This window comes from Conger conger, chromosome 2 (assembly GCF_963514075.1).
Source record: "Conger conger chromosome 2, fConCon1.1, whole genome shotgun sequence".
Classification (NCBI taxonomy): Eukaryota; Metazoa; Chordata; class Actinopteri; order Anguilliformes; family Congridae; genus Conger; species Conger conger.
This window is the reverse complement of record NC_083761.1, coordinates 62,586,971-62,789,947: the sequence shown is the minus strand read 5'-3', so window position 1 is coordinate 62,789,947 and position 202,977 is coordinate 62,586,971. Positions and strand designations below refer to the sequence as shown.

At 40.5% G+C, this 202,977-nt stretch overlaps 11 protein-coding genes across 16 annotated transcripts in view; 5 read left to right on the top strand and 6 right to left on the bottom strand.

Annotated features, from left to right (window-relative positions):
- Positions 1-2,991: 2,991 nt before the first annotated feature.
- pvalb9 (parvalbumin 9) lies at positions 2,992-13,585 on the bottom strand. Of its 4 annotated transcripts, XM_061222960.1 has the most exons (6): positions 11,998-13,585; positions 11,055-11,081; positions 5,295-5,362; positions 4,536-4,668; positions 3,667-3,776; positions 2,992-3,244 (listed from the first exon to the last, which is right to left on the bottom strand). In XM_061222960.1, the coding sequence occupies exons 1-6, from the start codon at positions 12,201-12,203 to the stop codon at positions 3,219-3,221; spliced, it is 570 nt and encodes a 189-aa protein (XP_061078944.1). In that variant the 5' UTR covers positions 12,204-13,585; the 3' UTR covers positions 2,992-3,218. The 4 variants fall into 4 exon arrangements, with proteins under 4 accessions (XP_061078944.1, XP_061078946.1, XP_061078945.1 ...); XM_061222962.1 differs by lacking the exons at positions 11,055-11,081; positions 11,998-13,585 and adding an exon at positions 8,302-8,545; XM_061222961.1 differs by lacking the exons at positions 11,055-11,081; positions 11,998-13,585 and adding an exon at positions 5,857-6,095.
- Positions 13,586-13,727: 142 nt separating this feature from the next.
- On the bottom strand, positions 13,728-15,818 carry LOC133113531 (parvalbumin alpha-like). The gene is made up of 5 exons (XM_061222964.1): positions 15,726-15,818; positions 15,009-15,075; positions 14,521-14,653; positions 14,179-14,288; positions 13,728-14,015 (listed from the first exon to the last, which is right to left on the bottom strand). The coding sequence occupies exons 2-5, from the start codon at positions 15,067-15,069 to the stop codon at positions 13,993-13,995; spliced, it is 327 nt and encodes a 108-aa protein (XP_061078948.1). The 5' UTR covers positions 15,070-15,075; positions 15,726-15,818; the 3' UTR covers positions 13,728-13,992.
- A 3,596-nt stretch (positions 15,819-19,414) lies between these two features.
- On the bottom strand, positions 19,415-34,721 carry LOC133111255 (parvalbumin, thymic-like). The gene is made up of 6 exons (XM_061221445.1): positions 34,686-34,721; positions 25,194-25,262; positions 22,343-22,434; positions 21,041-21,173; positions 19,746-19,855; positions 19,415-19,574 (listed from the first exon to the last, which is right to left on the bottom strand). Exons 3-6 carry the CDS (start codon positions 22,401-22,403, stop codon positions 19,546-19,548), a joined length of 333 nt encoding a protein of 110 aa, XP_061077429.1. The 5' UTR covers positions 22,404-22,434; positions 25,194-25,262; positions 34,686-34,721; the 3' UTR covers positions 19,415-19,545.
- LOC133111244 (serine/threonine-protein kinase LMTK2-like) lies at positions 23,620-70,501 on the top strand. The gene is made up of 14 exons (XM_061221434.1): positions 23,620-24,319; positions 34,663-34,781; positions 35,131-35,281; positions 39,243-39,319; positions 40,491-40,609; positions 41,614-41,701; positions 48,860-48,984; positions 53,604-53,688; positions 54,372-54,493; positions 55,648-55,797; positions 56,874-59,988; positions 60,428-60,560; positions 60,714-60,962; positions 66,922-70,501. Exons 1-14 carry the CDS (start codon positions 24,229-24,231, stop codon positions 66,948-66,950), a joined length of 4,653 nt encoding a protein of 1,550 aa, XP_061077418.1. The 5' UTR covers positions 23,620-24,228; the 3' UTR covers positions 66,951-70,501.
- A 2,380-nt stretch (positions 70,502-72,881) lies between these two features.
- Positions 72,882-75,007, top strand: bhlha15 (basic helix-loop-helix family, member a15). The gene is made up of 2 exons (XM_061233053.1): positions 72,882-73,036; positions 73,935-75,007. The coding sequence occupies exon 2, from the start codon at positions 73,964-73,966 to the stop codon at positions 74,507-74,509; it is 546 nt and encodes a 181-aa protein (XP_061089037.1). The 5' UTR covers positions 72,882-73,036; positions 73,935-73,963; the 3' UTR covers positions 74,510-75,007.
- A 1,257-nt stretch (positions 75,008-76,264) lies between these two features.
- On the bottom strand, positions 76,265-96,594 carry tecpr1a (tectonin beta-propeller repeat containing 1a). The gene is made up of 25 exons (XM_061232187.1): positions 96,465-96,594; positions 94,434-94,666; positions 93,769-93,951; positions 93,159-93,281; positions 92,654-92,776; positions 91,876-92,050; positions 90,347-90,447; positions 89,811-89,912; positions 87,483-87,631; positions 86,459-86,988; positions 85,878-86,023; positions 85,459-85,614; positions 84,934-85,083; positions 84,327-84,484; positions 83,739-83,866; positions 83,428-83,530; positions 83,241-83,337; positions 82,663-82,742; positions 82,406-82,462; positions 82,111-82,285; positions 81,493-81,628; positions 80,142-80,234; positions 79,623-79,729; positions 79,048-79,167; positions 76,265-78,609 (listed from the first exon to the last, which is right to left on the bottom strand). Exons 2-25 carry the CDS (start codon positions 94,656-94,658, stop codon positions 78,454-78,456), a joined length of 3,573 nt encoding a protein of 1,190 aa, XP_061088171.1. The 5' UTR covers positions 94,659-94,666; positions 96,465-96,594; the 3' UTR covers positions 76,265-78,453.
- A 1,323-nt stretch (positions 96,595-97,917) lies between these two features.
- On the top strand, positions 97,918-104,386 carry LOC133121621 (membrane protein BRI3-like). The gene is made up of 3 exons (XM_061230921.1): positions 97,918-98,624; positions 100,031-100,145; positions 103,090-104,386. The coding sequence occupies exons 1-3, from the start codon at positions 98,459-98,461 to the stop codon at positions 103,220-103,222; spliced, it is 414 nt and encodes a 137-aa protein (XP_061086905.1). The 5' UTR covers positions 97,918-98,458; the 3' UTR covers positions 103,223-104,386.
- Positions 104,387-104,539: 153 nt separating this feature from the next.
- Positions 104,540-140,740, bottom strand: baiap2l1a (BAR/IMD domain containing adaptor protein 2 like 1a). The gene is made up of 14 exons (XM_061230920.1): positions 140,443-140,740; positions 134,314-134,389; positions 131,845-131,931; positions 122,282-122,343; positions 120,116-120,187; positions 119,556-119,690; positions 116,176-116,328; positions 115,397-115,552; positions 115,046-115,166; positions 114,662-114,869; positions 109,960-110,019; positions 109,231-109,375; positions 106,198-106,238; positions 104,540-106,093 (listed from the first exon to the last, which is right to left on the bottom strand). The coding sequence occupies exons 1-14, from the start codon at positions 140,491-140,493 to the stop codon at positions 106,021-106,023; spliced, it is 1,440 nt and encodes a 479-aa protein (XP_061086904.1). The 5' UTR covers positions 140,494-140,740; the 3' UTR covers positions 104,540-106,020.
- Positions 140,741-145,545: 4,805 nt separating this feature from the next.
- tmem130 (transmembrane protein 130) lies at positions 145,546-147,208 on the top strand. Its single transcript, XM_061230484.1, has 4 exons — positions 145,546-145,715; positions 145,847-145,989; positions 146,591-146,675; positions 146,965-147,208. Exons 1-4 carry the CDS (start codon positions 145,546-145,548, stop codon positions 147,206-147,208), a joined length of 642 nt encoding a protein of 213 aa, XP_061086468.1.
- Positions 147,209-174,805: 27,597 nt separating this feature from the next.
- On the bottom strand, positions 174,806-181,846 carry nptx2b (neuronal pentraxin IIb). The gene is made up of 5 exons (XM_061230483.1): positions 181,403-181,846; positions 179,112-179,331; positions 178,570-178,814; positions 175,427-175,606; positions 174,806-175,033 (listed from the first exon to the last, which is right to left on the bottom strand). The coding sequence occupies exons 1-5, from the start codon at positions 181,844-181,846 to the stop codon at positions 174,806-174,808; spliced, it is 1,317 nt and encodes a 438-aa protein (XP_061086467.1).
- Positions 181,847-201,637: 19,791 nt separating this feature from the next.
- The window catches only part of trrap (transformation/transcription domain-associated protein), a 102,892-nt gene continuing 101,552 nt past the window's right edge, over positions 201,638-202,977 (top strand). For 2 of the 3 annotated variants that reach the window (XM_061226082.1, XM_061226062.1), the window contains exons 1-2: positions 201,672-201,711; positions 202,898-202,977. The exon at positions 202,898-202,977 is cut by the window's right edge and continues 102 nt beyond it. In XM_061226082.1, coding sequence (XP_061082066.1) covers positions 202,959-202,977 — 19 coding nt within the window. In that variant the 5' untranslated portion in view covers positions 201,672-201,711; positions 202,898-202,958. The other variant, XM_061226072.1, reaches the window with a different exon arrangement.

The following is a 202,977-nucleotide window of genomic DNA, read 5'->3' as shown; positions in this document are numbered from 1 at the left end:
AATGTTCCATGTTCAAACAGCACTACACAGTTTATTTGAGTCCACTATGGCCAGGGTGGACTCATATAAACTCTGTTTGAGTTGAATTTGACTGTGTGTGCAACATGAATAAAGAGGAGAGACAGGTGCAGAGATGGGAAGTGGGAAACATGCATAAAGCCTGTGGTTTCAGGCCCATCTCTCTAATGGACTCAATGGAAACCTGAGCAGGAATACTTTGCCTCCAGGCATTGAGTGACCCATTGCATTGTAACTTTAACCTGCACTCTCTGTCACTTGCTTTGTGCCACCCAAATTTGCTTTAAATCTTTAACGCTGTTTATTCTCAAACCTATTGCTGAATTTGCAGCAATGTTTAGTCCATTATTGAATTATTGATTTTTCTGTCAGTCATTTTAGGATGATAATTTATTGTCTGTTTATTCATGTATTAATGCTGTATAATGTTAGGTTTGTGTGCCAGTGATAACCTCACATGTGCATTGTGTTAACTGAAAAAAAAAAGCCATGCCATAGCATATTTTTTTCAATGATTGATGGCTTCCCATTCAAGAACTTAAACAACTCTGACACAAATTCAGTCCCTTATGACATTAATTATACGTCACAAAATACCTGGAACTGGGGTGACATACAGACTGTGACAGTAACCAGGATGTGATTTAAAAATAAAAGTTTGTCACTCCCATGATATGGTAAATATTTATGAATAAAACATTTTGCAAGACTTAGTTTAAAACATAGACTATAAAACATATAGAGAAAGCATTTGTGATGTCACTAAGACATTTGAAGCTGTGGAAGTGCAGTTTTTGTGCCCTGCCATGTTGTTCAGATTGGAGCCAGAGACTGAAAAGGGGGACCCTGATATGGTCCTGGGGCTGGTTGTGCCGCACAACATAGTTAGAATGTAATCTTACTTATAAACTAAATATTTATGTGAACCATTGACCAGGAATAACAGCTTAATTAACAATTTTTCAACAGACCGATTTGTAAATATTGTAGAATTGCTTGAAACCTCATCTTTATAACCTGGTTGAAAATAATCTGGTTGAAAATATTCTTGTAAACCCCTTAGTTAGGCTCATGGTTCTCCATTTATAGCCTATTGGGAAATTGCGACTTTCGCTGGACAGGATGTCTTGTTGGTTGCTGCGGTTTCGGGGTATTGTCAATTCCATATCAGCTTACTGATTGGATCAATCAACATGGCTATGTTACTTATGTTGTACTAAGTGTTGTGTTAATATACGGTGTATATTGTAGAGAATGTAAATGTAAATGTAAATGTAAGTGTTGTGTTAAGAACCCATGGTGTGACCAAATTAAGTAGCTGCCTAGTTGTAAACTAAGGCTAAAACTAAGGGAAGAACTTACTAAAAGCTGATGAAACCCTACCCAGAACAGCTCCTGAAACATTAGGCTGATTCAGAGCAACGTATTATTGCAAGATAAATATTTGTTTCTTTTTTCTTCTCTGTATGCATACACTGGGCATAAATTTGGTATTCGATTTATTTAAGTTATTTAGGTGCAAGTCAATACATAGACTGCAAAGGGAAAGTTTGCGGTGAAGAGAAAGAGTGTTTGGAGACTTCAGACAATCTGAGTAAAATCAGTGCTGTGAATGATGACTCAGTTGTCCTGTGTAAAGTGCTCTAATGCCACTAGTAGTTTATGCAATGCACTAGTCAGCTGTCACAAGGTAGTATCCGGAGCTTTCCCTGCTCCTTACTCTAATTACAGAAAAATCCCTGCATTTGCAGGAAATGTTAAGTGAGGAGAAACTCTTTGACAATGAGGAAAATGTTCTCTCTCCAAACAAGCTATAGAATTCAAGGAGATATTAATAGGCAGATGACCCATTTATAAATGTATTACATTACATTATAGTCATTTGGCAGACGCTCTTATACAATAAAGTGCATATCATAACCAGGGACAAGTGCGCTGAAAATCCTAGAGGGAAGTATGGCTCCAAGTGTAAAAATACGTCTAAATTTAACTTTAAAAAAGATAGGATGCATTATATTTGGTTTTACAAATCCTGAGAACTGGCATAAAAAATGTTTCAGTATTTGTTTTACATAATAGTATCTAGGATGATATTTTTATGAATTAGGAATATATTGTTATTATTGAATAAACCTTGATGTGTAGGTTTCAGCATAGTCCAATCATTATTGTGAATAAGACCAGAGACTCATATAATCTACAGGGGATAAAAATGAATTATTACTACATTATTAATAGGATATACTACATGCCACAAACATGTAACATTTAAAGCCTGTCTCATTAATCATAAAGGCTTCCCCTTTATCATTAATAAGCATGTTGTTAATTTTTAAAATGGATTCAACTTTTGACCTCTGTCAAGAATTTTTATGGGGAATTAATATTATGGGGAATTAATTCTTATACAATTGACAATATACATTATTGGGTGTCTACTGTTTGATGAGGCTGAAATCATGAGATTATCACGATTGTCTCATGGTGAATATACACTGACATCAAATTGATTGAATAAATCATGTTCTTATACCTGTTGTAAGTCTTGTGCTACAATAAGCAATACATTTTCACATCATATCTGCAGTGTGTTTCACCACAGGTTAAACCTTTAAGGGATAAACACATGTCCGCTACTTATTAGCAGCATGTATACATAATACTGCATATTGTACAGCTACACTGATTTCAAAAAGTCACTTCTACCTTTTGCCAATATTTGCCAAATATATTCAAATTACACATACGTTTAATGCTTTGCTGAAAAGAATCCTGGACTGAGGACATTTTACACAAGTTTCAGAATTAATTCATGCTATATTTATATAAGGTGTATTTGATCATTTTCTTGGAAAGTACCATATTAAAATGCAAAAGATGAAAATATCTGGATTAAGATCCCAAGATATGACAACAGACAAAATGTACTAATGGGATAATTTTTTACATTCAAATAAACACCAGAAAGCAGAGTTAAAATGCACTTATTTATTTGTTTAGCAGTGTGGTTATTGGAACATTTGGATTACACTACTGCACAAACGGATCTGTACTGAAAAGGCAAATAAAAATGAGAGCATGTCTGGGAGACGGGCTTTGAGAAGCTCACAAGGTATAAAGTGAAGAAAAGAGAAAGCCAAATAAAATTCCTGGAACTGGTGCGGGATGAGGGAGAGACCTGCTTTTTTTCCAGGGACTTTTCAAGATAGAACCATGGTCTGGAACTCTAAAGGAGAGAAACACAACAGCATTACCTCAGTTGGCATAACACTGAGGCACAGACACAACTGCTTTGTATTGTGACCTGCATCTATTCTGTATTTACTGTATAGTATTTATCATGAGTAACATATCACTATAGCACTTCCTACCCAGACACCATTCTGCTCAGATTCATTTGAACACTTAACTAAAATTCAAACTCATGTAATTTATCAAAATGCAAAACCTTAAGGTTGTACATTATTTAACATTATATAATAAAGTGTAATGTTACATGAATCAATGAAATTATATTGAATTATTTTAGCCATTATTAGCCATTATTTTGGCTGTTTTAATTCATTGTTTCATCATGGGTGCCCTGAAATTTGAATAAATAATATAAAAGCACACTTCTGCTTTGGTAAACAATTCTGCTAATATCACCTTCTGCTCCAATTTTGCCATCATCGTCATCATCAGCAGCTGAGATGAATGTCTTTGCCTCTTTATCAGACAACAACCGAGCCCCTGAGGAGAACCGCTGGAGGAAGAATCTAACACACACACACACACACACACACACACACACACACTTTTAACTCACTGTATGACAAATATACAGTATATTATATGGTATAAGAAGCAGCACTCTATACTTGTACCGTATGGTATTTCTGGACCAAAGGCTATTTTAATAACATGAGCTGATAATTAGAAGGTTATATCAGTGTTCTGAGTAGTTTTGAGCTATTGAGCTTCAAAAATTCCAAAGTGAATGGGCTCCAAGCCTATATAACCATTTAATACTTTGAATACTTTTTTCATACTTTTAAACAGTATTTTTGTATAATACTTCACACAAAACACAAAATGTCAGTTAGAACCTTCTAATTCTCAGCTCACAGAATCAGAATTGTTATGAATGCCATTACATTGTCAAGCATGGATTTTAAGAGACATTTTAAAACTACAGGATTTGCATTTGAAGTCTTTGCCAGTGTGCAGTTTTTTCCTTGTTGGAAAAACAACTTTCCAATTGCCACCATTGAGGAAATTAACTCTCATGCTGAAAGAGTGCATAAGTATGAGCACATTTTTCAGATGTAGCAGCAAACTCAGTCAAATTTCCAAAAATTATGAGCACATTTTACCTGAATAACAAACAACCAAAGGATTGATAATGGTAATAACAGATACACAGGACAATTTTGTGAAATCAACTCTTTCAGAATACATTGGCCCTGATTGGGCTCATATGTACTCTGTTATTTTACAGTGTACAGTGATACAGGTGGGCATAATGAAGGACTAACTTTAGCTCTTCTTCTTCAATGAATCCACTACCATCACTATCCAGGATACGGAAGACATCCTTCACTTCTTGAGGACTTTTTTTGGAAAGGCCACACAACTCGAAAAACTTTTTGTAACTGAAGGATTCTGGAGCTTATGGACAAGGAGACAATGCACAGATTAGTTTTTCCATCTGTGGAACGATTAAATGCTGCGGACTAAAACACAGCATGACCATATCCCCCCCAGGAAATTTCAAGCTCAGCATGTTAAGATTAATCTCATTATATATGGTCACCAAGCATTGAGCTTCTTGCTAGAATTAAGTCATACATGATTTATGAACATACTTTGCTTCATGTTATTATGCAGGTTGTGAAAGCATAGCCAATTCCATACATTCCTAACAAAGTAAAATATTTTCTGCGGGTTGAAAAACAACCCAAAACACAAGCTTAATTTGGACTTTGAACAACACAGTAAAGTGCTCATAGTAAATCAACTCTTACTGAATACATACGGCCCCTATTGAACTTGGATATGTGTTAGAGTTTTACTCTGAGGGAAATAAAGTAGCCAAGAGCTACGTTATAAATCAATGTCACAAATGGAATTGCAATAAGTATAAAATAGCCTTGTTGTATTAGTGCACTAGCTCAAAGTAAAATGCATATATATTTTTTGGTGGTTAAGGTAGGTTACTTAGTAGGCCAGCCATGTCTTGCTTTCTTCAGCGAAAGTCTGTTTTGACAAAACACTTCAGCTACATGGAAGACTACCTTGGCAATCCTTGATAGCATTCTCGATGGCATCAGCGGAAAGGATTGAAGTGAGCGACATATTAACCCTGCCAAAATAATAAAGACACAACAAAAATAAAATTATAAATAAAAATTTTGCAGCACGTAAAATATCGGATCAATGAAATTAAATGACGCTTAGACAATTGCTCTGCCTGCCGGCGAATGATTTGATTTCACGGATTACTTTATGTTCTGCGGATTACAATCAATAGCAACACACAACATCCATCGTTTACAGAAAAATATCAGTAAGGGCTATCATATATGATATCAGTAGCCCTAGCAGATCATTCTTCAGCATAGACTTTCTGTCAAATTACTTTCCCATGGTCTAAAGCGACGTTACAATTACTTACAATATATACATTTACAAGTCATTGCTGCTTTCATGCAACTTTTACACGCATCCAGTTGTAATGGGCTAGTTACCAGTTCTTCCCGATCTGTGCATCACTCAAACCATCCCTGTATTCCAGGTAAGCTATACATTAAACAATGGCAACGCCGTTAATGCAGTCTCGCACAGCTGTGTACTTACCGCTTATGAACTTTCACCCAAGTGGAGCTCCAATACAGAGAAGTAGTAAGGCTATGTGGTACCTCCTGCCTGGGAAGGCGGATTTATATATGATGCGATTGCCCTGACAATGTGCAACGCTTGAGTTACCTGTCTGTATATCAAATTCTTACTGCTACTCCCTTCTCAAATTTCTTGCCTAACTAATTAACCTTTACTATTTATATCCGCCCGCAGCTGAATGCAGATAGCCTATGGGCATCTGCACCGCCCTTGAAGATGGTAAATTCACAAATGCATTTTTCTTTATTCTCTCTCTCTCTCTCTCTCTCTCTCTCTCTCTCTCTCTCTCTCTCTCTCTCTCTCTCTCTCTCTCTCTCTCTCTCTCTCTCTCTCTCTCTCTCTCTCTCATACACACACAGAAAAAAGAGAGAATTAATTAAATAATGACATAATAAAAGTTACAGAGGGAATTGCATTTTTGGTAACATTTAACATTGGCTGGGTTATTTCTATTTCAGGAAATCTGAGTTTTACAAAGTGGAAAAAAGTGGAAAAGGAAAGTAATACTTATTTGTCTACTCTTGGAATCAGCTCACAACAGATGGACTGTGATTATCCACATCTTATCTAATGTAACAAATTCATCACCAAACATTACCATAGCTTGACCCAGAATGCACTAGAGTACATATTTGCCGCTGTTTTCTGAAAACCATGAAAACACAAAAACCAACATTGTGTGCTCCATCCAAAGAGTTAAGAATAAACAATGTCCAATTACTTTATTGAAGACTTAGAAGCACACTTGGTTGAACCTGCTCTGGCCAAACCAGTGGTGAGGCAAGGATCTCAAAAAGAGAAAACCTGGAGCCAATATTAATGAGTATCCTAAAATAAAACAAATTACCTGTAATAATTAAAATGTTTAAAATTGGCCTCCCGAGTGACTCTTTTGGCGAATACTCTAACTCTGAGCTCAGGGTGAGAACCATAGCATAGAGTTGCTAATCTGAATGATATATATAATGTTAGTTAGCTATGAGCAAAAATGGAAGCTTTTATGCCTTTTAAAATATGAGCTTTTCCTGTCTCATTTCCAACGGGTGGCAAAAATCAATAAGAAATAAATACGAGCTATCTTATTATCATGGACACTTAAATTGGTCTATGTCTACATGTATTGAGAACATCAATGTGAAAAATTGATACGCTCTGTAAAATAGTAACATCTGATGAAACTAGCAGGAACCTAGCAACTTAATCTTAACACCGCTGAATATAAGTTATAGACATGCAAAATAAAAAAATAAGACAAGGGTGATTTGTGGCGGGTGTGGAGTTGGGTTGGGCCTACTATTTCACCAAAGTCTCTCAATATTTATACATTGTGCTCAAACAGTAAACAGGCTGAAGTATAGCGGTATAGACAGCAAATATTTAATATGCTTTTAATATAAAAGTGTATTGTTCAGAGAATTCAGAGAGGTAAAAAATGTAACATCTAGATTAAATATAATTTATCAAAAAGAATCTACAGTAAGGGGTGTAGGTTTTTCAAATCATAAAAGGGATTAACAGTATAAACTACACAAGAGTCAGGAAAACAACAGGGCTTAGGTGGAGATGAGTTCCACAATGATATTAGGAAGTAATTTTACACCGGGAGTTTTAGTGCATTGAACAGCTGGCAGAAAATAGTAGTGGCCTAGGGGTGCGTGATGCAGGGCTGGATGATCTGGAGGAAATAATCCTGCCCAGGTGAATTGGCTTGTGTCCTGTAGGACACTCATCATTCTCCACACTATGCCATAGTGCCCCACACTATGCTTTGAGTTTGTAAAGAAAACATTTGTTTGCCAAATTCAATTGCTCTATCCACTGTTTCTTAAAATTTTGAAGTTCAATAACTAAGAATAATCTCAAAATTAAGGCAAATGACTTAAACTGGAACAACACATTTCCTGTATTGGAGTGTATAACTGCATATTCCAGCTTTACATTTAGAAAGAAAATTGTAAAATAAACAAAATACATATTTCATTTCAATTTCATATTATGACTTTTTTCTTGCCCTGTGATAGACTGGCGACCTGTCCAGGGTGTATTCCTGCCTTTCGCCCAATGTATGCTGGGATAGGCTCCAGCCCCCTGCGACCCTGATCAGGATAAGCGGGTTCAGATAATGGATGGATGGATGGATGGGACTTTTTTCTTGTCACAATTTCAAATGGATACGAGTGATTAGGAACAAGTTCATTGAAATAATCTAATTAACAATATATACCAACATTAGGTTTACACTCCATGTATGTAATTCTATGAGACATTGTGCTCTTAACTCCTCCTCCACCATTGGGCCACAGCTGGATAGGATGTGGTTGAAGAGACAGAGGCAGTAAAAGGCAGGCCCAGGCATTAACGAAAGAGAGATGGGCGGACACCGGATCCTGAGGGGCAGCTTACCCAGTGAAGCTGATGTCACTGACCACACTGATACTTCATGTCCGATACTGTTACTGTGAAATAATTCATCCATTTGCATTTGCTAATTTCTTTACAAGTGTCCTCTTTTCTTCCTCATTGTTTTGCAGCTGAAACAGAGACCTCGTGTGGTGTGGTCAGTGGTCAACATGGGCGTAGGAGGATTTGACATTGTGACCGCGCATAGTGCCCTGTTCATCAAATTATCGTCCTCAAGGGCTGAGAACTTCTGCTCGTTCACCCTCCCTTTACCTGGGAGTCAAATGTGAAGACAGTTTAGGCAATCAGTTTGTCCAACTCTAATTGTTAAGTTAATAACCTGTGTTAATAACCTGACATTGTGACCGCGCATAGTGCCCTGTTCATCAAATTATCGTCCCCAAGGGCTGAGAACTTCTGCTCGTTCACCCTCCCTTTACCTGGGAGTCAAATGTGAAGACAGTTTAGGCAATCAGTTTGTCCAACTCTAATTGTTAAGTTAATAACCTGTGTTAATAACCTGACATTGTGATCGCGCATAGTGCCCTGTTCATCAAATTATCGTCCTCAAGGGCTGAGAACTTCTGCTCGTTCACCCTCCCTTTACCTGGGAGTCAAATGTGAAGACAGTTTAGGCAATCAGTTTGTCCAACTCTAATTGTTAAGTTAATAACCTGAGAAGAAAGAAAACCAGGACTTGAATTGGATTCAAGGGCAAGATTTGATGATCCCTGATGTGGAATACTGGAGACTTTAGAGAGAAAAGAGCAGTAACTATGAACTTGCAGGGCCATGCAATAGGCTGGTGTACTAGATCAAGTGACACACTGAAAATGTAACTCAGAGGCTACTGATTATATAGCTGCCTTGTGGGTATGATTACATAACACAAGTCCCAGAGTGGCATGTACAGTACTGTATGTACTAAGCTTAGTTGTTTTATCCAGTACTTAAAATTTACCATAATTTTAAGTAGTTTGACCCACAAACACTTGGGCTGAAACCCCATCAGCATATTTCTGGTCATCATGCAGCCAATAACAGCCAATAAAATAAAACCTCAAAATCCCAAAACTTGGACGATGTCTATCAACACCCTGTGTTGGTATGTTTTGTATCCTGTATTTCAGGCTTTTGCTCAGGGGTGGGTTCACAAGCCTGCTTGTCAAAATTGCCCATGCCTTAGACCTTGTATTCAAACCATTTACCTTGTAGGATCATCGCTCTGTATTACTTGCATACCCTTGCATATTAACTTGTCTCTTCTAGTATTAATCTAACCACCTACCCATGTTACATTACATTAATGTGACTCAAACACACATTTTTTCACATAAATAACTGTATTCACATTATCCGCATTTCGATGACTATTTTAGAAGTCACAGTTTCTGTGAATGCACTGGCTTTTCAGGTACTATAGATCTGCCAAACCATCAGCCTTCTTTTTTTGTGATCTGCAGTGGAAAGCCTTGTGTACAGGTGTCTTTAAAAATGTCTCAAGTCTAAATGACTTTTCAAATGTACAAAGAAGGTTTTCTATACTCATTCAGGATTGTTTAGCCGGGTAATTTGGCTTTTTGCCTTTTTGTACATTATTAATATATTACAATGATACTATATATTATATTAACTATGTTAAGAACTTTTAAAAAACATTAGCGGCCCTCAGGGGTGCCTGCAGTTATTGGTCTCTCTCTTAATTTGACAAAATGAAAGACTGGCACAGGCTTACAGATTGCATTGTGTGATTCAAACCCCATCTAGTGGTGTCTTAATGCTAACACCAGCCTGCTTCGTTTGAAGGCAACTGTCAGATAGGCGAGAGTGGGACATATTGTCACACTTTTCACTCTTTCTTACATTTATTTAGTGCTATACATCACAATGGAATACCTGTCACACCAAATGAAAGAATAAAGTCTTAGACACATATTTTGTGTTCATTCATGTCTGATTTCAGTACAAAGTTATAGACAGTTAAGTAGAGGGTATGCTCTTGTGACAACTTTCCCCATCGGTACCGACAAACAACAGCAGAATACAACTGTACTGCACTGTGTATCTGACTAATTTAAGAGTCAGATTCACAGTTCTGGTACATATAGTACATTACCTGGCCTTTGGTACAGCATTTGATAGTCCGATTCAGCTATGGATATGCCTGCTGCTCTAAAATTTGCCCCAAAGTCATTGAGACAACTTGACATGTGTGCTGATTAGGGCTAAATCTCAAGGTCAGCAAAAGTATCAAAATACATTTTATTCTCTCTGCTACTCAGTACAAAAATAGAATTCTGAACATTCATTCCTAAAAAAGGTAAAAACTACAAAGCTATCCTCACCTCAGATTACTGTCATTTTGACTACATAAAAAGTAAGTTGACCACAAAGTCATTGATCATTGGATTGATCTCAGATTTACTTTGTCCTTGTTAATATGAACACAGTAAACAGGCATTAATTTTATTGCGTTCCAATTGTACATTTCAACACTGTTGTTTTGTTGGAGTTGCTGTATCTGATGCACCTATGTATAATGACAACAAAAAAAATCATTAAATCTAAATAATTTGAACATTCATATTCAATATCATATGCATTAAATACTGTGTTTGTAAACAAGAGTGTGCAACAGTCTGTCAGTCTATTCACATACAACTGGTTAACAATAACAGTTCATCCCTGAAGTCATTAAGCCATCCCTTAATGCTTTGCCGGCTCAGGGTGGTAAAACAAATGAGGGGGGACCTCACCTTCTCTGCATTTTGGAGATCGATATCCTATAAGAAATAAAGTAATGTCAGTGTCCTTTTCACAACAAGTGTATAGCAGACCAAATGTATAATAATTTCTCATTCTAAATGTGCTAAGGTCACGGGTGGGGGACAGAGGAATCAATAGCAGATGCAGGGGTAACGTGCAAAAGGCAGGCTTTATTTAACAAGGGGCAGACAAGAACGTAATCCAAAAAACAGGCGATGGTCAAAATCCAGGCAGGCAGGTACATGAGGGGCAGGCAGAGCTTAATAATAAAAAAGGCAGAGTTCAATAACTAAGGAGAAACACCAAACCAGCAAAAGTACACACCAAAATCCAAAAAACACAGTCAAAAGCCAGGCAGACAGACAGACCAGACAGAATATTACAAGGGCAAAGGACAGGGGATGAGGATGCTAGGAATACACAGGGGAATGAGACAACCTAGGTGGGGCCAAAACTAATGAATGTTAGTTTGTTAGTTTGACAAACATATTAGCGTATTAATATAATTAGAACTATACAAATTCCATGTTTGTCTGGATTACTATATTAGTGCTATCTACAAACAGAAATGGAGAGAAAGCAGGACGTAAGAAAAGCGACACATTTTGTGAATTTTCTTTTTGAAAATTCTGAAAACACCTGAATAGTGAATCACCCAGACAGGGAAGTGTCTCGGGCTCAGAACTACATAAAGACACAGACAATGTGTCGAGTGCAATGACTAATGAATGTAAACCAGACATCCATCCATCCATTATCTGAACCCGCTTATCCTGAACAGGGTCGCAGGGGGGCTGGAGCCTATCCCAGCATACATTGGGCGAAAGGCAGGAATACACCCTGGACAGGTCGCCAGTCCATCGCAGGGCACACACACCATTCACTCACACACTCATACCTATGGGCAATTTTAGACTCTCCAATCAGCCTAACCTGCATGTCTTTGGACTGTGGGAGGAAACCGGAGTACCCGGAGGAAACCCACGCAGACACGGGGAGAACATGCAAACTCCACACAGAGAGGCCCCGGCCGACAGGGATTCGAACCCAGGACCTCCTTGCTGTGAGGCAGCAGTGCTCCCCACTGCACTATCCGTGCCGCTCCCGTAAACCAGACATGAATATGAAAAATAATACATTTACAAAAATAGTAAATAAACTAAAAAACAAAACTCATGACAGCTAACTCGTTGATAGAAAGTTCATTGTTTACTTAGAATTTCTCTGGAGGAATTATCGCCATTGTTTTGCCATTGTATACATCTACAAAAGTACTTGTGCATAGAACTGCTATTATCTACGTTTTATATAAGCTCTCTCGAACAGGATGAGCCCAAGTACAACCATCTCTGACCAGTATTTGTATTTGTCATTTATTTGCAGAGAAAATGTGTTACCCCATCCAGGTGTAACAAAATTCAATATAACTTCAGCTCATCAAAAAACTGACGATGGGCATTTTATTGAAGTGATGACTCAAAAGCATTTTAGCTAATGACATTACATTTCCAATAGTCTATAATTTGTTTGGCTTGCATAAAACAACACAGCATTTTTTCACCAGTGTAACGAATCTGTAGCATTTTCAAAACTCATGCGGAATCTGTTGCGCTTCAGCAAAAACAGATTTTATGCAAAAATGTATTTTGCAATGCATAAACAGAGGACTTCCTTTGGAGGAGTTCCAAGGAATCTCTCAACTGAATTAATATTTCTGAGAAAGACAGTGAAATCACCGTTGACAACACAATAGCATTTTCAGTGATGTGACCCAATTTTATATCGGTGTGCACCTAAATACTTCTTATTGTTCAGTATGCTTATAAATAAGGAGCCAGCCTGCCTTTGTATAATAAATAGCATGTGAAATTCTGGAATGTATTTGACTTGTTGATAGGGGTTGGGTATTTGACAAAAACTTCAATCAATCTACCTCAATGAACATATTAGTATACAAGATGGTATTATTGTGATTACTGTGATTATTGACAGAGAGGTATAGGGGAGAGTGACAGAGAGGGGGAAGTGCAAACACTTTTTTTCAGGATAAAAAGTGTTGTATTTCACATTTATGTAAAGCGTCTTTGAGTACCTTGAAAAGCGCTATATAAATAAATGTATTATGATTATTATTATTGTATAGTTTAGTAAGCAAAATGCTACATTCTACCCCCAATAACATCCATACTATAATTTAGGCTTAATGTGTCCTTCTGGAGTTTCCAAATTCCAAATGCTAATTTTTGGTGATATTGTCCTCAAATTTCAAAGGGGATTTTTAAAGTGTTATGACTTGGCTCCATTATGTTGGTAAGTGCACAAGCCACAGCTGCAATAATCTGTATCCAATAAAAACAGAAAATCTTTTCAGTGAGAAAAAAACATCCAATTTCACTGTGTTTGGGCTACTGTAACTTCGTTTCAGTAACATTTGAAGTAATTATTTCGCTCTAAATCTTTCAGAAGAAACTGAGATTATGCCTGTAGTCAAACTGGTTCAAGAATAGTAACTATTTTATTTTGGGTATGCAATTTTTAAACTTGTGTCAAGAAAAGTGGTGATACTTAAGTAGTTAAACAACTTAGCCTTAGTTAATTAAACATCTGTATGCCAAAGGCTACCATTCCAGAATGAAAAATAAATGAAGATAATAAAAAAGATGTTCTATTGCAAAAGAATATTTATTCTTTTCTTTTTTGTTCCTGAAAAGTGCATCAGATTTTACAGTAAGCAAAATTCATATTCAAGACATGAAAGACAACTGCACTACATTTACAATCATCACTTTGGACAAAGTGCTGCAAGAGAGGAAACAGTCTGCAGGCATGTCACAGGCAAATGTATAAAAATTATTTATATTCAGATGAAAAGGGGAGGTCTTGGGCAATGTTGTTCCATCAAGGCAGGAGATGTTGGTCAGCTGATATTTACTTAAGCAGAGAGGAGAACTCTGCAGGAGCAAAGAAAATATGAAACAGATTTTAGCCAAGCAGACAAAACATTTTTTATGTTGAGTTATGCAACACTCCTATATCCTAGGAAACATTTGTAACAATAACCGTAATGATCAGTCTCTGTTATGAATGTGATGTATTTTATGAAATGTCTCTCACCTTCAATTCCAATCTTGCCGTCGCCATCAGTGTCCCCAGCTTTAAGGAATTTGGCTGTCTCAGCATCAGTCAATGCTCTGGCACCAGCAGAGAAGTTCTGCAGGAACAGTCTGGAAGCAGGATAAACCAACACTTATTTGGGGGAAATGTAATTTTCTTTCCAAATAAAGTACATATTTTTATAAAAATTAAGAAAGAAATACACTGCAGTAGCTACCTGAGACAAGATTCTAACATATCTGAATGCCAAATGATGGGAAGGATATTGTCTTGTAGCTGCTGTAACTATGTGTTGTGGGTTGGGCTGTGCTGCTGAATTTTATATATAGTGACAATCCTTACTTCAGCTCATCCTCCTCAATGAAGCCACTCCCATCCTGGTCAAGGACGGCGAAGACCTTCTTGATGTCATCGCTAGATTTGCCTGTAAGTCCGATCTTGGCAAAGAAATCCTTGTGGTTGAAAGAGTCAGCAGCTATAAAACAAAAGGTTATTATTATTATTATTATTATTATTATTATTATTATTATTATTATTATTATTATTATTGTCGTTATATCCGATAATTTGGGAAGTCTGAAAAATGCATTATTAGCATATAAATAAATAAATAAATAAATAAATACTTTTTTATGATCATGGAAGTTGCGCAAATTATTAATGTGCATCAATAACACTAGAACACCATTACTTATTTTAAACTATTTTAACTATTTGTATTCACTGTGTCGTTGATTATATAGACAAAAGAAGGCGTAGCCTTGTGCAAACATGTTCACATTGCTAAGGTGTATGAAGTGCATGCACGGATCATAAACGGGTCAAGTTACCTTGGCATGCCTGCAGGGCTGCAGTGATGTCAGCTTCACTCAGAACAGCGCTGAATGACATTTTTAGCTAAAGGAGAAAAAAAAAGAAAATTTGGGAATTGTACCGAATAAAAATACCTTACATATATTACTTTTAGACCGTTAAATTTTGCCTTGGATTAAGATTTTAGCATTGCCAAGAGTAGGCAAATTCGTGTAATGCTCAGCCTAATCGCTGCTTTATCTTTCCAAAGATGCATGTCCTTACTCAAACGGTGCAGATTAACATTCTAGACTAATAACAATTTTACTGATCTATGACATACTTTTTTATACATACATTGTCACAACCACACCAGCTAGAATATACAGCTATTTTACCAATCAAATCTTAATTTTGTAAACATAGGCTATTTATTTTTCACATCAATAGTTTAATAATTTGTCCGCGTCTCTTTGAAAGACAGTTGTGATACATTCCAGACTTGGTGCAAAAATTGTTCATTTGGTTCCTTTGAAAGCGTTGTCAAGTTTGTATATGTCCATCCATTCTCTCCGAGTTCCAAAACCAAATTTCAATATAAACAATAAAAAGTCGATTCGTGTCGATACTTTCGTCACCCGGAGTCTTGTCGTTCCGCCATAGCGTTGAAAAGGAAAAGGTGCAGGTAAAATCACAGCAGAAACAGAAGAGCGCACACTTGTCTCTGGGCTTATCCTCTCTAAAGTGAGACTCACCTCAGCTGGGGTTGGGCGAGAGTGGGTTCGGTGCAAGATTCGAGCTACTGCAGTGAACTCCCAGCTGGAGCTCTCAACCTTATATACTTTCACTCACCCGAAATATGAGGCATAATGTAACAGACACCAGATGCGAAGCGGCGGGTTGAAAAAAAGTGTCCAGTAGTCAGACCGTTCTATTTTTATCTACATAAATGAAGATACTTAAAATGTGCGTGTTTGCAAAAGTCCTTAATATTCTGCAATGCAATGCTAATAATATATGCTGCTGATATAGATGAAACACCAGTTGCTGGCAATACAGATTTTGTCCCGACATAACGCAGACTCTCACATAGCCTGTTGGCTGTAAGGTCATTTGCATTGACAGGGCATTCAGGAAGGGAACACGGAGCCATCAAATAGCCTCGACCTAATGGTTGCGTTCAAATTTTAGCTGAATCTTTTTAACATTATGCATTGTACGAATATTGATTCATTACACGAATTTTCATCTGTTGAACGATTTTGAAAAAACTTTTAGCTTGGATTGCCCTCACGCACGTCCATAATCCAGCAGTCGGGGGGAGCCAATTTAACTTAAAAGTGGTTTCCATTGATAAGTCGAAGAAAAGTTTTTTCTTTTTGTTTTGCTGCATAATTATATTTTCATTTTAACATAATTATTTACACTTCTCTAAATTAACTTCAGGCAAATGAATTTTGCTGTTGAAGTTTTCTTAGCAAAAGGTTTTTCTATAATCTATTTTTAGCCTATATAATACTCATTTTGTCTATTGTATCTGTAATAATGTGAATTTCACAACGTGATAGTATTCATTTCAATATTTCAACTATATTAATACAGTATTGTGTCTTTGACCTGGGACCAACACACACACACACACACACATACACACACATACACACACACGCTAATGTAAAAGATATGACGCAAAAGCATACTATAAAAAGTCCATTCATATAGAAAACTAAACTGTTAAACAGCACACCCCTCTTGACAGGATGGTGCATTAACAAATGTTTGAAACACAGGCCACACAGAGGGAAGGGGGAGGGAGGGCCAAATGCATTCATTGGTTTATCCACAGGAAGGTCAGTGATTTGATTCAAGCTAACATGTCAGTCATAACATATTTAGTGATATTTCTTTGGTAGTATTTGAAAGAATAAATCTGAAGCAAGGCTAAATGACAGACATATTGGATACTGCATACACAGTAAAACATTTTGAAACAGATGCATTCAAGTTATTATGTTCACATACAATACACATAATTATAGTTGTGAATGTGCAGTCATAGCAAATTAGTCTATTCCTGGCCTCGCTACATTACATGTGATTTCAGAAACTATAGACAAATAGGTAATGGCATAAAACATGCTTTCCTGTGAAAGGAATACAGTCCCCAGATTCAGAAAAATATATCAAGGCAATTCATGCCACACATCAGATCCTGCATCATGTATGTTCTCAATAATAAATATTCAAGTTTTTTTTTTTTTTTAGCTCAATGTTGTTTCCAGGATGTTTTCAATCATTTATATTTGCAGACAATTATATTCATAACGGTTGCCAAAGGTGATATTATAGTTGACCACCAGATAGCAGCACTGCCATTCACCTGTTCCTTGGCTGCATATAATGTAATACTGCCCTTCATCAAAACTGTATGGCTTCACAGACACACTGTAAAATAATAGGAGTAATAATAACAGGTGCAATAAAAATAGGAATATTGTTTAATCGTGGACAACTTCATTTTTTTTTTTTTTTTGAATATACACTCAGTGATCACTTTAGTAGGTAGACCTGAACACCAGCATGTTAAAGCAAATATTTAATCTGCCAATCATGTGGCAGTAACTAAATACATAAAAGCATGTAGATGTAGCCAAGAGGTTCAGACATTTTTCAGACCAAATGTCAGAACGGGGAAGAAATGTGATCTAAGTGACTTTGACTGTGAAATGATTGTTGGTGCCTGACAGGGTGGATTGACTATATCAGAAACTGCGGACCTGGGATTTTCAATAGTCTAGAGTTTGCAGAGAATGCTGCAAAAAACAAAAAACTTACAGTGAGCAGCAGTTCTGAGGGCAGAAACGCATTGTTAATGAGAGAGGTCAGAGGAGAAGAGCCAGACTCGTTGAAGCTGGCAGGAAGGTGACTGTCTAAAAATAAGTCAAAGAAATACCCAATAAAGTGCTCACTGAGGGTATAGTCTCTCTCTCTCTATCTCTTTCTACAGTATATACATACATATGAGCTAATTTTGTGAGCTCCTAAACATTTTTTGATGTTTAAGGTTTGAATGAAGATGCGCCATGAACCACGTTAAGGAAGACAACACAATACTTTGAGTGTTCTGAATATTTAAATAAAATAAATGTACTATTGTATTGCAGAGGTCAACAAAACAATATTTGTTAATATTTATCAGTTACTGTTTGCTGTAATATACTTGTATGAAACAGAACCACAAAAAGTTAGGATAGGATGTTTTTCATGAAAATGTAGGTACCAGTCAAGGAACTATTCTTTGTGGGTTTCAGCTGTGTGAAGAATTTGGTTATCAGTAGCAGATCAAAGCCATGAATGTAAACAGTTGGGGATCCAATTCCACTGCCGCAACTGTCCAAAATACTTTGCATTAATTTTTTCTTACATCCTATAAATAACAATTACTCAGGACATTCAAACTAAAACATTTGGTTATTTTTCTGAAATGTGAGTGAAAAATATAAGCAAGTAGTGCATTTGGCCTTGCATATAAAGACTTGGATTCCCTAAAAATGGCACTTGTTAAAGGTGCAACCAGCCTAAGCACTTACTTTGGTGTTTGTTTGGTAGCTGTCATCCTGACTTCTCTGGAATTACTGTGAAACTGGCATTACAGTCTGCCTGTGTCAGCTCAGCTAGTGGACTGTGTGTATGTGTGCTAGCTTGCACATCCCCAAATAGGTACATACTGTAGGCAATGCAGCTATAGGGTGAACCTCCACAGCGTTAAGCTTTCCCATTTTAAAGAAGAAAGCCCAGGAGTAAAATATCTTTACAAATATCACCTTAAGAGCTATCTTAGCAGTCAGAAACATATTTTCTTGAAAGGTATTAAATATGCAGGATAAGACCCTTTAATCAGGCTGAAATGTTGTCCTCAAAAATACTGACAGAAGCAAACAGAACTAAAGCCTGGAATGCTTGCCATTCTAATGAATAAAAAGTGTTTGTTAACTTGCTATTTGATTGACAGTCACGCTACAATAAATTACAGGGGTTGTGATTTGCTTGATGATATGCTTTACAAGCACACGAAGGCTGCTTTCCATTGTGTCAATTGCAGATAGTATACATTCATTGGTTACCTACATAGGTTCAAAAATAAAATGTGATTTTATATACAAGGTAAGACTTCTTTTAGAGCAAAAATTTCTAGTTAGACCAAAAATGTATTTAAAAAATGGTTTTGTTTTTCATTAACCCATCATAAAACATTCAAATTAAACTAAATTAGTCAATCAAGGAAACTTTGTAATTAATTTATACATTTTGTTCTTTTGCCTTTTACAGTATATCTGATGGACAGATGTACTACATATCTCATGAAGAAACACAAACAAACAATTTTTCCAAACACATTTTATTGCTCTAATCTATTATTCAATATCAATATAAGGCATGACATGTCAAAGTCTAAAACATAGAGTATATGTGGAATGCAATGCAGCACATCCATAACTAAATAAAGATGTAGTAAAACAGTTAACAAATACAATCCAGTGCACGTTGTAATGCAGAATGAGATTGATCTTGGCTCTATGAAGCTTTGACAAGGGCTGAGAACTCTGAAAATGACAAGACAGAAAAAAAAAAGATTTCAGTACATTTGAAACTATGGAATAAATGTATTTAAATAATGTGTGAAGGTATGTGGTATAATTTCAGTCAGCTGTAGAGCCACATTCATTACATTTTTTATTTTAATCCATCTGGATCATTGCAGTCTGGTTACCAACCTTCCAGTCCGATCTTGCCATCCCCATCCATGTCCCCTGCCTGGAGGAAAGCCTTGGTCTCTGCTGCTGTCAGAGTCCGTGCTCCCTTCGAGAAGTTCTGAAGGAACATCCTACAGATAAAGCAGCATCAATGCTGTGGGTGAGACACAAGCACACTGTGTCGTATGAAACATGAACTAGCAAATCTACAGTGCCATGACCACAGGCCTGTGAGGGGATCAAACCCATGAGCAAAGTCAAGTAGAGATCCCTTTTCTACAGCCATTATATTTACCAAGTAAAACAAACAATATCAAACATAACTCCACTCACTGTAGTGATTTGAGGCCTATTTAACAGAAACTTAAAACTGCAAGACTGATAGACAGGTAATTATGTTAAGGTTTGACGTAAATTCACATCTAACTGTCTAATGGTGTCAAGCTCTATGATTTTCTGTATCTGTTTTTGTTGAAGTCTTTAGCGTTTCTGTGTATTTGTACCCTCTGTGCTTACCATAGTCTGTTTTCAGTTTCATTCCCTCCCATTCATTTGTTGCACCTGTGTCTCATTTCGTGTCTCCACCTCCTCATTCCTTAGATGTACTTCCTTGCTATCTCTTGTCATTCAGTTCACCTGTTTCTCATTGTGTGCCTGTTAGTAGTGTCCTTTTCTCGTGGCTAGTTAGTCTTTCTGTTATTCTGTTCCCTACCCCAGTTATAGATTCCACTTCCCCATGCCTATGCCCAGTTATTCTCTGTCTGGTTCTGCTCTGGATTTGGATTTTCTGGTTTTTGGATTCTCTGCCTGGTTTTGGACTCTGTTTGGATTTTGTTTTTGTACTGTCGTTGGTTTGGTCTGCCTCCTCAGTTTTTGAACTCTGCCTGTCTCACGATTTTGCTCTGCCTGCCCTGCATGTACCTGTCTGCCTGGATCTCGACCATTGCCTGTTTTTGGATTGCGTTTTGGATCTGTGCCCTGTTAATAAAACCTGCCTTTTTCACGTTACCCCTGAGTCTGCTCTTGGTTCCTCTGTCCCGAGTCCTGACAAATGGTTGAAAAAATGGTTGAGATAAAAAATAAAATAAATGTGTGGCATATAAAATTATTTTGAATCAAACCTTCTTCATTGTATTAACTCTTGATCCATGAGAGTTAATATAATGAAGAAGTGTGTATTATGACAAAAAACTAATTTTTCTGGATTGTATATCACATGAATACAATACATGTATAGATGTACTCATCAGAAATCAAACCAACACCATGGATGGATGGTTTGATTCATGTTGCCTGCTCATCTGCAGTCACTCAACTGAAGCTCATCCTGCTCAATAAAGCCACTCTTGTCCTGGTCCAGGATTCTAAAGACTTTCTCCATTTCCAATGGTGACTTCTTAGACAAACCCACATCTCTGAAAAAGACCTTGTGGTTGAAAGAATCAGCGCCTGAAAGCAAAATTGAGGTACCAAGGTAATATCAGCCATGCGCATATGCGCATATTTTCGTGATAATTTATTCAACATGCCAGATATACAATGGGGTCCAAAAGTCTGAGACCACATTTAAAATCTGGGAATTATTTTTAATGTAATCATGGAAATGAACAGAACGTTTTGAGCATTTTAAAACAAATTAAAGCTACTTCAAAGCTATGCAAGAAGTACTTGAAGACCAAAGAAGAGCAAGGTGTCCTGCAAGGAGTTTCACAGATTCAACTTTTCACTAAAATTGGTATGCTGATAATATAATCTTAATGAAAACATTTGTATTAAATTAGAGAAGAATGCAAAATAGAGGAATTTTCACTTGTGGTCTCAAACTTTACGACTTTATGTGCAGTTATAACATTCGTACATCTTTTTATTTGATTGTTTCACTTCTTAATTATATGCTAAAATCACACAGTAGAACATATTTCACACATTTTATCTTTTCATTCCATACAGACACATTCAAGAGGAAGAATAAGAAAATACATACATCTTATGACATGATTGTAGAAAGCATTAATGAACCAAAAAAAAAGTCACCAGGTCAGTCTGATGTGCCTAGGACTGTTAAATGTCTCTCAAGGCCTGATAAGTTCAGTGATCTTAAAGTATACAGACTTCTATACTTCCATGCAACTATGTTGGTGGAAGAAACAATACTTCTTATTACAATTATCTTGTCTTCTGTGGTAATAACAATCATGGACATAAGGATAGCCACATTTTTCTACTTGATTCTATCTGTTGTGATAGTTAAATTGTTGTGCCTATCTTTAATCACATTTAGAAAAATAAATCTTTGAAAAGTGATTGCATTAAATGATTTAAAAAACATTTAATTAATATTGTTATTATTAATATATTATTAAATAATAATAATAATAATAATAATAATAATAATAATAATAATAATATATTTTACACCGATTACTTAGTATTTTTTTAGTATTTTCCTTGAGAAAATGTGCCCACTTATCCTCAATACTTTGCGGATTCATGTCACTAATGAATTCACATGTTATTATGTAACTCTGTACAATAAAAAAGATTTTTGATACATGTAGACAAATAACATGAAAATTATATTTAGCTGCTTGAAGAGTTCACTCAGATCTATAAATTACCTTGGCAAGCAGTGATAGCAGAGGTTATGTCAGACACAGCAAGCAGGTCAGTCATGGCCATTTTAAGGAGCAGAATGAGAGTTGTGTTCTGTCTGGAAGCAAAGAGAAATCTGCTGTTGAATGTCACCTCCTTCCCCAGTTTCAAAATCTACAAGTGTATTCCTGTCAAGCACAGCTGTTTATTCGGCCCTCTTGACTTGCAATTAAGCAGTACCTTATTTGATCCCAAATATACTTTTAAAAGAGAAATATAAAGCCAGTCTGACTTTATATTACTTTTCTGAATGTGGAATTGACTAAAAGTAGTTTTTTTTCTTGAATTTAATGAACAAAAAGTGGAATTATATTATTCTAGACGACTATTATAGTTGAAAAGAAAAAACAAGTTAGATTACAAAGTTACAAAATTTTTACAAGTTACAAAATTGCTTGGTCATTGCTGGGGTTCATGACTCTTCTGACTGTGACAAGACTGTGACACATACTAGGATTTCACCATAGGAGTGACATTCTTTTCAAAATGAACCCCCTTCTTCTGACAGAAGACCCAGCACTAGTATATAGTTAAAAAGCTAAATTTTGCCATAATCCCAAGATTCAAACTAGAGGATCGACTGATATTAAAATGTCCCCTTCAATAATTTTCATAATTAAGCACAACAATTATTTCTTTAAAAATACAATTGAGGGAAATAAATCTGATATATATCGAGGATTATTATAAACCCTAAAATCCAAAACTTGTGCAGTCTCTAGAATGTTAATCGGCACAAAACCTTTAAATTGTCTTCAAGTATATATATGATGTATTTTCAGTGCAGCTTTTAGTTGCGGTACCAGGGGACATTCGGTTCAATTTCTTTGAACTGAGAGTCTTGAAAAACCAGAAAGATTGCATCCATGAATTTCTCAGATATGACTTGAGATTATTCAGAAGGGCCCAATGATCTCTCTTGATAGGCTCAAATGCGTTATATATGAGCGCGTTAACACATGCATTCGCGTCAAAAATGTATGTAGCTTTTCTCTCCGCATACGAAACACGCTATCATATAACTAGTGTAGATATTCCATTAGATTGGTCTGGAAAGGTCTGGAAGGGTGTGCGTTGTCTGGGGAAAAAGGACCATTCCGCTTGGTGATTGGACCTAATGGTGTCACTTGGCAAGACAGTGGAAACTCATAAGCTCTTGCTCGTGTCGCCCTGATGTGGCCACACCTCACCACACCACTTCGGCCCTCCTTTTCAAATGACGTAGTCACAACATGGCGCTGTCAGGGAATGGTGGTATTTGATTGTCTTAAACTTGTTAGCTAGCTAGCTAAATTAAATCCCTCGTTAACTGTCAGGTTTTACGCACCAGACAATGCCTGTAAAGCATATCAATATAGACATGGTAGTCCATGCAGGGCAGCTAGTCGATTAGCCTTTCTTTTTTGTACTGGCGATGAATCACGGCAGTGAGTGAGACCGATAGCTAACTCGGCTAGCAAGGTATCTTGGTTAGCTAGGAGGAGGAACAAGCCTGGCTAACTATTTGGTTTGGTGGCTAGTTAGCAATAGGGTTGATTAGGGTAGCATAGCGCTTAGCGCTTTGTAGTTAGCTTGTTAGCTTTATTGAATGAAAAACTACCACCAGCACACGGTAAAGAGAAATGCAAAGAATGCGGTCACCTTTATCCATTTCATAGGTAGGGAGTGCTCGCTAGCACTAGCTACATTACAAGCCTGGAGCTTGCTATCTAGCAGCATATAGCTAGCTAGCGACCCATTCGTAGTTGATCGGGTAGAATAGCTTATGTTTGGATCTATGTTTTCAGGGAAAAAATTGGCGTAGCTGATGCCAACTAGCTGGAAAGCTAGCTAGCTAACTTGGCTAAAAACAATGGAGAGCGGTTTTGGATTTTTTTTCTTGCTGGCAGCTGGGATGCCACTGTTACTGGTTGACGGCGCACCACTTCCGTATCGAGATGCAGGTATGTTGACTGTTTACGCGAGATACCCTTGACTAACTCGCTAATGTTCATTTCAAGATGATAATTTTTTACATTCGCAGGTAACGTTAGCTATATTATAACTGGTTGGCTATTTTGCCAGTAGCGCCGAGGAAACCGGCGCTAACTGACTTGGCTAGCTAGGCGGTCAATTGTAAATCAGCTAGCTACTGAATCTTTCAGTTATACCAGCTATCAATACAACTTGGTAGTTGTAGCATCTACTACCTGAGCAGCATTTTAAATGTGATAATTCTAAGTAACACTAAGAATACCATTGTAACCTTCCTGTTAGCTAGCATCGCTAAGTTACCAAGCCGGGTAGTAGTTGTCAGGGAAACGCAACCAACTCTCGTGTAGATGTCGATACCCTGCCTAACTAAATAATGAGACCAAATGTTTTTTCGTCACCGCAGTGAACTTCCCAAGTTTTTCGATTGTCAAGCATCTTCTGTTTGCCACTGTTTTCGTGGCCCAGGAATTGATCATTTGCAGAGTGGCTTCAAAATAAATATTCAGTGCTTAATGCAGAAGTTTTTTATCAATATTAAATTATCAATATTAAGAAGCTAACAAGTGGCCAGCTCAGTCCAATGACTATGATTTTGATTTGTCTTGGGAAGAAATGTTCCAATTATCTAGATCACAACCGGGTAATAATACAATCAGGATATAATTAATGTCATGTTATACAGACTTAGTATTGCAGTTTTTATGCCTTGACCCTAAACTTATCGATAGGTTGAGTGACTAAATTGGAGTGTTATAATGTATAGTATGTATGTAGTATGCTGATCTTTCAAAGAAGAGAATATCAACCTATATCAAGTTAAATATTAGAAACATACATACATACCTGTTGCGTTTGTGTTATCACTCTCCGCTCAGATGCTTTTTCACATCTTCTAGGCAGCACTTTTTAATACTGCAATGACAGGTAAACATAAAATATACTGTGGCAATTGAATTATCAACAACAATTAAACAAATTCAGTTGGCACGTATACCTATTTTTGTTGATTTCTTGGTTATGGATTCTTTTGGTACCAAGTAATTTTTTGGATAGATGCACTGTCTTTTAAGGTTGCAACACTTTGGGGTCAATCAGTGCCCTGTAATTAGTCTCAGTTTTATTAGTTTGTTAAACATGTTTCTCTTTCCTAACCTCGTGACTGAATAGTTGCTGCAATGATGTTCATTTTTATAGTCAACATTTTGTCTTGACACAGCCATTGGAAATGAAAAGAAGGTATGCATTTCAAAAGAAATGGGCGGCTTGATCTTGATCTGTCTGTCAGTATCTGTAGAACAGATCTGGTGACAAGTTTACTACTCAAGTGCTGAAGTTGTTTTCATATTAAACACCACAGTGAGAGGTCATGTAATTGAGTAATGTGGGTGAGGACTGTATTGCAAATAAACGAGTGAGACTGCGTCTAATTTTCAGTTCAAGTGATTTTATTTACCGTGAATGCACAGAAACACCCCCAGTGTCTCTGCTGTCCTGCTGATGTGCTTCATAAGGAGTACTCTGTGTAAGTGCAATCGCTGTCACACTGAGGGTAGCCCATTGCAGACAGGGGAGCAGTTGACGAATGCAGTTTTATTTAGTGTTCGACACAAGGTTTCACAGCTGTTTGAGAGGCAGCTATGTGCTGCTTGTGAAATGAAATGCAGAGGAATTTCATCATGTGCTTTTCCTTAACATAGAAGGTTTTCTGTCCTTGTCACCACTGGTTTAGTGTTGATGTTTGCTTTGTTTGCATTAGCAAAGTCTCATTTTTGTGCTTCATTAAATGTAGGCCATGCAATACCACGTTAGCCCTGTAAGGTACTATAATTGTAAAATAGTACAGAAGGCTAGTGACAATAGTTGACATACTCAGATATAGGCCCAGATGAAAATTGAATAAATTTTTACTTACATTTAATTTATTGACATGGTATAATATATATTTGGTAGATATAAGCCTATTTCTCTTGGGTTGGGATTTTATCTGAAATATCTTGTTGACTCACAGTATAAATCTCTCGGATTTGTCTGTAAAATAGGATCTATTTGGGCTGTATTTGTTCCTGTATTGATAACTGTAAGATTCAGTAATACAAGAACTATGCAGTGCAGATAGTCAGTGAGCACTCTTACATTTGAGAGGTCTGAAAATTTCACCAGTGATCATCTGATCGAAGCCATAACAAATGTGTGACCATTCATTGTTGATTGTAGTTTCACTATATCTGTTCACATAAAAGTCTGAATTTTAAACAAAACTCATGAAATTCACATTATAATCGGCGGATGTGTTTTTGTTGTACGTGTCCTTGGTTAACATCCTGTGCACTGTGGGCTTTTAACAATGGTGAGATGTGGGCACTGCAGAGATTCCAGTTTTGCATTTCTCAGCCTGTTCTTTGACAAAAACTGCCTCTGTCTGACTGTCTTGCAAACCTAGGGAGTTAGGGGCAGAACTGTACAGCAGTGTATTGCTGGAGCGCTAGCCAATGCTTATTTTTTGTTTTGTCTGCCCCTGGCTTTTTGATATCACCTCTCAGGCCACCTTATGGGAATCGTACGCATTGTGTTAATCTTTATTGTTTGTTTTAATGATGTTCCTCTCATAAGGATTTTCGAAACCTCTTCTCTGTTGCGCATGGCTGATTCACCTTCATTCATTTTCTTGCCTGGAGAAATGTCTTTTGACAGAAGTGCCAGATCACGGAGCTGCTCTGTGAGCTGGGGAATGCATGATGGAGCAGTGATGGGCGTCTTTAACATTTCAGGCATTATCTAGGGTGACTTACACAGCTCTAATCATTCATACTGCTGGATATTTACTGAAGCTATTTGGTTTGCAGGTCAAAGGTAGAATGAGAGTGAGCACCTGGGAATGAGCCCTACAACCCTGGCTACACTGTCGGCCATTTTGCTTCACTGCCATAACCATAAAGCAATTAGCCTATTAGCATTTTTTAAATGCCTATTTGATTGTGTATAGACTCGGTGGGAGGACACATTGGGTGGGTGTGTGCATCCTGAATTATGCAACATGCGATGCAGTTCTTCCTGATGTTGAGTTTAAACAAATAAAGTTGAAATAACAGAGCCATAAATTAATTGAAATGGATTAAAAGGATTTAATGCGAACTGTACTTCACACTAGTTTGAGTGCTGTTGGCCTGCAGTTTGCCTTACAATTGAAATTAGTCTGATGTTAATATACCATAGTGGTACAGAAAGGTGTGCTAGGTCGAGTGGTGAGGGTCCCCCACTTTATATTACTATCGCTGTGAGTCTCATGTCAATATTCCATTGTGATGCTTGTGCTTAATATGTTAAATATTTTTTATTATTTGGACGAGGTCTCTGCAGTGTTCAATATGCATGTAGACAAATGCTATGATGATAGCTTGACAGCGAAAGGATTTTTCAGAAGCTGACTTGTTGACTTTAATCATTCAACTTTTGAAATGGATAGCAGGGTTTCTTGAGTCTAGTGCCAGTTGGGCTTAGTTGGGTCTCTGGTGGAGCTGTGCGCTTACCAACAGTCAAAAATCATCAGTGTCTTCCCTGTGACTAACTGCCAACCGACAGGAGATAACCCCAGTATCTCATGTCTCAGGGAGACATATCATGACATAGCATAAGGTAATGGCAAGAACAAGCCATTCAGCCCAGCAATGCTCGCCTTTTCCTACCCCTTAGTGTACCTACTGCCTAATTTGCCTAAAAGCTAAATAGAATCTAACACTGTATCAAGCCTGGTCTTGAAAACACTCAGTGTTTCTGCCTCCACTATATGTATTGGCAAGCTATTCCGCACATTGACCACTTCCCAATATCTGTCATAAGCACAACACGGCATATTCACTTTACAATATATTTGAAATGAAAATTAATTGTCAATATAATTTGTTTGTGGAAATTTATTTTTTCAAAGAATGTGGATGTATTTCGCTGCCAACTAACTTAATCTCACGGTTGAGCTGCAATAATGAGAGATACTGTCAGCACCACAGTTATCAGATTTTTTAACCTGTAATATAATCGTCAATGTCCTGATTAGATAACTTATATCCTGACTATGGTGTCTTTCACACATCAATGTTAACACCCTTGATTAATTAGACTAAGGGACTAATTGCCGCACTGCATAACTTTTAAAAATTGATGGTGTCATTCAAAACCTTTTCCATTAAACAATGCCTTGAAGATATGGAGCCTGCAGTCACCCTTAGTTGTTGTATCAATTTATTCTCTCTTATACTGCTGCCAAACAGGAACTTAGAAGGGACTGCAGATATCTCAGCCTGTTTACACAATATGGCTTTATGGCAGTGAGCATGCTAATAAAAGCACTTTCTAGGGTTACTGTGTCCTTCTGTAGGATAGTTGATGATGTTCATTTGAAATACCATGCAATCTTTCCTTCTGGTTTAGTACAGTTTCAAGGTTCTGCACCCCGTCCCCTTCCCAATGGCTTGGGCGTTTATGAGTGAAAATATTTAGAGTTTAGTGTACCACTCATTTTTCGAGATGCCTCAAGTGTTAAACCTTCTGGTAGTCTATGCTCAGGGAAGGGTAACAGGTCAGACAGTGTTGTGGTTGCTACAGCTGCTGGCACCAGAAGAGGAAACAATTACTCATGTGTTACCTGTGTATTATAGGGGGGAGGGGAAAGCGGTTATCCTCTGCGTTCAAGATGAATACACACACGCATGCCCTGACGTCTCCACCCAGCCACAGATGTCAGTGTTTTTACCACTTGATGAAAGGTTATCCCACCTTGTTTTTGTAAAGCTCTGTATAGGAGTTTCAGGCAGTGGCAGCGCTGCATTATTTCCTCGCTGGCACGTGTGAATGTGTCATCGGCTCCGGTGCTGAAACCAGGCGCGCCCTGCCTCTGCTCTGGGACATCACTGAAGCATGCGGCACAGAGAGCACGAGACAGCAGGCCCTTGTCTAATGACTTGGGAACCAATTTAATAATCTGCCTGGCTTGCCAAGTCATAATATGAACCCATGACTGAGATGAGGCCAGCAAATGCGTTACTGACCCAGTACGAGATTCTTCACGTGCGTTTGCACAGTCACCAAATCTATATGCAGTAATGGCTGGGGTCTGCAGCACGTATAGCCTAAATGGTTGGCGATAGTTTATTACTGCTGAGTGCTGGGTTAAGTTTAGAAAGAACCAAGCTAATGATAGTCAGACTCACTGAATGTTTTGTTATGGCCAATAGGGGATATTACGCAGTAATGGTGGTGACTTGGGCTGCCACCAGTGACAGTACTACTAATGCAGCTTTTTGGTCTCAGTCAGCCATTGTGAATACTTGGTACAAGGTGCTGGTTGCTGGCACAGAGGGGAACAGTCCAGCCTAGACAGAAAAGGCTTGCTGAGTGAACATTGATCACTTTTATGCCTGGAAGCTCACAAGGTATAGCCTAACACTTGCTGTCCACACATGATTGTGGTTTAATAGCTGCTGCTGTGACAGTGTGGAGTGATCTCACTTCTTTGGGCAAAGCTCACATATCTTTAGATTCCTTCTTTAAGTTTTTAACTCATTTTATATAACATTACCAACATTGATTAATTCATAATAATTTTGCTTAAATTGTTATTTTTTAAGAACAGTCACCTGGGAAATGAAATGGTTTTGAAAAAATGTGATTTAATTTAGGATGTTTAATTTCATGTGTTGCCGTCTGTATGGAACGTTGATGACACTCAAGTGCTGAAATCTGTCGGTTTCATTGGTGATGTGTCTTTGCAGGTGCAGTTGGTAAGCTGTCTCCTGGCAACACTGTTTTCCTTTCTCTGAGAGTGATCACTGAGTGACAAGGTTGACGATGCACACTTGTTTATATGAGAAGTTTGTGAGAGGGAACTGTTTTCCACAAAAAAAACGTAATGATTGATTAGAGCATATCATCTTTGGTGTTTGAAATGGAGATTTACTGGTAACAGTATATGAGTTGGCAAATTTGCTTGTGCTCGGTTTGAGTTTGTGAGGAATTATGTTATGTCTTGAGAGGTCTGGGCAGTGTGTGAGTGCTGCCCTGTGATTTCTCTCTGCACCTCACTCTCATCGAATGATATAAACAAAAAAGTAAAAACCTGATCCATATCTGGTCTGCATGTTTTACCTGTGTTTTTTGCCTGGGTACTTTTTTCATGTACACCAATCACATTTTTCAGAACAGATGTTTCTTCATGATGGCTTAAAGGGGTAGCCATATTAAAGGAGTAACATGGTGGTTGGTCACAATTTCTAGGTATTTATATGCAATTTGCACAAGAGGGCATTGAAGAAACACAATGAAAGTATTAAATACCACTGGCCTCCAGGCAAGACAATGCAGATATTTGGCTAACGTTAGGTTCAAAACTAGCTATAGTTTGCTTTCATAAGGTGATGTTATCGATAAGGTTTGGTAGCTAGTTTGCTTTCATAAGGATGTTATAGTTGTGCTTTTATCTTAACTTGGTTAGATAGCAAGCAAAAATGATCATTCAATGAGTCTGCATCCTAACCTTAGCTATCGATAGTTGATATACTAAGTTAGCTAGCTTCAGAAAATTCAGAAGTGTGTATCCTGGAGGTAGCTGTGGTAAGGAATAACAATGTGTGGAAAGTTGGAGCACAGTCTGTCAATCATAACTAATTGACCACACCCAGACAGTTTGGGTGAACTTTATTGCAAAATTTAGGCTTAGAATAATACGTTTTGAAATACATTTAAATTATTGAATAATTAAAAAAATGTATCCGCATTTGTTTTGTTGTTGCCTAAAGACAGTGTCACATTCAACCACCAAGTTACTCCTTTAAATGCAAGGAGGAATTAGCATACAGTTGTGTCAAGTGCTTTCTAAAAAAATGTTTTTTTTCACCTCATAATTGTTTTCATATCTCATATTAAGCTTTTTGTCATTACAAATGAGATCCACTCTATAATTCTCCCTTTGGGCTTCTATGAGGCGAGTAGTTCAGGTTAGTCCTGGCAGTATGACAGGAGAGTTGGCACACCAGGCTAAACACTAAAGTAAACCTGGTAAAATGTGTGACACAGCGCCTTATGTTGAACAGCACTACATACTGTTTGCTATACTGGGTGTGAATAATCTCAGGTAAATTATTTTTTCAGAATTTGCTTCAGCTGGGCCCATGACCATTCAAACATAATCATGTCGTTTGAAAGAGTAATTGGCTGTTGGAATGGCAATCATTCTTGTTGTAAAAATGTGGTAATGTTTGTATCAATTGTGTAATGAACATTGGTTATTATGGTAACATTGGCCTTCTTGTGGTCACATCTTTCACAGTGAAAATATTTACCCTTGTGACTTGCATAACCTTGCGCTACATTTTGATCTTTCTCATCTCTCATGGCTCTCAGGCCAGGCTGTGGTGGGCAGGCAGCAGTGAGATGAGCTGGTGGGAGCTCTGTTGAGTTGTGTGATGGGCCTGAATGCTACAGTGCAGCTGGCTGAAGGAGGGGTATCAGTCTTCTGTGGGTTTGGGTAGGCAGGGTGCTGTAGATGAGTCAAGATGATTTGATGTTCTGCTGTTGTCTCTGTTCTTTGTTAATCGCCGTCTGTAGTGTAAACTCACCCTGAGGTCCAGTAAGAAGCCATCTCTCGTTTGATTACTAAAATGGCAAATTACCCAAAACCAAAATAAAAAGATGGAATTTTACACATTTCCATTTTGAGATTGTTTTCCATTGAGTACATGGACCAAACTGTTTGACAAATTGCAGATATTTCCTTATTTTTCTTACACACCTCTCCTAGACCAATATTTTCAGATATGTAAATATGAATTTGTTACTCGGTTGCGATTTATTGTGAAAAATCTCTGTCCTTTTCTCCCAGTTGAAGCCCCTTTTTTGGAAAGCTTGTCAGGAAATGTTCTAATTTGAGCAGAAGTATGCAGAAATACGCACGCAAGCTGTGCTGGTTTTAAGGCTCTATCGCACATCATCCAGCCCTGTGATTCATTGTATCTCTGCATAACACGCGTAATGGCAAATTTAGCTTTTGCTGCACCTCAGCAGGGCTTAGCACAAATATAAATTGACCTACATAGAGTTTATCAGAAGAGAAAATGCTTATTCTGTTGACTGCTGCTTAGCGAGACACAGTCAAAGTTCAGACGTCTGTGGGAGTTGCTCGGGAATTAAAACGTGTCATGTCCACTGCTCACAGGGTGTCTGAAGGGTTCAGCTGCTTTTTATATTTTCTTTATTAATGTTACGGGTTCAAGTGTCTGTAGGCCAGTGTTGTACAAAGCCTTGCTGATCTGAACTGCATGTTGTGCATAGTATTATAGAACAGTTGCATTCATACTGTATATAAGTTTGGCCTGTGATGCTACAGGTTAAGTAACTTTAATAGCAACTTATGGTGCCTTATTCTCATTGACATTGCACCTCCTGCTCTTCTTACATTTCCGAATTGGTACCAGTCACATTCAGCAATGTGCGCTTGTGGCCATTAACATACATGGTTGAAGATCCCAACTTATTTAAGTTAACTTTGTTAACGAAAACATGAACTAATAAGATAAGTGCCGACACTCGATTCAGTGCCATGATAAACGCAGACAGTAGTTGAAATGAACTTGTGAGCTTTGAAAAGAAAGTGCACAAAGCTGTTGTATGTTCTACTAAGCCTTCTCCCCATTGTCAGTCCATTTGTAGAAAATATGTGTCATTGTATGTTGGAAGTTTTTGTTACACTCAGCTTGTAAGTTCAGTATCACAAACTGAAGCAAGTGCTACTGCTAAACCAGTAGCACCAGAATGGCCTGTACTGTATATGGAAAGCCTTACAGAAACCTGGGTGGGGAAATGGCCTGAAATTACTTGTTTCAGTATGGGTGAGGTCACAGTACTTTAGTACCAGGAAGAGTGGATTCAGCTTGAGCCATTTTAAATGGTAAATGGTTGGGGTTATGTGTCTTGCTCAGGGACACTTCGACGTACTCAGGGCGGGATCGAACCGGCAACTTTCCGACTGCCAGATGACTGCTCTTACCTGAGCTAATGTCGCCCTCCTGATTTTATAGTCATTCCTGAGAGGGTAACCCTCTGTTCCTCATTCTGCCTACACCTGATTTGTCCGAAAAACTGACTTCTCTATGAAGGAGGGAAGAATGGGAGTGATTGTGTCTAGTAATCATTGTGATGATATAATAGAAACTAGATTTTTTCATGCGCATCAATTCGGATATCTTTTTGCAGGAAATACGCCTAGGTGAATGACCAGCAACATTGTTTTGGATCAAATGAGTGATTTATTGCGGCTTTTGTGTACAGAACAGCACTTCTCAGAAACGTATCTTTGTTCAGTTTACCATTGCAGGTCCAAAGCAGCAGAAGTGATTTGTTCTGTGGAGCCCTGAATGCTCCAGGAGTGAACGGCATTATTAAGCCTAGCACATTACCATTAGTGTCCTCTGGTCTCCACTGGCTGCCTGTTTAATGCAGGAGAACCCCCTCTGTCTGGGAGGCAGAATTAATTAGTGTCCCGCCCAGCGGGAAGGGCTGCACGTATGATATACTCTGTGCATAATATACGCGGTGTATGATATACGCTGTGCATGATATACGTAGTGTATGATATACTCTGTGCATGATATATGCGGTGTATGATATACGCTGTGCATGATATACGCGGTGTATGATATACTCTGCATGATATATGCGGTGTGTGATATACGCTGTGCATGATATATGCTGTGCTTTTATCTGGGGTGACAGGCCTCTGTGGCTGGCCAAGGCTCCGAATGGAGCCCGTCAGCGTGTGTGTATCACACAGACCTGTGACTCTTCATACAGAGGGGAGAGCACAGGAGGGTGAGGCCATATCCACATTGTGTGTGAGAATCAGGTCTCTCAGTTTGCAGGGTTTTACTCAAAACGGCTGTTTTTTCCTCCACTGAGCCTTCATTCTTAGCTGAATCTTCTCAGCTGAGGAGTGGTCTCCTTAAACTGGCTGACAGTGATATGAAATAATAAAATCACAGAAGACGAAATTGGCTGTCGAATTTGCGACCCACTGTTCTGGAGATGTTTGGTCTGCCCACAAACACTGTGATAGTCCGGATAAAGATAAGGTCACAGATTTAACCTGGAAGAGGCTGCCCTGGGTTTAGTTGGCATTTGATTAGACCCAGCTGCTCGGCTTGTGCTAGCTATTCAGCAGCCTTATCTCAGGCTTCACGCATTACAATAAGATTATAGTGTGTTGTGTGACAACGCTGTTATGGGCCAGTGGCGATGGCTGTTAACGGGGTGTTGTGTGTCCTGGCAGGGGAGGCCATGGGGGTGGTGTACCTCTCTCTGGCTGTGTCTGTGTCTGCACTGGTCGCCTTGGTGGTTCTCCTGGTCAACTGCATTACCTGCTGCAAAGAACGTGAGATCAACTTCAAGGTGAGAATCAACAATGTAACCTGAATGTAATGTCAAATTTGAGAAAAAATAAAAATGAAAGCTGTAGAGTAATGTGCCTGAGCCTTTTGTTTTTTCTCAATATTTTTTTGTTAAAGATAACAAATATAACAATATTGTTACATTTGAATCTATGTTTCAGATTTGTTGGCATGCCAAATATTTCTAGTTGATTAGTATTTGCGTAAAGTGATAATTTCATGTAAGAACTAAGGTATCTATTGTCATTGGTTTCAGATCTGGGTTTAGCCTCAGTGCCAAAGTGTTACAGAATCTCTGAATTTGGTGGTTGTTTGATGAGAGCTTGAGTTGCCTGTCATTTATCTCTCAGGAATTTGAAGACAACTTTGATGATGAGCTGGACTTCACCCCACCCGCTGAAGACACCCCGTCCATGCAGTCCCCTGCAGAGGTCTACACCCTGGCTGTGCCCCCCCTGGCTCTCCCTGCTCCCCCAATACTGCAGCCGCCCAGGATCTCAGGTGAGCCACATACAGCTATACTGTCTGGGGCCATGCTCCTGTGATTATTTTAGTGTGTGACTGAATGCTACTCTATATATAGATGCATAACCGCTCAGTATATAATGTGGAGCCTCGTGATGATTATTTATAGGCTAGTCGTGTGCGTAGGTAGAATCATAAGCCAAAGTCTACCGCTGGAAATACAGGAGAGTAATATATAGAAGAAAACAGGGTTAGGTTTCTGGCAAATCAAGCAAGCTTGCAGAGCTAAGCTTTGCAGTCAACCTCTGCATAGGAGCCAATTAGCTCTTTTTTGTGATGTCATTGCTCATTGCTCAGTTTAGTTTCTCAGAAATGTAGTGAATTGCTATTTTCTGCTTTTCTGTCCCTACGCACTGTGCAAATGTACTGACGAGTGAAGTGGTTGTTTGCACACGGATGGGTCATCCATGAAAAAAACAAACAAATGAGCTGTAATCACTGATGGAGAGTAGGGAAACTGCATGGTAAAAATGGTAAAGACAACACCCCACAAGCACCCGTCACTGTGTTTGTATTAGTTTGTTGTGGGTGTAAGTGTGCTGGCCGGTGGCCATATGAAGGATAAACTGTGTACGTTGAGTTTGGCCAGATGTTTGATTCTTCCGTTTGCGGCATTATTTCATGTCCGTGTGTTTCCTCGCGGGGATGTGGAACTCTTCAGCAAGCACATTTGGCACACTTTCCCTGTAAACATCCTGTTTTGCCTGGCTGTCACTTTTGGGGTTTCCTGTCTGTCGCACTGTAGCTCACCGTTGCTGGCCAGTGGTTACCATGGAAGACCCAGTCAGTGTCCTCAATTACTGGTCTCCTTTGAGTCTTTTTCCTTTTCCCCAAATCGATATCTCACAAATGGGGGAAAAATCTAGCAAGTTCCTATGATCAGCAGCATAATCAGCCCTGCAAAATTGAATGCAACTTTTTTTATATTTCATGTACAATGGAAGGGAATGCTCTGAAATTTTCACATATTTTAAACAAGTAGACTCTTTTAGACCATGAAGGAAAAGATTCGATTTCTAATAGAAAAAAGATGCAAGTAACGTTTTACAATAACACTCTTTTCCAAGGAAGTTAATTCATTCTGTGAGATGTAATGCTCTGCAATGTTTGCTTTATTCTTCTGTTATGGTACTGGGTTTAAGTATAAAACTCTGCTTGTTATAATTTATCGTACTGAAAATGTATGACAAAATATTGAATATACCTGAAATCACGGCAACAAAATGATGTATGCATTCACCAATTCATAGCTATATCGGGTAATTCCATACCAACTCAACAGACTGTATCATCACAGATTTTAATGATATTTGATTTGGCCTCATAAGAAACCCTTTGAACCTAAATTTTACTTGTCTCGGATAATTCGTCTGGGAGATATGGGCCAACAAAGTTTGCACTAATTCACGTGATTCGATGCCCTATCTTCATTAATGTAGGTCTTAGAGAAATAGTTCTTATATCTATATTTTTAGGTTTTCGCCAGCTCTATCTTGTACATAAATATTATGTTCCCTCCAAAATGAAAGGTAGCAGATTTATGAGCGATTATAATCTTGAAATCTGATTTACGAAAAAAGTTTTTTAAAATGGATTACATTTTCACTAAATTTAGGTTATAATGTCAACACCATCTTCAGAAAAATTGGCCTTGGATATTTGAGTCATTGCCGATATATCATTACTTATGTGAAGTAGCATCATACAGTTTTGTACCACTAATTGCTGGTTTTTGCACCCTCTCTTTACCATGTCATGTGTGAGTGATCTGGCTAATCACTAACACTAATTACCTGAGAGAAAAGAAAACCAGGGCTGGATTTTTAATCAAATTTGTTAGCCTATATCTCCCAGATTAATAATCCACAACGAGTGTAATTTCTGTTCCAGGAGTTTCTTTTAAAGCCAAAGTAGCATGCCGAATCTAATTAGAATCTGTGACGATGCGTCCAAAAGTGTGTTCAGTTGACATGGAATTGCCCTATCCTAAAGTTGATTCCATTTGACTGAGATTACATTGTTCTATTGGAATTGTGATAGGCCATTTCCATGTGCTCTTATAGCTGGTTTTAGGCTGTAAAATGGACAACTTTCTGAAACTTTCTGCCCTTTTAACTGTGATCACAAAATTAACAAAATTTTTAAACATAGCATTTAAAGTTTCTCACATTACAATATTAAGTGGAATTTTATTCATGAAGGTGATCTTAACAACAAAATGCAATACAAACTGGAAAAAAATAGTCCCTGTTTTCAGAACCTATGCTACATTAAATGAGTGTTGATTGTGATGCTGGTCTGTCTCAGTGTATTAAGTGTATGCCTCCTCTAAGGTACAATATAAATGTTAATATAAACAGCAGCTGGGGAAACCTATAAAATACATGAACAAATGGCAGTCCTAATTTTAGCAGGGACAGGATGATGATGCTATAACAGATTTGTTTGTGTGATATACCCTGTCCGCAAGTTGTTAAGGCTAGGCTCTCATTACCATTCATCAGATAGCCAGCCACACATTAGCCAGTGAGTCACCCAAGTGGCAATCTGAGACGCAGTGCAGGTCATCGGGCTCAGAGGGCTTTGGCAAAGGGGATTTGAGATGTCGATGTGCCTGTCTCCTGTGGTTGAGCTGCACGTGGAAAACTGAGAGCTAGCCTGTTTAGTTGAATATTGAAAAGGATTTGCTGTACCGAGGCAAAATCCTTGCATTCCTAGTGATGGATATTAATGGCCAGTTACATGTTAAGTACAAAGTTCAGTTGCCCTGCATAGTATTGGCCGGCTGTCTCTCTTTTCCATGTACGTGGCAGTGATATTCAAGGAGAGGTAACAGAATGCCAGTGATCAGCCACCATTCTGTGGAAGTAGCTTTCATTCATTTTTCAAGAAGAGCGATTGTGCATTAACCTTGAAATGCCTTATATCGGTAATTATTTGAAGTTTATAAAATATAAATAATGTGCAGTTATGTATGTCAACTTGTAAGTACACAGGAAATCCACCACTGGTGTGATGTAAATGCTTCCTTCCTACAGCAGAATTTCACTGTGCTTACATCACTGTAACAGCAGAATATGTGTGCTTGCATTACTGATTTTAACCATTGATGGACCTTTATGGATTGTGCTGTTTTATGTAGTGTATTTGCTGTTTCTGTGGTTGTTATTTGCTTGACTGCCCTGGGACAACAGATGTAAATTAGCTGCTAGCTAACGCCGCTGCAATTACCTTTTAATTGTGTGTTGCCCCTGCAAACAATAAAATAAAATAAATAGCTGTTGCTAAATGTGCTTGTGACTGTCAGTTGCTCTGCTGTGTGCACTGTGAGTCTGTGTCCTGGCGTCTGTACACATAACTGAGTGTCTGTGCTTGTGTCTGTCAGTTGCTCTGCTGTGAGTCTGTGTCCTGGCCTCTGCACACATAACTGAGCGTCTGTGCTTGTGTCTGTCAGTTGCTCTGCTGTGAGTCTGTGTCCTGGCCTCTGCACACATAACTGAGTGTCTGTGCTTGGGTCTGTCAGTTGCTCTGCTGTGTGTCTGTGTCCTGGCCTCTGCACACATAACTGAGCGTCTGTGCTTGTGTCTGTCAGTTGCTCTGCTGTGTGTCTGTGTCCTGGCCTCTGCCCACATAACTGAGTGTCTGTGCTTGTGTCTGTCAGTTGCTCTGCTGTGTGTCTGTGTCCTGGCCTCTGCACACATAACTGAGTGTCTGTGCTTGGGTCTGTCAGTTGCTCTGCTGTGTGTCTGTGTCCTGGCCTCTGCACACATAACTGAGTGTCTGTGCTTGTGTCTGTCAGTTGCTCTTCTGTGTCCCTGTGTCCTGGCCTCTGCCCACATAACTGAGTGTCTGTGCTTGTGTCTGTCAGTTGCTCTGCTGTGTGTCTGTGTCCTGGCCTATGCACACATAACTGAGTGTCTGTGCTTGGCTCTTGCAGAGGGATCCACAGCTTCCCAGGTGGCCCGCCACAGTCTCAGCTACATCCAGGAAATGGGAAATGGCTGGTTTGGCAAGGTACGCATTTCCTGACCGGCTCTGAGCTCTGCTTGGGTTTGGCACCACCTTATCACACTCATATCCTCTTAAAAAAACAAAACATAACAGAAGGTGCCTTGTTGGTTTGTTGTATGATTTTGATTAATACTAATCAGAGGTTTGTATGTTCATAATAATAATATTCATCATCATCATCATAATAGGCTAATGCTAATAATACGTTTGAATGTTGTAGTTAAAAAGCATAAAAGGTGATCCTGAAATGGAATGTCTTTCACAAATCTGATATATCGTGTTAATAATTTGAAATGATAACTGGATAAATCGTATTGTCAGCTTATTGTGTCCAATGAAATGCAGCTGTCTCTCCCCCACGTTTTTCACTGTAAACAAAAAAAAAAAAAAAAAAAAAGTGCATTCAGATAAAACATTCTGTACAGTAACCGCAGTAGCTATTTTTAAACCCTGCCATGTGCAGTGGGTATGCTGCAGGAGCTAATCCAGTCTCCCTCGTTCATTCGCTTCTCTTTGTTTTGTGTTTTGTATCTTAAATTAAATTGCAGTAAGAATGTCATTGACTAAAAATTAATTGCAATTACATATTGTTATAATTCTCCATCGTAAGATTGACTCGATTAACAGCTGAAATTGTCAAAGTGCTTGGCAAAAAACAGCCTCAGTGAGGTCCCTGTTAAAAGTGACATTTTCATCTTTTTCTCACATTACATTACACTACACTACTTTACATTACATGGATCTGGCAGACGCTCTTATTCAGAGTGACGTGCAGCAAAGTGCATACCCATAACCAGGGAAGTGTGCGCTGAAAGTCCCTAGAGAAAGAGCTGGATGTAGTGTCAGTGTGGGCTGAGAGGCACAGTGGGCCACAGCCCGTCACTGTGCACGTGCCCTGCTGATGGGGACCTGCTTCCTGTGGCCCCTTCCTCAGGATGGAGGCCCTCGCATGCCTGCCTCCTCTCTGCGCTGTGGCCCCGGGGCCCCGGGAATGGCAAAAACATCCTCCCCGCTACCTGCCCCTGTGGCCTTGTGCCTTTCCATGCTCGGGCCTTGTTTGCAGGAAGCCCAGGCTTCCTGTGTGATGGAGAGCTGGGGGGGAGGCTGGCCTTATTTAAAGGAGACACATGCGCTTTGGCTTCTGGTTTTTATGTCCTTTCCACCCCCATGACAGGTCCTGCTGGGAGAGGTCTACACTGACCCCACTGCAGCCAGGGTGGTGGTGAAGGAGCTCAAGACCAACGCCAGCGCCAAGGAGCAGAATGACTTCCTTCAGCAGGGGGACCCATATCGGTGAGTGGGGGAAGGGCCAGGGTCACACTTTACATGGGTACATTAACTGGCTTTAACTGTTAACATGAAAGAAATGCAAATTCATGAATGAAGCGTGAAATTTACTTTGCATTAGTTCATGTATTTATAATGTTAATGCACATGGATGTTTACACATTAGCAGGCCATAGGATAAACTAATAATTTGTTGAGCATTAACAAATATATTGGCAGTTTTTTTCCGATTTCAGTACAAATTGGCATTGACTAATATAGTTATTAACATGAGTGAATAATGTGCAAATACATAAACTAAGCTGTACAGATTAACTTCTTAGTCGTTTTCTATTATTTGCGGGTAAACAGTCATTCCGCTGCTCAGTGCAGAGAAGAACTTGTTTTGACAAGACATTTACTGGCTATGAAGTGACACAGGGTATGGTGTTGTACTATGAAATGAAAAACCGTTCAAAAGGAGATCAGGAAGGGATTCTGTTTTGATGCAAAGTACTGGAAGAAGAAAAATGCCTAAAGAAACCTTGCACATTAGCTTACTTTTAATGAGTAATTATTGAAAACAACGCATCAGAGCCAATAAGCCAACTCTGCTTGTGTATCATTGATGTCTTTTATTAATGTACCCATTAACTGGGACAGCCTTTAAAAGTCTCTAATATACTTGAAGTATGAATAGTGTAAAAATTGGTGATTTTATTTACCTAAGACCAGGCAAGCCAATGTAGGAGAAAGCACTTGCAGTGGTTGTGACTGAACATAGCGTGATTGTTAACAAGTGGACGCTGTTTCCCTGGGCCCTCAGTGCTGTTTTCCCACAAGACCCAGAACAGTGCCCTTTTATACATGTCACGCTGTGCTGCAGTGAGTCAGCCCACGTTGTGCTGTATCATCCCACTGTTAATGTTGCTAATGTTGCTAATGTTGCTAACACTGGTAAAACTGCTAACGTTGCTAACGTTGCTAATGCTGCTAACGCTGCTAACGCTGCTAATGTTGCTGTGTTACAGGGTCCTGCAGCACCCCAACATCCTGCTGTGTCTCGGCCAGTGCGTGGAGGTCATTCCATTCCTGCTGGTCTTTGAGCACTGCGAACTGGTGAGTGTCCCAAGGAACCAGACCCCTTCATGTCTCCCCAATAAGACACTAATCTCCCCATTTGAGTATTCTTTAGAAGGTTATAAAGTCACAGTAGAGAGGTTAGAGTGGGTGTCTGTAGTGAAATGGCGCTGGTGTTTGCGCTGCACTGCGTTAGAATGGGTGCTGTGCTGTTCGTGTGGATATAGGCCTCAGTGCATGTTATAGCAGGGAGAGGGCATGTGGGAGCCAGGGAACGCTGGTTTCATCAGAGGCAGAGAGTGCTCTTTGTTTTAATGAACGCACACTGTGATGAGTTGTTGGTGCTATTTTCGGTGCGGTGGCCTGTCCTTGCGCATAGCGGGCCCAGCAGGGGCCCCTTGGCTCTCAGCCGGCCGGCCTCTCTCTCCCCCGGTGTCAGCTATGTCACTGCGCGGGTGCTTTCTGTCTCCGGGCTGGTAACGTGAGGAAACGTGAGGCTATTTTTTGTCGCCTGCCCGTTGCACAAAAGGAAACATTCTCCCTGTGCGTAGGCTCGGGTTGTTTTTGACTTATCTTAAATATCCTCGGAAAATTATTTCTCTCCATTTCCCCCTGGGATCAGTTACACTGGAGTCTATTTCCGCTGGCAGACTGTGACACAGATGGAGGTGGTATGCTCTGATTCAAGAGCTGAGTTGAGATGGGCTTCGTTTGCTGTGTTAGTGTGTGTGTCTCTGTCTGTCTGTCTGTCTGTCTGTGTGTGTGTGTGTGTGTGTGTGTGTGTGTGTGTGTATGTGTGTCTGTCTGTCTGTCTGTCTGTCTGTCTGTCTGTGTGTGTGTGTATGTGTGTGTGTGTGTGTCTGCGTGTGCATGTGTCTGTGAGTGAGTGAGTGTGTGTGTGTGTGTGTGTGCGCACGTGCGTGCATATCAATTTGCCTGTCTGTCTGGGGAAGCCAAACCGACTGTTGTTGTTGGAAGCCTTAAATCAATCACAGAAATTCAGAGTGGACTGTTTACAGTAAGAACATGCTCAATGAGCTAGTGAATGCTGATGCCCTTATTTCATTATTTACAGGAGCAAATAAAATGAAATGAAACAAGCAAATTTATCAACCCATCAATCAATCAATCAAACAATCAATCACAATGTTCAACAAGGCACCAAATTACTCATTCCATCAGATGATATCGGCCAGGGTTAGAGAGGCCAATGGCAGTGTCCCGCAGGCTCCATGGCGATGACCTCACTGAGCTGCAGGCGTTGCGTAATGCTATCGCTAACACACTTTCCCCCGAGCTGGACATCTCACCACGTGGGTCTGATTTCTCTCCCCCCGTCAGCAGGTGCTGTAAGGGTTTGGAGCGGGTGTAGAGCTGACGGTTTGATTTGATTTGTGTGTCTGTGCCGTGGTAGGATCCTGAAAGAGTGGTGAAGTGGGCAGAGCGACGGGCTGAGCTGCCGGGGCTGCAGTCAGCAGCACTCCCGGCCCTGGAGACTGACTGCGCTAAGAATTCCTCGGCTTTTTCTCATTATTAGCTGCATCTGTCCGCAGACCTCAGCAATTAGTTACATAATTAGAGCGGAAAGCAATGTCATTTCACCGAGCCAGAATCCTGTGTGTTCTGTGTGTTAGATCTGAGCTGCAAAAACAGGGACACATCCCCTGTAATACATTACCAATACAGGCTTTAGTGCCTTAAATTACGTACATGCTTATCTTGCATTAAACCTGGCAAGTGGATGTTGGTTAACTTGTTAAATAATTAATGTTGAGTAATGAGCATTCACACATTTACAGTATTTGTACATTTATATTTGAATCATCTGTCGAAGGAAGGCTAGGTGAAGGAACAGCATCAGAACATTTACCTCAGTGAAGTGAATCTCAATGAACAGTGATGAGGGAATGTGAGTGAAGTCGGTGGCTGTGGGTCAGCCCAAGTTTGGCTTCAGCACCGCGGATTAACTTTGCATGAGCTCACCAGACACCCCGATTCCCTTCTGTTTCCCCTGTGTTTAAGCGGTCACCCCTGACAACCCTGTATCACTGCGGTCGGAAATTAAAACCTGCCGCACCGTGCAACCGGAGCGGAGCTCGGAATGGCTTCGGCCGCAGCCGTGATTGACAGGCGGTCTTTGAGCCTGTCCCAGGCCCGTAGATGGGAGAGGGGCCTGAGGCCACGCCCCGCTGGCCGTTTCACACATTTTTACAAGACTTGGGTCAGGAGAAGTGCGTCCTGCTCCTGCGCCCGCGTGTATCTGATCGCTGTGCTGCGGCTGCAAAACTATTTTTATTTGCCTGCGAGCGAGCCTGGGTGCGAAACGGTGGACTGTTGAAATGATCTTTCATTTGGCTGGGCCAGATTCCCATTCCCACCTACTTTGCCCCCCCCCCCCCCTTCCCCTCCCTTGAGTGTTGGTGAGGCCAGGGCACCAGGAGGGGACCAGACTGCGCAGCTGGCCTGAGTGGGGTCAGGTGACTGGTCACAGTCCTGGCCCTACTTCAGATTGGACTTAAGTGCTTTGCCGCTTGGCATGTGCAGGGCGTTTATTTGGGTTGTGCATTTCATGGTGCTCAGCTTGAGATTTTGCCTTAATTTGACCGTGTGCCGTGATATCGACACCTTGATTTGATTTGATTTACTGCTATGCTCTTCATTCAAAAATCAGATTAGCATTTTATTTATAGAGCAATCGCAGGTCATTATCGCGTCATGGTGTAATTTGACTATTCTCCTTGATTCTGTGTGGCTGCTTAGCCGTGGTGTGGTGTGGGCTTATGTTCCTGTCAGCCGTCATCAAAATGAATCCCCCTGGACAGAAAGCTGCAACATCTGAGGGGCTCAGAATGGAATGTGAATTAGAAATGGAGATTATATAACCCATCATGAAATGACCTGCCTGAAGTCAAACAGCTTAGGAAAACACACAGAACCGTTTGTAAACATAACAATTCAATCACACCACACAAGCTGACGCTCTTTTGTAAAGCTGCTTACACACATTATGTACCAGTTACACAGCTGGGACCGTTCTAGAAGCATCCAGTGAAAGCGCTTTAGCTATGAGTATCCGCGGGAAGGTCCTCCCCTTAGGCCTCCGCTAATCCAGTGAATTATCTTTTTAGCCACTGGCCAAGGGCACTACGATATACTCAGCCAGTGTGTAATTTAGATTCTGCACTGTGAAATGTGAAGAAAGCAGCAGTCCGGTAATTGCAGTTTGCAGTTTGTGGATATAGTCACAGGCCTGTGAGAAGACATTGGCTACAGAAGCAAAAGCGTTTAATTGCCTCAGTCATGTGCATCTGTCATACAGTGGCGACAGGGAAAGGGTCTCATTTTTTTTTGGATGTAAAATTTTTATATTATAAACATACTGGCTAAATTCAGCATTTAACATAGTACTAAACATACAGGTTAAATTTAGCTTTTAGCATTTAGTGTGGAAATGAACATACAGGATAAAGTTAGCATTTAGCACTTAGCATAGTAATAAGGAGACAGGCTAAATTTAGCACTTAGCATAGTAATAAACATACAGGCTAAATTATCTTTTAGAATTTAGCATAATACTAATCATAGAGGTTAAATGTAGCATTTAGCGTAGTAATAAACAAAACTGAAGCATGGAGTGTGGAGATTGCAGTGCTCATTTTTGTCTTTCACTCCCCGTTTGGAATTGCCAGTCTCCAGTGCCTAGTTTGCCTACAACCCACAATGCTATTGCCGAGCTGGGGCGAGGAGCAGTGTATTTTGGGGATGTGTTTCTCCTCAGTGACTGCCAGTGGGCCGTGGGCTCCAGGTGTGGCGTGTGGAAGAGCAGATGCCGCAGTAACCTGAGCCCGCTGTGGCTCTTGTTGGGTAGTGATGCAGCCCAGGCTGGTGCTCGGCTCGGCTGTTCAGGTCCCTGGCAAATGCTTTTACTGACAACCACTTAGATTTGAATGAGACCCACACGACTGGCAAATGTAAAAACACTGTGACGTGTGAGGTTCTGCACGGTAGTAAACAACTAAATCATTTTACAGAGGTGGGAAGTAGTATGCAGTGTGGGAAAATTGTGGGGTTGTTGTAGATTCAACTTCCTTCCAGAAACCATAAAAAGGCACATCACATCCTTGGGAGAAATGTATTTAGGCGGAGGATATATCATAAAATTATACAATGCCTTTATAGTTTGAAGCACATTATTTAAAGGAGGAAGAAGCACAAAGACAAGAAATGAGGCTCATTTTAGGTCCGGAATTGATGACTAATGTCAAGACTTGGGACACTTTCTTTTTTTCTTTTCTGTAAACAAAGGTTTGGGGCTGGAAAGTGTTACATCTATATTTAAATCTCTGTAATACAGGCTACCTTAAAACCTTCAGAAGTTTTGGGAATGTTGCCAAATTGCTGTTCTCCCATTGACCAGATGGACAGATTGGAACTCCAGGGATATGACTTGTTCACCTAACACCCACTGTAGAGCTGGAGGCAGATTGGCCTGTAATGGTCTGTATGGACTGCAACCAGAGCTGGCAGGGAGAATCTCATTACCTAGTGCCCACAGCTCTCTTGTAAGAAGGCCAGCGCTAATAATGCTGGTGGACTGAGCTGGCATGGGCTGGTGCTCTACCTCAAAATGATAATGGACAGCCGCTCATAAGCATCACTAAACGGGTCTGACTCCAGCTTTGCAAAAGGCGTATTGATGCCCAGGGCAGCTGTGGATGAAGGGACTGTTCACACATTCTGGGATTTGTGATATTGTTTCAGGTTTAATGTGTTTTTGATGGGCCCAGATAAAAAAGCAACACTTGTGCCTGATATTTTGAATATTTACAGACCTGCTAGCATTATTACGGGGGTTTGGGGGTTTGTGGTCTGAAGCAGGGTGTTGGCACAGCACGGTCCGAAGACAATTTAAGCAACTTGAAAGCAGAGGTGTAAAGTTCAGGGGTAAGAAAGTGAAAGTCCTGCCCTGCATTCCTTCCACCCATTAACTCGGGCATCTCATTTCACCCATTAGTTCTACCTTCTGGCTGCAGAATTGTACGAATTAGCAAAACTAAGTGGTTGAAACAAAATACCGGGAAGGACCTTTACTTTCTGAACTAGGATTTTACACCTCTGATTGAAAGCAGCTTGTGCAGTGATTTGATGTTTCCAGAGGCTGTACAAAATTGACAATATTCATTTTATAGCTTTTATTCTCAATTATAAACACAAATATAAGTTTGTGCCAATACTTCTTTCCATGAATTTGCTGGTCTCAGGTTACCTCTGCCATGGGAATAGTTTCAGCCAAAAATAATAGACAGAGTACTATTTTGAAGAGTAATACATACACTGTATGTACAACCTCTGGGAGCATAATGTTACTGCTGTGGAGGTGCCTGGAGTTATTTTCAGTTGAATTTAAATTCATTTCAGTTTTTGTATAGTGTATAGTGCTTTTCACAGAAAACTGTCACAAAAGAAGCTTTGCAGAGTTAACAGAAGGGAAAAATTGATATATTAGAGTATTTATTGTACGTTGTATAATAGTTTATTTGTGTATTTGAGGTGTATTTTTTTTGCTTTAGACGGCAAACACCCAATCACCCTACACCAGCCATCAGCACATTTTCAAAAGTTGGCAGGTCTACAGAAAGGCAATCAACATACAACAGGCATAAACAAAAACAGAAATGGTATCAACAGAAACCATAGACAGTGAACTCTCCTTTTAAAGGCTGGAGCTGGGTGAAGCTGGTACGCTGGGCTGGCTGCGACTGCTTTGAATAAGCAAATACACGGCAGGGAAGGGACAGGAGAGAGCAGCTCCTTCCCTGACTGTAGGGGCTGAGCAGGAAGCGTCTCTGAGGTCACGCATCACGATGGACACAGTGACTGAATTATTATCATGCAGTTTTGTTACTGATTAAACAACCCCCCCCCCCATTTAAATAATAAAATTTAAATGAACACACCAGTTCTTTGTATGTTATGTCTAATTTAGGTATTCCATGAACAATAATACTCCAGAATCCTTGATTCACTTTATGAAGACAGATTTTGCTTGGTCATATTTATGAAGCTGGGGTTTCTTTAACTTCTGTAACTTGTTTAACTTTTTCTTCTGTTTTATGGGTGTTTCCTACTGCAGAATTGTGAACTTGGGCATTTATTGTATTTGACTGAGTAAATAGCGCAACTATTTTATTGGTAAATGTGGCCCTCAGAATCCATGGCCATACAAGGCCTAATTCCAGTGTGCTGGCACTACCAGCTCTCTCAGGTGTCTGTGAGAGAGCCTCTGCTTCCCCCATGTGGCTGTTTACAGGCACAACCCCTGTCAATACAGCCTGACTGAAAAAGATGCATGCAGGCTACTGTTTCAGTAACTAATCAGCTCTGCATATTGTGGGGCCAGATAGCAAGTGCATTCAGAACCAGCAGCTATCTTTGAAAGCTTTCGTGTCGAGGATATCGCTCTGGATAAGAGCGTCTGCCAAAATGGCAATAATGATAACTTAATCAAGGCTTGTAGTGTAACCATTGTGGTTAAAGTTAATTAGCAAGTTGGTTAGTGTTCACACCGCTTCTGATAGGCCCATAAATGTTTTTTGTAATAATAATAATAGTAATATTATTATTTGTAATTGAACTGATGGCTTTGGTAGTTTCCTTTGTAAGAGCAAATGAACTCTGGTTTCTTCTCTGCATTGTGGACATTCTGCAGTCCTGTGTGTTGTGTGACTCCACCAGAGCACTCGCTGTACTGTGACCCCCCCCCCCCCCCCCCCCCCCATCTGCACTCCACTCTGCCTTCCCCCTGTCTGACTAAAGTGTAGAATTGCATTGGCATCCTGACTCAGCATGTTTGTGAATGCTCTGTATATTTCTGCTGTATTGTCCGGGTCAATAGTTTGTCATTGCATTTTCTGTACTTTGACCCCCCTCTGAAGATGGTCTGTCACTGCATATTTCTCTTGTAGAGCTCAGAAAGCATGCAGCTGCTAACAGCCTGTCTGCTAAAGCCCTGCGTGCTGTGCTTACACCCCATGTGTTGTGCTAACGCCCTGCGTGCTGTGCTAACGCCCTGCGTGTTGTGTTGTGCTAATGCCCCGCATGCTGTGCTAACGCCCTGCGTGTCGTGCTAACACCCCGCGTGCTGTGTTAACGCCCTGCGTGTCCTGCTAACGCCCTGCGTGTCGTGCTGTGTTGCAGGGGGACCTGAGGAGCTACCTGGCCCATCAGGAGTGGATGCTGAGGAACACAGAGCTGCTGCAGAAGATGGCCTGTGAGATCGCTGCAGGCGTCACTCACCTCCACAAACACAACTTCCTGCACAGGTAACACTCACACAGAGATAGTCTATGCTCTGGTAGAAAAATGAACATTCACATGATGGCTTTTATTTTTAAGTTCTTTTGGCCAAGTAGACCTTGTTCATGACCCAGTGTACATAGATGTGTAAGGCAACATACTTACGGTCAGATTTACTAAAGGGTCAATACTGCATTTTATTACAAAATTTCAACAGCCAGGGTGTATAATAAGTATTTGCAAGGCGTAATTGCTCTCAAGATGTGATTTTTGGGGATTATGTCTCTGCACATTGCCTTGGTACATGGATGAATGTTTTAAATTATTCCCTCAGTCAATTACTCCCTCTAATTTACTCAAGCACTTAATACTTAATTGCGACTGTCCTTTCTGCATGTGGATTTTAAGAACTCCTGAAAGCAGGGGATAATTTAGCTGAGCACTCATGTGCTGTAGCACAGCTTACCTTCTGTTAAAGCAATACTCATTGTGCCGCCTGCACTTTGGGTCCCATGAAAAGATCTCCCATTGGGCCACACTACCCCTTCTCAACCCTGTACAATTACAGCGCAATGTGTTGAGAGTCCCCTTCAGTCTGGGCCCTGAGTCATCTCTCCCAAACATGGCAGCAGTCATTAGAGCCAGGTAAAGACAGAGAGGCAAAACCAAATAAGTGTTGCGCAGCCACACAATAACTGTGCGTACCTCATGCATTCAGCTGGCTGTAATAGAATGAATAATGAATACAGTTTTCATTCAGACACAGGCCCTCTCCCGTCGCCAGTCCAGCTGTGTCTGTTCCTTCCAGCCCACAGTCTGCTGAAGGAATATTAACACCTGCTGTTCTATCACTGTTAATATCCTCGGTTAGACCACTGTCTCTGCCTTTTGCCTGCATTATATCGTAGGAAAGTTGATCTTTTATCCGCTTAACGCCATGCGCACATCTCCGAGTCCTCCTCTGAGTGAATTTTGTAATGTCATTCCACGTTTTTTTCCCCCCCCTCTCTCTGTTGGAGTTGTATCCCTGTGGTGCAATATGGGGCGCTTTACCTCATTGGCCATTTCCTGAAATAATGACTTGAATAATGACTTTTTACCAATAGTGGGTTCCTAATCTGCAAAGCTGGTGTTTTTCTGGTGTTTGCCTGGCTGCTTGTGGCTGGTTGTTCTTATAGTCTGGATGTGTAGGCACGCCATATTGTTTTGGACCCTGCGGATGAGAAGGCTGAATTTCTTGGACTGCTTAATTAGGACCACTCCTACGATCAGTGAATCATTTGTTAATGTATCCGTATATGCGACTGCACCAGAACCATATAGCATTATAACAAATGTTCTGTTTTTCTTAATAAATCTGCCTTTTAGTGTCTTACTGTTAATTTAAGATTTGGCATTTTCTTTCTTGGGTCACTAGTCAGTTAATAACAGAATAAGAGACCGTTTTGGACTGATCTTTTAGGACCTTGCCAAACAAATTAATCACACCAATGTGGCCATACTCGTGTGGCTCAAGGTTGTGGTACAGAACCACTGAAATTGTGTTATGTTGTAATTGTAACTGAATCAGAGTGAATGTGAATTCCTGTGTATTTTCTTTTTCAGTGCTGTCATCATGACTTGTTACTGCCCTCATTCCTAAAACGCATAAGGAAGATGCTGATGTGTTTGCACTTAAGAAGCCTCCCTGTTCACACCCAAGGTCTTTTATTAGCGTGTTTTAACTCCCAACTTTCTTGTAAGAGATGAAGAGTTCCAGTTTAGCCAAAAAAGGAGAGCGTGGCAGAAGGCACCGTTTCGCTGTAATTTTTACCCCGGGAGTGATGAGTGTGTCTGAGCGGGGTCGGGGGTGTCGAGTGACCCCTGGCTCTCCGCTGCTCATCTCTGTTTTGCATGCTGAGAATAAGCTCAAAGGTGTTAAATTACACAGCTCCCACGGATTGCTGGGTGTCACTTGCCGTCTGTCGGAGGGATGTGATGATTCCGCTCTTCTCGTGTAAAAGGATAGTTTCGCATTGGCGTTCTTTTCCGCCGTTACGGCCCAAAAGGTAGTGCCGTCCCCGCAGCCCAATGGAAACGGTGCCGCTCTCTGTTTTTGGTAGCGGGCTGATTTACCGTCCGGCCCACTGTGGTCCTGCCCTCCACGCCCGCACACGGGCCCCGAAAGCCTCCCGCCGCATTGCCTTCTGGGATGTGCGGGTGTGGCCTGGGCTGCGGCCAGCATAGCTGTCAAACCCCAGCCTGCATTTCTGCACTGCCGAGGCCCTAAGGGAGAGAAGGACTAAGAGAGGTGTGGTCAGGGTGAACAGTGTTTGCTTCCGCTGTGCACGGTGAAAATAGCATGTAGGGCAGTGGAGAAGAGTGTTTTGGCCCAGTTTTTATTTTATTTTTAATTCCAACTGCAGTTTTCTTCCCCCCCCCCCCCACTAAGACCAAACCGGTCCACTGCCCCATTTTGATAACACAATGAGGTGTTGGTTGAGACTGGTTTCACCGCTCTGTTTAATGGTTACTTGGTGTGCAGTATGCAAGGATTTATATACACCTGAGAGGGTTCTCATATGATACTGCTTTTACATGACATTACATTACAGCATCTGGCAGGCACTCTTATCCTGAGCAACGTACAGTGATATACAGCAAAGAGCCATACTGTACTTTAACCAATTCTTTTCTTCAATTGCTCATAATTCCTGACTGGTTTCATAGCTGCTGTTTTTATTATGAATTGTAATTGTTATTTATAATATCTTGTTTCAACTGAATGGCCTTTTCCTCCATGGCCACTAGCATTTCACTTCACGAGATCCTCCGGTTTTAATGTGACTGGCTAAATGATGGGAAATTTCAAAGGAGGGATGCGCTTGACCATTAGCCTACATTTAACATGTACAGAGCCACAAGCCTCCAGGTTGCATGCATTCACTAAAAAAAGCTGTGTAGTATGCATCCCGTCAGGCTCTGTTTTACCTTGTAGGGGAAAGAGTTTGGCTCTGGCCGTGTTGGTGTTGCTGCCAAGCGCAGTGGAAGAAGGGTTTAAAATATCTGTCCATTTATCTTGGGCACTTTTAGGGGCCTGACGGTAGCTCCTGGGTGTGTGAGCGAGATGACTAGTGTCAGCTCCGGGCCTGGCGGGAAGGAGAGAGCCAGCCCTGAATCTGCAGCACAGAATGTTGCAGGGCCAAGGAGAAACCCAAGATCCCCTCTTCAACCTTACCCCTGTGTCTGAATGAAGCACCATCTGTCCTCCGTCCCTCTCTCCCTCTCCCTCTCTCCCTCCCTCTCCCTCCTCCCTGTTCCAGCCGCGGTGCAGCTGCCCCCTCTGGTGACCAGCGTGTCCCTCCCTGGGAACAACATCCTGATGCTGTTTGAGTGAGATGGCTAAAAGCTCCAGCATCAGTGATTTTGTTGCGAGGGGGTGGAAAGAAAGCTACTGGAGAAGTACTCTGAGCGCCTCTGTCTCTTTACCCTTCCAGGCCAAAGGTAGCAACAGAGCTCCCCTGTCACGGCGGGGGGGCGATGACACGGGTCAAAGGGATGTCGAACCTGACACGGCAAGATTAATGAGCAGCCGGTGTAGGCCCAGCTAGCAGCAGTGTGGGTGGTGTGAGCTAGCATGGGTGCTAGCCCCTGTGGCTGTGCTTACCCCAGCACAATTGGCTTTAATCAGCTTTTTGCGAACAGCTTGAAGCGTCTGTTGGAAGGCGCCCAATCGTCTCTTGGTAGTATTGATGTCTGAGCCTGATGAGTCTTCAAATGACCTGACCACAATGGTCACTGTTTAAAAGCCCAATTGATATATGCTGTAGATTCTACCCAATTTAAAATGCTCTTAGAAGCCTTTTGAAGGACAGCTAGGCTGCTTTAGGTATATTTGAGGATTTCTATTCAAGTGAGATATCAGTGAAGCATTTACAAAAACTAAAAACTAGAACAGCATCCTCAAAGTTTGTTGCTTGGAATCTGGCTATATTTTATATATATCCCTTACAGAACACACTTATTAGAGTGAAAATTGGGGCTTTTGAAGACCAGGCTAGATACAGTGCTCAATAACATTTTGTTTTCTGTGGACTAAGCAGTACACACACTTTAGTGGTAGGAGAAGGCAAGCACTGTTATGTTTTGCTATGTTATGTTATGATAATGGACATCTTCCATGCCTCATTACATGACTGCTATGTTCAGATTTCACCACATGGGGGCATAGTAGCCAGCTTTTGTGAAGCACCATACCTGGCCATCACTCATACCTGGCCATCAAGAGACCTTTCAGTAAACCGCTGAACATGCTGTCAGTCGCAAGCCAACACCACAATGTGATGCGGAAGAACCGCAAACTGCCGTGAAGCAGCGCAGGTTTGCAGGTGAATCAGTGGTTGAGTTTGAGGACACAGGGGTTTTGGGGGAACCTGTAGCACAGCCACTGTTCCCTCCCGTGAGTGCAGGCCCAGGGGCTGGACCATGCCGTCCCACCGCGGTTACACACAGATCCCGGCGGTAGCCCCTCGGGACACGCCCGGGTATATTAGAGGAGGTATTGATCGCTGTGTGCTGTGTGTGTGCGCTCCACCCTTCCGCTACGTTCAGCTCAGGCCTCCTCTCTTTCTCTCCTTCTCTCCGTCTCCTTGCTCCACTCCTACAGCGACCTGGCTCTGCGGAACTGCTTCCTCACCACCGACATGACCGTGAAAGTCGGAGACTATGGAATAGGCCCTTCGAGATGGAAGGTATGTACCTCCAGGTTTGCCGTATGACATGTAGGAGCTGATGTATGGATTTCACTCTCTGGCAGCCTTGGTCTCAGCGGTGTGTATTTGTGCAGTTTATCTTAGTTGGTCATCAAGTTTAGCATCTCTTCAGCTGGAAAAGCAAAACAAAACAGGACGCCAGGATCAATCTGCTCTTGGAACATGTCTATCGCTCAGAAAAATCAGCCGTTATGTTTCCTTGATCATTTTCTATAAATGAGATCCTTCTGTGCAGTGTGTGACATTCAGCTACCGCTGATTAAAACCCTGAACGGACGTGTAATCCGATGCAGAGCTTATGCTGTTATCAGAACAGGGATTTTCTGTGGTGGTCATGGTGACTGTGCTTTTCTAGACAGTGTGATTCTCACAGCTGCAGATGTCTCATTACTGTACATTTTAGTGAACACTTTATCCATTTAATCTGTGAATCTGGTACATGCAATCCATCAATAAGTGTCACTAAGTATCACCATTTCTACTGATAGTGCCTATGTGCCTATATCGGCCATTCTGGCGACTCATTTTGCACTGTTAGCCTTAGTGTGTAGAAGGGGTCATTAGACAGCATTTTTGTGACGGTGTGGTGGTGTTGGAGGGGAGATGCCTGTGGCTTGCCATGTTCGATTCTCCCCTGACTGAGAGGGCACAATGTCTCTTAGGAGGATTACGTCACCACGGGGGAGGAGTCAGCGGTGCCCCTGCGCTGGATGGCCCCGGAGCTGATTGGTGAGCTGCACGGCAGCATCATCACAGGGGAACAGACCAAGCCAGGCAACGTGTGGTAGGTTCCTGCAACTCAACCTGTTAGAGGGAGTTTACTGGGAGTGCTAGACCCTTCTGGTCGTCCCTGGAAATGTTGGGTCCTGGGAAAGTGAAGTTCTGGTGGATGCTCAGTCTAGTGTCCTCCACAGCTCCCGAGATACTTTGATGAGAAATGCGTCAGGTGCTAGCCAGTTGCCGGGCAAAAGAAAGGGCGCTACTGAACTATTTTATTCCCATTTTTTCTTCTTTATTCATGAAAAAACTGTCTCAATGTATGGTGAATCATGCGGTTATGGGCCATATGTTCCACTTTTGGCGCTGAAACATTTTACGGCATCTCATTTTAACTGTGCCACACAGTCCAACATATATGCTACGGAATGGCGTTACGCCGCCATCCATGGTGTCTGCTCCTGTTGATGCATTTCTAATCAAGGTATCTCTGACAGCTCTTCAGGCTGGAGGCCCCTCCTTGACTCCCGTTTACCCAGTTCAGACTGAGAGGCTCAGACTTCATATCCTGAGGCAAACAGTGTTAGTGCCTCCTGCTTTCAGACATATCTGTATCTGTGCACTTGCCATTAGCCAGATGTCAACCTGGATACCTACCAGACTTTGGTTATTTTACCTGTCACAAGTATGGTGGCAATTTATTTTTAAAGATTTAAAAATAAATCTACCATACAGAAATAGTTTGATTTGCATAATTGTAAATGTTTTCAGAGTACCTAGTTTTTTCCACATTATATGTATGCGTGTATCATAATGGCTTAATTCATGGCTGGTGTGGTTATTCTAATTCGTTTTTTGTATTTTTTCTGAATGGTTATTTTACAAACCGTACAAAAATAATGCACTATACAATGCCAGTGTACACCTTTGTTTGAAGTAATGATGAAAAACCATCATCAGGATTGAGTAACAACAGATTTAATCAAACCGACCACATTATTATCTTCCTGTATTACTGGGCCACTCAAAATCATATCCGTTTTGTACCCTATGAAGTGCTCATGGTGTCAGTGATGCTGCAATGACGCAGACAAGTGGGCACCTGCAGAGCTATGTGAGGCTTGCAGCGGTGCTCTTTGGCAATGAGGTCCCACTCTGTGCTGTCTGAGACCAGTCTGCATTGTGTTTAAAGGAAAGGGCTTGTGGTCATTGTGTTTGCAGGGCATTAGGAGTCACACTATGGGAGCTTTTTGAGAATGCCAGCCAGCCCTACCCACACCTGTCAGACAGAGAGGTGCTAATCCACGTCATAAAGGAGCAGCAGATTAAACTCTCCAAGCCACGACTGGAGCTGCCTTATTCAGACAGATGGTAAGCCTGCCTCCACTGAATTTACTGTTTTACTATTTAAGTGTGCTCTGGTGCTCACAGGAAACTTGTAGCATTCTACACACTTTATTTCCAACCTTGTGAGGACATTGTGTTGTGCATCATCTTGTGTTGAGGTCCCTTGAATGTACGTTCAATACCCCAATACATGCTCCATCTGTGTTTTTGTGTGTGTTCGTGTGCATGCTTGTATGCGTTTGTGTGCATGCTTGCATGCGTGTGTGGGTGTCAGTCCGTGTGTACATGCCTGTTCATGTGTGCGTGTGCGTGTGTGTGTGGTGTGGCTCTGTTTTTGTGCCTGCTTTCGGTGAGTCAGCTCCTGTCCTTTCCTCTGAGTCACCCTTCTGAAGGTTGCCTGGTGATAGAAGAGGAGAAAATGTTTCCTAATGCGTACATGTCGGTGTTCGGTACCAATATTTATTCAGGCTGGCAGTGAGAGGGCAGGAGAAAATAATAGGCAAAGTCTAGAATGATTGCGTGAATTCTCAGCAGTTCTTGGAAGAGAGGCTTAGTAATAATTTTAAGACATCCTGTTTTTGCAGGATGCTTCGGTAGGCTCTCCGCAGTGTGTGCTTTTAATTGGCACTTTCTGATTTAGGGATATTTTTCCAGTTGACATTAGTTCAATGGTGAAATTGCACAAATGTGATAAAGGTAAATTCAAGATGTTCACATTTTCACATATCTTAAAAGATGTGTAACTTGGTTGTATCAAAAGCAGATATGTATAGCTATACCAGTGTGACATTTTTCTATTGTTTAGGCCTCATACATGCCTTCCTTTTTTAAATGCATATTTCATTTGATAGAAATAGCAATTTATCATTTCATGATATCTGTGTCCAGCTGAAACTAGAAATCAGATCCTGTCAGTGAATGTTAGAGAACATAATCTATTCAATAAAGATGTGATTTACACCTGGATGAACCAACCATGTACAAAGTATGGCCCTTCAAACTATGACGCCCCTATGATGTTTGGCGAGTCCGGCAATGAAAATAAGCAGCTCCTCTATGTCAAAAAGTTCAGATTGACAGTGTCTGGTGTCCCCCTGCAGGTACGAGGTCCTCCAGTTCTGCTGGCTTCCCTCCGACAAGAGGGCCACAGCGGAGGAGGTGCACCGCCTGCTCACCTACCTCCGCATGCAAGGCCAGAAGGAGTCCGAGGACGACTTCGAGCAGCGCTGGAACGCGCTGAAGCCCTCCACCAGGCAGACGGTCAGCCACACGTCCTTCCCCATCCTGGAGCAGTTCGCAGACGAGGGGCTCGGCCGCGAGGTGGACGAGGTGCTGACCGTGACCGAGACCAGCCGCGGCCTCAGCTTCGAGTACGTGTGGGAGGCGGCGAAACAAGACCACTACGACAGCCACAGCCGGGCGGCTGCCGACACCACGCTCAACTACCACAGCATGTTCTTCCCTGTGCCGCACCTCGACAAGCCCCTGTACCCGGAGCCTGGAGAGTACAAGAGCAGCCATGGCTTCAGCGCCGGGGTCCCTGGGGTCTTGCCCGTGTTTGAGGCTCATAAGCCAGCCATGGGAAATGAGTACTACATCCAGCTGGAGGAGCAGGGGGAGAGCGCTCTGGGGGGGGATGAGAACTGTGGTCCAGGGGACACTCGAAGTGATGCCGATAGTGAGCTGGACCGCGACAAGCAGCACTACGTGGTCCTACGAGACATGCGCCTGGACGAGTCTAGCACAGACGTTGACTTCTTTCACCGCAGCATAGACTCCAAAGAGTCGAACGTGATCGACAGCCATGCGTGGTCCTCGAGCGACGTGGAGAGCCCCTGCCACACGAACATCTTCCTCGACAGCGACTCCAAGCTGAATGACTCCAGTTCCTGGGGCAGGAACTTCCTGGAACTGCCGGAGCTCCACAGCTTCCAAAAGGACGCATCTCTAGAGGAGAGCACCCTCCAGGGCACACAGAATGATTTGGTTGGTTCTTTTTTAGGTGAGGATCAGGGGGCTATTCATCTGGAGAACGCAGAGGAGGACCCCGATGTGATGCAGCTTCTGAACTCAAAGAAGCTGACGGACAACTTCTTGTTCCTGAGGGATAACAGTCTGTTGAAGGAGGATCTGTTTTCTTCAGGAAGTAATGAGGATCTGGATCAGAAAGTTTTAGAAGCTGATTTGAGCTGGATTCCAGAATCAAATGTTAAAATAACCTCTATGGAGGTTGGCGAGATCCTGCCAGACGATGGTCATATGGTTGAAAACCAGGTAAAATTTACAGAAGAACCAGTTTCTCCAGAAGAATTTCGGAACTCGCTAATCCCACAGTTAAAGGATACCTTGCAGCCTTCAGAGAAAGGTGATACACTGGTGCCTTCAAGTACACTGGTTGCTGGAGAAAGCTGTAGTGGCCAGCTACAGTTAATAAATAGCTCTTCCAATGAAGAATGTGTTAAGCTGCATTCCTCTGAATCTGGGATTGATTTTACCTTTGACTCTACCTCTGAAAGTGCAGACATTGATTTAAATCCTGTAAATAGCCACCAATCCCCTTTGCCCAGTGAAAGTGCCAATAAAGACATTCTGTGCACTGTTGCCAAAAACCCCAGCCTTGTAGAAAGCTTTGGAGCTTCTCAGGGAGAGGTGCTCTCTTTAGAAATCACAGACTCTTTGGAGCATAGCCTTGTTCTTCCCCCGGCACAGGTCTGCAAGGATACTTTGGGTTGTGACCTTGTAGTCGGGCACACAAGTGACATCTCAGTGGAAAATATTCTTGAAGGCAACAGCTCACCCATGATGCCCCCTGAGATGACCGAAGCTAAGTGTAGCCTAGATGAGACCTTGATGGGTCGTGAGAAGGACAATGTATCTCAGGACATGTCTTCTGATGTGATATCTGCTCCTTGCCTGGACCAGATAAGTCAGGACAGTCTGTTGGATGATAGTGTGTCAACCTCTCTGTTAACCACGGAACATTTGGCAGAGACCCCTGATTCCTTAGATTCTTTGGACATGCACGGTCTGGTGAGTCCAGTGGAGGTCCTCAGCACAGGTTCCTTCCAGAAGCTTCAGCCCCCTTACAAAACTGCAGACAGCGGCTACGAAACAGAGAACTTGGAGTCTCCGGAGTGGAACTCCCAGTCTGTTGTCAAAGATGCCTCCCCTGAGGACTGCGAGTCGGGCGTCACAGAGGACCAGGTCATGATGGTTTCTGCTCCTCCAGAGATTGTTGTTTCTGAGGTGGAGAGTGTGCTTGAATCTGTGAGGGAAGAGGCCACGGCCAGCCACCAGAGAGCTCCCACACCGCCTGCTGTTGAGCTCTCCTCTGGCGCCAGCCAGAACTACAGGGATTCAGCCTACTTTTCGGATAATGAGTCTGAGCCTGATAAGAAGCTGGAGGACCTTAACGGAGGAACCTCTGGTGAGGCTGTCCCTCAGCCAAGCATTTCCTCTGATACTGATTTCAGCAGTGACATCAGAGCGGCATCCATTCCTAATGGGGCTGTGGAGGACGAGGTGCACAAGGAGCCCAATGAAGCTCAGGCTGATTCTCCATCTCCCACTGAAAACCTGCAGGACATCAGCCCCCCACTCTTCAGGGGCAGCAGTTTGCCAGAGCTGGTCCTCACCACAGAGGAAGACTGGGACAAGGAAGTGCCCGTGTCCATTGACGAGATTAAAGATTCTGATTTCTCAGAAGATATCCCCGGCTCTCAGGACGGCTTGGCTGAGTCTACCGCAGTCTCTGATCCTCCTGCTGGGGCCACCTCAACTCCTGACCAGGAGACGCCGGAGAAGGCCGCCGTAGAAATCACGGTTCACGAAAAGCTGGCAAGGTCCCCAGCAGGGGAGGGGCCCAAGTTGAAGGAGCCGGACGTCGAGGGGAAGTACCTGGGCAAGCTGGACAGCAGGGCGGGCGGACTGGAGGACGGCACGGAGGCTGACGAGGAGGACGAGAACAGCGACGACTCCGATGACGACACTCGCGCTTACCGTGTGCACAGCTCCAGCTCCGACAGCGAGGATGACATCGTGCACCCGGTGCCTGTCATCATCACCGACAACGACGACGCCTCCAACCTCAAAAGCCTGTTGAAAGATGGCAACCTCCGCACTTCTGACTGCTCTCCACAGGGTGGCGACAACACTGAACTCCAGAGGAAGGCTGTGTCCTTCTTTGATGACGTCACTGTTTACCTCTTTGATCAGGTACATTTTCCTTTTCAAATGACGATAAACCAATGTGGGAAAGTCATAGAACAAGCACAGTTTTTTTGCCGAAGAACGTATGTCAAATAAAATACCTTATAAAATATTTCTTTCAGAGAAATAATTGTGCAGAGGGCACACTGGAGAGATTTTTCATATACATGTGTGATATCAGCAAGGCCTGGTCCTTCTTGTTTGAACAGTGGCTGTATTTTTAGATACAAGATATATTTCAAAAAGGAACCTTCTCCATGGGAGGTGCCATTGTAGAGTTTGGTTGTAGTTGAAGTCCATCTTTTTAATGAGCATTTATTAGAAAATATGAGACAGGCAAGGCAATCATTCTTTGCTGATTAGTTATTCAATGAATTCTGTAGCATGAATTACACTGTAAAGGTTTCTAATTGAAGGATATGTGATTACTGGTGTCCCTCCTCAGGAGACGCCCACTAAGGATCTGGGAGACCACTCGTCCAATGCCAACAGCAACGTATCGGAGTTCAGCAGCCCAGCACCCTCCTCCAGCTACCTTAACAGATTCACAAACTCCGAGAGCTCCACCGACGAAGAGGGTAAAGCCATTGTTCTTTTCCAACCGTTATCCTATCTGTTCGTCAGCATGTGAGATTTCTGACTAGGTTTAGGGAGGATTAGCGCCGTTAACGGCCTGTTGTGTCCACGGAGCGGAAATGGGCGGGCGTAAAAATGTTTGTTTTTCTCTGCAGGTGGTGGCTTCGAGTGGGATGACGACTTCACCTCTCCGGACCCCTCCTTCATCACCAAGTCAGCCGGTCACCTAATCGCGTCTAAGACTCCTTCAGTGGCCTCCCATTACTTCTCCCCGCCCCCTCCTAGCCGCACGCTGGAGCCAAGCTGGAACAGCACCTCCAACTACTCCCGCTTCTCCATCTCTCCTGCCAGCATCGCCAGCTTCTCCCTCACGCACCTCACCGACTCGGACATGGAGCAAGGAGGCAAGTGACACTCACTCACGTGCAACGCACACACGCACCCAAAACACTCGCCTGTGTCAGTGGGGATCCTGGTTATCAACGTGCAAATGCAAACACACGCACGTACGCAATACACTCGCCTGTGTCAGTGGGCATGCTGGTTGTCAACAGATCTTTATCTCTGCTTTCCGTTTGCAGTTTCCTATATCGTCATATCGGTTATAAATAATTAATTGGTACATAATTAATGCAGCAGCCGTCTGCCATTAGCTGAATATGAACAGAGGGTTGCTGCAGCAGGAAAGCAGGTCTCTACAGGTCACCCGGGTTCACAGAATATTTCCCCAAGTCATTATTAAGTCTTCGGCAGTACACTGTGTGGCCTGTAATGTGGAAATGAGTCTGGCTAGTGGGCCAATGTGCTAGAGGAGCGCGCACTCACTCTTCAGCTGCTGTGCTGGTGGCACTGAAAATGATAGAAATAAGGGGAATTAGAGACTAACAACCTTCCAAAACCTCGTTATGTCTCCAAAAACATCCTTTAAATAGCCTAGCCTGGGGTGTTACAACACTGCAGTGCATTCTGGGAGATGTTGATCACATAGCATTGCAGCAGGCCTAAGTTATGAATAGAAACAGCAGTAAACAGTCGGCTACTTTGTTGTACTGTGAGGCCTTGAAAATGACAAGAGCACTGTTAATATGCGCCCGATTATTCACCAACTGAGGGCAGTTTAATGTTTCTTTCTGCCAAGGAAGAGGTTGATTTACTAGATTGGAAGCCAATTGGATGCTTGAAGGAAATAATCCCGCTCCAGTCATGAACTCACTATGAATCTAACTGATGCTGATCAGAATTGTGTATCAGACTGAAATAAGCTTTAATGATTTCATGTTCACTACCAGTAGATTGATATGAAGTTAACATCAGGTGCACTCTGTTTTAGGTGTAAACTGCATTGGGGAGAATGCCATATACAGAGTTTTAATAAGCACTCACACACACACACACACACACACACACACACAGGTAGTCCTCTGATGAGGAAAGCAGGCGAGGCTTAACTGCTATAGCGGTAGTTTACATTTGTTCTTTTTATAATCTCCTTTGGGGAGGGGTGAGGATGTGGCGGTGGAGCCTTGAGCAGGCGGCCCTGCCCGCTGTCGGGGGGCCAGCTCTGTTGTCAGGATGACACCAGAGGCTGCGCTTGTTTTCCTCCTAATCTGCGAGCCTTGAGCTCATGGAAAGAGTGAGTTATTCCTTCCCTTTTTATGATTTCATGAGTCAGTCTTTAATGGCCTGCTCTGTGAATCGGGCTGGGGTTTTTTCCCCCCATCTGCCAGGCCTCTCCAGGCAGTGTGTGAGTGTGCGATGACGTCAAAGTGCGTAGAGCAGGTGCACTCTGGGTGCCGTTAGCCCGTTCACGGATCACTGGCCTCGGTGTTTGAGTGGGCTGGAGATCAGACAATGAAGATTCATGCGGTGAGGAGGTCGACCCCAGCCTCAGACGGCGTCTTGTGGACATCGGCAGATTTCAGTTTCATAACGCAATGGAAGCGTTCATGTGAGGATAGTGTAATGTGTGCTTGAACGCATAGATAACTGCAGATAGAACAACTGGCAACGGACAAATCAAGGCACTTTCTTGGAAATGGTTGATATTTGGTTAAATGAATTAAGTAGGATTTTTTTCAAATCTGCCCCATGTTTGGACATTTGTTGCTGTGCAGAAAGGGACAGCCTGTGACAGGTGCTATGTGCGCGTTAAAGGTATTTATTTAGTGATTTTAAGGTGTGACCTTCATGCCAGCTGCAGGAGGGGCTATTAGAGCCAACATGGTGGAGGCCTGTAATGCTGAACTCCAGCAGGTGCAGAAAGGCAGCAGATACATTGCAGCCTTGAGTCTGTAATCGAGGAGCAACTAGGCAAGCAAGAGCCAGACCCAAAGCAGGCTGACAGGGCCCAGGGTGATCGCCTTTCCATGGCATTACTTGCAGATAGATATGTGCCACTGCAGTCATGACAAATGTTGTCATCCATCCAGATTAACACATCCGTATCTGCTGAGATGTTTGCGATCGCATTTGTCAGTAAAGGAGGTATGCTCTTTCCTCCAGTCCATGTACCTTGGTTTTTAGCACCAGAGAAAACAATGTCCACATAGCTCACACGTTTGCTTACTCAGTCCACAACTCTCTTGTAAGGAAGACAGTGCTAGTAATGCTAGATTATGTTGTTTATATAAGAGTCAAGAGGAAGATAAGGTGACATATTTTTTTGAGCGACCGCCATAACTCAAAACATACAGTATGAGCTCAGTTATTATTCAGACCTGTCTCCAGTTCTCACACAGGTTTGGAGAGCTTAAACAGGTTTCTCACGTGACTGTGAAATATGCATATTTGCCAAAGGTGATAGGCTTCAGCCATGCAGCTGTGACATGGATCTGAATGGCAGTTGCAAATACCTCCAGTCCAGTACATTAAAGGCTGCAGAGGCAAACAGACCTGTTTTTGACACCGATGCATCCCACGTGGATAATATGGCCATTCTGTCAGGTGTATGCATTGAGTGAGTGGAAGCAATATGTTAATATATAAGAGGTTAAGTAAAGGAAAGGAATAAAACATTTTTAAAGATTTTAAATATTAATTTAATGAGCAAAGAAATTATTTGTTGTTCAGTGACCCAGTGCAGATATTCTCAAATTTGGTCATGGGGAAACCCCATGTCATAATCGAACAAATATGAAATATTTTGATTTCGTATGTTTAAGTGGTAATGATGTGTAAGTATGTGTGTGTTTTTTTTTGTTTTTTTTTGTTTAAACAGATTTTTACTCATATTTGCTTTGTCCTTGAACTCCTTGTACTTTTCTATTAGCTGTCACTTCTGTAAATCATAAGTTTTTTTTGGGTAAATGCCAGAATGTACTTGTACTTTGCTTCAAAGAACACATGTGCATACCTTCAGCATAAAGGCTAACTTTTAAAATATAACCATCAAAATAATATTTTCCCACACTACATTACAGAAAAAGACAGCTTTACCTGTCTTATTTCTGACTGATGAAGTCCTTAAAAGAGTAACATTGTGGTTGAATGTGACACTTGCCAGTTACATTTAGGCAACAACAAAATAAATATGTTTAAAAAAACATATTTTTATTATTCAGTAATTTAAATGCATTTTGAAACTTTTTTTTCTAAGCCTACATTTCCCATTATAAACATTCACCCAAACTGTGTGGGCTTGGTAATGAGAACTGTCAATTAGCTTTGACTGACAGACGTTGCTCCCACTTTCCACACATTGTTGTTTGTTACCATAGCTGCATGCATGATATGTGCTCATCTTGGGAGATACTTGGGAGACATTTCACAATTTCACTAATTTAGTATATCAACTATCGATAGCTAAGATAAGGACACTGAGTTATTCACTCATCATTTTTGCTAGGTAGTTAAGATAAAAGCACAACTATAACGTCCTTTTGAAAGCAACCTAGCTAGCTAACCTTATGGATAACGTCACCTTATTAAAGCAAACTACCTAGCTAGCTAAATTAATATAACCATAAATAGTCTAATAGTCCTTAAAAGGCACTCTAATTTAAGTGAACCTAACATTAGTCAAATATTTGCATTGTCTTCCTGTAGGCCAGCGGCACAAACGATGGGTCATGAGTTATAGGGGAGGGATAAGGGGATGGTTATCTTTGTGTGACGCACTACAAGGAGAACATTCTCAACCGGTTGAAAGTAGGATGATGAATTTAAAACGCTTAATTCTCAAAAACTAAAGGACAGACTAAAGAGTGTTTCTTCAATGCCCTCTTGTGCAAATTGAATATAAAAACCTAGAAAGTGTGACCAACCACCATGATACTCCTTTAAATTACATATACATATTCATTGTTTGTCACCTGACTATCTGTTTTTGACATAATGTAGCATCAGGATGGTATAAACAAAACCCTCATTAAACATTGAAGGTGTCGTATTAAAAACAATGATGAACTCAATATGCATCAGGAATGGAAAAAAAAAACAGTTCTGGTTTTGGGAGCATCTGGCCTTGTGGATAGTTAGACCAGTTGATGGAGGAGAATCTCTGTACCAGTTCAGAATGACGGTAGCCACTTTACACTAACTGCATGGCCAAAAATTTGGAAAGGAAAAAAAAAGGTAAGAGTGCCTGTCATGGCATCCATCACTACTCTTGCTGATGCATGGGAAGCAGTCATTAACTTCTATTGTTAATCTGGCTAGCACAAAACAGGATTATAGACTCAGTGAGCACTTTATTAGGTAGACCAGTACACCAGGTTGTTAATACAAGTATTTAATCAGCCAATCATGTGGCAGCAACTAAATGCATAAAAGCACATTGACATGGTCAAGCGGTTCAGCTGTTTTTCAGACCAAATGTCAGAATGGGGAAGAAATAAGTCACCGTGGAATGATTGTTGGTGGCAGACAGGTTGGTTTGAGTTTCTCAGAGACTGCTTATGTCCTGGGATTTTTCACACACAGTCTCTCGCATTTGCAGAGAATGGTGCAAGAAACAAAAAACCTCCTGTGAGCAGCAGTTCTGCGGACAGAAACGCCTGGTAGAGAGGTCAGAGGAGAAGGGCCAGACTGGTTGAAGCTTATAGGAAGGTGACACGAACGCAAATAACCACACATTACGAAAGTGGTATGCAGAAGAGCATGTCTGAACACACAATGCATCAATCCGAGTGGACAGGGTACAGCAGACTTAAGTCTAAAGTCTAATAAATACCTAATAAAGTGCTCACTGAGTGTATATGCAGCCCAAAATAGACAAAAGGAACACACAAAGCACACACAAGTTATTAAAAGTTAAGTTATCTTAATAGGAAAACATTAAATATTGAATTGTTATTACAGTCAATATACTACTCAAGGACTCTCTACTGTCTGATCCTAGGTCATGTGAGCGGATGTATGTGTGTATAAGTATGTGTGCATTTATATATGTGTGTATGTGTGTGTTATGTATGTGTGTGCACCTGTGTCTGTCTGTGTGTATGTGTGTGTTATGTATGTGTGTGCGCCTGTGTCTGTCTCTGTGTGTATGTGTGTGCACCTGTGTCTGTCTCTGTGTGTATGTGTGTGCGCCTGTCTCTGTGTATATGTGTGTATGTGTGTGTTATGTATGCGTGTGCGCCTGTGTCTGTCTCTGTGTGTATGTGTGTGCGCCTGTGTCTGTCTCAGTGTGTATGTGTGCGTTATGTTATGCTCCACACTCACTTATCAGGCTGTGTGAGTAAATACAGCCCTGCCATGGCAGAGCGTAGAGAGACTGCAGTGAGAAAAGGAAAGTTTTCACAGGCCTGTGGCTTTGCTGCTGGCTGATTAGATAGGCAGCAGGAGGCTGGACCGCTCCGTTTACAGCACACCAAGGACATCAGCGTGGGGTGGGGGTCACCGTGTCACCACTGCCCTCCTGGGAGCTGAGCAGGTGTACGGGGCACACACCTGACAAACACCCACATCCTCCAGGCTCAGCGTTCGGGCTTGTGTTCCCCCCTAAAATAGGTGCAGCGTGTTGGACATTCTCTTTGCTGCTTTGCAGGTCTTAATCGTTCCAGCTACAATCGTTACAGTGCATTGAGTTTCATCGTTACAACAACAAACTTCCCATTGATATGTATTATGCACAGACTCAGTACCCACCAACACAAGAACTGCCTGGTCTCTTAAAGATACAGTACACAGTCCCAGGTATACTGCCAACAGTATTTCTGCTGTCTAGTGCAATTATCCAGTTTCATTAGTCCTGTTTAATCTGGGCACCTTCTGAGTGAGTGTTGTAAATTAAATGGTAATGATGATATCAGATACAAACGTGCTTTCTTTTTTTGCGCCTCTACTGTATGTTGTCCCTGCATGAAGCACATCCCTGTGGACGCTCACATCTGATCGTTTTCTTATTTTACTTTTTATTTCCAGGAAGCAGTGAAGATGGGGAGAAAGATTAACTGCTGACGATTGAGGACTCTCACTCAAGAAGTAAAAGAGACTGTTTAAAAAAAAAAAAGAAAAAAAAAGGAAAATCCATTGAAAGGAAAGGTAAATGGACTCGACGTTGGAGAGTGGCACTCATGGACGCCTGGTTCAGGAGCCGGTCATCTCCTCTGGGAGATGAGTGATGAATTATGGGAAGAGGGACAAGCTGGCTGAGGCCATGCGTAGACTGGGCCAAGCCCAGCTACAGAACTGTCATGTTTTCTACAACTTGTTCTTTTCTGTTAGAATTAGTGCAAACAATGGTCTTGCTTCATGTTGGCTTTGAAATATTCTCAGTTGCATTCTAAGTGTCTTTCTTGCGTTTCATTTGTAATCCACACCTTTCCTGAAGGAATTGTCATGTCAGCCAATGCAAAATTCCCTGCAGGTAAAAAAATGTAAAGACATTTAAAGAACTAAAAGTAAGTAAAGAAAGGCAGCTTTTGTGGTATCTCATAGACTTTGTTAATAACTGGATTATTCATTATTTTCCTCCCATGCGTTGGGGATTTGAGTTTGTTTGGTGGAGAAGAATAACTTTTCCACTGCCCTGAAGCCTCAGACCAGTAGGCAGGGTGTCTCCATATGAACAGGTATTCAGGAGATTGAGGCTTTCTGTCTGAATGACTGAAAGACCAAACAGGGAATTATGGTATTGCACTGGGGGCTAAACGACATCAATGTTTAATTGAGTAGCTGCAGAAGCATTTGTTTAAAACAAATGGAGCCTGCTGTGAATTGGCTGATCCATGTGTAACGCCAGATAAAAGCAGAGGGCATTTGCCTGTGTCCCAGCTCATGGAAATGAGCGAGCGTTTGAGTGTTTCTCTCATGTATTTTATATGTAACTGACTTTGACTGCAGTCTTGGACCCCAGCACTGAGGCTTCGGCTCATAATTGCTTCTTGTTATTTATGGGTTGTATCATGGTGCCTGTAGGATCACAGAGATTAGTGCTATTATGATTTTACTGCTGTCAAATGTTGCCCCAAAAGAAGGAAGCAAACCATGCAGACTATAGGTCATTTAAAGGAGGGGTGAGGTCAAAATCTATCATTCATACATTTGCGTGGGAGTCCCAGGGCAGTCAGTTTGTTCCAGAGAAATCTCCCAATGGAGACAAGCATGGCATATGTAATGCAAAATGCATTTAGTAAATCGATAATAAAAATATTATTGCTTTGAAGTTATTTCCACAACATATTAAAGTTTTCGATTGGACGTTCCTATTAAAATATTTAATGGGATTGATATTTATACAAGTGTTCTGTTGAAGGTTGCATCGAGAGAAAATCAGGACTGACGGAACTTTTCTATTTGAGAGGTTTCCTCTTTCTGCTTGTTTCTTTTCTATTAGCTGTCACTTGTGTAAATCATAAGAGGCAGTTTTCTTTTTTTTTGGTAAATGCCAGAATGTAAAAATGATTGGCATGCTGTTCAGGAAGCAGAAGTGCAATGAAAGTGTATTTTTATTTTTGACACTATTTAACAGTTTGTGTTTTGAAAATCCTGTGTGAATGCAGTCGACTCCACGTTACAGTAAACTGTAGCTAGCTAACTCTGTAAGGGCTTGTAGAGAGGTTGGTGAATTCTTGTTTGTTGGCCCATATTTTGTTATTGCATTGGTGGATATCTAACGTGGGCATGAATCCACAGTTAATGTGCTTTCTCTCTCCTCTTTCTATGTAGTTTATTATTCGAAGGTCAAACACAGAAATAATGTGTTTAAAATGCCAGCACTTCAGGTTTGGACACACGTTTTGGTACTCATACGCAGACGCTATGCTTGTTGTTCACATAGATAAACACATTCAAGCTCCCACAGAACTGAGACCAGAAGCTTTTAGGTAACCATCATACCAGCTTTTAGGTAACCATCAGTTCACCATCATACCAGCTTTTAGGTAACCATCATGGAAGTTCATATTCACTGGTTGAGTTTTGGGCAGTTTCTCGCAGATTTCTTTAGTTCATGATGTCCATAGCATAGAGGTATAGTAAGGTGGTCAGAAGCGTAGACTTCACCATCTGTTGCCTGCTGTAGCAGAGTAACAGAATATGCACAAATACAGTGTTTACCATTGAACTAATATATAGAAGAATCAGCAAGATGAGCTCTTTCTCTTCAGATGTCTTTATTTGTTTCTGCACATTCTGAATGACAGTTTATTGATGTGTTCTATTTGTATGATCACCATTCTTAAGTTAGTGTGTGTGGGTTTGTACGTACATACAAACATGCATGCAAACATACAAACAATCATACGTGTGTGTGTACATATACTCAGTGAGCACTTTATTAGGTATTTATTAGACTTATTTTTTTAGACTTATCGGTCTTTTGCTGCTGCAGCCTATCCACTTTGGTTTGACACGTTGTGTGTTCAGAGATGCTATTCTGCATACCACTGTTGTAATGTGTGGTTATTTGCGTTCCTGTCAGTTTTGACCAGTCTGGCCCTTTTCCTCTGACCTCTCTCATTAACAATGCGTTTCTGTCTGCAGAACTGCTGCTCACTGGATGTTTTTTTGTTTTTCACACCATTCTCTGCAAACTCTAGAGACTGTTGTGTGTGAAAATCCCAAGAGATCAGCAGTTTCTGAGATACTCAAACCACCCTGTCTGGCACCAACAATCATTCCACAGTCAAAGTAACTTTGATCACATTTCTTCCTCATTCTGACATTTGGTCTGAACAGCTGAACCTCTTGACCACATCTGCATGCTTTTATGCATTTAGTTGCTGCCACATGATTGGCTGGTTAAATATTTGCATTAGCAAGCTGGTGTACAGGTCTACCTAATGAAGTGCTCAGTGAGTGTACATGCACACACATATGAATATACCTATGGAGACAGTGCTGGCAGTTCTTCCAATCCTTGAGGTGGTTAGATACAGAGCCCGTAGTTTAGGATGGCTTAAGCTTTCATTTGGCTAATTTATAGAGGAATCCCAAAGATTGTTTTGTAAGTTTTGTAAGTGAACGACACATATTATCAATTGTCTCATATGTTGTGGATACTTGCCCTTTTTATTTGAGTGTAGCATTTAGTGTATTTTGACAGGTACCGATGAATATTTGTAATACCAGCAGCCAGCGCTACAGTTGAACTTGAAATTTTATTTAAGAAAATTCTGTTTTATTCTGTATACATTTTGCTTCATCTTGCACATTTAAGAAGTGTAACAATGTTGAATGGTACTGATGTATATACGTGTTTAATATAAATGTTTAACTTGTCTGTAAATGGGGAATGGTGTAATCAAGTCCTAGATCTGAGTTTCAGTTTATTATTTAATTGCCTCATAAAGGCAACATGTAATGGTTAAACATACATACAACAATAGAATTAAGTAAAATAGAACAAGAACAAAAAATGTCATCTTGTCCTTAAAATATGTAAATTTTTAAAGTTGTAATATTTTTACTTCATATTGATGATCATGCATAGTGTAATTCAATGAACTGTTTATAATTACACTGTTTATTTAATACTGAGAATAAATGAAAATTGCTTCTATATTTTCTTTCCCTTGAATCCTTGTAGTCATGTTTCATTTGTGCTGTCACTGTTTCCTGCATGTACTCAGAGAGGCTGAAATTCAGGGGACTAAACAGGACTGGCACAATCATTTTTGTTTACACTTATGCCTGGGAGCTGGGATAATGAGCTGGTACCACAATCAATTTTTTTTTGTTTAGAAGACACTCTAGAATGGAGCTGATATTTTTTACATATAGCTGAAATCATATAGCAGAAATCAACCAAGACCAAATCCAATCTTGTGAATTTGGCCAATAACTGTAAATGTCCTATAAACAAGGTTGCAGTTCAAGATTTCTTGCACACAATTGTTTGCCAATTAAACCGCAAACACAGCCCACTTGCAGCCATGGTGAAGTAGCAGCTGCTAGCAGGCTATCAGTTTACCTATACCTCTAGTTTATGCATATCCACGTCAAAGTGTGATTTTATAAATACTTGGTCATGGATACAAAATGAACTGCCCAAGATCCAAAAGCACAATTCACGATCCCACAATTCACGCTGGCAGAGAACGGGACTCAGCTGGCAGTGAAGTAAAGAAGAAAGATGTCAACTTTCTCACCACTGTTCACAGCTCTGTCATGGCTGAAAGTGGACAGCTGGAGCACTTCACCAGGGAGCCACAGGTGAAACCTGCATGTGTCCTCCATAACAACAAGAAGATGGGAGCAGGGGACCGGGTGGACATGGTCAGCAGCTTTGTCGAACATGCCGGAAAAAGCACCAAGGAATACAAACAATTATTCTTCCATCTGAAATTCAGTTTGCCACAGGTGGACTCCAATCAAGTTCTAGACACATGTCAAGGATAATGCACCTGACCAGAATATGGAGTACCATATTCTGAATACTTTCGTTAAAGTTCTGTTTTTGATTTGTGATAAATTGGGCAAAAGAAATGGGTAAAAATGGCTAAAATGGTAAATATTTTATCAATTTACAATTCAATATACACAAGTGTGCAAAAAGTGAAGGGGTCTGAATACTTTCTGAAGCCACTGCATATGGGTCACAGACTTAAAGTCATTGCAAGATTGATATGCAACAAAGTATTCATCATGGCTACTTTAATTTACATAGCATTACTATATCAAACATTATGGCACCCTGAAATAGGGGGCTATGTATAAAAAGTGCCATCATTTCTAAAAGTGGAGAATGTGCACAATGTGATTACAAATAAAAGATTGTGGAGTCCAGAGCCAAATCAAGAAAATAGTTTTTGTCCCAAACATTATGGAGCTCACTGTATCTAAAATTAAAGTAGGAATTTTATTTTGTGATGTTTTAGCACGTCCTAAACTGAACAAGCAGCATTGCACATTCTGAAAGAATATACAGAGGGCCCCAGAATTATTGGCACTCTTAATAATATATGTATTTGTTGTATCAAATTATTTAGGTACTACTACTTTAATCCAGTTTCTACATCCTCTGTGTGCAACAACATTTACTAGGGACAGGACAGAAAACATTTTGGACAGTGTAAGAAACTTAACCAAATATTAGCATTTCTACCCTGTAAGCAGCTTCAGAAAAGGCTTCCACAGAAGGGGAACACCCTGTAGGAATGCAAATTCCTAATGCAAATATTTGGATAAGTTTAACTGGATGAGCGGCTATGAGTTTAACCATGCAAATTGTTAGGTTTGCTGCAACTGGTGGATAATTGCTGCAATACATTCCATAATGTATGCTAGAATAAAAATAGTAAGTACAATTCAGGTACAGTATTAAGAAACACATTTTAATACAGCAAGTAATATAGGCCCTTTGGTTTTCCTATAAGCTCAAAATGCTTGCTATACCTATAAGAGATCATGGTCCACAGTGTTGGCTAATTGATTACATTAAACATACCTATTCCTTTTAGGATTCCTCTTACATGTATATAAATTAGCTCATTAGTCACTTGTTAAAGTCAGCTTGTTCAATTGCCCTTTTCCAACAAATATATCCCAGCTCACTAATACTGAAACGTGTTTTCAGCCTTTTTCAGTTTTACATTTTCATGAACATTTCATTCATTCATTCATTCATTCATTCATTCGTTTTAGGATATTTCATCACTAAAATCCTCTGGCCTCAGCCCATTGATCATAAGGGTAGCATATCTCAGTCCGAGAATCAGAATGCGGGCGGGGAAAAGAGGTGTACTAAATACTAATAAATATTTGTCTGTACAGTTGTTTAAACATAATATGCATGTGCATCATTAACCACAGCATGCTTGAAAGAACAGAATGAGTTTTCTTCTTCGTTTTGCAAATGTAAATGCGCAGTGTTAAAGGGAAATCATCCTATTGGCCGAACAAAAGCTACGTGTACCTTCAGTGCAACAGGTAACTGGACTTCTGTCAGTTTTTACCAATCTCTCTCTGGAGCGCGACTTAATTTCACCCACCTCCGGATACAGCGATCTACTTTGGGGACTAATAATCACATTTTCGGCAAACATTTGTCTCCTCAAACCCTCAACTATTTGCACCAATCTTCTTCATAATCCAGGTAAGAAAACTGTACATATACGTTGGTATGGAAGCCTATGGAAATCAAACCGAAAAAGCAATTATCACTAGGATGTAGCCTACCTTACTTTTAAAAGGATTTGCTTAGTAACACGGTTGTATGTTTTCATTTTATAGCGTTTTATAAATATCTTCCCTACATGTCTAGAGCGTTTAAGACATTTTCATTAATTTGAAAGGGGTCAGGTGTATCGGCAGTTATTGCCATAGCCTGATAATGTATGAAATGTACGACCACCTAGTGCAATGACAATACAGTAAAATTACAATATCTTGCGCTCCGCTGCTCGACTGTAGTGACAGTTTTGTAAGGAATAAACAATTTACCTGTTCTACTCCACAGTGAATAAACGACCACGTGAGGGGGATTTAATTATTTTACTTGGCCTATGCTAATTTCTTTTCAACAGGATGCGGAGGGCACACACAACTGTCGCCATTCGTGTTTAAATAGGAAAAGCGCTGCTTGAATTGTGTCGTCTGGCAGAATTAAACATTTATGAAGACATTCGTGCAAATTGTGCGATTGTATTGGTAGCCTACATAGTGTACCAAATGTCATTAAAAAAAAAATACAGAAATCGCCCTAAGGTTTACACCGTGCAGTATCCAATTACTGTTCTAGACTGTAACCTTGAACATATCGCAAACATCCAGATAAGAGCGGTTCAGATTAAAAACCATATAGTTAAGCCCCTTCGCACTTTGTATGATTAGATATTTTTCTGCAGTAAATGGAATTATTAAATATGGTGCTATGTAATTCATTTTTAAATCATTATTCATTCTTGCAACAACTTAGGCTGAAGGATGTATCTAGGGTGTAGCACCATTCTATACTTATAGTGTATCTCACGCTTCTGTTGTTGTGACTACAGGGCCAAAGAGGCCTGACGGAGTCTGGAGGATGAAGTCAAAGGGGAAGGGGGTGAAGCACACTCGTCAGACCTGGGTTGAACCGGAGCCTGACTTCCAGCTGGAGACAGAGCCGGGGTCCAGCGAGCAGGAGGGCTCTGAGGCTTCTGTGCAGCTCGGCGGGAGGTGGAGGGGATCGAGGGCGAACCGCGGAGCTACGCCGGCGTCCAGGCGCAGGCGGTTGCACAGCAGCACCAAGGAGCGCAACGTGCGTCGGCTGGAGAGCAACGAACGGGAGCGACAGAGGATGCACAAACTGAACAACGCCTTCCAGGCCCTGCGCGAGGCCATCCCTCACGTCAAGACCGACAAGAAGCTCTCCAAGATCGAAACCCTCACTCTAGCCAAGAACTACATAAAATCCCTGACAACCATCATCCTGGGCATGTCAGGCAGCTGCCTGCCCCATTCGGAGAGCCAAGCTCAGGCTAGCGCCTCCAAGCTGCTACAGTGCTACCAGCAGCACCTAGAGGAGGAAGGGGAGGAGAGCTTGTCCAAGTACCTGACTCAAATTCACAACTTCAGCCAGGGCAGTTAGCCAAAGGGGACCTTCACACTGCCAAACATGAATGAACATCAGTGTGGAAAATCAGGGCAGCAGCTTCATTTCAGAACAGACTGAACACCACACACCATGATTTGTCTGCAACTGGACTGTAGATTAAACCCTCAGCTGGATCTTCGGTGAATTTCCTGGGGCGTTTGGGTATTTCAGCAGCAGTGTTGAAGGAACTTCTGGGACTTGACTGAACTCAACAGCAAAAATCAACTTCAGGAGTTTTTGTTTTGCTGGGTTCCTGCCATAAAATTATTTGCAGGATAATTTCACCAAGGCAAGGCTGGTTGAAGAGATAGCGTGCTTGAACAAACCCATCTCTTGTTCATACTGAATTTTATTTCAAATTTTGTGATAGGAGGTAAATTCCTTTAAAACCACTTGTATATAAGAAATAATTATTACCAATACATTCATATTGTTTTGAACACAATATGGTATTCAATCAATATTTGTCCTCAACTTTGACTAATGAGAATTTTTTTAGTTCAGTGATCACTGTAACTACCCAAACTGAGAAAAAAGAAAGGGTGCAACGCCTGTGTTTACTTGTAATTCAACGTAAAGGACAAATGTTGACAGAATAGAAACCTCCTAGTTTTAATCCCCTGGGTTGTGAAAGGCTCCAGAGGAGTTGTTGACTTCAGGGTGACTTTTCCATGGGTGCTGTACGTATTTGCTTCAGTATTGTTCACTTACAACAAATGTGTGCATTTGAGGCCTAAAACCAAATGATCTGCTCTCTACAGTATGCCATATTCTTATAACTGAAAATAGTATGACACTTCTTCTAAAGGCCTTTTTAAATCCCATTTGTACCCCATGAACAGACCTCAAAAATGTTATTCAAATTGAAGTTCTCGAAAGGTTTTTTCTTATAACAAAAGAAAAAATTAATCCAAGAAATAGGTTTTTGGTACAGCCATTGCTTTTTGTGACAGGAGAGTAATTAGAAATGTAACAATCAAATGGCACATGCCTAATGTGAATATTCACATCCCTACAGTAATTACAACATTCAGTCTCTTAACATCCCGTTGTTGTTTGGTTGTTGGACATGATAATCTCAATATTATGAGGACAGAAAAACGTCATGCACTGTTAGTGCATATGAGCTCTTGTTCAACACAACAAATCATCATCTGACAAAAATGGTTCCATTTGTTTTTAAATCCTGACACTGTATAAAGCTCCAAATAAATGTTGAAACTTTCTCTCATAAAAATATCTCTCCATGAGATTTTGACTACACTCAAATAAGGAATTATAAAGGATAGTTATTTCAGCAGTTATGAAAGATGTGTGATGCTTAGAGCACAATGTAGGTACACAGCATTACTTCTACCCTAAACTGGTGGATTTGTGAATTTCCACCATGAGTAATAAGCAATACATGGATTACTTGTTAATATCCATCTAGACATATCTAACTGTATACAGTGTTGTTCTTTGAAATATGTATATTGAAAAACAATTTTTGCAATGTATGCTAAAGTAAAAAGACTTGCCATTTTCTAATCTTAAAAAGCACTCTAAAGCAAACTAAACTGCACACACTGTGTGGGATACCAACAGCTTCACTGAAAAACTGATGAAAAAATTAGCCTGGTTAGACAGACCGAGAAACGTTTTTGTTTTTTTGTCAAATATTTTTAGTGAAATTAGCCCTACACTGGTAGGGTACTGAAAGCATAGACATACAGACATACATATAACATATAAATAATAATAAAAGAATAACAATAAAACACATTTATTGAGAAGACACTGACCATGCAAACATTGGGAAGAAATATTCACGACACATTCTAATAGCTTGGTGTACAGCACCTGTATGCCAGGTTTGCTAGTTTTACCATCTAATACATGATATGGTCAATAAAATAAGTTTAATAATCTTTAAAAGATTTTAATATTTAAAAGACCATCTTACAAACACACATTTCAGACTGGAATGCCTATACAGTAGGTATATAATGATGCGAGAACAACAAATCTCATTCAAATGTGGATATTTCAGCCGATAGGGAGCTTTTTGCATTGAATACAAACTTGCTTGTATTGGTGGTATCAGTGGCGTATACAGTGTATACAAAAACCTTCTGAAACTTCCTGGAACATAAGCATACTTAAGCTGACCCAGAAGTCCATAACAGAAAGAGGATGGGTAATAACCTTTTATCATGATATCATGTCTGAAGTACACACTTCCGCTTCTCTCCTCGTGTCGCATACTATCATTCTCCATCAGTGAAAACCGCAAAGTGCTTTAAAAAAAATCTATATTTCTCTTTAATTTCCGGAGTGGGTAAACAATATTATATACATATTTTAATGGCTAAACATTCAGATTTCCCTTTCATAACAACACATTTAGAGCCTTTTTCGGTTATGTTAATGTAATGGATACAAGTTCAGTGACATGCAGACGGAGATTTGGGGTGTTATGTATTCCTGAGAAAGAAACCGATTTGCATTTAAGCTTCACGAGAACAACCGTTTTAAAAACCAAACATTTCCGCAACCTGTTCTTCTCCAACCTCACACTGTGCACGTCAACCGTCAAAAGTGAGAACGCCACTGACAGTGACATTAGAGTTTGATACATCTCTGAAAACGACCACTGACAGAGAAGGTACGTGTGCTCACGGTGGCTAACCCTAAGTACAGTACAAACCAGCAAAGGAAAATTCAGCAAAATATATTCCACTCCAATAACAGATTCTCTATTGCTGTGCACAACTGGTTTTAAATTCATTGCAGTTTTCAGTATCCACTATTGTAGTTTCCCCTCTATCTTTAGAAGCCCTAGTACAAAAAAACTAACAAAAAAAATAAAATAATAAGATACCCGTCGCCAGCAACTGGCATTCACAGCGCGCTCACTGTAAACCTTCAGGCAGGAATGAAGGCTGTGCTTCACATTCTGTACACCAGGGGCAGGCAGGCCGGGTCCTGGAGAACCAGAGATCTTTATGATGTCGTTTCATCTGAACTTGATTGCACAGTCTGGTTGATAATTCAGAGCCTGAGCCTGGACATTTGATTCTGGTGAACACTGAGCAGCTCCCACACAGTCTCTGACCTTCATCAAACCCAATGATTCATAGAGTTATGTAGTTAAGAGTATGTAGCAAAAATCTGAAAGAAAGAAACAATGACTCTGGTTCTCCAAGGCCAGGCCTGCCTCACCCTGCCTCACACAGTAACTCAGTAGTGTAGGCAGCCCAGCTGGGTCTGCATTCACGGCACTGAGTGGCTCTCCTGCTGTGCTTTCTCACTCCGCCTCAACACTGAACCACAGAAGCTCCGCATTACACACAAGAACAGTCCCAGAACAGTCGAACGCGTACGTGGACGTGTCATTGGAAAATGATTATTATTATTATTATATTATAAATTATTTTGAGGTCACAGAGACACCGAGCGAGGGCAGTGGTGTGTGGTGCTCGGGGAGATGCCCTCGGTGTCTGGGTAGACTGCACGACATTACGTTCTCATAGTGGTTTCGACGCGTCGCATTTCTTTGATTTGCATTAAAGTACCTCACTAACAAATGACAGCAGCAACCACACACAAAGGTCAATAAATAAACAGTAAATATGAGACCAAACATAAAAAATAACATCACGACATCAAAATATGGAATAACACAACATTCTAAAAGTAATTTCAGTATTCCATCAGGGAATACAAAATCAAAATAAAAACTACAACCGTAAGAAGAGAGTTTTGTTGTATTTGTTGTAAATGAGGAGTGCTGATGAAGGGATAACTGACTGGGTGAAGTGACAGTGGAGAGTAAAAAGGAGATGGGAAACGAAGGGCGACAGACAGTGACTCAGCAGGACTTGAGGGACGTGGCGGTGAATGGGGGGGGGTTACCTTGAAAGGGCGGGGGATGAGCTAAGTGAGACAGGGGGGGTCTAACACCCCACAGCGTTCCCGTTCATCTCCTGGCTGCGCAGGGCCAGCGGGCTGCGGGGGGCCGAGCGGCCGGCCGTGCTGTCGGTCAGAGCCGACATGCTGAAGCGCACGGCTTCCAGAGAGTTCCCCCGCACAGTGATGTGGTCCCAGCCGCCCTGTAACACACACAGGCACAGACACCCACGCACACAGCAACATGCACACACACCCGCACACACGCACACGCACACACACACACACATACAGAAACACAGACGCGCACATGCACACGCACACAGACACACACACACGCACACACACACACAGAAACATGCACACACACCCGCACACACACACACACACACGCACAAAGAAACATGCACACACACACGCACACACACACACACACATACAGAAGCACATGCACGTGCACACACACAAACGCGCACACAGTCATCCAGGTTTAACTAGCTCTTCATAACAGACACAGGTTAAATAAGAGAATACAGGTTAAATGGAATAGCGTAAATGCATGCATTTTTTATGACAGGATAATGGATCTAATGACGGGTGATGTTCAGATAGCCCCTCTGAGCACACGGGAGGGAACTCACCCCGATGCCGTAGTCCCAGGACTGGCCCTTGGGCTCCATGGGCTGCACTCCGAGGCGGTGACACACAGTCCCACAGCTCAGACTGTGGCTGCCCTGAACCTTGTCTGCAATGATCCACACCTGGGAACAGCAGCAGGGTCACACACCGGCACTGATAACAGACACCTTAAACCTCCAACACAATGCGAATGAAAATATGTACCAATCAAACTGAAAGAAGCGCCGCTTGGATATGGATGCGACAGGTGCTCATTGTTACGGCAGGTAGGCAAACATGAAGCAATGTTCCTTGACAAATGTATACTGTATGCATTTAAATACATCTTATGCATTTTTTAGTGATGGGAGGCTTCAAGACCTTCAACCAAACCATACATCTATAGCACCCTGACTTGAACCAATCATTTTGTTCTTCTGGGGATAATCATTGGATCGGTTCTGAAGAGATCGCTGACTGCTCACATTCACACAAGACCTTCTGGGGTTCATAAACTATCACTCTCCTATCACCATTTCATGACTCATGTGACCATCCACGGTCCTCAGATGTTGTAAAGAGTGAAGGTGCTCCAGACCTGGTCCAGGGGCCCAGCAGACACTTTGCGAACGTTGTTGGAGATGTGATCCCAGGTGGAGCCCTGTGGGTAGCTGGGGGTGAGGCCCTGTCTGTACCACAGGTTACCTGAACACAGAGGAGCGCAGTGCATGAGAACACAGCGTGACAAACAGAGGAAGAGGCCATGCTGGTAAACTTTGTGTCGTTCACTTAGTGTTGCTTCGTGTCATATTTGGAATGTTACCTCAGCAAAACCTAAGATACAAATGTCACAGTTCCAGACTAAACAGTCAACCAAAAACCAGAAGTAGCACACAAAGTATTCCTGACTGTTCAGGAAACCATCTAGATTTTACAGTCATTTCTTTCCAATTGGAATAAAAACATAGACTAGAACACAACAGGGTACCTTGATATCTTTGATATAATGGCCCCTAAAGACAGACGGAAACTTGCTGTGACTAAAGCAAACAGGAATCCTCACAGTGAGGGACCTGGTAATGGTTAAGTGATTAATTCAGCTGCTATCCGGGGGTACCGTTTTCATCCACTGTGTACACAGACGTCCGTCCCACAGAGACCTGTTTGAGCTTCTGCCGGGGTGGAGAGGGGATGTGATACCAGCAGTCTCCTGCAACACAGGAAGAGACATTCATTAGGGGGAAACTGGCTGCAGCTGAGAGCTGCTGTTAGAGAGAGCCTTCAGAACCAGGACGAGCTCCTCTCAACTGCTGCCTTCTCTCACAGGACACGATTCAACAGGCTACTCTTCAGGGTCCAAGTTCTTATCCGTGTGGTCACTTCTGGCACTTGGAACTGTACTTCCCTCTTGGGTTTTCAGCACAGTTGTACCCGCTTATGCACTTTGTGTTGTACGTTGCTTTGGATAAGAGCGTCTGCTAAATGCCTGTAATGTAATGTCATCTAATCTAATGTAAACATGAACTGTGACATGCCACAAATTCATCCCTTCTAACCGGGCTGAGGAGAAACATCAGTTCCCCCCAATATGAAATTGTCGTTTTGGCCATCCTTGGCCTTTTCAGGAACGCAAAAGTTTCAGTAGTGCTTGTCCTCAGAAGCACTGGAGTCTTCCAAGCCATAACTATCAAACCCTCCCTCTCCAGGTAACAGGATGAACAGTTGTTCATGGCTTTGAGTCCTAGTCAGCACTGGAAAGATCAGGATTTGATCCAGCCCATGCGGTGCAGTGACAGGCGAGTGTCTAAGCTGTACACACCACATGGATCTCAGGTCATTCATCACCATGCTATGAGCTGGCCAGGGAAACACTGCTCGGTGAGAACTCATGAATTGTCTATGCTCGTCTGTTGTAAAATGCATTCTCTACCTGACCTCGTCAAGGTGGCAGAGTACATCTGCATAGTAATGATCGAGTTAATCAGACACCATTATTACCACAATGACTGGAGCTTTGTCAGCCCCACACTGACACATACACTGCTTATCTGGTGCTACATACGCTCAGATTAGAGACCCTCACTTTGGACTCATTTCCAACTCGCTGTGGCCCGCTGCGTGGAATACATTTTCATTTCTGGTCACACTGCTGAGTCTCCTGGTCGTGTCTTTGTAAATAAGCTAACAGAACTGAAGAAACGTCTGAAGGACATGCCTGCATTGATAACTCAAAAGTAAGGAGTAATACAGTATATGCAATATACTGAACAGTAAGTATGAGATAGAGATTACATTGGAATTAATTGAATTGAATTGGATTGAATTGAACTGTGATTGAATTGGGTCTTTTATCAAGGGCGGTCATTCCCAGTTGGATGACAGATGATTACAGTATGTTCCCGTGTGCGGGGACCACAAGGGAAGGCCTGTGAGGTCTGCTCCTCTCTCCCCGGGAGAACCCGGCTCACCTGCAGGGTTCTGCGCGGACACTGATCCCCGGTAGAAAGCAGAGCCGTCCCGGGCGATTGCCCACACCTGGTGAGCTCCCCCGATGGAGATGGATTTGAAAGGCTGGTCTGTGCCCACGTGCAGCCAGGAGGTCCCCTGTAAACACAAACACGGCCAGAACACCCCAGTGTTATAGACAGGAGCCCCAGCTCAGCCAACAACATTTGCGATTACATTTGTGAGGACCAAAGCTGGAGATAAACTTGATTTAAGTTACGCAAAAGTGCACGCGAGATTCCGGTCATGCGTATCCTACAGTCGTTCAGAGTGTTCTGTGTGCGCTTCCTCAAAAATTAACGCAACACGTCTGTGAGGTGCAATACCCATGTCGACCACAGGGGCAGTATACATCCTCCACTGTCGCCGTTTTTTGTTGTTGTTGCGCGTAAAGGGAAGTAGCTGTCAACGTATTCCGGTCTGCCCCCTAGTGGTTATACCAGTTAAACCTCAGGTCAGACAAGAAGTAAGGGGACCAGAGTATGCGAACGCGCCACGTAGCGTAATAAAATTCCAGTATGACTCCAGCTTAAGCGCGGTGGAAACAGAGGTGCAAGCGGAGCGGGGGAGGTCGTTCTCACGGCTGGGCTCTCCGTGGTGACGCCGAGGCGACACAGGACGTCCCCCTTGTTGCTGATGGCCCAGAGCGGCACGTGCTCCATCTTGGCCAGGGCCATGCAGGGCAGGAGAGTGACGTCAGACAGCGCGATGGGCGGGACTTCCTGCCATGGGCCCGTTGTTGTGAGTTTACATTTCCTGCAGGATGGAAAGAAGCCAGAGGTAGAATTGGCCAATGGGCTTCAGCAGCAGAGTGTGTATGAGATGACCCTAGAGTTGCGGACAGCAGAGGGAACCAATAAGCATTCGTCTCAGTACCTGGCCCAGCGTCTGCGCCGCACAAAGTCCTTCAAGGTCTTATTACCGTGATAACTCCTGCAGAACAAGCATAAAGGACATAAAACCCAAAGGCATAAAACTCAAATTATTACTGCAGCCAAGTAAAAGTAAATAAAAACACAACGACCCACACTCTATCTGAAGGAGCAGTAATTTAGCAGACATAAAGTTACTGAACTCTGAAATATTTTAGCTACTCAAAGAGATATTAGATATTTAGTCAAGGTTAGACATACGCGGGGAAGTCTGCGGCATACTGCCAGCCTTCTCGGTCTGTCCCTCCAGAGACACCGTAGTCAATCGTCCAGTCAGACACCTGCCAGGGCGAGAACAGGGAGGGGTGGAGATTAAACAGCTACCCTGTGTCTGTGAGAACTCGTATTGAGTAGAATCACTCAAAGAAAGCTGGTAACACTATTCTCCAGCATAAGATCTATAACTTTGCCTTCATAAACACCACATAGCACATTCATAAGCACAACACAAGCACTTATGTCAATAACTAACATAAGGATCTTGTGTCAGTAAACTTGCTATGTCATGGTCACTTGGTGAATCAATGTTGACATAACACACCATACGCCTATTTCCGGTTATTGACATAAGTTCTTATGAAGGAGTTATATTGCTGTTGTGTAGAAACCTTCAAATAAACTGTTAGCAAAAAGCCTTTACTTAATAACAAAAGGCCAACTGGTAAAAATGCACTATTTTCTCTATCAGAACCATGCATCCTCCACTGGTCTGAGGCATGTTAAAGGTAGAGCTGGAATGATTCTGCTTTCTCTGGAGGCTACAGTGTGTAAGTACTGACCCAGGTCCAGTGTGGGGAGGGGGGTTTGGTGTTGGTTTTGGTGCATTCCTGCAGACCCGATGCATCGCTCCACATGTAGCGGTCAGTGGGCAGCCCTCTGCAGGGCACACAGACAGCAGTCTTTACAACAAACACTCAGGGGGTGTAAGTCATTCTGATAAACTTTCTGTGTCTGCAAGGCCAGTACCTGTTGGTGTATCCTGTAACTGGATTCCAGCGCTGGTTCTCATAGATATAGACACTCTTCACATCGGTCTGTGTGTAGATGTTATCTGTGCTGCTGGCCAACCCTGCACACAAGAGGATTTATATTTGTATGGTTAAAATGGAAGCCCTTGCATATAACAAGCACACAGCATTAAGGAGTTCCCTGGTAATGTGTATACAATTTGTTGTCGCTCTGCCTGCAATGCAACGCAATGTAACGTCATGTAATGTAATGTAATGTAATGCAACGTAACATAACATAACGTATGGTAATGTAATTTAAGCACTGACCCTGAGAGAAGCCTCCTCCGTAGCCCCCGGTGTAGGCCCAGGCTGTGTGGTCGTACCCGATGCCCCACACTACGCCCAGACTGTTACACTCCACAGTGCGCAGGTGGCCCCCGATCTGCCGCCAGAACCTGAGCCACAGGAAACAGACATCTCAGGCATGGCCCAGAGAGATGGGGGGGAATGTGAGCCCCACGCATAGACACCCACTCACCAGCGCCATACAAATGAGGCCAAACGGAAACACGCCAGCCCTCCATGTCGAAAGCACCAGGGGTTAGCGTGTCAGGTCTCAAGCAGGGGCTAGCACACAGGGGCTAGCATGTCAGGGCTCACACAGGGGCTAGCACACAGGGGGTAGTGCAACAGAGCTCACACAGGGGCTAGCACACAGGGGGTAGTGCGACAGAGCTTACACAGGGGCTAGCACACAGGGGGTAGTGTGTCAGGGCTCACACAGGGGCTAGCACACAGGGGGTAGTGTGTCAGGGCTCACACAGGGGCTAGCACACAGGGGGTAGTGCGACAGAGCTCACACAGGGGCTAGCACACAGGGGCTAGCGCGTCTGGACGCAGAACCAGCCGGCTTACATCTGGTCGCAGGGCATGGGGTAGGGCGAGGCCTCCAGGCTGGGCCAGGGGTCGCTGACGAAGATGTCCCCCTTGCAGGTGACCGACCAGATGGCCTGTTTGGAGGGGGGGCCCTGGATGCCTCTGGAGTCGCAGCAGGACACGCTGAGCAGGGCCAGCTGCAGGGAGCAGAGTGTGCCAAGGACACACAGCAGAACCACCATTACAGCCACAGCACGCACGGTACCAAGCAACCTCCATCATATCCACTGAAACCATGACCTTTCAGCGTCTCTGCAGCCTTCATCTGATTCAGACTGTCATGGCTTTAGCATTACATCAAAATGACAGAAGAAGATGGGCTGAGTCTGGAAAAGGTAAACAGCTCCTACTACAGGTGCGTCAGGTAGTTGCACACTAATGTGTGGATAGCACCTTTCTTTATAGTTGAGTATTGTATTTTTACAGGACGTCTCACTTTCACATGCGATCTTTAAAAAGTCAAATTTTTCCACTTTTTGAGCACAAACCCACTTTGTTTAACAGCTACAACCAACTCGCATCCACATTACTGGAGCCTGGGTGTAGGTAGATAGGGTAGCTCTGAGGAACGGGACTGTAGACTCACCCAGTCGTACATCTCTAGCTCTGTGGAAGCAGCCAGGCGGATTGGCCATCTCTGCTTAGTCCTGTCAGCAGTGTAGATGGCGAAGGTGTGCTTGGCGTCATTGAGCACTGGAACCAAGATGGTCACCTCATTGACAAACGCATGGAGGTACTGTGAAAGGCAGTGAGAAAGCACAGATAAGGGTGAAACAGAGCCTTCTTTTAAGAATCAGACATACCCATTAAAGACAATTTACTGGTCACACAAACAGCCAAAGATCTTTAACAGGCCATTTGTGGCTAACTGGAGTGTTGTACTCCAATCCTCTTTCCAACAAAATACATCAGGTCTATTTAGACAGTAGCTAAATGCCTAAGAGTTTCCACCTAATCACTGTAAAAAGCAAGAAAAGTGCTATTATAATATATAAGGAATTATAATAATAAAACCACAAATCCAGACAGGAGAACAGCTTTCAAACTGTTGCTCAGGTATATGCCAGAGATAAGGACCTCACACTTGTTGTGCAGACAGTCACATTATCACCTTCTTCTCCTCATTGAAAGTGTAGTAGATGAAGAGGATGCCGTCTTTGTTGCCGTCGGTGCCAGAGAACTGTTCCAGAGCGAAGCGAACGTCCACCCACTTGTGAGGTTTCCAGTCTCTCCACCACTGCATGGTGCCCTTCTTCACCCACACCGACTGGAGAACACACAAAGACAGGAACCGTCAATTTGGGAGAACACACAAAGACAGGAATCGTCAATATGGGAGAACACACAAAGGAACCGTCAATGTGGGAGAACACACAAAGAAACCGTCAATGTGAGAGAACACACAAAGACAGGAACCGTCAAGGCTCACCACCCACACGACGATCACATATCAACAACAGCTTCAACAATGCAACCGCAATGATGACCGATTCTGTTCAAGTTCTCCCATCTGCCACTGCTGCCAGCTACCTGCTCGATGGCTTGCTCGTAGTGCTTGAAGTTCTCTATCTCCCTCTTAGACCTCTCGCTGAGCTGCTCAAATATCTGCTTGCGCCAGGCGGCCGTCTGCGCTGGAGTGATGGACAGAGACATGGCCTGCACAGACGAGGAAATACCTGCAGAAGAGACACAGAAATAGCACCTATTTGAGGAGGCAAGCATTATTTTCACACTGCATACTTAATGAGCTGGCATCCATTTTTTGGCCAGGCCGTTTTTTTTTACGCTTATCAAAACAACTTTACTGTAAATACGGTTTCATTTTACTAGCATCGAAGTGAATGGAAAATGCAGTTATACTTTTGTCTCGTCACCCCATCAATCCTCCCAGGATCCAGAGTCTTGAAAGTGTTGGTATATAGCTCTGATATATGGTGGTTGAGTGATGTAATAAACCAAAAACAGTGATTGCACAACCTGCTAAATATTACTGATTTATTATGTTGTTTCCATTGTTCAGCTGGTGTTCTGCAGTGAGTGATTGTCAGTGGCTAAAAATAAGGGCAGAGTCGTATCTCTGTGTAGTGGGTCTACGGAGACGTGAAGCTCACCTGAGGAGTTGAACCAGTTGAGCTGTGTGTGGGAGTCCACAGTGCAGCCGCCCCCGCTGACCCAGGCCCAGAGCGGGTGTTCGTCCGACCCGTACGGGTCCTCCAGCCCCAGGTTGTAGGTGGCCACAGAGGACAGGCTGCAGGTCTCGGCGGTGTCGGACGGAGGGCCCACGGCCAGGTGAGTCTGCGCCTCCTCCAGGTCCACGTTGCTCCACTGGGGGTCCTGGTTTCCAGACTGGCTGGGCGACAGCACCAGGGCAGGGGGAGCCGTGCCTTCCTGCTCCCCTCCCTGCTCCTCCTCCTGGATGGAGGCCACGGCGGCGCCTCCCTCGCACCTCCCCACCTGGCTCTCGCGGTCGGACACCAGCTCGGAAATGAAGCTGTCGCTGGTCACCTTGGGGATGCGTGGTTTGGGGGCGTCCTCCGGCTTGGGGGAGGTGGGACCTGCCTTCTCTGTGTCGGAGTCTACCTCGCTCAGCACTGAGCCCTGAGACTGCACTCTCACCTCCCCACTGAAGAAACAGCCAGCACTGTCAGAGAGAGAGAGAAACACATGAAACACCAGTAATGTGAGTGAGAAACACATGAAACACCAGCACTGTGAGAGAGAAACACATGAAACACCAGCACTGTAAGTGAGAGAGAAATGCCTGAAACACGAGCACTGTGTGAGAGAGAAACATGAAACACCAGCACTGTGAGAGAGAAACACATGAAATACCAGCACTGTGAGTGAGAAACGCATGAAACACCAGCACCGTGTGAGAGAGAGACAAATGAAACACCAGCACTGTGAGAGAGAAACACATGAAACACCAGCACTGTCAGAGAGAAACACATGAAACACCAGCACTGTGTGAGAGAGAGACACAGGAAATTGCAGCACTTTGATGATGGCAGAAACCATTGAAGCATGTATATAAACATTTAAAAAATATATGTTTTCAGCACTGCAGGAGTGCAGATACAGAGCTTAGCTGTGTGCTGATGATTAGGCACACAGCCATGTTAGCTGGAGGCTAACCTGGGCAGGCTGCTAGTGCTGGCGCTGGAATGGGAGCGGTCTCCATCCCGGGGCACTGACACCGCCTTCCAGGCCTTCCCACTCAGCTCGCTGGCCGTCACGCCCTGCCGGAAATACACGGCTCGATCCTCACGGCTGATCCCCCACACCTGAGGGACAGGAGAAACACTTCCAGCCTAGGTCTACAGTACTGCTAATCCAGTTTACTTACTTCTGTATTTTTGTAAGCCACAAACTGTAGTTATATTATATTATAGCAGAGATATCTTTTACGAGCTAGTTGGCACTGTGCCAAAGCTGGTCATTTAATACAGAGATAAATGTTTCTCTCTAACCATTAAGATTTATTTTAAATAAGTATGAGATAATGGCAGAAACCATTGAAGCATGTAAACATAAAAAATAGTTTGCAGAGCCACCTACTGGCCATGGGGCGGCCCATTGCCAGCAGATAAGTACAGGTAGTTGACAAGTACAGTACTTGACTTCTGAATGAGCTTCATCGGGTGTCAATTATAGTATGTTAAATGTAATATGTTCATAAGACATTAAACACACAGTATAGACAGGTATGTAACTCAAAAAGAGGAGGCATATAATCTAAGTCTGGAAAACAGTTTTTTTTTCCCATTATTATAGGTTATGGCAGAACATTTTCAGAACAATGAAATATCACATACACCACAGTTGTTCAGAATTACTTGAACTGTTAGTTTGCGCTTCATTACTGTGCATGAAGTGTACCAGATTTATAACAATTCACGAACTGACAACCGATGTAAACATGCAAGATTTCTACAGTGTTTGAAAATATTTATTATTTCACTACTCTTTTCAATGTCATTGTCTCTCTTTTCTCACCACACAGTGACACAACACCAGGAAAAATGGAGCCTGCTTTAGCTAACAGCGTTCATCTTCAGTGTGCTTTTACAACTTACTTGCAGTGCCCTGCTGCAGCACTCATCAATTACAGCTGACATTTACAGTTGATAACCAGCCCTACAGAGACTTAATCGATTTACCTGCACAGTGCTACACCAACTCCTATGACTGCGCTCACTTATACCCATAGAAATTCATCTGAAATGAACACCTCTCTTTCCCACCGTTCAAACACCTTATCGCTTAACAGACTTCTTACTCTGCTTTGTGTATCAAAACATATGATCATACAGCAGGCAGCCTTCTATAAACTTTATAAAATCTCATATTTCCATGTTCTGTGGTTGCAGCACAGTGCACAGCATTGCAGTCAGGCCATTGTTGAAGGGGCCAGGTCTCGGACCCCAGCGAAGCAGAGCTCTGCGCTGTGTGACTCATGGGGGGCAGAATTAGGCGGCAGGGTCCTATATGGTATTGGGGAGGCCAGGGCCGGGGTATATTAGGCCGGGGGAGCGAGCAGCGCTGCTGACTGGCGGTCAGGGGCTCGTGTTTCATCAGGGCCAGGCCGGACCGAGGGCGGGGGACGCTTTGCAGCGCTAGCAACTCCAGGCTGAGACTCAGCACCAGACCCCCCCCTCACCCCGGCGTAACGTGAGTCTGCCAGGTGTGTGTGTGCCAGGAGCAGCGGATTAGAGCAGCAGGCTGGCCAGGGCAGAGCACAGGGGGGTGTAATGATGCTGGTCTTCAAAGCCAGCAGTGCGAACGGTGCAGGAATCGCAATGCTGGCTCCCGCCCTCATCGATACTGAACGGCTGGGAAAAGCGCAGAGATGCACTTTAAAGACGCTTTACGGCTGCAGCTTTCATGCCTTAGGTTTACTACAGCGCAAGGAGCCCATTAGGATTACTCATCCAATCAGAGGCTTCTCAAGGCCTCTTTTATACGTGAGAGTGCTGAACCCAAGCAAGAACATGAATCACCACAATGGGACGAGCTACGTGAAGCTATGAAAACTGTCAGCATATTCTCTGCTGCACATTTGAACACTCACCATGTCTTTTCTACATGCATAACACTACAGAAGAAGTACTTTCCAAAAATACTGAGCCCACATTTAAATAATCTTAATTATATGATAAAATATGCAACGTCATGCTCTGAGAAAAGTGAGTGTATCATCAGTAGTCTTGTGGGGGCTGGGCTGATCAGCAGTGTCTGTGGCTCTTTACTGCCCATTATGCTAATTTATGTAGCCTGAAAACAATTGCTACACTTCTGTACATATGGTGCTGCCCTAAGTGTTGTTCATTAGCAAAACAACACAATCAAACACATGGTATCCTGGCAACACACTCCAGGAAACAGGACGGCAGTGCCGCTTAGTGTTGTGTCACTATGCTGGTAGCGTGAGATGAAAACACAGGACTCCCTCTGCTGTCTCACCTGGTCATTGAGCCCCACGTTCATCATGACCATCTCCCCCACCATGCCGATCCAGCCTGAGCCACAGGGATTATGGGAGTTTATGCCCCGCCTGAACCACACCTGCATTGCACAGAGGAAGACACCATTACCACATTAACACCTTTACTGAAAAATGTAATCTTGCTCCAGGACAAAAAGGATCATAGAGGAGACTGTGCAACAGGGATCATCCAATCACAGTCCTTGAGGGCTGAGAACTGCTGGTTTTCCACCCTCCCTTTACCTGGGAGTCAGGTGTGAAGGCAGTCCGGCCAATCAAAACTAATTGCTCAGTTAATTACCCAGGAGAAAATAAACCAGGGCTAGGCATGAATTCAAGGGCCAGATTTGATGATCTCTGCTGTACAGGAAGAATATATAACATGACTGATGCATTAAGTACAATAACTCTGAACTTCATTTAAAACTGTGTGAATAACTTCAAACAAGAATTTATGAGCAGGGATGAAGGTCCTTTGTGAAATAAATTAAAATGGTGGTGAGCAGTTTCTCACCTTGTGGTCCTTAGTGACGGCCCACACCACGTTGACACCCACAGTCACGTGGATGGCACCAACCTCTGAGCTCGGAGACTCCACCACCACCCAGGAGAACCCTACAACCACAGGGGTGTTACTGTTACAGTTACAGGGGTGTTACTGTTACAGTTACAGGGGTGTTACTGTTACAGTTACAGGGGTGCTACTGTTACAGTCACATGGTTATCACACACCGTTATGACAACCCTGTAGCCATAACTGGTTATTATCAGTAACCATTATAACATTATAACCCTCAGTACTCTGCTATTACCACTAAAATGAGCACAAAATGGAAAATACCACTCAACCTCGCACTGAATAAAACATGTTTATTTTATGGAAATAATGTGTGGTGAAAGCTAGTAGCATAAACTCCCTGAGAGAAGTTCGTATTGAAATGTCCTGCTCTAGCCAAACCAGGGAGCAAAGTAGTGAGGGTTTTCTTTCTCCCACACAAATTGACTGAACTGTCTGGTTTTGCCCCTACGTCAGGCTTGAAAAGCTAGCTGGCCTTTTAACTTTTTGTGCCAACATTTTCAAGGGAGCATATATATATTTGCCTTCATTTTGACTAATATATATTTCAGTGTGACAAATATGCAATATTTGTGTAAATCAGGAAGGAGGCAAATACCTTTTCACGGCACTGTATGATGTCACTCCTGTTGGGGTTATTTATTTATTTTTTTAAGTAGAGAGGGACATTTATATAGACCTCAGACAGGAAATGCACAGCTATGGTTTCCTGTACAACAGCCTGCACTGAGCTGAAAGGAAGTCGGTACTGACCAGCGTGCCCAGGGTGAAATGACCCGGGGTAAATGCCTCGTGAATGACCCGGGGTCATTTTATGGAAATAATGTGTGGTGAAAGCTAGTAGCATAAACTCCCTGAGAGAAGTTCGTATTGAAATGTCCTGCTCTAGCCAAACCAGGGAGCAAAGTAGTGAGGGTTTTCTTTCTCCCACACAAATTGACTGAACTGTCTGGTTTTGCCCCTACGTCAGGCTTGAAAAGCTAGCTGGCCTTTTAACTTTTTGTGCCAACATTTTCAAGGGAGCATATATATATTTGCCTTCATTTTGACTAATATATATTTCAGTGTGACAAATATGCAATATTTGTGTAAATCAGGAAGGAGGCAAATACCTTTTCACGGCACTGTATGATGTCACTCCTGTTGGGGTTATTTATTTATTTTTTTAAGTAGAGAGGGACATTTATATAGACCTCAGACAGGAAATGCACAGCTATGGTTTCCTGTACAACAGCCTGCACTGAGCTGAAAGGAAGTCGGTACTGACCAGCGTGCCCAGGGTAAAATGACCCGGGGTAAATGCCTCGTGAATGACCCGGGGTAAATGACCTGGGGTAAATGCCCCGGGGTAAATGACCCGGGGTAAATGACCCGGGGTAAATGCCCCAGGGTAAATGCCCCGGGGTAAATGACCCGGGGTAAATGACCCGGGGTAAATGCCCCGGGGTAAAGGGGTGTACTCTCACCTTGGGGGCAGTCCCTGCCGATGCCCTCTCTGACCAGCAGTTGGCCCTCCCAGAGCACGGCCCACAGTAGGTCCCCCGGCCCACAGCTGATCTGCACCACCTCCCCCGGGACCTGCACCTCCTCCCAGCCCCAGCCCTCCGGGTTCTGGTGGTGAATACCGTCTCTGAACCACACCTGGGACGAAACACACCACAGCCCGCTCAGCAACTGCACATCCACTTCAGCAAAGACAGCATTCACAAGTCACTGCTGCTTAGTGACAACTGTGTGTTTGGTCTGCATGATTATTACATTTTTCTAAAATAACCACCACACTGGTTAAAACTTAAGTAGGCTTTTTTTAAGATGTGATGAGCATGGAACCAATAAATCTTCTAATTCTATAGGTAGGTTTCACTACTCATTTACACTTGGGGCAACAGGAAAGTCAATCCTCATGTGACACACTTAACTTTTCAATGGCTAAAACTCACTGTGCCGGTTGGCCCAGCAGCTTAGACAAAGCCACTGAGCAACGCGCAAAGTCTAAATGCAGATCATGACTCACTAAGAATGTAAATTGATGAGAGCAAATCACAAAGAAATTATCTTTCAGCACTGAACCACTGTGAAGTTACACTGAACTCTAGTGGTCAAATGCTGAAATTGCATGAATAATTAAGTACGATTTCTAAAGCGCTTCCTCAGTAAAATGGCATTGTAATGAAGCATATATAATGCATTTCCTGTCCACGTGAGAGGAAATGTAGAGCAGCCCTGGGGTGGAGTGCAGCCTACCTTCCCCTGCAGAGACACGGCCCACAAGGACAGCCTGCCCTGACGCTCATCGCTGATCTCCCAGCCTCCACAGCTGATGTCATTGAAGGGGTCTGGCAGTGGTCTGACTTCTTCTGAGGGGATCTGATATCACACACACACACACACACACACACACCACATATCACGCGCACGCGCACACGCACACGCACACACACACACACACACACCACATACCACATACCACACATACACACGCACCGCAAACACATGCACAAACACACACCACATATCACACGCACACGCACACACACCCACACACACACACACACACACCCACACACAAATGGATCAAGTCTGAGCCACTTGTTGCAGAGTGACAATAAATTATAAGTTCAAATACGCCAACGATAAATACAAGCTATTATACTCTTATACAGACTGTATACTATTATACAGTCCTTGTACTTAATTAGACTTTAAGAGATGAAGAGCAGATCTCGCTGTCTCGTAAGTGCACACTGACCTTGGCCCAGGTGTCCCGTGCCTTGTACCTCCTATAGCGGATCCATCGCCGGCGACGGACACAGGAGTTCCACTTCTTATCTTTGGTGTAAGAGGCAGGGAAGTCGATTGCATATGTCCAGCCCTGAACACGAGGTGCAGTTACATGATAGTGGTCACTTCAATCAAGTCACAACAGCTTAAAGTTGCTACATTTAAAATAATGCTGTACACATGTTCTTAACTTGTGCCAAAACTGCCTATTCATTACTTATTTCAGAAGCAATAGAAAGTAAATAAAAATAAAAAAAAAACAGTGCTACCTTCATAAAGCTATTAAATGGTAAATGGTTGGCATTTATATTGCACCTTCATCCAAAGTGCTGTACAATTGCGATTGGCTGCCACGCAAGGTACCAACCAGCTTATCAGGTTAGGTGTCTTGCTCAGAGACACATCGACACACCCAGGGCGGGATCGAACCGGCAACCCTCTGACAGCTCTTACCCCCCTGAGCCAATGTAGCCTCCAATAATAAATATGAAGCCTTTAAACTGTGTGCCTGATGTAAAAGCTCTGAGAGACATGTGGGTATGAAGGAGATCATGGGCGTGCCCCCGGCTCACACTCACCCCCTTCTCGGTGGGCTCTCCTCCGAAGTTCTCATCCACATACCAGTCTGCCTCCCACTCCCAGTTCTCTGAGGGCAGATGGAAGCTGTCAAAGGTCTGCTGCTTCAGGCCTGTCATGTCACTCCACTGCCAGCGGTCACTCGGCAACAGTCGCTCAGAGAATCCATCCACAGGGTTCCAACGCTGTAGGACACATGATTGTAAAGAGCGGCCAACAAAGAGGGGAGTAGAAAATTCACACATGCACACACACAAATTTAATACAGAGACAAAGACATACAAACCAAAAAAACTTTAGAGTTTATTGGGTTGGTAAGTCAAAATCCTAATTTACATAATGTGCATAGTTTAAAATAATTGGTCAAACTATGCACATGCTCTGCATAATTTTGTTTTGCAAAATTTGGAATAACCGGAAACACGTGTCAAATTAATGCATGATACAAGTACACAACATTGATCAGCAAACTGAAAAACAGAACGGTTTTAACAGGAGGTACTCAAACAATACCTGGACTCGACCACTATGCAAGTACTTAGGTTTAAAAACTCACTGCTTCTTTCATTACATACTACAGTGCAATGACCAGACCATGGTTTTCGATGCCATAACTGGCGTGAATGACACACAATGCAGACGTGTGGACCCTGGCGGCCCTCAGTACCTGGTTCTCGTAGGTCTCCTCCTGGTAGCGAATGGGCACATCGCTGGCGTGGACGTTCAGGTAGATCTGGTGGTCGCAGGCTATGCCCCAGCAGCACTGCTGCACGGCTGTGACCCGCTTGAACTCCAGCTGGGCATCCCTACACTGCTCCCACTGCTGGCCCGCGGTCGACAGGCTGTACACCCTCCCGTACACGTCCACTGCCCACAGGAGGGAGCTAGGCATGGTGCACCCTGGGGCCGAGAGGGCGGGGGGGGGGGGGGGGGGTCAGGGCTGGGGTCCCCACATCAGCAGCCCACCTCCCTCACGCGCCGCTCTGCCGGCTCTGCCCGGATCGTGCTCCTCACGCTCATTAAATAATCATTCTCTGGACGACTATGCCAACCTGAGTCTGAAGTTAATAGTCTTCCGGGGGCAGCGCTCTTATTGAAAAGACATTAGCAACAGAAAAGAAGCCAGACCTGTTTGTAAATGCAGACCCTAAAGCGACTACAAGACCCGTTGCCAGATTTCCTTTCACCTCTACTCAGCTAGCATAACTGCTGATTCAATGCGGTGGTCTTCCTAAATAGCCTCCCCTTCAGAACCAATGACAGTAAATCAAACCAACCTTCTTCCACACGAGTTTTACTTTCTGAAACATTTTAACACCATTTGCAACTTGCTCACAAATGTTATTTCTCTGGCACAGCAAGCAGAGCAGTGTCCTTAAGCCCATACACACTGCTTATGTTGCAAACACACTATGATGGTAGCAACGCACATGCCCTGCAAAAACCAATATTGCCTCAAAACAAATAAAAATGGAATTCTCACAACAATATTTTTTCTCACAACATTTTATCATTAAAAAAATAAATAGTAGAAAATCTCTCATATACCCCTTTGGTACCAATTGGTATTTTAAGTGTTACTTTTCAGACATCAGATATAACTGTATGACAGACACTAATTTCAAATGCCCCAAGAAATGGGGATGTGGTTTAAAACGATACATCACACCCATGCTTTCTCTAATGACAGAGCATCATATGGCACAATCATTTTCATAATCCTTATTAACATGATTAACCCATTGGCACATTATAAAAAAAAACAATGTAAATGTTATGTTATGGAATGATTCAATAAGAATCTGTACTTTATGCAATAATGAGTTGACTGCAGCCTATCGGTTTATCGGTTTTGATCGATAAATAGAATGGTAAATTACGTATTAAGTAATATAAGTAAATTATATTGATATCTCCAATAATCTCCAACGGTTTTAACAGGTGCACACATATCAGTGATTCATGCATTTGGCCATATAATGTTACCATGCGAGGTGTACTATTTTGCTAGCTAGCGTACCACTTTGAAATAGAATAGGCTAATACATAGTGGGCAGATTCTTCACAACTGACCGAAAAAGCACAATCGAGTTAGACTTCTCTTGAAATTAATAATACGATTTGAAATGGATTCGCTTGAAATGACAATTCAATTAACTAACTAGCTAACGTTGGATGTTCGTTTTGCTATATTTTGCAACGGTGAAACGTTAGCTCGGTCAAATGAAACGCTGCATTGTAGGTCATGTTGCACCCAGGAGGTAAAAACATTATTGTCACGTCTTCACTCACATTAGATGTCAAGTTAAGACTGAAATTGACCGCTATATTACACGCAACTATAAACTATTCAATTAGCTTGTTGACTGACGAGGCTATGTATTTTTTCCTAACTAGCTGGAGATGCTAAAACGAAACGACGCACGCAAGTGGTAAATACATAATCCACATAACGCGTAAAGAAAACGTCAGCGTGCTTCCTTAGGCAAATAAAATAAAAAACGTAGGCTACATTTAAAATGTATGACAAAACAGCTCGCCAGGTAGAGCTAGTTGGGTGCTACATGGCTAGCTAACCAGCTTTTAAAACCTAGCATCAGCTGGCTTCTTCTCATCTTCGCACAAAAGGAACATTAACGCATGATCAGATGAGAATACCGAATCATATTACCAGTACTGTGGCAAGCAGATTACTTACCTTTTATCCCCTTTCATATACGTTTAAGGGTGATTAAAGTAATAATGCAGCAGGTTATTGACTTCCCACACTTTACGTCAAACACATTGACTATTTACATTCGGACTTATTATTATTCCTACACCACGACAGGAAGTCAGGATACTTTCACTCGGATTGGCTACCATGAACCAAAATGATCGATGCTCCCTCTCCGATTGGACAAAGTAGGTGTCATCATTTATTTTTAAGCCGGCTTCAGTATTCGTTTTTTTCCAGGGAAACATTACCGCAATAATTAAAGACCACTTTCTTTTACAAAAACAGTCTAAACAGTGGGCGATTATCTTTATATTATTATCAGTGGACCCATGGGCGAGCTGTTAGCATCAATAATAGGCTTCAGATACATAGTTAAGTAGGCTACTTTAGAAATTCAAGAAATATAGCATTTCAAAGCATGTCACAAGCATAAGAGATCATTTGAAAATTTTGACAATGATCTTGAATAGCCCAGACAATTTGAAATATAAAGTAACACATGTAAGATATTGAAGAAAGTAAATTAACAAATGACAGTTGCAATGAAAATGGGTCAGGAGGCAAGAGAGACTGTTGAATTAACTAACAAGTTAGAAATTAAGCAAATACCAGGTTGTCAGTGAATGGGAAGAAAGAAAGGACGTTTTCTGAGTCTAGGGAAAGTACTGGGTCACAAGGGGGAGGCTAACGGAGCAAGAGGAAACAAGATCTTACGGAAATTTTATATTTGTGGGAATCCACCCAAGAAGACATGAACAATAGACACTGATAGCCATAGGAACTGACAGTATCACACTATTAAAGTTTTAAGTGTATATAAGGCCTTTTAAAAAAAATGGTTACCCAATAAACTTTAGTCCATTTTCATCTTTCAGATGGAGACTAACAAAAAGCAAAGGTGTTTTTTTGCATCATACGATTACCAGTATGAATTTTCCCTTTGAAGAAAATTGTTGTACAGTCTGGTATTTTGGCACCGTACCTACCGTACATTACTCAGTGTAATACCTTTTTTTCTTTTTTTTTTGTAGGTGGCCTAGGAGATGGCACTACAGAAAATTCTAATCAAAACAAAATGGAAGCAATATATTTTAATGAAACTTGTCGATTCAATCATGTAAAAAATAATTAGACAATAGCATACAACATGGAAATAATTAATGTTGGTTCAATACCCAATGTACAAAAACTTAATTGTACAGCCTATTGCAACTTAATTGTGTCGCAACAAAATACCCTTCTGTAACTGAGCTGTTTCTTAACACTGAGGCAAAAAAATAAAATTAAAATTAAAACAAATGTCAGTCAAGCGTTGATCAACGCAATCCAGTAGAGGAAATGTGTGCCCAGGATTATGACACAACGTTCTTTCCACCACTATTTTTTATCTGCGCCTTTCAGTCACGTGGTACATCTCTGTTGAAGCCCCCACTGTGTATCACATGATTCTTGTCTTGTGACTTAACAGACTGGCCGCAGGAAAGCATTTTCTAAGTTTACAAGATAGTTTCAAGGGTCTCGGTCACCCGATATTTGATTTATTTATTATTTTAGGAAAAGGAATAACAGAAACGGAACAAATCAGATAAAGTACTGTCTAATTGTTGTTGGATTCCTGCTGGGCTGCCACCTTGTCCTCTCTAAGATTTGCAGAGTGAACAGAGCGAGATTGAGTGGTTAGCAGACTTGCTAAGCTAGCTAGCTAGCTAGCTAGGCAGCTACCGTCCGCATCTATCTAGGAACTAGGAGTGAAAGTGAAAGCTAGCGAAGGAGTGTTTTCCTTTTCCTTAGTTGCGTTTTTAATGGGTAACATAGGGCGCCGCTTCTCGCTTTCTACCACTCTAGGTGGCCTTGAAGAAACCCGAGCAAACTAATAAAAGTTATCTTGTGAGCTCTGTTAAAGCTCTAAATACACAGAACAAAAATAACACTAATTGCCAAACTAGCTGAGTCGAGGAAGGAACGCGTCGGACATGGATGGAAAGCCTTTGTTGCAAGACAGACCCCCTGCCTACAATGTTGTGGCTGGGGCATACGAATACGGGCAACAACACAATTATGGAGCTATACCGCCGCCGGCTCCTCCGCCGCCACACTTCCAACAACCGCCCCCACCATATCAGTATCCCGATGGACAAGGCAAGTGATGTAGCTAACTGAGGCTGAATTAATTAACTCTACTACTTGTAACTTGTTGTAAAAAACTGTTTTCTGTGTTAGTGTATATCAAGGTACAAAACGCATATTCAAACGCCATATACATACATTTTTAACAGCCTATGGCTACTTGTCCTGGCCTAGAACATGAGAGCGACTCATCACTGGAATCTCTCTCACTTGAGTTTCGTATTCAACAATTTATTTACAGTTTTGTGTAACTGATTACATTCCAAAAACTAATAGAATGTATCGCAGGATACAATCCGTGATTACACTTACTTTTTTGAGGATTACATGATGACGTTTAAGATTACTTCCAACACGCAAACATTTTAACCAATTTTGTACATCTGCTTCTCCTAATTAACGAACTAGCTAACTCAATGAGATCTCTAGCTGTTGAATGAGGTGTGCCTTGTTAGGATTGCAGTGAAAACCTACAGGATTGTAGATATCCAGGAATAGGGTTGGTTACCACTGTTCTAGATTATACTTGGCTAGAGACACTGGAAGCGATCCGTAGGTAATCAGATTAGAGTGCACCTTTTCAGTAATCCGTCAGATTATTAATTACAGTGCTAATTACATTTTAGTCATGCAGTTTGCATAGGTATTTTCAAGGAGTTGCCCCACATTGTTTATTCCACAAACCTATTAACAATGCAGTATTTTAATTTAAATACTTGTGAATATTTATTAATATTTTTAAAGATATGAATTTTTGTATAGTAGTCTTGGCTGTTTTCTATTGTATTGCCATTTCATATGGTCAGTTCATTAATAGCCACCTCAATAAAAGTGATAGCTAGGTTAACATTCCAAAATGCTCACAGGTTGTAGTCTGCATTTCAGTCTGTCAGGACTGGATTGTGTTTTTTGCAGAGGAAAGCAGGAACCTTGAAAGGTCATTAATGCTGCTGAACACATTTAAAACAATCCCTGGATAATAACAAAGCAGAGTGTGACGGACAAAGCAGCACACCTAAGCCGATTCAGCTGAGCAGTTAGCTTTACAGCATTCACTCATTGGCACAGGGAGTCAGGGGGAAGATGTTACCTGATCCAAGTGGTAGTAAGCGTGTCTTTACGCAGGGGCAGGTATTGTGTTGTGTGAATAAAAAAAAAATACATAATAGTTTAGTATGGTCTGTCACACTTGATTCCTGGTTTACAAAAAGGTCTCAACCACTTTGACCCATAACGGTTTACTGTTAAAAATCTGCCGTGCACTAACATACAATAGATGTAATTGATTGTTTTATAAATTATTATAAATTATGAATTGTTTTTTTCATAACTACAAATAGCGTTATTTATATGTGCATACCCAGGTAAAGGTATTGCAAGGCCGTTATGTGAGATTTTGTTCTCGTTCCCTCACCCAGGGTACCCACAGCCCCCTGCCCAGCTGTCCCCTGTGTCTCAGCAGCCAAACTATGGAGGCACATACACCATAATCCAGCCCTCTGTGGTTGTGGTAGGAGGCTGCCCGGCTTGTAGGTAAGAGGGCACTTGCACATAAGGACTTACTCTATCTGTATCTGTAATGCTGCTTTGACGGTGAACTTCTCACAAGGGAATTTTTAACCATTTAAAAAAAAAAATCAAAAATTAAATGTTGTCCTTCCTGCTTTTGTAGTGCATGCATAACTTTTTTTTTTTTGCATATGAAGTAGTATCTTAATATGCAACTTCCTGTTCAGATTACTGACACTACCATTTCCTTACTGTATTTCTTTCTTCCTGCCCACAACAATACAGCCATTACAGTCAGTTACTTATGTTTAGGACAGCCACATACACGCACCATGAAATCCTGCATCGATGAAGAGAAGGTCAAATTTCATGGTGTCTCTAATGATATTTTCTCACACATACAGGAATAATATGGGATACAAAGTAAATTGAAAGCTGGTGCTTCCACAAAGGTGTAGTTTCTGAGTTAGTACAGCAACTGACATTTCAATGTGCTCATGGTATGCACTTATTGTATGTTGCTTTGGATGAAAGCGTCTGCCTAATAAATGTAATGTGCAGAAATGCTGGCCATGCCTTGTTTCCTGTAATTATGGCCAACATGGCTAGGAGTTTTAGCGACTGAAAGGTGGGTGATTGTTGGGACTGGTTTGGCAGGGGCTTCAACGACTGATGACAACGACTGGTGATTGTTGGGAGCTTCAGTGGTAAAAACAGCCCATCCTGCTGGTGTTTCTTGAAGAAATGTGAGGTGATATTGACAGGGAGACATCCTCTGAGGGCATGTGTTTTTGGAAGTGCATACTCCTGGGCTGTGATGCCCATGATTTTATTTGCGGTGTGAGGCTAAACAGGTGACCAACTCTAAATGAACAGTAACAGGAAGAGCAGGCACTTTCATCTAGAGCATTCTGTCAAGAAATCTACAGAGCAGGAGACCATAGTTGAGTTGCAGTGCATGGAGCCCTCATTACACTTACCAATACACTTTTGGAGTACATTGGTGCAAAGATCACAGACAGTGGACGGTCAAGCAGTGGATAAATATGATATGGCCAGATGAATCATATTCTTAATAATATGTTCTTGACAAATGCATGCATGTACTGTACGCTATGTGTAGTGAAACCCACTGCACTGGCCTGTGCTTGGTTCCAGCAGAGAAAGGGCTCTCTCAGTTCTGTAATGGTGAGGGGTGCATTTTTCTGGCATGACTTGGATGCTTTTTTTCCTCTTAGAAGGCTAGATCAATACTAATCATGACTTAATGATTCTGAGCTATCACCATCTCGTTTCTTTCCTGCCAAGAGAAGTGTCTTCCAGAATTACTGTGCTCCTATCCAGAGCCTGTCTGCTCACCCAATGGTTTCATGAGCATGACGGTGAAGGTATGCCATGGCCTTACCAGTCACAAAATATGACCCTGTTTGAGCATTTATAAGCGATTCTGGAAGGATTCCAGGTGCTGGTAGATACTATACCACCGTGCATATCGGCAGTATGTAGTGGCCCAATGCCCTATTAAGTGAATTCATATGTGTGTTTTGGACACTGCCTCTGGGTTAATGGAAAAAAACATGACATTGATTTCTGGGTAAACTGACGCTTGAAAATAGTTTCTTCTGAGTACAACTGAATGCATATTACTGTTGTCTGTGCTGGTTGGCAGTCAGTGGCAAAGCTCATCATTGGGTGGCAAAATTAATTTGCATAATAAAACTTTCTGCAACAAAGTTTTTTTTGTTGGGGAGGGGGGACATTTCAGCTATTCATTAGACTTCCTCCTTCTCATATCCTCTCACAAACATGATCATCCGTGCATGCTTTAAAAGCTGCTGTTTGAAGGAAAAATAAAATGGCTGCAATAATTATCCCAATATCGAAAGTGCTCCACAAAAATGTTGCTCTATTTTTTACAGTCATGTACTAATCTCTTGATACTTTTGGAAAAGCAGCTATAAAACAGTCTTTCTCAGCCCCAATTTATTTATTATGGGCACTTCAACCAAATATACATGATACTGGCAGCTTGTGCAAATCTCAGAAATTATTAGATAATACCACACAGATAAAAAAATCTGGTTGCATCCTCAGCAGGCGTATTGCAATTTAAGATAAAAGGGATTTATAAGGGCTAATATTTTCTCCGCACAGTGAGTAGCAAACCAAATGACCCCTCATCCTTTTAATGAATCATGGATTGGGCAGCCTGTAACATAGTGGTTAAGGAAGCATCACATGTTACATAACATATTTTAAAACGCAATCACACAATGATACCCAATTAATTTTCTCTTTGTCATGATTGTTGTAGCACGCTTCCATAACTACAAAATACCAACAATTCTGTTTTCATGCTTATGGGTTTTAAGATGAATTTCAATTAACTCAGAACCATGTTTCTCAATAATATTTTCAAATCTCAAGTTTCCTGTACCTTAATCTTCATCTTGTGCTTAACGATTTAATGCATGTTCCAGTCACATTTTTGGATGTGCTACAAATTAATTACTATACATTTTATTGAATTGAAATATAGCAATGAATAGAATGAAAACAATCATCAGGGTAATAATCTATCCATAAAGACTGAAGTTAAAAGGAGCCTGACTCATACCAACCAATTACTTGATCTTTTCAGTCAGCTTAATTACTCAAAAGCAGTATTTCAGCGTGGTGTGCATTAATTTTCCTTTCTATTTTAATTTGGTGAATTACCTGTCCCTACAGTTTAGCAGCACAGTAAGTGATCAACACATATACTTTAAGTAAACATGCTTGGAAGTGTCACTTCCTTGGAATGACTAGTGTTCCAAAATGGGATAATTGTTTAAGAAGAGGCTTGCTATAACAAGAGATTATAGCAACGTCTGTTGCTGTGAGGACAGAGGAGGCAACTCCAGACCACTGAAGCAGTCCTGGCGTTTCTCTGTTCCCTGCACACGATGCATCTGCTCTCCCTCCCTAGAGTTGGAGTGCTGGAGGATGACTTCACCTGCCTGGGGATTCTATGTGCCATTGTCTTCTTCCCCATCGGAATCCTCTTCTGCCTTGCACTACGCCAGAGGAGATGTCCCAACTGTGGGGCCACCTTTGGCTAGAGGGACCAGGCCGGAGCTGTGGATCCTGCTGCTGGCCTTTCAGATGTTCCCTTTTTGCATTAGTACACCGATGATGCCATGCACGTGATGCCTGCTGACCTTGAAGGTGTGACGGAAAGCGGAACAGAAAGACACGTGCAGGGGTATCTGTCATTTTCATTCACACGCATGCACTACCTTTGCTTTCATCGATTAGTGATTGATGCCTTTGGGTAATAAACAGAAAAAGAACAAATGTAATAATTAAGGAATATAATACATTATATGAATGTATTATACAAACGTGTCGCTCATGGAATTGCTGCTTTGATTCACCCAGTAGAAGTATGTCGTCTGGAGTAATGTGGATCAGTATCTTTATGTTCATGTGTGTTCGACAGAATTGCGTTACTCCAGCATCCGTAGCCCCAGAGCTGGGTCTTGATGGTTAAAACATGTATCTGGTTGGTTCTTCCTGTGCTTCAGATTGAACGATTCCCCAATGTTTTCTTCCAGTCTTCTTGAGCACTTTAGTTCATCACACAGAAATATGTACGGTTTCCCCACTGTTAGTTCTGTTCTCTCTTGTGAACACAGAATAGACATCGTAAGGACATGCACTGCTACAGTAAATGGATACATTATACTTTTAGCTCTTAAAGGCAAAATGTTTTTTTATGAGATGCTTTATATTCCAAACATGTTGTGCATTTATTTTTTTGTAAAGGAAACCAGCATTCTTTGGCTGTTCTCTGGGTTTGGGGGCCATGCATACTGATCTTTGCTGGTGGTGGTAATATTCATTGCAGACCCTGAGCATCAAACAAAAGGTAACAGTGACTCAAAATGGTTCTGCTAGTGTAACAATTTCAAGAAATGCACATATTATTTTGATCAAGGGACGTCTTGTCAGATTATACTTTTTGAACAACTTTAACCACTGGAACATGACTCCTTTTACCAGACCGAATTGCTTCCCTTTTAATGAAAGACAATCAAGTGTGTTTCTGTGTATGCTGCATCTTTGCATTGAATGGCAAATTAGACATATTGAAGATGTAATTATTTGCAATTGTTTCACTGGTATAATGCTTTTAAACCACATCACACTTGCTGTTAAAATTTAATGTCACTATTTTATATACTGTAAGAGAATTGTAAATAAAAATGATATGAAGAGATTAATTTTATTTGGTATTATTTCATCACACTTGACATAAAACTATGAGCTTGTGGTTATGATGATGTAAAATTGTGGGCTTGCGGTTCAAGATTCTCTTTTTACTCCGGCTTAATTTATGCCATGGATGTTACAGATCTGACACCTGCCATAACAGATCAAATGGTACAATCAGTTTTATTCCATTATATTGCTGTTCACACAATCTCAGTCTTATCAGGAATCTTGAAGTTCCCATTGAAACTCCAGACATTTTCTTGTATGACACCTCAAAGGAATTCCAGAAGAAACAATCCTATGCATTTGAAAATTGGCAAGTTGTTCATAGAAAATAAAATCACACAAAGGGTGCCTATTTTACAGATTCTATCCCACCTACACAAAGAAACATTTTCTTTCAAGCAACTGCTCAAAGCTAAATGCAAAGTGAGGGGTGGCAGATGTGGTTCAAAACAACCTTGTGTAAAAAAAACCCCAAAACAAACCAAATAATCGCATTAAATATATATATATATGTATATATAAAAAAAACAGAACTAGTGTAGATTGCATGTATTAGTAACGGAATAGTGTGAAAACCAAGATCACCTCTATCATGTAAATTTGAATAATTTGGTAGAAAAATGCACTTTGATAGGAGAAAGAAATAAACTAGTTAAGGCAACTCTTTCCCCCCTCATTTGAAACATCTCAATAACCAGCTGATGCAGTCAAAGAGGAAAAATGTAACTGTCAATGTTCTTCTTCAGAACATGCGTTTTGAACATACATATGCTTTTAAGAACAGAAAATGCACATCAGTATCTGAAAAGGGCTTGGGACATAATGCATTTAAATGATCATAATTAAATCATGCATATTTATATGATGCCATGCATTATGATGGAATGCAATCTGTTACTTAAGGCATACATTTATACATACATGATGTTAAGGTAAAGCCTGTAAATTCTTACATCATCACAAATATGTGCATGGCTATTTTATGCTTACCAGTAAGGAATCACTACAGACCTAAAGACTATATCAATGAAAGGCCAAAGATACACCTGTACCCTCACCATACTAACAATATAATTTTACATTTGTGGAAAGCTAAATGACCCATACATATCCCATACAGAATACTTCATTTTGCATCAAATGGCAAATAAAAACCTTTAAAATGAAATGTTTTAACAAGCAGTCAAAATCTTCTAATACATATGATAATACATACAATTTTCTTCTAAAACGGGGGAAAAGGTTTGAGTCAATACTTTGTACACATTTGTTCATATAGAATGAGGCATTGCTTGTGTTTAATTATTCACAATAAAATTTTCTTAAAATATATCTGAATTTGTCTTAAACATATATAAATAAATTGTTTCTCTACCTCAATGTGAGTGTGGGCAGCAGTAGCTTTTGACATCATCAATGAAAAACATGGCATCTGTAGCAGATATTATCCAGCACAACCATTTCAATCTTCAATCCAACCCGCACCTCACAGCTATACATTCCTATATGGGGATTTCCGCTACAAATATGAGAATGGTGACATCTGGTGCAGGTTGGTGGGGGTGGTGTCAAAGGAGATGCGATTGGACTAAGACCATGGTTGGACTGCAGGACCTGACCCCTGACCCCAGACCAATCAAATGACTGGAGCAGATCTGTCATTGGTGACTGTAGGTCGCAGTTTGACTGTAGCAAAGGGATTCCCTCCCCTGTGGAGAAGAGACAGCCTGTTACCAATAGCCAGGGTGACATCATCAGCTCCTGCGACACTGCTAAGATGGCTGGATGTTTTTCAGTGTAAAATGTTACTCACCCTAGGAAAGGAGGCTTGGATATGCCATTTGGTTGAGTCGCCTGTTCAGGAGAGAAAGAAAGATCAGCCCCAGCACAGCCTGCATCCTACCCATATGCTCCACTTACCCTTTTAAATGACCAACGCTCTCAACAAAACCAGGATGCCAAGTCACTCTTCAGCATGTTACAAAAACGATCTTGTCCTGAAATTCCAACCCAATCCGTCTTTCCACACCTGTGTATGCTGGTTTTTGTTCCGATGACAACAACCCAAGGATTTTAACAAGCTGTTAATTTTTCTTAATTAGGGACTTTTCATGTTTAGAGGAATTATTTACCCTCCTATATTAGTTACCCTCTTAATACATACTGTCAGATATACCTCTGCATGCCATGATGAATAAACGTTCACACTGTGTTTATTGTACTATATTGCAAACAAATGCATAAAACAGGTAACTGTTGATCAAATTAAAGACTAATTTATCAATAGGCTCCTAATTAGGTAATTGAACACGTGTTTACATTATTTGTATTTTTTTCCTTAAATGTATTAATACAGCACAGTTTCATTATCATTTTGCTTTGTTTTAAATTCTTAATTAGCTACCAGATGGTAAATTTTAGCAGCCATGTCTCCACACGTTCACCAGTTTGGAGCCTGTCAATCTGTCTTTATGCAGTTGTTTCCTATATTTTTAGTTTTCATGTCATGCATATACCTTTCTGACATAATGTGGCTTAAGTGGGAAAATAATCCCCTCTAAACACTAAAAGCATGAATTAAGATTAAATTAAGAAAAACTGACAGCTTGTTAAAATTCTGAGATTGCAGTTGTAGTTGGAACAGAAACCATCACACAAAGAGGTTGAGAACTGGTGCTATAAAACATAAGCTTTATCACTAGGGGGCAGCGTGTGACAGCACAGGAGTAGGTAATGCAGGACTGGGGACTCTGAACTTCAGGAGGGTGTCAGCGAGTCTCTACCTGGCAGCCACACCGGCCTGAAAAGCAAAGTCACCTCTCCTCAAGTCACATGACCACACGTTTCCGCTCCGACACCTCTCTCCACAGCACCATATTTCTTCTAAAACCCTTAGACAGCAATTACAGCGAAAGGGACATTTAATCAGTGTAAAAGTTCTGCCGCAGAGGCTGGTTCCCTCATTCTCAAACTAGCTGACGGTGGACACAACTAATTGGTGTCATACATAAACAGAAGCAGTCTGAACACCTTGCCATGAACCCTCCCTCCCAGTGCAGAAGCCAAACCAAGCACGGGACATTTTTTTTAACCTTTTTACTTCAAGATCTTCAATCACTCATCAAAACCATTTTTTCTGTAGAAAATGAGGTAACTGGAATGAATACATGTGTCTAGAACAATGATATTGTATTCTTACAATACCAAAAGTTCATGTCAAAAATCTGACGTATGCGTCAGCACTTCTTGGAAATGTGCCAGGACATATGCCCCCAATGATGAGAAAGGGTTCTTCTTTGTTATGAAATATATATTTTTTAATACTCATACAAGGTAGGAGTATCAGAATGAGTATTTGAGTGAGAAAGTTCATGAACATTTCTTTAGTACACATTGAGCACTGCAGAAGACACACTTCTCACTTCCTGGAAGAACTCGACACTCAACCCCCGGCCACCAACAGCACCTACATAAACAGCAATACTGTCATGTGACCTACCACTGCATTTGCAATACACCCTCACCCGCACGCTCTGACTTTCTACTTCAAAATGTCGCCCTCTGCCATCGCCCTCACCTGTGCTGACACAAGAGCCCGTTTATAAAATTTGTTGCTGAGCTTGTTATGCCACCCAGGATTGGGCACACTTGTACCGCACGCGGGTGAAAAATGAACACAAAGGAAGCCGTTCCTAGAATGACCCCTATTTACCCTGAGTCCGGCCACACAGCCGGGGTGAGGGTGTGGGTTTCAGGTGCGCCCCCGTGTGAAACTCTATCAGAAGAAGGAGCCTGACCCCGGATGTCCTGTGACGAGCAGGCCTCTTGTGTTGCAGCCGAGCGACCGGCAGGCCTCCGGCCAGGACAGGAGGACCCTGGGCTCATGAATATTTCACGCGTTTTAGAGTCACTCGGCCAAGTGGAGAAGTATCTCCTTGCAAGGCTTTCCATTCACTGACTTCTGACCAATTGGCTAAAAAAATCAAAGCTGCAATTGGCTACTATTGACCTACAAACGTAGTACTATTCATTGCGAAGTACACAACAACAACCAGGAAGCAGGCAGTAGGTTTTTTTTGTTTCTTTTTTGCCGACATGTGAAATGAACTGTATAAAACACTAGAGACAATACATCAGATACAGCTAATTAAGCTAAAAGGAACTCTAGGATCATATATCAAATCGAAGAGGACTTGGCTCCACCTAGTTGATGGGAGTAGGTGCGGTTTGCTGCTGTTTCCCAAGCAGATGACTGCTGAGCTGCACACAGAATTTGAAGATTGTGCTGCCCTGAGAATGACAGGGTTTCTTTCCTGGGGAATGTCCCCATTTGTATTTCTTTTTTCTCTGGACCTGTACCTACAACCTATGTGGATAATGCCTTTCCCCACTTATTTGTTTGACATTTAAATAACGAAAGCAGAACCATCGGCTTCAGCGGAATACAAACTCAATGTTATGTTAATAGGATGCAGCAACTGACAAACGCATGTAAACACACACACAAAACACACATAAACACGTAAACACACACACAAAAGACACAAACACGCACAGAACATATATAAACACAAAAAACATACATGAACACATACACACAAAACATACACAAGCACACACAAAACACATAAACACAGATGTAGAAACACACACAAAACACATACACACACATACACACACACACACACAAAACACAAACACAAACACAGACACGCAAACATACACCGGCACGGCTCAGATTCCATCTGAAAATCAACATCGCTGCAGTGCTGGAGCAGACAGGCCTGTACTTGTGCCCGTGACGCTACGCCTGCTTCTCAGGAGAGACTGCAGCAGCAGCACTGACCGTGTTTTCTGGCGAGGGGGTGGATGACTTGCTGGAGGAGCTTCTGCTGGACATGTCGCTGTAGTCTGGGGGGGGCAGCACCACGCCCGCCTGTTCCTGCTCTGCCAGGTTGACGATGCTTAAACTGCGAATGGGTGTGGAGACACTGTAGACGGACATGGACAGTCAGCCACAGCTCGATGGCTATCCAACAACAGAAACATACTTTTCAATAATGATGAAGGGGAAAGAATATAGGTACTGTATTTACCATATAAATACATATTCATGACAGCTTGAATTTTTGCATCTAGGTGGCAGTGTTTTTTGTAAAAGTTAGAAAACAACAATTCCACACTGCCATTATATCAGCAAGTGCTCGAATGAAAACTCTTTTAGTTCTGCAAAAATAAAGCTGCACCCATTTATTAAATGTTAATTATTAAATTACACAAAACATGTAGTTTTGCCAAATTCACCAAGGAAAAGAACGCACTACTCTCAAGTAAAAGAATAGGCCTAATATTACCTTATGCTACCGGAGTCGACAATTAGACATGTTGCCTAGCTTAAATCAATCAATTTTGAATTAAAGCTGCCTAGCTGTGTCTGAAGATGGAATCATTGAACCATGCAACATACCATAAAATGTTATTTATTAGCCTTAATTTCATTATACTAAAACTAGAACTAACAATATTTGAACGGAGTACGCATTCAAACAGGGTAGAGTGACTGAGGTCATCTTACCTGCTTTTGAGCACAGGATCTGTATAAGGACGACAATAGGAAGAAGGAAACCAACCTCTCCTGAAAAAAGATAACTTTGTTAAAATATTTTCTGATTAAAGAATATGCTGGAAAATAAAGGTTAAAGCCATTTCCATTAGATTCAGTGGGCATGAAGATGGGATTTGACTGAGGCGCTTTTGATTTATATTGATGCATATTTTATGGGGGATACAGGAGGTGATTAAAAATAATGAGGCTGTGAATGAAAGTTTTTTCTTCATTCATTGCTTCCCTTTTAAAGAATTAAGAGTAATCAAGGCACTCAAAGAGGACTGTGAACTTGCGCAAGTTTAATTAAAACTGCCAACCCCCAGCCAAGCAGTAGAGCCAAATAATTAAATTCACAGTACACAGAGAACACATTTCCATGCATTAAGCAAAACAAATTAGCTTTCTTTTTCTGTGCAAATGTCACCTAATCTGATTACTCTCATTGTTTATTGAGCACCATTATCAAATGCCACTCATATGTCAGCTGTTGTTGGAAAATGGTATGCAAATAGCTTTTAAGACGAATTCAGCAATACTTCAGAAGTGAGTATTCTTTACTCATAAATTATGGACTCAAATAAACAATACCTCCCCCAATCAATGGTGCTGGGATTCAGTTAGAAAAGACTACCAATTACATTTACAGTGAGCGCCATAATTAATTGGAAAGTGACACATTTATTGTTGTTATTTTGGTATAAACTTTTTTTGTAATACTTTTTTTTGCAATACTGCACAATACAAGACTTAAGTGCTCTAAAGATCCAGCTTTTTAAAACTAATCTAAATTTCAGCGTGACACTAGTAAAATTATTTAAAATTACATTACAAATGTGAAATAGGCAAGCTTTTTAAAGAAATGGCAACCAAGTAAAGACTGTTGTAATAGGAAATAAATGGGTTTTATGCATTTTATTACATACCGTTAAATGCAAAAGCACTGGGATAGTGACACAATTTCTGTCATTATGGCTGTACTCCAGCACATTTTAAATAAAACAATGAATATGAGGTCATAGTGCAGACTGTCAGTTAATTTGGCAGTGTTTACATCCATATCAGGTGATTCATGTAGGAATTACAGCCCTTTTTATAGGAAGTTCCTCCAGTACATAATCTGAAATAACGTCATATTCAGCATTGGTTCCAAATCCTTTGCATTGTGATCCATAGACATCATCAGACACTTGGCATATTTCCTGCTGATGCTCTGCCAGGCATGTACAGTACTGCAGCCATCTTCAGTTCCTTCTTGCTTCAGGGCCGTTTAGCATTTAGTCTAGTCTTTAGGAAGTGAAACGCTTGTCTAATTGGATGCAGGATGGGTGATTGGCTAGTTAAGAACATTTATACCTACATCCTGGAAGGTTTCTTCCTGTTTCCAGGGAGTTTTTCCTTGCCACTGTTGCCCTAGGCGTACTCTTGGGGCCTGGTTTCTGTGTAAAGCTGCTTTGCGACAAAGGCCCTTTGTAAAAAGCGCTATACAAATAAAACTGAATTGAATTGAATTGAATTCTTCATCTGTTCGGCAGTCAAAAAATGAGTTTTTCTTCGCAATTAAAAGCATCATTATAAACGATTATTATTATCCACTACACTGGTCTTCCTTGACCTACCAGGTTATTGCTTATTGCTGAACTTACCAGTGTGTTCTTGCTTCCTGACAACGTAACAATTGATTTTGACACACCCAGTGTTTTAGCTATGTCTCTGGTCAATTTATTCAGATCTTTCAGCCAATGATGGCCTGCTTTACAGGCATTGACACTTGCTGAGAGACAAAAGCAACATCTGAGAGACTCCAAATGCAAATACCACATCTAGACTATCAACTGTAGACCAGATCTAGAACTAAAGATGGAAAGACACACAGCTGGCCAAGAAACAGCTTGACGGTCAATTGTGCCATTACTTTTGCTCCCCATAAAATGGGCAGACTACGAATAAAAATGGCCGAAATTTCAACACATATGACCAGATATGGATGTATACCTACCAATTAAAGCTTGCAGTCTGCACTTAAAGCTCAATTAATTCCAATGTGCTGAAGTATGTTGTATATTACCTGTATATTACCCAATTCCAATAAAAAGAAGCACAAAAGCACACTTAGTGTTAAGCAAAAACAAATCAGCTTTGAGGTTATATCTGTATATTTTGTTTAAGGTGACTGTAGCTTGGTACAAGATGGTGCAATCTTAGTGGAATGTAAGTTAGTCAGGACATGCTCAGGGGGATTTAATCAATTAAAATGGCACAATATTACAAAACTCTACAGTATCACGAACTGCAAGGCAGGTATCTCAGTTCTAACATGTCAGCACTAATATTGTTCTTGGCATACATTAACAAAAAAGAGAAGTTCAGGCAAAAAAAGAGAAGCCAGAATGACCTGGCTTGCTCTGTCTACTCAGTTACTATGCCTTCAGGCAAGCTTGCCTAACAAATGCTTCAGTAACTCCATATCAAATCTGGAGTCTATGATTCCACAATTACTGTGGAATCATGGAGATGGAGTTCTGGTTACCTTTTCCTCATCCATCAAAATGTTTCTGACTTTGCATCTCCAATATGTCATCTGGCATTAGTATTGCTGTTTTGCTTGCTCCCTCTCCCAATAGCCCACTGTTATGTCTATAGTTCCTTTTATGAAAAATAGTTCATAGGTTTTCATTGTGGAGGACTTGCTTTTTAGCTGAATTCAAAGCAGTGAAACAAAAGTCCATCTTTCAGTATATTTGCTTCAAAAAATCATGCCCACAGAATTGCCTTAATAGGTAATAGTTTTAAATAATCATTCATTAAAGGTTCATCTTTTCCCCCCTCTTTTATCGCTATTTTCTTTGAGGACCATTAAAAGTAATGAAAAGGGAAGATATTATATAAAGTCAGCTTGAACAACTGTCTGAAGCCGACTTCAGCAGGAAAGTAGATACAATGTATAAAGAATATTAATATATATAGTCTCTTAATATATCTGTGGAGGACATGCATGTAAACCTGAACACTGATGTCTGCTATTCACAGACTAAATCAGATAACCATATGCCACTTTGATCAAAATATACACAAGATCAGGGAACAAACAACAAGGACAGATAAGTATGTTAAAGGGGCAGTTCACCCACAAATTAAATTAAAGTATGTTTCCACTTAAACTACTATCTATCAATCCAGGTAGTTTTGCTAGATTTCATGACCTTTTTAGAAACAGTTCACCATGATACAATGGACCTCTATGGACTGCTCATTTTTTGGTAATCATTGCACTGATGATTTACATTTAAAAAAACATAATACTCTGCTGAGGCACACCAATATTCATTACCAGAAAACAAGTGGTCAAAAGAGGTCCATTATATATTGCTAAACTGCATCTAAAAAGTCGTCAAATCTAGAAAATTCACTTCAACTAGCTGGATGGATAGCTGGTACTCTGGGTAAGTGTAAACATATTTTAATTTCATTTGTGGGTGAACTGCCTCTTTAGGATTAATGCTCTGTCTCTGAAGCTTACTTACTGGCAAAATGCAACAGTTGCTATTATTACCAGCACTTGTTTACACATAGTACAGTTTGTGTATACTCTATACAGTCATAATAAGCAAACTGTACAGCGATACCCTTGGCAGGTAGGTGCCAAGTTACAGGTTGGCAGGGCATATCCCATATAGTACCGATGCAGTACTGAACCTCTGCCATTGTACATTCCATCTTTTGCTAAATTCTTAATCCTATTCTTTATTGACGCTCTTGCCAAATGGTGTTTGTGAAAACCCGGATGGACTTTGGCTTGTCTTTGACACTGTCACCAAAGAATCCCAGGACATTTCCATATTCAAAATACAATCCAAGAACAAGGCACACTACACAGAACTACCTTTGTCCTTACGCTAAAATGAACTTCACATTATACATTACTGTCATAACAATGCAAAGTGTTACAGCACTCACAACCAAATGATCTGAGACGATAAATATCCAACAGAGAAAAGATCATGTCCGGCAATTTAAAAAACATTCGCTGATAAGATACACGAAACCCAAGAACAATGAAAGAGTTTTCCACCTGTGCCATGGCAGGTGTTACTTTGCATTTGGCAGGTCCTGGCCGCGGGTGTTGCCTGTGACTGTGTTTGTAATTAAGACTCCTCCTTGAGCAGCTGCTAGAGGGCTAAGAAGGCATGCCATATTTGGCAGTTCAAATATGCTTGGCAAATCTCAGCAGATATATTGAAAACAATATCAGCTAAACACACTGAAACAAAAGCAAGCAAAATATTTCTTCCTTAGTGGCTTAATGTCTGTATTGACTATGTACAAATGGGCAACAGAATGGATAACAGAAGATTCCTCATCTCTGAAAAGGCCAAGGGAGAAGACAGAGCTGGCCAATGACAGACTGCACTCACCAGCAGGGTGAGAATGCACCCTACAGTTTTTAGGAGCTCAACTTTTGTTAGACAGCCAAAGCCTGGTTGCTTCTTTGCTAAAAGTGTCAATATGGGAAGGTCCTGCCTTGGTTGCTTACCAATTCCCAGTGAAATCTTTTATAGTGTCAATGTTACATCACCAACCAACAAAACAAGGAAACCTTAAACTGCAGATGTTAATTCTGCAAGGTTGAAGAAGACTGGACACAAGAGCAGGTGCTTTGTGTGTGACTTACTGCCTGGACTTCTCCAGCTGCCCGTACAGCCAGCCGTCCTTCTCCTCAGGGATGAGCAGTGTGATTATGTCACCTTCGTCGAAGCTGAGCAGGGTCTCGTTGTTCCCCGCTGTGTGTGGGAAGATGGTTTGGACCTTGGGTCTTTTGATCATGTTGAGGCCCGTGGACACAGACACAGACCTGGGTAAGTTGTTCTCCTCATTGTGATCTGCCAAGATGGGAAGCAATCATTTCAACCACTGGCCGCACAAGGTAACTTAACACTGAGATATTAACCGTTAGTAGTCCTGGTACAGAACCATAGAAGCACGATAATTCCAGTTAGGTTATGGAGGCTTAAGAGTCCGTTGTGAACGGACTTAAAAAGTGGCCGTTGTGAAATACCTGAGATCCGGTCAGCCATGATGGGAGCCTTGGGTGTGTCCTGGGTGAACATGTTCACCAGAGGGCTGGTTTGCGCCTTCAGTGGTGGAGCTGGAGGTGGAACCGTCGTGTACAAGTTCTTCTGAACACAACACAAAAAGGGAAAATAGTTTTAAAGCAGCTGCATCTTGGATACTTACATAGAAAGAAATAATGTTATTATGAAGCTATCAGAATGTCACATGTCTTGGGGAAGGATTCACAGTTTCAATCAGGAACTTTAACTGCCTGAATTATAGTAACTAAACTGTTCCTGAGTTCTGTAAGGTTTTCCATTGGAAGTTGTTGCCGCAGGGCAATGGCTGGACTCACCCCATTGTACCGGTCCAGGAGGGGTGATGGCTGGGGGGTAGTGGACACAGGGGTTCGCAGGCCTTCGATCATAGACATCACACTGTCCGGCACCTTAGTGGCGTCGCAGCACTTATCCTGCCAGGTGGGCAGCTTCACAGCCAGCATCTCTTTCGCCTGCAGCCATGGCAGACAAACACCAGGCAAACGTGGTTATTGAGCATTCCGAGCTGAATGTAATGCCAAATAACAAACCCACCTGTCATAAACGTCACTTTTAAAAAGACATATTACTGTTGCTATTCAATTCATATACATCCTTTAGATTTACCTACTGAAATACATTTGGTTGCTCGGCAACTAAAAGTGAAAAGTGATGCATATTTTTGGTGATCAGTAACAAAAACTAATAATAGATATATACAGTGGTTTCAGAAAGTATTCACACCTCTTCACTTTTTGCACTTTATTGTTATAGAATTACATTTAAATGTAATTACATTTTTGCCCATCAATCTACTTTCAATAACCCATAATGACAAAATCAAGTTATTGCAAAATGCCTAAAAACATGTTTTCACTTTGTCATTATTGGTTATTGAGTGTAGACTGATGCGCGAAAACTTTTTTATCCATCCAACCCAACAAGATTTTATCCATTTAAAATTAAATCTACAACACAATAAAGTGTGAAAAAAGTGAAGGGGTCTGAATAGTGTCTGAAGCCACTGTATAGACATAAAAATGTAAGTATCATAAAGATCTGCTGTTAGTCTGTGAATCCCATGACTGTGCACCACCTTGTCGTGGAAATCAGATATCTGGCAGGAGAATGTGCAGTGCTTGTCCACCAGGAAGCAGAACCTCCTCTTCTCTTCCAGCAGGGCCTCCCTGCAGCCATCTGCGATGAACTTCTGAATGTCCATCTGACGGGAGGTTACGGTCTCCAGGCACTGCAGGGGGCCAACCATACAGGCTCAGATTAGACCCTCCATCCCAAAGGACATCTTTGTACTGGCTGAGGATGTGAGTGCCTGTTCTCTACAAGCTAGGATAGGTTGTGTCTTTATCCACACAAAACAGCCAATTTTTGTAAACAAACTTTGTAATGCTACACTTTCCCTATGTAAGTGTAGAAAAAAGCACCTTGTGATTACACTGACAATACTGACAAATGAGTGGATAAAAAGCACCTTGTGATTACACTGACAATACTGACAAATGAGTGGATAAAAAGCACCTTGTGATTACACTGACAATACTGACAAATGAGTGGATAAAAAGCAGGTTAATGCTGACACATGGTGATGAGAAGAGCTGAGCAGTAAAGATGGGGTGGTCCTTTCACCCCCAAACATGGGTGGCATGAAAAACAATAATTTAGACAGACAATAAATTAATGAGCAAAACGCTATTTAAATATAGGTTCAGGCAAGGGACAGAGAAATCAAATAATCAAATGGTTTATCCAGGGAATACATGTCCTTAAAAATATGCCCACAGACTAGCTTCCTCTTCACACAGGTCTTCTGGCTTCTTTGATGCAGAATGGTTGGCTTTGTTGCAGAAAATATCACAAAGCACATATTGGAATGACTGAACCCAGGGTGGTAAACAAGAAAGAACCAGAGCAATGTCATCTTTCGTAAGATATTTTTCAGAACTGATTCCAGAGGGAGTAAACAAATCAGTGCTCCTAACGGTTTGTGTGTTTTCCATTTCAAATAAAATGTCTATTAAACTACGGCTGCGATATTCCCCTGCTGCGGCCTATTTAAAATGAGAAGAGCGCCTTGTGGCGATAAGGCAGAGGTACGAGTGTCTGTTTGAGGAAAAGGATACGCTGTCGAGTGCGCTGTAATTAAAGCTTTTACCGGTAAAAGTGCTCTCCAAAGGACGAGTTGTGGCCCAGACAGAGCAGGACAGGGTCCTCTGAGGGCCCATTCACCCTGACACGGATACAGCCCAGAGGCTGCCCAGATGAAAAGTCCAGGCGAGGTGGAGCGGGACAGCTGACATAAGACACAAAGCTCGCGGCGCCTGCTTTCTGGTAAATCACTCCCCTCCCCTTATCTTTTTCCTGCGGCGTTGTCATGGTAACTGTGAAAGCCGTTTGTCTCCAAGGTTTCGGTTTCTGAGTGCTCTCACGGCCCTTTCTCCGCCGTCTGGCTCTTCTCCGGCCAGACAGGTGCGCTCACACCGCACCGACACACTCAGGTCTACAACACACTCACTCTGGTTTTACACCTGTCCAGCACAGTGAATATTCGCAAGGTGGTTGCAATAGATCCCCCAGCACGCTACAAAGTTGAATCAATTGACAAATCCTATCAGATGCATGGGGCGTTGGCTGCTGTAATGGAACGTGAGCATTATGTCCTCAGGGGACACCCTGACTTCTACAGATCATTTGAATACACCATGCAGTGCACCAAAGCAGTGCAGTTTCAAGTTCAAAGGGATCTTTCGCCCGAAGCCAGGCCCTGCATTTTGTGCGCGTTTGTTGACTGTGCAAACAGTCGGTACAGCCAGCGGAGGGAGAAACCCAACCTGTGCCCTCTCTTGTGTTCTCTGTGTTCGACTGGGTTTATCAGTTCCCCCATTTACAGTAAGCTGATTCCAGCTGATCAGCATTCAAGAGCCGAGATACCGTCCTCACTTAAACACCGCCGCCCGACCGAAGACCTTGAAGTGATTTGCGAGCCGCCCTTTTTACGGTGTAAACTCCAGGCGCCCGGCTGCAGCAGATTGTGGGAGCCACAGAACCTGCTGCAAAAACACGCTTCCTCTCGGCCCATGGCACACGGTACACCAAGAAGCAGCCCTGTTGTATGGCATGCTTTGGCAACCCTGATTTTACTCCCAGTAGTACTTCGCTCTATGAGCAGATGCTAGCTAATTTCCTGAAAAGTCATTACACTGGCAGCTGGTTGGGGAAAGTGGAATCTCTCCTCCCCCTCCTCCAATTGTAAACCCAGCCGCACTGTGGTCATAGCCCTGTACCATTCCTGCTTTCACCACAGTCCCACTGTGTCCAGAGCCCTGTACCCTCCCTGCTCTCACCACAGGGGGTTGTAGGAGCTCTTTCACCATGCGCATGCGCTGCAGCTCTTTAAAAAGGACAGAAACTACAGAGCGTTGACAGCTGTTGTCAAGCTAGCAGAAGCAAACGCAGGCTGAACAATATGCGCATATTCATCCCGGCATATTCATTCTCATTACAAAGACGGTGCCAATGGCCACAGGCGTGGCTCCAGTTTAGCTCTCCTTTCACCTCTGCCACTTAATTAAAGCTCCTCTGTTATACAGAGAGCAGCTGGATCAGTGGTCACAGATTTTCATTTTCAGGGATTGCTTCCACAGCAGTGTTTGCAACACTGAACAGCAATAGTCTACTTTCCAGGTAAATCATTTGAGCAAGTCTATCATTAGATACAAGTATAAATGGTAAACATACACAGCTAGAATATATGGGCTACTCGATTTAACTGGAGAACAAATATGAGGCATAGGCATGCTTAAAAACATATGAAGAATAAACAGATTGCATTTGACAATTTTGCTCCAAGCTGAAATAAAACAGGTTGCGTAAGTTATGTTGACATGAATCAACTATGAATCAATGAGCGTCACAATGCTGGGAAAATATGAGCAATCTGGAAATAGTACAAGTTGTCTGTGTGCAGAGGGTGCTGGGTAATGTATAATCTACAGATTTAACATTAGGTTTACTGGTCATGATAAATTAAGGTATAAAATGTCTGAGCAGGTTGACTTCGTGTTTGTGAAAAGGAGCCTTGAAGTTCAGGCACCCCATAGTGAACCCATAGTGAACTACCCTAATTTAAAAAGGGAAATATTCCTCTGACATCATCTCATAAGGATAAATACCCATTGTCTCACTTGATCTCATCCAGAAGGCCTTAAAGGATGCAATTGTGAAAACTATTTAAGAAACTCCTTCTAAGATATTTGTCCCAGGATGGCTATCATCCAGTGGCCTTGTACAGAACATTTATTTTCCAGTAATACTGGAGAAAATATTCAAAAGTCCAGTGTCTATCAGAGTGTAGACTGTAAGCTGACGTTTGTGGGACAACATATTTTGTAAACCTGAGCGGGATATACTTGTTTTGTTGTGAAACAGTGTTCAGGATGGTGCAGTAGCATCGCCGCTCACCTCGTTCTCCTTGCCCTCGTACTTGGTGGAGTTCTTCCCCTGGCTTTTCCTGCGCAGTTTCTTCAGGTCCGACTGGGACCGCTCCAGCGAGTCCTGCTTCAGCTTGTGCTCCGTCTGGTATCTCTTGAATGTTGCCTTTGGGAAAGAGGCCATTGTGTCTGGTCAGACAGATGCCATTTAAACACTGGAGATGCATGGAGATATGGGTCGACTGGGGGGGGTGGCTTCCCGTCTTGGACTGATAAGGCATAGCAATAATTGTACTTTCCTTGCAGAGAAAGGAATAGTATCAGTTATATCATGGGAGGACCATTTACTTGAACGGGAAGGCTATACACATAGCTCACAATCATGCACTTCACATTACAAAGGGTGTCATGAAGCAGTATTCAGCCTTGTATTTCACACAGAGGGTGACAAAGCCTTAGTGACAGTCATGTATTTACCATTACAAAATGTGTGAAGTGCAGGAGGATTCAAACCAAAGCAGAATCAATACTGCACTTTGAACAGGGTGAAATTAAGCAATATTGAGTCAGACATAATGAAACAGTACTCACAGTCATGTATTTCACATCCATGTCAGTTTTCCGTTCTAATTCACCAATAATTTCTTTGTGAAATCTTTTAAACTGAAAAGAAGATGAAAGAGGTATTAAAAATACAAAAAATAACAATAAAGGATAACCTCATGAGACAATTGGTGTTCTTATTGTGGAAAATGGTATATTATTTAGAGAATATGACAAGCTATACTGTCTAAGATTTTATTGTTTTTATTTCCCCCATAGAAGAGCCATTCACTGCAACAGTTTGAGAATGGTGGAAAAACAGGATCTCAGATTATTTTTGCTCCCTTCAAAGAAGCATCTTGCAGTAGGTTGAGCCAGTGAGAGAGTTTGAGCTCCTGTAGAGTGACTCAGTGGGGTAGGCAATGAAGCCCACAGATACACCCTCATTACTGCTGAATCCTTCTCCTCGCTCATATACAGAGCCGTTACATCATCATGCCCAGGGTTTATCGGTTGTTATTGGTGCCTGCCACCGTATAGTCCATAATGCTGCATCACCTCAGGACTGCAGAGGGATATTCTCTACACCCTCACAAAGCCACTTCTACACCCAAACATCACAGCCTATATTGTCAGCACCACAGTTAGTAAATACTTGTATATACCTACAGTATATAGGACAGAGATTTCTTCATACACCACAGATGGATAAAAACATGACTGAGACCTATTAGAGGCAGAGATTTCTCTATACCTCACAATAATATAACAATATATATTATCCTTGTACTGTAGTCCTGAGGAGAGCATCCCATGGAAGAACAAGGATTCTCACACACTGAAAAGGTTCCTTTCCTCATTCTGCATCTTTTTATATCTCTGTTCTGTTATTTAGAAATCAAACTTCACTTGCAAACAGTAGTTTTTCCAATTTCCACTTGGAAATTCACAACATGAAGCAGAATTCAGATGTGCACGCAGAATTACATCTGGTAATCTAGTATTTTATGGCAAAAAACACATACAGTCTTGGCAGCTGCGTGGTGAGGAATTACTGTATGCTTTCGTATGTGGCTCTGGATTCTGCAGTGCTTCAATCTTACGGACTAATACAGTGACAGCTGGGCAGAAGGATTCGTTTATATTGCTTAGACGCATCATTAAACAGCGCTTATATTAAGCGCTCTTGCCCTATCAAAAGGTGCCGCTGAATCTCTAAGATTATATGAGGTTCATATTTTATTGTAGTCTTAGCACTGATTTATCACAGCTACGCCATCACAGAAACCAGAAGAACAGTGTCATCACACCAACACATATTATACCACTGACTGAGGATAGAAAAATGAAGCACCTGCAAATGAAATAGAAAAAAATACACGTAATAATAAATAAATGCAACGTATGAGCTATTGCAGCTCTTTTAATTAATTAAGCTAATAATATCCAGGCATACTAGGTGATGGGTAAAAAAGCTTAACACACCCATTATATGGCTAGCATGGCAGGCAAATAATCAGTTAAGCACAAATTTCCACCCATGCTGAGACTAGCCAGATTAATTAAAAAAGTGGTGGCCCAACGTTATTAGCTAGGTGACATTACATGAGTATTAAATTTTTTTCTTTCCAACCGGTTTGGATCTATATCCGTTTATCTTCCCCTAACACGTATACAACAACCCTTTCCATAGAAAGTATAACATCTCATTTTACACAGGTACGATATCTACCTGCATACAAAGCAACAATGTAAACAATGCCCAAACGGCATTGTGATTCCAGGTGGTACTGTATGTTCTGCATGAAGTTTCAATTGGGAGGTCATACATTTTCCAGCACACACACACACAACACACACACACGCTTCACTTTTATTTACTCTCATAACTTGAGTACATGTGTATGTTCACAGTTGCAGCATGTGCTGTCGTCACCATCACCTTGGTGCCACTGTGCAGGGCATGTTCAGACACTGCACCGCACAGATACAAAATAACCCAGCACCTGCTCCACCTTACTGTTATTGTTTCCATGAATGCTTTCAATGCTCCTCCCAAGGGAACAAAGACATGGTTAAATCAACAACCAAAACTCAACATGGCGGCATGGCGGAAACAGAAAGAGATAGATAGAGAGATAGATAGAGAGAGATAGAGGTAGAGAGAACCCAAACGCCAAAGGCACAAAGACACCATGACAGTAGGGCACTTACACTCTCTTCCAGCTCCAGGTGAATTTTCTTGTGCACTTCTGAAATCTCCATCAGCACAACCCCTGTGTAGACAAGACATCACTCGGTTATGTTATGGGACCAGAGGAACCTACACTGTATTGCAAAAGGTGACATGATTTCATTTTACACAAAGTATCCTTTAGATTATTGAAAATGGAAAACATATTTTCAAGGAGAGGGGTAACGTAACACGTTATGATGGGGTATGTGTTAGGAATGCATGTGTTACCCCTCTTGGGAAATGTGTTAAGAAAATATTGTAACATTTAAATAGCAGGTTACACATGCAATATTCTATATCACTGGCAATTTGGTGCATTTTAATTACAGCAGGGAACCAAGGAACCAAACCAATACAGCAAGAAATACAGAGCCCCCGTGCTAAAGAAAGTATTAGTATTATATTAAGTGAAAAATGTAGCACTCATCATTACAAAAGAAGAAAACCGAAATGAACCTCCCTGGACTTAAAGCCAACTATGTGGACACAGACGTTAACATATGTTTGCCGAGGCCTTCCTCCAAGCATTTAATGAAATGGTTTAAGTGACTGCTGTGCTTTTCAAACAAGCTCTGCCTTTGAAGCGATTCTATTTTCAGAAACAGAGTTGTAAATATAACAATTACAGTTACTTTTCGATTTATTGTCAAGATAAGAATTTTCAAATAGCCATCATTATACAGGACCAAATGCATACTTCCAATTTATGTATCATAACATTTCCAGTAGAGCAGACTTCTGAATATTTTACCTCTTAATTTACAGAGGTACGGGGCAGATTAACATAGCACCATAGCGCTCAGTGCCTATACCCACACATGCTGTGCCAGGACACCTGTACATGCAGATGGAAAACCTGTGTTCGACACAGCGGGTGTTGATTAACACAAACTCAGCTGAATCTGGCCTTCTGCCCTTGGCTGTCGCACTTCACACGTCCAAACAGTTACACTTTCCACTCAATCCGTTATCGCGTAACCATTCTTGATATGGACGAGGCTGGGGAGACATTTTGACCTTTCTCAATGACTTTTCGGCCGGGAATGAAGAGCGCTGGGCTGGTGACAGATGGGATGGAAAGAGCCGGCTGATACTGTCAGCCATGTTTTCAGATCTGTGCCTTTGGTTTGAATACACTGTGAACGGTCTGCATCCTGCTAATGAAAAATGGCACGAATAAGAACGTGATGGGATAAAGCCAAGTGCTGACCTTTGAATTTCGAACACGCCCACTTAGTGCAGATGCATTCCTAAGAGACGCCATGGGGCATATCTTAATGAGCAGTGCTGGGCTTAAAAACATTTCCCTCACCTGACTCTCTTGAGATTAACACGTTACATTCTTAATGTGTTTTTTCTGGTTTTCTTAATCCGCTGTAATGCATTTTGATTTCATAATCCCCTTTTCTGTATAATAAGACTACAATGAGAATGAAATAATACCAAAAACAACACTACATTCACCGATGGATGTATGAGCAATAGAGGGCAGGAATACAGCATAATAGATGCTCATACAGTACAGTTGGGTTACGAGAACATATAGCCAGGGTTTCTGTGCCATCACTGAAAACAATGGCATCAACAAAAACAACCACAGAAGGGAAAATTCCAGTGATAGAATAGGGTGGGTTTTCTACTATAACTGGTGCGCAGTACATGTGACTAATCACTCAGGCTAAACTGAATCTCTATATTTACAGATAGGATAACACAGATCACATTTCCCCCCCTGAGTGGAAAACTGGTCTTACAGCATAAAACAAATACATATAAACATGTGAAAAACTACTTGTGGTTATGGAAGCACGTAGATGAGCTGCCCATAAAAATATAGGAAGCAGCAAGCATAGGAATATGAATTTAATATTCCATCTAAAGTTGTTATTTCAGGTGGTTAAACTCCAACTGTGGTCCACCAATATTAATCAAGAAAAAGTACACAAAAATAAAAAAATATGTATCGTGCATATCATGCCCTATTTATGAACTGCAGTTACAACATTGGCATCGAAAGGTCAACAGAACATCCTGGTAAATGCTGCCTTTGTATAGATGGGAGCAGGGCTCACTGTGAGGCAGAGTGTTTTCACAGCACCAAAAACAATTTGGAGGGTGCAGATATGCACAAAGGTTACAGTGTGCAACAAGCCTGTTGAAGCCTGAAAGGGCCTGTTTCTGTCTGTTAGAAATGACCATCCATGAAGTTCAAACACACACATTTTTTTAAATCAGACACCCCACATATGTATGCAACTGCAGGATTAATAAAAAATGACACAATTGCAGTGGCCACATATTTGATATCTCTGTGTTCCCTATAGCAGTCTAATTAAAAAGGGAGCTAAAGTAAGGACTCATTCTGTCTACCCAGTTCAGACTAATACTGTAAATTGCCAAATCTCATAATATGAATATATGTTATGAACCACAGATTTTGGCAAGTTGGAACAACTGCAAAACAATGTTAACAAACGTCTCATTTTAAGTAACAATTTGTAAGACTGGTCTAATTCCAATAGCTATGCGCTTACATTCTCGCATCTCCCCACAGCTGATCTGATAGACCTGAATATTTGCAGGAATACAGATTAGTATTATGCCTGTAGTGTACGTAACTGACAATTTATAAAACCACAAATAACAATGCCGCTGAAATAACTGAGATAAAATTAAATTTTGATAACAAATTTGATGCTGGTAGATTTATTATCAGTTTTTTAAAGACGCATATGTACCATGCAGCGCTGTGTGAAGTAATGCAAGGTAGGCCTAATGGTTTCAACATGTTGCCACTGGAGATAAACTGAGGGAAAGGCACAGACTTGGGCACACACTGATGATGTGGACTGATGTGACTCACTGGAAAAAACCAATAGTACAAGCCCCATTTCCTGTCCTGTCAGGTGAATCACCCGTCTCAGACAGTAACAGTAACGTGTGCCGCAGTGTCCCATACTCCTCCACCAGCTCCTCTGACCTGGGGGGCGTGAGCCTGCTTTAAGTCCCTCATTTTGCTGACTCCATTCAATGGCTAAATCCTCCAGCCTAAGTAGCATTTTCCCCTTCAACATGCACCAGGGCATGCTGGAGTCACCTGTCCCTTTGCTTTAGCCTGCATGAGGAGAACAAGAACTACTGTGGAAGCAGCCTTTCACATTCAGAATCCCTACTAAGAACTGTCTGGTGTCGGTCAAACTGAACCATTTACACTTTTTGTAAAAGAGGATTGATGCTTTAGAGAGACACATTTCATAACCAGTGACAAAACCAGTGGTTCTTGTTTTTTTGTTTCTATACATCATTCATCATATGTATTATTTGCTTTATGTGTTTTGCCAGTATTTATTTTTGAATATAAAGAGATAAAGATGAAAGATACTTGAAAATGTCAGTTCAAACAATACATATATAATCTACAGCATGTTTCATTTTAATTTTTCATATATAAACATGATTTATGCCCCCATGTCATCATTAGAGTTCAATATAAATCACATTTTTGCAAAAATGAATTACACTTTCATTGCTAATGTGATCTAGCAGAGGTTACTGGCAACCATTAATCATACAGCATCTTGTTTGGAATTCAGACAAAGATAATTTAGCGATTTAGAGTATTTTACATACATTTTATTTCTGGATTGCTTAAAAATCCCCAAAAGTCTATTTGACCGAGGCCAATCGCTTCACAGGTGCTAATAAGTAAACAGAGCACAGGGGTTTAAATGAACAATAATTTAATAAAAGCAAACATATGACCAGAACAACCCACTGGGTACAGCTGCTCCTGCACTGACAGCCTTACTGAACCCTCAATCATTTAATATGAGCAATGCTTTTCACCACATGGTATTATCTACTTCAGTGAGAACACTGGTCTCCACTGCCGTTTTGATTATTTAGTGTGAACATACTGCTTTTGCTACTTGTTTCGACTGTTATACTGGCTGTTTGAACACTACTTTTCACTTCTCATTTTGATGACAATCCCTCCCCATAGATATTTTTGACTGATTCCTCTTTAAAAAGATATGAAAAATGTTCAACACATATGTGTTTTTATGTTTTAGTGTCTCTTTTAACTGACAGTTTAAATAGTTAAGTTATAAAATGGTGTGAGCTGCATCCATGGCTAATCTAATCTCATAGTTGATATGCATTTGGTGGGGCCTATTCCTTGTTTGAAAAGGCTGCTCATGGGTTTGGGCATTTACACAGCAGGAGTTTCTAAAGAAACACACCCCACACCTGAAAGGTCCCACCCATGCAATCACATCAGCCTGTGTCCCAATGTTGAAACCACACATTCCAGGAAGAGGGTAGGGAATGTTTCTGTTGCTGCGTTGCTATGGATTAATAACTTTTTTTCACTGAATCATATTACATTACTGTGAGTCACAAAACCAATGTCCTGAAACACTGTCTGAAGCCAAACCCCACAGAGCAAACAGAAATTCCAGCCTGAATCCAGATCTAGTAGCTGAGCACTCGATCAGCTGACTCTAGTAGCTACTCATTGTAGCTGATTGTAAAATAATTTTAGCTTTAGCAACTATCCAACAACAGGTGTGGCGCAGTAGACATTGCCATAAAACATACCTCTTTGGTCACTCAGAAAAACAGATAATCAGGGCTGTTAAAGTTGAAAATGGCAGTGACACAATCATAACGGTAGTGTAAAAAACGTGATAAACGCCAGGAAAAGGATCTGCCTCAGTCCACACCCAGGAAGTGATGAAAGCAGAGGCGGGTGAGACCACAGACACAGACTGTATGAGACCTAAGGGTAAAGTCTGGGAAATCCTTGAGAGAAAACAACACAATACTGTGGCTAGCCTGTCAGAAACTTTCAGCAGGATCTCATCATTTGATTTGAAGCCTTACTTTAGTGTGTAATTATGAGCTACCTGTTGTGTCTGCAATACAAACATGCTTTCTCTAATGCATAGCTGCCAATGAACTGCAAACAAACATTACATGGAGAGGAAGACCTGCGCAACAAATTGATTTCTTTTCAAGCTTCCCACTGGTTTGGGGGATTTCATTCACAAAGAAAAAAGCTGAATCTACGAACTACAACTAAACTCTATACTAATAAGGCTTATCAGGAAATGTAGAGACATTACATGATGAACAGGGTTGCAAACTGAATGTGCTTCCAAAGAAAGGAGACAGTCGCATTCACAAGTTCTCATGTGAAAGTGCTATAGAGGAGAGTTGCTGGTTAAACATTCACAGGCGTGAGGGTGACCTGGGGTCAGAGTAGGACGTCGTTGTTTAGAGAGCACAGGCATGTGATGTGTAAGTGTGCTGCAGGAAGTCTGACTGCGTTTGGCTGCATTTCTCTCCGTGGTCATGCGCTCTTTAAGAGCAGGTGTGAGTGGGGCAGAGAGAACCCTGTTTTTGTGCGTTCACTCAGGGACTGTCCTTCTGATCCCTGGCAGGGGGCACAGTGAGACTGATGAATTATCTCCTACACACTGACCACGATAGGATATTCCCATTCTGTGAATCAAACACTAACTCCTAGACAGGCCCTCTGAGTTCCAGACACCTACCACATATCACCACTCAGCCAGTGCTGTTGTCCCTTCTACATCCATCTCTTTTCAAAAACAAAACCCTCTGACCTCATTGTTCATAATTATTCTTCAGATTTAGCATTACATGTTTAGTCCATTGAATGGGTGATTACAAATAGCTTTAAGAAAAGCAGGAAGGGTGTGTGGGGGGTTCAGACACAGTTCTATTGTAAACATAAAAAATATTTTCTGTTAGTTTAAAGATGTTTTGCCATGTTACAAAGAGCATTTTGCTACCTCTTAAAAATATACCAAATCCCAAGTCACCAAGTGAAGTCACCCTTTGTTTTTCAAGTAACTTTGAGCGGTAGGCCTTCAGTAAGGAATCTGAGCTGTTTGCTAGGAACACATGGAGTCAGAAACTCTGAAACATATCGTTTATATGACTCATATAGTTTAATGCCACGTGCTAGTCATTCTGCAGGCTGTTTAAATCACAACTTCATGAAGTACACTGACTCTGCATGACTGAGGAGGAACAGAGATTGTCCATCACTGAATGGCAGGATGCAAGTGGGTTATAGTGGCTGAAATACGATTTCACAGACTGTGAATGTTGACCTGTGGCAGGGGCGTGATGTTAATATCCCTCCACTGCAGTGCGTGCCATGAGAGATGTACGCACTGTAAGATCACAATGGGCCCTCTATGTCACTCAATGACAGGAAGGAGACGGGCAGTCTGGACTGCCACCAACCACTTCTCTCTCTGATCCGTTTGGAAAACCAAGCCATTCTGCTGCTCCCGGGCAAGAATTAAACATATAACTTTGATTGCTGCCTGGAATTAATCTGTTTTTAGTGACAAACAGGTGTTTGTCTGGCACCGTCTGCCAAGTGTAGTATAAAGAATGAGTCTCACCCACAACAATCGTATTTAAAGAAAGAAACAGACGTGTCCTCAAGCCTTAATTAGAGGTTATCTACACAGAACTGGACACTTTACTCTAAGGAGCCTTATCGTTGACCGACAAGGATGCCATTGTGCTTGCAACAATATTTGCATTTCTGAACACTGCTGCTTACAGGAGCAGGTCAAATGACTGTGCCACAATACTAACGGTTCCAAAGCGCTACGAGGTATAGCCTATAATTAGACCCGTAATTTGGCATTGTAGAAAAACACAATGGACAGGGTGGCCTGTCTCATTTCACCTTTATCTACATGGACGCATACAGGGTGGAATGACTCGGGAGTCCCCAAGGGATCTGCATAGGATGAAACAATGCGTTGCCACACCAGGTTTGAAAAAAGGCAACATCCTGGAATATATAGGGACTGTACATATGCAGCTGCAAATACAGGCAGAATTTGTTCAGAAAGCTTGATTAACAACGATTAGAAAAGCTGACAGCCAGCTGATCCATTGGACACGGTAGCTGTGGTATTTCCCAGCAGAGAGCAGTAAAAAGCAGAATTTGGCCTCCATAACCCAGTCATTGATGCGTACAAGGATGCCCCTGATCTTTTTTTGGTCTGGAGCTCAGCCAGGTGCTTATTTGTGTTCTAGGGTGTGTCACAGAGTCATAAAAGAAGAAATTTCAAGTGTCCATCTCATTTAGTTCTGCTAAATCAAAATTTTATGTACTATGTTCTGGACAGCAGGGGTCAGGGGACCTAGGTGTAATGTTTTTGCTCTTAACTTGTGATAGATTATGTTTGATACTGTATCTTCTGATTGACCAGGTAACATTGTGCTGTATGCCTGTTTAAAAAAAAAACCTATATCCACCTCTTCAGCATTTTGTATCTTATTTTTTAAACAGAGATGAATATAAATATTCAGCTAAAGCAATTCAATTTTTTGGTCTACATAGATGCCAAGAAAGGTATCTTTTTAATCTAAATGCATATTAAACAGCATATAAATCTATTTTATTATTGCCATAAAGGCTTTCAAAACAGGGTAATTCATACCGTATCTACTCCGATGGTTCACCACATAAGGAGGCAACTGACCCACAATAAAATGAGAGCATGACATCATCAATGCATTTTAGGGACAGGTTAACTTTCTACTGGTTTACGTGAAGCCAGTTTAAAACAGAACAGGCAATGCATATTTGATATTAACTGAAGAGTAGATTGAAGTTTTCAATCTACTGCCAGTTGAAAACATTGCAAGTTCTATCCCAAATAAAACTACCAAAAATATAAATTCTTACCCACAATAACAATCATTGATAATGATAGTTAAACTGCTGATAAGGTCCAACATAATTGATCCTGCTATCTGTGTTTTACAAGGAATACTGGAGCAGGCCTGAAGAAGATATCTGAATAATGTCAACACTTTCTTGTGCAGTATCATTAATAGCTTTCTAAGACCCAGAAACTTGTTTTCTGGGGATGACACGTCTCTCAAAAACCATATATTCAATATATTCAATATAATAAAACAAGAATATTTTTGAAAATATGTTCACTGCAACATGGAAGCATCCAAGAGCTATCTGTCCACTAAAAAGGGGAGACCTGAGCAACTGGAGGACAATATCGGCAGTGATCCAAGGCCACACCGTGGTCACAGATGGCTGGAGGAATACTGTCCCTCTATCTGACTGTTTGCACAATGTGTTTGCCACGGTCCGCTGTGTGGGGTGTGAGAGAATTCACACAGTCTAGTAGTCATCTATCCAATCCTACTGGGTACTGAGAGTAGCAGGACAGGACAGGCCAGGCACAGAGTAGAGGGCTAGACAGCACAATCTGCCCTGGGGTCCAGCAGCAAGGCCCAGCCAACACTGAGACAGGAGGACATCCTGACTGCCACCTCTGAAGACACGACTGGCTAAATCATCCGTTTAATTTATCACACACTTCAGTGTGTTCCAAAAGTATCAAAGTGCACCGACAATTTCAATCCCTCTTAACCTTCAAAGGAAATCAGAATACTGTTCCTATAACAGTACAACACATTTATCAATTCAAAGATACTAAAGTAATCAGGCAAGCATGCAGAGTTTGTGAGAAACCCTTCTTGGTGGCATTGGTGGCTCAAGAAGTTGTGCTCATGTGGTCTACCAGCCTGCCAGCGTGGCCTGTATGGCAATGGCAGTGGCATTCTCGAATTAACTTTTAGTGAGAAAAGTCAGATTGTATTCACACTGGTCTTACAACATAAAGATGTAACAAGAGGATGTTCTCCTGCTCAACAAAAACACACAATATTTCTACTCTTACAGTCATGGACAGGCACTTCATTTGTAGTTATATCTGTATATCACTGTCTCTATTGCAGTTTTGAATAGTGCAATATAAGGAAAGCCACATTCTTTGCACATAATTTAAATCAAATAGCAATGTTGTCCATGCCCTAATACCTCTTCACATGCAATTGCCTACAACCTTGACCTCTAACCATTAAGTGTGAGACAAAGTAGAATTAATAAATCTATTGTACCATGAACCACAAAAGGCCTGTCAACCCCTAAGACGGCTATGAGCAAACCTTGTTAGAGTGGTTCCCTATACCAGCCCAATACTACTGTTTATTTCATTCAAGTTCTGCATGTAAGGACACAATTATGCTGCAATGTGTGCTGAGTCACTGTCAGCAAGCAAGTAAATCAGAGTGGACCCGCATAAAGACAGCCACAAATATAAAAAGCGAGTGCTTCTATTTTATGTAGTGACAGATAGGGAGAGAGATTGATAGGGAGCCATTTAGGAAGATGCAAATGTAAATCTTATATCTTGTTGATCAACTGGATTTCGGACAGCTAGAAATGAATCACACTCTTTGGGCATGCCCAGACGTATGTCATAAACCCTGATCTTCAGTTTTCAGGAAGATTACAATTTACCACCACAGGAAGTAAAAATGGGGAAGGAGGGCATAATTCTACCAGTGGCTTTCAGTGTAACACAGGCACACAAAGGCCCAACATTTTTAGACCTTGTGGGTCACAGATTAAATATGACCTCCTGGATCACAGATCAGTGATAAACCTTACCCAATTCCCTTGATACTGGTGACACTGCTGCATTTTCCCCGATTTTTGAAACAGCATCAAAGTACAGCTTCCCAGCCAGGGTCATTGCTGCAGGAACACAAAAACACGGTCTTCAACATCTTAAAAGTGAGATTAATGGGTAACTTTCATTTCAACTGAATATGTTGACCCTGGGTGTAGACATTGCATTTATTTGAAGTATTTAAGTGATTTATTTCTCTTAAAAACTAAAGCAAACAAATCTGAAACCCTGACTTGGTTATCTATTTTAGACTTTCAAACACTTGTACAAAATCTCAGTATACATCGATCCACCTTGTTCTTTCAGGGAACCGTAACAGATTGCATCTGCACAAGAAGTTGTTGCTCATTTGTTAAAATCCCTTCCATCCTTGATCACTCAAATGCGTAAGCACTGACTCCAAATCCTTTGTAAGCTGTAGATATAATCTACTCTCTGTATGCTAAAATGCATCTTGTTGTGTGGTATTGTGATTTATATTCATCTTGTTGTGTGGTATTGTGATTTATAGTAATCTTGTTGAGTGGTATTGTGATTTATATTCATCTTGTTGTGTGGTATTGTGATTTATATTCATCTTGTTGTGTGGTATTGTGATTTATATTCATCTTGTTGAGTGGTATTGTGATTTATATTCATCTTGTTGTGTGGTATTGTGATTTATATTCATCTTGTTGAGTGGTATTGTGATTTATATTCATCTTGTTGTGTGGTATTGTGATTTATAGTAATCTTGTTGAGTGGTATTGTGATTTATATTCATCTTGTTGTGTGGTATTGTGATTTATATTCATCTTGTTGTGTGGTATTGTGATTTATATTCATCTTGTTGTGTGGTATTGTGGTTTATATTCATCTTGTTGTGTGGTATTGTGATTTATATTAATCTTGTTGTGTGGTATTGTGATTTATATTCATCTTGTTGTGTGGTATTGTGATTTATATTCATCTTGTTGTGTGGTATTGTGATTTATATTCATCTTGTTGTGTGGTATTGTGATTTATATTCATCTTGTTGTGTGGTATTGTGATTTATACACATCTTGTTGTGTGGTATTGTGATTTATATTCATCTTGTTGTGCGGTATTGTGATTTATATTCATCTTGTTGTGTGGTATTGTGATTTATATTCATCTTGTTGTGTGGTATTGTGGTTTATATTCATCTTGTTGTGTGGTATTGTGATTTATATTCATCTTGTTGTGCGGTATTGTGATTTATATTCATCTTGTTGTGTGGTATTGTGATTTATAGTAATCTTGTTGAGTGGTATTGTGATTTATATTCATCTTGTTGTGTGGTATTGTGATTTATATTCATCTTGTTGTGTGGTATTGTGATTTATATTCATCTTGTTGTGTGGTATTGTGATTTATAGTAATCTTGTTGAGTGGTATTGTGATTTATATTCATCTTCTTGTGTGGTATTGTGATTTATATTCATCTTGTTGTGCGGTATTGTGATTTATATTCATCTTGTTGTGTGGTATTGTGATTTATAGTAATCTTGTTGAGTGGTATTGTGATTTATATTCATCTTGTTGTGTGGTATTGTGATTTATATTCATCTTGTTGTGTGGTATTGTGATTTATATTCATCTTGTTGAGTGGTATTGTGATTTATATTCATCTTGTTGTGTGGTATTGTGATTTATAGTAATCTTGTTGTGTGGTATTGTGATTTATATTCATCTTGTTGTGTGGTATTGTGATTTATATTCATCTTGTTGTGTGGTATTGTGATTTATATTCATCTTGTTGTGTGGTATTGTGGTTTATATTCATCTTGTTGTGTGGTATTGTGATTTATATTCATCTTGTTGTGTGGTATTGTGATTTATATTAATCTTGTTGTGTGGTATTGTGATTTATATTCATCTTGTTGTGCGGTATTGTGATTTATATTCATGTTGTTGTGTGGTATTGGAGTTTATATCCATGTGCTCTCCTTTTGCAAACAGGGTGAAGAAGTTTCCACTGAAGCAGACGAGAACAGAATGAGACGCGGTACATTAAGATTTGATGAAAAGAACTATCAAGATTTCAATAAAAATTAAATAGCTTCAAGGCTCATATAAATATTAAGTCATTTCATTCATTTTGAATCAAGTACCAGATCATCACCCATGAACTATTAAGGTGTGATGTCAGTCCTAGATGGAAGGGAGTACAAAAATTGTCAAATGGCTTCTCCACTGTCAGACTGAGCTAAACTTATTTTTTACTAGCTAAACTGCAAGGAAAGAAATAGCTTCATTCATGAAGTTACTTCACTGTATTGTACCATTTCTTAAAAACATTTATACCAAACTTTGCAAAGACAGTTTTGTCATTTTCTTCAATTCAATCATATGAACCAGACTGCAAATATATTAATTGAGAAATAATATCATAAACAAGTCAATCTGATGGTCTACTTCAACGTAAGTACAAATGATATGCTTACCAACTACCGACTTCTCATAGCTCTTCCCAAGGTTGACCAGGTTCCGGAGCCCGGGGTTAAACTGTTCCATTACATTCTGGAGTGGAGAAGTGGAGAGGAATAGGTGAACAGAGAGCCAGGAAACAGACCTACCACCTCCGCACTTCCATGAATACATGCAACACCAATAATCAAGGCACCAAGAGCACAGAGTTTACTGTAAAATGTGAAAATATGTTGACACCCCTTACGTGGCATTAATGTTAAGAGGAATGGAAGCTTGACATGAATTATGCTGTAGATTCCCCATTTGGAAAGACATTATAACCTCAAGTACAAAGTGCTTAACCTGTCATCAATCTACATTACATCAAAGGGCAGGATGCTGACTAATGCGCCACTGATACCGTAAATTAAGTGAACATTTTATGCCCAAAAGTAGCCAAATCATAGTCCTCACTCTGCTCACAGCTTAAGAAAGCAAGCAAGTTGAAGTATTTTCTTATGGAGATATGTTTGATATTTGCTTCATATGCTGAAGTCTGTGCTCATACCTATTCTTAGAGTACATCAGCACTTATTTCTTCAGTTCAGCTGCAAAGGCAATATTTTTTTTCACTTCCATCTAAACCAATAAATGTATACAGTACTACACCAAATTAAAAAAATGAATCATATGTATACTGAGAGGCAAGAATGACCCCAATATGTCCACCCATAGACAACTATTGATTTTGTTTGGATGCAAAAGATTGCCAGTAATGGACTATGAATTGCTGGATATTATGACATCTGTTTTATTAAAACATTTTCAGTGACATGTATTTTAAGCTTGACTATACCCATTTTAATAACTTTATTTTGGTACTCAGACAGGGACAGAGAATGAACCATGAAAATCTGTTCAGGCCCCAGAGGCAGAGAAGCAACACAGACTGTACTGCTCACCTCAGCAAACTAGCAGTGGAAAAAGTAATCAAGTAGATTTACTGGGATCCATAGCACAGGTCATTCTTTTAAAATATGTGTTTTTCATCTGCAAGCACTTTCCACAGTGAACAACTGCCTCTATGCTAGCAATTGCCTCTATGTGCTTCTATGCAGAATTTCACACCATAAAATTGTCTGGAAAGTGAATAATCTAATTCAGAGTTTAGCGCAAAGTGAGAATTGGAAAATACATTTTCATAATAGGCATCAAGTACTTTTTTTTTGGGGGGGGGGGGGGGATCACATCTATCTCACAGAAAATGCTATATGTAGTATAACTAGTTATTGAAGCACGCATACCTCAATGTCTGTTACTGTGACATCTTTACACTTAGATTATTTCAAAGACTCATCACCTTTCTCATCCATAACCATGCAGGTTAGAAAATTAGCAGGATGGGCAGCCTGAAGCCAACACTGGCTACATCCAAAACCGCCATTCCATTCCAAAGTGTGCAAAAAATTTCCATGAACTAGCCTGCTAAATTGCTTGCCATCACGTATCACGCAATCACGTTACTTACACTCTGATGTCTATCTGCCTTCAAAGAGTGTCTCATTCGCATGCTGCCAAGTCCCCTCTGAAGACGCCTTTGAAAGACATTGACTAATCAGGCAGCGAGGCAACGAAGCATCAAGGTAACTGTCTTCGGTTTTGGACGCAGCCACTGTGTGCTTAGAAGTATTGGAAGTGTCTACTGGAACCTGCCCACATACCACCTTTCAGTCCAAATTGTGGCTTTTCAGTATCTTTTTAATGACATTACACTTTGGTGTCATTCTCAATCTTTATCTTCGCTTCTATTTTCTGTATCAACTAATTTTCTAAATATTGTTCAAACATTTCAGCTTTACTTCCGCTCTTATGCTGGTGATATTTTTGCTTTCGGTGGACACTCACGAGCCCAGTCAGGCCTGCTGATTAATAAACCACCACAGAAAAATAACTGCTAACATTTCCACAATGAAGTTGCAACCTCTGACCTGCTTTGCAGTCAGAGGGGTTGAAAAACAGGAAGATGGCCAGAGGGCAATTCCCACAGGCATTCCGAAAGGCAAGTGGCATTCCCGTGCCTGAAAAAGTGTGACGACTGATCAAATACAAAGTGCTGCTATGACCTTCTACTTGTCAGGTTAAACAGCTTCAAATTTTCATTCAAATAATGTTTTTTTTGGTTAAATGAAGTTCTTGTACGTAACCGTTAGATTTCAGGTTTTCAAGTTCATTGGTTGACAATTAATTGGTTCTAACTGCCACAGCCAATGGCATTTCAATGTCAGTGCTTTCACAGAGAAGGGGTGGGATAAACAGTGTTGTGATTTCAGATCATCAAACAAATTTAAATATTAGTCAAAGACAACACAAGTAAACACAAAATCCAAACCTACATGGCCCTGTGTGAAAAAGTGATTGCCCTCCCTGTTAAAACATAACATAACTGTGGTTTATCAAACCTGAGTTCAATTTCTCTAGCCACACCCAGGCCTGATTACTGCCACACCTGTTCTCAATCAAGAAATTACTTAAATAGGACCTGCCTGACAAAGTGAAGTAGACCAAATGATCCTCAAAAGCTCGACATCATGCTGAGATCTAAAGAAATTCAGGAACAAATGAGAAAGAAAGTAATTGAGATCTACCTACCTATCTATCTATCTATCTATCTATCTGGAAAAGGTTATATAGCCATTTCTAAAGCTTTGGGACTCCAGCGAACCACAGTGAGAGCCATTATCCACAAATGGCGAAAACATGGAACAGTGGTGAACCTTCCCAGGAGTGGCCGGCCGACCAAAATTACCCCAAGAGCGCAGCGACGACTCATCCAAGAGGTCACAAAAGACCCCACAACAACATCTAAAGAACTGCAGGCCTCACTTGCCTCAGTTAAGGTCAGTGTTCATGACTCCACCATAAGAAAGAGACTGGGCAAAAATGGAGTTCCAAGACGAAAACCACTGCTGAGCAAAAAGAACATTAAGGCTCGTCTCAATTTTGCCAGAAAACATCTTGATGTTCCCCAAGACTTTTGGGAAAATACTGTGGTCTGACGAGACAAAAGTTGAACATCTGGCGTAAAAGTAACACCGCATTTCAGAAAAAGAACATCATACCAACAGTAAAACATGGTGGTGGTAGTGTGATGGTCTGGGGCTGTTTTGCTGCTTCAGGACCTGGAAGACTTGCTGTGATAAATGGAACCATGAATTCTGCTGTCTACCAAAAAATCCTGAAGGAGAATGTCCGGCCATCTGTTCGTGACCTCAAGCTGAAACGAACTTGGGTTCTGCAGCAGGACAATGATCCAAAACACACCAGCAAGTCCACCTCTGAATGGCTGAAGAAAAACAAAATGAAGACCTTGGAGTGGCCTAGTCAAAGTCCTGACCTGAATCCTATTGAGATGCTGTGGCATGACCTTAAAAAGGCGGTTCATGCTCGAAAACCCTCCAATGTGGCTGAATTACAACTATTCTGCAAAGATGAGTGGGCCAAAATTCCTCCACAGCGCTGTAAGAGACTCATTGCAAGTTATCGCAAACGCTTGATTGCAGTTGTTGCTGCTAAGTGTGGCCCAACCAGTTATTAGGTTTAGGGGGCAATCACTTTTTCACACATGTAGGTTTGGATTTTTTTTTCTCCCTTAATAATAAAAACCTTCATTTAAAAACTGCATTTTGTGTTTACTTGTGTTGTCTTTGACTAATATTTAAATTTGTTTGATGATCTGAAACATTTAAGTGTGACAAACATGCAAAAAAATAAGAAATCAGGAAGGGGGCAAACACTTATTCAAACCACTGTACTTATGTTTACAAATATATTACAAGGTTCATCCATCAAGAAGCTTGGAATTGCTTGCCAAATGTAAAGTGCCCTAAAATAATCTAGATAGCCTGTTAAATGTAATGTAATGTAAATGTAAATGTCAACTTTGGCTATCACTAACTACCACTGGAAATTCCATGGAAGAATGCTTGTATCTAACTTTTGGAGAACTGCTTGTACTCAAGACCCAACTTAGGCAAACAATACCTGTCACCCTTATAAGTAATGGATACCTGTTGAGAAGATAAGACAGTCCTAAGGATTTGAAGCCTAAGGACCTAATCTGTGTCGGTCAGATGCACATTACAAGTTCTGTACAGACACGGCATTAACTACCAGCATTATAATGTAACCTAAATCCAAAAGTTGTGTCTGAATAAGCTGACTAAGCTGAAAAATCTGACATTTGTTTTCCTGTAAATTACACTGAATGCATCAAGTTTATAATGCAAGCACATCACTTTACAAGCCATATTTACTAGCATTGTTTGCATAGATAATGTTATTCAAATAACTACTATATTTCAATAATGTATGGCAGCGAATAATACAATTGATTACCTCCATTTTGAAAACTTTAATGTCCATAGTCATACACAAGCCCCTTTGAACAGTATCAAAATAACCCAGGCCAGGGCCCCCAAGTGGTTAAAATAGTTGAAACATTCACCAAAAACACAAGCCATGCCTTGTGGCATAGGCACAGTCCAGTTCGAGTCTGAGCATGTCACTAGAGTGTATTAGATGAGTTCATGAGTACAAATCTCAAATGAAAATAATCACTATAACGGTGTGTGCATGCAAAAGAAAATACAAATACTATGTCTATTAGGATACTAAAAAGTAGGGGAAGCACCGAAAACAATATACAAGAAAAGAATGTTTCGGTTCAATATCACTGGGATCTTCTTCTTCACATTGTGAACCAAGAATATTGAATATAAATGTAACAATAATGATAATATTAAACTTTAACTGTAACCAACTACAAATAGTGCAAATGTTTGTGAAGGCATATAAAAAGTTTAATGATTAACCTGTTCCTTTTTACTAAGCTAACTGCAATGTAGGAGCAAAGTCCTTCAGTATTTTCAAGGAAACTAAAACCCAGGTGAAATGCCCACAATAAAATGTTCAGCAGTTCCTCTTTCAATTCCCAAGGCACACCCTCTCTCTCTCTCTCTCAAACAATGACCAGTCAGGTATGCAGCCCTTTGACCAAAAGAAAGAAAAAAAAGAAAAAAAGAAAAAAACTGAAACAGGTTTATTCACCCCAATTTGAAAGTACCTTCAAAGTTGCTGTCCATTAGCCTATTCAGGGCTAGTATTTGATCTATGACATTCATCACATTCTGTTTCTACTGAGCACGGTCAGGTTTGTTTGTTAGGTTTAATTCACGTTGAATAAAAATGTATTCGTATAAAAGCGACATGTCCCCAAATGCTGTGTAATGGGCCCAATAATATTTGCAAATCAATTCAATTCTTCGAGAAAAGACGGTGCGCCACTGAAGTGTTCCGTTTTCGTTCAACGATTACTTTCGTGGACAGGTACTATTAAGGTTGCTCTGCTGAAATCAGCGACACAGGTGTGTGTGTGTGTGTGTGTGTGTGTGTATATATATATATGTGTGTGTGTGTGTGTGTGTGTGTGTGTGTGTGTGTGTGTGTGTGTGTGCGTGCGTGATTACTCAGATTACAATTACTAAATTAGCATGACATGTTATTAATGCATTTCTCCCTATCCCTCTTATCTGGGTGTGCCACTGAAACTAACCAGTTTTGGCAAGAAAGTCTTTCTTTGGAAAACATGTGGCGAACAATACTTTTTTCCAGACGTACTTCTGAAGTAGTGTGTCGTACCATTTTTTCACACAATAACTAGTAACAAAAACATTTAAGAAAATCTAAGTTTGAGTTAGGCTAGCAATTATTCCATTGGAAACGCATCGCTTGTCCTTGAAAAAGCAAATAATCATATTCAAATACTCACGACTGACAAAACAAATAAATAGCCTAGCCTACTTATATTTTATGATGTTGCGAATGAGCACATGCGGGCGTATGGATGTTTCATAAAATCGGTCAACCACTAAGACGCGTGGAGATAAACAATCATAGTCAATGTCGATCAGTTAAGGAAGGCATAATTCACACTTGACCATGGATAACCCTACGAATCAGCAACAAAACAGATCTTCGCTAACTCTAGGCTTCGAAACATTAAATGAACGCCTGTGACTAGAGTTAGAGGGATGCCAATAGCCTACGAACTGGCATTACGATGCAATGCAATCGACTGAATTTCAAGCCATGCTTTAAAGTCCTACCTTGTATGTGCTTTCGGTGAGCTTGTTGACTTCTTCTGGATCCCTGGACATATTTGTATTCCAGTACAATGCTTATCTTCACTACAAAATATATATATATATTAGGCTACTCCTTGCAAAAAAAGAAAACCGATAGCACAAAATCGTTGAACATTCCAAGTAGCCTATCGTCTTTCGATTGAACACCAACTGCCTTCCTGCAACTACTTGGGCTTTTAAAAATAAAAATTATTTCATTCGTTAAGTGGCTGGGACAAAGCGCAACCGTGCGCTCGCGGCAATGCTTACTGTCAAACTTATTGCGTGTGTGATTGTGCGGAGGCAGAGAAGGTGGGATCCACGACGTCACACCTTTCCAATGCACTCTGCTGCTTCGTGGACGTACCGGAATACCGGTGACTGGCGCTCCCCTGAGGCCACAAGACTAACTTTCAACTGTCCATCGTACTGCATCGCCATTGTTTTGTTGTTTGTTTATTGTTGTTGTTTTGTGTGACCAGCAAATGGGTGTGGTATGCATCGATAACACGGAACAGTATGTAAACAACTGCGTAAATTATGACATGAATACAATCGTGCGTGTTTCTGTTTTATAGCGATAACAGCCACGCTTTTTATCGTTGATCGCTTTCATCAATCTATACACATACCTAGCAATTGCATACAAAATGCTTTTTGAAACCACGAAACACGCCGAGATTGCGTGAATGTTATCAATGCGGCAGTTAGAAACCTCTTTCTGGCGTAATTCTTCAGACAGGTAATACGCCAGGCATGCGACCTAGGCTATTTTTGTAATACCGTTCACGGATATATCGAGCAGTGCAATAAAATACGATATATAATCACAAATGTGAGAATAGTCTGCCTACGACCATGTTATTTCATTCATAGCCGCATTATTGTAAAGCATTTTTATGCAGTCTCTAAAACAAGTCCTCCCATGACTTTTCCAATGCCATGGTTTTATTTCATTCTCCATCCAACATGGCAAGCTACAGACATGCATACATGGTCTATTTAGGCCTAATCCACAGTGGCCAACTTCCAGAGCCAGTAATTCATCAATACAGTTGGGAAAGTCGGTGCTTTGTGTTGCACACACAACCCCACGGAATGATTGTGTCTTGGTCCATACAGTATCTCACGGTGAAGAAAAAATAACAGGTTTGACAATTGTCCTATAATGGGTGTTGATTACTTTGATATTGACAAAGAGGTGTGTTATGTGTGTGACATAAATGTAATGAAAAACATTTAAGAAATGACTGTAGTAATAATAGGTTATCTGTTGCTGAAGTTCATTGTATCGACAGCACATACAGGTCCCTCCATAATGTTTGGGACAAAGACCCATCGTTTATTTATTTGCCACTTTACTCCACAAGTTGAGATTTGAAATACAAAGATCACATGTGGTTAAAGTGCACATTGTCAGAATTTGTCATATTGTCATATCCTTTGCATGTAATGACTGCTTGAAGTCTGCAATTCATGGAAATCATCAGTTGCTGGGTGTTATATCATCAATTAAGATAAGTGAACCAGTACCTTCGGCAGCCATACCTGCCAAGCCCTAACACCCCCACCACTGTGTTTCACAGATGATGTGGTATGCTTTGGATCTTGGGTAGTTCCTTCTCTCCTCCATACTTTGCTCTTGCCATCACTCTGATATAAGTTAATCTTCCACAATTCCTTTTTCTAGAACTTTCCCAGGCCTTTTTACAGATCATGTTTTTGCACCTAACCAGTGGTTTGTATTTTGCAGTGTAGCCTCTATATAATAATAAATAAATAAATAAATAAATAATAATAATAATAATAATAATAATAATTCCTTGCATGTATATAGTACTTTTCTCACCAGCTGGCAACTCAAAACACTTTACAGTGCTGAGGGGGAAACTCACCTCAAACCCCACCAATGTGTAGCATCCACCTGGGTGATGCAACAGCAGCCATTTTGCACCAGAATGCTCCCCACAGATCAGCTGAGGTGGAGAGAGATAACTTTGCAAAGAGTGTCATGGGATCTTTAATGACCAGAGTGAGTCAGGCCCTTGGTTTAATGTCTCATTCGAAAGACAGCTTCTCCTACAGCTCCCATCACTGCAATCATTGGGGCATTGGGATCAACACCACTTCCAGCAGCAACATCATTTTCCCTGGAGGTCTCCCATCCATCTACTAACCAAGGCCACACCTGCTTAGCTTCAGCCTGTGTGCATGGTGGTATGGCTGCTGGGTATTTCTGTTCATGGTGTTTTCTGTGGACAGTGGTTATTGACAAATCCACACCTGACTCCTGAAGAGTGTTTCTGATCTGTCGGACAGGTGTTTGGGGATTCGTCTTTATTATGGAGAGAATTCTTCTGTCATCAGATGTGGAGGCCTCCTTGGCCTGTCAGTCCCTTTGTGGTTAGTAAGGTCATCAGTGTTCCAGACAGTTGATTTTTGTAAGGTTTGGCTGATGTCTCTAACCATTTTATTCTCGTTTCTCAGACTCACAATGGCTTCTTTGACTTTCATTGGCACAACTTTGGTTCTCATGTCGATAAACAGCAATAATAATTTCCAAAGGTGATGGAAAGACTAGTTGCTGAGAGCTCTCTTACACCTGCATGAAGGAATAAGAGTGAAGTGTGTCTCAAACCTTATGGTGCACTGAAATAGGGGGGCCCTATAAACACCACTGTAATTTCTACATGGTGAAACCAAAATGCCCTTTAATGAAATCTGAGAATATGCACTTTAACCATATGTTAATTGTGTGATTCCAAATATATAATTGTGGCAAATCAGAGGCAAATCAAGACATAATGGATCTTTGTCTCAAACATTATAGAGGGCATTGTAAATAAACCACTAACCACCGGGGAGGTTAGGAGGAGGGCAAAAAAGACACAGACACATTGATGCGAGCTAATTCCAGCCGATACCATGCTGTTTTTGCATCTTCACAATAAGAATGACACCGCTCAGCAACAACAGCAAAGCACTGACATATTCCCTGGGGAACAACATGGTCAACACTGAGCAGATTAAAGCTAACATGGCCAATGTGGAATGTGGATGCAGAGATGAAAACAGGGCCAATCGGTCACATGTCCATTACAACCAGCCCACCCGGCACATTTCCCACTGCAACATTCTGCCCTTTGCCAGTTGACATCAACAAGATATTTGTTTTTCAGGGAAGCAAAGAGCTGATCAACACAACTATTAGACACATTGTGGCAAGGCAGCTTATGAACTAAAATTGAGCCAAAATATAATGTAATATACAGCTGCAAACGGAAAACTGGAAAGCTGTCCTCCCCTAAACAGGGTGTCCCAATCTTGTGTCCAGCATCTACATTATATGTTAAAATGACAGTTGAATTCTTCAGTCTTAATTACATAATTGTAACCTTAATTGGGTTTGTACTTAATGGTTTGTTAATGAAAACAGTTTTATATAGGCTAGCCAAGGAACTTTTGTTTCAATCCAAATTTCAAATATTATAATATGTATGTTACTGCTGACCCCATACCAAGATCTCTGAATTGTTTAATTACATTTCCAGCTAGCTGTAAATAATGTGAAATGTAAATTATATAAGAATAGGACAGGCATCTAATAAGATTTCCTTAAAATAGTGTGTTTTTATCTCATTGAAATGAATTACATCTGGGGCTTAAGCATTTTTGTATTTTATTGTGTAATCTATAATAGGGAACAATTGGAACAACCAAATACTTTTAGGTTTTCTTACTGTTTATATTTTTCATCTGAAAATGGTCTTGTAAAAATGGTATATAATGTTGTCAATACTAAACGCACATTACACCATTTATGTGAAATTGCCTTTGAAGAAATTGATAATAAATACATGTTCTACGTGGAATATACAACGTTACATTAAACATTATTGTGGCTGATACATTTATAACTGGCGGGGGCACCTTGGAACACAGCGTTCTAAAGTGCCCCGGCTGCCTAGTTCTACTCCAGCAAGACTCACAGTTTCTGCTTGCTTGTGAAATGTGTCGACTCTATACAGTCTTATAACCCATAAAACAGTGATATAAATGATGTATATTTGGAGTCTGTGGTGGTCACATATAATCAGTTATTCAAAAAATACTTTGGTGAAAAAACATGACTTTCATGGTGCTAAAACGCATATTTGTTAATAACTCTTGTTTTGAAATCGTCCAGCCACTCACACATGAGAATGGCGTTGCTATAATACATTAGTAACAATAAAATAAAAAATTAAAAAATTAAATAAAAAAACATAATTCTTGTGCAAATGCAACTATGCGAAATCCCCATGTTTAAACATGCCCCGTGTTCGTTTGTGCCCCGGTCTCCCCTCCCTGTTATCTAATACTTACTTAATATTTACTTTGTTTATTTCAAAGCCCATGATACTCGTGGCCATGACGCTTTGAGCTGGATTGAGACAACATGGTTATGACTCGGTTTAGAGGCAACAAGGCGTCAACTGTAGTTTAATTGGTGTGTCTGTACAGTGTTCCAGTTAGAAGCTGTATTACTCCAACAGCCATTCTGTCGCCAACGTTCGTGTTACAAGTGAGAACTGGATGTGTCTACATGCATAAGTGTCGGTAATTATATTATTATTTGCGATCTAGGTGATTATTTTAGTCCTTCTGGGAATCACCTTTGACTAGCTTTACATTTAAACAATGCAAATACGATATTTATCAAAAGGTTCGCTTACATGTTTACATAAATTAGCGTATATGGTATTGCATTATGCGTGTCAGTGTGGACATTAAAATAATTTTAAATCCTTGATTTAATGCTCATACTTTTAAAATGCTTTTGAGTGCGTAGGCTAGTCTTTTCAGTTAGATCAAAGGCCTACTGGTGCCGTACAGTTCAGAATCACTTTGCAATTTGCTGCTGGCAGGATGAAATGCGTTGCCGTCTTCGTCTACTTTTCCATCTCACTGGTACAGCAAGCTGTCTACACCGATGACACAATCAATTTATCAGGTAGGCCAGTTCCGTAGTAGGCGCACTTTATACACTTTCGGCGGAAACGTGGAATCTAAAATACATAACATTTATTATTTTTCAATGTAGAAATGGCCTCGGGAAAACTTACTTTTCGTCAGACGGATGGGAATGAAACTTATCTACGGAGCACCTTGGAACTAGCTGCAGACATACCGACTGAAGCTTCTTTCGAGCTTTTTGACCCCCGAAACATGTTCCGCTATGTGAAGTTCACGTATACATGGGACCTGGGGAACGGGTAGGCCGCTGAGTTTTTTGTTTTTTTTTTATTGCTAAGTTAATAACCAATATATGTATAGTGTTACTGAAACACAGGAACAATTTTAATGTATTTTCAATTCATTTATTTTGTCCCTAACCTATTTACAGAGAAGTCATAGTGCGAAAGGAGCCTTTTGTGCGATGCAATTACAACTCTTCGGGAAACTACACTGTAAGACTGACATTGGGTGCCTACTGGGCCAGACACACACGACTAACAGGATTCTACTCCACAGACTTAAAAGTATTGGGTATGTTTTACGGTCGCATATATTATTTTGAGTTTATAGTATTTTCAGAGATTACGCTACACAATACAAATTAATATTCGCATGTATGTGGATTCAAACAGTGAACATCCTCTTTGGGCTTTAACAGTATCCCTTATTTGTTTTACTATTACAGTGTTCTCTATGGACATCATATTATTCTGTTCTTGCAAATTTAGTTTTAGATTTGGGCCTATTCATTCTTCATAGGGATTATAATTACAGGGACCTGCTGTTTTGGCGAGTTTCTTAATTTAAATGGAGATATTCATGCCACCTCTGTACATCAAAAAGGCACTTTCATTAGTATACTTAAAATGGTTAGAAACATGTTTTAAAATAAAAGTATTATCATCATCAGTTTAACTTAACATTTTATAAGGCTTTCAATTTAAGAACGGACATTGTGGCATTATAATGAAATGAATAAATCTTTAAACTTTAATGTCTGTTTCCATGCTGAGCCTTATAGCAACTGTTGGCCCTGCACTACATACATGACAGGTTTCTATTTGTGGAGCATTTAGCTGTTCAAAGGGACTGATATTTCTCCTCTTGATATGGGGTCATTCATGTTTTCCAGATGCCATCAGGACTATTGAGTTCATGGGACCTTCGGATTATAAAGTGTCCCAAATTAGTAGCCTGTCCATGTTTGTTGGTGGGAGGTTAGTGTCATTTTGGTAAACCAAAGCTAATTTATCTTGCATTTCCTTCATATACCGCTTGTTTAAAAACATCCCTTTTTTTTCTCATAAATTATGCTGTAGAATTTTTTCCTATGATACAGGTAGCTTGTTTGGCAAATTATTGGCATATAATGCACATTTGTAGTAACTCTATGTAAAATTGTTATGAACATGCTTGTTTTTCATATTTATCATAGCATTTGACATTGGATAAACCTTTTTAATTTGGTGTCCCCCTTTTCTCTATTTTGTGATTTTTTATGACCAGCCCTCCAATGTGGATATGTTGGTCAATGGTGCCAAACTGTGTGGCTATTTCCCCTGTTTCCTGCCACTGGGTGAAGTTGTACGGAAACATATTTAACTTGAACTACACCTTCACATCTGTGGGCAAATACTGCCTGAACATGACAGTCAGGAATGACATCAGCACGCTTCAGACGTCCTATGACATTATAGCATGGAGAGATCGTAAGTATGACCAACCACTATGTTCAGAATACTTACAGTAGGGTGCACACTACTTGGGCACCCCTGGTTTAGATGTCTGTTACATTTAAACTGTATGTGATCAAAAGCAAATCTGAGCTCTAAATGTTACGAGACCTTTCTGCAAATTCTATAGCAATATTGCTTTTTATTTTCATTTTTTACTATTTATAAATCATATAAAAAAAGGAAAAGGGCCCTTTTGGATTATTCTTTATTACTTTTAAGAAGATGATTACTAAGGCCCAGACCCAGGTGATTTACTCATTACTCATTCAATGAGTCAGGTGAGTATAATTCCAGGGCTGAACTTTCTATTCTGACGTAACTCCATGCCATAAAAAGTATCCAACTGCAGTGGCTGTTCTGTCTGGTGTTAACAACCATGGGTTCCTCTAAACAGTTGTCCAAGGATGTCAGCATGAAGATGGTTCATTTCCACCTTGAAGGAGAAGGCTACAATAAGTCTCTCAATGTTTCAAACTACCTATATCCACTGTCAGAAACATTATTAGAAAATGGAAGATAAATGGAACAATTGAAGTCAAGGCAAGGTCGTCAAGGAAGACCAGGAAAGAATTTGGATACAATGGCCCGAGACCTGGTGAGAAATGGTCAGAAGAACCCACACATCACCACAAAAGAGCTGAAAAAAAGAGTAGCAGACACAGGTCTAGCTGTTCACAGGACAACAATGCAATATACTTTAAACAACAAAGACCTACAGTTGACAGAAAGAACGGCCTCAACTCAAAATTAAGCATCTGAAGTATGCAAAAGAAAGCCTAAAGCCTGTGCTTTGGACTGATGAAACCAAAATTTTTGCTGATACAAAACTTTTTGGCCATTACCAAAGAAGGTATGTTTGGAGAAAAAAGGGTGAAGCCTTTGTAGAGAAGAACACCACGGTTAAGCATGGAGGTGGATCCATTATGCTTTGGGGTTGTGTGGCAGCTGGGGGCACAGGAAGAATGGTGAAAAATTCCAAGCAAGCAAGAATTGAAAGATTAGCTGGCCACAGGAAGCATTTACAAGCTGTTATATTTGCCAGAGAAGGAGTTACAAAGTAATAACTGACAGAGTTCCAAACTTTTGAACAGGGCCTTTTTTATTATTTTGAAACTGTAAAGAGTAACCTTGCTTTAAAAATTTAAAGAAATGCTTCATGTTTAACTTTGTGCCAGGTTTGCTTTTGTTCACTTAGATATTAATTGTAAAAGGCTTTTTGAACTGGGGTGCCCACATTTGTGCACACCATTGTATATTGTACATTGCATTTTGATGAGTCATGATGACATACTATGGAATATTTGACCTCATTATTCCAGAAAATGAGGGACAGGACACCATGTGGTACTGTTAAGTATTATATAATAAGATGAGTACCTCTTAAAATGGAGCCCCTTCAGTTTGTTGCCTTGAATCTGGTTAAAACATGGCCATCAAAAACAGGAACACTCCTATTGGTGAGGATTATGCATGTTTGAGGTGGTGCTAATCATTTCTAGAGATAAATGTAATGGCAGAATCAGCCACATGTATGTCGAATTGATTTGTTGTAGCTAATAGAAGGAATGTATGTAGCCTTCAGGATTGTGTCTTGTGACTTGTGCACATTATTGAACTCAACTCAAAAAATGCCTTTATAGATAGTTTGTTCAAGGCAAATGTTAAGAACTTGCCACATTGTGTTGCTTGTTTAATAGATATAGTACAATAATACAGTTCAGTGCCTTGAAAAAGTATTTGCCCCTTCCTGATTTCCTCTATCATTCCATAATATGTCACACTGAATGGTTTCAGATCCTTGGACAAAATGTACAAAACGTACAAAATAGTGCATATCAAGGTCATGCAGCAAACTACCGAACACGTCAGATAAGGTACAATTCATATATGATTGGTTGTAATGCCATGAACATATGTCCAGTACACATGTCCGGTAGATAGGTCAAGTCTATAACTGCCATACCAAGACAACTTGAGGAACTACAGAGAGATGAGTCTTCAGACTACAGGAGAAAATGGGCTGTGAGTGAACAGTTCTTATTGGAATGGGGAGGTCGTTCCACCACTGGGGAGCTAGGGTGGAGAGGCTCCGCAGTTGGGACAAGCGAGAGCCATTCAGGCGGCTGGCAGGATGAGCAAGTCGGCCTGTGGCAGCAGAGTGGATTGACCGAGTTGGTGTGTAGGGCTGAATTATGTCCTGTAGGTATGGAGGGGCCATCTTGTTGGCTGCAGTGTAGGCCAGAAGTCAGAACTTAAAATCTGATCCTAGCAGCAACTGGGAGCCAGTGGAGTGACTGTAACAGAGGCGTGATGTGTGAAGACTTGGGAAGGTTGAAGACGAGCTGGGCCGCAGCATTCTGGATGAGCTGTAGAGGCTGGATGCCGTAGGTTGGCAGACTTTTGCGAGTGCGCAGATCGGAAGCCGGACTGTCGATGGTGGAGCAGATTGTACTGTTGGAGAAAATAAGAGAGTTGGTTGAGTACAGCTCGTTCCAGAGCTTTGGACAGAAAGGGAAGAAATGATACTCAATAGTTCCTAACATCAGAGGGGTCTAAGGCTGGTTTCTTAAGGAGTGGGTACCATGAGCCAGGTTAAAGTGAGGGGGAACATTACCACTGGCAAGAGAGCCATTAATAATAGAGGACAGATAAGGAAGGAGCTCACCGGATATGGACTGAAGGACAGCTGATGGGATAGGCTCAAGTGAACAGGTGGTTGCATGATGAAATATGATGAAGTATGTCTGTAGGTTCCAGCATCATGAGGCCAGTGCAGCTGTGGGTGTGCTTTGGGGAGTAGGTGGCATCACCAGATGAGTGAAGGTGTCCCGGATACCAGCCCCATTCCCTTCAAAGTGGGCCAGGAAGTCAGAGAGGGGGCAATGAGAGGGGGGAGGGGGAGGGATGAGGAGGGAAGAGAAGGTGGTGAAGAGTTTATGTGGGTTAGACGCATATGCACTGAAAATGAGGTTTTAGCTGATATGGAGTTAAAGGCTGTCAGCAAAGTGTGATATGAAGTCAAGTCCTGAGAGGATCTGGATTTCCTCCACTTCCTCTTAGCAGCCCGAAGCGAGGTTCTGATTGAGTGGAGAGATTCCTTCAGCCATGGGCTGGGTGATGGTCGTGATATTAGATAAAGGGAACAACCTTCAAAGAGTACAACCCATTCATAAAATCATTTTTATATTTCATTTTTATATTTTATAATTCATTTTCTATATTTTTTGTTTTCATTTATTCAATGAAAAAAGTTATCAACCACCAAAAGTAATTGCCCCCTTAAAATGAAGAACTGTTTGCACAATCTTAACAGCAATAATTGCAACTAAATGCTTCCAAGAATTTGATATCAGTCTTTCACATCGCTGTCAAGGAATTTGAGTTCTTTGGGTTTTTTTAAGGTCCTGCCACATCCCTTTTGGGTTCTCTTTCTTATTGTGGAGTTATACACATTGAGCATAGCTGAGGCTATTGAGGTCTGCAGTTGCTGGCCACTCCTGGAACGATTCGGTGGAGTCCCAGAGCCTTAGAAATGGTTTTGGAGTGGCTTAGTCAAAGTCTTTACTTGAACCTAAAATAGTTGGTGGCAGGATCTGCTCAAAAACCGAATTCCTTGGAAGCAATGTAAAAGACTGCTATCAAAATAAAAGGAGGGTGTGATTGCAATTATTGCAGCTGAAGATGGTGCGACCAGTTACTCGGTTTAAGGGTGCACTTTTTCACAGGAGTGATTTGGGTGTTTGATAAGGTTTTTCTTTAGTTAAATGAAATGTGCATTTAAAACTGTGTTTTGTGTTTACTCAGGTTCCGTTTGTCTACTACTACATTTTGTCTAAAGATATGAAAACATTCAGTGTGTCAAATATGCAATAATACTTTCTCACGGCACTGTGTGTTGTTACAACTAGTTGAGTGTTCTTCTCAGAAAAATTCTGCATACAACTAAGAAAAACGAATTAGCTCATTAAGTTGTCTAGGTACAGTACTTAGAAAGCAGGAGAGTAAATCCTGTTAAAATACAAGTGCTGTGTAAGACACATGCTTTGAATATAAAAAAGAAGATTTAAATTAAAGAGCTTTTTGTAGCTAATTTGTCGTTTGTTCATATTTGTCTTCTGATTTTTTTCACAGCAACCAGTAACCTGCTCTTTGTCTTTCCTTGTGCCACACTCATCTTGTCCACCTTTGCTCTTATCATTGCAAATATATGTCGTTCAAAACGTTCAGCAAAGAGGAACACAGTGGAGGTATGTGTCTATACCTTATTGTAGTTATGTAAATCGCATTCTGGTGATTTTCTTGAATGATTGGTTTTTGAACAGTTGCTCCAAATTCAGTCAATCAAGGAGCAACTAAAGGCAATGGAAATCAATGGGAAGCAAGTGTACTTCCACATTACCATATTGTTTTAAATAGGTATGTATGCTGATTTCCACAAGGGGGTGCTCAATACTAAAAGATAAATATGGCTCCAGAAATCCAATGGCAGATTATGACATTGTAGGAACAAACTATGATATAAAAGATGCCGGCTGATCTGGTACTGTGTTTTTTTGAGAGGGGAGATTTTTCATATCCTGGTGTTCCTAACTGAATTTAAATAGGTCCCTATGAAGCATGAGAGATGAGCAGGGCCCAGTGGAGCTGTGTGGTGCAGACTGTTACTAAATTGTGCCAGGACTGTGCCAAGCGAATATAGGGATCATCAAGAACTCACATTTCCTAAAGTGAACTGATGAGATTGTTTCCTCTTCCTTCAGGCTTGTAATACTACTCCCAAAAAAGAACTACTTTTTTGTTCTGCTTTATATCTGAACCTTCCTTCAGCTGAACACGTCTCTGTGTTTCTTCAGGTGGCAAACTTCAACTTCTCCCCAGAGGCCTCAAACATGGAAATGAAGTATAAGAGTTTGGGTAGCACCCCAAATTTGAATCCCTCCTCATCTTCATAGAAGAAGAGTGATGTTCGACCTTCGCTCACCTCCTTTAGGGAGTCCTCCTCATACGGCTGTTCACAGCTGTAATCCTCTCCTGACACGGCATTCATCACGGTGCCATGAATTTCATAGTACTGTCACAAGGTCTGGAGCCAGTGATATTCAGTTGGATTGTTGCTTCCAGTACTGCTGCTGTCAACGCCATGACCTTCTTATGCAAGTTGATCTAATTCACAGCTGACGTACTCTGGTACTTTCAGTATGAACCCAACAGATACAGACTAACTGGTCAATGGAATTGCCTGAAACTGTAAGTAACATACGAGATTCTTGCTACCACTAATGCAAAATAGCGAGGGTTAAACAAACTAAGTACGATTTATGTTTAGAGTCACACATTATAAAAGACACAAAAAATTGAAAAGTGACATCATTCATAAAGCTACAAAAACAAGGTTACAATGAGATGTATGTATATTACTGCTGATTTGCTGAATCCTGCCCTTTTTGACAGCTACTGAATTAAAGGAATAGACACGATAACCCTAACAATAAAATGTAATCAAGAGTAATTAAGAGATTATTAGATGGACTATGTGCCCAAATGGGGTTTTCTGTTCTTTCTAGGAGATCAAGTAGAAATGAAATAGAGTATTTTTTGTGAATAATAGGGATTGTTACAAAGCTTGTAATCTGTTATATGATATTTTATGAAGACAGAATTCCTCATAGGATATATGTTTTGTACAGGTTTATATGAAGGAGTGAACGTGTGTACAGAATTTGACTAAATCAACTTTCTGGAATCAGGTAGAAGTTTTGGTGTGCTGAGTGCAGTGATGTGCAGGATACAGAAACTGCCATGATGTAAACACTACAATTCCCTTCTAATGCTTTACCTCAATAGCAAATAATTAACAATTGACTGGTGTTTGGGATATATGCATAGTGTTTGCGCATTCATTAATAACTTTGTAATTATTATGATTAATTGATACAGAAATGTTTTATTGTGTGGATAAAAGGAAATATTCACCATTGGTGAATGCCAATGCTGTTCCAGACCTCAGATATTGTAACGTATTCTGCATTAGGCTTGTATCAATAGAATACCCCTCCTCACAAACAAATCAGGAACAACAGATACAAAATGGGGCAGACTTAATTACTGGTCACTTCAATGGACAACTGATCATTTATTGGTAACACATCATCTAAGGTGTTGCAGAAACATGATAGATATTCAAATTCAAAACTGAGAGGGTCATTTTACATGTTAAAAACTTTTAAATTACTTTCAGCCTGGCACAAAGACCAGTACACAAAGAGTAGATTGTAAGGTTACATCTGGTTCACTCCCAGCATACAGTCATCAAATGAGTCCCAAGGCCTTCTGCCAAGTGTCCTCGAATGAAGAGGCTGTTAGGAAGCGCGGAAAACAATCACACAATTTTTCTGTTATTCAAGTCCCACAGAAAGGTTGTCAGCCCTCAAACTCCAAAAATATGTTTCATTGATATGTTGAAATGAATTTGAGTGGCAGGGACCTAAAAAGAATGACATTGGAGGGATTGCTGACTTCGCACCGCCTTTTTCATTCAGAAAAATCCCTGTCTCTGTCTCCCCTCACAAAATATATTTACTTCAACTGGCTTCAACAGGTATCACTGATGCGGTTGTGTGGTTATGAACAAATTGTATGACCACAAAGGGCATGACCTAGGATAATCTCAGGTAATTGGTCAATGAAAAATCTTTAGGTGTGTCAAGTTCATATTTCAGTGGGAAAACAGTGGCTTTTGGTAGATAGTGCTCAGGAATCTACTGGGGCTTTGAAACCGAAGGCTCTCTCCCTCCTCCTCCTGCCCCTTTCTCTCTCTCTCTCTCTCTCTCTCTCTCTCTCTCTCTCTCTCTCTCTCTCACACACACACACACACACACACACACACACACATACTGTATCTCTTTATTTTTGGGGAAATCCGAAAGTTAATTTATGTATAGAAATAACTCTTAATAATTACTCATAATAAGTCATGAATTCTTCACTAATTGTCAGTGGAATTCTCTTCCTGCAGTGTTGTATTGTGCTCAGCTCTGTTGTGTCAAAATCCTGCATCAGCCATCACACAATTCAAAGACCTGTCAGATCCTGCTCCTTCTTTCTTACTGCCGATCTCTCTCAACCCCGATACCATCCTCTGTGCCTGGGCTGCCCTTTGTTCCTTGTTTCACAGCAGTAACCCAGACTCTTCCCAGTTCTGTCAAAACTGCCATCGCAATCTCCAGAGAGACAACTTGCTCAAAGAGATTAGATCAAAGTACTTAAGAAGAGGCGGGAGTAGATGGAGGACAAGCTGCAGAAAGGGGGATATTTGGTTTATGGATACAGAGCTCCCAATACTAATGTGACTGAACTGTTGAAAAGCCTTTGAAAATCTTAAATATGTAGCAAGTTCCCTCAGTTTGGGGATTGCAACCTTCTAGTTTGGTGTGAAATATCCTTTGGGTACAGTAAAACCGCCTTTGGACTATAAAACACCACAACATGTACCTTATGGTTACTTGCAGTAATATATGCAGTATATACTCACTGATAACTTTATTAGGAACACCTGTACACCTGCTTATTCATGCAATTATCTAATCAGCCAATTGTGTGGCAGCAGTGCAATGCATAAAATCATACAGATATGGGTCAGGAGCTTCTGGTAGTGTTCAAATCAGCCATCAGAATGGTGAAAAAATGTGTTCTCAGTGATTAAGACCGTAGCATGATTGTAGGTGCTCGTGTTTGAGTATTTATGTAACCGGTGATCTCCTGGGATTTTCACACACAACAGATTTTACTCAAGAATGGTGCAAAAAAACAAAAAACATCCATTGAACGGCAGTTCTGCGGACGGAAAAGGCTTGTTGGTGAGAGAGGTCAATGGAGAATGGCCAGATTGGTTCGAGCTGCCAGAAAGGCTGCAGTAACTCATATAACCACTCTGTGCAATTGTGGCGAGCAGAAAAGCATCTCAGAATGCACAACACATCAAACCTTGAGGTGGATAGGCTACAACAGCAGAAGACCACGTCAAGTTCCACTTCTATCAGCCAGGAACAGAAAGCTGAGGCTGCAGTGGGCACAGGCTCACCAAAACTGGACCGTTGAAGACTGGAAGAACGTAGCCTGGTCTGATGAATCTCAAGGCATACAGATAGTAGGGTCAGAATTTGGCACCAACAGCATGAATCCGTGGGCCAAACCTACCTTGTGTCAACTGTTCAAGCTGGTGGCATTGGTGTAATGGTGTGAGTAATGTTTTCTTGTCACACTTTGGGCCTGTTAATGCCGATCAATCATCGCTTGAATGCCACAGCCTGTTTGAGTATTGTTGCTGACCATGTGCATCCCTTCATGGCCACAATGTACCAATCTTCTAATGGCTACTTCCAGCATGATAATGCACCATGTCACAAAGGAAAAGTAATCTCAAACTGGTTTCATGAACATGACAATGAATTTGATGTTCTTCAGTGGCCTTCCCAGTCACCGGATCTGAATCCAATAGAACACCTTTGGGATGTAGTACAAAGGGAGATTCGCAACATGAATGTGCTGCTGACAAATCTGCAGAAATTGTGTGATGCAATCATGTCAACATGGAGCAGAATCTCAAAAGAATGTTTTGGAATCCATGGCTCAAAGAACTTTGGCTGTTTTGTGAGAAAAGGGAGGCTCTACCCAGTATTAGTATAATAGTTCCTAATAAAGAGCTCAATGAGTGTATATGACAAATTTCTTCTGAAAAATATTATACAGTGTCTGATAAGTACTTAGTTACCATCTTTTTGCATTCATCTTTGGTATCTATAGTTTTGTTAATTTCTCTGACTTACAAAACAGCACAACATGACATGAATCCATTAGCACATGACCAACATCAAAACTAGGCCAAAGGTTACAAAGTGCAGTGATTAGCTTTACATTCATTTCATGTGGCAAAACATGTGGCATGGAACATTTCCGTACAATCTTGTACAGTCTTGCTATGAAACTCTGAAAATGCATTACATTCACATGGCTTTGAAGTAGATTGAAAACAAATTGCTCCATAAATTGTTTAAATGACAGAAATGTATGAGAATGCAGCTGCCTTTATTCCTTTATTGATATCCACTTTAGTATTTGCTTGTATTTGTATTTTATGTCAGGTTTATTGAAATAAATATGTCATTTTTACTTTGGCTGATTTTTGTTTGTTGCACAGGTATGAGGGATGCAAGTAACAAAATGTGCAAACATACTGAATCGATCAAATTGCAATAAAATTAAATAATGCATCAAAGTAAATTCAATTTTGCAAGTGTTAATGCTTAAGTGATACAATTATCTAAATCATTTTATCATTGTATTTAATCATCTTGGCATTTATTTATTCACTAGCAGTTTAATCAATTTGATGCGCTGCGATTCCAATCGCCTCTGCGTTTATCATTTCACAGCCGCTCTAACTACCACGTTTCCTAGTATTACCATCTGTCAATCTTCAAACTGTCCCACCTACCAATGTAGCATAGGTGATTGACTGCACTTCACACTCAGGCTTGAGAAAATAAGGCTTGGAAGTAACACAGAGCAAAACATTTTCCCATACTGTATATGGATTTCCGGATCAAAGGAGAATTCCCTATCGATGTTTCGAATGTTCTTATCCCAACACATTTCTCTCTTAAATCGCACTGGATCCACTCAATTGCAATAGCACTTTCCAATAGGAAAAACGACTTTGCTGACAGAAAAGCTAACACTGCTCGAACTTTGTTATATGTTACAGCTTGCGGTTCCATGGCCAGGCTTTCCAAGCTAGCTAAAGAAATGTAAAGACACTACTCGAATAAAGAAAATTACTGTTGAGAATACTGTTGAATAACTACAATAAACATATTTACTGCGAACCGGTAAACTGTCTCCTTATGTTACCAAATATTTCAGCCATTCCCAGTTAAATATGAAGACATCATTTGAACAATATATAAAGCCATGATCGATTAAGATAGATAAGATGGTGATTAGCAAGCTAGCTGTTGGCAAGTGCAGTCGCTCTTAGAGCCCAAGTCTGTGACATGGCCGAGTGTTGCGGGAATGTCAATTTCACGACTATCTGATGTCTATGATCAACCCATGGTGAAACTGCCCTTATAGAACAGGTTTTTCTAACACCTCAATATTGAATTGCATTTAATGAACAGCTATTTAATTGATTAATCATTTTTGTTTGTAGGGCGGCACGGATGGTGCAGTGGGTAGCACTGCCGCCTCACAGCAAGGAGGTCCTGGGTTCGAATCCCCGTCGGCCGGGGCCTCTCTGTGCGGAGTTTGCATGTTCTCCCCGTGTCTGCGTGGGTTTCCTCCGGGTACTCTGGTTTCCTCCCACAGTCCAAAGACATGCAGGTTAGGCCGATTGGAGAGTCTAAATTGCCCGTAGGCATGAGTGTGTGAGTGAATGGTGCGTGTGCTCTGCGATGGACTGGCGACCTGTCCAGGGTGTATTCCTGCCTTTCGCCCAATGAATGCTGGGATAGGCTCCAGCCCCCTGCGACCCTGATCAGGATAAGCGGGTTCAGATAATGGATGGATGGATGGATGGATGGATGGATTTTTGTTTGTTACACCCGTCACAGGCATACACGGAATGTAAATACTTGGAAGGGGCCAAATACTACAGAAACATACCTCGGAAAATATGCTAACTCTGCATTTCTTTCATTTGCCACCAAACTATCATGCACCCATCTATGTGAAGTATTATATAAATGTAAAATTTAAATTGACCAGGAATGAAATGTACCCTGGCCTTGCTAAATGGCTTACATTACTTTCTACAGACTCATACTTTTATACTGACTCCTTTTCAGAGGGGAATAAAACATATACAATTGTCTCCATGCTCATATGGCGGCTTACAACTGTACTATTATTACACTCGATATCATTGTGTTGCTTTCAGTTTTGTCTTAAAGCCAGCTTTTCCCCACTGTGTCCTTTATTGGATAAAAGGTTATGTAAGGCAGCCATTCACTCTTGCTGCAATAACACCAGGACATGCACCCATCATTCAGATAATCTGTGTGCTTCATAAGTAGAAAAGGAGCCAAAGAAACCCATGATGAAGGAAGTCATGTAGCACAATGAGACCCAAAGCTTGCAGCTCCAAAGCTTTTCTTATTTTTACAATGATATGTGTTTATAATTATTATGCAAGCATTGAACATTGTTATAGTATACAACGTAGCTGTCTGAATTTTATGCACTGCGCCAAATGTGCCTTCAGAAACCCGGCAGATGTGAATAAGGTACAGTCACTCTCAATTTCAGGAGCCCACACATACAATCAATATCAATAAACCACAATTAATCCTCTGGAGTGCATTTTTAAAAGCATCTTAGTGCATTTGGAGCTGCATTTGTACATCACAATATAAATGCTGTTATATGCAAATAGTATGTCTATATCAGATTGAGGTAGTTTTTTTTTCTTTCATTGTTGCAGTTAGAACATATAATTCCTGTATTTTTATTGCACATTGTCCTATTTTCCATTGCAATGTAGGTCAACAATATGTTTTGGTAAACTGGGAAATTAATGCACTTGACAGAAATATGACAAAACAAGTATGAGGAATGTTAATTTGTGTTGAAGAATAAAACATTCTTGCATTGTCAACCCTTCAGTCTGATGGCCTTTCATTATGAATGCAGTTATAGCACTGCGCATGACTTGGTTGCGGAAACGGCCAAGGTCAGTGCATTGTATTATACAGTATTTATTCAACTTGCTCAACTTGTAGATTGTATTGAGAGTCACTGATTTCGGAAATGTTGTTGCTCCTTTGTCCTCTCAAGGTTTTATAAATGCTAACAAGCATTTGTTTATACCGATTTTAATTTTTCAAAACAGCACAACAGCACTCTATATGGACCAAACAAATGAGTTTTTCATTGCTTTGATAAAAAATGCATTCAATTAACCAAGTTTGAAAAAATCTTTTATTAATTTCTTACTCAAGCTGAACCATCAATAAAGCTGTATATTTCTACAGCCCAATTTGCAAATGTTTGCACACTCCAATTCAAATATTTTTTATTCCAAGTTTACCTATTCAGAACTCTCCACAGTTAGCAGAATGGTTGGAATTTATATAGCGCCTTTATCCAAAGCGCTGTACAATAGATGCTTCTCTTTCACCCATTCACACACACACTCACACTCGCACACCAGCGGCAATTGGCTGCCATGCAATGCACATCAGGAGAAATTCAGGGTTAGGTGCATTGCTCAGGGACACTTCGACACATCCAGGACAGGATCAAACTGGCAAACCTCTGACTGCCAGACGACTGCTCTTACCACCTGAGCTAACATATGTGTCTCAGACATGTGGGGAGAGCAGAGCCAGTGTACACCAACATTTCTGCCTTTGAGTGGAGTAACAAAACACTGACCTCTAAAAAAGCCAGAGCTTTGTAGTCTGCTAGATGGGGCTCCCATGATGATCAATGGTCTCTGTCATTAGCACCACGATGAATGTGATAAAGAAGCATTAACCATCTGCACCGAACACCCTTCTTGGGTTAAAGTGTACTCAGGTGGAATACATAACACCTGACGTCAGTGACCTTGAACTAGCAGGCATTAGGAGCATGTCTCTTGAATTCTTTCAGCAAAGGCAGCATCTGGTGTGTACTGCCATTCTGTGGTAATGAATGCATCTTACTTACACTTTTGTTTCCAGGGCAGTGTGGGGCAATTTAGACATTAGAGAGATTGTCTATTACATTGAATTTGTAGCAAAGTATTCCATGAAATCCAATAATGGCAACTCAGTGGATCATGTAATTGTAATTAGGGGTCAAGCTGCAAAGCTGCGTAGGCAGACAGTGTGTTTATACCTTTTCTTATTCATCATCATCATCATCATCATCATCATCATCATCATCATTGTTGATGGCGGCCTGTAGCGTAGTGGATAAGGTAAATGACTGGGACACATAAGGTTGGTGGTTCTAATCCCGGTGTAGCCACAATAAGATCCACACTGCCAAATGCCAATAATGTAATGTTTTCTTCTGGCTAGTGTCGATGGCAACCCTTAGAACTGTACGGTAAAAAATTTGGCACACTAATTGGGGACAGTCCCATGATTCTTTTCACCAGGATTCATGTCTCTTCCTTGGGCACTCTAGTGCCTCCTATTGGTCAAAGTTGGAGGTACCTTCATTTTAGCTATTTGCCCGATTTAAAAAAATGAGGTAACGTTTGATTCCTTGGATCAAGCTGAGTTCAACTTGACTTTAATTTCCGCCTTATTGAATTTTGAGCAATCTTTGCCAAATCTGGCACAGATAATGGTCAGAGCAAGCCTCACAAAAATGATTAAATGGATTTTTGTTTTCCAAATTGTTTGTTCAGTACAGCCAATCAAAATCGGCAGCAAGGAGTGAAAGCATGTCTCAGCAATGCTTTGATGTGTTGATACCTAACTTGGTATATAGACTCAGGACTTCTTCCTGAGGATATGAAAAGAAAATGGAGCCATGATGACCCAGCCCTACTGTATTGCTTGGCCCCCTTCAACCCTGCTTGCAGGTTGAATTTTTTATTGTTTTTGGAATATTTCTTTTATTAATAATGAAGCATTACTTTTCAATGTTACGCTTACATTACTGTTTAACTTAACATTATTAATATCTTTCTAGCTTCAAGCTATTTCTGCCCCATTTTACACTATAATTTATTCAATAACAGAGACCTGACACAAAGCAGTTAGTACTATTTATGTTTTTCAGTAACTTGTGATACTCAGAAGCAAAATTTATCCTGAAAACTCTTAAATATGGAATCCTCAACCTCAGAAAAGTGTAGTACTTCAGCTTCAAAATATTGCGCTTCAGGTTTATCTCTTTGTCACTGTCCTAAACTCTGACTGTGGTAGATGATATGACCAGTGATATCCTGACATCCTGAGCCAGTGTGTTAAAAATGGTCCATCACATAGACAGTATAAATGTTTCATAAGCAGTGGTGTTACCAGGATGCCATCCTGGAATAGGCATTTTTGTATAAAGGGTGGGCAGACTTTGTGGCAGGATAATGCGCCTTTCTAAACTTCACTTCTGCCAGTGGTGCAGATAGCCATAAACAACATTCAGGGCTAGTTTCACAGAAACAGATTAAGCCTAGTCCCAGACTAAATAACATTTTGAATGGAGATTTTTCTCTCCTGTAGTCCAAGGTTAATCTGTGTCTGTGAAACTGGCCCAAACAATTTTGCAGCATGCATATCTTAATTGCTTGTATGTTTGTTTGTTAATCTATTAAATACAGATGGACATCTGTGACTATTTCTACTACAGCAGTTAGTTTACAATTATATTACTCTCTGATTAAAGTCACTGAAGCTGATTTACCTGGCATTATTTTAAATTATGTTCATGTTTATTTGGTTACATCACACATGCTTTTGGCATTATTTACTGAAAATTACGAACAAGCATTCACCAAATGAATTCATTAAATTGGTCCAGCAGTTTCGGAATATAACGTCCAAAGAACACATATGTTATTGCTAAAAAGGTAATGCTTGATTTTAAATGAGAAAAGTACCATTAAATCAGTTTGTAGGAAAATGCAGTAGCTCTACCATCTGTGGTGAGAAACAGACGCCTTCGGCTCATAAACTATGTAATGAAAACATCAAACAGTTTCTCTGCTTTATGCGCCTAATTAATGTTTGTGAAAACATATACACTTTATAATGACATAAAAGTAAAACAAATAAATGCTTTTGATATCCTTGTGCTGCCTGGCACAGATTTTCTTCTAGAAATTGATAGTCATAACACGACTGCTTTTGAGAATTGATCCTGACATGAAAAGCAGTTATGAATAAATCATTATACAAAGATCCAAATTTGTTGTCGCAGGAGCATGGTAGGTAGAAAACTGGGATAACATTGGTACTCACACACTGTTTCCCCAAGATATTTGTGCAAACCAATACACTGATTGAATGAGTAAAATGGAGTATGATGGAAATGTTAAATCTACAGTTTCATACACAATGATAATAAGACAACAAATGGCAAATATGTTTGAACAGATAATCAGCCACGTACCACCATAAACAACACTATAGAGGGGAGGGGCATGACAAAGCAAAGGTCAAGGCTATGACAACGGCAGTTGCTCACTATGGAAGCTGGCGCAGCTATGACCTTGGGCAAAGCAATACACTGTTTGGGGTTTAATAGTGTGCTGTCAATGATAGCATTGTTAAAATATAAGATAATATCACTTTGTCTTATACAGTGGTGTGAAAAAGTGTTTGCCCCCTTCCTGATTTCTTATTTTTTGCATGTTTGTCACACTTAAGTGTTTCAGATCATCAAACAAATTTAAATATTAGTCAAAGACAACACACGCACACACAAAATGCAGTTTTTAAATGAAGGTTTTTATTATTAAGGGAGAAAAAAAATCCAAACCTACATGGCCCTGTGTGAAAAAGTGACTGCCCTCCCTGTTAAAACATAACATAACTGTGGTTTATCAAACCTGAGTTCAATTTCTCTAGCCACACCCAGGCCTGATTACTGCCACACCTGTTCTCAATCAAGAAATCACTTAAATAGGACCTGCCTGACAAAGTGAAGTAGACCAAATGATCCTCAGAAAGAAAGTAATTGCGATCTATCAGTCTGGAAAAGGTTATAAAGTAGCGACTCATCCAAGAGGTCACAAAAGACCCCACAACAACATCCAAAGAACTGCAGGCCTCACTTGCCTCAGTTAAGGTCAGTGTTCATGACTCCACCATAAGAAAGAGACTGGGCAAAAATGGAGTTCCAAGACGAAAACCACTGCTGAGCAAAAAGAACATTAAGGCTCGTCTCAATTTTGCCAGAAAACATCTTGATGTTCCCTAAGACTTTTGGGAAAATACTCTGTGGTCTGACAAGACAAAAGTTGAACTTTTTGGAAGGTGTGTGTCCCATTACATCTGGCGTAAAAGTAACACCGCATTTCAGAAAAAGAACATCATACCAACAGTAAAATATGGTGGTGGTAGTGTGATGGTCTGGGGCTGTTCTGCTGCTTCAGGACCTGGAAGACTTGCTGTGATAAATGGAACCATGAATTCTGCTGTCTACCAAAAAATCCTGAAGGAGAATGTCCGGCCATCTGTTTGTGACCTCAAGCTGAAACAAACTTGGGTTCTGCAGCAGGACAATGATCCAAAACACACCAGCAAGTCCACCTCTGAATGGCTGAAGAAAAACAAAATGAAGACTTTGGAGTGGCCTAGTCAAAGTCCTGACCTGAATCCTATTGAGATGCTGTGGCATGACCTTAAAAAGGCGGTTCATGCTCGAAAACCCTCCAATGTGGCTGAATTACAACTATTCTGCAAAGATGAGTGGGCCAAAATTCCTCCACAGCACTGTAAGAGTCTCATTGCAAGTTATCGCAAACGCTTGATTGCAGTTGTTGCTGCTAAGGGTGGCCCAACCAGTTATTAGGTTTTGGGGCAATCACTTTTTCACACAGGGCCATGTAGGTTTGGATTTTTTTTCTCCCTTAATAATAAAAACCTTCATTTAAAAACTGCATTTTGTGTGTATGTGTGTTGTCTTTGACTAATATTTAAATTTGTTTGATGATCTGAAACATTTAAGTGTGACAAACATGCAAAAAAATAAGAAATCAGGAAGGGGGCAAACACTTTTTCACACCACTGTATATATATATATATATATATATATATATATTAACTAAACCACCACATGTATCATCTTAACGGCAAATATTTAACCACATGTAATTATAAACGATACATTATGTGTCGTCATGCTCTGTACAAAACCAAATTCTTGTGAATCATGCCCTATTCAACTGTGTTCATTTATTCCATAATGAGAACCTCTGATATGGTCTTTGAAAATGCTTTGCTTATCTCCTGGGAATTAACCTGTGAGATCATAAAATATATGAACACGCCATATATTTTTGCTTTGATCACAGTGTGTGGTTAGCTAAGTTATGATTACATGTACTGTATTTGATGATGCCAGTTTCTTGATTAATGAAAATGACTGTTGAACTACAATTTGTGAATACATTTCTGGCAATTCAGAAAATGCATTTGACAGAATTAAACTGTGTTAGCTTAAGAGCAGCTTTTAAAAACAGGCTACCGGCACCAAATGAAAAATGACCATTCAGGAAAGTACTGTAATATGCTAGCAGCCAACAGAATTTTCAGTAAAGCTGTTTATTGTAAGACCGAGACGAGAAGAATTTTCAAGTTAGAGAAGAAGCAGAAGAAGAAGAACCAATTTCTCCATCCACAGACCTGTATATCACCAGCCACATCAGAATGATGCTACAGCAGACAATAATACAGAAAACTATCTAAACAAGACAGGAGAAAATAATTAGTATTGTTAGCAATAATTATTCCATGTACTACCATGTGGCACATCCTGTTAAAGCACATGTACAGTGATGCCCTGAACAGGCAAGACAAATGCTGACAGTGGCTGGCTGCATAATGACCAATAGTGTCAGCCAATGAGGGAACACTTTGTTTGGAACAATATAACTTGTGTCTTGGCACATTAGCTGTTCTACTGGTCAGTTGTGTAACAGAGTGAGGCTAGCTTAGTGGTGGTTTACAGTACGAGTCCCGAGTTTAGGTGGGTGAGCAGGCTAGTCCTCAGTGTGTCAAATTGTTGAATGATTGGTGCCACTCGTCTAGAAATGGGATTGGGAATTTTCTTAAACTGAAGAAGAATTAGAAATATGAATTCAGATTTTATTAGAATGGAAATTCATATACTATACTGTAAGCTTTCAATGCTTCCCTCCATTCCAGTCATATGGCAGATAAATGCAAAGTGCCAATCGTAACCAGGGACAAGTGTGCGGTCCCAAGAGACTATTTTCATTGACAATTCCCTTGAAATTGGAGGTGAATGAGGAAGCAAAATCATCGTGGTGAGTCAGAGAGCCATACTTTAGTCATTGGAAAACAAATTCTCTGTCAGTTATTCCTATTCATTATTCCTGTAATTACTCATCATGTGCTCTTTAATTAGACTGCATAATTATTCTGGAAAACCTATAAGTCATTGGATGGACTCTTGATTGATTATGATTTGTATTTAATGTGTAGCATCTAATTTTATAGTACCAATTAACTTAATGTCAATTCATACTTTCATTATTTAAGATGAGACTCTTAATGTCATTCATCTAATTTTGTTTTGGCATGTAGAGGCCATATGATTTAGTAGACTGATGATACAGTTAACCAACAACGATGCTGCTTAATAACACATATTCCTACATACAGTATGTATACAATACTAAATAGGAGGGTCCATAACTTTATTTAGTTTAGTTTTACTTTTTTGTTTAGTTTTACATACAGCACAGGTACAGTACATATCATTTAATACTTCATATCGGCTTGATGTTAGCCTGATAAAAACTGCAGAATGTATCACTCAAAAAATATACACATATAAATATCTACATATTAGTGTATACCCAGTGACTAAGACCATTGTAATTGCATACTAAAATGATCTATATGTACATGCAATTCGTAGATCAAAATATCTCACATAGAAAAATGACCTATTTTATAAGTACTTTTTAGCCATATAAATGACAAATAATACAATAATGCAGAATATGAATGGAACACAAATATAGCCTTAACATTTGACTTAACATTTAACTGCATAAAAGTTCTCTGATGAGTTGAAGACCCCAAATCATCCTGAACGTGGGCTTGGTAAATGTTAACATGCAGTTGTTGAGACCACATGTCTGTACAATCGGTTAATGCTGTGTTGCTTTGAATAAAGCAAATCACTTTTTAGATTAAGGAAGCCCATTCAATGCAGTCTTTTATTTCAGTGGTCCCCTTTGGATCAACACAACAGCTAATTCAATGAAATGTGATTGAAATGTTCAATAGCTTGAGCCAGGCACAAAATGGCTGCCATCAGTAATGACAATGGCATTGAGGAAAATTTGTAAAAATAAGTCTTGCAAGTGTCATGCAATTATAATTATTAATTATATAAGTATCTCACAGCAAAAGCAGCAGCAGCAACAACAACAAAAATAGCCATTTAAATTAGATTATTTCTGTTCTATGGATCAGCTGACCAATTATGATTCCCTTATTTCTGTAATAATTTGACTGAATAGTTTTAGTTGTCTGTTTCATCTCCTTTAAACAGGAAGCTGAAGGGATGATAGAATGTCTCCAGGGGCCTGTTCCACAAAGCAGGATTACTGAGTTAGCCAGATAACTGCACTGAGCAAAACCCCAATGCCCTCAAATCTAGAATATGGACTGCCGTATAAAGAGCTGTTCTGGGTTCACAGAACTGGGTAATCCTGCTTTGTGGAACAGGCCCCATATGGTAATGAATTTACCAGCTGATCCAGGGAGATAGGAGGAGGTCATAGCAACAATACCACAAGGCTTTCATGCACACAACTCAAAATAATTTTCAGCTTGACCTATGCATCCACTGTGACAAATGAGGAAACCAAACCTCATATTGAATATAATCACATTGCTAAGTCATGCATGCCTTATTTGTTTATCTTTCTTTGCCAACTGTTTAACAGCAATTGGAAAGCTGTTAGGCTTTAGTGAAAATAGCTAAGGAATTTCATGTTGGAAATGCTGCAAATGTCAGTGCACTGCTGCTTAAATCCATAGGGATGGTGTTTGACCCCTGAAGTGCATAATCTCTGTGGGGCTGCGTGCATCAAGCAGCAAAATGGCAGCACTGTAGATAATGTGCTAATCCCCATGCACAGCGGCACCAGAGGCTGCATGGCACTCTGATCTCTACTGTGCGGCCATTACGAAAGGCAAGTCAACATCTCAACCACTCACTGCATCAGTGCAATTCAGCCCTGCAATCTACATCAGGGAAAAAGTTCATGACTACTGATCACTGTATTGCAGTGATTGGTATGATTTAATCATATGAATTTTATTCCATTAGATTTGTTGGAATAAAAAAGGCATGGCAGTCCCCAGCTCGTTACGTGCTGCCAGCTCCTTGGGTTGATCTGGTGCCTTTGATGTGAGTGAAAGCAACGTCAGTGCCTATGGCTTAGCCAGGAGCTTTGAGTGTTGAGTGTTGAGTGGGAGGCCCACAATGTGGCACCAAGAGGACAGGCCTGCTACTGCAAACCGAGCATTCGGGAACTGGGGATATGGCAAGAGACACCATCACGTCACATTATTGAATTATGAAGAGCTTTACATGAAATATATTACCTTGTACGTATATATTATACACTTCAGTGCCACTCTGTCTCATATCAATATGTAAATGTGAAAATCGCAAGCAACCATAAAATATGTAGCATATACCATTTTTACACAATGCTGTGGAAATATACTCTGCAATCAATCATTTCATGAAATTGCGCATTACTTTATTATGCTCCAGGCATAGGCATATCTGTCCAAACAAACATTAGTCAATGCATCTGATCTTCTGTAGGCCACCACTTTATTTTCTCATTGGCAATCACAGAACAGAGAAGCAATTCTAGTAAATAAAGTGTAAGAATCTGGCACACTCAAAACAGTTGGCACTACTCCAGTGTACAGCAAGAGGACAGAAGTAACCTACAGCCTATATCAGAACACATTTGAGGGACAGAATTGATTTTGATGACTCTCACTGTCAGAAGACTCATAACTGTGCGCTGTGACAACATAAGAACTGTATGACTGATTAGAATCTCGCAGCCTTTGGGTAGTCAGCACTGTCTTGGCTAAGAACTATGAGAAATAGCAAGCCTGGAAAAGATGATGAAAAGTTAGTGAGTGATTAGCTGACTCAGAACAGAGGTGTGGATTCAATCACCGCAGGCACAGAGGAACTGTAAACTGCCAGGGGGTGCACTGACAACAAGTGCGGGGGGTGGACAATTCTTCTTTGTTTCTGGGGATTTTTTTAGAGAACAGCTTTGAGATATAGCAGTGCATTTTGGTTGAGGGGGGTGGGGTGGGGGTGGAGGGGGGTGGGGGGTGGTGGCTACTTCGTATAACAAACTGTCTGCTCCTAGAAGCACTTGGCTCGACATTTTTGACACTAATAATACCAATATAGTTTCAGAGTACATATAGTGCCACTCAATTTAGCAATAGCAAAAAATCAAAACAACATTGTAATGCCATAGTGTACAAAGTTACCAAGAGATACTATATGTCTGCAGGGATATGTAGGAAGTATCATAAAGAAACCGTCAACTCCACCAGGGTTCTCTGAAATCTAGCTTTTAAGAATACAACAAGAGCCAGATTTACTGTAGTTATACGTGTGTGTGTGTGTACCACTTAATCATAACAAGTATTGTTTTATTGTTTATTATAATAGGGCCACAGTCTTGAATGAATCTTCCTGGACATACACTTAAGCAGAAATAGGTTTTGAAGTGGAATATCTGAAATCATCCTTTCCCCTCCTTCCACATGAGAATTTGAAGTGCTGTTAAAAAGCCAAGCTATTGATTAAAATATATTGCTGGGTTTCAAGGAGTGAAATTTTGTTTGTGTGCTTTTACATCAATTTAGCAGGCACTTTTATCCATGGGCTTACATTGCAAACAAGACAAAAAGCACTATAGTGCTGTAACTCCCAAGAGGGAAAACAATAGTCCCAAGAGAGACAGCAAGTACAAGACTTGATTCACAACTTGTTTCTCTAATGAGCATTAAACAATATTGAACACATAATAACAAAACTACCCCAATGAGAAGATACACTGACTGATCAACAGTAAGTGCATTTCTCCCAGAATTGTATTTGTAAAGCTTGATACAGTATATCATAAACTAATGCAACAGTCTTTCTCATACACATGGGCACAGCCAGTAAATGTGGACATACAGACAACTGAGCAGAAATAATAACCAGCAATATAATACAGTGTCTTTAAAAATCCTCTGTTTTTGTGTTTTGTCCATTAAATCATATCACAGATCCCTGCTTCTATTTGCCTAAGGGAGTCTAGGTCTCTGAATGAATACCATACAATTCAAAACTTGAATATTAGATAGTAGCTGTTTTTAGCATGTAAAACAAATCCATCACACGCCATAAGGATATATAACACTAGTATTGCAATATGGTAATGTTGTCAGGAAGAATAATGAATGCAATGACATGCTAATAGAACCCTTTCTGCAAACAATGGCAGTCTTACCATCAAAGTGCGGCTTCAGTAGAGAGGTGCTTGACTTTAATTAAAGGTCAATATGTATTCTACACAGCTTTCAAGAACTAAAGATAGGGCATGTTTACCCTGTAATCATGGTTAAAAATGCATTTCATATCACCATGTGATATGTACGCTATGAATAATACAATATAATACAATATACACTCACTGAGCACTTTATTATGTACATCTGTACACCAGATTGTTAATGAAAAATATTGGCAGCAAGTAAATGCATAAAAGCGTGCAGACATGGTCAAGAGGTTCAGCTGTTTTTCAGACCAAATGTCAGAATGGGGAATCTGTGATCATGACTTTGAGCATGAAATAATTCAGGAGCTGCTGATTTCCTGGGATTTTCATGCACAAAACATCCAGCGAGCAGCAGTTCCGTGGACAAAAACTTGTCAGGTCAGAGGAGAAGAGCCAAACCAAACCAGTCCGTCTGGCACCAATAATCATTCTGTATTCAAAGTCACTGAGCTCACCATTTTTCCCCATTCTCATGATTGATGTGAACAGTAACTGAAGCTCCTGACCTGTGTCTGAATGGTTTTATCCATTGCACCCCTGCCACACGATTGGCTGATTAGATAATCGCATGAATATGTTGGTGTACAGTTCCAAATAAAATGTACAAGGGTTGTATTATACATAATCTAGTGAACCAGGCTTAGTTTAATTTGAGTTTTCCCACATAGTGAACTCATCCCATAGACATAATGTCCACCAATAATAACACACAAATTGAACTTATGAAATGTGACATTTATTCTTTTTAACCTCATTTGTTTCTGAGATACTTAGGAGAGAAAAAATAGGTCTGATTGAATGTTCTAATGCTAGAATTAATGTATTCAAACATTCTATCCTGGGAACACAATATCAAATTAAGCCTAATGAACACTGCTAGTGTACACTTGTTTTCTACCGTTGAGATGGTTGAGAAGGTTCTATTTATATTTACGTATATATGCACAGAATCATTTATATCTGCCATCCTTATAGCAGCACTCTTTAAGCATACAGATCAGATGAGGACCATGATAAGTGAATAAAGCCAAAACAGTTGAGTCCATTGATGTGGCTCGCTATTCCTACAGAACATGTCATACAGCATTAGACAAGCGTGGGTGGATTTTTTTCTTCATGGTGATTATGCTGGGCATATCCTATTTACCTGACAGAGAGACATGTTCTTGACCGATTCCAAATGGTGGTGTGACATGAACACCAGCCTGCAAACCTTGCACTCATCCTTTAAGCATGGTTAATTCTGTGGTGGCCACCTGTTTATTAAACCCCTCTAGTCTGCATTAAAGGGCTTTACTAGTCAGGGGTGTTACACTAGGCAGAGTGATTCTGAATGTGCCTAGTATTCCCTATGATCCATTTTCACCATGTCTTGGAAATAGTAGTCAGAGCTGGAACTCAGATTGGGCAAAGAGAAAATCTTCCCTATTATGTGTTGGGTATTTATTATTACAAAAAATATTTACTTTCCATCAAGTCCTTCCTTTTTGGAAAATATAATCTTGTTTTCTCAAACAACCAATAACTACTACCCAACTTTGCTCAGCTTCCTGTGTAAAATTGCCTATTCTCAGAGGAATTTCCCCTTATGGATGGTTTATACGGCTCCCATGTGCACACAGTAAACTGTGTCTTGCCAACTGTTTTGTAGTAACATAAACATCTCTTTGTGTAAATGCCTTTAAAAGAGTATTCCACACAGTTCCTTCCTTTTGTCTGTGATGGGGCTTCAGTTTTCAAGTCATGGTTACTCCCCAGATAGGCTTCAAAGACCCCATTCATGTCTGCATCAACTGCTCTGTGCCTCTTTCTTTCTTTTTGTTTGTTACTTATTTTCAAATGCGTCCTCTCATGATAATTTTACACTGGCCAGTCATCCACTTCCATAGGTTGACATACTCTTATGTTGTTTCTCAGTAGTCTGTTCAACAACATTCTCCATGAGAACATGCTACTGCACGTGCTGTACCCTGTCTGCAGAAACTCAGCCGAGTGACAACAACGTCATGTTTTGTAATATACTTTCGTGATGTACACATTTCAGCATTGAATGGGAAATGGAGAAGACACTTTTTAGTTCTTGCTTTTATTGATGGAAGCAGAAACATAGCAGGTCTGGTTTGGGTCCATTCACTGGGTGCAAAAGAGTGTTACAATTTACATATTATGAGCTATGCACGATGCACATGCACAATGCAGTGAGAGAAACAAATAAGTGATAGCAGGGTGATTTTTACTTTCCCTTTCCCTTTCTTTACCATCATGTCAGGTTTACAACTGACTTTTTCTATTGGCAAAAGCAAAGGTTTGTTTCATCAAACCTTGAATGCACATTTGGCACTTAGTTCTCCATAGAAGGCCATTCATGTTATACATAAAATATAGAATTTCAATCTACTTAAATAGTTGAGAAAATAATACACATAAAAAACAGGACAGATGTTAGTCAAACAGATATTAAAGAATTTTACTCAAGGTAATACCTTTTGCACAAACGCCACCATTTGTGCTATAATGACCAGGTAAAACATATACATGGCTGTCAGTACATGACATGTTCTTCTTTCAACAGATGTTTCCACCTCCCCTGGAAGGTTAGCTCTGGCGTCAGATCTGTTTATAATTATTTTCTGCTTCTAAAGGTTTCTAATTGATGTAATATAAAGCTTTGGTCATGGTGTCAAAAAGAAATGATGATATGAAAACATGTTCTATATGACTTTACTGAAAGATGCTCATAGTTTTTATATACAATGTAATATGAAATGGAATAACCTAACCTGCGGAACACTAATGGAGTGAAATCTACTTTAGACTGATACTTTTGTCAAGCAAGGCAAAGGTAAAAGTACTCTGATAAAAATATCATTACGTAAATTGATTATAAAATGTTTTATAAAATCTTGTTGGGAAACACCTTTAAGATGGGCTTAGGGGGTCAGGATTAATCTCTTTTAAAAAAATGGCCCTTCATGCTAAACTCTTGAAATTTTAATTCAGGAGTCCATTTATTAATAAAACACAGGTTTACTGTTTCTAAAGCGGACATATTTTGATTTGATTAAGTGCAACTCCAGGGGTGCATTCAGTGGGAAAGTGTACATTTAAATGATGAAAGACCCCATTGTAGGATCTTATAGTCATGTGTGGATTTATGTCTGCGATGATTTGTCCATTATGGTATCTCCACCAAAAGTATTCGGGCATTAAAGAAATGTTGGCTATGTAAGCTGTTTATTGTTCCTACGTAAGTGTATAGCATTCTATTGCTTTGTGCTGTAGAAAAACAGATATAGATATAATCCATTGTCAGATAAGATCAAATAGGCCCTCGTCCTTATCTTTGTTGTACTCTTAGCACTTGAAACTGTACTTTCCTCTACGGTCTTTCAGCCCACCCATAACCAGTCCACCCATAATATGGGTATGCACTTTCTTGTACATTGCTCTGGATAAGAGCGTCTGCCAAATGCCAGTAATGTAATGTACTGTAATGTCTCTCTAATGTACTGACTGGATAGCGCATGTTTATAGTGCTTGTAAATGGGGCAAAAAGAGAATTGAGATCTATTTTCTAGCTTCAAAGATGGCAGATGCATGCCCAGAATTTAGAATATAAAAACTGATTCACAAAAGCAAAAAGGTCATAATATTCTCTTACTTTTACAGATATTTTGGATCAGAGTATATGTGATACATAGATGAGACTGCTATGCTATATTTCATGTTAGATTAGATCAAATATAAACATACATATAAAAGATTTTAGAAAAAATATACTATGACTTCACTGCCAATACAGAAAAAAGGGAATATACAGTATGGCAATTAAATCTATTTTAACCTCATGTAAGAACCAGGGGGGAAAAAGTACTTTTTGTTACATGATACAAGTTTCTTGGATGGCATAATGCAGTGAAAATATTTTTAAGACATTTATTTTATTTTAATTGAATGTCCCTTATGTTAAGAGAAATACTGTATAGAGCTCAGTGAAGCTTACATTTAATGTCCTCAGTTGAGGCAGGGTCTGGTTCAACAGCCAACACTTTGATCCTGTCCCCCGTGTCAATTCCCAATTGAAATGAAATTGTGATAGGTCATTTCAGAAAAAAAATGTGCTCTAAAATGAAGTACTGTAAGGTATTCTTTTCATATGCATTTGAGTTGGTCCCGCCCATTGCAGGGAATTCCCACATTGATCTCTGTTAGTTGGGTTTCTACAATATGTTGGTCAATCTAAGGAATATTTTCTGTCATTGACTGAAGACACATTTATCAATAAGTAATCAAGTAATTTGATAATATTTCATAAGGATCTAAGCAATAATAAAAAAAAATGCAGCACAATCGATTGGGAATAAACAAATTCAATTAAATAGATTACAGTGAAATTACATAAAATGTAATTTTGTCTGACACTCCCAATATGATAAATGAACTCAGCTATAGGTTGGTTATCATTCACAGCATGGACAATTAGAACTATACACTCTTGGAATGCTAAAGCACTTGGCTGTGAGTTGCAGTTGGTCCACTGTGACTTTACTATTCACCTCAGCAGGCCCAGTCACAAATCTGCTTGGAGCATCAGTTCTTGGGAGGTATTAGGGTAGATTGGCAAGAATGAGTTTGTTCCGTACACTAATCTATGTGCTTTTGACCCACGAGACATGCAAACACGTTTTGCAAGTCAAATCCTGTGAGCGGATATGTGTGTGTGCACCTGTAAACACAACCCGACACAGCTGGTGCGGTATTCTGGCTGAATTATGCTCCCTTTCCCTCCAGTTCCTGTTCAATTGTAAGGCACCTTGTACTTTACAGGTACAATAGGTGCTTCTGTCCTCAAAAATGATACTTTTTTGCTATCATTGAACAGAGTATAAATGTAGATGTGGATATAATGTCGTTGATATACTGTTATTGTACCTCACTTCTCTGTGTTCAAATTTAAGTTTATGCTGAGCCACCCAGATCTTCCTTTTCAGGGCGAAGGACAGAAGAAATCATAATGTTTCACATTTAAATAAATATAAAATTCAAATATCTTTTTTTCAAATACAAAGCATATCCATATTTTTTTTCCCATGAATGCACCTGAGAGCATAAAGCAATGGAGTCTCAACACACAGGAAAACAATGACTGACATAATGTATGCAGGAATATAAATGCACAGTGAACACTCTCCACCTCACCAGCTCCCCCAGAAGCTCACCCCATGTATGCCGTCTGGAGCACAGCCTCTCTGAAGCGGGAGTGCACTGTGCCTTTGGGGAGGCTTGGCAGAGGTTTTATCCCAGCACGGAGCACCCCTTAGGAGTCAAAAAAGCGATCTTCACATATCTCCAGCGCCCACTTGGTGGCACCGCCCAAGACCTCCACGTTGGTGTCGATCCACGGTATGATGTTGCCCGGCATGTAAGATGAACAGTTAGCCATGTTCATGATATCCACAGGCCGTAACACGCGGTCCCACACGTTGAACTGGCTCAGCTCTCCCACAAAGGCCTGCGTGGCATCAAACCGCCCGCCTACGGTGTCCTGCCAGGGCCAAAAGGGACAGGCAATATTAAAACATCTTTTGTCAATTATTGCCAGTATGCTTCATTCATTTCCGTTTAGTTAGTCATATGGCAGATATAATGTAATATGACTCAGAACTTTGCAGATCTTGACTTTATCCCACCAAATCAGGAAGACAAAGAGACCGCTCTGTCTGTGAATGTTCTGATGATGTGTTGCTTATTTCCAGCCTCAGCTGAAACAAAAATATGACTGTGGTGCAGCTAGTTGTGCTACGTTACACAGTTTTCAATTGTGGTGTTGGAACAGTGTGGCAGTTCAGCTGTGACACACACAAACACACACACACACGCAGTCTTTAACTCAGGGACACTAAGCACAGTAGGAAGGGTGTAGGTCTCCAAACTGTACCTGTTCCTGCCCCAGGATAATGACCCCTCCAGGCTTAATGGGATGCCAAGGGGCCAGATTCTCCCCGGACCCCAGCTTCTCCCCATCCTGATAGGCCTCCCACAGCCCGTCTCTGGTGGTCCAGGTGATGCAGATGTGGTGCCAGCGGCCATCGCTGATGGACAGGGGCAGCTGGGCCACCTGCACAGAGCAGAGCGGGCATGAGGCACAGATGCGGGAGGTGGAAGGACATCAAAGATATCCACAAAGATAAATATGAAACCCACAAGATAAATAAGCTCCCAAAGTGAAAATGAAGATGAAATACAGCATAACATTTTCAATAAAAACCAAAAGTCCTCCAGTGAATATCGGCACTACTGCAACCTATAGATCATTTTCACAGCGTGTATCCACACCAACTGTAATTTCAAGATCGTCTCATGGAATTATATGCACACTTCCACAGGCATAATTCTACTTCACTCTGGTCTAGTATTTGCAACAGAATATCAGCAGTTATTACAGTATGAGAGTAGTTTGACAAGAATACTAATATTAATGTTATGATCATGATGAACATACTGTATTCATCATGAAGCTGTGCAGTCCATAATATTTGGACATGACACAATTTTTGTTGATGGCTCTGTACTCCGGAACAATGGATTTTAAATGAAACAATGAATATGAGGATAAAGTACAGTTAGCTTTCATTTGTGGGCATGTAAATCCATGTTCGGTGAATCATGTAGGAATTGCAGCCCTTTTAAACATAGTAGTCCCTCCATTTTGAGTGACAATTGGCTGCTCAGCTGTTTCTTTGCCAGCTGTGTGTTAATGCATCATTAGTTTGTGAACAAGAAAACAAAAGGTCTGGAGTGGATTCTAGGTGTGGAATTTGCATTTGGAGTCTGATGTTCCAAGACTTGAAACATACCCTATGCAAGTTGGCAAACACAGTCACTTACAAAGCAAAGTCAATATCACACCTCATCGTGTTTGTTGTTGTTGTCTCTGAACATGAGGACCAAAGAAGTGTCAATGCCAGTAAAGCAGGCCTTTACGGAGTGGAGAAATCAGAACAAATTAATCAGAAACATAGGCAAAAAATTGAGTGTGTCACAAAATGTTTTGTGCATTGGTAAGAAGCAGGAACACACTGGTGAGCTCAGCAATAGCCAACAGGTAGACCAGTGTAGTGTATGACCAAATAATACTTTGAATTTAAAAGAAATCAATTTTCGAACAAATCAAGACAAGAACACTCTCCAGGACATAGGCATAGAAGTGTTAAAGACTAAAATAAAGCGAAGACTACACAAAACTAACCTCAGTGGTTTCACTGCAGGACGCAAACCACTGGTAAGCCCCAATAGCAAAACAGCCCAGAAAAAACACTACATTTGAAAAACTGCACAGTTCTTGAAGTCTTATGGACAGATGGACAATGATGGAACATGGTGGTGGTAGTCTTATGGCTTGAGCATGCATGGCTGTCTCATTGTTATTGATGATGTGGCTGCTGATGGCAGCATCAGGATGAATTATGAAGTGATTCAACCAAAAGCCTCAAAACTCATTGGACAGCACTTCACCTTGCAGCAGGTCAATGACCCAAAACATACTCCCAAAGCAACCATGGGGGTTTTTAAGGCCAAAAAGTGGTACAACCTTGACTGACCAAGTCAATCATCTGAATCAACTAAACATGTGTTTCACATGCTGAAAACAAACCAGAAAGCAAGAAACATCATCAGGGAAGATACCCAGTGTCTGCTGAGGTATATGAGTCCCAGACATCAGGCAGTCACTGGATGCAAAGTAGTAAACATGAAAACTTTATATGAGATTATATTCATTTGTCCAATTACTTTTGGTCCTCATTTCAAATCTAATGTGATGGAGTACACAGCCAAAAAAAACTAAAAACTAAAACTAAATACTACTGGGCTGCACTGTATATAGGGAGAGAGCAGTGTGTGAAAAAAGGACATACACTCAGAGAGCACTTTATTAGGTCCTTATTAGCCTATGTTTTATTTATTGGTCTTCTGCTGCCGTAGCCTATCCACTTTGCATTACTGTCACCTTCCTGTCAACTTTGACAGGTCTGGCCCTTCTCCTCTGATCTCTCTCATTAACAACACATGCTCACTGCAGTTTTTGAGATACTCCAACCACCCTGTCTGCCACCAACAATCATTCCACGGTCAGAGTACCTTACATCACATTTCTTCCCCATTTTGTCGGAAAAACATCTGAACCTCTTTTGACTTGTTTGAATGCTTGTATGCATTTAGTTGCTTCCACATGATTGGCTGATTAAATATTAAACAAGCTGGTGTACAGGTCTACCTAATAAAGTGCTTGCTGGGTGTACATTGGTATGTAAATTGCCTCTGTTTTGCATGCAGACTTAATTTGATTTGGATGCAGCACATTCAACTCACTTCCCTATTAGATTCATAAAAATTTAGCATACACACACATTTCAAACTATCACAGCACAAAGAAAAGATACATTAGGAGCATGTAACTGAAATTTGCATAGCTAACATAATTTTGTCACTTCTTTTATGAGGCAGCAATCCAGGAAGCTGATGGCATTTATTGAACTAGTTCTGGCATGAGCACTGAAAATACTGCTAAGAAGCAGCTATGAAACAAAGCTCCACAGAGATGCAAGGTTGGCAGCTTGTTGTCAGACTTTTTTTTTCCAGCAGAGAATCAATAATATAATAAACCATATACCTTTCCCCTACCTGTTTTTATACCCAACGGCACTGTAGTGGACTGCAATCATTTCTAAAAATGTATAAATAACCCTGTCATTTACTGTAAGCACCAATGACTCTCAATACACCAATTAAACAGGACTGGAAAACATTCTGCCAGCGACAGAAAGTACTTTTCTGAACAACTTCCCACTTTTTTTTTCACCCCAATTTATAAACCAGTAACTAGTTGCATTAAATATGCAGACTACACTGTAAAACAACCAGAAGTCTGGAAAACTCAAGAACCCTGAGCGATGTAAACACATCGAAGAAGCTCTCATTTTAACATTGTGTGCGGTGACTAATAGAAGTACCAACATGTGAAATAAAGCAGAGGGTGAATGGGAAATGAAGGGTTGTCCTTCTCATTGAAAGACCACCCACCTTATCATTGATGAGGAGCTCAATGGGATTATTTCCCCATTCGATCAGCACAATCTCATTAGCTTGTCCTGGGACGCCGTAGGAAAATGGAGTGCCTATGCCAGGGCTAGCGCTGGACTTGATCCACATGCACACAGTGAAGGCGTACATCTCAGGCAGACTCTTCTTAATGCGCCCATACAGGTAGTTTGTGCGGAGAGGGAGGGAAACTTTGAATTCCTCAGGGGATTTGAATCCACTGTTTCCTGCAGTCAACAGTAAAAAAAACATGGGTATCACAGTCCCATAACCCCTCATGATGCCAAACTCGTCAACCTCATAGCTAATGCTTCAGAATCCTTCAACTCAGTCCCATTTAACAAATGTGACACTATTTCAAAACCCCAACTTAATAAATCACACACAGCAAAATGTCCAGTGTTAAAACAATTCTTACATTTTGAGTACATATGTTCCCTATAGTTCCTAAAAAATGAAATAATGAAATTGAGTGATGTTTAAAGTTCAGTTTATACGGTGTCTCTAAGACCGGAGGAGCGGACCTTTCTCCAGCTCGTTGATCCTCTCCAGCAGGGAGTTGAGGGTGCTCTCTGTGCGATGGCGGTGGGTAGCCGTCTCGTTGTACAGCTGGCTCTTCTCCTCCTCCAGCTCGGCCACTTTGCTCAGGAGCTGAGTCTCTAAGTCCCCCAGCCTGCGCTGGAGCATGTCTCGAAGCTCGCTGGGAAAAGACGTGCCCGACATATTGGCTCTCGTGTGCTGTTGCTATGGAAAAACCAATAAAGGGTTATTACATTCACCAAAAAGAAATAAAAACATGATGTATGACTTTGATCATTGTGCATCACAGTTCAGGATGTACTGCAGCACTGTCGTACATAACATTCTCCAGACAGAGGTTGTAGCCAAAGGTACAGTTTATACTTAACTGGATTACATTGAATTGCCATTATTACTCTAGTCCAGCTAAATATATTCATTTCAACATCTGACTAATTGAAACAAGAATTATATGCACTGTAGCATTTCAATGTTCTTACAAACAACCAAAAAAAACTGTACTCTCAAGCAAGGATTAACATGCTTAAGAAAAATGCTTTAACTAAAAATGAAACAACTATGCCCAAGAGAATGTCGGTATATTAGTCTAGTGTGATTCAAGTGTATGGACAATACAGTACTGCAGTACAGCATGAACTATATCAATTGAACCAAAAGAGCAGAGGTAAATGGCAGCCTTCTATTCGGCTGGGCTTTAGTACTGAACACGTTTCTCTTAAAATAAGCTTATCAGAGGCATCGTTCTTGTGATTCATTCTCAATCCTGTAGATTTCTCTAAAGTATATAAGAAGCATTATGAACTCAAGGCACTCTAACCCTACCTTACCTGGAGCACATCAGCAAAGCCCCCACTAATCCCTATTAACCTGGGAGTAACTCATCTACAATGACACCTCTCTTAATCACTGGACATCACACAGAGAACTGTGAACAACGCTATCTGAAAAGTAATACATTATTAATATCAGAAGCGTCAGTGTATCAGGCAACCAGCTTTTTTCAAGACTGGTCGGCTAACAAGACAAAAGAATTGGAAAACTGCAACTGGAAATGTATGAAACAATGTAGGATACTATAAAGAAGTTATTATAGCACATACCTCTCAAGAAAATAACCCTGAGTATACACAACACATATAATAATTGTAAATATTATCAAAACAAAAGTAAATAAAGTCAGATTTAAATACATGCGAAGACTTTAAGATGTAGACACACTCATATGTATGGGTAAGAACAATTATTCTGGCCTTTAGTGGACATATGTAAAATAGATGGGATATGACAAAATGTCTTCTGATGAAATACCAGAAATTTGTTCTAATCATATAAGGCGTCTTTATCATGAAAATAGTATAAGACCATTTGCATTATGTTCTAATACCAAGTGTCTCGTACCATAACACACAATATTACACTGAGCACACAACCTCAAGTTAAAAAGGCAAAACAGTGGCATTTTGAAGAGAAAATCCATTGTATTGAATTGTAATGCTCTTTCATGTATAGACATTTCATAAATACCCTTCAGACATTATGTGGCTACATACTTCCAGATGTCTGGTTCTTGTTTTGTCTATATTCAACAATGCAGCGTAATACTTCAGTCAGCTGGGGGTGAAGGAAATCCGTAGGTGTCCTATTTATAGGGGTAATCCGCTAAATCCCAGACACCACAAAATGAATACAAAAATAGACACGCGCACACACACACACACACACACACACACACTTTCTCTCTCTCTCTCTCTCTCTCTCTCTCTCTCTCTCTCTCTCTCTCTCTCGCATGCTCTCTCTTTCTCTTGCTCTCTGTGCTATTAATTAGGTGGACATAAGGTATGTTGCTTTAATGTACACGCACAAATAAATAAAGAAATACATTTGCCGTATTTACATTTCACGTATTTGTCCCTCGCATGGAACAGGTAGCCTATAGGGCAGAATGGTTTGATAGGGTAATATGCACGTGCTGAACAATTAAGGTGACTATTAAGGTGCTATTGCTTGTCACTGTTGTGCATAAAATTATACCTCTCGCCAGTGGTACATAATTCATTTGTCCATGTTTTGCTTATTAATAGTGCTTATTAGTACCCAAAAAGAGCACTGTTGTGCCTTTCAGGATACATTTGGCAAATTTCTTCCCTAAAGAACTAAAATGTACCACCTCCTTACCTCTATTTCTATGAGAACTGTAATATAATGTAATATAATGTATGGTTAGGGTCAAGCATGATGCTGAGCCCATGTAAAAATATCCCCCTTTGAATCTTACCTCCAAGTTTTCCAGTCGATTCTTGAGACTCTGCATGGTCTTTCCAAGGTGGTCAATAGTGTCACTCGGGTCTCGAGGGAGATCTCCCATAGTGTTCTTGTTGTCTTTTCTCCAGGATCCTTGACCTCTGTATTTCCCTCCCGGCTGCATGTCTGACTCGCAGCTTGAGAGTTTGGAAGTCAACTCCTTTATTGTACCGAGTTGGTTGACAATAGTCTCCTTTTGTTGTAGGATGGTCTCTCGCAGTTGCATGACTGTGTTCTTTAATTCTTCTTCATCCGCGACCGTGCTCTGAATGTGTACGGGAGGTAGTGCACAACTTGGGTTGCTACCTGCAGGTACTGCGGTACAGATATAGCGGGTCTCTTTTGCACCCTGACCGTGCACAATCCTTCCATTACGCAACGCGTAAAAGCATAAAAGTGCTGCTAAGAAGGCGAACATACTGTACCGACTACAATGATGAATAATACACTAAACAGAATATAGCAAAATATTTGAGGCTGTCCTGAGATTCAGGCGTACTGCTCTTGTACAACTCCTATGTAAATTCAGAACATTCAGAAAGGTTTGAATGATATTTCGTCTTTAAGTGAAAACATCTAATATGCTGCTAGTTTGCCACGGACAGTGCACACAATAACACATTAAAATGACCTTTGCTTTATGTGATATTGCGATAGAACGAGAAGTCCGCGTTTACTAATCGTCATACAACGTAAGTTGTAAACCATTAAGATAATTATTTTAAGTTGGCTCTGGCCGAATGCGGATTCATGTTGAAAAAGAAAGTCGCCGGGTGTTTTTCTTCAGACCATAAAAAGTTTTCCTCACATAAAATATTACTGTCGAAATTCCAAGAGAATAATTTCACAGCAGAAAATTGGATAAAGACGCGGCAAAGTGGCAGCATACCCAGTTGCAGCTGCCGCTCCAGGATGTTACTGTACTTTCTTCGTGGTTCTGAAAAGACAGCGACAATGGATTAATGTGCACGCGTTTTCATTGGCTGTGGCTTCTAGCACGTCACCAGTTCCTTATGTCACTCAGGCACAATGGTTTTAGGAAAAAATAGCGCATTTATCTGGAGCGAGTTAACTTCAGAGAAGGGTGCAGGAAATTTGCTTTCAGATGAGTTACATACTTTCAGATGCGGCATTATGAGAATAAATTAATACTATGCTTTAATTATGTGCGCCAAACTTGTACCATTATGATGGCAAAATAAATATTTTCACAGGCTGGCGGTTATGTTAAGCCTATATGTTCTTCTCTTAATTCAAAGGATTCAAATAATATAACTCTGTTATAATATTGTCATTTATATCGACCGTATGTTTTGCCGTTTTAGGCAATTTATATCCCGTTCATTATTTAAGTATTTATATAACCACCTTTTCATCATTTCGGTTTCACATTATAACTTGCTATTCTGTACCAATGCCAAATTGTCTTGAATTCCACTTTCGATACCAAAATCCATAAAATAAAAAGAAATACTCAGACACCATTGCCTTTTACACCATTGCCTTTTAGCTTAATGTTCGAAAATGGCTATTGCATTTAAAATATCATCAAATATTAATTAAATCGGGGGTCTTTGTTTGGCTAATGGCTAGAGTTACTATTTTCACTAGAGCATATGACCCAAGGGAATTACAACTACTGTTACAGTCAATATCCTCATAGACACTGGATTAGCACGGTCACCTGACTAATCATGCAGTTTGTGGTTAATTGTGTTCCTAATATTTTTCCTAACAGTGTAAAAGCGAGGAAAATAAACACAGATGGAATATCAAAATAAGTCTTAAGAGTATCTAAGTGCACCAGCACCCAGCGGCATACAGACCAATTCAATATATTCTGCACAGTTTGATGTTTTATTCAAAAAACAACTACACAGAAAAAACAAGAGAAGAATCAGACAGAAGGCTACATGAAAGCTTTGAGTGGTGGATAGATGTCATTCACAATTTAACCAATTTGTGTAATGCAAACATTCCCAGAAATAGTTTAACCCCAAATTATGTGCATTTCTAAAAAAAGTATGTTAGCACTGCTGGGACAATCCCCTCTGAATAACAGACAGGGAGATGTATGTGCTGATGCACAAGCAGAAAATCAGCTGACAGCATGTCTGTGGTCACAGAGGCACCAACACGATATTTTCTCATTATAGTAATAGTTTTATAAGGGAAATTGATTACGTCAGATCTGAAAATTGTCCTCACTGACAGCGGTTACCTTGCTGCCGTAAGTCCCTTTTCAATTGCAGAGGGATTTCAAGAAATGTCTGTCGGACTATGATGTGGGTCTCACACCTCATTTCCATCTTTGTGGATAATGAAAGTTTCATGTTTGAAAGCAATCCATGAAGCCCTTAAAGATGTAATACCAAATACTGTCTGCATTGTGCCACTGGGGAGTGGCATTTAGCCAAGCAAGTTGACAAGCAGTTGATGTGCAAGGGTGTATACAACTGATATATAAATCTGTGTATTTGGTAGATATGTGAATGCAGGTTAAACAAGAACAAAGTATTGTTAAAATCTTATTATTCTAATATGAGAATTGGATATAGGCCCTGTACTAAACAGAATTTGATCGTTTGGTCAATTCATTTGCGCTCTTACTCAATTGATACTCGGGAAAATTACAATTACAAAGAAAAATCCTGCCAACACTCTTTTCACAACAACATCATAATATTTCAGTTTGTTTTCATAAATCTGCTCTAGTGTGTCAAGGTCTGCCTTCAGAGGAGGTAGAGCAGCTCAGCTGGCTCTGTTGTTTTTAGAGTTCTACGGCATGCGCGAGCGCGGAAAAACAATGTCTCTCCTCCGGCGAGCGTACGTCCGGCTCTCGACGAGCGGAACCAGGAGGACTGCTGTTGTCCTGGGAGACCTGCGAGAGGAGGACAGCTCCATCTGCCTGGCGTGGAGCAGGGCTAACGGGGTCAGCGCTGGAGGAATAGGCACTCTGTTACTGTGACAGACGCTGCAGGGGGCACGGCGCAGGCTGCCGTCACGCAGCCAAAGGTCTGGCCGGCGTAAAGGACACTCGGCGCATGTGAATAGGAAGCAGAGCTGGAACTGTCATTGTAACTGAGAGTTTCTGACACAATGCTCATCCTCAGGTTCTGTGTTTTTGGGTTAACCCTTCAATTGGGTTATGGTCAGTTATGACCCGTTTTCGAGTTAAGGTATGTCAGAAATAGCATATAGTTTGTTTGAATGAATATACTCAATACTAATTAAATCAAAATGCAAATCAGTGTTTAATTGGCTTTTGAAAGTCTGTAAAATTCTGTTGCATCTGTGTTGCGGGTCAAAATAATATAAAAGAAACACAGAAAATAATATTGGTTCTTAATAGCATGGCATGCAGCATTAACAAGTAATGAGTAGTTCTGTTCATCAGTTCTGGCCCAAACAAGATTCTACTTGTAGTACTGAGGACTTTGAAACTGAGGAGGCAGTGTTTGAGATGAAGAATGATGAGGAGGGGGGCCCAGTGAGACAAGTTCAAACTATGAAGTCTTCCTATCAAAAAATGGCATCTCTTATGAAAGGCAAGGCAGAGCACAAACTGAACATTCTGAGAATGACCACAGAGCTCACCAGATGCGTGGTGTCACATGTCCAAGATGTAATATATTATGAGCTTTTCACTCAAAATTGTGCTTGAGGCAAAAAACATGGAAAGATGATGAGTGTTTGGAGTTAGTTGAAAGGAGCTAGATGAAACCTGCATGCTTACATGGGGCTGTTGCTTCTTGCTGGAGAGTACAAATCCACTATTGAGGCTAATACTAGCTAATGGGATGCAGAGTCAGACCAGGCTATTTTGCATGCTACACTGCAAATATTACATGTCATCTCAACAGCTTTGATTTAGCAGTCATGAAACAAGACCTGCTAGCTGTGAGAAAGAAAAGCTTGCTCCCATTCGAGATGTTCGGAGCAAATGAGTGGAACGCTATGAAAAGTAGTCTGTTATAGACATTTTCACCTCTTGTCTTCATCATTCAAAATATTGTTTCTTCACAGCTCTTAGAATTCATCTTTCATCAACTGCAGTTCCTTCCTTGGCTGACCTGTACGGTGAGTCCAACAGTGGTTTCTTTCTTTTTCCAATCTGCTGTACTTGATATATCCAGTTTTTGTCTGTGCTATCCTTCTTAATTAATTCTTCTGTCCTCTCAGCTTGCAGTTTAATTGTTTTTCTGCCATAGTTATTTCATGTGTGGATATTGCCTCTGACTCCAATCTCCACACATGAAAAAAAATGCTAAAACCACGACTAGACTCATTGCTCTTTTATGTGTGAAGAATCAATACAAAAGGAAAAAATGGTTAACCTGTCAGTCATCTGTTAACTTTTGCATAGCTGAAAATGGATGGACTTAACACAAAAACAGATGTTTTTTTCAATGCTAATTGAAATATCCATTCTATTGTATATCCATGTAAATACCATGAAATAAGAACTGATTGTCTTTACAGAAACAAAGCTGGTTTGTTTCATAGTGATCATTTGAATCCAAGTGGAGGGTTAGAGAGTATAGACTTACAGAGCACTTTATTAGGAACACTATACTAATACTGGGTAGGGCCTCCCTTTGTTCTCAAGCCTCAATTCTTTGTGGCATGAATTCCACAAGTTGTTGAAAACATTAATTTGAGATTCTGCTCCATGTTCACATGTTTGCAAACCACAATTTCAAATTTTTCAGCTGCACATTCATGCTGCAAATCTTCTGTTCTACCATCTCAAAGCTGTTCTATTGGATTCAGATCCGGTGACTAGGAGGGCCACAGAAGAACATTAAACTCATTGTCATGTTCATGAAAATAGTCTGAGATTACTTTTGCTTTGTGACAAGGTGCATTATCATGCTGGAAGTAGCCATCAGAAGATGGGTACATTGTGGCCTTGGAGGGATGCACATGGTCAAAGTTAGTTAAGTAATGAATTTGCAAAGTGTACCAAGAGAACATTCTCCACACCATTACACCATCACCACCATATCAGGGGTCAGAACAGGACCCAGTCGCAGGACCACCAGGTTCAGTTCAAAGTCTTTATCGAAACTTTGGCAGGTTAAACAGGCAGAGGTCTATAGCCAGCAAATCAGCAGGGGTAAGGCAGTTTGTGGTTAATAATCAAGACAATGGGTCAACAGGTACAATATGGATAATCCAAAATGTAGTCGTGGTCACAGGCAAAGGGTCGATAACAGGCAGGCTAAGCAGACAGAAACAGAATCCAAAATCAAAAGCCGATATACAAAAACAGGTCGATAAACTACGGGTCAAAACTATACAGACGGAATAAACAAAATTGTTGGGAGTGAAACAGGTCATAACAGAAATCTATCAGAAAATGATGGAGAGTATGGATAATGCACATAACAATCTGGCAGGGAACTGAACAAATAAATAACACAGGTAATGAGAGGGAATGGGAATCAGGAGTAGGAATCAATCAGGAAGTGAAAACAGGTGAAACGAATGAATGAAGTGAAAGGAACTGACAGGGTGGCTACAGTGTGAACAAAACAGTTAACAAAAACCACGCAAATGCTAACAACTTAGAAAAAACCTAGACAATGAAAAACACATAACCTAACACACCAGCCTGGACTGTTGACACAAAGCAGGTTTGGTCCAGGTTTGCTTAGTGAATCTCATCCACTTTGAGTGTTCTGTATATAACAGGTCACGTATTTCTAATCATAGTTTGACAAAAGAAAGAAATCTACTTTCAAAAGCTGTTATCAAGCTTTGTTCTATTTTTTCTGCAACTAAAATCTCATAATAAGTGATTAATGGTGCATTTACTGCCATCATTGAATAGGACTGTGTACCCCTTCTTAGGATCCTTTTACGCTCTTACCCAGAAAGCACTCTCATGCAACAAAAACAAAATTGCTTTTCAATCCATCATGGAATACTCCATTCAAATGAAGACCATCAAGAAAAATTTGCCTAAATTCTCTGTGGAATGCATAGATTGCATGGCGGAATAGCATTTCCAGCGGGAATAGCAAAAGTAATTAAAAATCTGAAACACAAAGACAAGATGAGAATAAAGCTGGACAATAACAGCATTTTGCTAACTGTCAAGTTTTAAATGTCTTGTGGGGGTGCTGTGCAGCCATATAATCATGACTCAGTCTCTGCAGAATCCTTTACTCACAGGTCAAAATATCATCACAGATACTCGCAGTTTTCTTCTTGCACAGAACCACTTGCTTCCAGCTTACTCCTCTCTGCCACTGCATGTCCTCCAGAATCTCTCACCTGTGGAAACACTGCTATCCTGGCTGTTCACTGTGGCTTCCTCATGGGGCTGCAGTCACTAACCTGATGCCCGATTGAACTTTCTGGCCAGTAGGATCTCATCACTGCGAGAGCTCACCACACCCCACTCCCAGTTCCTGCACATAGTCAGATCACACGGTAGGATCAGCTCTCGCTGGGTTCTGCAGAGTCATTGTGGGTTAGTAATCTGGGTCTTGATTTAGTACTCTGGCTTCTGCAGCATCATATTTGGTTTGTAGTCTGTGCCTTGTGTTGGTAGTCTGGGTTCTGCAGGATTATGTATGTAAATTATGTTTGTAGTATGTCGTGTGTAGAGCAAGCTCAGGTGATTTACCAGATTTTAACAGTTTTTTTTCTTCTGCAGACAGAGCATAGGTATTGTTGGTTGGATGAGCCTTCCTGTGTCTTAGCAGTAAAATACATGGTCAGGCTTTGTACTGCTGTGAAATGAGACCACAGCTGCTTCTCCTGTGTATGGTTCAATGACGAATGTCATTAAATTGAATTTATACATAAAAAAATACCATCCATTCTTCCATTCTTCCATTTGTTTGTCAGGATTAATATTTATTCATTGATCAGATGGAATCCCCTTTTAGTATTATAGTGCTCTTCATTTTGTGAATTGTATTTTACATTATTACACAATATTCTTCACACTGGTCATAGCTTTTAAACTTTTTAACTCGTGCATTGTTACAGCAGCATTCTTGTGAGTGATTCTCATGAGGTACTACTGCCTCACCATACAGTACTGTATATGCAGTCCATATAATTCACTTCTCACACCCATAATAGCTCAACCCTGTGTCAACATGTACAGAGACATACCCAAGGCACCGACTGGCACAGAGCCCCAGAGGAGGCTGTTGAGGTCATGAATAGAATTCAATTTGCTCAGAAGCTTCTTGTGGTAACAGTGCAGAGTCATGATGACGAGGGAGAGAGCCACACAAAAGGAGTGTGTGATCATCTTGACCCTTACCTGGGCAGTAAGGGTGGAAAACCATCAACACCTCTACAGATTTGTGATGCGGTGTCACAGACAGTGTCATGTCAAACTGGCAAAGCTGCAACTGGTCGTCCTATGTTTGAACAGAATGACTAGCTAGTGACGGAATACCCCTGCATCTGCTGTCTAATACCCCTCTGGATTACCATATACTGGACATAACACTGATGGAGTGACTATTAAGCACATGCATGGAAAGAGGAAGTCGGTTGGTTAGGTAGTCACCACTGGAAACACCTGGAAAAATGATCTGAAAATGAATGAAAGGCAGTAATTAAAGCATTTCTGCATCCAATAGGTCACAGGCTATAAGCTAGATACAACAGCAGTCTGGTGGGCCACCATTTAACTGATTGGCACCAGGGATTTTGAAAATAGCAAGAAAAAATAAAAAATCAGGAAAGGAAAAATCTCTATGGCAGGGTTATGATTGCAGAACATCTATGCACACATTAAATTGAGAGCAGTTATACAATTAACTTGCACAAAATGTTAAATAAAATGTATTTCATTTAAGACTAGTCTCTAGAGTGCGCAAAGAATCGTGGAAAAAAAACAAAAATAATCCAGTGCGACTAAAATACATGAAAATCCCAGGAGATAAGCAGTTTCTGAGATACTCAAACCACCCTGTCTGACACCAACAATCATTCCATGGTTTCCTGATTCTGATGGTATATATATATAGCAGTCATTTCATTAAGTTCCAATGAACATTATTTTTATCAGTAGATGGTATTTCTATACATAAAATTACAGTGGCTTCAGAAAGTATTCAGTCCCCTTCACTTTTTGCACAATTTATTGTGTTGTAGATTTAATATTAAATGGATAAAATTGCCATTTGTGCCCATCAATCTACACTCAATAACCCATAAGGACAGAGTGAAAACATGTCTTTAGGAATATTTCAAATATATATATACAGTGGATAGAAAATGAATACACCCCCTGAACATTTTTTCAGATTTACTTGACATATAGCCTGTAATTAAAGTGCAATTAATCTATGTGTTTTTTTCTACAAATCTACATACAGTACTTAACCTTTTCAAAGTAATAAACCAATTAAAAAATTGTTTTAACATTAATTAAAAATTAAGAATTGCAATAAATTGGTTTGATTAGTATCCACCCCCTTTACTGAATCATCCCATAAACTATCTCAGGAAATGGCAAATTGCCTTCAAGACCAAACAATAGCTAATTGCCCCACACCTGTGTGAAATCACAGCAATTAACTTGATGACATGAATAAAAACAGCTGTTTTCCCTTAGTATGCAAGAGCAGTCTCACTGAAAGGCAGAAGCATGGGCTCTAAAGATCTCACAAAAGAAGTCTGTGACAAAGTTGTGGAAAGGTACACATCAGGTGAGGGATATAAGAAGATTTCTAAGGCTTGGAAGATACCTTGGAGCACTGTTAAGACCATAATTAAGAAATGGAAAGTGCATGGCACCACTCACAGTCTGCCAAAATCAGGGCGTCTGTCTAAACTGGATGACCGGGAGAGAAAACAACTGGTCAGAGAGGCTACCAAGAATCCAATGGCAACATTGAAAGAGCTCCAGGAGCTTTTGGCCAACAGAGGGAAACTTGTGCATCATACAACTATATCAAAGATATTGCACACATCTGGCCTGTATGGAAGGGTGGCAAGAAAAAAGCCATTTCTCAAAAAGGTCCACCAGGAGGCCATCAGCGCAAACCTCTCCTAGCTTGAACAGTTCTGCAAAGAGGAGTGGGGAAAGATCTCCAAGGTGCGCCAACCTTGTGCAGAGCTGCCAAAAAAAACTGGTAGCTGTAATTGCTGCCAAAGGCGCTTCCACCAAGTATTGGTTTCAGTTTTGTCCATTAAATGCACTCTTTTTTTCAAATTGAAATAATTTTACTGCATTCATATGGTATGTTGTGTTCTTTGGGTCAGGGAAAAACAAGTCCCATTTTAATCCATTAAATTTACTTTCCGTGACACAATAAGAAATAAAAATATTGAAGGGGTGTATTCATTTTCTATCCACTATATATGTATATATATATATATAAACTATAATTAGTCTGCCTGAGTATATTTGGAACTACATGACTGAACATGAGTGGGCTTGATAATGATAGTAATAGTAACAGCATTAGCAATTGCTAGCAGAGCCAGCCTGACTCAAAAAGCGACATAAGCAGCCATTATTTTCAATATAGAAAATATCGCACAAAAAGGAGGCTTTCATAAGCTACTAAGAGCATTGAAAAAAGAAAGCTATTCAATAATCCACTCCGGTCTTCAAAAAATCAGCTAATGAGACTGGCATGGAGTTACAATGAGAACAAGACCCATTTCCTTTCTGGGAAACGTATCCTGAGAGCTGTGCCGTTATCTAAAAAGCACTACGTATGTCATGCACTCTCTTAGGGCACTCTCTTAGGGACCGTGTTCGACTTTGTGCTCACCAACCAAAGACAAACATCGATGGGAGAGAGAACAAAAGTTCATTTGCGATATTGGCATAAGCCCTGGCTCTCCCCATAGAAATGCCATTATGACAAAAGTACTAAAACAGCCACACTGAAAAAAATGTTCTGGTAAAAACATATTCTTTCTGAGGATAACAGGCTACATTTCTGAGAGTATTGTTCAGACTTGTAACTATAGGTAACCATAGAGTATATGCAATATACTGAGAGAATTGTACAATGAGAATTGTACATTGCCCTTATCAATAAATATGTACATAAATTAAACTCCTTCCTGCCCCAAATTTGCTTTCCTCAATGTGTTCGATAAAGCAGAAAGCTGTTTACAATGCTGTGCGAGAGAACACAGATTCATTTATAGAGTAGTATGGTGAGAGTACAGAAATATAGAAATTAATTAATCTTGTTAATTAGACTCTTAGGGTTTTCTCACAAGAAGCAAAACAGATTTTAAACAGCTGAATACAGTTATAAGACCATTTCATACACAATATCTCTTCCTGCAGAAGCACCAATATGAGGTTATCATATATGGTTACATTTAGAGACTATTCAGAAATGTCATAAACATCAATTTTGATGAAATTACCTGAACAGGATAACAGAATGTTGTTTGATTCAATAATTTCTCCAAGAGAGACATAGCAGGACCGAAACATGACATTTGAGGGGAGAACATCCGCACAGAGAGGCCCGGGCCGACAGGGATTCGAACCCAGGACCTCCTTGCTGTGAGGCGGCAGTGCTACCCACTGCACCATCCGTGCCGCCAGGCTTGGTCATAATTGACTAAATATAGTCACCTGTGTAATTGGTTGGCTGTACCAATGAGAGCTATAAGTCTGTTTCTGGTGAATATATCCTGAGAGTTGTGGTGTAATATTAAAAGCATGCCATGTGTCATACACACTCGTATGCCTCACATTGTACTTTGCTTGCCAGACAAAGATAAATCTGAATTGAGATCAAATATCCATTTATGTTTGGTTATATTTGGTTTTGCTCACAAAAAAAGACAGCCTTATGAATGTAAACATCATGAACTATTTAAGGGTAAACTGATGCCTCCATGCCATTGTATAACAAACACAATAACACAATTGCATATTTGAAATTTTATTTGCAGTCGGTGGGGTTTAAGGGAGCTCTTTCCCTAAGCTCTTTCTGGTTGTCTTTCTGTTTTAGTGCTACACCAGAGAAACAGCCACTGATCACACGTCATTTGCAACAGGCTGAAGTAGAAGAGGGATTTAGGAACTTCAGCCTACTTAGACTACTTGGAAAGGAAAACTTCTCTCATAATTACATTTGAAAGTACTGTAGATTGTGAAAAATACAAGGCGACAAGGTGGATTAGAGGAAATTAATTGCTAAAGACTATGTTAATTAATAGAGATACACAGTTCAGCCTTTGGCTATCATCATATTCGTTCATTATATGTTTCAGACAATGACTGTATATTTATAGGGCATTGTATATCCAATGTGATTGCTTTTTATTGTGAGCGCTGAATAAAAATGCTTAGGTCTGCAATTTTTATAGTCACATGACTTTAATGAACCCGACTTTCTACCAAAAATGGAACTATTATCTACAGTCTGAAAGAAACGTATCCCTCAGACTCCTCATTAGCTAGCTGTACTCTACATGTTACTATTTTTTGGTTCAGTGCTCTGGGAATGAGGCGAATTATAATGAGCAAGGAAGACCTGACGATGGAGAAGAAAGGGTCTTTTCAACGAAGCACACAAGCAGATTTGACGTTTAAATGTGATTTTCTTGTATTTCAAAGAGAAAGGCAAATGAGAAATGATCTGTGATATCCTTTCAAAGACTGCTTCTCCATTTTCTCACTAAATTAACTGAAAGTACAGAGCTACATCTTTGTCTCTGTGCTACACTGCACAGATGTACTTGGTTCTGTACTACACATAATCCAAGTATATAACCATCCATTGCTCTCCCAAAGCTCTCTCCAGTAAGTCAGTACCTCCAATTCAATGTCAACATGGCTTTGATCATATTGAATTGTCGTTGAGGGCTGGTAAATTTACAGAAAATACGGCTAGCTTGGTTTTTTTAAAATGTGTGGATTACTGACATTCACAATTCTATGCCCCTCAGTAAATATTCCTCATTTTAATTATTCCTTTATGTCTCACAACCATACAGGCTAGCCCTGGCTCTGTCTATGAGCTTTACAGGGGGGTGGGGTAGAAGAGAGAAGGTAACTGTAACTTGGACAAGTTCTTGATTGTAAAGGTCAGGCCATAACTTTTATCTGTAAAGTTTCTTCCCTGTTTTCCATAATCCTGGGTCAGTGTTAACTGAGAAGGTGACACATTGCTTGGCATTAAAAAACCATGACTGACTTTTTAAGACTTTACAGCTATCTTGACTAGATCTGCATATCTCTCTGTTTTCGGGGAAGAGATGTTTCACATAGCCCTTTTACAATAGATTTGTTTTCGAGTTCTGATAGAATCAACCTCAAACAAATCACACGGAGGTATCAAAACAAATCAAACATAGCATATATATGGAAAAATGTAATTGCCACCTACATTGATTTGATTTAGTTGGCAGGCCCTGGTACTGACAGAAGCTGGGCTCTTCTCTCCATCCTTTCATTGCTCTTCCCTCTTTCACCCAGCTGCTCAGGGTACTCAGCCTGATTTGTCTTTTTATTGTCAGCCCCTACTTCAGTGTGTGGCCAGAAGCCACCTTGGTGGAGTGGTTTTGTGTTTGGGAAACTGATTTTAAAACGTTATATGCCACATATCTTGGGATTGAAATGCTAATGCAACCTTTCCCTGCTGCCAAAGGTGGAGTGTCTCTCATGTGGGCAGATATAGATGTATGCCATGGCCCTTAAATTCTCTCTGCTACCTCACATCCATCAGATAAACAACAACCCTGCATATCTGAAAGCAGGGGGGGAATATAGAGGCGCTCTCTGTCCATGCTACAAAGCACATCAGCGATATCACTTCTTAAATGTCTAGGGTTTTCTAATGAGACATGATTTTTGTTTGTGGAGAAAAGGGGGGGAATGTGTGTGCACTTCCAAAACCAATTTCCTGTTCCATTGTCATGGAGATGGAACAGGGAGTGAACTTTATGTCCCGGAGGATCACTGGTAGTGCGGAGTAACACATTCTTATCAATGGGCTTCAGACTCCATGAAAAGGGCACTCTCTTCTCTATGTATTCATCTTCTAGAAATGTGATATGAGCCCATCCATTGTGTCTATTTAAACTCAAAAACAGCTCAGGATGGCCCGTTTGAACACATGGTGGACACATACATAGCCAACGGTTCAATAGGATGTGCTGAACTCCAATACTGCTGTTATTTTAAGCATTATTTTATATACGTCACGTCAGGCTTAAGGTGCTCATGTTTCATTTGCAAAAAGCTTTATGTAGCTAAGCTCATAGCATGCTCAGAGGGCACCCCAAGAGAAAAAGACACGGATATAATGCTGAATGAATTTACTCTACTATATATTGAAATCTTCCTAATTTGTGTAACATTGCATATAAATATGTTCACGCTTTTGTTTTGTTATGGTTATGGTTTTCTTCTTATAGCACCCAGAATAACCATGCTGAGCTATTTGAATTGAGGCCCTGCATTGCAACTAGTTCAATAAAATGGGGGATGCAGCTTGTCATGCATTTTCATATAACCCTCTTTGCTGACTGACTCTACCACATTATTTTTGAGAAGTGTACTAAATTCATATTTAAGCTGAATCAAAATTGTGTTTTTGTCATGAACAAACAATTGAAAGATGGACAAAACATTTTGTCAACAACAACATGAGTCAATATATCTTGTAGTGCCTAGGATGTCTGAAAATACATTCTTTTCAGTCACAAGACTTTATAACAATGTGCTAATCTATATCTTTGACTCAGTATCATCAAAAATGAAAGCATATCTTTTATTTTTTAACTGTGGTATTTCTTTTGTCATTATATACATTTAAAATTATGTTTGTTTTGTTTTAAAATTAAAACAACAATAAGTTATTTAGCTGATGCTAAATGGGGGGGGTCAAGGGCCTTTCTCAAGGGCCTAACAGCTGTGTGGATCTAATTGTGGCTACACCGGGGCTTGAACCGCCAACCTTCTGGGTTTCAATCAATCACCTTAACCACTAGGCTACAGGCTGCCCCTAAATTATATTACCATCTTTTTTATAGAAAAAAGGTCAATATTTTAACTCTCAGCCAGTCAGGATTTGCTTGGATTTGCTGACAGTCATAGGGTACATCAGTGACCAGTGCATGAGAACATTATATTTTATGTCTATATTTTTACTGTGGAGAAGGTGTGAATTGTGATCTATGTGAGGAATGACCCAGGATGTGATCCACAGCTGCATCACCACTGTTGCTGTGTCTCCTGAAAAGAGACCCACTACACTGTTCTTGGCATAGCTCTCCCCAAATCCCTCTCATAATATCATTAACGTACTTGAACATAGCCTTCTGCGAATGCACTTCCACTCCAACGAAGGACTAAAAGCCGTCACACACCTGTCTGAATGCAGACTGAATCCCCCCTCACAACCCTCACACAAATATTTCTGCACCCTTTGAGCAAGGGCTGACATATACCCTTTATTATTTATTTAGAAAGATTTTAGTTATAGATGGTAGTGCCAATCTTCTTATATTGTACTGTTCCTCTTGCCTGTGAAACAGCTTTCTGCCAAGTATTTGTAACTAGGTCAGCAATTGCATTACCGAAAGCCTAATACCATGCTTTAAAATCCATGCTCGGCAGTAAGCTTGAATTTAGTTTATTTATTTTTTGGGAATTATGAGTCTCCTTAAATGCTCTGAGAGCTGAGTTTCTTCCTAGTGGTTTATTTTTGCTTCTTTTGGCTTTTGTGGCAGTTTTATACGTTTTGCAGAAAAAAACTTTAAATTGATGCTATTCATATATTTTCATATTGTTTATATTTAAACAACATGATGAAAATATTTAATGGACTATTTTATGTTAGCTGTGACTACGGGTCCATTCAAACACAAACACATTTTATTATTATTACAGTTTTATTACTAGAGCTCCAAGCTGAAGTCATAATTACACTTGTTTTCTAAGAAATCACAATCATAAACATTTGTATATCACTATCACTACTACGCTTTTACTTTATAGTGAATAATAATTCAGAACAAACATTACAAACGTTAAATAATTTCTAGAGTTACTGAATAGACTAAGAATAGACTTTAATTCTGATAAACTCAGAATTTTATTTTATTTATGTTATTGAATAAGAATAAAAATATTTATTCTCAGAAACATACAGTACAGCCCGTAAGTATGTGGACAATGACACAATTTCTGTTATTTTGGCTCTGTACTCATCCAATCACATTGGATTTGAAATAAAATAATGAATTAATTGTGTGATGTGATCTTTAATGACCACTCACTGTCTGGCTCTTTCAACCTGCCACCTAATCATCCCCTGATTCAACTGGCTAAAAATGTGTTCTCTCCCTCTTCACCGCAGCTGATATGTTGTGAGCATTCTGGTGCAGAATGGCTGCAGTTGCATCACCCAGGTGGGTGCTACACATTGAGGTGAGTTTCCCCCTAATCACTGTAAAGCACTTTAGATATGATAAAAGCACTATATAAATATAACTATCTATCTACCCAGGATTGCTGGAAATTGGCAAATACTTTTTCTCAAGAACCTTATTTTTTTTCAGATATATTTTGTGCAGAGGCTTGATCAAAATAGGGATTGGTCTGCACTAGAGTACATAAATGCATAATGGCATACATCAGAGATTTTGTATGTAAATATTTAAAGATTTAAATTCTTCAAAATGTGTTTGGTCAACAAGTTACTCATATGGATATACATTTTAGAGAATCAAAATCTAGAAATCCCCACAGATTGTTAGTAGAGTAACAGTAGCTTTTCTTAATGATTTAGTGAGGGCGATGCCCCTGAAACAGACTTTGGCACCAGTCATATTTGATGTCTTGGCAATGCATTTTATTTACGTTTTTTAGCATTTTATTAATTGGCTACATTTAAATTCAAACCAACATACACAAGCAATGTAAAAAATCTCAACATCCATTGTAATCTTTTCCAATCCAGTAACTGCAACATATTCTATTTTCAGTCTCTTAACTCAGAGACCTAAGCATAATTAAACTACACATATACATCTACATCTTTACAAGTAGCAAAACTATATAAATATGATACGCAATATTGGTACTCGCAATACAGTATATACTCCTGAAATCCTTTCTTGACGCTGGTTGGCCCACTCCTCTGGAAAACTACAAGGATCAATTTTCAATGGAACTCTCCAATTAGCTCTACGATATTGTCAGTCAATGTTACACACCAAAGCAGTGATTAGCTTTTCAGGGGTGCAGTAAATTTATGGTAAACCCATCTGTATAAAGGACTAGCTGTCTTTATAAGAAAAAACCCAATAGTGTGACCATGGGCTCTGTCATAATCTTAGCGTTTAAATGCATTTTACAGATCAAAAATGCAATACGATATGTTTATTTTCTTAACATTTGATTAGGAAGAATGCTTTATTACCCACCAGCCAGCCAGTGGGTCTAACCTCATTATGGCGGGTATATTACATTACACTGTGCCATTAATGAACCCAGCCATTAACAGAAGATTACAGGAGATAGAACTATCAAATCTTGAAAATGTAAGCATATTACATTTTCTTTTCCTGCTCATGCCCGTGGTGTTTACTATTTTAATCTGATGTGAGGAGCTTCTGGATAATATCGTTTTATTAGTGATTACATCAATCCTATCACTGCCAAAATGACCTCTCGTAGTACATCTTAAAGTGATGCTCACTATTAGATTGACTGGAATTAAGAAATTATTGCATTTTAGAATGGGGCCTTAAATGGAATTGAAAACCCCACCCCCCATAAAACTCATAGACAGAGGCAGGGCTAGCCTGTATGGTTGTGAGACATAGAGGAATAATTTAAAATGAGGAATATTCAGTTGCTTTTGGTCTCCATAATTTGAGTTTAATCAGATCAACCATACAACTACTGCAACTTGTACAATTTGTACTTTTGTATAAAAATTTGAAAATTGAATATGGTTTAGGTTACGAGTCTTTGAGACAAATGTATTTCTTTCAAGGAGACAAATGTTGGACTTAACTATTTAATCAGACCAATAATTTGTCATTCAGACATTAATAAAACTATGCGCTATACAGCTTCAAACTGCAGATGCTCCTGTAGGGAAACACATTTACTGTGGTCTGATAAAGAGCCTCCTATCATTTGTTTATAGAGCTGTTCAGAAAATCAATCCGAAGTAACTGGAACAAAAACCAGCATGCCCCCCGGCCCTCCAGACACTGAATTATGCATGCCTGCATTAGGTCTTCCCAATGACATGACAGAGTTCTGCATGCTATCCAACATGTTAGCTCTCCTGTAGTGCTGTGTGGCCAGTAGGAAAATAATCACAAGCACAAAGGGTAGTACATTGGAGAAGCTATGGTGTACCCCAGGTCCAGATATGAGGACCTGGGGTACACCATAGTGAAATGTAGTTCAACTGGGGATAGTTAAGGATAAAATGTAAATGTTATTTACAAGCTAATTTTAATAAACTGCGAGTGATACAGTCCATCCAATAAATACCATATGCTGGGACTGCCCATACATTTCCAGTTTTGTGATACGGTACTTTGGTGATTTCTTCATGAGCAGGTGAAATAATAAATAAACAGAAAAAGGAGGACTCCAGCACCCACCCCTTATAAAATGAAAAATACATTGTGCATATCACGATGGAGCTGGCGGGTTTTCTATCAACAGACATTTCATCCATTCTTGCAACCACTTCTGAGAATGGGCAAATACAAAGTTGAAAAGATTCAAACAAAACAGTCTGGCCCAGCCTGCTGCTTGGTAATTGATTTGCTGGGATTCTGCTGTCATTCAAAGCTGGAGATCTCAAGCCCTGGCCCCAGGGCCTTTTCTCAGTGGTGGAGTAATCAGAAACCTAGCACTTTCAGAAACCAAGGTCGAGATATTGAATTCCTTTTAATAAATAGTTGTTTTCTAAAGAAATAGCTCTATTGGATAGGTCTTATGCACTGAATGAAACCCCATCCTCTTTTCTAAAATATTCTCTTTCATTTTCCGAGTTCAATTATGTTCTCTATGAACTCTTAGACACGTGCCCATGCATTATAAAGTGATCATTATGAGTAGCCTTCTCTAGAGCCATCTCCAGAGCAGCTCATACAGCTATGTTACGCCTCCAGGCGACCTGATTATTTTTCAAATAATTACATTTAATCTTATTTTCAGTTGGTACAATTTCCTATGGACAGCTGAGACCACTGCACTCAAGGAAAGTACTAGAATGAAATCAGCCCTGCCACTCATGGTTATCTGAACCAAGGTTTATGGCAATGTATTTATTTGACATTTTTAAACCAAAACATGGGTGAAACCAGCTAGTTACATTCATTCCACATGATAGAGAATTTTGTTTTGTTCGAAGCTGAAACGGGGTTATAGGGAAATTCAGCTGCAAAACAGAAGATAGTTGTAATCACAGCTTGACATGAAAACACTTCTGAACTCAGAATTAAACTGAAAACACATTTAGATGATAAACATATATATACCATATAACATATACATGTATAGCATAATGTACAGGACAACTTCAGATTCAACATAATTTACTGAAAATTAACTATTTCTGGATTTCTTACAGAACCTGTACCATCTACCCTAAACTTGCAAGCAGTACTTGCCTGAAAAGATACTTTGCACAGACCCCCATCTAGTGGTACAATAAACTACTGCAAAATGCTTGCTCAGAATACACTTCCTATGGGACAATTTGTTCACAGATTGACATCTATGACAAATGATTTTTTTAATTATTTTGGGAATTTAATCATTAGTTTTCCTAGTATGCAAATAGGCTATATCAATATTGTCATGGACTTTCAAACCATCCATGGTATTTTCAGATTTCTTGGCTCTATATTTTTTGTCTAGCCATTTCATTCAGTCTAACAGTCAAATTTTTAAAAGCAGAAGCAATAATAAGATAAAGGATTTTGATAAATATATAAAAAAAAAAAATTCAGATTTTGCTGATGATTTTCCACTATGATTGCAGTTTCCTTGATCACACCCTAATTATCCTGAAAATAAGAGAAAAGAAGAAGAAGAAGAAGAAGAAGAAGAAGAAGAAGAAGAAGAAGAAGAAGAAGAAGAAGAAGAAGAAAGCAAAGCCAGTGAAGCGCTATTATGTTCCCATGTGATGACTACACTTAATCCAGGAGCAGTAGATTACAATCCTACTTTGGTTTTTCTTGTTGTTGTTGTAAAGTTCCTGCACAAAATGATGGATATATAGGCCTATGTGAAAGCGCTAGCGCTGGAAACATCACTATCTTAATCCCTTAAATACCATCATCCCAATCGAAAGCAATCCCGCTTTTTACAGATTTTTCCATTCATTTAAGATTTATCCTGTATTTTAAAGCATGCATTTTAAGGGCTTGCACACCTATTATTGAATATGTTGACTAAGGCTCTCAAAGAGTTATATTAAAATCTCTTATAGCCTACAGTAGAAACAATAATAAAATGTGGAATGATTATTTTTGCTTTGGGTTTTGTTTTGTGATGCTTGCAGGTTTGAACTTACACTAGGTATAATAATTTGTGTGTGTGTGTGTGTGTGTGTGTGTGTGTGTTTGTATGTTTTTTTAAATAGAATATTAGGGAAAGAGCACAATCAGAGTATGATACGAATACATTACATTACAACCATTCCAAATCAAATTGCATTACTGCAGACTCTAGGACAAAAAGCAGCCTACGCTATCTTTTTACTTTGAGTGAATGTCTTGTGCATGTGCAGAAGTTCCTGGGAACCATTTCATTGCTGTCAAACTCATACAGTAAGCAACCGGGTTGTGGCAACCACTGTTAAATAATACAGAAACATTCACAATTGTATTAGGTAAACGATGCTTCTAGAATGTATTGCTGTTGTAACTGAAAAAATATCTGAGATAATTGCATGGATTTTAATTTTTTATGTAGGCTAGAATCACGAAATAAGGCGAAGCATAAAGACCATCGTTTTCGATGGTCTTACAACTGCCTTTGAAATATCATGTCTATCCGCTATGTAATATAGTAATGAAAAAAAAATAAGAAAAAAAAATAGGAGAACTTGAAATAAATAAAACACGTATTTTTGCTAATATATTTTTATTTGAGAAAAGTTTAAACTTAATTTTCCGTCGCTAAATACATTTCGAAAGATTATAGCGTCTTAATACAAAGAACAATAGTTGCCCGGTACTCCATTCCATTGGGCGGAAGTTATAGGGAAACTCTTTCCTGTCTGTGTCTGGTCGGTAAGTTCGAATGTGGTCGCTACTTTCTTCCCAGTTAATGCTGTAAATACGTTTTATTGTCTGTCCTATTCTGATATTTATTATTATTTAACTCATCCTAGTTCAGAAAATGTAGGGCCAAATTTGTTGTGGTCTGCGATGACATACTCCGTTAGTTAAATAGCTATCCGGCTATGTAACGTTAGCTAGGTAGCTAGCAAGGGGAGAGGAGGGGCAAAAGAAAGCGGGGTCTTTCTTAAAGGATGAAGCTAGCTAGCTAGCCGCTGTTGACGTAGCTAACAAACTTAGCAGCTAGTTTGCTACATACCCGGCTGATTAGCAACTTAGCTATCTGTATTGGTACGTTGCCAAATCATAGAAGGACCCGTAACTCGCGAACCTTGCGATCATTTTCAAGCACGATAGAGGTTTGGTGTTGCGATTTACTTGGCGCCATGCGCACTTGCTTAGCGCGCTAGCCAGCTTGCTGGAGTGACGTAAACTGACTTTAAAATTAGCTGGTACTGAATGCCTGAAACTAGCTCATAGCTAGGTTGCAAGCACGCAAGACAAGCTGATGCGGATGTATGTTACTGTGATACATCACTTAAATTACACAAATGAGGCGTCTTGTCAATGCTTTACTGTAGTAGTTATACCTAATAACAATGAATGCAAGAAAGTGTGAATAATTGGCTTTGTACCTAGCTAGTTTCTTGTTTGCAATGTTGCTGTAAATACTTGCAACATCTCACTAAATCTGTGATTGTAGCTGCTGCATTACGTCGTGGATCTTGTTGTTTTATCCGACTAATATGGTTTTGCTTTGTTTGTCGTTGCTGAGTTTGCATGTTATTAAACTTGGTTCACGTCACAATGACATCGTATTATTGACCCTGTAATGAGTATGGGGCTGCTTGAACCTTTTAAAGCGTATGAAAGTAAGACAAATACGTTTTTTTTTTTTTTTAGTTAATTTGCTCTAGTCAGAACGTTATTTATAAGCTCATTCTGAAAGTTTTTTCCTGAGAACAAGTGGCTGGTTCACTAGCTTGCAAGCTGAATAAAGTAAAGTTAGACGTACAGAAAATAAGGTGGCGATTGCCTTTTATCAGTTTTCTCAAGAAGCAACTTATTAGCATTGACATGTGAAACATGTCGAATGTTAACATTGACATTTAATTACGTCTGTGTCAACACTATGTAAAGCAATCTCCTGAGTTTTATTTTCCATTTCTGTTCTGCGCAGGGCGGACATGAATTCTCTGTAAGATCGTCGCAGGTTCCGTCTGCCGCACTCCAGCGCAACCATGTCTCTACCAGCTGGAA

What these genes read in the sequence shown, in the direction of transcription:
- tecpr1a (XM_061232187.1), bottom strand. Translation starts at nt 94,658, where the DNA reads ATGCCTAGCTCCCTCCTGTGGGCAGTGGACGTGTACGGGAGGGTGTAC. An exon ending in ACGAGCAAGCCATCGAGCAG is followed by an intron (nt 85,615 to 85,877) that starts GTAGCTGGCAGC and finishes TGTGTTCTCCAG; the next exon opens with TCGGTGTGGGTGAAGAAGGG. An exon ending in TATGCCGCAGACTTCCCCGC is followed by an intron (nt 82,463 to 82,662) that starts GTATGTCTAACC and finishes CTTGTTCTGCAG; the next exon opens with GAGTTATCACGGTAATAAGA.
- baiap2l1a (XM_061230920.1), bottom strand. Translation starts at nt 140,493, where the DNA reads ATGTCCAGGGATCCAGAAGAAGTCAACAAGCTCACCGAAAGCACATAC. An exon ending in TCACCGAAAGCACATACAAG is followed by an intron (nt 134,390 to 140,442) that starts GTAGGACTTTAA and finishes TCTCCACTCCAG; the next exon opens with AATGTAATGGAACAGTTTAA. An exon ending in TCCAAGCCTCCTTTCCTAGG is followed by an intron (nt 106,094 to 106,197) that starts GTGAGTAACATT and finishes TCTTCTCCACAG; the next exon opens with GGGAGGGAATCCCTTTGCTA.
- bhlha15 (XM_061233053.1), top strand. Translation starts at nt 73,964, where the DNA reads ATGAAGTCAAAGGGGAAGGGGGTGAAGCACACTCGTCAGACCTGGGTT.
- LOC133111255 (XM_061221445.1), bottom strand. Translation starts at nt 22,403, where the DNA reads ATGGCCATGACTGACCTGCTTGCTGTGTCTGACATAACCTCTGCTATC. An exon ending in ATTGAGCAGGATGAGCTTCA is followed by an intron (nt 19,856 to 21,040) that starts GTTGAGTGACTG and finishes CTTTATCTGTAG; the next exon opens with GATGTTCCTTCAGAACTTCT. An exon ending in TGGCAAGATCGGACTGGAAG is followed by an intron (nt 19,575 to 19,745) that starts GTTGGTAACCAG and finishes TGTCATTTTCAG; the next exon opens with AGTTCTCAGCCCTTGTCAAA.
- LOC133121621 (XM_061230921.1), top strand. Translation starts at nt 98,459, where the DNA reads ATGGATGGAAAGCCTTTGTTGCAAGACAGACCCCCTGCCTACAATGTT. An exon ending in TCAGTATCCCGATGGACAAG is followed by an intron (nt 98,625 to 100,030) that starts GCAAGTGATGTA and finishes TCCCTCACCCAG; the next exon opens with GGTACCCACAGCCCCCTGCC. An exon ending in GGAGGCTGCCCGGCTTGTAG is followed by an intron (nt 100,146 to 103,089) that starts GTAAGAGGGCAC and finishes CTCCCTCCCTAG; the next exon opens with AGTTGGAGTGCTGGAGGATG.
- LOC133113531 (XM_061222964.1), bottom strand. Translation starts at nt 15,069, where the DNA reads ATGTCATTCAGCGCTGTTCTGAGTGAAGCTGACATCACTGCAGCCCTG. An exon ending in ATTGAGGAGGATGAGCTGAA is followed by an intron (nt 14,289 to 14,520) that starts GTAAGGATTGTC and finishes TCCTGCTTCCAG; the next exon opens with ACTGTTCCTGCAGAACTTCT. An exon ending in CGGCAAGATTGGAATTGAAG is followed by an intron (nt 14,016 to 14,178) that starts GTGAGAGACATT and finishes TTGCTCCTGCAG; the next exon opens with AGTTCTCCTCTCTGCTTAAG.
- LOC133111244 (XM_061221434.1), top strand. Translation starts at nt 24,229, where the DNA reads ATGGAGAGCGGTTTTGGATTTTTTTTCTTGCTGGCAGCTGGGATGCCA. An exon ending in ACTTCCGTATCGAGATGCAG is followed by an intron (nt 24,320 to 34,662) that starts GTATGTTGACTG and finishes GTGTCCTGGCAG; the next exon opens with GGGAGGCCATGGGGGTGGTG. An exon ending in GAAATGGCTGGTTTGGCAAG is followed by an intron (nt 39,320 to 40,490) that starts GTACGCATTTCC and finishes CCCCCATGACAG; the next exon opens with GTCCTGCTGGGAGAGGTCTA.
- nptx2b (XM_061230483.1), bottom strand. Translation starts at nt 181,846, where the DNA reads ATGTTCGCCTTCTTAGCAGCACTTTTATGCTTTTACGCGTTGCGTAAT. An exon ending in ATCGACTGGAAAACTTGGAG is followed by an intron (nt 179,332 to 181,402) that starts GTAAGATTCAAA and finishes GTTTTTCCATAG; the next exon opens with CAACAGCACACGAGAGCCAA. An exon ending in TTATCCTGGGGCAGGAACAG is followed by an intron (nt 175,034 to 175,426) that starts GTACAGTTTGGA and finishes TGGCCCTGGCAG; the next exon opens with GACACCGTAGGCGGGCGGTT.
- tmem130 (XM_061230484.1), top strand. Translation starts at nt 145,546, where the DNA reads ATGGCCTCGGGAAAACTTACTTTTCGTCAGACGGATGGGAATGAAACT. An exon ending in ACATGGGACCTGGGGAACGG is followed by an intron (nt 145,716 to 145,846) that starts GTAGGCCGCTGA and finishes ACCTATTTACAG; the next exon opens with AGAAGTCATAGTGCGAAAGG. An exon ending in TCCATGTTTGTTGGTGGGAG is followed by an intron (nt 146,676 to 146,964) that starts GTTAGTGTCATT and finishes TTTTATGACCAG; the next exon opens with CCCTCCAATGTGGATATGTT.
- pvalb9 (XM_061222960.1), bottom strand. Translation starts at nt 12,203, where the DNA reads ATGTATTATTTTTCATATTCATGTCTGGTTTACGGGAGCGGCACGGAT. An exon ending in CACAGTCCAAAGACATGCAG is followed by an intron (nt 11,082 to 11,997) that starts GTTAGGCTGATT and finishes TATTTCTTATAG; the next exon opens with GATATCGATCTCCAAAATGC. An exon ending in ATCTCCAAAATGCAGAGAAG is followed by an intron (nt 5,363 to 11,054) that starts GTGAGGTCCCCC and finishes TTATTTTGGCAG; the next exon opens with GGTTAATATGTCGCTCACTT.